The sequence below is a fragment of the Armigeres subalbatus genome, chromosome 1, assembly GCF_024139115.2.
Source record: "Armigeres subalbatus isolate Guangzhou_Male chromosome 1, GZ_Asu_2, whole genome shotgun sequence".
In the NCBI taxonomy this organism is placed as follows: domain Eukaryota; kingdom Metazoa; phylum Arthropoda; class Insecta; order Diptera; family Culicidae; genus Armigeres; species Armigeres subalbatus.
Genome location: NC_085139.1, coordinates 9,376,354 through 9,619,052, shown reverse-complemented (window position 1 = coordinate 9,619,052; position 242,699 = coordinate 9,376,354). Strand labels below are relative to the sequence as shown.

Below are 242,699 nucleotides of genomic sequence, written 5' to 3'. Positions count from 1 at the left end.
ACATCGTGTCTTGGAGCCTTGAATGGTAGTGCAGTCAGGCAGAGGCCTTTTCATCAGTGATAATGATGTGAGTTCTCTTCTTTTCGGCAATACTTTTCTGATGCGTTCCCTGTGACGCTGAGTCGTAGCCACGCTTACATTTAGCTAGCTAGGCATTTATTGAAAAACAAAGTATTCAAGATATTCGTAGGGAATCGACTGCTGGATTCACTGAGTAGAAGTTTTTTCAAAACTAGGAACGTGGTGCCAGTTTTACTTTGTTATGCCTCACTTCGAAGAGCAATAATAAAAAATACCACACATTATAATGATGGTATATAAACAATCTTATAACGGCTTCATTCTCGATAATTTTACAAACAGATAGGCAATAGGCGTGATGAAGCTTTAGCTTGCCACCGAAAAGTGAATCCTATACCTGACCTTGATTAGAACTTAATAGATAATCACCGTAATTAATCAACGATAAAGCTACTTGTTAGAACAGTTTAAAGCTATAGGCAACCTTGACAAAAAAAATATAATGGAACAAACTAAGTTCTTTAGCAGTTTCCACTTTTACATTATACAATTTACATTGAGTTTGTAGTGTCGACACAGCTTAAAAACATTGACGAAACAATTACTTAGGTAAACAAAGTGATTTGACGAACGCATAACCTACACTCAGAGCAAACAAAGTCAATTAAGATTCATTCTGCATAAATAAAAGTTAAAAAATAGAACACTAATTCGCAATAATTTTTTTTTATATTTTCAATGTGGTCACAAAAAGTTAACACATTAAATAACTGATAATTGTACTATATGACTAAGTGGCCTTCAAACCACATCAGATGCTTCTAAGGCAAAAAAGAAGACATTGCATTTTAAACATTGCTTTTAATAACTAGAAAAACGTTGTACTAGAAATCTTGAAATTATCATTTTAGCCTTTGATCATTGACTAGTTTGCATTCAATTACATTTTGCATTAGTGTCGAGTCGATTCCAAATCCGAACCTCACTTCACCCCATCCTTATCCTACCCCATGGCGTTCAAGTGGTCTGCACGGACTCTTCTGCCATTACCCTCTCTATTATCGGCTTTGGATTGACTTGCGCTCTCATTGCCCCACCAAACGCTGCAAAATGAAAATGAAAAATGAAAAATGAATGCCGCATGATTTCTTTATGTATTTCTGACGTATTCCTCCACTTCTTCATGTTCTGAACTATTATAAGAGATTTATTATATCGAAATTGGAAGTTTATTCAACAATTATTACCTTTGGCCTATGTATGTATGACTTTAGATTAATTCTATATAGTGCAAGTTTTTGCGAAGTACAGTACGTTCATATTTTTTATATATAGTCGACTCTCTACATCTTGATGTTCCCTCAGTCTTTTCAATTTACATATATTTGAGCTTTCTATATCTCGATAATCTCCCATTCTCGATATCTCTCTATTTCGTTGTGTTCTGATCATATTTTATTCAGGATTCACTCCCCTTATGTCGATATGTCCAAATTTTTAGGCTACTAGACCATCTTTGGACAATAACAAAAACAAACACATCAACATCAGGAAACGACATTTCAAGACAAAATTTTAAAAAAGAATTATCTGCTTTTGTAAACAAAGATTCAAACGACGATTTGACGAATCTGATAGCTCTCCCACGCAAACCAGCACCATCAACAGGTAGCGGAAACCTTCACCTACCTATTGGTGGTGTTGGTTTGCGTGGGAGAGCTATAAGATTCGTCAAATCGTCGTTTGAATCTTTGTTTACAAAAGCAGATAAGTCGTTTTGAAAATTTTGTCTTGATTTGCTCTGTTGACGTTTTTCATAGAAACCAGGTTTTTTGGATCTAGTACCCATCTCAATTTCCCTTCCATTCCTCGATCTCTCCCTATCTCGATGGTCCCTTCAATATCAAGATGTTGAGAGGCAACTGTGTAATAAATGTTTTCTAACTCTAGTTTGAATTAAACTTACGTAATTAACAAACAATGATTATTAATCAAGTATAATACATTTTTACACGGCTGGTATTCATTCATTTCTCAGTTATCCTGAACTTTCACAGCTTTTTAAATACCACCTGAATTTTCTTTGATTTTTTTAATTTTTTTTGACGCTACAGGTCTTTAACGACTAAAACCCAACAGTGTAAAACAAAGACCTGGGTATAATTCTCACCTACTGCATATGAGTGTGTATAGTATTCGATTCGCCTTTCGGTATGCAATACGTGGCACATATCATGGACGATAAAATCATAATACCAAACAATGAGTTCATTTTACGTTTATTCCGAACATCGCATGAAGGCTCCGCCTTTGCACACGCTTACTTTATTCTACTCAGTGACTGAGTCAAATTGTATTGCCCTCCCTTTTTATCCCACGGAAATTTTACTCAATTTCATAAAAAGACTAATTCAATTTTCATTTTTACGAATTGAGTCTCCTCTTCCTAAAAAAAAACTCTCCTCTCTATTTCCTCTGTCAAATTAGAGTCCTATAAGGAGAGTACCGCCATGTAGAGATGACCGCTCCGCTCAGGAGCTGTTCGAAAGATTCGCTTCCTGAGCTGATGAACCATGGATCTTTTTCAAAGAACTCCAGCTCAGCAGCTCAATTTAAATTAATGAAATCATTGTCAAACACGGGCCTAGAGAAACTCCCTCGAGTGTACGCACTCAAGTACGCGCGCTGTTGTATTTTGTACAACACAAACGAAAATACCACGCTCGCGGTACCCAACACAAGCGAGCTTGTATGAGCATTCCAGTCCAGTAAGTGCTGATCGTTTATTATTATTTGCACCTCAAACACCATCAAGCAGACTGTGTGCCGCTTCAAAAGCACAAGCCCAGGGAGTGCCATTGGCACATCAGGATCGATGCCAGTAAGATCCTGATTATGGCATACTGGCTGCATGTTACTGGACTCTGTTTTAAATATTGTAATACTGTGAGCGAGGGCTGGTAGTCTGGACATTCTATTCTCTTAGTAAGGCCGGGTGGCACCGACCTGAAACGGCGAATGGGCTAATGGTCAGGCTGCCTTCCGTCCCATAAAACCGTGGTGGGCCTTGTAGCACGCGGTACAATCCTGTCACCCAGTTGTCAAACTGCGTGGGGTAGGCTCAGTTGCTCCTTCCTGACTAGCGCTGATCTGGCTCTGAACACGCAAGTGTCAACCCTCGTATGGCCTCCCTGCATACCGCAAGGTAAGCATAGATAACCATGGGATCAATAAGGCGACTACACCAGCAGGATTCGACAGCAGCCGCAAGGGCAACGATCTCTTCGAATAAACAAAAAAAAAAATGAACGGTGGAGCGGTGTCTAGCGGTAAAGAGGACCCTTTTGCTAGACGAAGTGGCCTTAATCGGTCACCCCAAAGGTCGCCGGGGGCGATGGTGAAGGTCGTGGTGTATCAGAAGAGGTGCCGGTCGACGTAAAAATGGACGGCCCCACTCTGACCAAGGTCATAAATTCGGTGATGACCAACCCCGAGGACAGTGGAGGCCATACAATGGAGGTGATTACGGACATATCGGACGTAATCATGTCCTTTCTGGATAACCGCGTCAAATATAGCAAGGATCTGAAACAGGCCGTACTGACCCTCTGCGCTCTAGTCGTGGAGGCGAAGTCGGAGTGGAAGACCCTGCTGGAGGCCAGTAAGAAGGCGGAGCACAAGATCCGCCTTCTTACTGAAGAAAAGGATTTGGCGGTGAGCCAGGCGGTGAAGACCTCGAAGGAGGCCGAATCGAGGATTCGCCTCCTTACAGAGGGGAAGCAGCTGGCGGAGAGCCAGACTGCAGAGCTTCAAAGGCGGATGGCCATCAGCGGAGCAACTCCTAAGCTAAGTAAGGTCACGCAGGCGGTGGACCTGAAAGTAGCTAAAAACGACGCGATACCTCTTATCAGGAACGATACGGTTACTCGTCGGGAGAAGGCTGGTATCCCCCGGCCCGCAATTCAGCAATACATCAGTACTATTGGGAACCCTCACGCCTATGCTAAAGCACTCGACGTTATAACACAACATCGACTTCAAGGGTGGTAACCTCACCACCTGTTAACCACACCACCCTTCGATCGCAGGCTATGATAGTAACCTAATGGTCTGTATCATGAACTCGCGTAGGAGACGTTTTTGTTGTGCGGGTGAGCATGGTGATCACTGTATCACAGCAGTATCTACTGCAGCTGCTGGTTTTGTTCAAGACACCACTAGCGCTATAGTTTCGACATCAATCTATTGAGACGCTGTGTTCACCGCTTTCCATATAACCTCTTCTCGACATATCCTCTTTACGAGATTGTCCGGGGTTGGATCCATGTCGCTGACAAGCAGCATGGCAATGCGTTCAACATCAAATCGCGGCCATGCAAACATCTCATGCTCTGCCGATTCTATCTTACCTACACATTCCGGGCACTTCGCAGAATCTACGAACCCGAACCTATGCTGACATGTTCAGACAACACCTGTCATAGGTGGAAGTTGACATGACCATGCTTCCTACTAATCCAATTCGACACCTCCGGAATCAGCTGTGGGTCCAACGATCATTGACTGCAGTGTCCCATGGTCTTCGCCATTTTAGCAACGAAGCTGCTCTCTTGGCACGTCGCACTTGCACCGAGTCCCTGTCGTTGAAGCATTCCACTCCAATGCTACACCCGCTATAAGCCTACGCACCTGACTTTGTACCACAGATCCGTTGAACATCATTCGCGATAAAGATTTTATCGCATATAAAGCCCTTTGGAATACATAACTGACGTGGCTCGTAAAATTGAGCTTATCGTCGATCATCACGCCCAGATGCTTTAATGACCTCACGGAGTTAACTGTGCAGGTCCTTGGAAATAGCTTTTCAGAATCCTGCACAGGGGGTTCTCAAACGATGCAGGGAATCAGGTATAGCCAGAACCACAGATATAACACCTCGGTGTGGCCTGGCAGGTATGAGCCTTGTGACCTTTAGCTCCACACCTCAGGCAAAGGCGACTCTGATCAGGACCTTTGTAGTCATATGCCTTATGTCCGAAGCATTTGAAGCAGGCCTGAGGTTGTTGGTTTGCACTCACCGAGCATAACGACCAAACCACCTTCAGCTTGGCCTTATCCAGTACCTTCTTGGCGTCATCCACGGGTACCTGGAATGAGGCAACCTGCGTTCCAGCATAACCTTTCCGCAACCGAATCGCGGTATCCTGGATTTCAACGCCACACTGATCTCTCAGTGCAGCTACCAGCTCACCGGCTTCGGTAATTTCGTCCAGGCCTCGGCATTGGATTACTTCTACTGGGCATAGGGCTCTCACCTGAACCGCATCACCAAACACCTCTTCTGCCATTTTTTTATACGCGGAACTCTTTCGCGCAGCATCCCGCTTCAGGATGAGGATCATCTCGCCCTTATGCGTTCTTCGGATGCAGTTGACATCATCTCCTAGGCCAGTGAGCTTTTTATCGCCCCGCAAAGCCTTCAGAACGTCAGCATAGCTCTTACCATCAGCCTTGACAAAAATTGCTTCGCCTCTGTCCTTGCTGCTATGACCATTGGAAGGTGTGCCCTTTCCTCTACGGGCACTCCCCTTCTTGGTCGTTCCTTAGGGTCGGCAACCTGCTCAACCTTCTCCCGACGGATCTTAGTAGCCTTCTTCTCGTGCAATACCGGCTTGGCGCTAACTCTCTTCAGGTCGGTTACAATACTGACCTTACTTAGCTTTGGAGATGCTCCAGTGTGTAATCACCGATGGACATCCACACGTCCTGAGGTGGTGACGTCCATACGCCCAGGCCAGCTCACCTTCTCAGTTACCTCAGGGTCGGCTTTGGACCGGGGAAAACCGAGTAACCCTATGCTTACCTCCTGCTATCTTTAGCGATCCAGGGAGAGCCCTATAATTGTGCCGAGGATTGGTCATGTACCAGTTATATATAAAAAAATGCATACTCGAGACATCAAATCTATATTCTTTCTATTCTAAGGAGGGGGGGGGGTTACTGTGTTCTGTTCTGGTTCTTACAATGCCTGTTTATCGTTGGGGCCATTGTTGCTGGAGGAGAGATCACGTTGTTGGGGGAGAGATGACGGAGACATACCTGGGACATACGTGTCCGATGTTGTGGTACTCGTAGAATGAGCGACGCTTGACGAACTGACGGCAATTTTTGGACTTTACGCGCCACTGTTCACTGTCAATTCGCAGAGCTGCGTGCCATGCCAAGCACGGCTATTATTTGAAGGGTTGAAGAATATTCTCTGTACCGTTGGCGGTAGGCTCAGGAATATTGGTGTCCGGGTGTTTGTTAATCCGGGAGAGACGCGTGGAAGTGACCTCGAGTGAGCCGAAACGTCACGTAGAGGTGGAGTGGACTTCCATGCCGAAGTAAACGGCGGTGGCAGATCAGTCCTCACTGAGCGAACAACACTTGAAATTCTATCTCCAAACTCCACTAACTCAACTTTCCTCAATTCTATCACCTACTTCAACCAATATTTTATTTTGAGGAACTTTTGCACAAAACGTGTGGTTGGCTTCTTGTCCCGGACTTAAGTGAACGAGCTTAAGCGCACCATCTCTCTTCTTCCCCCCCCCCCATCATCCTCGACACCTTTCATCTCATTCCTTCCATCATCCTGCTCCATTATATAGTCCTCCATTCCTCGGCAAAATGACAAATTCAGTACTGTCATACTCTAAGCTGCTCCCAATTCACTTCATTTTACATATAACGAGGAGTTCATGATTTTGAGTAAACTAGATTTAAATTTAATTTTTTTCAGAGGTTCTCAAACACTTCTCTTAACTAATGTTTATGTATTTTAGCATCTATCGGCAATTTTTTATAATATAATTCGTTTATTTAATAACTAATTAATGTTACGACCTTCCATTGTTACCGATTTTGTCGGTAACAAGTGACAGCAATGCGTCTACCGAGTTCTGCAGTCTAGATGTCTGCCAGCTGCTTTTCTTCGGTAAGGACTCGAATCTTCAAATCGGCTTCCTCCCTGGCCTCCACCGCTTGGCTCACTGCCAACTCTTTTTCCTAGGTAAGTAGGCAGATCTTTCGTTCCGCCTCCTTACTTGCCTGCAGCAATGACTTCCACTCCTGCTTTGCCTATACAACCATGTTGCAGAGGATCAGCGCGGATTTCTTATGGTCCTTGCTGTACTTCCCACCGTTAACCAGAAAGGACATGATTACGTCCGTTACGTCTGGAATCACCTCACCCTGGTCAGGGGGCTCCTCCGACCTGCCACGCTCTTCTGTATCGCCTGCCGTACCGTAAAATCCTGTGTGGATCATATTGTCACGCTCCGTATCATTCTGGAACAGGTCTTCGAATATCAAGAGGTACGAAAAAGCTTTCGACCCTATATTGCTAGCGAGTAGAGTGCAATTCCAACGTATTTGGATTTAATCCAAATGCGGCCGACAGGGTACCCGTGTTCCTTTTTCAACTTCAAGTGGTTATATTTCAATGTCTTTTTATAGCTGAAAGCTGAAACTCGGTGACATCTCAGAACTCCATAAAATGAAGCATCTGTGAGAAAATTCCGTTGATACAGTAAAGAGGGACGTGAGGAGGGGCATCTGATTTTTTTTACCACGAGGATGGCCGACAGGGTACCCGTGTTCCCATAAATTGATATTTTCATAGCTTAAACAATTTTCAACCGATTTAGATAATTTTTACAGTTTTGGAAGCAGAAACTCATATACTTTTTGCCCATTGTCAACGTGTACAGCTTTTGTTCATGGTTAGACAAGAAATCTTTGAAGTAAGGCTTGAGAGTCTACACGCGTGACCAAAGGACTATCAACCAGTTCCAAATACCTTACCTGCTCATTGCGCTTCTTAAAATAGTCGGTGTTCACAGTATATGTTCTGGGTCTCCAAAAACCCCTGGATTAAGGCCTCAGTCTTCCAAAAAATCCCTGGAATAAGATCTTAAGGTCTACTAGCGTAACCAAAGGTTTATCGTGCAAAATCAAAAACGGTACATGCTCTTTATGATGCTTAGCATATAATGCTTTCACAGTATATGTTCCGGGTCATCCAATAAATCTCATCCAATGACCTCTGCTTCAAACATGTTTGCATTTCATTTTTAATTTATTTTGTCTACATCTAAACAGATAACACTGAATCAACAATTTGACGCCACAATACACGGTTCGAGGCCGCATCTCTCCATCCTCGAATACGCCCCACGCTCGCCAAGTCGTTCTGCACCTGCTCTGTCCATCTCGCTCGCTGCGCTCCACGTCGTCTCGTATCTGCCGGATCGGAAGCAAACATCATATTTGCAGGGTTGCTGTCCAGCATTCTTGCAACATGCCCTGCCCATCGTACCCTTCCGGCTTTAGCTACCTTCTGGATTAGCGTCTTGTACATGACACATTTGGTGCGGTGGCGAATCTTTTTCGGCCGCAGTTCCTTCTGGAGCCCGTAGTAGGCCCGACTTCCACAGATGATGCGCCTTCGTATTTCACGACTAACGTTGTTGTCAGCCGTTAGCAAGGATCCGAGGTAGACGAATTCCTCGACCACCTCGAAGGTATCCCCGTCTATCGTAACACTGCTTCCCAGGCGGGCCCTGTCGCGCTCGGTTCCGCCCACAAGCATGTACTTTGTCTTTGACGCATTCACCACCAGTCCAACTTTTGTTGCTTCACGTTTCAGGCGGGTGTACAGTTCTGCCACCTTTCCAAATGTTCGGCCGACAATGTCCATGTCATCCGCGAAGCAAATAAATTGACTGGATCTGTTGAAAATCGTACCCCGGCTGTTACACCCGGCTCTCCGCATGACACCTTCTAGCGCAATGTTGAACAACAGGCACGAAAGTCCATCACCTTGTCTTAGTCCCCGGCGCGATTCGAACGAACTGGAGTGTTCGCCCGAAATCTTCACACAGTTTTGCACACCATCCACCGTTGCTTTGATCAGTCTGGTAAGCTTCCCAGGGAAGCAGTTCTCGTCCATAATTTTCCATAGCTCTACGCGGTCTATATACTGTCGTATGCCGCCTTGAAATCAACGAACAGATGGTGCGTTGGGACTTGGTATTCACGGCATTTTTGAAGGATTTGCCGAACAGTAAAGATATTTTCAAGCATTTCAGACATAATTCACGTGGAAATTCAAAATAATTATCTTCGAAATTTCAGACAATAAATTTCCCAGGGAATGCGATTAAAGGTTGTCGATGAGTCCTTATGTCTTGGAACACGCACGTTGGGGCTATCGTTGATTCGTCACTAGTGAATAAAAGTGTGAACTGATAAAACACAACAAACTACAATGGGCTATAAAAGTAGTGCGTATGCTGGACAAGAGACCAGCAAACATAATGTCTTCTTCCTAATTGCAATGAAAATACACTTGTTTTAATTTTTTATAGTTTAATAAAATGATATTTAAGAAAACAACTTGAGATCAGCAATTAACAAAAAATCATCAATAGTAGCTCAAACAATGATCACGACTCGTTAACTTTCAGATACACTTGATACCGTACTGCTTAACGAGGAAGGCGGACAGTGCATCCTCGGCGCGGGTCTGCAGCTCCTCGAACTTAGGCATTTCCGGCAAAACTTTCGCCATCCAACGTTCCACGTTGGGATAGTCGCTCAGCTTGACCTTGATCACCGCGAGAGTTCCAATTGTGTGGGCCAGTGATAGATCGGCCAGGGTGAAGTGATCCCCAACAGCGTAGCTACGGTCCCGCATGAAGTTGTCAAAGGCCTTGACACAGACGAGCAGTTTATCCAGCAGGTCCTGGTTCGGTTCCTGCCGTTTAATGATGGTCGGCATCGAGAAGGATACAAAGCATTTGTACATGTTGGTATCGAAGAAAAGCAACTCGTTGATAGCCGAACGGGTCTTCAGGTTGGTTGGGTAAAGCGTGCCCTGCTTGTCGAACTGGCTGGTCAGATGGATGAGAACGGCGTGCGACTCCCCTATGATTTGACCATCGTCGATCAATGTTGGGAGTGATTGCAATGGGTTGACCTGAAGAAGAGTGCAGTTGAGCTGTGGACACCGAAATGCATTAGATTCCAGTTACCTTAGTCAAGATGGCCATTTCATCGGCATCCCGAGTATCGATTGAGATGAGATTGAACTTGATGTTAAGTTTATCCGCAAGTATGAGAATGGCACGAGATGACGGCGGAATAATATGGTAGTAGAGATCCATTTGCACTTGGTCAGATTAAAGTTGGTTTGCAGACTGGAGGAAGAGACTGAATGAAACAACTTTTATATCAACCATCGAGAAGGATATTAGTGTCAAAACCATAATCAAAATGAACACCAGACATAAATTAGATATATTCCAGCATATAAAGTCTACTGATACTTGATGTTCGCTCATTTGTCTATGAATATATCGATTAGTCGCAGTCTCAAGTGCTCATGTGAAAAATAACTTATTGCTATTAATCAATCATTATATGAAGGCTTCAATGAGTATCAAAGTTAGGATAGAAATGCAATATGGTTGTAGTTACAGTGTCTTAATAAAATGATGTTCAATTTTAAACTGTTTGTCATCATGACATAGAGTTATGGCAGGTGTTGTCTATTCCAAAAATAACAAATGCAAAGTTCATCGTACCATATTTAGCATTTCGTAATCTTATCTTCTTTAAACGGGAATGAGTGAGCCTATCGCACGATACAAGTGCATAGCGTCAAGTTGTCAAATGTCGTCACTGTAGGATTTGAATCTATGAATGTTAAGTAGGTATATTCCCCCAAAAACAATCGTTTTTGGTAAAACCATCAGATGTTCATATTGTGTATCCCTCACAAAGTTGGACGGCATTTTTTACCGAAGAAGGGTTTTTCTCAAGATACATGAAAAATTCCCAATAAACAACGCATCCTTGAGTTTGACAGATAAACCTTCGTAAGAAAGTTTGGTTAGGACGCCCCTACTTCCGAATTCTAATTTGATGCTACGCCGACAATATTATCAAAGAAAATAGTGGAAATTAAAAATCTAAACTTTATTATAGCTAGATAAATATGTTCTATGATATATTTAATGGATTTATTCAGTAACGAAGTTTTTTTTATTGAATTGAATCAATCAATCATGGCCCCGGGCCACCACATTATAGGGGCTCCTACAATTTTTTGATTCTCCCCAAAAAATAAATCATCCGATCTTTATAAAAACTGATATAATTGCTACTCCATTATGACCAGATCAGTAGTTCTTGCACAGAGAACCAACACTGCCCATGATCTCATAGTCGACGTAACAATCATTTCAATTTACAATGTTATGAAAACTCATATGTGAATATGTAGGTTATGTGGAAGATATTGATTTGGAAAATGTATTGGAGGTAATCACTTTCCCTTTGATGGGACTCGAACCCATGACGCTATACTATACACATACACGTGTACTATACACATGTGGAAGCGTTGGCTTGAGAAATGGATTGCGAGTGATTTGACTATGCGTCCAATTTGGGAGTCTCGAGCTCGTTCAGTAGCCGCTAGGTTGCGAAGGCCGACGGAGGTCCTTCGTAGCTTAGTTAGTTAAAGCACCAGTCTAGCGTACTGTAGGGTCATGGGTTCGAGTCCCATCGAAGGGAAAGTGGTTACCTCCAATACATTTTCCAAATCAATATCTTCCACATAACGTACATATTCACATATGAGTTTTCATAACATTGTAAATTAACTTCCAAGTCGGGTGGTTTCATCCCCGGAAATAGGCAATGCATTATTGGCAGTGACTGATTTTCTAACCGCCGCTTCCACATCCAGGCGCTATCGTATATGCGCAAATAGCCAGCGTGAGTTAACCGCCAGAAATTTGTATGGCAAAAGACACGTAACGCGGGTTTTCTCAAAATTAGGAACTTTTCATGAGAAACTATTTGGTACCGGTTATGAAGGATGCTGTCCACTACTACACCTACCAAATATTTTTTCGATTAAGGTGCTTAATTTTGAGAAATCGAACCTTAGATGCCTTTCGCCATACTGATTTCAGAAAGTTAACTCCTAGTGTGCCGCTGTAAGAACGCTCAAAGCAGGCGATTCATTACCTTTGATTGAATCATTTCAAATTTCACCGAAATTGACTTACCACACGTTAACTACGGTTATTCAACCATTGTAATATCGATACGTGGCATGTTTCAAGTCTCATTCAAGTGTTCACGGTTTAGAATATTTCAAATTTGCTATATTTGTCCCTGAATCATCCCAAAAACATGCGAGAAGGCAATGATTGATACGTCAACTATGAAATCATGGGCAGAACTGATTTTTGCTTGGGACTAGCACTCATCTCCAATGTACAAGTACTAGTGATCTCATTTGTTAGGTCACACTGGCGCCTGCCACGTCAGAATGCAAGTCAATGTAGGGAAGGGAAGAAAATGATAATGCAATGAATCGGCTGCTTTGCGGCACACTAGGAGTTAACTTTCGGAAATCAGTATGGCGAAAGGCATCTAAGGTTCGATTTAAGCTCCTTCATCGAAAACATATTTGGTAGGCGTAGTAGTGGACACCTTCCTGCACAACTGGTACCAAATAGTTTTTCATGAAAAGTTCCTAATTTTGAGAAAACCCGCGTTAGATGTCTTTCGCCATACAAATTTCTGGCGGTTAACTCATGCTGGCTATTTGCGCATATACGATAGCGCCTGGATGCTGGCAGCGGCGGGTTGAAAACCAGCCACTGCCAATAATTCATTACTCGCCCACTGCAAGCCGAATATGCCTCTGCACTTGCCACGAGTTCACGCGGATTTTTTTTTTAAATTTTTGGGTTGGGTTTGAGGGGCAGAGGTTTGTCTTTGTTCACGCGCTGCCAATGTGACAGATAGGAGAAAGCAACTGATAGAATTTCTTATAGGATATAGGAAACGAGCTTTTTCGTTCATTTCCAATGACTCGCCTGCTTTGAGTGTGCTTACAGCGGTACACTAAAGCTATGTCCATTTAGAATCCGGAATCATTTATTGTATTGCAGCGGCACGGAAAGTGACCACTGCAAGAATTCTTTTACAGCGGTTTGTCTACCTAGGTGCCCACTTGCTGTGGTATAAATTTCATGATGTTTCGTGCAGCGAGTCAAAAATTATTCCAGATGGAAGCCGAAAGGAGAGAAAAAAATCTGCACACCCACGTTGATAATCCTGCTCATCGACGATGGAACCTACGTCAAAATGAATTTCGGACAGCTTCCTAGCCAAAAATTCTACATGGCGACGGCAAGAGGAATAGTTTCTACGAAGTTTAGGTTTGCATTTTGGACAAACTTGCAAAAAAAACAGATAATCTTGGCAAGCGATATGCAGCTGTGGACCTAAGACCTAAGTGTTTGTGACGAATAAAACCGTGGACTCGAAGCTGTACAAGGAGAAATGTCTCAAAAACCGCGGTCTACCTTCCATAAAGCCCATAAAGGCCCGTGAAGTTTTGGCCGGATTTGGCGAGTTGCCACTACAGCCGGGAAGTCATCCAGTGGTATCACGATAATAACGAAAATTTCATCGATAAAACATAAATCCACGCAACTACCCACGGCTCCGGCCCATCGAGACATTTTGGGCAATAATGATGGCCAAAATGTGGAACAAATGTGGCAAGGAAGTTGACTCCGGAGGTGTGCAACTTTTGATGAGAGGAATAAAGAAAAAGATGTGAATTTTTACTAGAAACAAGAAGAAATGATTTGTATCAATATTTTTGACGTAGGACTTACGTCTTTCTTTACTATACTGGGTGTCATTTAGATTTTTGGAAATCAAGAGCGTTACGCTGAAAGGGAAGATTTCGAACGTTACTAGCGCCTTTATCTTTCGATGGATTTTTAAGATTCATATATCAATCGACTCGGACACTCTCCAGCAATTTGCCAACTTTGTTGAAACTTAAGATTTTCAACGATAAGCTATTGAAAATTTCAAATCTTGTCAAGGTCAATACAAATTTCATATATAATCAATCTCGTGCATTCCTAACACGAACATCAGAATGCATTGCCACTTGCCTTCGGATCCACCGCAAGATTTACTTTGTGCATAAAAGAAGCAGTGCCTTCCATGTTCGAGTCATTAGAGTTTGTGACAGCAGCGCGTACTGACGTGCTTTTCGCTCCCGCATTGTTTCTCGCATTTTGTTACCTACATAGCATGCAGTCGCCAGCGGGAGAGCTCCCGGTGGGTTCACGGCTAGAGGCTGCGAGGGCAGCGGTGGTGGATAAAGAATAATAAAATTAGCCCAGAGAGATTGAGTCTGCTCATCCAGGGAAAGTGATTGGTTTAATTGGCAATTAAATGATATACATTCAGCAATAGGGTTGATATCCATTTTAAATTAGGAAATTTTGCCGTATTACATGTAAATGTTTTAAAATAGTCCGCAAAAAATAATTTCCAGGAGAATATTTTAAATAAACATTACTTTATACTTTGGTTCTCATTTTCTGAGAAATTATATTATTAAACTGAACTCATAATTTGGAACCAAAACATGAATAGTAGTTTGTGCAACTAGTTGCAAAAAGATAATTTTTTCAGCAAGAGTTGTACGTTTATCCAACGAGGCTTAATTCTTTATCACTCAAAGATGAACTGTAAACCAGGTAATATGATCAGAAATTGTAAAAATAATTTCTAAAATTTATAAATTACCTACATTTGCTTGAGTAAATAAGGCTTCAATAGTTAGAAACAATGCGATTCTAATTATGTATTTAATTATTAGTTTCATTTCCAGAAGTTTTGAAAAAAAAAACAAATCGCTAATAATTCTACATAGTATGATCAAACCCCATAAATTCAAAAGATAAATGTAAATACGTTAGCATTATTCAAGTCCTACGTCTACTCGCGGTTATGTTTAAAACATTACCCATTACTTTTTCCTTAAAGTCAGACATCATGCACGCGTACAAAAAAGGATAAGATTGAGCAACGAATGCTACGCGCACATAAAATTAGCGAGTCTCACGAAGCTTGTGTACCTCACATTAACATTGGTGAGTCGCATTGAGACATCTCAATGCGATCAGCTCATGCGCCGTTTGCCATGGCAAACTTCTGCAAACAACAGCGGAGGTGCGCAGACCGCATCGTGCTTTCGTGCTGTGCGGTTCTTTCTCTCTTTGCGGAAGGAAGTTTTTAATACTACCCGAAGCTATTTTAATTTCAACGGTGCTTCTTAGCGCTATTTGTACCCACTGATCCTGTTACGATCTTTGCAAGGACCCGTGCCTTCGTTTTACGTTGGACCCGTTTGCGGAAGTAAAATTCCGACAAGCGGTGGTAATCCTGCAGGGACACCGTTCTGGGAAAAAACCTCTTAGAAGGTCACGTCTCCACGCTCAGCCATGAGCATTAATAAAAACAAGAGGAAGGGGGAGTCTCTGAATTCTCCACTTCCTTCAAAGAAACAAGGTTTCAAGACCGTCCTGCCCAAGCGCGGAAAAAATAGAAGGAAGCTGGAGAATTCAGATATTCCTTCAAACTCTAATGTCGGAAATAATTTTCTCCTATCGAACTGGAGCAATCAGTTCGATTTGATTAATGATGATATTGAGCAAATCGAATCTACCTCTAGCCCAGGCGATTCGATTCATGCGAAAAGCAAAAGGATTCCGCCAATTGTGGTATCTGTTGCCGAGTTTTCTGGCTTCCGGAATGAGATTTTGAGTAACCTTCAGGGGATCAAGGTTTCATTTCAGATTGCTAGGAAGGGTGACTGCCGCGTTTGCCGGGATCCTTTGACGATCGCAAACGTCTTCTTCACTATTTAACTGAGAAGCGCCATAAATTCTTCACATACGACGACAAAACTGAGCGATTGTTCAAAGTCGTCTTGAAAGGTCTCCCCAGTGATGACAAATCACTGGATGAGATTAAAATTGAAATTTCTCAATTACTTGGATTTTCACCAGTCCAAGTAATTAAGATGAAAAAGAAATCCCATTCTGGTACTTCCCAGAGGGGCATTTCTCAAGAATTTTATTTAGTTCATTTTAACAAAAGTGAACTAAATAATATGAAAAGTTTGGAAAAGGCCTGTATTATGTCTCATGTCCGTGTTACATGCGAACATTTCCGCAGGCCTGGGGGAAATTTCCAAAACCCTACCCAGTGCCGTAAGTGCCAAAAGTGGTGTCATGGAACCAAACATTGTCACATGGATGCTAAATGCATGATTTGTGGTGGAACCTCTCACGCCAAGGATGCATGTCCTGTGAGAGAAGATTCCAATAAATTTAAGTGCGCAAACTGTGGGGGCAATCATAAATCCAATTTCTGGGAATGCCCTTCACGCAAAAAGTTTTGAATTCCCGTACAAAATTGATGACGGAAATTCCAATCGGATCCCAGATTCGACGGGTAGAAATTTTCAAACGCTCAAATTTCGAAACCGGTTACCGGTCGAGCAATTCATACCCACCACAATTCACAAACAAATTTTGCCGCTCGTCAACGGGTAGCAAGCACTTCAGTAAATTCCAATTTTTCGAATGTACCTACGTATGCAAACATCGCTGCTGGTAGACAAAATTTCTCTTCTCAAAATGAGGTTTATACCCATGTCCCAACGGAAAATAATGGTCATGTTGCCGATTCAGGTAGCATGACTGCTTCCGATTTTGATTTTTAACTGAACAATTGCATCACATGATTTGATGCAATGTTCAAAGCACATACCATTCCTGAAGCTGTTCATGTTGGTATAAAGTACACACAAAAAATTGTTATCGGACTCCGTTTCAATAGATCCAAATAATTGTGTGAAAGTTCTAAATTGGAATGCCCGCTCTCTAAAGGGTAAGGAAGATGAATTATTCAACTTCCTTTCAGTTCATAATGTGCATATTGCCATTATAACTGAAACGTATTTAAAACCAGGACTCTCCATTAAAAGAGATCCAAACTATTTTATCTACAGAAATGATCGTCTTGACAGCGCCTGTGGTGGGGTCGCCATTGTCATTAATAGACGTATCAAACATAAATTATTTTCTTCGTTTGAAACCTTGGGAGTTTCTGTTGAAACAAATTTTGGACAATTTTCCTTCATTGCAGCCTACTTGCCTTTTCAATGCAATGGGCAGCAAAAGAATTTGTTGAAAGCTGATCTTCAAATTCTGACTCGCAACAAATCAAAATTCTTCGTAATTGGTGACTTCAATGCCAAACACCGTTCATGGAATAATGCTCAAAGCAATTCCAATGGTAAAATTTTATTTGAAGATTGTTCTGCGGGATATTATACTATTCAATATCCCAATGGACCAACTTGTTTTTCTTCCAGTCGAAATCCTTCTACAATTGATTTAGTTTTAACGGATTCAAGTCAGCTGTGTGGCCAATTGGTAACTCATGCTGACTTTGACTCTGATCACCTTCCTGTGACATTTGAAATCTCACAAGAAGCCATTTATAATCCAATCAGCTCTACTTTTAATTATCATAGAGCTGATTGGGATTGATATAAAACGTATATCGATAGGAATTTTGATGTTGATATTCCTCTCGATACCAAAAGTGATATTGATAATGCTCTCGTATCTTTGACAAATTTAATTGTCGAAGCCAGAGGCATTGCAATTCCGAAATGCGAAGTTAAATTCAACTCCATTATTATTGACGACGATCTTCAGCTACTGATCCGTCTTAAAAATGTGAGAAGAAGGCAATACCAAAGAACTCGCGATCCCGCGTTGAAAGTTATTTGGCGAGATTTGCAAAATGAAATTAAAACGTTTCGCCATTCTGAGAAATACCAACTTTGAGAATAATGTCTCGAAGTTGGATCCCAGTTCGAAACCCTTTTGAAATTAACAAAATTCTTAAAAACCTCAAAAGCCAATTCCAGCGCTTAAAGAGGGAAATAAAATTTTATTAACAAATGGCGAAAAGGCTCAAAAACTTGCTCAGCAGTTCGAGAGTGCCCATAATTTTAGTCTAGGTCTCACTAGTCCAATTGAGGATCAGGTTACACGGAGCTTCGAAGACATTCTCAATCAAGAGAATGTTTTTGACCCTTCGTTGGGAACCAATTTGGATGAAGTGAGATCTATTACTAGAAAATTTAAAAATATGAAAGCCCCGGGTGATGATGGTATTTTTTACATACTTATCAAAAAACTTCCTGAGAGCTCTTTATCCTTTTTGGTTAATTTATTTAACAAATGTTTTCAATTGGCATACTTTCCAGATAAATGGAAAAACGCCAAAGTTGTTCCAATTTTGAAGCCGGACAAAAATCCAGCTGAGGCTTCTAGTTATCGCCCAATCAGTTTGCTTTCTTCAATAAGCAAACTGTTTGAAAAGATTATTTTAAATAGAATGATGGTTCATATTAATGACAATTCTATTTTTGCTGATGAGCAATTTGGTTTTCGCCATGGGCATTCAACCACTCATCAGTTATTAAGAGTTACGAACTTAATTCGGCTCAACAAATCTGAAGGATATTCGACTGGAGTTGCTCTTCTTGATATAGAGAAAGCATTTGACAGTGTTTGGCATGAAGGTTTGATTGTAAAATTGATGAATTTTAATTTTCCTCTGTACATCATTAAACTGATCCAAAATTATTTATCAGATCGCTCACTGCAGGTAAACTATCAGAATACTAAATCTGATAGATTACCTGTAAGGGCTGGTGTCACCAAGGGAGCATGCTGGGGCACATGTTGTATGAGATTTTGACTTCTGACTTACTTGATTTACCACCAGGGTGTCAAAAATCTTTGTTGGCGGATGACACGGGGCTCTCAGCGAAAGGGGGAAGCGTTGGTGTCAGTTGTAGTTGATTGCAAATAAGGTTGGATATTTTCTCCACTTACTTGCAAAATGGAAAATTTCCCGAATGCTTCCAAAACTCAGCTTATAATTTTCCCACATAAGCCGAAAGCTTTAATTTGAAACCTTCTAGCAGACATATTGTCACTATGAATGGGGTTCCAATTAATTGGTCTATGAAGCTAAATATTTAGGACTTCTGCTAGATCAAAAATTATCTTTTAAAAATCACATTGAAGGCCTTCAAGCCAAATGTAACAAATATATTAAGTGCCTATATCCACTTATAAACAGAAAATCAAAACTTTGTCTTAAGAACAAACTTTTGATTTACTAACAAATTTTTAGACCTGCCATGTTGTATGCTGTGCCAATATGGGCTAGTTGCTGCAATACCAGAAAGAAGGCACTCCAGAGGATTCAAAATAAAATTTTGAAAATGATTCTGAAGTTGCCTCCGTGGTATAGTACCAATGAACTTCATAGAATTTCTAATATTGAGACATTGCAACAAATGTCCAACAAAATAATTTCCAATTTTAGACAAAAATCGTTGCAATCTTCTATTGCAACGATTAACTCCTTGTACCCTTAGTATAAAATAGGATAAGTTTAGTTTAAGTTGTAATTCCTACATGGTTCAATTCAACCAGAGGAAAAAATTCTAACTGCCAGAGGCAATTGAAATGTATTAATAATAACTAAAAGCGTAACATAGCAAATAAGGATGATAGTGTTAAGAAAACACGGAACACCTAGTCTAAGAGATGAATGCATGTATTAGATAATTAGCAAATAAAAAAAAAAATAAAAAAAAAAGCGGAGGTGCGTAAAGCAACTTGGGCGGGAAATTTTCTTTCAATAATATCGTCGCCTAAGTAACGCCAGCTATGCATTCCTAGCGCATGAAATGAGTCTCATGAGACGTACATTGAGACACGCTCACTCAGTTATTTTATGCGCGCGCTAGCTTCTCTCGTCGCACTGAATCGGTGCTACGTGAGCTTTTGTAGCTCATGGCGCACTGTCTCATCCATTTATACACGAGAATTAAGAGACTCTGCTTAAAGTACAAAGAATTACCCTTGTTTTGATGTATCAACCTTATTTGTACGTCAATCCGTTACCGAGATATAGATGATTTTATTATTCCGGATTCTAAATGGACATAGGTAGGAGTTAACTTTCTGTAATCAGTATGGTGAAAGGCATCTAAGTTTCGATTTTTCAAAATTAAGCACCTTCGTCGGGATGAAAACTAGCCACTGCCAAAAATGTATTCTAGCAGTTACTGCTAAAATAGTTAAGTTGAAGGTATGGCATAGAAATGGAAACGATATGGAAGTCCATTTCCAGTTTAAGCGATCGCTAGAACATGAGAAATATAGAGAAAGATACAAAGTAGGAGGATGAAACGGACCTGGGATTGAACCCACGACCTACTGCGTATGAGACAAAAGTAGTAGCCATATGACTACCAAGCCCGTCTTTTTTCTTAAGATTCTGTTTAACTTGAAATTGAAAGAATCGAATTATGAAATCGATCACCGATTAGTGATAATGCCTTTCTCGCGTTTAACCAAGACACCAGCCTTGTACTGGCAGGCAGTTGGTCCTGCGTGCGAAGAAACATGGAAATGCGAAAGCAAAGAGAACGATTGCTATCTACTTGAGGGTAAGCAATCGTACTCTTGAGTTTAGGTTAAGTCATTTCGTTTCTATTATAATAAACAGCAGTCTTGGAAGAACCATAGACGAGTTAAGTTTAATTTATATCACAGCCACCGCGGACTGGCATCTTTTTTGATTTGGTTGGTCCGTTGTGTCTGAGCTAGCAAAATCTGCACAGCAAATTCCGTATGAATATTTGTTTATGAACATGATTATGTAGTAGGGGAGAGACGGTCAATATTCGCCCTCTAAGCAAATCTTCGAATTTAACGAAGATAACAATCGAAAGTATGTACTTCCATTGTGCTAACCACTAATTAAACTTACCATCTATAATATGGAATAGGCCCTCCTTAGCCGTGCGGTAAGACGCACGGCTACAAAGCAAGACCATGCTGAGGGTGGCTGGGTTTGATTCCCAGTGCCGGTCTAGGCAATTTTCGGATTGGAAATTGTCTCGAATTCCTTGGGCATAAAAGTATCATCGTGCTAGCCTTATGATATACAAATGCAAAAATGGTAACCTGGCTTAGAAACCTCGCAGTTAACAACTGTGGAAGTGCTTAATGAACACTAAGCTGCGAGGTGGCTCTGTCCCAGTGTGGGATGTAATGCCAAGAAGAAGAAGAAGATAATATGGAATAAAAATTTGGACGAAATCCCAATTATATTCCGAGAAAACAATTTTATATTGATGCGCTGCATTTTCTTGCAAATTCAAACCATGCGGGTTGAAACGCTCCACCCCGAACAGCAGTGAACTGACAGAAGAATCAAGTATCAATTTTTGAAAAGTCCTATTCCCGTTTCCACTGCAATGAAAGCTTATGAAATGTTCATTAATTTTTTTTTTGCTAAATTTTCGTGTAACTAGTTGATGTGTGCATACAAGATATGTTTATTCTTTAATTTATTTGGTGGGCGCATGTGACCTTGTGCACTACGGAGCCAAATCACGATTTTCTATGCACGCTTCCAAGAAGTGAGATCTTAAGGTCTACATGAGTAACCAACGATCTGCTCCGGACTGCTCCGAAGGTGATATATGCCCTTTGTGATACGTAGCTATAGAATGTGTTCACATCATAGGATCTTGATAGTCCAAGAAATATCTGGATTAAGGCCATAAGGTCTATAGGAGCAACAAAAAATCTATCGGACGGTTTTAAACATGGTACATGCCCTTTATGACACATAGAATAGAATGCGTACCCAGCATAGGTTCTTGGTCTTCCAAGAAATCCCTGGAATAGGCCCGAAAACATTTAGAATCTATAGTATTCTATTATTATGTTTAACACCAAGAGATATCGATGAATCGCAACAGTTTTTAACCAACCAGTTTAACCAACGGTTTTGATTTTTCTTCTAATTAGCTTTAACTGTCTTTCCTATCATTATGACCTGGAAAAGTACTATTCTACGAAATTGAGTAAGAGATATTTTTTTCCATCAGAACGCGTTTTCCCGGTATAAGGCGAACAGAGGAGATGATGCCTTGTTTTAATGAACGAGTTTGCCCGGTATAAGGCATACAGAGTAAATATGATATTTTTTTAATAAACGCGATTGCCCGGTATAAGGCAGAAAGGGGAGATGATGACTTCTTTAAATGGACGTGTTTGCCCGGTATAAGGCATACAGAGGAAATTATTCCTCGTTTCTTAAAAGACTGGGACGACACTTCGACCATACTTTTGGTCATAACTTATGATGTCGTGGGCCGATTTTCGGAATTTATATAGTTTTACAAAGGGGAATAGCAGCACTTTCAAATGCCGTTACGAAAATCCGGCTCGTAGATTCCGTTCGGAGGAATAACCGGAAATGTAGGGGACACCTCGCATATTTCCATATATCGAAGGTCATATTTTAATTGTAGTCAATAGTATTCTAATAAAAATAGCTCAAATCGACAATTATATTAATATATGATTGCCAGGAATCGATATCTGTGAATCAATAGACTTATATTGACAACTACGTCCACTATTCCGGGACCGGAATCACCGGTATGTGGTTCCGGAGGACCAAATCAAAATTTCAGAGAACCATACCATGCGACACATCAAATTACACTGCCGCGACGAGATACGGGCAACGAAAGTATAATCAGGCCGTTTTGGACACATGTGACCACTCTGGCACAGGTTCCGGTACCCACTATCCGGTTCCGGAGGACCAAATCAAAATTTCTGAGAACCATACCGTGCGCAACATTAAATTACACTGCCGTGACGAGATACGGCCAACGAAAGTGTAATCGGACCGTTTTGGACACATGTGACCACTCTGGAACAGGTTCCGGTACGCCACTATCCGGTTCCAGAGGACCAAATCAAAATTTTTGAGAACCATACCATGCGACATCAAATTACACTGCCGCGACGAGATACGACCAATGAAAGTATAATCGACCGTTTTGGACACATGTGACCACTCTGGCACAGGTTCCGGTACGCCACTATCCTGTTCCGGAGGAACAAATCAAAATTCCGGTACGCCACTATCCGGTTCCGGAGGACCAAATCAAAATTTCTGAGAACCATACCATGCGACATCAAATTACACTGCCGCGACGAGATACGGCCAACGAAAGTATAATCGGACCGTTTTGGACACATGTGACCACTCTGGAACAGGTTCCGGTACGCCACTATCCGGTTCCGGAGGACCAAATCAAAATTTCAGAGAACCATATCATGCGACACATCAAATTACACTGCCGCGACCAGATATGGCCAACGAAAGTATAATCGGGCCGTTTTGGACACATGTGACCACTCTGGCACAGGTTCCGGTACCCCACTATCCGGTTCCGGAGGACCAAATCAAAATTTCAGAGAACCACACCATCCGACACATCAAATTACACTGCCGCGACGAGATACGGCCAACGAAAGTATAATCGGACCGTTTTGGACACATGTGACCACTCTGACACAGGTTCCGGTACGCCACTATCCGGTTCCGGAGGACCAAATCAAAATTTCATAGAACCATACCATGTGACACATCAAAAAATACTGCCGCGACGAGATATGGCCAACAAAAGTGTAATCGGACCGTTTTGAGCACATGTGATCACTCTGGCATAGGTTCCGGTACGCCACTATCTGGTTCCGGAGGACCGAATCAAAACTTTAGAGAACCATACCATGCGACACATCAAATTATACTGTCGCGACAAGATTTGGCCAACGAAAGTGAAATCGGACTAATAAGAATAAGAATTTGAGGGAGCAACCGTATAATTTCCGGAATATTTTGAGGATTTTCAAAACATTCTTTTATAAATCTGTGGAGTTTTTTATTTTTTTAAGGACACCTGTTCTCTTTTACCTTTCGGAGACCAGTAAGATATAGTGTTTATTAAATATTTGTAACGGCCACTGACTTACTAAGTCAATGCCACAATGCATTGAAATTCCAAAATTTGTACATGGATAGCTAAAAATTCAAGCTATATTCACTTGGTGGTCAATACAATTTCTCAAGTTCTAGTCATTCACTAAGTAGCAGCTACAAGTTGTACGGTTACCCTGCTCATGCTCATGATATGTTGTTTCATTGTCCCTGTATCTTTGATACACTACCATCTGGTGGGTTCCATACTACAGCTCATGCATATTTTGATATTGTCTTCCAGATCTCGAGCTAGTATGTGCATTTTGGATAAATTGAGAGGCCAAATGAGCCCAAAACGCTTCAATTGCAATTCCTGAAATTTCGATTCGATGGTTCTAAGCATTTTTTATTTGGTCCTCCGGATAGTGACATACCGGAATCTGTGCCAGAGTGGTCACATGGGTCCAAAACGGTCCGATTACAATTTCGTTGGCCATATCTTGCTGCGGCAGTGTAATTTGATGTGTGGCATGGTATGGTTCTCTGAAATTTTGATTTGGTCCTCCGGAACCGGATAGTGGCGTACCGGAACCTGTGCCAGAGTGGTCACATGTGTCCAAAACAGTCCGATTACACTTTCGTTGGTCATATCTTGTCGCGGCATTGTAATTTGATGTGTCGCATGGTATGGTTTTGAAATTTTGATTTGTTTCTCCGAATCGGATAGTGGCGTACCGGAACCTGTTCCAGAGTGGTCACAGGTGACCAAAACGGTCCGATTACACTTTTGTTGGTCATATCTCGATGCGGCAGTGTAATATTACGTGTCGCATGGTGTGGTTCTTTAAAATTTTGATTTGGTTCTCCGGAACCGGATAGTGGCGTACCGGAACCTGTGCCAGAGTGGTGATATGGGTCCAAAACGGTCCGATTACAATTTCATTGGCCATATCTTGTCGCGGCAGTGTAATTTGATGTGTCGCATGGTATGGTTCTCAGAAATTTTGCTTTGGTCCTCCGGAACCGGATAGTGGCGTACTGGAACCTGTGCCAGATTGGTCACATGTGTCCAAAACGGTCCGATTACACTTTCGTTGGCCATATCTCGTCGCGGCAGTGTAATTTGATGTGTTGCATGATATGGTTCTCTGAAATTTTGATTTGTTTCTCCGGAACCGGATAGTGGCGTACCGGAACCTGTTCCAGAGTGGTCACATGTGACCAAAACGGTCCGATTACACTTTTGTTGGCCATATCTCGTTGCGGCAGTGTAATTTGATGTGTCGCATGGTGTGGTTCTCTGAAATTTTGATTTGGTCCTCCGGAACCGGATAGTGGCGTACTGGAACCTGTGACAGATTGGTCACATGTGTCCAAAACGGTCCGATTACACTTTCGTTGGCCGTATCTCGTCGCGGCAGTGTAATTTGATGTGTCGCATGGTATGGTTCTCTGAAATTTTGATTTGGTCCTCCGGAACCGGATAGTGGCGTACCGGAACCTGTTCCAGAGTGGTCACATGTGACCAAAACGGTCCGATTACACTTTTGTTGGTCATATCTCGTTGCGGCAGTGTAATTTGATGTGTCGCATGGTATGGTTCTCTTAAATTTTGATTTGGTCCTCTGGAACCGGATAGTGGCGTACCGGAATTTGTGCCAGAGTGGTCACATGTGTAAAAAAAAAAGGTCGATTACACTTTCGTTGGCAATATCTTGTCGCGGCAATGTAATTTGATGTGTCTCATGGTATAGTTCTCTAAAATTTTGATTTGGTTCTCCGGAACCGGATAGTGGCGTACCGGAACCTGTGCCAGAGTGGTGATATGGGTCCAAAACGGTCCGATTACAATTTCATTGGCCATATCTTGTCGCGGCAGTGTAATTTGATGTATGGCATGGTATGGTTCTCTGAAATTTTGATTTGGTCCTCCGGAACCGGATAGTGGCGTACCGGAACCTGTTCCAGAGTGGTCACATGTGACCAAAACGGTCCGATTTCACTTTCGTTGGTCATATCTCGTTGCGGCAGTGTAATTTGATGTGTCGCATGGTGTGGTTCTCTGAAATTTTGATTTGGTCCTCCGGAACCGGATAGTGGGGTACCGGAACCTGTGCCAGAGTGGTCACATGTGACCAAAACGGTCCGATTACACTTTCGCTGGCCATATCTCGTCGCGGCAGTGTAATTTGATGTGTCGCATGGTATGGTTCTCAGAAAATTTGATTTGGTCCTCCGGAACCGGATAGTGGCGTACCGGAACCTGTTCCAGAGAGGTCACATGTGACCAAAACTGTCCGATTACACTTTTGTTGGTCATATCTCGTTGCGGCAGTGTAATTTGATGTGTCGGATGGTGTGGTTCTCTGAAATTTTGATTTGGTCCTCCGGAACCGGATAGTGGGGTACCGGAACCTGTGCCAGAGTGGTCACATGTGACCAAAACGGTCCGATTACACTTTCGCTGGCCATATCTCGTCGCGGCAGTGTAATTTGATGTGTCGCATGGTATGGTTCTCAGAAAATTTGATTTGGTCCTCCGGAACCGGATAGTGGCGTACCGGAACCTGTTCCAGAGAGGTCACATGTGACCAAAACTGTCCGATTACACTTTTGTTGGTCATATCTCGTTGCGGCAGTGTAATTTGATGTGTCGCATGGTGTGGTTCTCTGAAATTTTGATTTGGTCCTCCGGAACCGGATAGTGGCGTACCGGAACCTGTGCCAGAGTGGTCACATGTGTCCAAAACGGTCCGATTATACTTTCGTTGGCCATATCTCGTCGCGGCAGTGTAATTTGATGTGTCGCATGATATGGTTCTCTGAAATTTTGATTTGGTCCTCCGGAACCGGATAGTGGCGTACCGGAACCTGTTCCAGAGTGGTCACATGTGTCCAAAACGGTCCGATTATACTTTCGTTGGCCGTATCTCGTCGCGGCAGTGTAATTTGATGTGTCGCATGGTATGGTTCTCAGAAATTTTGATTTGGTCCTCCGGAACCGGATAGTGGCGTACCGGAATTTTGATTTGTTCCTCCGGAACCGGATAGTGGCGTACCGGAACCTGTGCCAGAGTGGTCACATGTGTCCAAAACGGTCCGATTATACTTTCATTGGTCGTATCTCGTCGCGGCAGTGTAATTTGATGTGTCGCATGGTATGGTTCTCTGAAATTTTGATTTGGTCCTCCGGAACCGGATAGTGGCGTACCGGAACCTGTTCCAGAGTGGTCACATGTGTCCAAAACGGTCCGATTATACTTTCGTTGGCCGTATCTCGTCGCGGCAGTGTAATTTAATGTGTCGCATGGTATGGTTCTCAGAAATTTTGATTTGGTCCTCCGGAACCGGATAGTGGGGTACCGGAACCTGTGCCAGAGTGGTCACATGTGTCCAAAACGGCCCGATTATACTTTCGTTGCCCGTATCTCGTCGCGGCAGTGTAATTTGATGTGTCGCATGGTATGGTTCTCTGAAATTTTGATTTGGTCCTCCGGAACCACATACCGGTGATTCCGGTCCCGGAATAGTGGACGTAGTTGTCAATATAAGTCTATTGATTCACAGATATCGATTCCTGGCAATCATATATTAATATAATTGTCGATTTGAGCTATTTTTATTAGAATACTATTGACTACAATTAAAATATGACCTTCGATATATGGAAATATGCGAGGTGTCCCCTACATTTCCGGTTATTCCTCCGAACGGGAATCTACGAACCGGATTTTCGTAACGGCATTTGAAAGTGCTGCTATTCCCCTTTGTAAAACTATATAAATTCCGAAAATCGGCCCACGGCATCATAAGTTATGACCAAAAGTATGGTCGAAGTGTCGTCCCAGTCTTTTAAGGGTTATGAACGGCAGACAGAGTAGATGATGCCTTCTTTAAATGGACGCATTTGCCCGGTATAAGACAGACAGAGGAGATGATGCCTTCTTTAAATGGACGCGTTTGCCCGGTATAAGGCAGACATAGAAGATGATGCCTTCTTTAAATGGACGCGTTTGACCGGTATAAGGCAGACAGAGGAGATGATGCCTTCTTCAAATGGACGCGTTTGCCCGGTATAAGGCAGACAGAGGAGATGATGCCTTCTTTAAATGGACGCATTTGCCCGGTATAAGGCAGACAGAGGAGATGATGCCTTCTTTAAATGGACGCGTTTGACCGGTATAAGGCAGACAGAGGAGATGATGCCTTCTTCAAATGGACGCGTTTGCCCGGTATAAGGCAGACAGAGGAGATGATGCCTTCTTTAAATGGACGCATTTGCCCGGTATAAGGCAGACAGAGGAGATGATGCCTTCTTTAAATGGACGCGTTTGCCCGGTATAAGGCAAACAGAGGAGATGATGCCTTCTTTAAATGGACGCGTTTGCCCGGTATAAGGCAGACAGAGGAGATGATGCCTTCTTTAAATGGACGCGTTTTCCCGGTATAAGGCAGACAGAGGAGATGATGCCTTCTTCAAATGGACGCGTTTGCCCGGTATAAGGCAGACAGAGGAGATGATGCCTTCTTTAAATGGACGCGTTTGCCCGGTATAAGGCAGACATAGAAGATGATGCCTTCTTTAAATGGACGCGTTTGACCGGTATAAGGCAGACAGAGGAGATGATGCCTTCTTCAAATGGACGCGTTTGCCCGGTATAAGGCAGACAGAGGAGATGATGCCTTCTTTAAATGGACGCATTTGCCCGGTATAAGGCAGACAGAGGAGATGATGCCTTCTTTAAATGGACGCGTTTGCCCGGTATAAGGCAAACAGAGGAGATGATGCCTTCTTTAAATGGACGCGTTTGCCCGGTATAAGGCAGACAGAGGAGATGATGCCTTCTTTAAATGGACGCGTTTGCCCGGTATAAGGCAGACAGAGGAGATGATACCACCTTTTAATGAACGTGCTTATACCTCGATAAGGCACACAGAGGAAATACTGCCTTTTTAAAAGGAGTGTCTGCTCGATAGAAGGGGAAACGAGATGATGCCTTCTTTAAGTCAACGCAACTTCCCGAAGACGAACAAGATCCCCCTCTCTCTCACTCTCATACACAAACTCTCACTCACTCACTTACTCTGTCTCACTAATTATTACTCATTCACCCACTCTCATTCATTCACCCACTTTTACTCACTTAACCACTCTTACTCACTCATCCACTTTTACTCATTCATTTACATTCAATCATTCGCTCTCTCTTTCTCGCTCACTCTTACTCACTCACTCTTACTCGTTTACTCTTACTCGCTCACTACATACTCACTCTTACTCACTCACTAAATCACTCACTCATTCTTACTTACCCATTCACCCCTTCGTCGATTTTGAGATTTAGACCACGCTTCATCCAGAATCCGTTGCTTTTACTACAACGACCAAGGAACAACTTCTACCTTGTTGCCCTAGTAGCCATGCTGACGTGGACCGCAATTGCCTCCAACTCTCTGCGTTGTGCATGAAAACTTGCTGCATAATCTCCCCCTGCCATTCAGGAATCTTCAAAAGTGCCATACGAAGTGGAACGGGATCTTACGGAGTAAGAATACTTAGTTCCATATTGCATTAAAACAGTTTCAGTTCCAATTATTGTTCATTCATATGATTGAGTAACATTTTTTTCATTGAAATGAAGTATCAACTTGAAATAATGACTAATTCGGGGTACTGGCTCATTCGGGGTAGTTTCCCATTAGGGGTAATGGCATTCGGGGTAGTGATTCATTCGGGGTTGTGGCGTTCGGGGTAGTGGCCTTCGGGGTAATGGCATTATGGGTAATGGAATTATGGGTAGTGTCGTAGAGTCCTACACGCAGAATCAAAGATTGATTAGATTGTTTTAAATATGGGACTTGCCCTTTGAGATGCGCAGAATATAATGTGAGCACAGTATGAGTTTCTGACCATCCAAGAAATCCCTAGAATAGGCGTTTAAGTCTAGATGCGGAACCAAAGATTATCTGGATTGTTTCAAATATGGTACATGCCGTTTGTGATGCATATAATGGAATGTGTTAACAGTATAGGTTCTTGGCCGTCCAAGAAATCTAGAGGATAAGGCCTTTCGATCTACATGTGTAACCATAGATCAATTGGATTGGTTCAAATATGGTACATGCCTTTTGTGATGCATAGAATAGAACGCGTCCCAAGCATAGTTTCTTGGTCGCCCAAGAAATTCCTGGAATAAGAATAAGGTTACTTGGATTGTTTCAAATATGGAGCATGCCCTTTGTGATGCATAAAATAGAATGTTTTCACAGAATATGTTCTTCGCTGTCCAAGAAATCCCTGAAATAAGGCCTTTGAATGTACATGCGTAACCATAGAACAATTGGATTGATTCAAATATGGTACATGCCCTTTGTGATGCATAGAATAGAACGCGTTCCAAGCACAGGTTCTTGGTCGTCCAATAAATTACCGGAATAAGCCCTATGGTCTACATGCGTATTTAAAGATTTAGTTGGATTGTTTCGAATATGGTACCTGCTCTTTGTGATGCATAGAATACAATGTGCTCACAGTATGGGTTCTAGGTCATCCAAGAAATCCCTGGAATAAGGCCTTTCGATCTACATGTGTAACCATAGATCAATTGGATTGATTCAAATATGATACATGCCCTTTGTGATGCATAGAATATAACGCCTTCCAAACATAGGGTCTAGGTCGTCCAAGAATTTCCTGGAATAAGCCCTTAGGTCTTCATGTGTATCTATAGATCAAATAGATTGTTCCAAAACTAGCACATGCACTTTATAATACATAGAATAGAACGCGTTTCCAGCATAGGTTTTTGGTCGACCAAGAAATTCCTGGAATAAGGCCTTTAGATGTACATAAGTAACCATAGAGCAATTGGATTATTTCAAATATGATACATGCCCTGTGCCTATGCACCACAAAGGGCAATTCATTTTTGTTTTGTAGTAGATCTTAAGGCCTTGCTCTAGGTATGTCTTGGATAACCGACAACCTATGCCGTAGATACATCATATTCTATAATTAAAAATGAGCATGTACCACATTTAAAATCGATCGATTTATCTTCGGTTACTCGTGTAGACTTGTGTGCCAATCTCAAGGGATTTCTTGGATGATCAAGAACCTCTGCCGCTGACTTATTCTATTCTACACATCCAAAAGGGCATGTACCACATTTAAAATAGTCCGATAAATCTTAAAGTGACACGTGTAGATATAAAGGCCTAACTCCAGGGGTTTCTTGAACGACCCAGAATCTCTTACGATGCCTCATTCTATTCTAACCATCCAAAAGGACTTGTGCCATAATTTAAACAGTCCGACTGAACTTTAGTTACGCGTGTAGATCTGAGGACCTAACTCCATGGATTTCTTGGATGACCGAAAACCTCTGCCGTTGACTTATTCTATTCTACACATCCAAAAGGGCATGTACCACATTTAAAATAGTACGAGAAATCTTAAGTGTCGCGTGTAAATCTTAAGGCCTAACTCCAGGGGTTTCTTGAATGACCCAGAATCTTTTACGATGGCTTATTCTATTCTAACCATCCAAAAGGACATGTGCCATAATTTAAACAGTCCGACTGAACTTTAGTTACGCGTGTAGATCTGAGGACCTAACTCCAGGGATTTCTTGGATGACCAAGAACCTCTATCGCTGACTTATTCTATTCTACACATCCAAAAGGGCACGTACCACATTTAAAACAGTTCGATACATCTTTATTAGCGCGTGTAGATCTTAATGCCCAACACCAGAGATTTCTTGAATCTCCCAGAATCTCTTACATTGGCTCATTCTATTCTACACATCCAGAAGGACATGTACCACAATTGAGACAGTCCGAATGATTTTTAGCTAAGCTTGTACATCTCTAGCCCTTACTCCAGGGATTTCTTGGATGCCCAAAAATCTATACTGAAAAAACTCTACTCTGAATAGTCTCCACACTATTTACTTCTCTCTCTTCGCCTCTCTTCTCGCTTTTTTTTTTTATTGGAATTCTGGATTCCTACTTCTCAGTTGTTGTTTCTCACTTCTCACTTCCCATCACTCATACTTCTCACTCATCACTTTTCACTTTTATTATCTCACTTTTCAATCCTTACTTGTTTACTTTTCAATTAATAATTATTTAAAAATAAATTATTAATGGCACTTATAAAACTATGACATCCATAGTCAAGCATTTTGGCGCGTTTTATCCTGCATGCAAACTTTAAAACTAAAATATGTGTTTTACTATGAAAAATGTAGCAAAGCTATTTTTTTAGTAACTTGGCACAATCTTTACTAATTTGTTTTTCCAGACATGTGCAAAGATTATCGAAAAATGTTTTATCTAGTGGAAAAACCTTGATGGAACGGAAGTTTAAACTTTATCAAAAGGCGGAAAAACAAATTTATTTTTAAATTTTTATTATAGATGTCTTGACTATTATTTTTAATTAGTTGATCTAAAAATATGTTTGGGCGTCAGCTGCAATCGGTTTTGTAACTTTATTTAGCCTATTAACCCAGAAAATGCAATGGCTCGTATTAGCTGACTGGCGCATTTTAAACCTAGTTCCCCTAATTTTATTCAGTGAAGGATGCCGGAAGATAAAGGATCCATCTTGTTTGTTGGAGAAAGGGGCCGGAGTATAGGCGATGGCTCGATGTTTTTGAAAGGGAAGATGTTCAAATTAAAATAAGAATCAAGGAAGAAAATATGGAAAACTGTAGATTTTAAGGAAGTTTGCCATTTGAGGTTTTTGGGAAACAAACTACAAGAAGCACTTAATTTTCATATGTTTTAAATCGTTACATTGGATCTGCGTAAAAACAAGTATATTTCCATCATATTATTTGATCACAAAAAAAAAAAGGCAAAGGGTAGCACTTTGATTCAAATAAACCGAAAAGATAATGACGTTTAGCATTTCATTTTGTTTTGCAGGGATGCCAGGTGATATTTTCAAATGTCTTCACAAGCGAGTAAAAATGTCTACAAATTAGGATTTTTAGTACCGACTCTTTTTGGCGAGTCCCGGTACTACGGTACTGAACTCCTCAGGTACCGGAAGTACTGGAAAATACTGGTACTGAAAGATTTTTTCGAAAATCATCAAAATCAATAAAAGTCAGGATTTAATGGTAACGATTCAAACTTTATTCATTGCTTTGTATGTATTCAATACATGTCTTGGGGCTTGTCCTTAGGGTGGGTGTACCAATTGTCGCCATACATAAGAACAACTATTTTTAAAAAAATAAGTAAAAGGCACGTGGGTGAACTTTATATATCAAGGGAAAGGTTTTACTTCCTGCTCCTTAGAGCAGCTGTGAGAACCACAATAAAATTTGTTATTGTCCTCATAATTAATTAATCCATAATAGGAACGCATGCACCAGTTGTGGCACTATTCTTAATTTGGTTCCTTATTTGGCAAATCCCATTGTTTTCTTATGGGACTGGCCAAATAGAGACCACTAGTGCGATAACTGGTGCAAAGGACGCCAAAAATTAAGCAAAATCAATTTTTACAATTATGTTTTGCTTGTTTTGGAGGAGATCAAAGGTGTTATCGTATCATATGAATATGCTTTATCGATATGAACTTGGTTTGCGATGGTTTGATTGGCCATTTGGCATATAAAGCACTAGTGCGACAACTGGTGCTATAGCCACAACTGGTACATCTAGCCTATCCTTGAAATATACTTTCAAAACGCACGGCATATTCAATGTTTCGTCAGACATACCGGATCGTATTTTAGTAGCGAAGCTTCCAGAAACAGAGAACGCTCTTTCTGAGTCTACAGAAGTAGGGCGAACTGTTGCTATGAATCATGAAGCATTGACAAGTATTTTCTTTTCAGCTTTTTCTGAGTCGTTGTAAGTTAACTCTTGTCCTACAATCTTTACGAATCCTGGCGCAGTAATCGAACTTACAGGAACACTCTTGCCTCAAGCGGGGACGATTTGGAAAATACTGATGAAGTGTGACGTTTTTTTTTTTGGGATGTGATGATGTCGTTGCGGTTTGATTCTCTTGAGGTACGTCATCGGAAGCCTGACGTTTGTCCAAATTGATTGTCGCTGTCGAAATATCTTTTGCTGGCAAGGATAGGGCACTAAATGCCAACGAAGCAAAAATCAGTACGTTTTGACAGATAGGTACCAAACATGTTTGGGGATGATAACAAAGGGAACCGCAGTGACAATCGTCCTCTATAGTTTATTACCTCTATTGTCCGGTGTTTGAAATTTTAGTAAAAAAAATATCTTTCTTACTTGCTGCTGCATTCAAATAATGTGGTTTTAACCACCGGAAGATTTAACCAAAACTTTTTGCTTAGTACCGAAAATACCGGTACTTTCATTAAGCCAGTACCGGTATTTCGGTACCGAAAATTGGTCGGTACTCCCGGGAATTCCAGTACCGCTACTTCCGGTACTAAAACCCTACTACAAATGTCTTCAATATTTAAATTATGATTATCTTCGAGAAATTTCAAAATTCAACAAGTTTGTAAATTTAATCATCTCCTTGTTTTTTTTTTATGCGGAAATGCTTTTTTTAACATTCAAATTGTTAGAATTCAAGAGAACATGCTTTCACCGATTTCCACGCAGGAGCTTACGGATAAATTCCTATTGCAGGTCCTTCACCTTCTGGAAAACTCCAGAAGAATTTTACCTTCGAATTCCAAAGGACTTCCCTATAAATTTCTGACGGAGCTTACAAAGAAACTTCAGGAACTCCAGGTTGTACTATAGAAGAAACTGCAGTAGAAACATCATGATGAATTCCGGAGGGATTCCTGAAGGATTTTCCTGATAAATTCCTGTATGACAATCCCGAGGAGTGGAAAATTGAGAAAGTGTAAATCGTGTAAAAAGAGAATCCAGTGTACCGAAAAAATCCTGGGTGAAACAACCGAGTAATTCCAGAGTATACTTCAAGAGGCATTCTTGGAGAAACTGTCAGAAACTGTCATATTGTTAAAGAATGTTCCAAAGGAATTCATGGAGAAACTTCCGAATGAATTTATTGAGGATCGTTCGTAAGAATTTCTGGAAGAACTGCTTGTGGAACTTCCAAAGAAATGCTTAGATGAAATTTCTCAGGAATGTCAAGACGAACGTTGAAGACGAGAAGTTGCAGGGTCCGTTGGTTTTCCGTAGGAGAGTGTCCAAAGAAATGCTGGGGAAACGCAGAGAGAGAGAGAGAGAGAGAGAGAGAGAGAGAGAGAGAGAGAGAGAGAGAGAGAGAGAGAGAGAGAGAGAGAGAGAGAGAGAGAGAGAGAGAGAGAGAGAGAGAGAGAGAGAGAGAGAGAGAGAGAGAGAGAGAGAGAGAGAGAGAGAGAGAGAGAGAGAGAGAGAGAGAGAGAGAGAGAGAGAGAGAGAGAGAGAGAGAGAGAGAGAGAGAGAGAGAGAGAGAGAGAGAGAGAGAGAGAGAGAGAGAGAGAGAGAGAGAGAGAGAGAGAGAGAGAGAGAGAGAGAGAGAGAGAGAGAGAGAGAGAGAGAGAGAGAGAGAGAGAGAGAGAGAGAGAGAGAGAGAGAGAGAGAGAGAGAGAGAGAGAGAGAGAGAGAGAGAGAGAGAGAGAGAGAGAGAGAGAGAGAGAGAGAGAGAGAGAGAGAGAGAGAGAGAGAGAGAGAGAGAGAGAGAGAGAGAGAGAGAGAGAGAGAGAGAGAGAGAGAGAGAGAGAGAGAGAGAGAGAGAGAGAGAGAGAGAGAGAGAGAGAGAGAGAGAGAGAGAGAGAGAGAGAGAGAGAGAGAGAGAGAGAGAGAGAGAGAGAGAGAGAGAGAGAGAGAGACAAGGGTCCAGATGGAAAAAGGGGCTCTGAAAGCTTTGATTTTCGTATATCCGGATATATTCAGAACGGTTTTCCATAAATGCCAGAACGATGGTAACTTTCCACAAATTTCGAAGACCTAGAAGCTGGTACTGCATAAAAAACCAGGGAAGACACCGGAGAATCCAGCCTCGTATAAGCCTATATGCATGATAGACACAGAGCTCCCTATTTTTTACTCAACCCACTAACACAAATTTTCCTGGGGAAGGGTCGTTTGGCAGAAACACATTCGGGCAAAAAACATTGGCCGAATGTCACTAAGCTGAACAAACCATTAGGCCGAAATCCATCTAGCCTGAAGGGTCATCCGGCCGAAAAGGTCATTTGGCCGAATAGGTCAGTTGGCCGAATGGGTCATTTGGCCGAATTTGGCCGAATAGGACATTTGGCCGAATATGACATTTGGTCGAATAGGACATTCTGCCGAATAGGACATCTGGCCGAATACGGCATTTGGCCGAATACGACATTTGGCTTAATGCGACATTTGGCCAAACATGATATTTGGCCAAACAGATCATTTGGCTAAATAAGTTATTAGGCCGAGCAGGACATTCCCAAGCAACCAAAAGTTCGGATAAGAAGGAATGATTTGGCTTAATCAGCTCGCATTTTAAGTATTTTTTTGTATTGTGGGAGTGCAAAAGTGAACTTTGAAGTTCCGTTAAGATGCTTGGAACTTAAAGTGAAACAAAGGAAACCAATTGATTCGGTTAGGAGCAATTCTAAGTAAAATCTGAACTTTTGGTTGCTTGGGTTTGGCCGAATAGGTCATTTAGGGGTCATAAGTCATTGGGGTCTCCAGTAGCCTTGCGAGCAAAGCCGTTGGATTACCAATCCGGAAATGGCGTGTTCGATTCTCGGTCCGGTCTAGGATGTTTGCGGGTTGGAAACTTTCTCGATACTCTGGGCATAGTGTATCCATTTGTACTTGCCACACAGGATACGTACTCATGTAATGGCATAGAAAAGCTAAAAACAGGCCAAGTTCCAGTTGGAATGTAGAGGTCCATTGTAGAAGAAGAAGGTCATTTGAAAAGTGAGAAATGAGGTGTGAAAAGTGAGACTTCTCACTACTCACTTTTTACAGTGGGCAGTGAGAATTGAGAAGTGAGTAAATGTCCTATTCGGCCGAATGACCCTCCCGGCCAAATGACTTTCGGACTAATGGTCTGTTCGGCTAAATGGTATATTCGACCAAATGGCATTCGGCCGAACGGTATTCGTAGTAGTACGAAGTGAGATGTGAGATGTCTAACTACTCACTTCTCACTTCTTACTTTTTACAGTGAGAAGTAGGAAATAAGTAGTGAGAAATGAGTCATCTCACTTTTCACACCTCATATCTTACTTTTCAAATAACCTATGCGGCCAAATGACATGTTCGGTCAAATGACCTATTCAGCCAAATGATATGTTCGGCCAAATAACCTATTCGGCCAAATGTCCTATTCGGCGAAAAGCGTCCTATTCGGCCAAATGACTATTTCGACTATATGGCCCTTCCGGCCAACTGACTTTAAAACTAATGGTCTGCTCGGCCAAATGGTATATTCGGCCAAACAACTTTCGGTCTAGTGGCCTCCGGCCAAACGGCCCTTCCCCAACAACAAGCCATAGTTCTTTAACATTATGGTTACGATTAGCGATTACGATTGTTTTAGTTCTCCGGAAGCAAAGAAGGAAGTATGTGACGTGTGACAGTGTGACACGTAGCAACGTAAATTCCTCGTAACAAACCGCATAGCAACCACCGGGTGGCAACCGCCACGCCTTTGTCTCGAGGTTTGTCAGGCCCTTTTCCCTTTATGACTAACGAAGCTTAATATACCGCCTGCTTTGCAGCTGCCCTCTTCTCGCGAGTCACCTTTTTGAAATTGACTGCCAGCCAAGACCGGTAGCCTTCCCTGTGAACTTCTGCACTCTTGCTCGTCGACTGGGACTAGAACGCTCGACACTTGCGGAATCACGCCAGTGACGGCCATGCGCGAGCCCAGTTTCGCGATCTAGGTTCCTGCCTTCAGTAAATTGACGTATTTTGCGTGCCGTCTCCGTACTGGTTTTAACTAAGCACCTTCTATCCTTTTTATCCACTGCGACTTGATCGCAAACGGTTATGTCAGCTTCCCAAAAACAATATGTTTACTTCCGTGATGTCCATAACTACACCGATCTTTGGGTGCTCGTCATCCTTTTCTTGGTCGGTCACTACCTTTCTTATGACATTGGTGACAGTAACCCCGTAACCATGCTCATATTATAAAAATTACCCACAACGCAATCTTTAATTGAAAGTTTAATTCGATTACAGAGAGTGTATACTGAATCATAACTTATGTTTCTGATAGAATGTTTGAGTTTCAAAGTATCACTGAGTTATTGTGTGTGATTGATCAAGGCGAATATTGATCGTATGATGAGTGTAGTTCGAGTTTCAGGAACGCTCTCAAGTCCTTGTCAAATTTAAATTAATATTGGTAAAGCGAAGCACAGGGATTGACACGAGTGGCACAATTTTCCCAAGATTCATCCAGCTACCGGGATATACCAATGTTAGTTACCCATCACGAATTAGTATCGAAGGTGACGAAATCCAGGTGATTGCTAAGTTCATGTACTTAGGGTTTTAGGGGATCCTTCGTGGCAAGAAATCGTACTTACTTTCTCTACGTACACGAGACCTGGACAATGTTTATGAAGGACAATCCTCACGGAATCCAAAATTAAAGACATTCCCTTTTTCAAGGGCACACCACCCCCACACGCACTTGGAGTCTTTGAGAAAAAAGTGACATGGAGCAGGTCATGAATTGCATCAGCTATTGGGAAAATCGAACATCTGTGCTGCTCATAAATGCATAACAGTCCCATGTTGATAAGAAATCAAGCAAACATGGGACAGTTCGGTTGGTTGGGAATGTAAGCAGAATTTTGATAGGGATCCAATGGGTACAAATGGAGCGATGCGCAACGAGTAAGGTAGATCGGCCTCTTGTCAAAAAAGAGAGTAGAATCGTTTTAAGCCGTAATTTCTCCAATGTAAACCCTTATACGTTTGGAAAATAGAACACGATGAAATCAAATGATATCGAATCAAAATCTTTCATGCAACTCTATGAAACAAAAAAAAAGCAATAAATACATTATCTTCTAATCATCTAACCTATGTTCATATGAGTTACGAAACCTTCATACTACCAAACCAATTCAGGCCACAGCGGCTTCCCCTTTTCCGAATGAGTAATCTTATCGCGTTCGCATATTTGTTAACTTCCCCCAACACTTAGCTGGGAAGTTAGTCGAGTCGTGATTTCGATTGTCACCGGGCAGGAATCATTAGAGGATACTCAATAATTTTTACCTAGTTAAAATGGCCTTAGACCTGTACTACATGCCGCTATCGGCACCATGTCAATCGATCCGCTTGCTGGCCAAGGCCATGAATCTTCACATCAACCTGGTCCACGTAGACTTGATGAAGGGGGAGCACATGAAGCCGGAGTTCTTGAAGGTAAGTGAAACCGCCACATCTTAAGACATCTAATTGCACAATTTTCTTTCGACAGCTCAACCCACAGCATACCATCCCGACTCTGGTGGATAACGATTTCGTCCTGTGGGAATCGCGTGCCATTTTGGTCTACCTCTGCGAGAAATACGGCAAAAACGACAAGCTTTACCCGCGTGACCCGAAAAAGCGAGCCGTTGTCAATCAACGGTTGTATTTTGACATGGGGACGCTGTTCAAACGATTCGCCGATTACTACTTGCCGGTAATATTCCAGAACCAAAAGTTCAGCGAAGAAAAGCTAAAACAATTGGAAGAAGCGTTCGATTTTCTGGAAATCTACCTTGGTAAGAGCACCTACGTCGCCGGCGATAAGATTACGGTGGCGGACTACACCGTGCTGGCAACGGTCACCGCGATGAAGGTTGCCGCCGAGATCGATTTCTCCAAGTATGCCAACATTGAGCGCTGGTATGCGCAACTCAGCGAGGAAGTGGTCGGACACGAGGAAGTTTGCGTGCAGGGTGCGCAACAAATGAAACCATTCTACGATGCAGCCAAAAAAGCGGCAGCCGAAGAGTGACACAGCAACATAGATATTGGCGGATGTACGCCCACCTTGATCGGAGTAAAATCCCCCGAGTACTGAGAAGTGTTTATTTGTTTTACGTTCTGCTCACGGCTAGTTGGAATCACACATCTCTTTATGTGGATGGGGGCTTCATACACATAGATAGACATAAGTGTTAGAAGCTTAGCGGGGTATCCATCAGGGGGGTCTCGCCCCTACTGAGGAAAAATAGCTGTTTTGTTTTTTTTTATCAAAGATTAAAAACAAATAAATCATGTGAGCAATCACAAATTTGAACATTTTTTGTTGATGTAATTTCTTATACTATCTGCCATATCTCTAATTGCTACTCCGTGATTGACCAGACTTAGTGAATTTGCGTAATGAATATCTGAATGACTAATATCAATAGAGAAGTCAGACATGTTGGAAAGCGTTCTTTTTATTTTCTATTTGTTTTAGTAAAAATAGAATTTCGTTTTAGCTTATGTTTGATTGATGTTTTTATTCCAGGAATTTTGTAATCCTCTTAAAAATGGAGAAGCGTATTTTATATTCTTATATGTACGTCAATCCCCTTGTTAAAGCTTTTCGTTGTTTTTGCCTTTCTCGTATACTAAGTATACGTAAAGGCTACATGATCGATCCATAACCAAACTTTGGATAGATGACTTGGAGACCCATAGTGTTATAGTGGTTATAGGGTAAATCCGGGTGAGATGCCGCACTTCAGAGATCTGGTAGAACAGACTTGATTTATTGGCGCAAATGTATGTGAGAGGGTGTCTTTTGTAGCGAAAACAAAAACGTAGATGACTGCTCATTCTTATCAGCCAAAAAAGTAATATGACTGTTACTCACTTTAATTTGGGCCGCGGAGGCTGTATAATTTATAATGCTATTTTTAATAAAGACTTTTCATACGGTTTCGCGAAAAATTTCACGAACCCACATGTTTATTTTATTATTTGTATCCTCTAAAACGCTTGTAGGTTATGGTTTTAAGCAGTTTACGTTTTTAGTAAAATCGGTATAGATGCCGCGAAAAAATCAGGGTGATGTGCTGCACTTACCTACTGTCAGCGCATTAATGAGATATTATTTTTAAGTGGGAAAATCATGTGAAATACGAAGAACAAGATATTGCAGGGATTAGGAGGAGAAATCTGCCCAGAATTTTCAGACGTCGTAGGATAGTTTTTCCTTTCTTAATAACATGCTCCAAAATTAAAGATATTTGCACAGGGAACTATTTCGATTAAACTCTGTCGTTATTTATTACTATCAAGCTCATTACTGAAAACATAACAATAATATGAAACATTTCAATTTGCGCCCCAATCCTTCGTTTTCGTGATATTAATATGGGTACATGATATTAAATAAAAGAGCATATACACTACGAAAGAAAACCAGGAATGAAAAAAAAACATTGCTTCGAAGAATATTAGGCCATCCTTAAATGTTAGACAAGTTGAAACAAGGTCGTAAATATAGAAAAGGCAATATGTGCAATTTTTGACCTTAAAAAAGCACATAAATAAAGTTTAGTTTTTTTTTACGATTTTTGTAATTGATTGTGGGAGAAAAACTATACAATAAAATAATATTAATTTCCTTGCCCTGAAAATAAGGTCTGTACCTACAGGATCACGTAAAACTGAATGAATAAAATTACAAATTACAAAAATTAACCTTTGCATCCCCAACCTCTTTTGTGCATCAAAATTTTGGGGGATGGTTTTGCTCTAATTCATTCAATTTTTGACCGATTTGTTTGAAATTTTCAGACATGAACCGGAAATAATCATAGTTTCAGAGGATCGATCGATTGGACATGTCGGTCCACCGGTTCCGGATTTATACGGAATCCCAGTGGGGTCTGTCGGGTGGCCATATCGGACATTTTTGACTTTTATGTTTGTTATTCGTACCAATATCGCCTTTTTATACCCGTATCGTGAAGAAAATTTGTTTGCGATGCTTCTAAACGAATTTGGAAGCACGATGGCCACACTGGAACCGGTTCCGGGGCTCTAACTGGGGACATATATCAGATTGCTTCGAAATGTATCATGAGGCATATCAATCATCGGCATTTTTTGGTGAAAGTTGTTTTGAAATTAGATTTAGATTTCTACTATCAATTTTGATCCTTTAGATCCAGTTGATCCAAACATCCCGGGACACCTGGAACCAATCCCGAAGACCCTGTGGAAGACTTGAATCCGGTTTTTGGGAAAAACAGCATGCGACAAATCAAACTTCATGATTCACCATGACAAAAATGTAGGATAACATTTTTTAGATCTTGATTTTGCTTCTGGCCAGTTCCGGGGTAGACCTGTGCGCCGAATGAAATTTAATCGGCGACGGCGTGATAAAAAAAAATAGGTGGTGGCGTCACACCGTTGGCGGTATATCGCCGTAGAAATTTCTCCGGAAGTTCCCCCAGGTATTCCTCCGGAAGTTCCTCTAGCAGAAATCGCTCTCGAAAGATAACGAACAACGATAAAAGAAAGGCAAAAACCTCTTCGAATCATAACAAGCCATTAAAACAAAACTATCGCACTTGTATACAAGTTGAAAAAAAAAACTTATTCGGATAGGCGGCCCTCACCGATGGGGTTAGATAAAACGCTTTGTTCTCGCTCATTTCAAGTTGGAGACCATATAGTTTCGCACAGATGTGCAAAACAAAAAGAAATGCATCATCAGAACCGGTGCCCCCCGAAATTGGGGTTTAAAAAAAAAACAAAATAGATAAATCATGGGTTGTAGCACCCCGAATCAGTTCATTATCGTAACAGCTACCGAAAAACTTCTCTCGCGGTATGCCACCTATCGAGAGTATATACAGACATGATAAGTGAGAGATTTGCTCATTCTCATTTGGATTGAAACCCTGTCCTCCAGTTCCTCCAGGAATTCCTCCGGAAGAAAAATATATAAAGCTCTTTTAGTGGAATGTATTCAACCGTCTAAGACGAATTAAGTACTCTCCATTTAATTCCACTAGTTAATTTTCGTTATCTTTGCAGATACGTATTTCGACCACAACTGTGTGGTCGTCTTCAGTGTCTCGTACTTGACTCGACTTGAAGAAAACAATCGCAACTTACACTATTTATACTACGCTAGGTACCTAATCTAATCTTATTTGCCTACTTTATTTACCTATACAGTAAATTACTTTATTGCTTAGGTAGAAAATTGAAGAGCCAAGAGCTGCCATTTTCCTGATCCTTATTGAACAGCGCTGTTTGTACCTGTTTCCGAGTTTCCATCGATGTAGCTGAGAGTTTGGAAATCCACCGACAGGTACAAACAGCGCTGTTGAATAAGGATCAGGGAAATGGCAGCTCTTGGCTCTTCAAGTTTCTAGCAGTAAAGTAATTTACTGTATTGCGAAGTTCCTCCGAAAGTTCTTCACGGAATTCTGTGGTACCGAAACACCGTTGGCGACCGGTGGATGCGGTGTATCGCCGTAGAAATTTCTACGGAAGGTCCCATAGGTATTGCTCCGGAAGTTCCACCGCGAATTACTTAGGAAGATTCAGCGAGAATTCCTTCGGAAGTTCCACCAAAAATTTCTCCGGAAGTTCCTCTAGGAATACCTTCGGAAGATCCTCCAAGAATTCCTTCGAAAATCCTCGAGGAATTCCTTTTGAAGATCCTCCAGGAATTCCTTCGAAAGTTCTTCCATCAATTCCTCCAGGAATTCCCCCGGAAGCTCCTCCAGGAATTTTTCCGGAAGTTCCTCCAGGAATTCCTCCGGAAGTTCCTCCAGGAATTCCTCCGGAAGTTCCTCCAGGTATTCCTCCGGAAATTTCTCCAGGAATTCCTCCGGAAACTCCTCCAGAAATTCCTCCGGAGGTTCGTCCTGGAATTTCTCCAAAAATTCCTCCAGGAATTCCTCCGGAAATTCCTCAGGAATTCCTCCGGAAGTTCCTCCAGGAATTTCTCCGGAAATTATTCCGGAAATTCCTCCAGAAATTTCTCCAAGAATTCTTCCGGAAATTCCTCCAGAAATTTCTCCGGCAATTCCTCCAGGAATTCTTCCGGAAATTCCTCCAGGATTTTTTCCGGAAATTCCTCCAGAAATTTTTCCGGAAATTCCTCCAGGAATTTTTCCGGTAATTCCTCCAGGAATATTTTCCGGAAATTCCTCCAGGAATTCCTCCGGAAACTCCTCCAGGAATTCCTCCGGAAACTCCTCCAGGAATTCCTCCGGAAGTTCCTCTAGAAATTCCTCCGGAAGGTCCTCCAGGAATTCCTCCGGAAGGTCCTCCAGGAATTCCTCTGGAAGTTCCTCCAGGAAATCCTCCTGAAGTTCCTTCAGTAATACCTTCGGAAGTTCGTTCAGGATTACCTTCGGAAGATCCTTCAGAAATTTCTTCGGATGATCCTTCAGAAATTCTTCAGAAAATTGTTTCAGCAATTCCTCCGAAATTCTTCAGGAATTCCCAAGGAAGGAATTCCTCTGGAAGTTACCTTAGGGATTCCTTCGGAAGTTTCTTCAAGAATTCTATCGGCAGTTCTTTCAGTAATTCTTCCGGAAGTTCCTTCAGGATTCCTTTGGAAACTCCTCCAGGAATTTGTCCGCAGGAATTCCTGAATGAACTTCTGGAGGAATTCCTGGATGAACTTCCGGAGGAATTCCTGGATGAAATTCCTGGAGGAATTTCCGGAGGAATTCATCTGTTTGAAAATATTTGGCCCCTAACTTGAAATGAGCGAGAACAAAGCGTTTTATCAAACCCCATCGGTGGGGGCCGCCTATTCGAATAAGTTTTTTTTTTTCAACTTGTATACAAGTGCGATAGTTTTGTTTTCATGGCTTGTTATGATTCGAAGAGGTTTTTGCCTTTCTTTTATCGTTGTTCGTTATCTTTCGAGAGCGATTTCTGCTAGAGTATAGATAGTGGAATATATAGATGAGCGAAGATAAATCCACTGTCTCCAAACGAACTGTCAAACGTGTCTCCAAACGAGCATGACGTCACGATTTCAATCGAAACGTTAAGGGCTGTGACGTCATATGCGCGTGTGCACGGGCAAAAAAATCGACTCAGCCATGCTTTCGCTCATCTATAGATTCTACTATCTATATGCTAGAGGAACTTCCGGAGGAATACCTGGGGGAACTTCCGGAGAAATTTCTACGGCGATATTTCAAAACAACTTTCACCAAAAAATGCCGATGATTGATATGCCTGATGATACATTTCGAAGCAATCTGATATATGTCCCCAATTAGAGCCCCGGAACCGGTTCCAGTGTGGCCATCGTGCTTCCAAATTCGTTTAGTAGCATCGCAAACAAATTTTCTTCACGATACGGGTATAAAAAGACGATGTTGGTACGAATAACAAACATAAAAGTCAAAAATGTCCGATATGGCCACCCGACAGACCCCACTGGGATTCCGTATAAATCCGGAACCGGTGGACCGACATGTCCAATCGAATGAATTAGAGCAAAAACATCCCCAAAATTTTGATGCACAAAAGAGGTTGGGGATACAAAGGTTAAAGACAAATATCCTCGACTGTGTATTGTTACACAGTAGAAATGAGAAATTTTTCACGAATTTGTTTGTTTTTGGGTTGAAATACAAATACAAATGATTATGCTTTGCTGAAAAATATCGTTTATCGCAAAAACAAATTTCTAATCCCATTTCTCAAACATTTCCCACGTGCGGCATCTCCCTCCGAGGTGTGGCATCTCACCCGGATTTGACTTTTTTTGTATCGTAAATAGTACAGTCAGATTTTGTTTTTGTTTCGCAAATGACTTCTTCTTCTTCAATTTAACGGTTTGTTTGGAAGAAATGTCGATTTTTAAAAAGGTGTGGCATCTCACCCGGATTTACCAATCGACTCAGCTCAACAAATTGAGGTGATATGGGGTCGATTTATTGATATTTTTCGTAGAACAATAACTATACGCCATTTGTTTTCCTGCGTGACGTTTCGGTCTACTACTTTGTCTCGACCATCTTTAGATGCATTTCGATCACCGCAGCAATTTCCACCTCGCTATCTGCTGGGCAATCACGTACCAGATACTTACTTGATACTTGATGGGCTACAGCTCTTCGATAAACCTACGCCGAATGGAGTATCCTTTTCCACTGGACTCGATCCTGGGCCAATCGCTTCCAGTCGCCCTGGACATTGAGCGCCCTCATGTCCTCTTCAACTGCAAAAATCCATCGTGTACGCGGCCTTCCACGAAGCCTGCGGCCTCTTCCGGTTTCTCTACTAAATATTACCTCCACTTGACGTTCTTGCGGCATACGAACAACGTGACCGGCCCACCGTAGTTTGCCGTGTTGAATAAGTTTAATAATATCCAGCCCTTTATACACCCGGTACAATTCGTGATACCGTTATCCTGTTTACCGCCGAGAATTGTCCTGCACCTTATGCTCAAACACTCCAAAAGCTCTCCGATCAGCCATGGACATTAAATGTTTCATGGCCGTATAAAGCCACCCGAAAAATCAGAGTAGTATACAGCGCGAATTTTCTCTTCGTTTGCAGACTACGGGACTTAAGCTGGCTACGAAGGCCGCAATAAACCCTATTTGCAGCTGCAATACGCCTTTTCACCTCGCTCGTAACATCATTATCGCACGTCACTAATGTTCCAAGATACACAAATTCTTCTACCACTTCACCATCCAGCACCATTTCGCTACCACCACCACTCTTCCACGGCACGGCGATCAATTCCGATAATATCGATATCGTCCGCAAATCCCAGGAGCATATGCGATCTTGTGATAATGGTACCGCTTCTTTGCACACCAGCTTTCCCAATCGCTCCCTCGAGCGCTATATTGAACAGTAGGTTTGAGAGTGCATCACCCTGCTTTAATCCATCTAAGGTAACAAATGACGTCGATATTTCATCCACAACCCTTATACCTTCTTGATTTCGATCCGTCCAACGTTAAACGAATCAGCCGTATCAGTTTGGCCGGAAAACCATGTTCAAGCATAATTTGCCATAATTCATTCCGTTTCACTGAATCGTACGCCGCCTTGAAATCAATAAACAGATGATGTGTCTGCAAGTTGTGCTCCCGGAATTTATCAAGGATTTGTCTCAGGGCAAACATTTGATCCATCGTTGATCGGCCCTCACGAAAACCTGCTTGGTATTCGCCGACGAAGGACTCTTCAAGCGGTCTCAACCTGTTGAACAGAATACGGGACATACTTTTGCACGCCGAATTAAGGAGGGTTATTCCTCGGTAATTGGCGCACTCCAGTCTGTTCCCTTTCTTAACGAGAGAGCAAATGAGGTCGTCCAACCAGCTAGCAGGCATTTCCTCTTCTTCCCATATTTTTGACATAATATGGTGCAGAACTTCATAAAGCTGCTCACTGCCATGTTTGAGCAGTTCAGCCGGAAGCTGGTCCTTCCCTGCAGACTTATTGTTTTTCAGCTCTTCAATAGCTTTTTTAACCTCATCTAGTGTAGGCGACACAACAGCTTGTCCATCGTCGCTAATATTTTATTATGTTCATCGATGCACCGTCACTTCAACTATTCAACAAAGTGTCGAAGTGTTGCTTCCACCTGGCTGCCACTTCGGTTTTATCTGTCAGCAAATTCCCTTCTTGGTCGTTGCACATGACGGGAGATGGCGCTGTCTTTCTTCGCACGCCATTAACAGTCTCATAAAACCTCCACATATCATTCTGCTCCATTTTTTCCTGCGCCTCGCTAATCACTTGTTCTTCATACTCTTTCTTCTTCCTGCGGTGGGTTCGTTTTTCGGCTGCTCTTGCTTCCTTGTACCGATCTGTATTCGATCGGGTACACGACACCAACATCCGGCTTCTGGCAACGTGCTTCTCGTCTGTCACTCTGTGATTCTCCACATCGAACCAACCCGTCCTGGGTCGCCTCTTAGCAGTGCCTACCACTTCTCGTGCTGTTGTGCTCACTGCCCCATGGATCGACTCCCATAGATCGTTGATGTTGTCGCTAAGGTTGATTACGCTTCTGGCAGTACTCATCCGATACTCCTTCCGCCGACAATCGCTGGATATTCTAACGCATCGTTCACTGTGATCTTTCGTTGGATACAGTTGACAACCGTGATCGAAATTTACTGACAACGAGGTAGTTATCAGAGTCAATGTTCGGACATCTAAATGTCCGCACATCGATAATCCGAGAAATCGCGCCCATCCACCAGAACATGGTCTATCTGATTGCAAGTTTCACCATTTGGTTGTCTCCAGGTGTGCTTTCGGATATTCTTTCGTGCAAAGTAGGTGCTACTGATGGCCATCCCTCTGGCAGCAGCGAAATTTACTAGCCGTAGGCCGTTGTCATTGGTAGCGGAGTGAAGGCTCTCCCTACCAATTATGGGACGGAAAAAGTCCTCTCTACCGACCTGAGCGTTAGCGTCTCCGATAACAATTTTCACGTCATGCTTTCGGCACTCTCGATAGGCTTTATCAAGACATTCATAAAACGTGTCTTTCACGTCGTCGGTGGGTAAACGTTGATTAGGCTGTAATTGAAGAATTTGCCCCGTATCCTCAACACACAGATTCGTTCGCTAATGGGTTTCCACCGCATCACTCGCTTCATCTGCTTGCCCATCACTACAAAACCAACTCCATGCTCTGCTTTTCCGCCGCCGCTGTGATAGATGTTATATTTGAATGCAGTGTTGGTCGTGGGGTCCACAGCTCGGAATTCACGTTCTCAGGATCTGGGCCATCGGACTTCTTGAATAGCGGCCACGTTCACTCCAACCTTCTGCAGTTCACGAGCCAGAAGGCTCACTCGACCAGGTTAATTTAGGGTCCTGACATTCCAGGTACCGAGTTTCCAATCATAGTCCTTATTTCGTAGCCGGCTCGGTTGCCAAAAATAATTTTCTCTTTTTTTTCTATCTCCATTTTTCGTGGTATTTGAGAGGCATCAGTAAGCTACCTTGCCGGAGTCGCGTTACCTACATCGCGCTGATGGGGCTGCCACCTTAGGTATATGTGACGTGATACAGCATTCCGTTACTCATCTGCTGGGTACCAGGCAGACGCTGTTTGAGCCACACCTACTGGTGAACAGCACTATACTGCACTACCAGCTAAGTACACAACCCTTAGCTGGCGGTCTTTTGTCATCGGGCGATCCGTGGAAACGTGAGATAGGAACTTGAGAGGACCAGAGCTCTGTTGGGTGCTCCTTCCTTGATGTCAACCCACCGTTTTGCAGTCCTAACCATATATGACGCATCCGTAATAAACCTTAAACAAAAATTGTAATAATTTCGAATACATAACGGCTCCGTTATGCATTACAATCTTTCGAATAAACGACAATTGAAAATAGAGAAATTCATGTTAACAAGACAGAATCACCGTCTTTGACCAGAGGTCCCACAGATTGAATACTTAACATCTAGCATTAGACAACGGACAGGACATTTACAGTAGAAATACTACAATAAGAGATCGGTGAAGACGCCATCTTGTTTCCAATCGAACCGTCAAAAGCGGTTCCAATTACACTTATTTACTTTTTGCATCCATAAGAAGCAAGCGAAAAGTTCAAGTGATGCCAGTATGATTTTCACGATTTCATGCATTTGTATACGTTTCCATTTCGACAGTTTTTCACTCCGCCGGTCTTTGGTTATAGGGTGGCTAATTTACAGTGGAGAATATTCCGTTTTACGAAAAGTTTCTCTTTACTAAAGAGAATTGAATCGAACGCAAATGCGCCCAGTCGACCGACGCCGCTAACCGCACGACCGCACTGTTGCGTCTCGTCGCATGAAGCCCCAAATACAATGTTACCGGAACGGCAACGGAAACGGCAAATTTGACAGTTAGCCCATATATTTTCTGTCAAATTTGCCGTTTCCGTTCCGCTAACATTGTGTTTGGGGCTTGACAGGTCGCGTTTACTCTGGCTTGCTCCTTAGGGCCGATGTCCACGTAGCGGTATTTTTAACTGCGTGTACGCCGCGTCCACGCAAGGTACCCAGCATCAAATGGAGTAATGCACATGTGCACGACTACATTTGATGCTGGGTATACTCGATTAAGTTGAAAACCGGAATACGGGACTAGCGAAGTTGGATTTTTCTCGCAATCCGTACGTTAAACCTAACTTCGCTAGTGGCGCGCTAGTCTAATTAGGGCCTAATTAAACTAGCGCACTACTAGCGAAGTTAGGCTTAACGTACGGATTGCGAGAAAAGTTCAACTTCAAAAGTCACCCATTTCGGTTTTCAACTTGACTAGCGATAAATTGGGTGGACGCGACGCGTACGCAGCTTGAAAAAACGATACGTAGACATAGGCCCTTCATTAACTTGAATAAAACTTCAGATGAATTTTTAAGCTTTGGTGGAGAATTTTGAATTGCATTGACAAACTTTTTTTATTCGGGTTGGCATCATGTAATGTAAAATGAGTAATTTTTGTTAAAAAGAAATTGTGTTTGAAACTGTTTAACATACATAAAGCTTATAAAAATGCACCATCAACATCATTTCAAAAAGGGAGCTGCTCGCCACATGACCCCCCTTTTCACGTCATTGAATAAGAAAAACCTGTTTCTAACATCAGAAGAGTTTGGAGCAAAATGCAATCTACAATATCACAAACTCGACCCAAGCAAAGTATTCTGATGATTGCGTTGTTCCCTTTTAGATAAAACGTACGGCGTCCAGCGCGGAGGTACAGCGGCTCATTTGATTATATTTAGGTATTAGTGTTTCAGAAAAATGGTTTTCTTTCAATGTGTTCATTATAGCGGACACTAAATAACTAAAGTTGTAAATGATTTAGTCCAAATGACGCATTTTGAAGCATACTCCCCCATACTGGATATGTATTGCAGAGGTTTCCAGACCATCTTACGGCTGACTGCGCTTTGACAATCAATTTGCGTGAGCCCGCATCTCCAAAGTCTTATTGGAGTTTCCGTGATAAGATAACTTGACTGTGTGGTCGTGTGTTTCTCCCGTTTATCTGTTCGTATTGGAAAGGATCACCCGACCAACAGAACCAAAGCATTTTATCGCAGCATAAAAAAAAGCGATTACTATCGCAGCAGTGCGGGCGATGATTAGATGTACCTACCTGGCGCTGCCGTCAGAAAGACATCTTCATCATTGGCCATTGTTATCGCGCACGTTTCCATGTGGTCATACTTGGCGTAGAATATGAGTTGTCCCAGCAAAAATATTTACTCTCGTCAGTTGAAGCGGAGCCGTTAGTGAAAGCGAAAGTCTGTCGAATACGTTGTTGCCAAAAACAGGTCGTGCGGGATGCCCGTCGATCTTTACTGCCACATAGTGGCACCGTTCTGTCGATCCGTGATCCTGCTGTCGGAGGCCCTCGGAGTGGAGTTAAATTACATTGAAGTGAACGTACTGAAGAAGGAACATCTGAAACCGGAATTTCTGGCGGTGAGTTTTTCGATTCTGAGTACTCTACGCGAATGATCGCGGCTCTGATCGTAGTATGCTTTGTGTTTGCGATGACGACGCGCGGAAGTGGGAGATGAGTCACGAACGAGTTGTTGCGATTAACATAAGCGTAGCCAGGGGAGAGGAAAGGTGCCATAATTCGGGGTCGAATTGATCAGCATAGTGAAGTAGATAACCCTTTAGTCTTATCGATTATCCGTTGCGTACAAAGGGTGATCGAATTCACCACACTGATGATTGGACCCAAATTACGGAACATGTTATAATCACAAACAATCATAAATAAATACTAAAAAGTGTGGAAAGTTTTGATCACTGTACATGACTAACTTATTATTGATTTATTGGCTTTTATCAGTTGGTACATTTTTATTGCTCAAGAACAGAGGGACAAGTATGAAGCGAACAGAAATTGAGTTTTTAGAAGAGAACCAGTTTTGAGAACAGCATTCAAAGTCTTAAATGGTGCATTCTTACACCAATAAACATCCCATAAATACATGATGAGTTGATATGATTTCAATCATTACATTTACAAGCTGTATCAGATCTTTGATGCTCTCGAAAACGTGCTATGGTTCTTGCATTGATCCAGTAGGCTCAATGAGTTGGTATGGTTTGGATTTAGCTAATCTTTGCGGAGTATTTCGTAGATTGCATACTGATAGCTGTCATGTATATTCTTTAACTATCTTACTTCAGCTGCTTATAGATTAAATTCTGGATCTAAAAAGCAATTCAATTGGAGGTTCAAAATGATAAAGCATGAAAGCTACAATTGCCGGCCACGTTCATCTTCTCTGTTACTAGGGAAAGGGAGAAAATGATGATACTTGAAGAGAGGCTAGTGACTCACCGACGTCCTCATACATGTCAAGCAGTTGGATGGTTCATAGGTTAAATATATCATCATAAGCAAATGATGATATACTTAACCTATTAGGTGTGAACAGACTGTGGGAGCAACTTTGCTAAAAAAAATGATGTCACTCAAATGTTGATTTTCCTGGGATGGGGCGAAGCTATTAAACTTGCCCTGGGTAATTAGTCTAAGTAAAGCGCCATTGATCGTTCTATGAAACGAGAAAAAGAAGGAAATATATTAATTGCCCTTTCCCTTTTGTGTTTCTAATTGGAATTATTGAGTGAAATAATAATAATGTATGCCTTTGACAATAGACTAATAGGCGAGAATCAAAAACGTAATAGTACGTGAACATTCTTGATTTTAATAATAATATCGGAAAATACTGAAACCGTTGATTCGTATTTATCAATGGAGAAGTGATTAAAGAAGTGTGACTGATCAATCCTGATTGAGCAACATAACTTTATAAAAACTAAACACATGGTATTCAACTCGGTGGGAAGGAAAAGCCACTATCAAGATAACCCAAAAATTGAGAGAATTAAGTGAAGAAAAAGTAGATGAAAATAAATAACTTGGAGTTATCTTTGATTCAACATTAACTTGGAGTAGTCCTATTAATTTTATCGAACGAAGGTGCCTGTTCTTTATGCAGCTATGCAAAGAGTTTGTAGTTTTGTAAGCCGTTGTCTGTTGGCGTAATGCCTGCAAATGTCATTTTGATAAATCCGGGACCATCAGACGCAAAAACTCTACTAGTTTTATGTTCTCATTCCAAATCTTGGAATATTCCACGGGCATTGGTTTTCCGAGAGAATATTAAAGCTAATGCTTATCATTTAACACAGTATTGACTCCATTTTGTTATCCCCCGATTTTCTCACGTTTCACACCCAAAAATAAATGAAAATTTTAGTCGTTTTATTAATCGTATTATTTTTGTGAATAACATTGTACGTGGATTTTCCTATTGGACCGACCGTGCGAAACAGTCGCTACTTGAAAAGTCGTAGAAATCGTCATTGTGTGCGGTATGAATATTCTTAGAATAGGGATGTAAGCAGTGTCACAGCATAAATAGCATAACACCACCCACAAAGCCACCCACCGACAGGCAACGACTCACACAACGGGTTTTCCCATCCAGCGCACAGCAAGCCATAATTTGCGCCCTTTCTTCGCCGACCACCAACGTGTGCAGACGCAAAAACGGGTGCGTTCCTCTTCAGGCGATTATTGTACTTCCAGTTGAAAACCGAAGTGAGCTCTCGCGACAATCGAGTTTTCTCCCGTTTCCTTTTGTCGCAACTACGTCGCGACTAGTGCGCATCATGGCGCACGGCGGTGGCATAGATGCGCACTAGTCGCGATGCAGTTGCGACATCAGGAAATAAGGAAAAACCCAATCGTCGCGAGAGCTCACTTCGGTTTTCAACTGGAAGCACAATATCAATCAGTGACGGCAGTGCTCAAGTTTCACAGTTTTCATAGTAAGATCTGTCAAAACTGGCAAGTCTGCCGCGTGCTTTTTGCTGTCTCCTTCAGACTTCTCTTTCTTTTTCCGATGTTTTGACAGACAAGGAGCAAAAACACAGGGGGAAAAGGTGGAGCACTGAATCCCTACCCCAACATGTGCGACATCTGGATTTGGTTCTAAAATGTAAACAACAGTGTTAATTCTCTACCACCTTTTTGTTATGGCGAGGCAATTTTTATGCACACTTTTGTTTTCGATATTTTATCAAAATTCATCAGTCAATCATGCAGTTATATAACGATGTGGTATGCTTGAGATACCTACTTGATTATAGGGACTCGAAAAAGAATTTATTTGCAGTAACTAACCGAATATAAAATTTTTCGCATTAACGATTGCGCCCTAACACTGGCTCTAAGCTTCGATGCAGAGTACACGAGCTTTGTTCGCCAGTGACAGGCGTATGAGGCCCTTGCAAAAACAAGACAATCTACACTGAAAACCAAAACTACCCAAAAGTGGGTTGTTTGCACTCAAAACCGTGGTTTGGACCAATAACCCAAATTTGAGTAAAATGACTTTTCTGGCACTAGGTAGTTTGCCTTTAATCCCATGTAAACAATTTACCCAAAGCTGAGTTTAATTTATCCAAAGCGGACCTTAATCAACCCAAAATAGAGAATATTGAATTTACTCAAATTTGGGTTATTGGGCTGAGCAACCTCGGTGAGGTGTTTGCATCTTGCTCTAGTTTTGATAGCAATCATGGGAAAGAAAGGAAAAACTACCCAAATTTGGGTAATTTTTTTCTGCGATGTTCTCAATAGTGCGTATATTGAACTCAAAGTTTGGGTTGATTTATCTGTCCATGTACCAAACATTTATTGTTTTTGACAAACCTTGGTGCACAGGGAAACGTTTAAAATAGGAAAGTGAACCGACCATGGAAACCATTGATCAAGTAAATCCACGATACTGCCAACAACAATGATTCTCATGGAATAATTTTCACCGCCTGTGGTTTATTATGAATGAATTCTATCTGTCAAGTACCTGTCAAGAATTTTGTAAGCCCTTTCATTCACATAATCTGGTCCATATTTCTGAAACAAATAAAAAAACTGAAAATAAAAAAAATCCTATTTTGTCACATTTCCTATTTTATTACTCCAAAATTCACCAAGGGGTGATACACTATAAAACGCTTAGTTGTTGATAAAACTTCATTCTTCTAAATTAGATTGTTACCAATCCATTTATTTAATTTTAGCAAGCTTTGTACTACCTCGCAACTACGGTTTTTACGTTTGTTTCCTTCGCATAATGACTTAATATACAAACGCACTTTTGTTCGCACACTTATCCCTGACCACACTAAATTTTCAATGTTTCGCTTTGCGCTTGAAAAAAAATAATTAAGAAACGGCCATGGTGAACACAGCACATACAGCCGAATTCAAAAATTTCCGGAAAAGGAAAAAGATAACCAAAACTATACACACCGTATTCAGGTATTCAGACCTTCGAAGTTCTTCAAATCGTCCTGGAGCTCAGATGTGCATATGTTTACTATTGGTGAAGCCAGAGGTAGGGCACCACATGTCGCAACTACAGGGGTTAGACAAAAAGGTTGAGATAGGCAAACTTTTGTCAAAGTTCAAATCAGCATAACTTTCTGTAGAAAAATCCGATTTCGATAATATTTGGACCATCGGACGAAGAAACTCTTCTAGTACACTAACCCCATGCAAAATCTGGTATAGGTCCTTGGCCACCGGAGATGTTCCGGGTTTTCCGAGGGTATGTTATAAATGGATTTTTTCTGCTTGTCATTTTATGTGACGTTTACTGCCATCACGTTTTATGCTTCACACAGAAACTAGAACTAATATGCTGACCAATGCTGGCTGCAGATCTAAAATCCATTAGGTATACGCAGAGATATGGCCATTTTCGTGAAAACGGTACGTAATTGGCCATACACCATGAACTAATATCACTTTCGCAGAACATCCGGAGCCTGTTACAAATTAGCCAGAGAGTCTTACAGTTCTCAAAATATATCTTTAATAAAGATTCTATATTCATCGTCTTGAGAAAACATGAATTTTGACACCCATAAATGCATGGTTCCAGATGGTGCCAAAATCGGCTCTTCATGGAAGGCCCTTGGAACCTGCTATAAGGGTGGCAGTGGACACTATCATTTTGGAAATGTTTCTATAATCATCGTCTCGCAAAGTCATGAAGTTAGATACTCATATTTGCATTATTCCGATCTGTTATCATTTCTTCATGTTCCCGGGACCTTTTTTACGAAAATGGCCATATCTCTGCGTAGTTTTGATGGATTCTCGATCTACAGCCACCATTGGGTGACATATTAGTTCTAGTTTTTGGACAAAGCATAAAACATGATGAAAGTAAACGTCATATAAAATGATAAGCAGTGGAAAAAATGCATCTTGAACGTTTCCTCGGAAAACCCGGAACATCTACGGTGGCCGAGGAACAATCTCAGGTTTTGCATGGGGATAGTATACTAGAAGAGTTTCCGCGTCCGATGGTCCCAATTTTATCAAAATCGGATCATTCTACGCAAAGTTGTGCTGACTTGACCTTCGACAAAATTTTGCCTATCTCAATCTTTTTGTCTAACCCCTGTATGTTATAGTTGTCAGAAGCAACGTTGTTGTGGTGCCCCATCTAGTAACAATGGCTGGCGCCGTCAGTGGTGCTTATTTAAGGTCACTCCTGACAGAATCCCAGTTTCAAAGTGCTCGCGTTTTCGGGGGCACACCACTCGATACGGAAGCAACGCACAACTGTCATTTTTATTTTTTCACGCATGCTGCGACGCAGCAAAGCTGAATCAACAAAAATGACAGTTGTCCGCCGCCTCCGTATCGAGTTGTGTGCCCCCGAAAACACGATGTTATGGGTGCCAAAGAAAACTTCCACCGAATATTTAAAAAATAAACGACCTTGCTAACAAGTTTCATTAGCCAATAAAACCCCTTGAAAAATTTGAGCTGAATCAGACATGATTTAGGTCAATCATCCCCAAACATGTTGGGTACCTATCTGTCAAAACGTACTGATTTTTCCTTCGTTGACATTTAGTGCCCTGCCCTAGCCAGTACCGACAGCGACTTCCTCTATGTTTATTACCTCTATTTTTAGGTCTTTCTATAATCGATCAACGTTTGGACATCATCTACACACTTAACAGCGGTTTCCTTGTTCGGTAATTTTTTTACTGATTTCGAACCGTAAATCATAAAAATTACCGAAAACTCAGTTACTTATCCAAATATTACCGATCACCAGTAATAGATTTGTTTCATTACTGACTTCTATAATGATTTTTACCGACTTCCCCGTAATAAAAGAATATTTACTGAATGGAACAATTACTCAGTAAATGTCAATACCGAGATTCCGGTGTTTTTTATTGTTTTACCGAACAAATCTTCAAAGCTTAAACGTCAACTAAGCTTTCCTTTGTGTTTTTCTATTCCAAACTTCTGGCAAATTTTATTTGCCACTAGATCTTGACAAACTGAACGCTCCCTGGAAGACAATATCGCCATATCGTGGATCTTTAAACTGACAAAACCGCTGGAAGTAGAACTGTAGCCTGCTGAAATTGAATATTCAGGCAAGCAGAAGAGAAACACGGCGAACAAGCGGTGTGACCCATGAGTATTCCGGCTACAGGTGCTGCATCTAAAACTCTCGTGAACAATTCCGGCGCGAATACTTCATACCGCAGCAGACGGAGCAGAGGTTTCCATGTCAGCTCACCGATATAGTCCCAGTCGGAAATAATAACACCGTTCGGCCTTCCAGGGAGCGTAGAGTTCTACTATGCAATCAACAAAACTATATTATATGAGGATACAAAACTATAGGGGAAGGTGGGTAGACTTGATCCCCGGGGAGACTTGATCACCCCTTGTTTTATCGAGAACAAAACTAGTTTTGTTCTAGCGTATTTTTTAGTACAGATCCTCTAGACAAATGACCTTTATGTGGTGAGTTATTTTTTGGATTGACAAACTTATTTATTTTGTAGGGCGGTTTGTATGTTTTGACCGTCCAAAAGATTTTTTTATTGGTCACGTAAAATTTGAACAACTTTTTATAACAATGACCAAATGCTTTCATTTTTTCACAGTATAAAGCTATAAATATGCTTAATGATCTATACTGATGAAAATGTCAACATTCCATCAATGTTTTAGGATATTTGGTTTTGAAGTTATTGCCTCAATATGGGGACACTTGATCCCCCATTAGTCACCCATACAAAAATTTGGCGAAAAAATTCAAAAAAATATAAATCTGTTCTCAGGCTTCTATTTTTTTTTGTAAATTTGACAGATTTGATGAAGGATTTTCAGGAAAAATTATTTATTGCGTAGATATGGTAGAAAGGGGATCGAGTCTCCCCAAATTTTAAAGTTGCATGTGCTGTCGAATTCAATAACAAAAATCGTTCATGTATACGCACAGCAATTCGAAAATCACGCGTATTTTGAAGGGAAAATATTTAATAAATCTGAGGGCACCTTTCTAATTTTATCAAAGCAAGTTGTTGGAGAGGGATCAATTTCCCCCAAATATTTCAAAAGTCGACCTTTGACAGCACTCCAAAAAATCGATTGTGTATCAAAAACAACAATAATTCAAGGACTGTCATACATCAGTAAAGATAAATACTATATTTCTTAGAGAGTCTGTGTGGAAATCGCGTATGTTTATTTATTTTTGGCTGTGATACATCGAAAATCAGAAAAGGGGATCAAATCTACCCAGTCTCCCCTATTATAAGAAATACTTTATTCTTATGAAATAACATTTATAACAATAGTGTTTTTTTTTTAAAGAAAACACAAATTTTGTGGAAAACATTTTTAAGAAAAAAAATTACTGTAATCTTCGGTAAATCAAAGTAAACAATAAAAGTACCGAAAAGTCAGCAATAAGATTTACTGAGCTAGTCGGTATTTTTAACATTTCATGAGCTGAAAATTTTACTGAGTTATCAGCAACATTTAAAATTACCGATTAAAGTCAGCTGTTCAAAAACTCAGTGAAATTTTACCGATTTCGGTAATAGAAACTAACTGTGTAAAGTCCTAAAAAAATGTCTTACAATTTTAGAAAATGTAGAAATTCTGACCTTTCCCGTCAAAACAAATGTTTTTTTTTTGCTCAATCGATTCTTTATTTTATTTCAGCTTTCCTAAAGAACCCATATTTTTTTGAAAATTTTGAACAAAAATCAAAAAAAAGTGCAGCACTTTTTCGGGTTTTGTTTTCGATTTTTAAAATAGTTAGAGGCCTCGGGAAAGTTGACCTTAAATCAGTCAAAGAATCGACTGAGACAATACACAAGATGCAAATTTTGACGGGAAAGGTCATTTAAATTTATTTATTTATTTATCAGTCTTCTTAAATTTATTTACTTATCAGTCGCTAACCACGCAGTCTGCGGAGGGTCCGCAAATCGTCTTTCACCTGATCGATCCACCTTGCCCGCTGTGCACCTCGTCTTCTTGTTCCCGTGTCCGTGGAGAACTAGGGTAATTCGCCAAATGTTGAACGGCTAATTTCTTCGCCTATTGTTGAACGCACGTGCATTTCTTATGGAAGATCAACAATAGGCGACAAAATTCAGTCAGTTTGGAACGGCAGCGAACTCTATTCGATTGGAGCGCTAGTGGAGTTCAAAATACGTATGATTTCCTGCCATGATGCGTCTCCGAATTTCTCTGCTGGTATCGTTATCGGAGGTCACCAGTGAGCCCAAGTACACGAATTCTCCGACCACCTCAATTTCACCACCAATACAAACTCCGTTTAGCTTCTCTTTTCAGTAGGCTTCTTCCATCTTTTTCTGTCATAATATCAATGTCGTCGGCGAAACCAAATAGCTGAACGGACTTCGTGAAAATCGTACCACTCGTGTCAACCCTGCCCTTCGCAAAGCGATGTTGAATAGCAGGCACGAAAGACCATCACCTTCTGCTCGTTTCGAAGGGACTCGAGAATGCCCCTGAAATTTGAACCACGCACATCACCCGATTCATCGTCACCTTGATCAACCTTGTCAGTTTACCCGGAAATCCGTGTTTGTGCATTAGCTGCCATAGCTGGTCCCGTTCGATTGCATCATATGCGGCTATAAAGTCGATACATAGATGATGTGTGGGCACATTGTATTCGCGGCATTTCTACAATACCTGACGTACAGCAAATACCTGGTGTGGTAGAGCGTTCACCCATATATCCCGCCTGGTACTGCACCACGAACTCTCTGGCGATTGGTGTTAGTCGGCGGCATAAAATTTGGGAGAGTACCTTGTAGGCGGCGTTCAGCAATGTGATGGCGCGGTGGTTGCTACAATCCAGCTTATCGGCCGTTTTTGTAGATGGGACACACGACAACTTCAACTCCTGTGGCAGAACCTCTTCTTCCGAAACCTTGGTAATTACTCAGTGCAACGCTCTAGCCAGTCAGTGCCTCACCACCGTTTTTAAACAGTTCTCGTGGTAGTTGGTCAACTCCAGGGGCTTTGTTGATACGGATCCGGAATATGTGTGTCCTGCGCGCGTGCTGCCAGGTTCATTACCATACCGCCACCGTTGTCTGCCACATCGCCATTCAGGTGCTCTTCGTAGTGCTGCCGCCACCTTTGGATCACCTCACGCTTGTTCGTAAGAAGGTTCCCGTTTATGTCCTTACCTTAGTGCCACTTCCAGCTGCTGCGCGTATTCTTGGGCTAGTCTACCGTCTTGTAGCCGCCCAATGTTTAGCCGCGAGAGTTTTGAGCGCAGACATACTGCAAAGAGGTAGAGGTAGAGGTGGAAGTCCATATTCGCGGTAAGTGCGGGCGTTTGTTATGTCGGAGAAGAATTTACCGTCGATTGGAACGTGGTCGATTTGGTTTTCCGTTTCTTGATTAGGTGATTTCTATGGGACTTGTGGATATTCTTGCGGGGGAAGAAACTGCTTCGGACTACCATTCCGCGGGAGGCTGCAAAGTTTATGCCTCGTTGGCCGTTGTCATTCGATGTGGTATGCAGACTATCTGGTCCGATTACCGGTCTATACGTTTCCTCCCTTCCTTCCTGAGCGTTCATGTTGTCGATGTCGTTTCGCGTCCCGCAGTGGGTATCCATCGTATGTCTGCTTCAGCTGTGCATAGAACGCTTCTTTCTCGTCGTCGGGTCTCCCTTCGTGTGGGCAGTGCACGTTGATCACGCATGGATGGAAATCCAATACGATTTCTAATCAAATAGATCTGCTAAGCGAAAGGGTGGAAAATGGGTAATTTTTTTGGCGCTTTGTGCGATTTGGCAGAATACCGGCCAATTGTGCTAATTATAGATTAATGCGTATAGTGCAGACTGAGGATTCATAATCGCGATTTCCTTTAAACAATTGTAGCTAAACAATGTAGCTTGAGTGTATTTTTTTTAATGATTTATGCACAAGGTTTACTTAATCATCTTTGCAGATATTTTTATTTATGTGACAAGCAGAAAACGTTTAAATAAAGGGCCGTACTTTCTTCTCAATTCAATAATAATTGTGTGATTTCCGTTTTTTTAGAGCAATTTGAAGTTTGCGATGACCGTGCACTAATTACGTAAGGGCTATCGGGAAAATGGGGAGATCTGTTGTTTTTTCACGCTCTATATGAATAAAAAACATCATTTGAAAGAAAAAAAAACTTACATTTGAGACGAGAAGCCCAGAAAAATCCCTCACTCAATAAGCATAGAAACGAAGATGATTTGTTGATATTATGGGGTTGTTTCAATGCAATCTCTACTATTATGAGTGTGGGACGTCCCTACGTTGTGCTGAACTTTCTTCAGGTACGGCAAGACAATTATTATAAATAATTATTATTATTAAAATCTTTATTAAAGAAGTTTTTAGCCCAAGGCTAGTTCACCTCCGAACATTTATTATAAATAACAATTATTGGGGGCGTGTGCACAAACGGCACAAACATTCAAATTTAAAATCTTTTTGGACTTACAGCGCAGCGCCTCAACTGCTACGCACATAACGCAAGCGTTTGGCGCGAGAACGGAGAACAACGAATTTACAACCTTACAATAACTACAAACAATTTACACTAATTTTTGAGATTCAGCGAAACTTTTGTCAATTTTTTCTTTGTTTTTTCGATTCTGGAAATATTTTAGGCATTTTTGAAAAAAAAACATTGAGATCCGGAAGGATTTAGATCCAAACTCACTTCGGTTTTTAACAGGAAAATTTTGTGAGAAGTTCTAGTAAGTTTTCTTCAGAGTTCAACTTTTTGGTAATCACGCATAGTTAATAAAATGAACAAATCTTGAATCATTTAACTATTTCTTTTTAACTAGAATGATTTTTTTAAATTATTTTACAGGTTCATCATTCATTATTTAACTAGTCTATAGAAGAACAATTCTTCCTTATTGCACAATTTTATATATGTTCAGATCTACGTTCTCCGATCTGAACAGTACGACTGGGACAGGCATATCTGTTAAATTAAGAGACCGAGTTAAAAAAACCGAGTAAAAAAACTTTATATGAATTTGATAAATTGTTTTGTGGCATATTCATCTTCTTTTCATCATCTTCTTCTTCTTCTTCGCCAATGACTCTCCATTCCTACTGGAATTTGGTCTGCTTTTCAATTGATTCTAATACAGTCGACTCTCCACATCTCGATGTTCTATATCTCGATATCTCTCCCTATCTCGATGGTTTCCTCGGTCCCTTCAATATACATATATTTGGGGATTCTACATCTCGATAACCTCCCTATCTCGATATCTCTTTATCTCGATGTGTTCTGAACATATTTTGTTCTGGATTCACTCTCCTTATGTCGATATGATCAAATTTTTAGGCTACTAGACCATCTTTGGACAATAACAAACACATCAACAACAGGAAACGACATTTGTTTTGTTGTCGTTTTTCATAGCAACGAGCTTTTTTGGATCTAGTACCCATTTCAATTTTCCTTCCATTCCTCGATCTCTCCCTATCTCGATGGTCCCTTCAATATCGAGATGTGGAGGGGCGACTGTATCTATTTTGGAAAGGTTTACAAAAGGAATATCGTATAACGCTCATTGGTTGGATTTAGGAGCATACAATCATGCGTGCCAAGAATATGTGTACATAGTCACGATTATTGTTTAAGTTCTAGTCTAGTTAATCGTAGTTGGAAGTCAGAATAGGAATGTATAATTCTTCAAACAATCCGGTTTTTGAACTTGGTACAATTAATAAAATGTTATCTCGCTTTGCTAACACATAACGGCAATGAAAGTGGAAAGTGATTGGCATTGAATATCTGAAAAATCTGTATGAAAATTTATATGAAAAATCTATGAAATATTTATGACTTGTACTTGACATTTTGCAAAAAATAGTCTTAGAAAATATTTAATTTTTATTTTTATTTTTTTGGGGTTTTTTAATCTTAAAATTAAACTCAATACCCATAGAAAGCATACGATGGAACGAGGAATGAGGAAATATTTGTGTAATACATGAAAATTTACTAAGAATTCACTTTTGAAATTTTCTGGGAGGGGCCACAAGTGGGTCTAGGGAGGCCTAGGTGGTTGCCAATTGTATCGAGTCGTATTATCTTCTATGTCGTTCGTAACCCAAGTAACCAAAAGTTCATTTAAGAGTACGTTTTTCGGTTAAGCAGCTCAGAGAAGCTGATTAAGCGAAAAACGTACTCTTAAAGGAACTTTTGGTTACCGTCGTGCGGGGCTTCTTTTGATTCCGGGGGCTACTTTGGATTTTTGATTTTTTGAAAAAAATAAACGGAAAAAATACCAAATTTGAAACAGAAAGTTGCCATCCAACTATCAACAAGACACCCGATTGGTGATAATGACAATTCTATAGTAACTTTCGTTATAATTCTTGTTTTAAAATGTCCAAAGTAGCCCCTGATTTTTCAAAAGGGGCTTCGGTACTTGGCACGACGGTACTTGGGAATGGTTGTTTTTAAAGGCGGTTTATTGGGCCTGTGCAAACCTCGTGTCTTGTCGGAGGGCCGTCATGTCAAGTCTGCTCTAATAGATAATGCTTGGAAATATTGGCAATCATGTTGTGTGAAATTGAAGAACATTATTTCGTTTCATTGGGTATTTCGGTGCGAAATCGAGGGGTTCACTCCAATATAAGTTTTTAATAGAAGGTCTGGTCATATAATACCATTTACCATCGACAGCATGGTATTTTCAAAGTAGTTAATTTTATCGTTATTTGAGTCGAAATAAATGCATTGCAAAATAGTTACTTTAAAAGCAGCTACATAGTTCAAGTTATTACAATATTCATATCGGTGTAGTAAAACCATGTGAAACACACTTGACCTCGATTGCTCGAACCTATCCACGATTTTTCCTCGAGTTCTCTATGCTAGCCACATGATATAAGGAAGCATAAATATTAACGTAGGAATTAAATTGGAAATTAGACTAGTACGAAATTGCCAGCAGCAATGGCTAAGTTGTGGAATGTGAAACCAGTAACGAAGTCATGCGGTTTTGACGTAGGACTTACGTCTTTCTTAACTATACTGGGTGTCATTTAGATTTTTGGAAATCGAGAGCGTTACGCTGAAAGGGAAGATTTCGAACGTTACTTTCGATGAATTTTTAAGATGTACAGTCCGGACTCGATTATCCGGAATGTTGAAAAAAAATTCACTCCGGATAATCGAACCCTCCGGATAATCGAGCCATTTTTTGTTGTTGCTGAAAATTTAACTTTTGCTCAAATAATCTTTATTTTGGTTATATAACATCTAATAAAATATCCCGTTCATGGATTCTGACTACCGTTAGAGGTCAGCGCCGATCCGAAATCGTCGGCGGCAACGTTTGTCATAATTTTGGTCGGCGATGGTTTGGCGATTTTTTTTTTGTTGCTTTTTGGGGATTTCGACTGAATTAATTGCTAATTTTCAGGATTTTCGGTCACATGAAAATGTTGATAATTTCAAATCATTGCCAACGTTTCGATCTGCGGGTTTGGATCTTCATCAGGGCTGGCTCGAGATTAATCAACCTGACGATTGAAGTGTGGGTAACACGATGGACTGTCAGGTGGGTTGGGGTAAACTGCTAATGAAGCTAGTGCAGTTTTTTAGGATATTTTAGGACAATAACGGGAGAATCCTTTTAATTTCCTCGGAAAATGTAAGAGCTGTCCCAGGAGATTCTTCCAAGTTTTTCGAATTTTCAACAGGAATTGTTCTAAAATTTTCACCGGAAACTGTTTAGGAGTTTGCCTATGCCACTGTGCATGCATGCAATTCTACGAGAAAATTTTCAAAAGACGAAGGGTCGTTTGGTTGAAAATCATTTGACCGAATACCACATGGCCAAATAATACATTAGGCCGAAAGCTATCTAGCCGAATGCCATTTGTCCGATACGGTTATTATGTGGAAAATGGTTTGGCGGTACGACCAAACTAGTCATTTGGCTGAAAAAGCCGTATGCCCTAACAGGTCGTTTGGTGGAATAGGCCTTGTCATCGAAAACTCCATTTGACCGAAACGTTAGTTTAGCAGGAAAGGCAATTTGGCCGAATATGTTATTCGGCTGATCGGATTATATGGCGAAAAACGTGGACCCGTTCAGCCAAACGCCATTTTCGAACAAATGAGCTGTCGAAGCAAACCTCTTTTTCGGCCAAATTATCAGTTCGGCTCTATGATCTTCACCCGTACGTCGCAAACCGATTTCGACCTTATGTTACCTCGTCCGGCCAAGCAGCACTTTCGGTCAAAAGATTTTATTTCGGCAGCTCGGGCAAACAACACCATATATTCATTTCGGCCAAATGGCCCTTTTCTATCGAACGACCATCTAGACCTTTTTGGCTAAATGACCTATTCGATTAGACGACTTTTCAATCAAATGACCTGTTCGGCTGAACGACATTATCGGCCATTTGTCTATTTCGGCCAAATGATTTTATGCCAGTCGAGTTTGGGATAATGACATATTCGGCCAGACAACAAACGGCCCTTCCCCGTCAAAACATTTGATTTCAACGTGAAATTTTGTGAATATCGGCAGGAAATCCTTGGAAATTTCCGCAGGTAATTCTTTGAGATTCCAAAAGGATTTTTTTTTATAATTTACCCGGGAAATTTCTGGAATTTGCACCTGGTGGGCTTCGTGGCGTCAGTCGTCTAAGCGTATTTGCAAGCCATGGAGTGTGAGTTTGATTCCCGCCCTAGTAAGAAGAAAATATTTCGTGAAGTGGAAAACGCCCCACTTGTTCACTAGGTGCTGTGTGAATGTTCTGCCTTTGTCTAATGCTAAGTGTTAAGTATTCAGTCTGTGCGAGCTCTGGTCAAAGATGGTGACCCTGTCTTTCTTTCTTTTAAATTCTACAAAAAAAAAATCTTCCTAATTTTTGAGGAAATTTACTCAGAATTTCAACGGCAGTGTTTTCGAGATTTCGAAAGATATTCTTCAGAATTTTTATTAAAAGTTCTTAGTTTTTACGAAAAGCTTTGTCGAATTTAACGAAAAAATGTAAGGAATTTTTAATTAAAATAGCCTTTTCACGAGAGATTCTCCGGATTTTCAACGCTTCTAACCACCGCACAGTGTTTTCTAACCCAGAAATTCGTGATCGAAAATGTTTTGGTCATGAAAAGTTGATTTTAGAGTCTCAGTGACTTCGGAGAAAAGTTTCAGTATGTTAAGCGCCATACTTCGGAAAAATTATTTTTTTTACTAATCCCCCTAAAAGTGAGATGGAAATTCTCTAGAAGATACATCATTGGTGTTTTCGAGAAAAGTTGTAGAAAAAGTTTCTATGAAAAATTTTGCTATATAAACTTTATTTCTATCTGCTATAGAAGTCGAGATATGGGTCGTTATTTATGAACGACCACCAAAAATCAGGTTTTTCGCGATACTTTTGTCAATATATTTTTTAGATTTTTCAAATGTTCTACAAAGATCTCCGTCGCGATAAAAAACATGAACCTTTTGAAGACAGTTTCTTTTTATTTTCAATATTGACGAAGTTATTGACGATTTTTTGTTCAAAATGAGCATTTTGACATTAATTGCATACATGTAGGGGCAAAATGGGGCAGAATTTTAATTAGGAGATTGAACGTATAACTCATGCACTAACGGTTGCATTGCAACATATATGTGACTTAGCTTTCCGTAAGTACCGTATGGATATGTTTTCTTCTTCTTGTTATATATAAAAAATGAATTGGTCTGTATTCTGCATAACTAAGAAACGGCTGGGTTCAAATTTCTTCATCACAATTTCCGATGGGCTTACATAAACATAATATTTTCTTATGTAAAAGTCACGACTTGAACTAAAAAAATATGAAAAATTCAAATTAGAATTTGTATGGGTATTTTGTATAGGCGTATCACAACACGCATTCTCACCTACTGTGCAAGACAACGTCTGCCGGGTCATCTAGTTCATGATAATAACACTTATGCCAGACCTATGTCTTGTTTTAATGTCCAAATTTTGAAAATGATTATCGAATCGACGGATATTTTACAGAGAAATACCAATATATCGGGATATTGGTATTTCCAGAGAATTCTAAATGAAAAGAAATAAACTAAAATTTTTGGAACACTTTTCTGTTAACCTGTTTTGCAATATTGTGATGTTTTAGACGTAGCAAACCGGCTTTTTATTATTCCGGGATATTTCGAAAAGTAAATAGGTAAAACAAGTACCTTCAAATTGCTTTCATAAAATTATATTTAAACTTATGATGTTTGAGGCGTCGCTAACCATAGTTTCCATTCAATAAAGATTACTGATTTACCCGATACTGCATTTTCTCTCATCAGCATTCCTGGCTGTATGGTGATTTCTAAAATAATACAATTTGCCCAAATACACTGGGGTCGCTTTTTACGTGACTTTTTGATGATTTTTTTTAAATACGCGTTGTTTCTTCCCGCGGAATTTGAAATTCATGTCAGTTCTGTAAAACATCCATCCATAATCATTTAGAAAATTTTGTATTTGGCTAAATCATAGGTCTGGCGAAGTGTAAAGACTAAAGATGACCCTGCAGACGTTGTCCTGCACAGTAGGCGAGAATGCGATCTACCTTTTTAAAATTTCCATACAAATTTTATTTTCAATTTTTCATATTTTTTCCAATTTTGGTCGAGATTCTTACATGAGAAAATATTCTGTAAATCCGTCGGACATGTTGATAAACAAATTTGCTGAAGAAATGAAGAAAATCTATCCAGCCGTTTCTTAGTTATGCACAATACAGACCAATTCATTTTTATATATAACAAGAAGAAGAAAAAGATGTTCATACGGCACTTATGTCAAGCTATGTCACATATATTGCAATGCAACCATTAGAGCATGAGTTATACTTTCAATTACCTAAATAAAATTCTGCCCCATTTTGCCCCTACATGTATGCAGTTAATGTCAAAATGCTCATTTTTGAATCGAAAATCGTCAATAACTTCGTCAATATTGAAAATAAAAAGAAACTGTCTTCGAAAGGTTCATGTTTTTTATCGCGACGGACATCTTTGTAGAACATTTGAAAAATCTAAAAAATATATTGACGAAAGCATTGTGGAAAACCTGTTTTTTGGTGGTCGTTCATAAATAACGACCCATATCTCGACTTCTATAGTAGATAGAAATAAAATTTATATAGCAAAATTTTTCGTGGAAACTTTTTCTACAACTTTCTTGAAGACACCAATGATGTATCTTCATAATTGGAGGAAAGAGAATTTCCATCTCACTTTTAGGGGGATTAGTCAAAAAAAAATTTCCAGAATATGGAGCTTAACATACTGAAACTTTTCTCCGAAGTCACTGAGACTCTAAAATCAACATTTCATGGCCAAAACATTTTCGATCACGAATTCCTGGGTTAGAAAACACTGTGCACTGTGTAGTCCTCCGGGAAATCTGGAGGATCCCAAAAAATGAAAACTTCTAAATTTTATCGTTAAGCACCAAGATTTTTCTGATGCATTTGTTTTTGTATTATGAGTATGCACTTAATGTTGTGGCTTATACATGCTGTGGCCTTCCGAAAATTCCGGAACATCCGTGAAATAAAACAAAAAATAATGAATTTCATTGCATAGCACCATTTGACATTCTAACAACGGAATTTATTTCATTTGATTTATTCAAACTAAGGCCTCTGCAGTACATAAAATTCGTCTACATTCAGCTCGGTCAGTATTTGCACGTCGCCAACTTTGTAGTCCACGGAGGAACCTCAAATCGAACCACCTTGTTCTCTGCGCACCTCGCCTTCTTGTCTCCTGCGGATCTTTATCAGTAACCATTTTCACCGGGTTATTGTCCGACATTCTGAGCATGACATTGTGTATTGATCACCTTGGCCACCGAGTGATTCTTTAGAAAATGAAAATATTCATTTCATAATTAAGGGAAGATCCATTAATTACGTTACGCAAAAAATGGACATTTTCAATCCACCTCTCCCCTAGGTCACACTTTTTAAGGAGTATCTAGAAAATGTGTATGGATTGTCACACTTTAGGGAACCCCACTCCCCTCTAAGCGTTACGTTATTAATAGATGTTCCCTAAACACGAGGATTTATTGTTGTTACTATGGAGGTTCAAAATCGTCAAATTTAGCGTTACGTAATTTGTGAACGAACCCATTCCTGGTATTCATTTGGTAGCATGAGTGACAATGTCAATGCTTTACTCAGAATGTACATACGAGTGCTTAAAAAAATATCGTCGCTTTGGATTGAAATTCATAAATTGGCCATTTTTATGAATGTTCTTGATTTCTGTTGCCTTAGGGTTCTTTCACGAAATTCGTAACGCTGAATTCGATAATTTCATTTTTTTTTTGTACGGACCGTAACGCTTGATCTGATTTCCTCCCCCTAAAGCGTTACGTAATTTGTGAACAGTTCCTTAGGAAAGCGAGAAAGGCACTATCATTACTAGGTGTCTTGCACATATTGCATACGTTACGAATACACACTGATAATACATATTTCTGTTTTTGTAAGATGGGTAAAAATATTACTCCGGATAATCGAGCCATTTTCTCCGGATAATCGAGCCCCGGATAATCGAGCCTTCGGATAATCGAGTCCGGCCTGTATATATTAATCGACTCGGAAACTCTCCAGCAATTTTCCAGCTGCATTGAAACTTAAGATTTTTAACGATTAGCTATAGAAAATTTTAATTCTTGTCAAGGCCAATAAAAATTTCATATATAATCAATCTCGTGCATTCCTAACACGGACATCAGAATGCATTGCCACGTGCCTTTGGATCCACCGCAAGATTTTCTTTGTGCATAACAGAAGCAGTACCTTCCGTGAGCGAGTCATTACAGTTTGTAACAGCAGCGCGTATTGACGTGCTTTTTGCTCACATTTTTTTACCTACACAGCATGCAGTCGCCAGCGGGAGAGCTCCCGGTGGGTCTGCAAGTGTGGCACACTGGCACTGTGCATGAAAGAAGAGGGCGCATTTTTTGCCATTCTATGTTTGATGATGATCGGATACAGTGGTGTCGGTTGCAATCGATGCAATCGCCTATCGCATCGCTCGGAATTCACGGCTAGAGGCAGTGGGCAGCGGTGGTGGATGAAGGATAATATAATTAGCCCAGAGAGATTTAGTCTGCTCATCCAGGGAAAGTTATTGGTTTAACAATCCACATCATTCCGGGATGGGAACGAGTCATGGCATATGACTGACCATATGTTAAGTTGTGGTTGGTACTAAACTATACTATTGAATATAGAAATTTAATTGAAAATAATTATTTTCATTCACTCGCAGAAGGCATTGGAAATTAAATGATACACATTCAGCAATGGTACTGATATTCATTTTTAATTAGGAAATTTTGCCGTATTACATGTAAATGTTTTAAAATAGTCCGCAAAAAATTATTTCCAGAAGAATATTTTTAATAAACATTATTATTAACCAAGCTAATTCGACAAAAGGTAGTCATGTAACTACTGCTCTGATGTTAGTTTTTCATTATAGCACCCAAATGAGTGAATGGTTTTTATGCAACTTATTTGAGCTGCATAATGGTCATTAAAACACCCATTTCGTTGGTATGGAAAAGTAGGCTGTTTTATCACTCAAAGACGAACTGTAAACCAGGTATTATGATCAGAAATTATTTAATTATTGGTTTTATTTCCAGAAGTTTTGAAAAAACAAATCGCTAATAATTCTGCATAGTATGAATGTTGTCATTTTTTTAGCAACCGACAAATGTTGGTTTCAAATTTACTTATAATATCTTATAATCCAATATAATTATGATAATGCAGAAGATTTCCATCCCCCATATTTAAAATGCTGGATACGCCTATGATAATAGTTTCATGAGAGTGTGAATGTGTGCTTTTTTCTCGTTTCCCTCGTTTCCCCATTTACTAATGATGCTTCTCTGATGTCACAGATCAATCCGCAGCACTGTATTCCAACACTGGTGGACGGCGACGTCGTAGTATGGGAATCGAACGCTATTCTGATCTACCTGGCGGAGAAGTACGGCACGGAGGGTAAAAAATACTACCCCGACGATGTTGTAGAACGGTCCAAAGTGAACCGTTTGCTGTTTTTCCAATTGGGAACATTCCACCGTGCACTGTCGACATATTATTATCCAATTATAGCCGGAATCGGCGAAGGAAAGCCAGAGGACTTCCGAAAAGTTCAGGATGCTGTCGCCACTATGGACAGGTTCCTGGATGGGAACAAATGGCTGGCGGGAGCCGATCTTACCGTGGCTGACTTCAGTTTAGCGATTAGCGTTGCCGCTCTCGAGGGAGCAATAAAATTCGATTTAACAGTTTACAAAAACGTAAACCGCTGGTATCAGCAGTGCAAGCAAGAGTTCACCAAATTTGAAGAACTAACACGGGATGCTAGCGAGAGATCCCAGGAAATGGTGGCGGCTTTGCGCCAATACAAACTGGATGAAATAAATTCTGCGAGAGAGCCGTGCAGTAGTGGGATTAATAACAATAATGATCCTCCTCCTCCGAAACCGCCCTGTCCGGACTCAGCTTGACAAGTGTATTCATATGTGCATGCGTGTTTCACTTATCCATGAACTGAAAGAAACTCCTTGAGCGAAGCCAGCAGTGAACGATAGCAGTGCGCCAATTTCGGTGCCACAAACATATGTATAGTTAGTTTCGTATATGTACCTCCATTTATTTTCAACGATTGTAATTTGTCTTTGATGTGAATTATGTGCATAAATACCGATTTTGTTATGTTGCCACACGCAGTCGAATGATAGATCGATTCATTCCTGAACTTTGTACGATAATTAAATGCAAATCCATCATTTTTGGACAGGTTGAAGTTAATATGTGTTTGCCTCATTGTTACTTTTTGTGAAAGAGTTGTTCTATCTCTAGAAGTACATCACGTAGTACATTACCTCTGAGAAAATGCTTTTGCAAAAATGGTTATCAGTTGCTGTATCCTTATCAGACAAACTACGATTCAGTTCACTGCTCATTTCTGCACAATCATTGTGGGCTGTTCATTAACTTAAGCAGCTAAAGCTAAACGATGAAAAATGCATGCTATCAATTTTCCGAGAAATTTGGGCTTATTCTGCCATAAGCAATGCAAATGAGGCCAATTGATCATTAGGAATGCCCATAAATCACGTTACATTCAGGAAAACAGAGTGTTTCGTGAAGCTTAGTGATCGATACCATAGTTTCATTGATACTAGAAGTATTACTGAGAATGAAGGGGGAATGGAAACATAATGTTTATGTGACGGTATTAGTGAATGTCCCCACATTCAAAGGGTAATAAATAATTTATTGTAGAATCACATCACTCTACCCGTCGAATTGATTTGTTTGTTTTTTGATACGATGGAAGCCTTTTCCTTTTAGCTCAGCAGTTGGGCTGTGGTGAATTATTGACGCATGAAAAGGCCCATCGTCTGAGCAAAACAAATGAACCACCCTGTGCTGCTGTCAACATTTTCAAATAAACAAATTCAATGTTTATGTCTATAGCATCTATAGCGCTTGGTTTTGTATTTGGTGAACGATTTTGATAGAGTTGCTCTAATATTTCGTTTGAAAAACAGTTTAATCCGAAAATGGGTGGCTGCCGGTGCACGTTCCGACAGTGTGAAAACAGTACCGCCAGCAAGCCGGGGATGCACTTTTTCCACTTCCCCATCCGGGACTGGCCTCGGTTGGAAATTTGGGCCATCAATGCCGGCAGGCTGGAGTTCAAGGAGCTGCCGTTGAGCAAACTGAAGAACAAGGTCGTCTGTCAGGATCACTTTGAAAATAGGATGTTCATGAACTACCTGCAGGAAGGTCTGGTTAAAACTGCCGTGCCAAGATTGGACATATTGGAAGACGGGAAGACGTGGAACGTGGAGACGAATGAGATCAACGAAAGGGAGGAGTGGATCATTCCGGAGAAAAACGAATCAGTGGAAACCGAGACCACTCGGATGGAGGTAAGTTTATGAGGGTTGTAAATTGTGTTTTGTTGATTTTTTTACGCTGATTATAGACTGTTCCAGAAATTATAAGCACCCTAAAAAGTAGTCGGCAAATTGAAATGCATGTAATGTTTCATGAAAATTATATCCATTCAATAAAGTATACGTCAAATTTAGAAAATACATATTTAGGTTCTATTTTGGGTCAGAAAAATTGCTTTGCACAAATTGACCATTTTGGGTGACTTGTTTTTTGAAAAATCGCCTAGTAAAAAACGTAGAACTATTAGATCAGTCGAATTTTCATTGGAAGAAGCTTGCCGAGTTGGATAAATACTACACTACAAAAAATCAATATTTTTTTTTGCATATGTAACGAGACATAAAACGATCAGAAAGCATCCGTTATACATTGCATATGGGCTATATACTAAATTTCACAGATACCCTTAATAAGTATGAGTTATCATAATCAATTGCAACCCTAAACGAAAATATATGTGGAGACTAATAGTTGAAAACCATAACATCTTATACATAAAACTGATAATGTTGGAACATTATTATTATTATTTATTCAGACTAAGGCCGAAGTGGCCTGTGCGGTATATAAGAGTCTTCTCCATTCGGCTCGGTCCATGGCTACACGTCGCCAACCACGCAGTCTACGGAGGGTCCGCAAGTCATCTTCCACCTGATCGATCCACCTTGCCCGCTGCGCACCTCGCCTTCTTGTGCCCGTCGGATCGTTGTCGAGAACCATTTTCACCGGGTTACTGTCCGACATTCTGGCTACGTGTCCGGCCCACCGCAGTCTTCCGATTTTCGCGGTGTGAACGATGGATGGTTCTCCTCATGCAACTCGTGGTTCATTCGCCTCCTACCGTCCACCATCTGCACCCCACCATAGATGGTACGCAGCAAACGAAAACTCCAAGTGCGCAAAACTCCAAGTGTGGTCCTCCACGAGCATCGTCCAGGTCTCGTGTCCGTAGAGGACTACCGGTCTAATGAGCGTTTTGTAGATTGTCAGTTTGGTACGGCGATGAACTCTGTTGGCGCGGCACCAGACGTATAAAAAAGGGTCAAAGTCTTCTTAGCGATTTCCTGAAGGTTTATTGGCAAATGCTTAAAAGCTAAAAGGAATATACTTCAATATTCAACAGTTCAAATTTCGTCTTATAAATAGTACTCACATTTCAGTGACTCTAGTCTACGTTTCCACGTCTTAGCTACCGTCCAGTGTTCAGTCTAGTCAACCTATTTTTAAGTACATTTTAAGGTCTTAGTCTTAAGTCATTCTTTAGGTCGTCGTAGTTTCACTTACAGTCTCGTGATCGTATAATAATTTTCGGTTTAATTTAGTTGTAATTCATCAAATATAGGATAAGTAGTGCATGAAAGGTAACCTAAACAGTATTAATAGATTCACATTAATAATTCATTTTCAGGGTGTGTTTCGCATGTAAACTCACTAATCTAATTTTGTATAGTGCATAAGATAGTAAAGAGGTAATATTTTAAGGTAGTTTTTTATGAAATACTAAATAAACAGGCTGCACAATTCACATCACCACATTTTCACCGTTTATCATCATTCCTTTTTTTATGGTTTTGTTTTTCTTCGCTGACACTGTCAGAGCTGTCGGATGACAACTGGTCTGTCAGACCTGCTTCCCATCCCTGTGGGAATTTTCGGATGCAGCGTCGATGTTCGTAACGCCTCCCGCAACATTCCCCTCCCCGTAATGCTGCGCCAGACCAGCAGGATTACTAGCCGGAAGTACATCAATCAAGGCAAGCTTCGCCACGGGACGGCGTAGAACCCCTGTTGTTGTCTGGACGTCTACCTGTCGAATGCGACCATCTCGTCCTGGGATGACTTGTACGACCTTACCCCGAGGCCACCGGTTCCGAATGCTCTCTCCTATGATGAACACCATATCTCCTTCCCGAATGGGTCTTACTTCTTCATGCCACTTGGTACGTCGAGTTAAGACCGGCAGATATTCACGGATCCATCTAGCCCAGAATTTATCCAGAATATAGCGACACAAATTCCACCCGTTTCGCAAAGCCTCGCTCTCCGTAGCAGGTATTTTGTCCGGTTGCTTGACTCCATTGCTGCTAAGGTGTATAAAATGGTTTGGAGTTAAGGACAAGCATCTCAGCGTCCAAGCAAAAAATGCATTAGTATTGGTGCAATTAAAATTATGTTTCTGTGCGTGATGGCAAGATCCTTCACCAATACATGCACAATATGCATCTGTCAAATAATATTTACATTCTTACCAAAGATCAATCCACCTATTAGAACCGAAACCCCTTATTTGAAGCTTTCTGCCCACATTATAGAGCGCATGTACAAGTTAAATTATATGGCTAATACTTGTGTTTTTGAACAAAATTAATCCACCTAGTCGAAAAAGACTGCATGCAGCTAATCCAGGCATATGAGATATTTTAGGACCTCCAAATTGTCCTGGAGTTTGAATAAGACAGTCTATCGAATCAACCACGGTTGCCATGATGTTCGTAGCGACGATATCAACCTAATTACGTCCTTCAAATATTTATCTTCATTTTCGTCTCAAATCCAGGCATATAAAATGTTGCAAGATCACCAAATTGTCCTGGAGTATGGATTAAATGATCAACAAAGTCAACCACGGCTTCCAGCGACGGTATCAACCCAATTATGTCCTTCAAGTATATGTCTTTCACTTGCACCTTAAATCCAGGCATATGAGATGCTGCAAGATCTCCGAATTGTTCTGGATCTTGAATCAAATGGTCTATTGAGTCAATCACAGATTCAATTATGTCCTTAACCTCGGCATCAACCCAATCATGTCGTCTATGTATATATAGTTAGTTTGCTGTCCGTATCCACACATACGATGTCTCTTACGACCTCCAAATTGTCCTAAAGCTTGAATCAAATAGTCTTCAAAAGCAACAACAACAACTTACCTAATTTCCTGAACACCGGGTTAACTCAATTCTGTCCTCTAAGTATATTCCTTCTACTTACATATCCTATTAAAGCACATGAGATGTCGTAAGATCTCAAAACTGTAGAACGATTTAATCATATGTTTTAGCGAATCAACACGACTTCGCGAATTTCCCTAGTCACGATAACGCCCCAATCTCAAATCCAATTACAAACTACAACTTTCATTATGTCCTCAGTAACGGTATCAATGCAATTTTATTCTTCTAGTCTGTACAAGCATTTTCACTTCGCTTTCTGTGTCCTTTATCGATCTGTCACCTTAATCGAACTTCAACGATGTCAACTGTAAAGCTATCTTCTCAGTTGTTTTTTCTTCAAACCTACGCCCATTACTTATTAGTCATTACAGCTGGAGACATCATGAAAGCCGTGGATTGATTCAAACTTCAGAATGACTTGGAGATCTTACATCTCAGACGCAAATGAAAGACAAATACTTGGAGTACATAATTGAATTGCTATCGTGGCGGGGGGCATCATGGACGCCGTCGTTCACTCGGAAGGTCATTTTATAAAAACTACTAAAAAAATTGTAGATCGTTCAACATATCATCTGCCTGCACAGTAAAAAATAAAAAGTAATATCACATCGGATTAGATGCACATCATCGCCGTCGCAGATCCGATGTGTTATTACATCAGTATTAAGTGACAAAAAAGTGACGTACTTTATATTTTACCTTCCGAATAGTGAGATGTAATAAATTTACTACGTAATATTTGCGATGTAATAGACGAAGCGACGTAAAAACCGGCCAGCAGATGCCTCATTTTCGGGGCGGGATTAAGGGGATCGGGATTTTTCATTTGAGTTCTTTTGTATTAAAAAACATTTTGTAGCCATTTTGAATTCATTTTTATTTTCCATATATCTTTTTCTTTAATTGACATTTTTGAATACTTCTAGAACACTTTTGTTTAATAATGTCTTATGGATAATGGACTTAAAGTTTTTACCTTTTGTTTTAATTTCAAATATTTGGATTTTTGATTTTGTCAAAAAAGTTTTTATGCGAAATTTTTGATTTTTAGTAGACTTAAGCCTCGACTTGAGCGCCAAGGCATCACTGCCGCATTCTGTGACTAAAAATGTGTACGCCGCATAATATTTTCATACCACGCCGATGGCTTTGAGAAGACAAACTGAGCTATAAGTTTGAGTTGTTCTTAAAGTTTTCATAAGAAGCACAAAGAAGTTCCTCCAGGAATCCCTCAGGTTTTCCCTAGCAATTCCTTCGGAAGTTCCTCCAGGAAGTCCTCTGGAAGTTGCTCCAGGAATACCCCCCCAAGATCATCTGGGAGTTCCTCCGGAAGTTCCTCCAGGAATTCCTTCTGGAATTCCTCCAGAAGTTGCTCCAGTAATTGCTCCGGAAGTGCCTCTTAGACATCCTCCAGAGTACCTCCAGGAATTACTTCGTTAGTTTCTCCAGGAATTTCTTACCAATTCCTTCGGAAGTTCCTCCAGTATTTGCTCCGGAAGTCCCTCTAGGACATCTTCCGGAAGAACCTCCAGGAATTCCCCCGGAATATCCACCTGGAATTCTTCCGGAAGCCCCTTCACGAACTCCACCATAAGTTTTTTTTACGAACTCCTCCAGAATTTCGTTAAGAATTTCCTCCAAGTTCCTCCAGCAATTCCTCCGAAAGTTCCTCCAGGAATTCCTCCGGAAGTTCCTTCTGATATTCCTTCGGAAGTTCCTGCAGGAATTCCTTCGGAAGTTCGTCCAAGAATTCCTCCGGACGTTCCTCCAAGAATTCCTCCGGAAGTTTCTTCAGGAATTCCTCCAGAAGTTCCTCCAGCAATTCCTCTGGAAGTTCCTTCACGAATTCCTCCGGAAGTTCCTCCAAGAATTCCTCCGGAAGTTCCTCCAAGAATTCCTCCGGAAGTTCCTCCAAGAATTCCAGCGGAAGTTCCTCCAAGAATTCCTCCGGAAGTTCCTCCAGGAATTCCTCCGGAAGTTCCTCCAGGAATTCCTCCGGAAGTTCCTTCAGGAATTCCTCCGGAAGTTCCTCCAGGAATTCCTCCGGAAGTTCCTCCAGGAATTCCTCCGGAAATTCCTCCAGGAATTCTTCCGGAAGTTCCTCCGGAAGTTTCTACAGGAAATCTTCCGGAAGTTCCTCCTGATATTCTACGAAAGTTGCTTCAGGTATTCCCTCGGAAGGTTCTCCGGGGATTCCTTCGGAAGTTCCTCCATGACTTTCTCCGGAAGTTCCTCCAGGATTTTTTCGACAGATTCTCCAGGGATTTCTGCGGAAGTTCCTCCGAAAAATTTCTACAATAATTTCTCCTGAAGTACCTTCTGGATTTTTTTTTGTGTTTTGATGAAGAAGACTTTCAGCCCTAGGCTGGCTCGTCTCCGAGTACCTTCTGGAATTCTTCTTACTAAAGATCCTTCAGGAATGCCTCCGGAAGTTCCTCCAGGAATTCCTTCCGAAGTTCGTCCAAAAATTCCTCCGGAAAATCGTCCAAGAATTCCTCCGGACGTTCCTCCAAGTATTTCTCCGGTAATTCCTCCAAAAGTTTCTCCAGGAATTCCTCCAGAAGTTCCTTCAGGAATTTTTCCGGAAGTTCCTCAAGCAATTCCTCCGGAAGTTCCTCCAGCAATTCCTATGGAAGTACCTTCATGAATTCCTCCGGAAGTTCCTCCAAGAATTCCTCCGGAAGTTCCTCCAGGAATACCTTCGGAAGTTCCTCCAGGAATACCTTCGGAAGTTCCTCCAAGAATTCCTCCGAAAGTTCCTCCAAGAATTCCTTCGGAAGTTCCTCCAGGAGTTCCACCCGTAGTTCCTCCAGAAATTCCTCCGGAAGTTCCTACAGGAATTCCTCCGGAAGTTCCTACAGTAATTCCTCCGTAAGTTCCTCCAGGAATTCCTCCGTAAGTTCCTTCAGGAATTCCTCCGAAAGTTCCTCCAGGAATTCCTCCGGAAATTCCTCCAGGAATTCCTCCGAAAGTCCCTCCGGAAGTTCCTCCAGGAATTCCTCCGAAAGGTCCTCTGGAAGTTCCTTCAGGAATTCCTCCGGAAGTTCCTCCTGAAATTCCTCCAGAAGTTTCTCCAGGAAATCCTCCGAAAGATCCTCCGGAAGTTCCTCCAGGAGTAACCTTTCGGAGCAATTCCTGGAGTAACTTCCGAAGGGACTTCCGGGAGAATTCCTGGAGGAATTTCCGGAGGAATTTTTGGAGGAACTTCCGGATAAATTCCTGGAGGAACTTCCGGAGGACATTTCGGAGGATTTCCTGGAGTAGCTTCCGTAGGGATTTCCGGAGGAATTCCTGGAGGAACTTACGGAGGAATTCCTGGAGGAACTTCCGGAGGACCTTTCGGAGGAATTCCTGGAGGGACTTCCAGAGGATCTTCCGGAGAAATTCCTGGAGCAACTTTCGGAGGAATTCCTGGAGGAACTTCCGGAGGAATTGCTGGAGGAACTTCCGGAGGACCTTTCGGAGGAATTCCTGGAGGAACTTCCGGAGGAATTCCTGGAGGAACTTACGAAGGAATTCCTGGAGGAACTTACGAAGGAATTCCTGGATGAACTTCCGGGGGAATTCCTGGAGGAACTTCCGGAGGAATTCCTGGAGCAACTTTCGGAGGAATTCCTGAGGGAACTTCCAGAGGACCTTTCAGAGGAATTCCTGGAGGAACTTCGAAGGAATTCCTGGAAGAACTTCCGGAGGACCTTTCGGAGGAATTCCTGGAGTAACTTCCGGAAGAATTCCAGGAGGAATTGTCGGAGGAATTCCTGGAGGAACTTCCGGAGGACCTTTCGGAGGAATTCCTGGAGGAACTTCCGGATGGACTTCCGGAGGAATTCCTGGAGGAGCTTCCGGAGGAATTTCTGGAAGAACTTCCGGAGGAATTCCTGGAGGAACTTCCGGAGGAATTCCTAGAGTAACTACCGGAGGAATTCCTGGAGGAACTACCGGAGGATTTCCTGGAGGAATTCCTCCGTGAGTTCCTTCAAGAATTTTGCCAGGAAAAAATTAAAAATTAAAAGTTAAAAATTAAAAATTAAAAATAGGAAAAAAATTAAAAATTAAAAACTGAAAATTAAGAATTAAAAATTAGAAATTAAAAATTGAAATTTAAAATTTAAAATTTAAAATTTAAAATTTAAAATTTAAAATTTAAAATTTAAAATTTAAAATTTAAAATTTAAAATTTTAAATTTCAATTTTTAATTTCTAATTTTTAATTCTTAATTTTCAGTTTTTAATTTTTAATTTTTTTCCTATTTTTAATTTTTAATTTTTAACTTTTAATTTTTAATTTTTTCCTGGCAAATTCTTTGAACTCACGGAGAATTCCTCCAGGAAATCCTCCGGTAGTTCCTCCAGGAATTCCTCCGTAGTTACTCTAGGAATTCTCCGGAAGTTCCTCAGGAATTCCTCCGGAAGTTCTTCCAGAAATTCCTCCGGAAGCTCCTCCAGGAATTCCTCCGGAAGTCCATCCGGAAGTTCCTCCAGGAATTCCTCCGAAAGGTCCTCCGGAAGTTCCTCCAGGAATTCCTCCGACAATTCCTCCTGGAATTCTTCCGGAAGTTACTCCAGGAATTCCTCCGAAAGGTCCTCCGGAAGTTCTTCCAGGAATTCCTTCGAAGTTCCTCCAGGAATTCCTCTGAAAGGTCCTCTGGAAGTTCCCTCAGGAATTCCTCCGAAAGTTGCTCCAGGAATTCCTCCGGAAGTTCCTCCAGGAATTCCCCCCGAAGTTCATCCAGGAATTCCTTCGTAAGTTCCTCCAGGAATTCCTTCGTAAGTTCCTCCAGGAATTCCTCCGGAAGTTCCTCCAGGAATTCCTCCGGAAGTTCCTCCAGGAATTCCTCCGAAAGGTCCTCCGGAAGTTCCTCCAGGAATTCCTCCGGAAGTTCCTCCAGGAATTCCTCCGAAAGTTGCTCCAGGAATTCCTCCGGAAGATCCTATGGAAGTCCCTCCAGGAATTCCTCCGAAAGGTCCTCCGGAAGTTCCTCCAGGAATTCCTCCGTAAGTTCCTCCAGGAATTCCTCCGGAAATCCCTACGGAAGCTACTCCAGGAAATCCTCCGAAATGTCCTCCGGAAGTTCCTCCAGGAATTTCTCCGGAAGTTCCTCCAAAAATTCCTCCGGAAATTCCTCCAGGAATTCTTCCGGAAGTCCCTTCGGAAGTTACTCCAGGAATTGCTCCGAAAGGTTCCTCCTGGAGGAACTTCCGGAGGATCTTTCGGAGGATTTCCTGGAGAAACTTCTGGAGGAATTTCAGGAGGAACTTCCGGAGGAATTCCTGAAGGAACTTCCAGAGGACCTTTCGGAGGAATTCCTGGAGGAACTTCCGGAGGGACTTTCGGAGGAATTCCTGGAGGAATTTCCGGAGGAATTCCTGGAGGAACTATCGGAGGAATTCCTGGAGGAACTTACGGAGGAATTCCTGGAGGAACTTACGGAGGAATTACTGTAGGAACTTCCGGAGGAATTCCTGGAGGAACTTCCGGAGGAATTTCTGGAGGAACTACGGGTGGAACTCCTGGAGGAACTTCCGAAGGAATTCTTGGAGGAACTTTCGGAGGAATTCTTGGAGGAACTTCCGAAGGTATTCCTGGAGGAACTTCCGGAGGAATTCTTGGAGGAACTTCCGGAGGAATTCATGAAGGTACTTCCATAGGAATTGCTGGAGGAACTTCCGGAGGAATTGCTTGAGGAACTTCCGGAAAAATTCCTGAAGGAACTTCTGGAGGAATTCCTGGAGAAACTTTTGGAGGAATTACCGGAGAAATACTTGGAGGAACGTACGGAGGAATTCTTGGACGATTTTCCGGAGGAATTTTTGGACGAACTTCGGAAGGAATTCCTGGAGGAACTTCCGGAGGCATTCCTGAAGGATCTTTAGTAAGAAGAATTCCAGAAGATACTCGGAGACGAGCCAAAAAAATTAAAATTTAAAATTTAAAATTTTAAATTTTAAATTTTAAATTTTAAATTTTAAATAAAATTTTAAATGAAAATTTTAAATAAGAAACTAAAAATAAAAAATAAAAATTAAAAATTAAAAATTAAAAATTAAAAATTAAAAATAAAATAAAAAATAAAAAATAAAAAATAAAAAATAAAAAATAAAAAATTAAAAATTAAAAACTAAAAGTTAAAAATTAAAAATTGAAAATTGAAAATAAAAATTCAAAATTCAAAATTCAAATTTTAAAATTCAAAATTCAAAATTGAAAATTGAGAATTGAAAATTGAAAATTAAAAATTGAAAATTAAAAATTGAAAATTGAAAATTGAAAATTGAAAATTCCACTATTTGTACCGTTACCCTAATTAAAAATTTATAATGAAAAATTTAAAACTAAATATGAAAAACCACTACGAAAAGATTCATATCAATTCAAGTGTACATTTTTGTTAAAGGATATCCTCAGTTATGCGGTTGAGTGATTTCCGTTAAGATTTGTGATCGATAAAATGATATGATTGGGCAGAAAAATTTCTCTAGAAGTATGACAAGCAGCTTCAGAAATATATACATATTTGCACATCTTGCCAATTTGGCAAAGTGTGTAGTCTTTACGCATCTTGGAAACAATTTTGGTCAAAACATCACTATGTTTTGGATTTGTGGGCCGGAACAAAACAAGGGCGCTTATGACAGCTCGATTACCAACACCATTGTTCTACCTTCGTTGTTTCTCACTTACCGACGCAGTAGATTATTCGCGAGCGATCTGCGAAAAATAAATTCGAACTTTATAACCGTATGGATTATTCTTCAAACGATCTGGAACTTACCTGCAGAAATCCATGCTTTTTTGTTTCGATTCGATGCTGTTTTGTCAGTGTTGCTATCCAGCTGCTGGTCAGGTAAGGTCAGGTTCACCGCGATTCTTCCCCGCCAGTACCGAAACAGGATTTTTCATTAATCAGTCCATCCACTGCATCCTTTTCGTTTCTGGACAATTGAAAAATGTGAAAAATGGGTGCCAGCTAATACTTCTAAGCAAAACCTACCTGTATACATGTTTTTTCGCTGTCCGAGGTGTAGAGGAAAACACCGTTCACGCTCCTATCCGCATGCGCTATCCAGGATGATTTTATTTTAAATTAATCACTATTAAATTATTATTTTTCCACGGTCATCGTAGTTCGATGCAAACAAAGAAAAATAGAAAGCTGAACTGTCAGTGGATGAGCCAATTTTGTTGGCGTCTTGACTGAATGTTTTATGAGGTGAAATTAACTATCGGTAGTAATATTGCGTTGATTCCATGCGTTATTACTGTTTTTGACGTAATATTAAATTATTTCTTGGACGGACATTATGTGCAGCATTTCGAATGTAATAAATTATATAAGTATGCAGGTAATTCTTTGTTAATTTAGCGTAGGCAAAAAAATATTTTCACCAATTAACTTTTACGTTGAGCGATGTACAAACACATCGATGCGACATAAAAATACGTAAAATCTGGTTTTACATAGAAATATCAGGTACGCCTTGACAAGTTACGTCGCGGCATTTTAATATATTTTTTGCTGTGTGTATTTAAAACGCACGTGAAAAAAAATTCTTGTAGAAGATAACTGGGTTTCCGTGACGGCTGGAAACATCATGAAAGTAGTAGTTGATTCCGTAGACTATTTAACACTTAACACTATCTAACACTCCAGATCATATTGCCCAAAAAATAAATAAAACTAAAAATAGATAATGATCACTCATCGAACGCCATTCGCAATGGTATCAGTATAATATAATCGGGAAAGCGGAAAGCGGATCCAACGCAAGATTTTGTTCGTTCGACTTATTTAGCCGACTGCAGTACTTTTCAACTAGTATTTTGTTTTCACTTTTGGCTGATTGGAGCAAGCTTGGCAGTGTGGCCAGAGTTCCGATTGTAAGTAATTTCGCCTAAAAAAATATTAAAATATTCGGAGGCAAAACGCGTTTTCTTAATATCTTATAGCATTCTTGCATAATTCTGATAATCTGATATTAATATTGTTGATTAAAGCAGCTTTTTCCCATTATGTTTGGCTATTTTAAATGAAATTCATCAGAGCAAATCTTCCATCACTGAAACATGCCACAGCCTACCCATACTATTGCAACAAAAGAGGAACTGGCTATACTTGCATATTCGTCCCAAAGTAGAACGTTCTGGCTTGGTTAAGTCTTTTCAACGATCACTGGCAGTGCAGCTAACAAAGTGAAAATTTATTTTCGGTTTTGGCAGTGGAGAAAACAAATCGGCACAATATGATAAAATTACGGTATAAATCGAGTGGGTTCTTGAAGTGATTGATAGTTTAGAAGCATGCGGTTGCTGAATTTTTATTGTCGTTGTAAACGGAATAGTGAAAGTGGTACAAATTGATGATTTTATTTTGCCTTTCCGTGCGGGAGTCTGGAGTGATGGAGTGATAATGAATCGAAGATCTCTCATTAATTCACACGAATCAGAAGAAATATTGATTCGATCGTGGAAATTTCGTGTTATTATTGAAGATGTGATATCGAAGAACATCAAATTTAATATATAAAGCAGTTTTATAGTAGGTAAGTGGCTCAATTTGAGATTCAATTTGGTTACTCGGGCTTGCAGTGAAATTTGTGCATGTATATGTAGCGTAAATAAGGGCGAGGGGTGGCGAGGGGAAGCGATTCCATCTTGACTGCCATTATTGGACTCTGTGATGCTTGTCCTTAATGCCTCCTGATCCGATGTCTCAAGTGGCACGTACGTCAACAGTCTGGAGTTAACCATTGACTCCGCTTCACACAGAATGGTTTGGAACACTTCTTCCGATGGTGCACGGCAACTGCCAACCGATTCCATTGCTGTCTTTACTGCTCTGACCATCCTCTCCCATGCACCGCCCATGTGCGGGGAAGATGGTGGGATGAAAAACCACCGAGTGTTGGTATCGGTGAAGATCTCTGCTAGCTCACGATTAGTTGCGACAAGCTGACTGGCCAACTCTCGACTGGCACCCACAAAGTTTGTTCCGTGGTCCGTATAAATTTGTGTTGGTGCACCCCGACGAGCGATGAATCGCCGCAACGCTAGCTTACATGATTCAGTAGAAAGTGACGCAGCTACTTCCAAGTGGACAGCTCTTACTACTAAGCAAGTGAAAAGTGCTACCCAACGCTTCACTTGACTCCGGCCGATCTTAATCATGTACGGACCGAAATAGTCGATGCCCACAAGTGAAAACGGGCGGACAAATGGAGTTACGCGTGCCGCCGGTAGAGGCGCTGTCCTGGGCACCTCAGGACGTGCTTTGTAAACAATGCACCAGTGACATCTTTTTGTCTTCCTTCGCACAACCGCCCGGAGTGCTGGGATGTGGTATAGCTGGCGAATCTCGTTTACCCCCGTTATGATGACTATATCGTCTGTAGTACCAGTCCACTAAAAGTTCAGTAACACGATGAATTTTAGGCAGTATTATTGGATACTTCGCATTGTACGCCACCAGAGGAGACGCTTCTATCGAACCTTCCATACGATTCACGCCAAACTCACCCAAGAAAGGTGTCTGCTGCAGCTGCTTGTCTCCAATTCCAGCCGTTCATTATTCGATGCTTTAGTCTTCAATCGAACCATAATCTCTTCTGCGAATTCTTGCGCCTGTACAAGTCTCCATAACATTCCCTCAATTTGCACAAGATTCTCCTGGTGTAGTGTACAACCGGCTGGCATAGCCTCTTGCTTGCAGAATTTTCCGCAACGATCTACAAACCAGCACACATATGCTGTGGCCCGAAGCATTCGTTCCCACTTAGAGAACCTCTCACACTCGAGGAAGGGCTGCATCAACTGTACGCGATGTACGTGTAAAGCACGTAGTTCCTCTTCGGTGTTCAAGGTCACCCGTTCTTGTGGCCATTCATTCTCTGACTTTTAAAGGAAGTCCGGTCCGGTGAACCAGGGACCATCCGGCTGCAGTGTGGGACCTTTTCCCCATTTAGTGGCCTCATCTGCAACATTAAGTTTGGTGGGTACCCAGCGCCATTCCTCGGTTTGAGTCTCCTCCAGAATTTCACCGATTCGTACCGCCACGTATTGGCGATATTTACGAGCATCCGAGTTGATCCATGACAGGACTGTTTTAGAATCGCTCCACAAGAATCTTCGCGTGATCGGAAGAGTGTGGTATTCCGCGATAGACTTCGCTAGTCTGCTTCCAATAACTGCCGCCTGAAGCTCCAGCCTAGGGATTGACAAAGGCTTTAACGGTGCAACTTTGGCCTTCGAGGCTACCAGAGAGCATCGTGGCTGACCTTGATCGATGATTCTAACGTAGGCTATACAGGCGAAGGCTAATTCGCTTGCGTCCACGAATACATGTAGCTCCAAGGCATGCAATGCGTCTCGATCGTAATCGGGAAAATAGCAACGTGGAATACGAACTTGGTTCAATTTGGAGAGTTGCATAATCCATCGCTCCCACTGTTCCAAGATATCTATCGGAATAGTATCGTCCCATCCTACTTGAGCTCTCCACAGGTCCTGGATAATCACCTTTCCATGAATTAGTAAGTTCGAAATTAGGCCGAGCGGGTCGAAGATGCTCATCACAAATCTCAAGATGCTTCGCTTTGTTGTAACGATTTTTGTTGACGCTAATCGCTCGAATTCATTCGGCAACTGCACGGAATACACAAATACATCTTCGTCCGGCAACCAGGCCATACCCAGAACACGTTCCACGTTGCTCTCTTTGTCAACGCTGAAATCTTTCGGCGTTTCCGCCGCCTTTTCTCCCAGGACCTGCAACACTTTCATCGAATTCGATCGCCAATTACGTAGCTCAAATCCTGCTGCTGTTTGTACTTTCCGTACCTCCGATGCCAGCTTCGCCATGTCCTCTGCCGTGTCGCGACTGTCCAGGTAATCATCCACATAGTGGTTTTCTGCTACTGCTGTAGCCGCTTCTGGATATTTATCCTTCCACTCCATCGCATTCAAATTTTTCACGAAGTTCGCTGAGCACGGTGAACAAGTCGACCCAAAGATGGCCACATCCATAACAAACACTTCAGGCTCCTTGGCTGGGTCACTTCTGTACAAAAAACGTAGAACTTGTCGGTCTTCCTTTCTGATTTTCAGCTGGTGATACATCTCGCGGATGTCACCTGCGATCGCGACTTGCCGCTGTCGAAAACTGCACAATATAGCTGGTAATGATGAAAGAAGGTCCGGTCCCTTTAACAGCATGTCGTTTAGGGACACACCATTTGATTTGGCAGCCGCATCCCAGATGATACGTATTTTTCCGGGTTTTCGAGGGTTCGTAACAACTCCGAGCGGGAGATACCATGTGCGGCTCGGATCACTTTCTTGCATGTCCTGGAACGTGGTTTTGTGAGCGTAGCCTTTGCTCTGATATTCGGAAATTTGTTTTTCTAGATTCGCTTGCAATTCAAGATATTTTCGCAATTTTCGCTCTAGGCAGATAAGTCGTCGCTCTGCCATACCGTAACTAGACGGCAACTCCACTACGTCACTTCGCCACAACAGTCCAGTCTCTATAGTGACCATCGGCTCCTTTGACCGTCGTTCGTCTTTTGCTCGACGATCTTCTTCAGCTTCTTGCCCAAAGGTTCCGGATACTGCCAGATTCTCTGCCGCGAAATATCCTTTCACTAGATCGTGGCGTTTGCTATCTTCCGTGCTCTTGCAAATGTGTAACAATGGCAATGTTGAATTCCCGCATGAACCATCGATGCTCCCGAACACGGTCCATCCTAGTCTTGTTTTTGCCGCCACTGGCCCATTTGCCCATCCCTCACGCGTCTTGAGAGGCAGCGATAGTTTTATGTTGTCCAACCCTATCAGGATTTTAGGAACGGCCTTTTGGTAGCTTGTCACCGGTATCCCAGCCAAATAAGGAAAATGTTGAGATAATTCTCCATATTTCAGCGACTGTACCGGAAGGTCCAGCTGGCGAACGGTGCTTACGCCGGTCAATGAGAAACTTTTGCTGTTTTCTGTCTTTCTCATGGAGCGAAACCTTCGCCGTCCACGTCAAACATAGCGGCTGTAGCTCACCGCCAAGGTTCAATTGATCTGCGACTTCTTTTTCGATGAGGGTTGACGAGGAACCTTCGTCAAGGAAGGCGAACGTGGATACTTGAGCTTCTCTACCATACAAAACCACCGGGATTATACGGAATATTGTTGCACTTTTAATACGACGATGAACATTGACTACGGCGTCTGGTTTCGGCCGCGCTCCGGTGCTTTCGTTGGAAGACGGTTTACTCGCAATTTGCTGACTGGGATGAAGAGACGGATGGGGTGAAGGGGTGTATGACATCGATGCCCGCAATACAGATGGTGGTAACGATAATTCATCTAATTGATCACACAATGATCTCACTGGGTTCGATTGTGTGTGTTGATGAAGAGACAACGCATGAGTCGTCGATGGTAGTGGCATACTCGTTCGCCGCTCGGTGGAATAATTGCACGACGGCTCTTGCGATGGCAGTGATATTGGCGGGGGGAGCGACGACGGTGATACCATCGTTTGGATCACTTGTGATTGTCTCGTCAAATTTGTGGAAGGCAATTCAAAGCTGGACGTTATTGGTCTACCTGTCTTCGACAATAGGAACGATTGTGGTGGAATAGAGGCATTTGCTTGAGACGTCGATGGCTTGGACATTGTTATTGGCTCTGGGAACAAAAAGGTGGGTAGCGGCGGTCGCGGAACCAGCTTTGATAGCGTAGGTTGCGACTGTATCGGTTGAACAAACACCGACTGTGCATACACTGGTTGTGTATATATCGGCTGCACATTCAACGATCGTGTTTGTTGTACACTTTGCACTACTATATCACTAGATCGAATTGGCGTAGATGCTGTAACCGGATCTTTCATTCCAGCCATAGAAGATGTACCTTCCGTACACACATTTTCGACCACCAATTCATTCGCAGGCTTGGGGTGAGAAGTTTGGGCTCCATCGTGTACTTTATTAGATGCTTGCTTAGGCTTTGTGCCAGTATACCTACTAAGCATTCCTCCTCGCTGTAAGTTCATTCCTACTCCAATTGAAATAGGTGGAAAGATGTCGTCGACATTTTCCGGCGCTAGTGTCCCACCGGCAGCTTCGTCAATTTGCTGAATCCACTCCTCAACTTGACTGTGGCGACTTTCACGACCCATACGACTCCGACGGCTGTATCGACTTGCTGCCTCGTCATCTTCGGCCTGAGAGATGAGCAAATCGTATTTCTCGTCGAGTTTTTTTATCGAGTGCAGCCTTTGCTGCTAGTGCTTTTTCTTGGCGAACGCGCTCCTGCTCCTGTTGCTCAAGAATCAGTTTCTCCTGAGCTTTTTTCTCATCCTCGAGGCGCATTAGTTGCACTCTGGTTGATCATGGACTGTTGGTTCGTCCAGAAATCGAGTCGCCACTGATGGTGCACTGATGTCATGACTATCGAGACACAATCCCTGCACGTCCACTTACCACTGAAGCCCTCAGTCACCTCCGCACATGCACGATGGTACCAACGACGACACCGCTCGCAAGCTACATGGTTGGAGTTTTTACATTTGTCACAAATTTGCTGAGGCCTCTCAGCGTTGGCTTTCGCCGCTGCTCGCGTCGTCAGGACCATCGCAGATCTGTCCTCTAAACGACCTTCGCCACGATATTATAATTGACTAACGACAACAGGGTCTCCTCGAGTTGAAATCTTTTAAGGATGTTGGCGCGGCACCAGACGTATAAAAAAGGGTCAAAGTCTTCTTAGCGATTTCCTGAAGGTTTATTGGCAAATGCTTAAAAGCTAAAAGGAATATACAATCCAGCTTATCGCCCTTTTTGTATATAGGACACACGACACCTTCCATCCTCTCATGCGTCAAAACTTTCTCCTCCCAAATCTTGGTAATGACCCAAAGTAGCGCTCTAGCCAGTGCCTCACCACCGTGTTCAAATAGCTCTCCTGGTAGTTGGTCAACCCCAGGAGCTTTGTTGTTCTTCAGTCGGCCAATCTCCTCCTGGATTTCCTGGAGAGCCGGATCGAAAGCGAACACCATCCTGCATTCTTGCAACATGTTACCTTCTGGACACTGGGTTCGCCGTAGAGTTGGGCGAGCTCGTGGTTCATTCTTCGCCGCCACACACCGTCTTCTTTCCTGGAGATCCGGAGACGGGAAAATTATGTCCTGCGCGCGTTCTCCCAGATCCATCACCATACCGACATTTTCGTCTGCCACAACGCCATTCAGGTGTTCTTCGTAGTGCTGCCGCCACCTTTGGATCACCTCACGCTCGTTCGTAAGAAGGTTCCCGTTTATGTCCTTACACATATCAGGCTGCGGCACGTGGCCCTTACGTGAACGGTTCAACTTCTCATAGAATTTTCGTGCGTTATTAGCGCGGTACAGTTCCTCCGTCTCTTCACGGTCTCGATTTTCCTGCTGGCGCTTTTTCCTCCGGAAAATCGAGTTTTGTCTGTTCCGCGTCAGTTTATATCATGCCTCGTTCGCCCTCGTGCGGTGTTGCTGCAATCTCGCCCATGCTGCATTCTTCTCTTCTACTAACTGCTCACAGCGGCTGCGGTGCTACCAATGGCGGATCGAATATCTCTCCAGCCATCTTCAAGAGACGCTGCGCCTAGCTGCCCTTCCGTTGGGAGTGCCACTTCCAGCTGCTGCGCGTAGTTTTGGACTGTTCTACCGTCTTGTAGTCGCCCAATGTTTAGCCGCGGCGGACGACTCCGACGCAGACAGCGCAGACGTACTGCAACGAGGTAGTGGTCGGATTAAATATTCGCACTGCGGTAAGTGCGTACGTTCGTGATATCGGAGAAGAATTTACCGTCGATTAGAACGTGGTCGATTTGGTTTTCCGTTTCTTAGTTAGGTTGATCTCCATGTGATCTTATGGATATTTTTGCGGGGAAAGAACATCCTTGCGTTGATTGACTGCCACCCAATCACACGTTGACGCATCTTACCCAGCACTATGAAGCCGGTTCCAACCTCGTTGGTGGTACCACAGCTTTGGTAGAAGGTAGCCGCTCGATGCCCGCTTTTCCACACTTTCTGTCCTGTCCAGCGAATCTCCTGCAGCGCCACGACGTCGAAGTTGCGGGGATGTAATTCATCGTAGATTATCCTGTCGCAACCTGCGAAGCCTAGCGACTTGCAGCTCCATGTTCCAAGCTTCCAATCGTTATCCTTTATAGTTCCAGCTGCCCAACAATGCAAGATCTGCTCATAATATTTGTATTAAGCTAACAATACCCGAAATCGGTTATAAAACGGCTAAAATACGGCCAAAAACTTTTGCCTATATTTTTTAGTAAATGTAAATACTACCAAAAATATGTTATTAGGGTAGGATGGAGCATGATGGGTAACCTAAGGCGAACCCTCAATCCCTCAAAATAGAAACGTTTTAATTTAGCTTTTCAACGTGGATCTATAAAAATAGCTCATAATCTGTAAGCCAGGGGTATGAAACAACAAAAATTCTACTTTTTATTGAATTTTGAGTCGTTAAAGTAGAAGTCTACTTTTCAGTCAATCAGGACATGCCGGGGCAAGATGGGTCACCTTTGAATTCGGCAATTAATATTGTGTTTATTCACAAGATTAAATTACACACTGATAGATAGATTTATTGCCAATAATTTTATTGAATTAAAAAGGATTTTTAAGCTTTGGATGAAGGAATGCCTCTACATTTAAAAATGGCTGCAATTTCTTATGAAAACAAGCCGTCCATGTATTTCATTCTTAAAGACAAAAAATATACATTTTGAATCAACAAATTAACATCATTATCCTCAAAAGTAACCTTAAAATGATTAAACCAGGGGAAAATATGTTTTGAATATGAACTATGCCCTTCAGTATGTACTGACCCATCTTGCCCCATTTGCAAGTTCATGTTAGAATGTCTAATTTTCGATCAAATTTATGTATTTCAACGCAGTTAGTACAACATCGCCTACATTACTTATGTTACTTATACATACAGTATACTCCCGCTAACCGCAAGTCGAGCACATCTGTATATGGGCCTCCATATACAGATGTGCTCGACTTGCGGTTAGCGGCAGTATATTACTAAAAAATGTTTAAATTTTGGATGGCTCGACGAGGCTACACGTTTTATAGAAAGTGTGTTTCACATAAGAAACAAAGCAGAAAAATATTTTACGTTGCCATACTCTACCAAAATAAAATTTTATCATCAAATCGAGTGCCAATAAAGTAGAACCAAATTATTCCTCCTACAAAATCATAGTCTCCACATTAAAATGTATACGATGCTCAAAAACAACCCTGACCAATCTTACCCCGTGACCCATCTTGCCCCGCCTAACCCCACATGAATTTCTATGACAGTTCATTTTGAAAAAAAATAAATGGCATGCGTCCAAATTTGATTACTGTACCTACCAGATAAATTACGAAGGAACTGAGGATCATGGGTTCATACCCCACCGAAGAAAAGTGGTTACCTCCAAAACATTTTTCGAATTAAATCTTCCACATGCTGTGTATAAGGTCACTCCTGACGGAATCCAAGATTAAAAGTGCTCGCGTTTTCGGGGGCACACCACTCGATACGGAAGCAACGCACAACTGTCATTTTTATTATTTCACACATGCTGCGACGCAGCAAAGCTAAATCAACAAATATGACAGTTGTGCGCCGCCTCTGAATCGAGTGGTGTGCCTCCGAAAACGCGAGCACTTTTAATCTTGGATTCCGTCAGGAGTGACCATAAGCATATCGCGTGTTCACAACATTGCAATAAATCAAGTGTTCAATGATCTGAACAAGGGGCCCTCCTTAGCCGTGCGGTAAGATGCACGGCTACAAAGCAAGGCATTCCTGAGCATGGCTGGGTTTGATTCCCGGTGCCGGTCTAGACAATTTTCGAATTGGAAATTGTCTCGACTTCCAAAGGCATAAATGTATCATCGTGTTAGCCTCATTATATACGAATGCAGAAATGGTAACTTGGCTTAGAAACCACGCAGTTAATAACTGTGGAAGTGCATAAGCTGCGAGGCGGCAATGTCCCAGTGGGGGATATAATACCAATGAAGAAGAAGAATGCAGTATTCTCTAAACTTTTCAATTATTGCCGCTAGTTACACATTTCTATGACAATTTGTTTATTTTATTTTAATTTGCAGATTCAATTCGTTGACTCGGAGCATGAAGAATTCAACATTACACCAGTTCTCAGCCCACCTAAAATACTCAATAAAACCAATAAGAAATCAACCTCTGCTATGGCGCTTCTGGCGACGGTAAATAATGAGGATCATAAACAGGAAGCCCCTGCTGCTCCGGCACCGACTGCTATTCTACGGAAAGTTCTGGTCAAACGTAAACCCAAACCGTCCGCGGATAATTCGCCCAAGAAATCGAAAGTGCAGCTTCTCTCCATTCACCGGCTACCGGTAAAGTCTTTGCCAAACTCTGTTCAACAGCGAGACTCTACTGCCGAAGAAATTCCATCCATGGTAATGCCCTCTTCTTCAACGGATGTCACGGAAGAAACCCTGGCACAGGCAGCTCCACGTACCCAATCGGCACCGATAGAACCCCCAGCATCTCCGGCGGTCACAATCATCACCGATCCGGCGTACCATGTGAAACTGGATGAAGCAACAGCGCGGATTGCGGAAGTGAAGAAACTTCTAACCGATGTACTGAACAAACCCATTCCCGAACCGAAGGTGATAGAAGTTCCCGTTCCAACGCCGATGCCGGTTCCGGTTCACAAGTGCGAACCGCAATCCGACGAGAGTGGCTCCAAAATGGAGAAGGGACCACACATGAACAAGGTTCAGCTCTTCAACGGCATCAAACGGTATCTGAATCCTACGATGGTGGCCCTGCTGCGTATGGAACTGTTTGCCGGAGCTCCGGAAAGGCAGTGGAAGTCGGACGAAAAATCGTTGGCGGTCGAATTGGTCAACTTGGGGGAGAACGTGTACGGCCACTTTTTGGACGAATTTCGGTTTAGGTTGCCGGCGAAGAAGGATGCTCTCAAGTGGAAGGAAGACGCGTTGGATGACGAAGATGATGCGTCGTGAAGATTGGGTGGACAGTTTACGGTAAGATCTGTAGCAGTAATATCCTGATTTGACTATATTTAATTAAAATAATAATTAAAATATTCTACAATGAATAGACGTGTTTCCATACATAAACATAATTCTTCGTATCTTAGCGTCAGGTAATATCACTTACTCATTTCTAAGATTTATTAGATGTAGATTGAATTTGGATCAGATATTAGATTTGGGTACAACATATATGGGATGCATTGGATGAGGACTTGGTTGTACTCAGGTAAGATTTGGATTGATTAGGATTAAATTTGAATCAAATGTTGATTTATATTGGATAGGATTTCACAAGAATTTAATAAGATTTGAATAGGGTTAAGTTTGGATTTGGATTGGATTTGGATTGGATTTGGATTGGATTTGGATTGGATTTGGATTGGATTTGGATTGGATTTGGATTGGATTTGGATTGGATTTGGATTGGATTTGGATTGGATTTGGATTGGATTTGGATTGGATTTGGATTGGATTTGGATTGGATTTGGATTGGTTTGGATTGGTTTGGATTGGATTTGGATTGGTTGGATTGGTTTGGATTGGTTTGGATTGGTTTGGATTGGTTTGGATTGGATATGGATTGGTTTGGATTGGTTTGGATTGGTTTGGATTGGTTTGGATTGGTTTGGTTTGGTTTGATTTGGATTGGATTCGGATTGGTTTGGATTGGATTTGAATTGGTTTGGTTTGGTTTGGTTTGGTTTGGTTTGGTTTGGTTTGGATTGGTTTGGATTGGTTTGGATTGGTTTGGATTGGTTTGGATTGGTTTGGATTGGTTTGGATTGGTTTGGTTGGTTTGGATTGGTTTGGATTGGTTTGGATTGGTTTGGATTGGTTTGGATTGGTTTGGTTGGTTTGGATTGGTTTGGTTGGTTTGGTTTGGATTGGTTTGGATTGGTTTGGATTGGTTTGGATTGGTTTGGATTGGTTTGGATTGGTTTGGATTGGTTTGGATTGGTTTGGATTGGTTTGGTTGGTTTGGATTGGATTGGTTGGTTTGGATTGGTTGGATTGGTTGGATTGGTTTGGTTGGTTTGGATTGGTTTGGATTGGATGTGGATTGGATTTGGATTGGTTTGGTTGGTTTGGATTGGTTTGGTTGGATTGGATTGGTTTGGATTGGTTTGGATTGGTTTGGATTGGTTTGGTTGGTTTGGATTGGTTTGGATTGGTTTGGTTGGTTTGGATTGGTTTGGATTGGTTTGGATTGGTTTGGATTGGTTTGGATTGGTTTGGATTGGTTTGGTTGGTTTGGATTGGTTTGGATTGGTTTGGTTGGTTTGGATTGGTTTGGATTGGTTTGGATTGGTTTGGATTGGTTTGGATTGGTTTGGATTGGTTTGGATTGGTTTGGATTGGTTTGGATTGGTTTGGATTGGTTTGGATTGGTTTGGATTGGTTTGGATTGGTTTGGATTGGTTTGGATTGGTTTGGATTGGTTTGGATTGGTTTGGATTGGTTTGGTTGGTTTGGATTGGTTTGGATTGGATTTGGATTGGATTTGGATTGGTTTGGATTGGTTTGGATTGGTTTGGATTGGTTTGGATTGGTTTGGATTGGTTTGGTTGGTTGGATTGGTTTGGATTGGTTTGGATTGGTTTGGTTGGATTGGTTTGGATTGGTTTGGATTGGTTTGGATTGGTTTGGTTGGTTTGGATTGGTTTGGATTGGTTTGGATTGGTTTGGATTGGTTTGGATTGGTTTGGATTGGATTTGGATTGGTTTGGATTGGTTTGGTTGGTTTGGATTGGTTTGGATTGGTTGGATTGGTTTGGATTGGTTTGGTTTGGATTGGTTTGGATTGGTTTGGTTGGATTGGTTTGGATTGGTTTGGATTGGTTTGGATTGGTTTGGATTGGTTTGGATTGGTTTGGATGGATTTGGATTGGTTTGGATTGGTTTGGATTGGATTTGGATTGGTTTGGATTGGTTTGGATTGGTTTGGATTGGTTTGGATTGGTTTGGATTGGTTTGGATTGGATTTGGATTGGATTTGGATTGGATTTGGATTGGATTTGGATTGGATTTGGATTGGATTTGGATTGGATTTGGATTGGATTTGGATTGGATTTGGATTGGATTTGGATTGGATTGGATTTGGATTGGGTTTGGATTGGGTTTGGATTGGGTTTGGATTGGATTTGGATTGGATTTGGATTGGATTAGACTTGGATTTGGATTGGATTGGATTTGGATTGGATTGGATTTGGATTGGATTTGGATTGAATTGAAAAATTGGGTTTTTTTTGGATTGGGATTAGATTGAATGTAAAAATTGGGCTTAGATTTGCTTTGGTTTCGATTTGGTTTGGATTTTGAATTAAATTGAATTTTGGTGGCTTTTGAATTTGAAGTGAATTGCTTTCCGATTTGATTTTGACCGAGTTTGGTTTGATTTTGATTTAATTTGAATGCATTATGCAGGTATTTATGCATTATGCTTAATGCAGAAAAAAGTTACTACAATGTAGGTCACCTAATGCTTACATATTGGTCGTTCGGATAAAAATCTCTCATTTTTTATTGTTTTGAATGGATTTATTATTCTACCTAAACCGTCATCATCTTAAATGCTGAATCTCAACTGAAAAATTCCACAACTGACTAGGGGCTCCCATCCTGCACTCACTCACACCTACATCGGCACTTACCAGATTCTCCAAACACAAAACAGTCTTACTGTGTACCAGCGTTCCGCCTCTCCGTTCCCACCGCTGAGCATCCTGATTCCCATTTTCATCTTCGCACTGCTCCAATTGTATCATTCCATTTTTCACATTCATACACGCACCCGAATCCGTGCTCAACTGGCCGGTCTTTTTGTTCAGCGACCATTTGGTTGCTCCTTCCGCGTCATCTCTACTACACTCAACCAGCACGACATCGTTGCCCTGCGGCACTTTCTGCTGACGATGACTTCGCTTCCGAGAGCGTTTGTACTTTGGTTTCACATCCAGACACCGCTCAGCGTGCCGCAACAGACCAAAGGCTGCATTATTTTCGTTCGGTAGTTTCAGGTCTAGAAACACATTCTGCAAATACCAACTAAACTTGCGACAGTTCAACCGCCGCTTCAGATCTTTCATGTCTTGCAGTGATCCAACCGAAATCCCACCCGCTTCCGGCCGTGTCTCATAGAAAAAGTTCTGAAACTCGTCCATCCAAACTGAGGCAATACGCTTCGTATTCCTGAAAAGAGAAGATTTTAGGATATTGAAAATCATTAAGAAATAGGTATCAGTAAATCATTACCTCAAATATGTAGTGGTACTCCCTTGGGGAAACCCATATGGATGCTTCCGTCGGAACACGTGCCCTATCCTAGAGCAAGGAACCACTTCCACGTGGGCACCACAGAGCCACGATTTCAACGAAAATTCCAACGACTCACCACCCCATATGTCCAATCCACCGTCGAACCCTCCCAGTTGCTGGAACAAGGCCTTCGACACAATGAACACCCCACCCGATATGGCCGGGCTGAAAAATGGCAACGATTCATCATTATTCCGGTGCTCCAGTTCCTCCTCAGCTACAGGAAGCCAACGGAAACGCAAACTCCAATCGAATCCTCCTCGTAACCGTGCCGAGTTTGGCCGGTACTCGAACGAATCCGCATCGATGATGTCGATGATAGGACTCAGCACCGCCGTTGAATCCACCGTCAATCGATCGACCAACGGCTCCAACCAACCACGGTTCACCTCGCAGTGACTGTCCAGAAAAATGACGAAGTCTCCGCTGGCGTACGCCACTCCGATATTTCTGGAACGGATCAAACCTGGCTTCAGTGGTCGAGAGGTGATGTTCTTTTCCGAGAAGTCACTTACCTTCCCGCACAAAGTTGCGATGGAATCGCACCATCGGAATCCGCTTCAGAAAGTCCAGATCGTCTTCGAGTGCGGTGCTACAGTCATCGATGACGATGATTTCCCGCAGGAGATCGGTTGGCGTTCGCTTCAGAACGCTTGTGATGGTGCGAAGCAGCGTAGAAGTGGCTTCGTTGTAGAATGTTATTATCACAGATGTGGTGCGACCCGGGGATGTAAGGAATTCGCGGGTTTTGCAGCTGAAAGCATGGAAAATCATAATCAGAAAATGTTCGTTGAAATGAAAGTTACTAATGCGTTGCATTGATAGCCAAATGGGTTTTACTATGCCGCTCAAACTTCGTGAATTCATCAAAATTCTGATATTCGCTAAGGTGCGCTTTCGTGGCGAATGCACACTAGGAGTCGTACATCTTTAAGCCTTTCCTTCCCATGGTAGTTGTAGAGCTCCACCAAATTTTGTACCTTCCAACTTTAATCAAATTGTTTCAACAACAAAAAGAAATATTTGCCACATCTTTATGGTATCATTAGACTGCTTCTTAATGTGGTTCAAAAAATCGGTTTTGCTCCTCACTGTCATCTGATTCTGCCTCATGTTCTGAGTGTTCTCCGAAAATTCAAGCTGATTTGGAGAACAACTGATTTATCATAAGCCGTTTCAAGTCTTTTTTTTTGTCTTTATTTAAGAGACTTGCAGCCCGAGGCTGGCTCGTCTCCGGGTTTCAAGTTCACATGGAAATTAGTATGTGTTATTTTTGGTTAGTGCTTCCCCATTAAGCTCAGGAGAAAAGAAAACCTACATAGCCTTCCTATTGAATTCTTCGAAAAAAAATCTGAAGGGTTGTGTCATATTCATTCATACAGTCGTGAGATGTGGACGTCTTTTCGGTACGGTCCGCAATTTAAATTGTATATATATTTTTTTACCTCTACAACCGCGTTTGTGCGCTTCTCGTGCTTCGCTCGTAACTTTTAAGTTTACTTTTTATAAATATAAGTTTTCGTCATCGAACCAACTGTGTCGTGAGAAAATTATTTTCTTCTAAAACCATGCCGTGTGGTGTTAAATCGTGCAACATAAACGACGATCGTTATTTGTGGAAATGCGAGTACTGTAATAAGCGATTCCATGCAACAACATCGGGAAGAACTCTCGCTTAACTTTTCAAAAGGACCTAAGTAACATTTTTTTCATGAATAAATTTGAGTATTGCAATCAAAAGCTTTCATGTTGTTCTGTTGATTGCGCTATTTAAATTAATTCATGAAAAAAATGTTACCTAGGTTCTTTTGAAAAGTTAATCGACAACTTATCACTGCGTTTGTTGCTCCTTTATGTGCGGACTGCCAGGACATACTAAGGAAAGAGGCCGACGTGCGCATAATGCTACATCAGCAGGAAGAGCTTATAAAGACTATTCGTACACAAACGAAAGCGAACCATCGTATTATTGCCGACTTGAAGAACTTTTCTTCAGTGTCTTTGCTATTTGAAAACATTGAGCACCTGCTCAATGATGCCAAAACGTACTGGCTACCAGAGAGTAAAATAATCGATTTTTTTGTGAAGACCACCTTGTGGTCACTTGTCAGCTCACTTCCAGGCACATTCATTTTCGGCTCTGGACTGTCAATATTCAGTTGAATATTAGTCATTGAAAATTTATGCACATTGTACAAATCGATAAATTATCTGAAATCTGAACACATTTTTATTGAGTAAAGTAATATATCACACAGAACTGAATCCGATTTGCATCCGCGAGGCCCTTTCAACGGTAAACATCAATATAAACAATGCTAATTTTGTTTTTATCTACACATAGTAAGCACACTCAGTGACAGTCGAATGAATGAGTTGGTGGAGCAGTCGTTTGACTATGTCATTCTATGTTTTGAATAATCATGCGAAGTTTGTCAAAATTCGGACTGAAGTTGCTTCATGAAGATGAATATTTTATGCTCTACTGGCTACGACCAACCAAAACAACGAACGCTTATGCATTTCGCTAAATGAACATATGAAGTCGTGTGACTCACGTGCGACCTCTACAATTGCCAAAATTTGTAAGTCGAATACGGCATTGTCAAAAAAAATTCACCATCTTTGTGACGAGAGGCCAGCCGAAATCTCTGGAGAAAGAATTAACAGAAAATAGTAGCCTATCTCTCATCATCCCGCTTCGACAGCGCGCATAACAGCAGCTGTAACCAGACCCCCCATCGCCCACTAAGAATAAACTTGCGCGTAATGCCATTGCTGAGCGTCGTGCAAAAATGCTAAGTTCCGATGCTCAAGTAAAAGGAAGTTGCTCTACGCATATCAACGAACCCGGCTGGAAATGCTTTCATGTTGGGGACATGAAATGTAGGTGCAGCCCAGACTGGAAAAAAATGGAACATGAACGGCGTCAGCAGAACATCACCATACAAAACAAATGTCTCATGAACAGCACCAATACCCAAGGCAGCAATATCAAAACGAACATAGTTAGCAAGACGATTGTCAAACGAACCACTGAAATGGTTAAACGACCTAAACGACGCATTAAAAGCAAAGCAACTACTGCTAATGGAAAAAAATCAATTTTCTGGTCCTCCAATAACAATAGAACATCCAATTGCAGTTCTATCAGCTCCTAGTGCAAAATAATTCATCCACTTTAAGAAGGGTAAAACCATCTATGCAACTGAAAAATCACAAATGGAACCACAACAACCTTACGCTAATACTCAACAGAATCAACAGCAACGGCAGCAGCAGCAACAACAGCATCAGCAGCAGCAGCAGCAACTACAGCAACAAGAACAACCACCAAATCCTGATAGCCAATTCGAACTAGACCCAATGAGACCACCCATCGTTCGTCTGACGCAACAATCTACTAGGTTCCACTCTCCTACTTCCCCCAGAAATTTTCGCAAGTAAGGACGCTTTATTCGCCTGAAGTAAGTAGCACTATTTCTTTGACCGACAAGCAGCCAAAAACTTCTACAGAATTTAAACAGAATGTGACTGAAGTCCAGCTAAAATGAAGGAAATTTATAAAAACATTTTGAGCACGTCTTTTCGGCTATTTTGGCTACCGAAACTAGCGGGGACGAAAGCGTAAAAAGTGAAGAAGTTTTTGGAATCGACTTTAATGTAATTCGAAACGACAGAAATTTTTATGAATCCAATAGAAAATCAGGTGGGGGAGTTCTTGTAGCTATTTCGACTACTTTTAATTCAGAGATGATTCCTACATCTAAATTTAAAGAATTTGAGCATGTTTGGGTGAAATCATACATCGCACGTGAAACACACGTGTTCGCCTCGGTGTGTTTTTCACTTGACCATGCTCATAAAAGCACGTATGAAAGTTTTTTCCAATGTGCTGAACAAATTTTATCACAACTCCCTCCAGAGGTTAAAGTTCACATCTATGGTGACGCAATGCAATACCGATTTCATTCTGGACTCTGAAAATGAAAGTATTCTACTCCCAGTCGTTGGGGACAATGAAACATTGCAATTTATTTTCGATTCAACCTCTAGATCTAGAATTAACCATTTAAAAAACAGACAGCAATGCTATTTGGAATTTTTATTAACTAACGTATATGAAGATTTCTGTGTGACTGAATCATTGTGGAAACCATTGGGAAAAATGAAGCGTTTCACACAGCAATCGAATATTCTTTAATCATTCGCGCCCACCAAAGCCCCAACGACTATGAGTACGAAGAAGTCTTCGAATACCATTCAGCAGACTATGAAAGAATTAAACTAAGATTAAATAGTATTAATTGGCAGTCAATTATAAAGAATGAAGGAAACATCGATACTGCAGCATACACTTTTAACGAAACTTTACACCAAATAATTAAACAAGAAATTCCACTAAAGAAAAAACAACGACAAAGAAATACAAAAAGTCCAATCTGGTACAACAATCAAATCAAAAATTTGAAAAATCGCAAACAAAAAGCACATAAAATCTACAAGAAGAGAGTGATCGAAACTAAGCGACATATTTGGAAATTTGCGACCAACTGAATCTAGCCATCAGTAATGCTAAGGAATATAATTCAAAAACTGAGCTTGAAATAAAGTTCTGTCCAAAGAACTTTTTTAATTACGTAAAAACAAAATTAAAATCGAACAATTTTCCATATGTAATGCATCTCGACGAAAATGTTGGCGATAGCTCGAAAAAAAAACTGATTTATATTTGCCAATTTTTTCCAAGAAATCTATACTACATTTTCGGAAGTACATCGCGACCGTGATTATTTAGCGTTTTATCCAGAATTTTTCAGAGATGTTGGTGTAAATGGAATTCAAGTCCAAGAAATTTTCGACGCTCTAATGAACTTGGATGCTTCGAAGGGACCTGGTGCAGACACGATTCCACCAGTATTTATTTAAAAAGATGGCAAAAGAACACACTACTCCTCTATATTGGCTTTTTAATAAGTCTCTGGAATCTGGAATCTTCCCAAAAATATGGAAAAGCTCTTTTCTAGTACCAATATTTAAATCTGGTCGAAAATCAGATGCACGTAATTATCGTGGCATAGCCCTTATCTCTTGCTAATCTAATCTAATCTAATCGTACACAAACGCAGCCAGTACAAAGAAAGCATCCTGGAAAATCATTGAGTTAGATGACGCCCAATAATTTTTCTTGTCAATATTGAGGCTCACAGCATACCAGTGGTATGACATAAACTTCAAAGCGGCCAGGCCCACTGCGTTGTGTTTGCCGCAGAGATGATTCTTCAAGATGTATCGTGTTCAAGTAGTCACTTCAACGTGATACATATCACGAATCTACAGGGGTTGAAGGATGCGTGGACATACCGTACCATACGCACCGCGTTCTTTTAAGTTCTTATTTTGGTAGTTGTATGTATATAAATATGTAGTGAAATCAATAACATTATAATAAGAAATTATATTAAATTTTATATATATTTGTAGAATTTAACATCAACTGCGAGCCGAAGTTAACTCAGGATGTACATCTCTTGAAGAAGAAGCTGGAAATTGTAAAGAATTTAATTATTATTTAGAATGTTATGAGTATCAGATAGCAGGTCATGTGCCAGGAAGTCGTCTGCATAAAGGTTACATAGTAGGTTGTGAAGCTTTCCTTCCTGGGATGTTTTGTAGTGGGCTATGAAAATGTTTAATCATGAAAATATGAAGGTACATAATACAATAATATAAATATATAAATGCATGAAAATATGAAAATTTTATAATATAAAAGAATAAAAATTGCTATATGAAAATAAAAAAAATATGAAAACATGAAATTAAAAATGAAGATACAAAAATATTAGTACAAAAAAGCATAAAAACATGAAAATATGAAAATATTGAAAATTTGAAAATATAAAAAATGATATTAAAGAATAAAATTTTGAAAATATGACAATGTGAAGAGCTGAAAATAAGATAATATAAAAATATTGAAACACAAAAATATATAACATGGAAATATAAATGTTTTAAAAAATTAAATAATAAAAATATAAAAATACCGGAACCATGAAAATATAGAAATATGTGAATATGCAAATTAAATGATAACAACATTAAAATATAATGATATAAAAAAGACAAAAAATGTAAATTAAATATTAGAAATTATAACAATATGAAAATATGATAACATGAAAATTGAAAATACACATATATGGATATACAAAAGATTAAAATATGGAATTTTAAATTTAAAAATACAAAAGTATAAAAATATGAACATATACAAGTATAACAAATGTAAAAGTATGAGAATATAAAAATATAAATGCATCATAATGTGAGCATATAAAAGTTAAAAAAAAGGAAAAATATAAGAATATGGAAAATATGATAATATAAAAATATTATAATATGAAATAACATAATAAATAACATGAAATTATATAAATCTGAAAATACGAAAATATTAAATATAATAGTTTAAAAATATTAAAACATAAAATTTCAAATAAGAAAGTGTAATGTAAAATTTAAAGAAATATGAAAATATGAAAATATAAAAACAAAATAATATGAAAATTTTAAGACACAAAAATAATAAAACATGAAAGTGTAAGATTAGGAAAATGTAAAACACGTAACTAAAAAAATAATAAAAATTTAAAAATATAAAATTATAAAAATATGAAAACTTAAAAAATTAAAATGTAAAAATATGAAAAATAAATATAATGAAATATGAAAAATTAGTTATAATGAAATATGGAAAATAAATAAATTACTATAAATCATTTCGTGGACTGGAAACTAGTGATACTCATGTTTCTTTTGAAATCTCTGTCTAGATTGCTATCAGAAATTAAGGTGGGTGTAGTCCTCAATTTCAATCTATGACAAAAATGACAAAATCATTAGAATAACTATTCCTGGCCACGCTTATCTGTACCGTTACCAGGAAGAGAAGGAAAAAGTATCACGGAGTTGGATATTGGGAAGGTATTCGTTGGGTCAGGATGTGCCTGTAGCTGGCAATGTGACCATGGTAGAACTTACCCCGTAACACACCACGTAAAGGTGTCTACCCAGCGTTACGGGTATGTCTACCCAGCGTTACGGGTAGTGGCATAGCCCTTATCTCTTGCATTCCAAAACTTTTCGAGACAATTATCAACAAGAAGCTATTTTGCAAATCAAAAACAGAGTAACTGACACGCAACGCGGCTTTTTTAAAGGTCGCTAGACCTCAACAAATCTGCTCCAATTCGTAGATTTTTCATTGAATGCAATTATGGATAACGGCAACCATGTAGAAGCTCTAAATACGGACTATAGCAAGGCATTCGATCGCATTGATATACCTATGCTGCTTTTTAAACTACACAAAATTGGAATTGAACCACGACGCAATGAAATAAACAAATTCTACATATGGTGCAAGAAAAGCCTATTAGAACTGAATGTAAAGAAATGCAACTTAATATCATTTAATAGAAAAAGAACAATACCAAACATTTCAATCGCATTAGGGAATCAAAATGTGGAAAAATGTAAAAGAGTAAGGGACTTAGGAGTAATCTTAGATTCTAAACTTTCTTTCGTAGACCACTACAACACTATCATTCACAGGGCGGTTCATAAAGCGTTTCTGCTATAACGTTCATGACCCATATACAATTAAAACACTTTATGTAGTTTATGTTAGATCAATAATGGAATATTACAGTATTGTATGGTCTCCTCATTCACGCATGAAGAGAGATTAGAATCTGTACAAAAGCAATTTTTACTATTTGCTCTTCGTAAATTAGGCTGGACAACAAAGCACGCTGCATGCTCATTGACATACAGACTTTGGAAGAGCGGCGTGAAATAGCAATGGTTTCCTTCGTAAATGATATCGTTTCGCAACGTGATGATTCACCTGAAATCTTATCAAAAGTAAGCTTCTATATTCCTTCAAGGCAACTTCGAAATCGTACCTTATTTATAACAAACTATGCCAAATTTGGACCTTTGAATCGAATAATGGACATGTACAATCAACACTGCGAAGCTATCGACTTTACAATGTCTCGGCAGAATCTTAAAACATATTTTAATAAAATTCGAAAACGCAACACATAAGACAAAAGATATAACATTTTTTATCTGTACTATTTAATCTCTAGTTAATTGTTATTATAATTATATGTTAAATATTTCACAATTTATGCATATTAGCATTTAGAAATGAAAAAATATGTATATTTATATGTACACTGGATTTTGTTTTTACACGATTTTTTTTACTCGTATTTTTGTTCGTGTGACTTCAATTTGCCACCAAAATCTTTGCAACATGTTTCAAAAAATCCTAGATAATTCAAAGAAAAATCACATGGTAATTAATATGCGTTAGGCATTTAGGATGGGTGAAAAATTAAGAAAGTGTAAATCGTGTAAAACCAAAATCCAGTGTACTAGTCTACGACGGTTGACGAAATAAATAAATAAATAAAAAAGTCTCCGTTTCACGTCCCTTCATGAAAACAGGAGTAGACTATTTTTGCCCGGTCTACATTCGATCAGCAACTAGACGAGCAGCGGTGAAGGCGGTGAAGGCCTATGTTACGGTATTTGTTTGCTTTTGCAACTCGTTTCCGATCTCTCTACGGACCGATTCTTGCAGGCCTTGCAAAGGGTTTGTTTCAAGGAGAGGCAGACCTTCGGATATTTATTCGGATAATGGTACGAACTTCGTCGGAGCACGGAACAAGCTAACAGAGCTCCAAGGTTTGATGACGGATCGTATCCACCGTGAGAATTGCTAGCTGGTGGTGTGGACTTTGGGAGGCTGCAATCCGGTCGACCAAGAACCATCTCTTGAAGGTAATTGGCGAAAATCCGGTCTCAGCAGAAGATTTTTCCACGCTTTTGACACAGGTAGACATGTCCGATGATGCCAACGATTTGGAGCCCTTGAAACCGGCTCATTTCCTCATCGGATCATCCCTGCAAGTGAAGTGGTTTCGGATAGGCCAGGAAGAAATAACTTCATAAAAACCGCAATTAACTTCAGAAACGATTTATTCTATAAAACGTGTTTTTCATTTTTACATTTTCATTTTGTTTTGATTCATGTTCATTTGAGACGTCAAAAGGTGTAGAAAAAATAGGCACAGAAAAGTTATCTTCATAGGAGCAGAACTAGGTGGGGGCATACGGTGGTTACACTCAACACCCCTGCTTAACCACAGTAGTCTCCTGTACGTCCTAGTCCCAGCTTGGCGCAGAGTACTCTGAAGGCGGTCACCGGCAAACCCTTTGTCATGATGTCCGCCTGTTGATCCGATGATCTTACATACCGGATAACGATTTCTCCACGCTGCACAAGATCACGTATGAAGTGGAACTTCGTGTCCACGTGTTTCATCCGACTATAGTCCTTGGAGTCCTCGGCTATACGAATTGTGGACTGGTTATCCTCAAAAACTGGTATCGCTTGGATGGTTTTTATTTTCAGATCGCATAACAGCCTCTTCATCCAGATAATGTGGCAAATAGTCAAACAGAGTGCTGCTAATTCAGCTTCGGTTGACGATAACGCCACGGTTTGTTGCTTACGAGTCGTCCAGCTTATGGTACACCCATACACCTTGCATACAAATCCGCTAATAGATCGCCTGTCTACGTTGCTATTGGCCCAATCCGCATCAGAAAATGCTTCTAGCAACGAAGCGTTCTGTCTTCGATAGACCAACCCAACATCTAGTGTCCCTTTAATATACCTGAGAATCTGCTTCAAGTAGTTCCAATGTTCATCACTAGGGCACGCTTGAAATTGGCTGAAATAGTTTATGGCTGCCGACAGGTCCGGTCTTGTAGTAAGTGACGCGTACATAAAACAGCCGACAAGTTCTCGATACGGTTTTTCGGTTCTCAGCTTCTCGTCTACTTTGCTGAGTTTCAGCCGATTCTCAATCGGCGTCGACCTCGGCTTGCATTCGCTCATGCCGAAGCGCTTGAGCAATCCTTCCAGGTACTGCCGTTGGCTGATTTTTAAGATGCCTGTTTTAAAATCCCGCTCGATCGTCATACCCAGAAACTGCCTCACCTCACCGGAGTCGGTCATCTCGAACTGCGCCGACAGTTCCCTCTTAATGTCTTGTAGCTCCTTCAGCGATGAACTTGCTATCAATACGTCGTCAACGTACAGTACCAATATCACCAGCTCCTTCCCGGATCCGAGCGTGTAAAGGCACTGATCGTTATCGCTGCGCACGAAACCCAACTTCTCCACAAAACGATGAAATTTATCATTCCATGCTCGCGACGCTTGCTTCAGCCCATACAGAGCCCGATTCAGCCGACACACAAGTCCTCTCCCTGTCTCAAACCCGTTTGGTTGAGCCATATAAATTTCCTCTGACAGCTCACCATTCAAGAACGCGGTCTTCACGTCCATCTGATGGATGTGCATTCCGCTCTGATTCCCCAACGCCAACACTGTCCGCAAAGTGTCCATCTTTGCTACATGAGAGTAGGTTTCAGTGTAATCGAAGCCTTTCTTTTGGCTGAAACCTCTCGCTACCAACCGGGCTTTGTATTTCGTCGGCTTGCCTGCCTCATCACGCTTTATTCGGAATACCCACTTGCACGTCACAACCGACCGTCCCTCTGGTTTCTTCACAAGCGACCAGGTGTTGTTCCGCTGCAGTGAGCTCATCTCTTCTTCGATTGCAGCCTTCCATTCGTTCCAGTCATCGCGTTTCTGTAGCTCAACGATCGTTCCCGGAATTTCGTCCACGTAATTAACTGCACTTAAAGCGAAACTTGCGTACTCCATTTCAAAGTCTCGATGCCATGCCGGCATCGACCGATTCCGCTGTGGCCTTCCACCTGCCACTTCTACTTCAGGCTCCGCGGGATCTTCATCCTCTACAAAGCTTTCAAACTCGCCATCCGATTGGTCCTCTTCCGGTATTTTCAGTTCATCTTCCTCTTCTTCTTCACTGACAGGAATACGAACCACTTCCTTCGCGGGTAGGATTTCCACAATAGAGGTCTTCTCTTCTACGAAGTCAACATCACGCGCGACGACAATCTTCTTCTTCACTGGATTCCACACTCTGTATCCGTTGTGACTGTAGCCTACGAAGATTCCGCTCCAGGCTTTAGAGTCCAGTTTCCGCCGCAATTCGTCAGGGACATGAACAAAAACTTTACAACCGAACACTCTTACGTTCGATACATTTGGCTTCCGGGACTCCCACCGCTCATACGGAGTTTGCTTCGTACTCAGTGCGGTCGTCGGGCTACGGTTGGTTAGAAAAGCTGCAGTCAGCACAGCCTGTCCCCAGAAAATCTTGTCGACTCCTGAATCCTCCATCATCGCTCTGGCTTTTTCGACGAGCGTCCGATTTAATCGCTCGCTCACCCCATTTTGCTCTGGAGTATATGGGACGGTCCATTCGACTTGAACTCCCTTACTCCTGCAGAATTTCAGGAATCGCTTGTTCTTATATTCCCCTCCGTTGTCGCAACGTAGTCGGGAAATCTTCTGTCCGAATTTCGCTGTGACCCAGGCCTCATACTCCTCGAAATACTGCATCACCTCGTCTTTAGACTGCATTAAATATACTGCTGTGAAGTGACTCCAGTCGTCCGTGAATGTGACAAAATATCGCACTCCCGACAATCCAGACGGTGTCACGGGGCCGCACACGTCCGTGTGTACAAGCTCGAGCACACGCGACGCACGCTTACCGACCGACAAAGAAAACGGTTTTCTCGTCTGTTTCCCGACGACGCATGATTCACACACGATTACGTTCTGGTCACTGTCATTCATGGAATCTATGTTCATTCCAGACACCAATTCGCCTTGCATCAATTGCCTCAGACTGTTTTCGTTAAGGTGGCCAAAGCGGCGGTGCCACAACTCAGAACTCTTCTTAATCCGACCACACGACAACAAGGCATCACCCGCACTTTGCCTTTTTGAATAGAAATCGAGTTCGTACAGTTTCTCTCGGCGAGACGCACTCGCGACGATTTCGGAACCGTTAAATACTTTCGCTTTTCCGGACTCGAAAACAACACGCATTCCGGATTTTTCCACCTTCATCACAGAAAACAAGTTGCAACGCAACATCGGTACATACAAAGCGTTTTCGATCGTGCATTTGATTTGTTTACCGTTCACTACTGAAATAATATCGACGGTGCCAGCGTACTCCGCCATTATTGTCTCACCGTCTTTGGCCACCACGATCTCGACCGGTTTTGCCAGATGATGCAATTCACTGAATAGCACTTTGTCCCGTACTAGATGGTCCGTGGCACCAGAATCTATAAACCATCGGGTCCGCTGGTCTTCCGGTAAGTCTAAACCTCCACTGATTCCGACGAAACAGATTCCCATACCTGTATCCATTTCAGTTACATTTGCTCTCGATTTATGGTTTCCCTTCTCCTTCTGTCTCCCCTGCTTTCTCCGGTCCGGGCAATCCATTTGTTTGTGGCCTTCCTTCTTGCAATGAAAACAAATTAATTTCTTCTTCTTTATTTGCTTCGATCCAGAAAAAACAGCTTCCCCGACCGTTGTGGGTGACGATTCCATTCCGCGACGCTTGGTTTCGCCATCCAGCAGTCTGCATTTTACGAACTCAATTGAAAGGTTCTCTTCTGGCATCGTCTCGAGTGCCGTTACGACTCCGGAATACGCAGGGCCAAGCGTCAGCAAAAGATGGCAAACCACGTCCAAATCTTCCAAAACAGCACCAGTCGAACGATACTCACGTACCAGCCTATCGAAGCGAAGAAAATGTTGCTGCAAATTTCCTCCTTCAAATCGCAACTGTAGCATCTCACGTTTTAAATGCATTCGGCTCGCGATGCTGCGACGCTCGAAAACTCGATGCAGGGCATCCCAGATTTCCTTTGGAAACTGTTTGCCCTGGATATATTCGAGCTGCGTATCATGGATCCTCGATACCAACAGGGACTTACACCGGCGATCCTTCTTCATGCGTTTCTCTAGTTTCTTGGCTTTTGCGGCTTTCACCTCATTCGTGTCACCCTCTTGAGCAATCAGCTCTTCCACTTCTGCTGCATACGTCTGGATGCACTCTTCGAGCTCGTGCTCTTCCAATAGTATCAGCATCCGGAACTTCCAAACAGAAAAATTCGAGCCATCGAATAGCGGCAGGAGCACACGATCAAACTTTTCCTCCTCCATGCCGAAAACGCGAAAACAACGACACTCCCGATTACTTTCCGATTAAAGCGCGACCTGGGCTATAACCTGAAGTGGTTTCGGATAGGCCAGGAAGAAATAACTTCATAAAAACCGCAATTAACTTCAGAAACGATTTATTCTATAAAACGTGTTTTTCATTTTTACATTTTCATTTTGTTTTGATTCATGTTCATTTGAGACGTCAAAAGGTGTAGAAAAAATAGGCACAGAAAAGTTATCTTCATAGGAGCAGAACTAGGTGGGGGCATACAGTGGTTACACTCAACAGCAAGCACTTCCCGATCCTGCACTAAAGTCCATCCCAGCGAATCGTCTGAACCATTACCAGTTGATGCAACAAAAATTACAAAATTTCTGGATCAGGTGGCGTCGAGAGTATTTAAGTAAATTGCAAGCAAGAGAAAAGAGATGGAAGCCGGCGGTTCCCGTTGATGTCGGCAAGCTCGTCGTGGTTAAGGATGATATCATGATTTGGGTAAAATTAGATGTGTTGTAACTATCTTAGTTATCATCCGATTTTGACAATTCAGGCCTCCCCGAACTAGAAAATTAATGCAGTTTGACGGTATGCCCACGGAATCGACTATGGCCACCGGATTCCGGAGATATTCCGGGTTTTTCGAAGGTAGGTTCAAAACCGTAACTTTGAGGTGGATATTAGGAGAAGTTGTGGTTAAAAACTGAATAATATTAGTAACCACAAATGAAGTAGGGCTCTTGCTGATTGGAACCATATATTGAGATTTGGAATCGGACCAGAATCAAGTGAGATATGGCCATTTCTTTATAATCAGTTCCGATCGATACTTACCAAAGGGGTCAGGCCACAACTTCATTTGAATCTCGCTTTTTGATAGATCGTCCACTATGATTTTATTCTAGAAGGCCTCTAATGTGTCAAGAATGAAAAACCAATTGAATAAACGGATCCTGGAGTCGCTGGGATGTCCCCGGGGAACCTGTGAATGGGGACATTTAAGTTTTAGCACCAAAACCAGTCGTTCGACGACTCTTTTTTCATGGTTTTCGATCAGGAAGCGAAGTATGAATATAAAATGGTCCATTGACGGCTCTGACCGCTTCCAGGATCTACGGATTGGCCCCAGGGAACCTGTGGAAGGGGACATTTTAGTTTTACCACCAAAACCAGTCGTTCGACGGCTCTTTTTTCATGGTTTTCGATCAGGAAGCGAAGTATGAATATGAAATGGTCAATTGACGATTCTGACCGCTTCCAGGACCTTCGGATTGGCCCTAGGGAACCTGTGGAAGGGGACATTTAAGTTTTAGCACCAAAACCAGTCATTCGAAGGCTCTTTTTTCATGGTTTCCGATCAGGAAGCGAAGTATGAATATAAAATGGTCCATTGATGGCTGTGACTGCTTCCAGGATCTACGGATTGGCCCTAGGGAACCTGTGGAAGGGGACATTTTAGTTTTACCACCAAAACCAGTCGTTCGACGGCTCATTTTTCATGGTTTTCGATCAGGAAGCGAAGTATGAATATAAAATGATCCATTGTCGGCTCTGACCGCTTCCAGGACCTACGGATTGGCTCCGGGGAACCTGTGGAAGGGGACATTTTAGTTTTACCACCAAAACCAGTCATTCGAAGGCTCTTCTTTAATATAAGCAAAGTATGAATATAAAATTGACCATTGATGACTCTGACCGGATCCAGGACTTACAGATTCCCCCCGGAAAACCAGTGGAAAGGAATATTTAAGTTGCAGCACCAAAACCAATAACTCGACGGCTTTTTTTTCGTGATTTTTGATCAGAAAGCGAAGTATGAGTATAAATTGGACCATTAATGGATCTGACCGCATCCAGGACTTACGGATTGCCCCCGGTGAACTGTGGAAGGGGCATTTTAGTTTTAGCACAAAAACCTATCATTGGACGGCTCTTTTTTCATGGATTTCAATCATAATGTGAAGTATGAACAAGAAATGGACCATTGACGGCTCTGACCGTTTTCTGGACCTACGGATAGCTCACGGGAACCTGCCTACTTCATACTTTGCTTCCTGATCCAAAGCCATGAAAAAAGAGCCGTTGTAGTTTTGGTGCTAAAACAAAAATGTCCCCTTCTACAGGTTTCCTAGGCCAATCTGTAGGTTCAGAAAGCGGTCAGAGCCCTCAATTGTCCCTTTTATATTCATTTCTCGATTCCTAATCCAAACCACTAGAAAAGAGCCGTCGAATGACTGGTTATAATGCTTAAAATAAAATGTCCCCTTACACAGATTCTCTACGAGCAATCCGTGGGTCTTGGAAGCGGTCAGAGCCGTTAATGGACCATTTTATATTCATACTTCGCTTCCTGATCGGAAACCATGAAAAAAAAACCTTCGAATGACTGGTTTTGGTGCTAAAACTCAAATGTCCCTTTCCACAGGTTCCCCCGGGCCAATCCGTAGATCCTGGAAGCGGTCAGAACCGTCAATTGACCATTTTATATTCATACTTCGCTTCCTGATCGAAAACCATGAAAAAAGAGCCGTCGAACGACTGGTTTTGGTGCTAAAACTAGAATGTCCCCTTCCACATGTTCCCCCGGGCCAATCCGTAGATCCTGGAAGCTGTCAGAACCGTTAATTGACCATTTTATATTCATACTTCGCTTCCTGATCGAAAACCATGAAAAAAGAGCCGTCGAACGACTGGTTTTGGTGCTAAAACTAAAATGTCCCCTTCCACAGGTTCCCCCGGGCCAATCCGTAGGTCCTGGAAGCGGTCAGAACCGTCAATGGACCATTTTATATTCACACTTCGCTTCCTGATCGGAAACCATGACCTGATCGGAAACCATTTGGTGGTAAAACTAGAATGTCCCCTTCCATAGGATCCCCGGGTCTAATCCGTAGATCCTGGAAGCGGTCAGAGCCATCAATGGACCATTTTATATTCATACTTCGCTTCCTGTTCAAAAACTATGAAAAAAGAGCCGTCGAACGACTGGTTTTGGTGGTAAAACTAAAATGTCCACAGGTTCCCGGGGACATCCCAGCGACTCCAGGATCCGTGTATTCAATTGGTTTTTCATTCTTGACACATTAGAGGCCTTCTAGAATAAAATCATAGTGGACGATCTATCAAAAAGCGAGATTCAAATGAAGTTGTGGCCTGACCCCTTTGATAAGTATCGATCGGAACCGATTATAAAGAAATGGCCATATCTCACTTGATTCTGGTCCGATTCCAAATCTTAATATATGGTTCCAATCAGCATGAGTCCTACTTCATTTGTGGTTATTAATATTATTCAGTTTTAATCACAACTTCTCCTAATATCCACCTCAAAGTAACGGTTTTGAACCTACCTCCGAAAAACCCGGAATATCTCCGGAATCCGGTGGCCACAGTCGGTGCCATGGACATAGCGTCAAACTGCATTAATTTTATAGTTCAGGCATGCCTGAAATGTCAAAATTGGATGATAACTAAGGTAGTTACAACACATCTAATTTTACCCAAAATTTGCCTATCCTAATTATTTTGTCCATCCCCTGTATATAGGGCCGTCACATTCACGCAGCAGCGAGTGAACTGAATGGACTGTCACTGCGGGCTGCGTGTGCAATAGGGTGGCTAAAAAAAACACTTTTTCAAATTTTTTGATGGGCCACCCTTTTATTCGGTTCTATTTGATGCCCTGATGCTCTGGACAAAATTTCAGCCAAATCGGTCAACGCTTGGGCGATGCTAAACTCGTTGGAAGTTTATATGGAAAAATGTATGCAGAAACATCCAAAAACAGTGATTTGCACTTGGACGGCACAATTTACGATCAAGAACAATGATACTCATTCAGTTCTTGAAGAATTAAATACAGAATATTATGCTGAAAACCGCGAGAAGATTAGAGTTTATTAGGCAAAGATATTAGCATTTTACTGGAGTGTTGTAGGGGTGAATTTATTTCTTTTCAAAGCTAAAAGAAACGAAATTTGCTCAAACCCTACTTGAGAGAAATGCTAATAACTTAACAGGGCAAACTCTAACCTTCTCACGGTTTTCTGCATAACATTTTGTATTAAGTTCTTCAAGATCTGAATGAGTAGCATAGTTCTTCTTCGTAAGTTGTGCCGTCCAACTGCAATTCACTGTTTTTGGATGTTTCTGCATACATTTTTGCATATAAACTTCCAACGAGTTTAGCACCACCCAAACGTTGACCGATTTGGCTGAAATGTTGTCCAGAGCATCAGGGCATCAAATAGAACCGAATAAGAGGGCGGCCCATCATAAAATTTGAAAAAAGTTTTTCCCATACTAATTTGAGCCACCCTAGTGTGCAATGACAAAAGAGGTCTTTTATTTAATTTATCTTTGACTAGCTTTATGTACCCGGCCTTGCTCGGAATTGCCAGTTTTCTTTTAGAATCGAAAATGATAAAACCAATTAGTCAACAGGGTAATTGTGTTTACTTTTTCATATTTTATCATTTGATTAAAAGAAGGCTTTTAGAAACACTGACTGATTTTGAAGAAGGGATCGTGGGTTTGAAAAGCCTTATCCCAGACAAACGTCTTTTTCTAAAGAAGGAAAAACATTCATCGATGCCATATTCCGGGCAAACGCATATTTTCAAAGAAGGGATCACACCCACCATTGCCTTATTCCGGGCAAATGCCTACTTTTAAAAAAGCAACACATCCACCATTCAGAAGGAAACACATTAGTCATTGCCTTTCACTGGGCATACCATTATTCCGACAAAGGGTAACAATTATGATTGTTTTATACCCAGCAAATGCTTGCTTCATATGCAAGATTTTTCTGATGCTGTTCTTAATTATCCCAAATGTCCTTCATATCGAATGACCTTAGGCCAAATAGTGTTATGTTAATGGCCTGCTACATTCAGGGATATGTCATTTTCAAGAAAAAGTCATATTATGGGATATGTGTATCGGGAAGTATCATTTTTGGGAAATATCATTTTCGTTAGAGTCATTTTTGGGGAAATGTTATTACCGGGAAAATGTTATTGTCGAGGAATTCGGGCAATTTGATTTGTCTTCGGCGCATTGTACAATGTCAAAGAACCTCGGATGTACTAAACAAGAGGTATTTTAAATTAAGTCGTTTTCTAAAGAAAACCCAACCCCAATACCCCCCCCCCCCCCTCCATTCCAAAAGTTCCTTCCAGCCTCTATATAATAGTTTCTTTTGGATAGAGAGATATAATAGTTTCCTTTACGTGTTTACGTGTTTGGTTTAATTGATAAAAAGGTATATCAAACTGTTCGTTCAATAAATATACAATCCCTCTCATTCAGCTGACACTTCTACCCAGTCTGATATAGTCTTCCTTAGACAGATAATATGGGTTCCGAATTTGGTGGACATCGATAAATAGGTTCAGAAGTCATGCTGAATTGCTGAATTTACATTGACTTGATCGATTGCTAAAAAATACTCCTCCCCTCATATATTACTTACTTACCCCTCCTCTCATTCCCTCCCTCTTTTGTAAAGAGCATTCCTAACCTCCTATCGTCGTCTCCTTATGATAATGAATTTGTGTTCCGAATTTGTTTGAAATCGGCCAAAGGGTTCAGAAGTTACACTGAGTTCATCCATAAGTAAGCAATATTCCTCCTTCCAACACCCTCTCTCTTTTCAAAAGAGCATCACTAACCCTCCTATCGTCGTCTCCTAAAAATAAAGAATTTGTGTTCCAAACTCGGTTGAAATCGACCAAGGGGATCAGAATTTACACTGAGTTGATCGATAACTAAGCAATACCCCTCCCTCACACCCCTCCCTTTTCCAAAGAGCATGCTTAACCCCGTATCGTCTCCTCCTTAAGATAAAGAATTTGTGTTCCAAATTTGGTTGAAATTTAGGGGTTCAGAAATTACACTGATTTGATCGATAACTAAGCTAAACCCTTCCCCCACACCCTCCCCCTTTTTCAAAGAGCATGATCTTTCCCCCTATCGATCCCTTCTTAAGATAAAAAATTTGTGTTCCAAATTTGGTTGAAATCGGCCAAAGGGTTCAGAAGTTACACTGAGTTGACAAATAAAAAAGCAATGCCCCTACCCCCACACCCTCCCCCTTTTCCTAAGCGCATGATCTACGGAAACCTCCTTTCAGAAGACTCAGAAGCCTCCTTTCAGAAGGCTCGGAAGCCTCCTTTCAAGAGGCTCGGAAGCCTCCTTTCAAGAGGCTCGGAAGCTTCCTTTCAAGAGGCTCGGAAGCCTCCTTTCAAGAGGCTCGGAAGTCTCCTTTCAAGAGGCTCGGAAGTCTCCTTTCAAGAGGCTCGGAAGCCTCCTTTCAAGAGGCTCGGAAGTCTCCTTTTAAGAGGCTCGGAAGTCTCCTTTCAAGAGGCTCGGAAGCCTCCTTTCAAGAGGCTCGGAAGCCTCCTTTCAAGAGGCTCGGAAGCCTCCTTTCAAAAGGCTCGGAAGCCTCCTCTCAAGAGGCTCGGAAGCCTTCTTTCAAGAGGCTCGGAAGCCTTCTTTCAAGAGGCTCGGAAGTCTCCTTTTAAGAGGCTCGGAAGCCTCCTTTTAAGAGGCTCGGAAGCCTCCTTTCAAGAGGCTCGGAAGCCTCCTTTCAAGAGGCTCCGAACCCTCCTTTCAAGAGACTCAAAAGCCTCTTCTCAAGAGGCTCGGGAGCCTCCTCTCGAGATGCTCAAAACTTCCTTTCACGTGGTACAAAAGCTTCCTTTCAATAGGCCCAGACGCCTGCTTTTAAGACGTTCGGAAGCCTCCTTCTAAGAGGACAGAAAGCCTTTCTTCAAAAAGCTAGGAAGGAAGCTCGGCTTCCTACAAGAGAGTTGACAGCATACTTTCAAGAGGTTCAGAAGCATCTTTTAAAGATGCAAGGGAACCCTCCTTTTAAGTAGCTCAAAAGTCACCATTCAAGATGCTTGAAATCCTCTTATCAATAGGTGCGGAAGCATATGTTCAAGATATTCAGAAGCTCGGAGGACTCATATTAAGAGGCTTGAAAGCCTCCTTTCAAGAGCCTCGGAAGCCTCCCTTCAAGAAGCTCGGAATTCTTCTTTCAATAGGATCAGAAGCGTCATTTCAGGATGCAAAGGAAGCTTCCTTTTAAGTGACTCAAAAGACGCCATTCAAGAGACTCGAAAGCCTTCTATCGAGAGCTGCGGAAGCCTACTTTCAAGAGACTCAGAAGCTCCTTTCAAGAGGCTCGGAAGCCTCCCATCAAAGGGCACGGAATTATTCTTTCAAGAGGCTTGGAAGCCTGCTTCCGTCGCATTCTCTGGAACATTCCCATTCAAATTCCTGGAATATTTCCGTCGGAATGGATGGAGGATATCTAGGAGATTGTCATTGGAATCCCTGAAACATTCCCTTCGGAATCCCTGGTGGATTGCCTTCAGAATCCCTGGAGGTTCCCCTTCAGTATGCTCGGAGGTTTCCCATCGAAATATGTGGAGATTCCCGTCAGAATCCCTGGAGGAATGTTGCATTTTTTTTATTTGAGATGAATAGAAAATTAATTAAATATGCAAAAAAAAATTACACTGCCTACCGGTGGAAACCTGACGGCGATCCATCACATATTGACCTTTCAGTAGTGTGCAGGACAAAGACGAGCGCTACTACACTTAGACGCAATAGCCATACGCTATCATTTTGAATCGTAGCAATTATTGGCTGGTAAACAAACACACTTCGATACTGTGGGCTGCAACAGAAAGCACGTGGTTGAGAAAAGAGAATATGGATGAGTGTGACTGATCCGAAATTGCTTCAGTCAGTTGGACCGTTATTTATCAGATTACCACAAAGATAGCTTAATGAGGTGGTGAAATGTTCGAAGATTTTTGAAAAAAAAGCTTAAAATACAGAAAATAAATGAAGTGGCTCATCGAGGCACTGTACGAGGCCTTCTCGTGTAGATTGCTGCACAATGGAATCTTGTCCAACTGTTTCCGGGTCGTAGCTGGTGTAAGGCAGATGGGTTCCCGTAAGCATTTCCGGATAAAATTTTGGGTGAGCATCCGGAAATTTCCAGAGGGAATCCTGGAAGAATTTCTGGGGAAATCTCGGGTGAGTCTTCAAAAGAATTTGCGGAAGAATGCTTTTTGGAATTTCCGGAGGAATATCTGGGAGAATTTTATTAAGAATTTCTGGATAAATTTTCGGGAAAAAATCGGACAAATTCATGGGAGAGTTTCTGCAGCAGTTTCTGGGAAAAAAATCCAGATGATGTTCTGAATAAATCTCCAAAGGAATTAGTGGAAGAATTTCCGAAGTAATCGCTGGAGGAATTCACAAACCTATGTAATAATTGACCGTAATGTACATCAAAATGCTTCACTGACATATATGGGCCACTTTGTATCTTTTTGTATTGTAGCAGCATGCATTTAGAAACATTTACGGCTTATTATAATGCATAGATCGCAACATATAATAATGTTTCTCGGTAATTCATGTACAACAAAATCATATCGATAAAAGACCTCGTGTCAATGATTATCCGGTTCAAATGAGAAATGAAATTATTCTGGTAGAATATGAACAAACTGATAAATACTCAACTGATAAGGTGTGCAAAAATCTGCCTAGGCCCTGATTAAAATAAATAATTGATAAAACGATTATTTTACGTGGCGCTTAAATTGATTTGATGTATAACGATCATTCATATCATAGACTGCTACTAGTTGCAATTGCCAAGAATAGATTTCAAATGAAACAATAAAATAAATTTCAATCTAGTTTTTTTTTGCAAACGGTCCTAAACTACGAATGTATGGGATGGCAAAACCTTTTTTCGGCCCCATTAACTTACTTTGCGTGTCGCGTGTCGGGCAGCGCACGATCGACGCCAATTCGATCGCTCAGCTCCAGATTGAAGTAGTGCCGCTGGTAGGTGCCGTTCGCCAGAGGCGGCGACACCGTTGACGATCGCAATGATTCTGCATTCGAGCTGGAACTGGAATTACGGCCGCCGCCACCGGAGGCAGTGGCATATCTATTCAACTCGTTCCAGTGACTGTAGATAAGCGCCAAACTGGCGGTTTGATTCAGGTCGTCCACCTTTCGCTTGATCTGCGGCTCGTGAAACAGGTAAATGTTGTTCCAGAAGATGAACAGCAGCCCAAACACCAAAATCACCAGGAATCCACACTTTTTGCGGAAGAATATTTTCATAGTGCTCGCTAGTTTAGCGAACGATGTGTAACGACTGATAGCTCTGCTCTAGTTTGTAGCTAATGCTGCGCTGGTTGTTCAATACGCCCAGCGGTCACCGGAAGCAAGGCCATGTGGCAGCGTGGCGCTACGGGACGGCTAATCTCTTACGTCTCGGTGTTGCTGCTGACTAGCTGACACTGATGCCGATTTGCGTGTTTAGGTTCGCCGTCGCATGCGATAACGCATTGAGCGGGTTTCTTGCGACGCGTGTATTTCGTTTCCAATCAATGGGATTATTCTTGATTATCTGTAACGAACCAGAGAGGGAAGCATTATGGTATGGATTGGTTTTCAACGAATTTGTTAGCATGATGCGGAAATGTGTTTATAACTCTTCATTGACGCCTGTAGTTAAGAAAGCGTATCAAATTTTCTAGTCAAAAGTGAAAAAAATACTATCTTTTTCTAATTGAAGTTTTTTACTACTAGAATCAGCTGATAAATCCAATTAATATGATTAGTGACATTCTGAATAAGCACGTTCAAAATCTAAATAAATCGATTCAACCCAGATTTGAACTACGAACGTCGTTATTGAAAGTTCTCGATTGAGATAACATATTTACTAACTAGTGTAACAGTTCACGGTCCGTACTATTGAAACTTCAGTGAATACAACATTCACGTAGTTTTTAATTTTTTCATTGTTGCATTCAGAAACTACATGTACAGGAAAATCAGATGCGATTTAATTAGCATAAGGAGATTAATTTTGAATGGATGTGTTTTTCGTAAAACATATTAAAATTACTATTCAAATGTAAAAATAATAAAAACAAACACTAATATAACAGACACATACTTTGGAAGTTTCGAGTGAAGCTTACAACATACTCTTTTGCACAAATTCAATTTTATTTCCAAAGGCAGCAGTTTACTGAGAATGAAATTTGAGTTTGAAGCCCACGTAAGATCAAAGAATCCTAAATGATGCACTTTAATTTAGGGGAACATCGTTCATTGTTGCTCTTGCCACTTTACCTTTTTCTGTACCACTGTGTCTATCACATTGAGCTTTTGTAGTATCCTCTTGTCGTTTGTTATGTTGTATGAACATGAACATGTATTTCTATTTCATTACTATTGTGTAGTAATAAAGCAGTCGTTTTGCCATTCAGATATTTTTTAAGCATGATTCAAAATTACTTTAGATTGAGATTGATCGTATTTCAGCTTCCTTAAAAAGTTGAGATAAAATTGATTCTGATCATGTATCGGTACAGGTCTAAAATCGTTTATGTTAACCTCTTCAAGTTTTCTCTCCTCAACCTTAATCTTAAGTCGGTTCACGGGCACCGGAGATGTTGTTGGATTTCCGAGATTAGGGGTGTGTCGTGACCCGGTCGAGGTTTCTAAGCTCGACCGTTCGTTGCAACAATATTCAGCAAACTGAACTCAGTCATCGATTTTTTCTAACACCGACTCGAAAAACCGTAAACATTTTTGCGTTACATCTGTACACGCTGATTTGAGTTACTCAATAAATAAGTGCAATTCATTAGAACATGTGTCGAATGTAGATTATAAGGAATCGCTGATAATTGTATTTCTTATCCACTACATTCTTCTCCTCCTCTACTCTTGAGATGTTTTATTCTTAGAATGCCAATATTGCAAATATCTGTGGTTCTTGAATAAACATCAATTCGATTCCTTCTGAACCGTTTGTAAATTGTCCATGTGACAATATATGAAAAACCAATGCGAGCGACTCAATACAAACGTAATCCAATTCATAACATCCTAGTTCATAACCATTTACCCTTCCATATTAGAATCAATAAAACCAACCAAACTTAAACAAAACTAAAATTCAATCCAAATCCAATTCAAATTCAATCTAACTCCATTCCCAAAAAAATATTTAAGCTCTTTTAGTGGAATGTCTTCAACTGTCTAAAACGAGTTTAGTACTTTCCATTCCAAATCCAATTCAATTACTAATTAGTACTAAACTCGACTTAGACAGTCTATTCCAAATCCAATCCAAATCCTATCTAAACCTTATCGAAGTCCAATCCAAATTCAATCCAAATGCAATTTCAATCCTATTCCTCGTTCATTCATTTATTTAGCTTACACCTAAACAGATAACACTGAATCAACAATTTGACGCCACAATACATGGTTCGAGGCCACATCTCTCCATCCTCGGTTGCTCTCCACGCTCGCCAAGTCGTTCTGCACCTGGGCAGCCCACCTCACTCGCTGCGCTCCACGACTTCTTGTTCCTGCTGGGTCGGAAGCGAACACCATCTTTGTAGGGTTGCTGTCCGGTATTCTTGAAACATGCTCTGCCCATCGCATCCTTTCAGCTTTAGCTAGTAACCTTCTGGATACTGGGTTCGCCGTAGAGTTGGGCGAGCTCATGGTTCATTCTTCGCCGCCACACACCGTCTTCTTGCACACCGCCAAAGATGGTCCTAAGCACCCGTCTCTCGAATACTCCGAGTGCTTGCAAGTCCTCCTCGAGCATTGTCCATGTTTCATGTCCGTAGAGGACAACCGGTCTTATGAGCGTCTTGTACATGACACATTTGGTGCGATGGCGAATCTTTTCGACCGCAGTTTCTTCTGGAGCCCGTAGTAGGCCCGACTTCCACAGATGATGCGCCTTCGTATTTCACGACTAACGTTGTTGTCAGCCGTTAGCAAGGATCCGAGGTAGACGAATTCCTCGACCACCTCGAAGGTATCCCCGTCTATCGTAACACTGCTTCCCAGGCGGGCCCTGTCGCGCTCGGTTCCGCCCACAAGCATGTACTTTGTCTTTGACGCATTCACCACCAGTCCAACTTTTGTTGCTTCACGTTTCAGGCGGGTGTACAGTTCTGCCACCTTTGCAAATGTTCGGCCGACAATGTCCATGTCATCCGCGAAGCAAATAAATTGACTGGACCTGTTGAAAATCGTACCCCGGCTGTTGCCACCGTTGCTTTGATCAGTCTGGTAAGCTTCCCGGGGAAACTGTTCTCGTCCATAATTTTCCATAGGTCTATAACGGTGCGTTGGGACCTGGTATTCACGGCATTTTTGAAGGATTTGCCGTACAGTAAAGTTCTGGTCCGTTGTCGAGCGGCCGTCAACGAAGCCGGCTTGATAACTTCCCACGAACTCGTTCACTAATGGTGACAGACGACGGAAGATGATCTGGGATATCACTTTGTAGGCGGCATTAAGGATGGTGATCACTCGAAAGTTCTCACACTCCAGTTTGTCGCCTTTCTTGTAGATGGGGCATATAACCCCTTCCTTCCACCCCTTTCGTAGCTGTTTTCCAGATTCTGACTATCAGTTTGTGCAGGCAAGTGGCCAGCTTTTCCGGGCCCATCTTGATGAGCTCAGCTCCGATACCATCCTTACCAGCTGCTTTATTGGTCTTTAGCTGTTGAATGGCATCCTTAACTTCCCTAAAGGTTGGGGCTGGTTGGCTTCCATCGTCCGCTGAACTGACGTAGTCATCTCCACTGCTGCCTTGACTATCACTGCCTGTACTCTCAGCGCCATTCAGATGTTCCTCGTAGTGCTGCTTCCACCTTTCGATCACCACACGTTCGTCCGTCAAGATGCTCTCATCCTTATCCCGGCACATTTCGGCTCGCGGCACGAAGCCTTTGCGGGATGCGTTGAGCTTCTGATAGAACTTGCGTGTATCTTGAAAACGGCACAGCTGTTCCATCTCCTCGCACTCCGCTTCTTCCAGGCGGCGTTTCTACTCCTGAAAAAGGCGGGTCTGCTGTCTCCGCTTCCGTCTATAACGTTCCACGTTCTGCCGGGTACCTTGCTGCAGCGCGACCGCCCGCGCTGCGTCCTTCTCCTCCAGAATCTGTCTGCACTCTTCGTCGAACCAATCGTTCCGTCGACTTCGACCCATATACCCGACGTTGTTCTCCGCTGCGTCGTTAATGGCTGCTTTGACTGTACTCCAGCAGTCCTCAAGAGGGGCCCCATCGAGCTCACCCTCTACCGGCAACGCTGCCTCGAGATGCTGCGCGTATGCAGTGGTGACATCAGGTTGCTTCAGTCGCTCTAGGTCGTACCGCGGCGGTCGTCGGTACCGAACATTGTTGATGACGGATAGTTTTGGGCGCAGTTTAACCATCACCAGAGAGTGGTCAGAGTCGATGTTAGCGCCACAATATGTCCTGACGTCGATAATGTCGGAGAAGTGCCGTCCATCAATCAGAACGTGTGCTCCCGATGAAGTTGAGAGATTTGCAGTTCCACGAACCGAGTTTCCAATCGCTAGTCCTTTTTCGTCGCAGTGGTCTTCGCCGATGGTTCCGGTCCGTACTCTCTTGTTGATTGTTCGTTGCTTATGATTTTTTAAAGGCTGGCTTGCAGGGCCTAACACCAAACCCCCTAAATTTCCGGAGGACCATTCCTCCTTATTTCCGGTGGACCATGGTGCACAGTTTTACTTAGAGTCCCTCGCTGGCACTCGGAAGATGATCAGCCGCCCCTAACATGGAGAACAGACGCTGTTGTGAGCCGATCCTGACATGGAGAACAGGCGCTCAATAAGATTTGCACCTCCGGAAGGAGCAAACCCCCTTCCCTGTCAGCATACGACCATAGTTCCCACCGGGGTTGGTTACTCGATCTTCCCTAAGGTTGCTCGTATCCCGGCCAGCACCGCGGAGGTAGGGATAGGAGTTGCTGGGTAAGAGGCTAAGGACCGCGAGATGGGGTCCTATTCCTATTCAAATCCAATCTAAATTCAACCAAATCTAATCCAAATTCAACTAAATCCAATCCTTATTCAAATCAACTCGAAATCGAATTCAAATCCAATCAAATACCAATGCAATATAAATTCAATTCAAACCCAATCCAATTCCAAGTCCAATTTAATCCAATCCAAATCCAATCACATCCAAATCCAACCTACATCCAATCCAAATCCAATTCAAATCCAATCCAATTCAAATCCAATCCAAATCCAATCCAATTCAATCTAAATCCAATCTAAATCCAATCCAAATCCAATCCACATCCAATCCAAATCCACTCCAAATCAAATTCAAATCCAATCCAAATGAAATCCGAGTTCAATTCAAATCAAATCCAAATCCAATGTACAACAAATCCAAATCCAATTCAAATCCACTCCAAATTCAATAAAAATCTAATCCAAATCCAATTCGATTTCAATCAAAATCCAATCCAAATCTAATCCGAATTAAATCCAAATCCAATCCAAATCCAACCTAAATCCAATCTAAATCCAATCCAAATAAAATCCACATCCAATCCAAATCCACTCCAAATCAAATTCAAATCCAATCCAAATAAAATCCGACTTCAATTCAAATCAAATCCAAATCCAATCAATCCAAATCCAATCCAAATCCAATCCAAATCCAATCTAAATCCAATCCAAATCTAATCCAAATCATACCCAAATCGAACCCAAATCCAATCCGAATTCAATCCAAATCAATCCGAATTCAATCCAAATCAATCCAAATCAACCCAACTCAATCAAAATCCAATCTAAATTTAATCCAAATCCAATCCACATTAAATCAAAATCCACTCCAAATCAAATTCAAATGCAGTCCAAATGAAATCCGAATTCAATTCAAATCAAATCCAAATCTACTCCACATCCAATGTACATCCAATCCAAATTCAGGCCAAATCCAATCCAAATCCAATCCAAATCCAATCAAAATCCAATCCACATTAAATCAAAATCCACTCCAAATCAAATTCAAATCGAATCCGAATGGAATCCGAATTCAACCCAAATCCAATCCAAATCCAAATTAAATCCAATTAAAATCCTTACCAAATCCAACCTAAATCCAATCAAAATCCAATCAAAATATAATCCTCATCCAATCCAAATCCAATTCAATCCAATCTAAATCCAATCCACATTCAATCCAAATCCAATCCAAACCCAAACCAAGTCCAATCAAAATCCAATCTAAACCCAATCGAAATCCAATCCAAATCCAATCCAAATCAAATTCAAATCCAATTCAAATGAAATTCGAGTTCAATTCAAATCAAATGAAAATCTACTCCAAATCCAATGTACAACAAATCCGAATCCAATTCAAATCCAATCCAAATCCACTCCAAATCCAATCCAATTCTTGTCCAAGTCCAATTCGATTTCAATCCAAATCCAATCCAAATCCAATCCAAATCCAATCCAAATCCAATCCAAATCCAATCCAAATCCAATCCAAATCCAATCCAAATCCAATCCAAATCCAATCCAAATCCAATCCAAATAAAATTCAAATCCAATCCAAATAAAAACCGACTTCAATTCAAATCAAATCCAATCCAATTTCAATCCAAATATAATTCGATTCCAATCCAAATCCATTCCAAATCCAATCCAATCCAAATGAAATATGAATTAAATTCAAATCAAATCCAAATCTACTCCACATCCAATGTACATCCAATACAAATCCAATCAAAATCCAATCTAAATCCAATCAAAATATAATCCTCATCCAATCCAAATTCAATCTAAATCCAATCCGAATTCAATCCAAATCCAATCCGAATTCAATCCAAATCCAATCCAAATCCAATCCAAATCACACCCAAATCCAACCCAAATTCAAATAAAATACAATCTAAATCCAATCAAAATTCAATCGTCATCCAATCCAAATCCAATCCAAATCCAGTCCAAATCCAATCCAAATCCAATCAAAATCCAACCCTAATCCAATCAAAATCCAATCTAAATTCAATCTAAATCCAAAACACATCCAATCCAAATCCACTCCAAATCCAATCCAAATTCAATTCAAATCAAATCCAAATCTACTCCACATCCAATGTACGTCAAATCCAATTCAAATCCAACCAGAATCCAATCTAAATCCAATCAAAATATAGTCCTCATCCAATCCAAATCCAATCCAAATCCAATCCAAATCCAATCCGAATTCAATCCAAATCCAATCCAAATCCAACCCAAATCTAATCCAAATCAAATCCAACCCAAATCTAATCCAATTCAAATCACAATCCAATCCAAATCCAATCAAAATCCAATCCCAATCCAATCCAAATCCAATCCAATTTCAATCCAAATCCACTCCAAATCCAATCCAAATCAAACCCAAATCCAATCCAAATCCAAAGCAAATCTAAATCAAATCCAATCCAAATCCAAATCAAATCCAACCCAAATCCAATCAAAATCCAATCTAAATCCAATCCTCATCCCATCCAAATCCAATTCAAATCCAATCCGAATTCAATCCAAATCCAAATCCAACCCAAAACCAATCCAAATCCAAATCAAATCCAATTCAAATCCACTCCAAATCCAATCCAAATGAAATCTGAATTCAATTCAAATCAAATCCAAATCCACTCCAAATCCAATGTACATCCAATCCAAATCCAATTCAAATTCAATCCAAATCCACTCCAAATCCAATCAAATTTAAATTCAAATCAAATCCAAATTTAGTACTTTCCATTCCAAATCCAATTCAATTACTAATTAGTACTAAACTCGACTTAGACAGTCTATTCAAAATCCAAATCAATTTAAATCCAATCCAAATCCTATCTAAACCTTATCGAAGTCCAACCCAAATTGAATCCAAATTCAATCCAAATGCAATTTCAATCCTATTCCTATCCAAATCCAATCTAAATTCCACCAAATCTAATCCAAATTCAATCAAATTCAAATCCAATCCAATACCAATGCAAAATGAATTCAATTCAAACCCAATCCAAATCCAATCCGTATTCAATCCAAATCCAACCCAAAACCAATCCAAATCCAAATCAAATCCATTCCAAATCCAATCCAAATCCAATCTAAATCCAATCCAAATCTAATCCAAATCCAACCCAAATCCACTCCAAATCCAATCCGAATTCAATCCAAATCCAATCCGAATTCAATCCAAATCCAATCCAAATCCAACCCAAATCCAATCAAAATCCAATCTAAATCCAATCCAAATCCAATCCAAATCCAATCCGAATTCAATCCAAATCCAAATCCAACCCAAAACCAATCCAAATCCAAATCAAATCCATTCCAAATCCACTCCAAATCCAATCCAAATCCAATCCAAATCCAATCCAAATCCAATCCAAATCCAATCCAAATCCAATCCAAATCCAATCCAAATCCAATCCGAATTCAATCCAAATCCTATCCAAACCCAACCCAAATCAAAATCCAATCTAAATCCAATCAAAATCCACTCCAAATCAAATTCAAATGCAGTCCAAATGAAATCCGAATTCAATTCAAATCAAATCCAAATCTACTCCACATCCAATGTACATCCAATCCAAATCCAATTCAAATCCAATCAAAATATATTCTAAATCCAATCCAAATCCAATCCTAATCCAAATCCAATTCAAATCCAATCCAAATCAAAATCCAATCCCAATCTCAATCTAAATCCAATCCAAATCCAAACCAAATCCAATCCAAATCCAATCCGAATTCAACCCTGATCAAATCCAAATCCAAATTAAATCCAACCCAAATCCAACCAAAATCCAATCTAAATCCAATCAAAATATAATCCTCATCCAATCCAAATTAAATCTACATATAATCCAAATCCAACCCAAACCCAACCCAAATCCAATCAAAATCCAATCTTAATCCAATCCAAATCCAATCCACATCCAATCCAAATCCACTACAAATCAAACTCAAGTCCAAATCAAATAAAATTCGAGTTCAATTCAAATCAAATCCAAGTCTTCTTCAAATCAATGTACAACAAATCCAAATCCAATTCAAATTCAATCCAAATCCACTTCAAATTCAATCCAATTTAAATTCAAATCAAATCCAATTCCACTCCCGATCCAATTCGATTTCAATCCAAATCCAATCCAAATCAAATCCGAATTCAATCCAAATCCAATCCGAATTCAACTCAAATCCAATCGAAGTCCAATCTAGATCCATTCTAAATCCAATCCAAATCCAATCCACATCCAAATCCAAATCGATTTCAATCCAAATCCAATCCAAATAAAAACCGACTTCAATTCAAATCAATTTCAAATCTAATCAAATTTCAATCCAAATATAATTCGATTCCAATCCAAATCCATTCCAAATCCAATCCAAATCCAATCCAAATGAAATATGAATTAAATTCAAATCAAATCCAAATCTACTCCACATCCAATGTACATCCAATCCAAATCCAATTCAAATCCAATCAAAATCCAATCAAAATATAATACTTATCCAATCCAAATCCAATTCGAATTCAATCCAAATCCAATCCAAATCCAACCCAAATTTAATCCAAATCTAATCCAACCGAAATCTAATCCAAATCAAATCCAACCCAAATCCAACCCAAAACCAATCCAAATCCAAATCAAATCCAATTCAAATCCACTCCAAATCCAATCCAGATTAAATTCAAATCAAATCCAAATCCACTCCAAATCCAATGTACATCCAATCCAAATCCATTTCAAATCCATTACGAATTCAATCAAAATCCAATCCGAATTCAATCCAAATCAAATTCAAATCCAACCCAAATTCAATCCAAATCCAAATCAAATCCAACCCAAAACCAATCTAAATCCAAATCATATCCAATCCAAATCCATTCCAAATCCAATCCAAATGAAAACTGAATTCAATTCAAATCAAATCCAAATCCACTCCAAATCCAATGTACATCCAATCCAAATCCAATTCAAATTCAATCCAAATCCACTTGTAATCGGGACATCGCAGCAGAGGCAGACCCAGAGGCTCATGGCGGCGAAGCCTCAATAAAGAAATAAAAGAAGTCGACCGAAATCTAACCTGGCAACAGGTTAAAGCGATAACCGGGCAACGCTCAGGATGGAGATCTTTCAAGTCGGCCCTTTGCACCACCGGAGGTGTACAGGATCCCAGTTCAGTTCCACTCGTAATCCAATCATAATTAAATTCAAATCAAACCCAAATCCACTTCAAATTCAATCCAATTTCAATCCAAATCCAATTCGATTCGAATCCAAATCTAATCCAAATCCAACCCAAATCCAACCCGAATTCAATCCAAATCCAATACGAATTCAATCGAAATCCAATCCAAATCCAACCCAAATCCAGTTAAAATTCAATCCTCATCCAATCCAAATCCAATCCAAATCCAATCCGAATTCAATCCAAATCCTATCCAAACCCAACCCAAATCAAAATCCAATCTAAATCCAATCAAAATCCAAATCCAATCCCCATCCAATCCAAATCCACTCCAAATCAAATTGAAATCCAATCCAAACAAAAACCGACTTCATTTCACATCAAATCCAAATCAAATTCAATTTCAATCCAAATATAATTCGATTCCAATCCTAATCCATTCCAAATCCAATCCAAATTCAATCCAAATGAAATACGAATTCAATTCAAATCAAATCCAAATCTACTCCACATCCAATGTACAATTAATCTAAATCCAATTCAAATCCAATCAAAATCCAATCTCAATCCAATCAAACTATAATCCTCATCCAATCCAAATCCAATCCGAATTCAATCCAAACCCAATCCAAATCCAACCCAAATCCAATCCAAATCAAATCACACCCAAATCCAACCCAAGTTCAATCAAAATGCAATCTAAATCCAGTCAAAATTCAATCCTCATCCAATCCAAATCCAATCCGAATTCAATCCAAATCCAATCCAAATCCAACTCAAATTCAATCCAAATCAAATCCAATCCAAATCCACTCCAAATCCAATTCAAATCCAATCAGAATCCAATCTAAATCCAATCAAAATATAATCCTCATCCAATCCAAATTCAATCCAAATCCAATCCAAATCCAACCCAAATCCAAATGAAATCCAACCCAAATCCAACTCAAATCCAATCAAAATTTAATTCTCATCCAGTCCAAATCCAATTCTCATCCAATCCAAATTCAATTCAAATCCAACCCACAACCAATCAAAACCCAAAACGGATCCAATCCAAATCCAATCCAAATCCAATCCAAATAAAATCTGACTTCGATTCAAATCAAATCCAAATCCAATGCAAGTCTAATTCAAATCCAATCCAAATCCACTTCAAATCCAATCCAATTTCAATCCAAATCCAATACGATTCCAATTCAAATCTAATCCAAATCCAACCCAAATCCACTCCAAATCCAATCCGAATTCAATCAGTTGTTGGAACAAGTCGGATGGACGATTCATTTCGATAATTTTAACTGCATGCTTCATGTAAGCCAGTTTGTTTAATATATATTAATTAGCTTCCTTCTGGATTATTCGAGAAATGTTGCGATGTAGTTTTACAAGCAATGCTAGATTGCTTTGAGAATAGGTCGTATTTGCAAAAGGGATCTCGTTGTTCACGCTCTCTTTCGATGTTATATAAGCTATTTTTGCATTTTCTGATTCATTTTCACTTCAGCATGCTGGACAAAGCTATTGTCTTATTATTTAATCTTAATCTTAATCTTAATTATTTAATCCGAAGCTATATTTCATATATTCTTGTAATAATCGGAAGAGAAAGAAAGAAATCTTTTGCACATACAAACCTATTCTCAAAGCAATCTAGAATGATAGTCCTGGTGTTTTCAGAAGTTGAGAGTCGATCGATAAGCCCGCTCTAGCCGTCTAAATTATCCCATCGGTCTTCCTTTGCTTGGTCAAGATGGTTGACCGTCCTGGATGTTTCAATTCCGTTGTGCCACGGGCTAGCGTTTTCCAAAGAATACTTTCAAGGATTCTGTACATCACTGCGGCATGACGAATCGAATATTCTCTTCTGAGCAGGTCCACAGCCAGAACAATTTTATTTCGGTTTGGCTTCGTGGCCGTGCGGCTAGCGACGTCAACCGTATAGACGCATGTGCTGTGGGTTCAATTCCCGCCCCTGTTAAGGAGAAAACTTTTCGTAAAGCGAAAAGTTCTCCACTGCGTCCACTGGGTGTTGTGTAAATGTCCTGTCGTTTGTCTCATGCTAGTCACGCAGCTCTGAACCTTACTTTCAAATAGGAGAAATAGGGACAAACGCGGGGCATTTATTGAGATGTATTTGAAGTCTGGGAAATATAGTCAAAATGGAAGACTGTTCCGCAAATGCAGAATGTCTAGTCACTTCAGGTATGTTGCAAGAATTCATGACAGTAACGCTGCAATTGAGTTCGCAATATATCCGGATGATACAAGAAAGCGGATTGTAGACTAGACCAGGTGCAAATCGACTTGGCGAGTGTTGGGTACATAAAAAAAGGATGGAGGAATGTGGCTGCAAACCGAGTATTGTGGCATCAAATTGTTGATACAGTGTTATCTGTGTAGAAGTAAGCTAATAAAACGAATAAATACCATGAATTTTCTTCGAAATCCAAGAAAGTCATATCTACATACGTATTTAAATGTAAATTAGTTTAAGAATTCCATAAATTCTAAAAACAATCTGTACAAGATTAGTAGCATCGATCAAAAACACCAAAGATTCATTGCAAAAAGCGTTCAATATCATCGGCATAATGGGTAATGTAACTAAAACAACAAGGTCAGTAAACGCCGAAAAGTTAGATAATTTCCTTAGCAACCAGTGCGGGTATTGATCCCTAGCAACTATCACAGCAACCTTTATTTACAAAACATCATTTCTATTTCACTTCGCCGCTTCTACATCACTCCGTATTTGATGTAGGTATGCACTTTCTGGATCGTACAAAATTATGTACACGAGACGCTTGATTCCACCTCAATTCCAGATGACCAATTATGCCAATTGACTACAATCTGCAATCGTTCTTTATCTAAACACATCTGCGTACATGAAGCCCAATTGAAGCCAATTTGCACCATTTCAAGTCTCCGACTATTTCATTGGTGGTACAACTTGCGATACATAATTGTCCATCTTCACTCACGCTTTCCAATTGAGACCCGGCCAGTACAAATAGCTTCATTGTTTTGGTTTATCACATGCACTGCACTTCACGCGTTGGATCTTCGTGCACATTGCAATCACGTCGGCTAATTACTATGTGTAAGATTATTGAAAGGCATTCGCGGAATTTAGAACCGCGTTGTGAATCTACTACACGCGAATTGAACTTGGGTGGTCGTCAACACCAGTGCGTTGATTAATTCGAGTTGTTCCCCTTATCAGCCTGCCGATGAACGATTCCACGTATGCGAGTAAGTGCCTGTTTACAGCAGCGCGGAGTGGAGCACCCAATCGCACCAGGCACCACACGTCACAAGGAAAGTTCACATTGACGGCGACCACGCGACGCGGATCGATAGCTGGCCTTGCACGTATATAATTTACGCGAAGCCAAAAAATGACTCACATTGCAGAAGGCCGTGTACCACGTATGAGCCCACCGGTTGTTTTGACTTCTTCGTTACCTTCGATACTGTTTGTTTGCAATCTAAGTTCACTGTGCAATTTTTATTTGCTCCTTCTCGTCAATCGGGCGCAGTAGGCTACATGGTAATTGTGCGAAGTGAAATTGTCGAAAATTGGCGAGGCAAACCTTCTCGTCTACTGCCACAGTTTTATGGACCCTCGTTTAGCAACGTCCATGAAAAGCAAATACATAGATATACGTACATTGACTGCCTCTTTGACTGACAAATGATTGGTATAGAACGATGCAAAGCACTATCTCCACGAATATCACTTGAAATGCGAAACTACGTTTGTGCGGTACCGGAATGTTTACACTGAACCGATTGCCGCGTATTGACCGATTGCCGGCCTACCTCTGCCCTGGGAATCGATCCGAACACGCTACCGTACCGAATGATACTGATGAACCATGCCCGGCAAAAGCGAGTCAAGTGGACGAACTCCATGCGTGGCTCCACTCGACGCTTTATGCAGAGCGTGCGGCGCCGGCCGGCCGGCTGATTCGTTCATTCGCCAATTCATTCGTTCGCTTCGCAATTGTGCAATTACCTTTGTGGCAGTTACTAATGTTGCGGCAATGATGATTTGTCGATTTAGTCTAGGCCACTTCGAGTGTTCTACTTAACGGGAACACATTATTAGCTATTTTCGCTTGACGCTTCTGCATGCTAAAGACGAATTACTATTTACTTACTATTTTGACTAATGCTGGAGAACGAAATGTTGTAATGATTTCAAGAGACCAAACAGAAATTCACAAAACAAAAAATGGAAACTATCACCTCACAAAGTTGGCAGAAAATTAGTTCTTAGAACAATTTTGGCGTAACCTAAATTTTAGTGAAAATATTCAATTTGGTGGGTCACGTACCCCATCCCATCGTGCCCCTTTTGAGCTCCGCCCATGTCTCTCAGAAAACTTGTTGAGTATTTTGACGAGATCTCAGAAAAAAATCCGGACATCAGTAAGGGCTTATTAAAGCCCTCAACCCTGCAATTCCTGATCATTTATTATGCAGAAATCGTTAAGGAATGTTCAAGTAGTTTTTTTCTCTCATGGCGATAACATTCAAATCTGCCATTTCTATATACATATACACTTATATTTAAGCTCAATAATAAAATAATGAAAGGATCTGAACAGCATACTAAAATTGATCCGATAATAGGATCTCCAATAAGAAACAGATGCGCCATTTCGGTATTTTGGTAAATACCATTCCCAAATAGCATCACGTCCTCAACCCAAAGTAAAGCCGCTCAATAGTTGTTTTGTATTCCGCAACCGTTTTCTAACGATCATAAAAAAGTCGTTAAATAAAAATTAAAAATTAGCGAGAGATTACCTAGCCAATAATCACTCCGCCAAATCATGGCATCCAAAACGAGCGAGCACTCCATGTAAACATACCGCGTGTCGCCTATATGGAATTCTACCGAACATCGCCTCATCGTCGAGGTGAACATGTGCATATCAATTTGCACCTTCCTTGCACGCAGTGCGATTTTATGTAGGCTGTATGATGCTGGATAGAAATGAGTGGTCCATCAAAACCGTATTATGATCTCCGAAGTGTTACAGTATGATACAATAGAAAAAATCAGCACGTAAAATTGATGTATTTATGTCTTTATATTTAAATATACTGTTTGTATAATTTGATATGTTCTATGTTTTTTTTTTTTTTTTTTTTTTTAACTAATTTTATTTGCTAATTATCTAATACATGCATTCATCTCTTAGACTAGGTGTTCCGTGTTTTCTTAACACTATCATCCTTATTTGCTATGTTACGCTTTTAGTTATTATTAATACATTTCAATTGCCTCTGGCAGTTAGAATTTTTTCCTCTGGTTGAATTGAACCATGTAGGAATTACAATGTTTTCAACTTAAACTAAACTTAACCTATTTTATACTAAGGGTACAAGGAGTTAATCGTTGCAATAGAAGATTGCAACGATTTTTGTCTAAAATTGGAAATAATTTTGTTGGACATTTGTTGCAATGTCTCAATATTAGAAATTGTATGAAGCTCATTGTTTTGGTACTATACCACGGAGGCAACTTCAGAATCATTTTCAAAATTTTATTTTGAATCCTCTGGAGTGCCTTCTTTCTGGTATTGCAGCAACTAGCCCATATTGGCACAGCATACAACATGGCAGGTCTAAAAATTTGTTTGTAAATCAAAAGTTTGTTCTTAAGACAAAGTTTTGATTTTCTGTTTATAAGTGGATATAGACACTTAATATATTTGTTACATTTGGCTTGAAGGCCTTCAATGTGATTTTTAAAAGTTAATTTTTGATCTAGCAGAAGTCCTAAATATTTAGCTTCGCTAGACCAATTAATTGGAACCCCATTCATAGTGACAATATGTCTGCTAGAAGGTTTCAAATAAGAAGCTCTCGGCTTATGTGAGAAAATTCCATTTTTACAAGTAAGTGGAGAAAATATCCAAACTTTTTTGCAATCTACTACAAATGACACGAAGGCTTCGCCCTTTGGCTGAAAGGCCGTGTCATCTGCAAACACAGATTTTTGACACCCTGGTGGTAAATCAGGTAAGTCAGAAGTAAAAATGTTATACAATATGGACCCCAGTATGCTGCCTTGGGGAACCCCAACTCTTACAGGTAATCTATCAGATTTAGTATTCTGATAGTTTACCTGCAGCGAGCGATCTGATAAATAATTTTGGATCAGTTTAATGATGTACAGAGGAAAATTAAAATTCATCAATTTTACAATCAAACCTTCATGCCAAACACTGTCAAATGCTTTCTCTATATCAAGAAGAGCAACTCCAGTCGAATATCCTTCAGATTTGTTGAGCCGAATTAAATTCGTTACTCTTAATAACTGATGGGTGGTTGAATGCCCATGGCGAAAACCAAATTGTTCATCAGCAAAAATAGAATTGACATTAATATGAACCATCATTCTATTTAAAATAATCTTTTCAAACAGTTTGCTTATTGAAGAAAGCAAACTGATTGGGCGATAACTAGAAGCATCAGCTGGATTTTTGTCCGGCTTCAAAATTGGAACAACTTTGGCGTTTTCCATTTATCTGGGAAGTATGCCAATTGAAAACATTTGTTAAATAAATTAACCAAAAAGGATAAAGAGCTCTCAGGAAGTTTTTTGATAAGTATGTAGAAAATACCATCATGACCCGGTGCTTTCATACTTTTAAATTTTCTAGTAATAGATCTCACTTCATCCAAATTAGTTCCCAACGAAGGGTCAAAAACATTCTCTTGATTGAGAATGTCTTCGAAGCTCCGTGTAACCTGATCCTCAATTGGACTAGTGAGACCTAGACTAAAATTATGGGCACTCTCGAACTGCTGAGCAAGTTTTTGAGCCTTTTCGCCATTTGTTAATAAAATTTTATTTCCCTTTTTAAGCGCTGGAATTGGCTTTTGAGGTTTTTTAAGAATTTTTGTTAATTTCCAAAAGGGTTTCGAACTGGGATCCAACTTCGAGACATTATTCTCAAAGTTGGTATTTCTCAGAATAGCGAAACGTTTTTTAATTTCATGTTGCAAATCTAGTCAAATAACTTTCAACGTGGGATCGCGAGTTCTTTAGTATTGTCTGCACCTCACATTTTTAAGACGGATCAGAAGCTGAAGATCGTCGTTAATAATAATGAAGTTGAATTTAATTTGACATTTAGGAATTGCAAAGCCTCTGGCTTCGACAGTTAAATTTGTCAAAGATACGAAAGCATTAACAATCACTTTCGGTATCGAGAGGAACATCAACGTCGAATTTCCTATCGATATATGTTTTATATAAATCCCAATCAGCTCTATGATAATTAAAAGTAGAGCTGATTGGATTATAAATGGCTTCTTGTGAGATTTCAAAGGTCACAGGAAGGTGATCAGAGTCAAAGTCAGCATGAGTTACCAATTGGCCACACAGCTGACTTGAATCCGTTAAAACTAAATCAATTGTAGAAGGATTTCGACTGGAAGAAAAACAAGTAGGGCCATTGGGATATTGAATAGTATAATATCCCGCAGAACAATCTTCAAATAAAATTTTACCATTGGAATTGCTTTGAGCATTATTCCATGAACGGTGTTTGGCATTGAAGTCACCAATTACGAAGAATTTTGATTTGTTGCGAGTCAGAATTTGAAGATCAGCTTTCAACAAATTCTTTAGCTGCCCATTGCATTGAAAAGGCAAGTAGGCTGCAATGAAGGAAAATTGTCCAAAATTTGTTTCAACAGAAACTCCCAAGGTTTCAAAAACTTTGGTTTCAAACGAAGAAAATAATTTATGTTTGATACGTCTATTGATGACAATGGCGACCCACCACAGGCGCTGTCAAGACGATCATTTCTGTAGATAAAATAATTTGGATCTCTTTTAATGGAGAGTCCTGGTTTTAAATAAGTTTCTGTTATAATGGCAATATGCACATTATGAACTGTTAGGAAAATGAATAATTCATCTTCCTTACCCTTTAGAGAGCGGGCATTCCAATTTAGATCTTTCACACAATTATTTGGATCCATTGAAACGGAGTCCGATAACAATTTTTTGTGTGTACTTTATACCAACCTGAACAGCTTCAGGAATGGTATTTGCTTTGAACATTGCATCAATCATGTGATGCAATTGTTCAGTTAAAAATCAAAATCAAGCAGTCATGCTACCTGAATCGGCAACATGACCGTTATTTTCCGTTGGGACATGGGGATAAACCTCATTTTGAGAAGAGAAATTTTGTCTACCAGCAGCGATGTTTGCATACGTAGGTACATTGGAAAAATTGGAATTTACTGAAGTGCTTGCTACCCGTTGACGAGCAGCAAAATTTGTTTGTGAATTGTGGTGGGTATGAACTGCTCGACCGGTAACCGGTTTCGAAATTTGAGCGTTTGAAAAATTTCTACCCGTCGAATCTGGGATCCGATTGGAATTTCCGTCATCAATTTTGCACGGAATTCAAAACTTTTTGCGTGAAGGGCATTCCCAGAAATTGGATTTATGATTGCCCCCACGGTTTGCGCACTTAAATTTATTGGAATCTTCTCTCACAGGACATGCGTCCTTGGCGTGAGAGGTTCCACCACAAATCATGCATTTAGCATCCATGTGACAATGTTTGGTTCCATGACCCCACTTTTGGCACTTACGGCACTGGGTAGGGTTTTGGAAATTTCCCCCAGGCTTGCGGAAATGTTCCCATGTAACACGGACATGAGACATAATACAGGCCTTTTCCAAACTTTTCATATTATTTAGTTCACTTTTGTTAAAATGAACTAAATAAAATTCTTGAGAAATGCCCCTCTTGGAAGTACCAGTATGGGATTTCTTTTTCATCTTAATTACTTGGACTGGTGAAAATCCAAGTAATTGAGAAATTTCAATTTTAATCTCATCCAGTGATTTGTCATCACTGGGAGACCTTTCAAGACGACTTTGAACAATCGCTCAGTTTTGTCGTCGTATGTGAAGAATTTATGGCGCTTCTCAGTTAAATAGTGAAGAAGACGTTTGCGATCGTCAAAGGATCCCGGCAAAACGCGGCAGTCACTCTTCCTAGCAATCTGAAATGAAACCTTGATCCCCTGAAGGTTAATCAAAATCTCATTCCGAAGCCAGAAAACTCGGCAACAGATACCACAATTGGCGGAATCCTTTGCTTTTCGCATGAATCGAATCACCTGGGCTAGAGGTAGATTCGATTTGCTCAATATCATCATTAATCAAATCGAACTGATTGCTCAGTTCGATTGGAGAAAAATTATTTCCGATATTAGAGTTAGAAGGAATATCTAAATTCTCCAGCTTCCTTCTATTTTTTCCGCGCTTGGGCAGGACGGTCTTGAAACCTTGTTTCTTTGAAGGAAGTGGAGAATTCAGAGACTCCCCTTCCTCTTGTTTTTGTTAATACTCATTGCTGAGCGTGGAGACGTGACCTTCTAAGAGGTTTTTTCCCAGAACGGTGTCCCTGCAGGATTACCACCGCTTGTCGGAATTTTACTTCCGCAAACGGGTCCAACGTAAAACGAAGGCACGGGTCCTTGCAAAGATCGTAACGGGATCAGTGGGTACAAATAGCGCTAAGAAGCACCGTTGAAATTAAAATAGCTTCGGGTAGTATTAAAAACTTCCTTCCGCAAAGAGAGAAAGAACCGCACAGCACGAAAGCACGATGCGGTCTATATGTTCTATGTTGTTGTTGACCAGTGGTCCTCTTATGATCGGCACTCAACTCAAGACCCGAAAAACATTTTTTTGGGTTGTAAAGGGTTTAAAAAATAGAATATTCGATACTACCTTCACAGTCTCTATGTTGATCTGAGGTGTGAGAAGTGGGTTGAACGCTCGCCTGCGTCTATGAGGGCGGACACAGTAGCAAATTAAATACAATATGGCTAATCTGAGGCGTTCATAGAAGTCACGGCCGACTCAGCAAATTCTTCGCTTTTTTTCTTTTCTTCTCTTCAAGGGATATAACTAGAAAAATATTTTTGTAAAAATGTAGTGTCTTGAACAAGAAAATCATCTCGGAAAAGCTTGTTAGTCGTCGACTAACCGCGACCCCCCACTACTACAGGACTGATCGGCTCATCGGCGGCGGTGGCATGGTGGTCATTTTTGTCCGGCGGCGTCACGGCCGTTGACTTTTGTCCGCGGTGGTGGCGTGAACCGGTGTGGATGAAAAAAATCAATGGGTGAAAAAATCAATTTTAACGCGGATTTTTGAATTCACGCGGTTTTGATTCACACGGTAGGAATCGCCCGTATAAAAATCGACTTCAGTGAATTAACATTGCAATATTCTTACGTTCTACGTGCAACTCCATGATCTGCTTAATCCGGTGACTGACCACTTGGTGAGGACAATTGGTGGGGCGCACTCGTGATTCTACTACGGACGGCAACAACGACCCCAAGCGTTTAATTTGCACTTTGAATAAAATTCGCCTCGCTTCAATCTTCCTTTGTATAGAACAACCTGAGAAGAACCAATTATTTTCCAGTAGGGGAAGTCACCTTAGTGCCTAATTTGGCCAACCCTGAAAAATATACATTTATCCAAAATAATCGATCAGTTAAAAGCAGCGTAGAAGCGTGAAAGATATATTGCTTGTTGGAACTAATAACACCCTTGTAAATTGCTTTATTTTTGGATTTATTCGCAAAATTGGTCAAATTAGGAACATGGCCAAAACCGGTGCAGTTCCCCTAATGCATATTTCCAATCACTAACAGCTGTCGACGACGACCACACAACCCACGCCATGGGCTGGAATAAAATTTGCTCAGCAACTTCGCCGATGTTGGGACCGCTCTCTGCGACATTTCAAATGAAATGCCATGCTAGCGGGGGAAAGCAGTTTTCTCATCTTCTTCTTATTATTATTGGCATTACATCCCCACACTGGGACAGAGCCGCCTCGCAGCTTAGTGTTCATTAAGCACTTCCACAGTTATTAACTGCGAGGTTTCTAAGCCAGGTTACCATTTTTGCATTCGTATATCATGAGGCTAACACGATGATACTTTTATGCCCAGAGAAGTCGAGACAATTTCCAATCCGAAAATTGCCTAGACCGGCACCGGGAATCGAACCCAGCCACCCTCAGCATGGTCTTACTTTGTAGCCGCGCGTCTTACCGCACGGCTAAGGAGGGCCCCAGTTTTATCATCTATATCCAGCTTTTTACGCTACCCGAGTAGAAACCGTGATATTGATAACAAAATATGATATTAACTTGATTGAAATAAGAGTAAAAATAACTAGCGAAAATAACAAAAAAAGCACCGAAATATCATAAAAATATCGGGTTTTGCTATTAGGAAGAACAAACTAATAGCTCAAGATATTGATAAGTTCTTGTTAATGGCAAAACCTGATATTTTTATGATATTTCGGTGCAATTTTTTGTTATTTTCGCTTGTTATTTTTACTCTTATTTCAAACAAGTAAATATCATGTTTTGTTATCAATATCACGTTTTACTGTTAATGAGCCATTTTCGTCTACCCGGGTAGCCATAAACCAACAAGGGGTGAATCGAATTTGACGTATGCTCACGGTGCGCCGGTAGACCGTTATTATAAAATAAAAATGTCCATCAAAACCAAGTACAGGGCTCGATTCCTGTGGTAATTCTGCACCTCTGGACCAATTTTTAAAAAAATCCCTAGGAGGAATCTCGAGAAATCTTGATTTGAAGTATTTAAATAAGAAATTTCAAAAGAATCTCCAAAATACCTTCAAAGCCGTCCAAAAATTGGTCAAAGTTGTTTTCACCCAGTTTGCATTTGTTGCCTTTATTACAATTATAATTTTTTACAACTGGTTAAGCTCACCAAACTGACTTAGGTATGTATTTTGTATAACTTGAAGCCGTCTATCTTTAAGAATGCTACCTCTCGTTCAGAACCATTCATGAATTCACGTGCAGGCTGCAGATTCTTTGTTGAATGCCATTCAGATTAAAGTTTGTATTTTTTTTTATTGTTTTCACAAATGTATTTGAGCATCAGAAGTAAAGATTGGAGTACGGAAGAAATTGATGAAAAAAAACCAACAGCCTAAAGATTTGTTTAAAGTAGTATAGTTGTTTAGCATTATATAACAGGTTAGATCTTCGTCAGATGCTACAACAATTGAATTGACGGAGCTTTATCAAATTCTGAGATTTCCCCGCAAAAGGATCATCGGACTGGTAATGACTCCAAAGATGGCGGTAAGGGAAAGCTACAACTTTCAAGAGTGGCCTCGGCATATAGAATGAGATCTCGACAACCAAAGAAAACATCAGGGAAAATTCACAAGAGAAAGAAAGAATTTTACAAGCTTTTTGTATATTTAGGGTAACTCGTCAAATGGGGGGAAAGGCTTATCTAATCTTCCGGTCAATGTCATCATATAGTGCATATACTCCTGTATATATACGATTGTGATGCATCACCAGTGCTACGATGTGCACGTATTACCTGGCAATCTAACTGCATTGATTGTCTGCCTTTTCAGAATTCCCAATAAAATTCCGTTGAAATATCACAAATGATGGTAATTGTTTGTGGAAAGGGAAAGAAAAGTGCAGTGGGTACTGGCCAAGTTCCCCCTGGCGGTGCTAAAATGATAAGCGGGAACAATGCCTAATTTCATTTAAATCTTTTAGTATCATTAGTGATTAGCACACGTTATTATTTTATGTGGGGGGTAAGCATGGAACATATTTTTCAACGCGGGTGTCAGGCGGCTGACCCATGCTCGACCAAAATAGTAAAATTTAGCTAGAATATTTTAATTTTGTTTGATTGTTTGCTATTGAATTTTATATCAGAAATCGCGAAAATACTTGAAATAAAACTTTGTAAAATGTTTAGTATAATTATCTTTAAAAGGCATGGTTTGATTTTTGTATTCGATGAACCTAGAAGAATCGTTTTGCTCACTGAGCAGAAAGTACAAATTTGGTAAATTTAGATTTGTTCAACGGATATTTGTTGATAGATTGAGGTTAAGAAATCGTCTGTAAATTATTTAAAGAATAAACTGTAAATAAAATTGATATTAGCATACTCTTTCGACAGCCAGCTGGCAAGAGTTTAAACAAAAACAGGTAAACAACATAGTCTGTGGGTCGAATTGCCAGCTTGAGGCAAACCTCCATGACCTACCTTACCCTACCAAACCACCAACTCCGTAGAACTTATGAGGGCGTCGCCAAGTCGGGGGCCTCTCGTTAAGTAAGCTCTACATCAACATTTCCTTTCCTATCCCTAGTTAAGGTAAAGATGGGCGTGGCCGGAGTAGTAATCCTCATGCTTATGCCATTTTTATCTTAGATTGGAATCAAGGTAACTCCCCACCTTGATTTCCGATAGCAATCTGGATGAGGATTCCATAAGAAACATGAGTATCAGTAGTGTCCAATCTACGAAGTATACCGTAACAACGCTAACGCTAACGCTATTTAGGGTAACTCGTCAAATGTTGAACGGCTAATTTCTTCACCTATTGTTGAACGCACGTGCATTTCTTATGGGAGTTCAATAATAGGGGACAAAATTAGCCGTTCAACATTTGGCGGTTTCCCCTATTTGAGTTTTCGGTTACGACGAAGATAAAATATTCTTTTTTTTTAATTTTTAAAAACACCTTAACCCTTAAATGCGCAATGTTGTTTTAAAACAACAAACCGAAAATACGTTTAATGTTAATAATTTCAATGGTTATTTACGTTAAAAATATTTCCGACGATTTCTAAAAAATCGCCTTGCGCCTTTAAGGGTGTTACCGACTGAATCAGTAACAAGCCAGCTTAAATAGAGGCAGCGGTGTTGACATTAAATAAGCGACCACTTAAATGATTAAATTTCATTTCCTATTGCATTGACATTAACCCTATTACCCACTAACATGATATCGGCTGGCATCTCTGCATCGACATGGTCGCCAACATTTGCAAGCCAGCAACTCGAGATCCGGATGAATTGGCAAAGAGAATGTTCTCTCGGGAGAGAGTGGAACCCGATTGGAGATTCTACGTTGATTTCACTATCAGGTGGCGCTACGAGCAAAATGTCATTGGTTATTTTTGTTTCTGTCGCCGTGCGTTAATTTTTTAAGAACAAGAAACAAAATTGTGATTTATTAAATAAATAACCAGTAATTCGTTAAAGTTTGGCAAAAATCGGAAAGGAAAAATACTGTTCGTTAACATGGTGAGTAACCAGCTTTTGAAGATCATGCATAAATTACTTATTTTCTTGTTTTTTTTAAAGAGCTATAAACAGCGGATCGGGAAGCTCAAATGCATTGTTCCGGACTGCGAAGCTTGGAGTTGCGGCACAACCACATCGTTTTTTCCAGTTCCTCCCAGATCCAGCAGTGCATTTAGAAAATGGAGCAAATACATGAAACTGTCAGGAATGCGACAGGAAAGGATTTGTCAGGCTCACTTCAAAACGCGTGACTTTATTCGCTGTAAGTAATCAGATCTCAAATTGAAGTTCAATTGATCTACGAAAATAATCTATTATAGACTCGAATCGAAAACTGAAATGCTGGGCGGTTCCCTCTGTCAACATTCCCAAAACAAGCGTGAAATTAATTGCTAAAGCCAGCCGCACAAAAAGGCAGCGCAATCTGTTCCCTTTCCCTACATCAACGAAACCAAAACTACTCGATCTTTGGAGGCGAGAATTGCTGACCACTGATGACGTGTTTGCCCCCGGTTTGAGAATTTGCGAGAAGCATTATAAAACCAGCGATTTTCTATCAGGTAACATCATTGCACATACACATTTATAGGTAACGTGCCTTGATTGATTTTTGCCATTATTTTGTAGTGCACTCTCTGTATTTACGACCGTGTGCCGTTCCGTCGATTGGAGTGAAGCGATTTGTCAGGAAACCTCATAAGACAGACCACATCAACGTGCTTCAGGATCACACATATTGTCGAAGTCTAGCTAAGTCAGGAGGATGTCGTGTGTGCAAAGTGAAAGACTGTAAATCACGCGCTAATGACACTGTGACCTTGCACAGCTTTCCAAAAACTCATGAACGTTTCATCGAGTGGAAACACATTCTCAAGATGAAAAATGTCAGGAAGAGTTCTAAAGTTTGCAGTCTACACTTCTCAAAGTCTGACTATATACCAGGTAAATAATAAATAATTATATTAATTTAAACATATGGGTTTATGCTTGGGTTTATGGCATCTTGGGACGGCGACGGAAACGGCAGATTTGACAAGAAATATATGTGTGGGATAACTAATCAAATCCTGCCGTTTACAATGGCGCTTCCCTGCATTGCATAGGGGGTTTAACGACTCATTGCGGAATTTATTATAAAAAATACTTTTGTCTGAGTTATATAATTAAATGATATTCTACTATTTTTCTTACAGGAGGAAAATATTTGAAAAAAAATGCGATTCCATCCAGAAATCTGCCTGAGGACAACGAGTTTTTTAAGCATAATCCGTACGACCTATCTCGAGTTTCATATCGTCGAGAGAAATTAATAGCAGATTCTAGTTTTAAATCATGCACTCTTGACAGCGATGAAAATGCAAGAGTGACTTTGTGCGAACCATGCCCAACTATTTCACCCACTGGAACAGCTGAAAACAATGATGTCAAATCCCCGACGACCCAGAATATGATTGACGAAGATGCTATTCATTCATGTGGTTTCAAGAACACTGAATTAGGAGAGAATGTTGTTGATTAAGAAAAATTGCACGATGAATTACCCGATGCGACATGTGCTACTAACACGACAATAGCCGTTCAAAATGTCGTGGATACTTCTATGAAGGGGGAGGCTAAAGTACAGTTCAAATTTTCTGAATTTTGCAAGAATTATGTTTGGCAGCGAAAAGGCTCGAAGATTTTGTCTATCCCAACAAGTTCAGTATGCATTGTACAGATAGGGTTATTCTTGTCTTTGCAAAGCTCAAATGGAACTTATCATTCGCTGCAATGGGAATTCTCTTCAAGATTCACACTTCTACAGTAGCTAAGTACTTTGATTATACAGTGCAGATTTTAGCGCAGATCCTATCTGCCTTCAAATACATGCCGGAGAAGGAGGAAATAATGCGTAATATACCTCATTGTTTTAAAGGAAAATTTGCCAATGTAACTATTATTCTAGACTGCACTGAGATACCGTTAGCTACATTGAAATGCCTTAACTGCCGTTCGGCCACTTATTCTCAATACAATGAAAGGGATCAAATTGCACATTCCCCCATTTATGCGCAATGGAAAAATGACAGCATCCGAAGCAGTTACGAATGAAGCAATCGCCAAGGCAAGAATACACGTCGAGAGAGTCATGCAACGCTTAAAAATATTTTCAATTCTCCAAGATACAATAGATGCATCGACTGCTGGGAATATGGATGACATAATGATGATCATCTGTGGCATTGTTAACCTAACTCGTCCAATTCTACGTGATGATAAATTTTAGAACAAACCGAATTGTCATGAGCTCCGTCAAAAAATAAGATTAAAACATAAAATAATAAGTGAAGTGTTGCATTATTCATTTTCTCTGACAACTCCGACCATCTTTCACATACCATCATCCGGGTGACAATGGGTTCGTGGATCGAAAGTCAAAACTGTTCAAATAAGTATCTTAATATTAAGGCGTTCCAAAGTAACTGATATTCAGGGGAACTGCTCCTGGATTTCATCTCATGACTCCGATGTTCATCCCATAAAAAACAAAGCAATGGAAAAGTATATGGTTTCGTCTAGGAATTCCCCTGGAAGTTCCTCTAGGAATTTCATCGGAAGTTCCTCTAGGAATTACTCCGGAAGTTCATCTAGGAATTCCCCCGAAAGTTCCTCTAGGAATTCCCCCGGAATTCCGCTAGGAATTCCACGGAAGTTCCGCTAGGAATTCCACGGAAGTTCCGCTAGGAATTCCACGGAAGTTCCGCTAGGAATTCCTTCGGAAGCTCGTCTAGGAATTCCCCCGGAGGTTCGTCTAGGAATTCTCCCAGAAGTTCGTCTAGGAATTCCCCCGGAAGTTCGTCTAGGAATTTCATCGGAAGTTCGTCTAGGAATTCCCCCGGAAGTTCCGCTAGGAATTCCACGGAAGTTCCGCTAGGAATTCCTTCGGAAGCTCGTCTAGGAATTCCCCCGGAAGTTCGTCTAGGAATTCCACCGGAAGTTCGTCTAAGAATTCCTCCGTAAATTCCTCTAGGAATTTCATCGGAAGTTCCTCTAGGAATTACTCCGGAAGTTCTTCGAGGAATCCCTCCGGAAGTTTCTCTAGAAATTAACCCGGAAGTTCTTCTAGGAATTCCCCCGGAAGTTCGTCTGGGAATTTCATCGGAAGTTCGTCTACGAATTCCTCCGGAAGTTCGTTTAGGAATTCCTCCGGAAGTTCGATTGGGAATTCCCCCGGAAGTTTGTCTAGGAATTCTCCCGGAAGTTCGTCTAGGAATTTCCCCGGAAGTTCGTCTAGGAATTCCTCCGGAGGTCCATCTAGGAATTACTCCGGAAGTTCTTCTAGGAATTCCTCCGGAAGTTCCTCTAGGAATTCCTCCGGAAGTTCTTCTAGGAATTTCATCGGAAGTTCGTCTAGGAATTCCTCCGGAAGTTTGTCTAGGAATTCCCCCGGAAGTTCGTCTAGGAATTCCTCCGAAAGTCCGTCTAAAAATTACTCCGGAAGTTCTTCCAGAAAAATTCCCCGGAAGTACTTCTAGGAATTTCATCGTCTAGGAATTCCCCCGGAAGTTCGTCTAGGAATTCCTCCGGAGGTCCGTCTAGAAATTACTCCGGAGGTCCGCAAGTTCTTCTAGAAGTTCCCCCGGAGGTTCTTTTAGGAATTCCCCCGGAAGTTCCTCTAGGAATTTCATCGGAAGTTCGTCTAGGAATTCCTTCGGAAGTTCGTTTAGGAATTCCTCCGGAAATTCAATAAGGAATTCCCCCGGAAGTTCGTCTAGGAGTTCCTCCGGAAGTTCCGCTACAAATTTCTTCGGAAGCTCGTCTAGGAATTCCTGGAGGAAACTCCGAAAAAATTTCTAGAGGAGGTTACTGAGGAATTCCTAAAAAAACTTCCAGAGTAGTTCCTCAAGGAGTTCCTGGAAGAACTTCGGGAGGAATTCCTGAAGGTACTTAGGAAGGAATTCTTGGTTAAACTTCCGTAGGAACTCCTTGAGGAACTTCCGAAAAAATTCCTAAAAGAACTTCCAAACGAATTGTGGGATGAAGCTCCAAACGAATTTTGGGTTGAAGTTCCGGATGAATTTTTGGAGGAACTTCCGGAGAATTTCTTGGAGGAACTTCCGGAGAAATACCTGGAATTTCTGGAAGAACATTTTCAAGTTCAAACAGAATTCTTTGAGCTTGTGATGTGTTTTCATGAAGTTTGTTCTGAAGGAACTTCCAGAGGAATTCCTGAAGGAACTTCCGGAGGAACTCCTGAAGGAACTTCCGGAAGAACTCCTGAAGGAACTTCCGGAAGAACTCCTGAAGGAACTTCCGGAAGAACTCCTGAAGGAACTTCCGGAAGAACTCCTGAAGGAACTTCCGGAAGAACTCCTGAAGGAACTTCCGGAGGAACTCTTGAAGGAACTTCCAGAAGAACTCTTCAAGGAACTTCCGGATGAACTCCTGAAGGAACTTCCGGAGTAGCTCCTCAAGGCACTTCCGGAGGAACTTCTCAAGGAACTTCCGGAGGAACTCCTGCAGGAACTTCAGGAGCAATCCTGAATTAACTTCTTGAGGAATAAAGTTTCATTCGGCGCACAGGAATCCGGCCGTGGTCAAAATCTTAGAAGGTAAATTTCTTCTTCTTTATAATTCTTTGAGCTTCTGATGTATTTTCATGAAGTTTGAGCTGTCGCATGCCCAGTTTCATTATAATTGATGTTATTGCCCATGGTCTCCCCCATTTTGACCCCAAAATCCGGCCCTGCAAAAAATTCAGAGGTTCTATTTCAATTGATTTGTAAACACTCGACTAAAATCTTTAAAATATATTTTGATTTGGTTTGATAGTTAATTTGATAAATTTTGGACATGAACACGTCAAGAACATTGAAGAGATATTTGGATTAAGGGACAATACCCCCGCGCATACTTAGTTTTTAGCAATAACTTGGATCTGAACGGTCTGAAAATGTATCAGGGCAAAAATATAGCTTCTGCCATTGAGCACAAATGAAACCACGAGGAATTCCGACGATCAGGTGCTGAATGCGAGCCATTTGAAAAAATCCATTCGTCCTGGGTCTTTGATGGTTAATGAATTATTGGCAGTGGCTGATTTTCTACTCGCCGCTTCCACATCCAGGCGCTATCGTATATGCGCAAATAGCCAGCATGAGTTAACCGCCAGAAATTTGTATGGCGAAAGACGTCTAACGCGGGTTTTCTCAAAATTAGGAACTTTTCATGAAAAACTATATGGTGCCGGTTATGTAGGAAGGTGTCCGCTACTACGCCTACCAAATATTTTTTCGATGAAGAGGCTTAATTTTGAGAAATCGAACCTTAGATGCCTTTCGCCATACTGATTTCAGAAAGTTAACTCCTAGTGTGCCGCTGTAATTACGCTCAAAGCAGGCGATTCATTCATAGTTACAGGTTTACATTTTTTATTTGAATTTTCTAAATATCCTCGTAAATCAAACAGGTCATGAACAAGGGCCGTGAATATCTTTTATTTCTGTAGCAATTTCAAGATTTGTACAAGGCACAAAAATACATCTACTAAGACAGCGGTTCTCAACCTTTTTCTTGGGAGGTACCCCTTCGTACTTTTGCATTCATTGAGGTACCCCCTATTTTTATTGCCGTTCTTCCGCGAAATTAAGCGTTGTTTTATTGTTTCGTGAAAGTTTTCAATTTAAATTAAGTTCACAAATTAAGCTTCTTACAACCTTGAAATTTTTTAAAGACTTCCAAGCCTTCCCGAACCTCAGGAAAGGAGGCTGCCAAGCCTATTGAAAAGTGGCTCAGGAGCCTTTTGAAACGAGGCTCCCGGCTCGGAAGCCTCCTTTCAAGAGGCTCAAGAGGCGAGCCTCTCGAAAGAAGGCTTTCGTGCTTCTCCAAAGGAGGCTTCCGAGCCTCTTAAAAGGAGGCTTTTTGTGAGGAGGCTCCCAAGTATCTTAAAAGGAGGTTTTCGAGCCTCTCGTAAAGACGCTTGTGAGCCTCTCGGAAGGAGGCTTCCGAGCCTCTTGGAAGGAGGCTTCCGAGCCTCTTGAAGGGAGGCTTCCGAGTCTCTTGAAAGGAGGCTTCCGGGCCTCTTGAAAGGAGGGTTCCGAGCCTCTTGAAAGGAGGCTTCCGAGCCTCTTGAAAGGAGGCTTCCGAGCCTCTTGAAAGGAGGCTTCCGAGCCTCTTGAAAGGAGGCTTCCGAGCCTCTTGAAAGGAGGCTTCCGAGCCTCTTGAAAGGAAGCTTCCGAGCCTCTTGAAAGGAAGCTTCCAGGCCTCTTGAAAGGAGGCTTGAGCCTCTTGAAAGGAGGCTTCCGAGCCTCTTGAAAGGAGGCTTCCGAGCCTCTTGAAAGGAGGCTTCCGAGCCTCTTGAAAGGAGGCTTCCAGGCCTCTTGAAAGGAGGCTTCTGAGCCTCTTGAAAGGAGGCTTCCTGAGCCTCTTGAAAGGAGGCTTCCAGGCCTCTTGAAAGCAGGCTTCTGAGCCTCATGAAGGGAGGCATCCTGAGTCTCTCTTGAAAGGAGGCTTGAGCCTCTTGAAGGAGGCTTCTGAGCCTCTTGAAAGGAGGCTTCTGAGCCTCTTGAAAGGAGGCTTCCAGGCCTCTTGAAAGAAGGCTTCCAGAGCCTCTTGAAAGAAGGCTTCTGAGCCTCTTGAAAGGAGGCGTCCGAGCCTCTTGAAAGGAGGCTTCCGAGCCTCTTGAAAGGAGGCTTCCGAGCCTCTTGAAAGGAGGCTTCCGAGCCTCTTGAAAGGAGGCTTCCGAGCTTCTTGAAGGAGGCTTCCGAGCCTCTTGAAAGGAGGCTTCCGAGCCTCTTGAAAGGAGGCTTCCGAGCCTCTTGGAAGGAGGCTTCCGAGCCTCTTGAAAGAAGGCTTCCGAGCCTCTTGAAAGGAGGCTTCCGAGCCTCTTGAAAGGAGGCTTCCGAGCCTCTTGAAAGGAGGCTTCCGAGCCTCTTGAAAGAAGGCTTCCGAGCCTCTTGAAAAAATACTCCTAGCTTCTTGAAATTATCAAAACTTCTAGTTTTTATTGGAATTGGAATACAACCGCCATTACGCATTCTTGTCCGAGGTACCCCCTGGAGCCAGCGCAGGTACCCCCAGGGGTACATGTACCCCAGGTTGAGAACCGCTGTACTAAGATAATATTAGTCTTTCGATCTTGTTAGGAGCCTGGGTAGCATTTCTGAATAATAAAGACCTTTTAGACCATGAGCAATGTGCTGAACAAAACGCTGATCCAATGCAACTTCAACGACAATGAAGTCGTCTTCTTTTGATGAATATAGAATGAAGTCACAAAATTTTGTGTTTGTTACCCACATATTCATTTGAACCTGTGCGTAATAAGCATGTTTGACATTCATCTTAAACGCACCAGTTTCAGGGCATCGTTTCACGTACTTTTTTATCGTATCAATGCCTTCTATTTCTTGGATTCCTCCTTGTTCGCCCACTACTGGACACTTTATTTCTAAAATCATATCTCCGACAGGATCAATTCCATCGAGGGAAGCTCCAAACCATGGTTCATCCTGTCTGATTATGAAACCATTTTTTTTATCATCGGGTTCCGTTTACGTTTATAGCACTCAAATGCAATGCTCTCCGTTCTTGTGCCATATTTCATGGCACTAGTTTTAATATTGCTCGTGCTCCAATATTGTGCAACTTTCTTGTCCCAGTTAGGGTTGGCGTTATTCAAATACGTGTATAGATTGTAGCAAGAGCTCCCAGTGATACGAAATGATCTTTGGACTTTCCAAAGATTGGACCTTTGATCCTGCGTATCAATAGCTATATCAATCACTCTATCCATATCAACTTGTATATTAGTTGCGAAATATTCTTTTTCCTTTTCCGTTGAGAAAGCTACAATCTCCAGCGACACATTAGGAATCCTTCGAAGCATAAAAGTCAACTCTTCTCTTGAGCAATACACTGCCGTAGACGGATTCGATTGAAATGCTCGACACTATAAAACAAAATTATATAAAATGGAAAATTGTGGAATGCTATATTACGATACCTTGAATTATCCTTTCAAAAGATTCCTTAATAATCCGGTTTTTGAGTTTCGTATCAACTGGAACAAGCCGGGAAGGTGTTTTTTTACAGCAAGGTTCTGACAGCTTTTTAGCCCCCCATGGGGTACCCTTTTCAGCTTTCAAAATTCCCCAAGCTTGCTTAGTATCAGTGCACGAGAGATATTCCACTTGATCAAATCTGAATGATATAAGCGATCGATTTGTAGTAATGTTTCGCCATGCTATGTACGATCTACTCACCGATTCAGATGCAGTAAACAAGCAACTATATGTTTACAACGACCTGTTCCAGCTTTGCATGAGCAACAGAGGACCCATCCAGAAACATTATGAGTAATGTTCAAACTAACTTCATGCGGCATTTGGCCAGGATGAGAAGACTGTGTGACATAACCTTTGACCTAAGTCTCGTGATCTGTTTTTTTAGTATATCCGATGCAAACAATATGCTTCGCATCATATACCGCAGAACCCTCTCTAATAGGTGGGACAGAATCGCCTACATAATCCAGTATATCGAGGAGCTTGACATTAAAATTGAATGTACCTCGGCTCCCAGCTGAAAAATCATTCCGGTAATTATAACCTCAATGTAGGTTCTATTATATTTCGAAGAAATTATGAAGTGAACATGTTTCACATCACTACTATTCTTATGCGATATGAAATAAATTAAATTTTCTCACTTGATGAATCCATAGTTTTGATGATATTTAAAAGGTCTTTTGATTAAAATCGAGTTGTTTTCACGCCAGCGACGTATATCCGTATGAAGTTAGAAAACGGCAACAATTTGACAGTTCAAATTTCCAAACATAGATGTCGCATAACCTTTCCGCCAAAACGCCAATCCGGAGTGTGGTGTGCAGAGACTCTAACAGAAGACGACAGTTGATGTGCGACCACGCTAGGAGTAAGACGAACCCAGGGAACGTAAACCTCCTAAAGCCGTGGCTTTAGGCCGAAGCTTCCCGGCTTTGTGAATAAAAGTGCCATCCCGGAGCCGCCTCCGGTTCCGAATCCACCACCTCTCGTCCGGCTGCGCCACGTGAGACGCCAATTTTCGTTAGTGGTCAGCCGCAGCACGCATCCACCATTTTGTGAAGACGCCCGCCGGATTCCCCGGCCCAGTGAAGCAAAAGTGCCATCCCGGGGCCGCCTCCGGTTCCGAATCCACCACCTCTCGTCCGGCTGCGCCACGTGAGACGCCAACTTTCGTTAGTGGTCAGCCGCAGCACGCATCCACCATTTTGTGAAGACGCCCGCCGGATTCCCCGGCCCAGTGAAGCAAAAGTGCCATCCCGGGCCGCCTCCGGTTCCGAATCCACCACCTCTCGTCCGGCTGTACAGCGAGGAGCCCTTGCAATCGTTAGTAGTCCCGCGGGCCGTAGCCCTCTGGGAAGCGCCGCTACGTGAACTTGACAATCAACGGAAAACCCAGGTTATGGCTAGCCGCCTCCATTCGACCCACCCAACCAAGCCGCATACGGTCAGGTATGTTTCAAGCATGAAGACATGGTCTCAATACTAGTTACCGGCCACATCGAACCCTATCCTCTTTCCTTTCATGTATGTTCAATAAAAATATAAAATGAAATTTATTGCTTCTTATCGTTATTCATGGATCTGAGTCCCTATTTGTTGTCTTCTATTCTCTACTTCTGTTTGGCTTGGAAAAGTTTCGATTTGACCCCAACTGATTAATTGGCCGACCCTGAGTTTAATTGATACCCACTGAGCTAATTAGGGACATGTGGATGTCCACTGTGCAGACGTGTGGACGTCATAAGCAGTTACAAGGGTTAATAAAGAAACAAAATGAACCTTTGCTTATCTCCGCCACTACACATCTAGTTCGGAATTGTTAATACGATTTCAAAGCTGCTCGAGAAGCGCCATGTTGAGTCAATTTATGGGTAAACCAAGTACAGATGAGGCATCAACAAATTGCATAGAGTTCACTAGAATCCCGATCTTTCGGATTACGTCACGGTAAGTTACTCTGCTTAAACATTAACAATTTTCTAATTATTATTTCAATCAGCAGGTTCTGAATGATTTCAAAAAAGTGTACGCAAGATACAGCTCTTTGAAACTCGAATATGGTTTTGAGGAAGCAATTGATGGCTTTGCTAGCAGCTGGAAAAAGCCGCAGCTTCCATTCACGTCAAAGTACCATATCTTGAATTATCATGATTCAGAGTTCTATAAAGGTACTGGATTAGGTCTTGGCTTACATATCAAACATGCTTTTTCTAGTCCGTTGATTAGAACTTTGACGAGATTTGGCAGCAAAGATCGGTTAATAAGTGCTGTGATCGAGTATAACAGCTTCTAACTACTATTATTCTACACGAACTCTGGTCTTACTGCTCTCCATTATGAACATAAACACTAAATTAAAATTATGTTTAACCCCTCATTCTACTAAACATGGAAAGCAACACTCATACTTAACTCGAGTAAGTTAGCCATACAAAAACATACTTAACCCTTAAATGCGCAATGTTGTTTTAAAACAACAAACCGAAAATACGTTCAATGTTAATAATTTTAATGGTTATTTACGTTAAAAATATTTCCGACGATTTCCAAAAAATCGTCTTGCGCCTTTAAGGGTTAAGATAAGATAAGTCAGTTGTAAATATTTATGGTTCTAATAACGGCAACGCTTGCTTAGGGCCATCTTTGGCGTTGTGCAAGAGAATGGTGCTGTGGCGACGAAGGATGAAACAAGAGCTCGCCCAGCTCTACGGCGAACACAGTACCCAGAAGGTAGCTAAAGCTGGAAGGGTACGATGGGCAGGGCATATTTCAAGAATGCCGGACAGCAACCCTGCAAAGCTGGTGGTTACTTCCGACCCGGCAGGTATAAGAAGAATTGAAGGACATCTATCTAGGTGGATTAATCAGGGTTTTTGGTGATATTTTTGGATTCTTATATGGATTCTTTTGAAATTTCTTAACTAAAAACTTCAAATCAAGATTTCTCGAGATTCCTCCTAGGGATTTTTAAAAAAAATGGTCCAGAGGTGCAGAATTACCACAGGAATCGAGCCCTGTACTTAGTTTTGATGGACAATTTTATTTTATAATAACGGTCTACCGGGGCACCGTGATGCTGTGAACTTGATGTAAAATAATATCTTAGTAGCCATGAATTAGAGTCTACAACTTACTGATCTGTCAAAGTTGGTTAAACATCAAAATAAGGTCTGAAAAACGAGTGCAAGTGCTCTAGGAATAATTCGTATTTCGTTTACTTTTTAGTTACAAAAAATAATAAAAAGGTTTTTTCTAGGACGCCTAGAACAGATGCTACTTGGAAAATCCTTTCAGATTCCTAGGAAATCGGGAAGAGCGGAACATAGCTTCGGATGTATTCGATCGGGTCAGGGGAAATCTTAAACTGATTTCATATTGGACAATCTGAATGACTTTTTTACAGGTCGGAAGGCCGTAAAGCCTATTATGAGTTATTGGTATGAGCAGGCTTCAGGTTGGTCATCGATTCTTGTGGATTCTGACATCTGGGTAATATGTGATAGCCGATGGCATTGGACAAATCAAAGGAGATCGTTTCGTTATACAATACTATGAGAACTTGAAACTATCCCGATTCAATGTGGGAGTGGACTATGCGGCGATGGGATGTATTCATTTATATATCGGAATCATAAATTGTTTTAGGTTATATTAAATTGTATACTAGTTTGGAATTCCAGTCTCATTTTAGTCCTATCGTATTGCGATTTATTTCAAATCGTTTCATTAAAAAAACTAAGAGCGATTCATTAATTTGGTAAGGTTTTTTCTCTCTTCATCCTCATAATAAATTTCAAGCCCTTCCGTGATTATGTATTGTAGTTTACCTGGGAATACAATCTTCTCCCCGTTCAACACTGAATAGACTGATCTTTAGAAACTTGCAGTGTTTGTCCATGATGTCGATGATGTAACTCTCAGGTTATGTCAGAGGATCGCAGTCAGTTGCGCGGCTGTTAGATGATCATTAAGACGGCTATTGGCTTACCTCTTGTTTTTTTTACATCACCCTGTGACCACCAATTCATAAGGATTTTACATTAAAAATACCATTGGAGAAAATTTACAAGAAAACGAATTGCTCCCGTCTATGAGAAAACAATTTTCTGCAGATTCCAGTATTCCAGAGTTTCACATAATGCACATTGCAGCAGTAATGACGCGCATATGCTGGTCATATTACGAAAAACGGTGCCACGAAGAAAAATCGTGAGTAATATTCAAATGCAAACTCCTGAATCGTGCCAGGCATATATCTTTTTATTTTTCATTTATTTCTACTATTAGTTATTATACATCTTTGTCCATCCGGGCACACAGAAGAAGCAGACATTAAAAATATGTTTATAAGAGTATAACAATTATTAGTTTTAGGGAAAAACGGAAAAACTACACTACAAAAATTCCACACATTTTTATTGGCAAAAATCCATTAATTTAATTCATGATTCTAATTAGTGCACACATAACCACTCTCCACGCGAAGTACAAATATAATCTATAATCAAATAAAATGTATGTGTGGTCTCTAATATGCAGTTATTGAATTTATGTGTGGGTACAAATTGCATATATTTGGGTCGCCAAATTGCAAAAATTTATGTGTGCGTCATTCTTGTGGTGATGGTGGACATGATAGTTTGTTTGCCTCTGTGCAGTGATAAAATATAATTATTACGTGTGAAAGTGTACTTGTGCCACGAGAAATTAGTTTCTAAAGTGTGCCTGAAGTATTTTTATATCAGGATAAGTAGGAGATATATTATCTCTGTGCCTAATTATATCTAATTTTGTGATTTATTACCCAACACAGCATCCCGCGAAGCCATAGTACAACCTATAGTTTCGTGCGGCAAGCTGTCGTTGTCGTTTTTTGCGCCTTTGATTTTTCTATCTCTGTGTATTGTGTGGTGTTTTGCATATTGGTATCCACTGCTGTGTAGCGATAATGGAATGCGAAAAGTGCAAAGTGGGGATCGCTATCAACGATTTTCCGCTGTGTTGTTGTCAGTGCGATAAGCACTTTCACGCCCGCTGTTCTCCTATCGAGAATAAGGCAGCAGCGAGGTTGATAACGGAGAACGCAAATGTGCTATTCAAGTGTTCGGACTGTCTGTCGAGTCGGTTTTGCGACGGGCAGAATGTTAAGGTGTCGGATGTTACCCGTATTGAGGAAGAGATGAAGAAAATTTCTTCTCTCTCCGATTCGATTGGTGGTATCCGAGATCACATTGCTGCCCAGATAGATAGCGCGTTGAAGCTCGGTATGGAACAATTGGCAAATAAATTGAATTGCGTTTTGCTGAGGCTATTAGTGGCTTCCAAAAATCTGTTGGTCAAGAGTTAGAAAATATGAAATGTTCATTTTTCAATTAAATTCGAATAAAAGTTTGGCTGCAATGAATGTAATGCATGGTACTTCAAGTCCGGCCTCAGAGCCAGGTCAGACTCCCAGACCTAAAAAGCGTAAAGTTCAGGATGATGTTAATGAAGCGTCAGAGAATTTGTTGACTGAGAATGTTAGTTTCATGGATGTTGTAAAAAAGAAAGCTGGGAATAAAGTTAAAATTAGTAATAAAATCGCTGTTTCACAGGAAGCGAAAACTAAACGTAAGGCTCGTCCGGTTATTGTGATTAAACCAAAAGAGTCCAACCAGAGTAGTGATGCTACTCGGAAATTTTTGAACGATAAATTAGATCCAAAAACACACAAAATCAGTAACTTTAGGAACGGGAAAGACGGCTCTATTATTGCTGAGTGTGCAACAGGATACAATGTAAATGTTGTGAAAGATGGCATTCAAAGTGATCTGGGTGAAAGCTATAATGCTGTTGTTCCCACTTCGGTGCCAAGGCTTAAAGTGATGGGCATGTGCGATAAATTATCCTCCGATGACTTCATCGAGATTTTAAAAATCAAAATGAAGACATCGCTATAAATGAAGTAAAGGTTATCAGGACGTACGAAAATCCACGTTTCAAGTACAACAAATACAATGTTGTGATTGAAGTCGATAAGGATACTCATAGTTGCTTGCTGACCGCGAAGAAAGTGAATATAAGGTTTGATCGGTGCCTTGTAGTTCCCGAAGTTAGTGTTCTAAGATGCTTCCAATGTGGAGAATTTGGGCACATGAGTACGGAATGCAAGAATAGTATTGCGTGTTCTAAGTGCAGTGAAGGTCACAAAACATCTGATTGCACGTCAACTGCTTTGAAATGTATCAATTGTTTGAAAATGAATAAAGAACGTAAAATGAATCTGGACGTAAACCACGGAGCATTTAGTACTGAGTGTAAAGTTTATAAAAGGTTATTTGATCGTAAAAAGAGCAGCTTACGTTTCAATGAATAGCAACCAAGTTCCAGTAGAAATTTGAATAATTTAGATATTTTGTATTTGAATATTGCTGGTTTGTCTACAAACTACGTTGCACTACGTAAGATTGTAGAAGATAAACGTCCACTTTTAGTATTTCTATCTGAAACTCATATTGTTAACTTAGAAGCATTTGATCAATATAGTATTCCGGGATATAGTGTTGCTGCTTGTCTATCACATTCGAGACACACCGGCGGAGTTGCTATTTATGTCAAAGAATCAGTTCAGTTCAAGCTTCAATTGAACGAAGTTTGCGATGGCAATTGGTTCTTAGGCATTGCAGTTGTACGTGGCATGAAGTTGGGTAATTACGGTATTTTATATCACTCTCCCAGTGCTAATGACCAGCATTTTTGGAAATTTTTGAAAACTGGTTAGAGTCGTTTATGGATCCTAGTAAATTAAATGTTATTGCTGGCGATTTTAATATCAATTGGTGTGACGATTCAAATTCGAATCATTTGAAGCGATTAGTTGACTTTTAATTTAAAACAAAAAGTAAATGAGTATACGCGTATTTCTCGGCACAGTAGAACTTTGATTGATCATGTTTACTCTAACTTTGATTCTGTCACTAGTGTTACGAATTGTGATTTAAAAGTAACCGATCATGAAACACTAGTCATTAGCATTACAGATGACAGTAGTAATAATAACGATTTGGTAAAACTTAAGTGCTGGAGAAAATATTCGAAACAAGCAATTACGAGCCTTATCGAAACAAACGTGGATTTTCGAGAAAATACTGGTAATTTAGATCAAAGAGCAGCTGTTATAACGAGCGTCTTAAAATCCTGTACCAATCAATTAGTTGAACAGAAATTAGTAACTTTGAATAATTCAAACAGCTGGTACAATCTAGATCTTTTACGTCTTAAACGTAGAAGAGATAAGTTGTACAAAAATGTCGTAAAAGTAATAATGAAAATCATTGAATAGGTACCAGGTTGCGCGGAATAAATATTCGCAATGTTTAAAGCATACTCGATGCGAATATATTCAGAGGAAAATTTATCAGCATCAAAACAACAGCAAAGAGTTATGGAAAATATTAAAATCTTTGTTAAAACCTAGTTCTTGTAAACCGCGATCCATAACTTTTAATGGCACATTAGAAGAGTCAGAAGAAGTAATTGCGTCTAAATTTAATGATTATTTTGTCGACAGTGTTTCAACCATTAACCGATCTATCGAGTTAGTGGATGAACCTGACGAAATAAAACAGCCAGTCAACAGTAACTTAAGATTCGAAAGTTTTCACCCCATAACATTTCAAGAACTTGAAACGATTTGTTTTAATTTAGGAAAAACGGCTGGTATTGATAATGTTAATGCTAAAATTATACAAGATTGCTTTCATGTCATCGGACACAACCTGCTGGACCTGATAAATGAATCATTGCAAACTGGGCACGTGCCGCAAGTTTGGAAGGAATCGTTAGTGATTCCAATTCAAAAAGTTGCTGGAACGATTAAAGCCGAAGAGTTTCGTCCCATCAACATGTTGCACACAGTAGAGAAAATTTTAGAACTTGTTGTGAAAGGCCAGCTACTTATGTATTTAAATAGTAATAGCTTGTTAATACCGGAACAATCAGGTTACCGGGAGGGCACTCCTGCGAAACCGCTTTGAACTTGGTATTAGCTAAATGGAAAGAAAGCATAGAGCGTAAAGATACGATTGTTGCTGTGTTCTTGGATCTGAAACGCGCTTTTGAGACAATTTCTAGGCCCTTATTGTTGAAAACTATAGAGCGCTTTGGAATTTCGGGTTCTGCATACAATTGGTTTAAAAGCTATTTGTCTGACAGAACTCAACGGACTGCTTTTAATGATTCTGTATCTCGTCCCGTGGAGAACACCCTAGGAGTGTATTGGGGCCCCTTTTGTTTATTATGTATATAAATGACATGCGACGGGTTTTACGTTGTTGTGATATAAACTTATTTGCAGACGATACTGTGTTATTCATTGCAGCTAGAGACTTAGAAGATGCGATTGAACGCTTGAATGAAGATTTGCATTCTTTAAGTAGATGGTTGAAGTACAAACAGTTGAAATTGAATATTAGTAAAACAAAGTATATGATTATTTCGCGAAATCGTTCAATAGATAATGTCTCTGTGAAAATTGATGACGAGACACTTGATCGCGTACGGGAAATTAAATATCTTGGCGTGATTATTGATGATAAATTGAAATTTGACCAACACATTGACAATGTCATCAAGAAAATAGCCAAGAAGTATGGAATCCTCTGTCGAGTTGAAAGCGAGTTAAATATTGCTAGCAAAATACAGTTGTACAAATCAATCATCTCTCCTCACTTGGACTTTTGTCCTTCCATTTTGTTTTTAGCAAATCAGACACAAATATCGAGATTGCAGCGTTTGCAGAATAAGATTATGCGTTTGATTTTGAGATGTAGCAGATTTACTTCCTTAACTTTTTGTTGGATGCTTTGCAGTGGCTCTCGGTGAAGCAAAGAATTGTGTATTTGACAATGGTGTTCATTTTTAAAGTAATTAACGGATTGCTGCCTCGATATTTGTGTGATCGAATTGAAAGAGGAAGTGACATTCATATATATATAACACTAGAAACGCGGAAGATATAAGAACACCGTACTTTTTGCATGGAGCTTCACTAAATTATTTGTTTTTAAAGGTATCAATTATTTCAATTCGATGCCTACACATATCAAACGTGCAACTACATTATCACAGTTTAAGAGACTTTGTGTTTCACACGTAAAAGCTGCCTTTTAAGCGGCTACTTAGTAGACTTTTTATAATTCAATAAATTTTGTATCTTGACGAAGTTTGACCTACGGATTGTTTGTTTGGACAATTGTATTTTTTATTTATTGAGGCACTGATAAACTGTTTTGTTCGCCTCGATGATGATGAGGGATTTTATATATATTGACGTTATTGTAATTAGACCTTTTTTTGTGTAGTCTACAAAAGTTTGAGTCTCGCGCGCGCAAAGCAGATATCGATGATTTTTAAAATTTATGTACAGTCTTGCGCATTTTCAACTGTTTGAATGATTCTTCGGATTAGTAATGGGCTATCTGGTAGAGTTTTGTTCCCGTGGTTGATACCGAAACTTTTGATATCGACGGAGCGGTAACACAAGTTTTAGTTTTGTTGACGACTTAGATTATTAATTTTATTGATGCTTACGAGTGATAAACGTTAAGTGGTCTTGTATAAACATGAAACGCGATTCTTGGTGGAACTTTTGAAATCTGTGCGAGAGGTATCACAAGTTTTGCATTTTAGTATAAACTCGAAGTATCACTACCGATGCTTATGAGAATCTGTAGATGAAAAAACAGTTTTTTTTTCTTAATTTACCTTTTGCTGGATAGTAATGAAAAGTTAAGTAATTCATATCTGTGATGGTAATCAGATCGTTTTTGTTTTTTGCAAATCTGATTAAATTGTTATTATATCATTCAATTAATTATCTTAAAGATAAATCGTCTAGCTCAAACCTTTGTAGGGGTATGTGGCGGGACCATCATCATCATCATAAAGATTTTTTTCGGTGTAGTATTTCAAACAAAATGACAGTTTAATGTTTTTACTGAGAACTTCAATTAGTCACAGATTGCTAAGACCAAATTATAAAAATTATAGTGGACACAGTATGTGTCAAAAGGGGTGATTCAAAGTATTATGGCACATTTGCGTAAAAAGCTGGATACATAAAATGAGCTTCTGTCTGTCTGGCCCTTCGAAACAACTGATCCGATCGGCGTGAAAATTTGTATGCAGAGGTTTTTGGGGCCGGGTGAGCCCTTCAGATTGTTTGAGATCCTTCCCTCCTTTGGAAAGGGGGGCAAATGAAACATCAATTTCTTCATAACTTGAGAATTAATCAAGCAAATGAAACCAAATCTAGCATCATATCCGCTCGTCGAGCTTCTGGCGGTACTCAGCCGATACTCCTTCCGTCGACAATCGCTGTATATTGTAACGCATCGTTCGCTGTGATCTTTCGTTCGATACAGTTGACAACCGTGATCGAATTTTACTGACAACGAGGTAGTGATCAGAGTCAGTGTTCGGACCTCTGAATGTCCGCACATCGATAACATCCGAGAAATGGCGCCCATCCACCAGAACATGGTCTATCTAGTTGCAAGTTCCACAATTTGGGTGTCTCCAGGTGTGCTTTCGGGTGTTCTTTCGTGCAAAGTAGGTGCTACTGATGGCCATCCCTCTGGTAGCAGCAAAATTTACTAGCCGTAGGCCGTTGTCATTGGTAGCGGAGTGAAGGCTTTCCCTACCGATTATGGGACGGAAAAAGTCCTCTCTACCGACCTGAGCGTTAGCGTCTCTAATAACAATTTTCACGTCACGGATTTATCGTTTGTCGGTGCGTAAACGTTGATTAGGCTGTAATTGAAGAATTTGCCCCGTATCCTCAACACACAGATTCGGTCGCTAATGGGTTTCCACCAATTCCAGTACTGGTTGTATACTATACTGTTACAAGTTTATTAGAACCGAACGTGTGGGGAAATCAATCATAACTGAGTTGAACCAGGGATGCCAGATACAATTTTTATAAATCTGTATCAATCTCAGCAAAATGTCTGTATTTGTCTGTATGGATAGAAGGTACAGGAATTAGAAAATTATTCAAAAACCATACACTTTTGACAACGTAGAACATGAGGTTTCAATAATCAAAAAGTCGGTGTAAGATTTGGTCCTCTGACAGAATCAAGTTTCAAAGTGCTCAGTCGCGTTTTCGGGGCACACCACTCGATACGGAAGCAACGCACAACTGTCATTTTATTTTTCATGCATGCTGCGACGCAGCAAAGCTGAATCAACAAAATGACAGTTGTCCGCCGCCTCCGTATCGAGGTGTGCCCCGAAAACGCGAGCACTTTGAAACTTGGATTCTGTCAGGAGTGACCTTAAGGAGTGAGAGAGTGAGATCAACATAACTTTAAGCCGAATAATATTCGGAGTTTTGTCTTGAGCTGACGATTAAAGTGCCGCACTCTATATCAATTTCCGTACGGACCTGCTAATTTCCTTCACATTTCGACTGAAGACTGTTTTAATTATTTGTTTTGAAACAATTTACTCTCCAGATTTTTTTAAATTTTTATCATTACCTAGCCTAAAAACCCAAAAGTTCGAAAAGGTTATGCTATCCTAGACATAGTAGAAAATGAACTCTTCACTCAGAGACTGAGTGAAATTGTATTGCCGTATCTTTTTATCTCACGAGTCAAGAACGAGATACAGAAGACAAGTAAGGTTGCTGTTGAGGTCAAAATACGTATTCTTGAAGCAACTGTTTACTATCAAGTGGTGAATTAAAATGGGATAATACTATCTCATCTTATGACAAGTGAAGATATCCCACCAAAAAGCTTTGAATAATAATAATCTTATGTGTATATTGTGAAGTTCAAAAGAGTTTGGTTCGAAGGAGAGGCACAAAAGGAATTATCCCGTTTTGAAACACAAAAACGGGAACGGACATCTTTTGGGTTTATAAACGGAGAGCCTTGGGTCTTTCAAACTTTTTTGGGCTTCCGAGCTTAAGTCCTTTTGCGCTTTCGAAGAAAAAACTTTTGGCTTCCAAACGGAATCTTTTAAGACTTCGGAATCCCAAAAAGATATCGCTTGTACAGAATGAGAAAACAAATCGCCCACTCGGAATTCCAAAAGTATTGCTTTCAAAGTCTAAAAGGAATCCGTTGGAAAGAGTCTAAAACAATTTCGTTCAGCAGCCCAACAAGGTTCCGTTCGAAAACCCAAAAGAATTCTGATTTGAAGCCCACAAAATTTCGTTCAGAAATATAAATGAATTCCTTCCAGGATCCCAAATAATTTCGTTCGGATACCCAGATAAATGCCTTATTTGGATTTACAAACCGAGATTTTTTTGGTTTTCTAAACGGAGTTCTTTTTGATTTTCGGAGAGAACTCTTCTGGGTTTTCGAATCAATTCGTTTTGCAGTTCCGAACAAAATCTGTTTAGGGCTTCGGTAGGAAATCCCTTAAGTACTCTCATGGGAATCCCTTGTTCAGAAGCAGAAAAAGATTCCGTTTAAAAGCCCAGTCGAAAGTTCAATCAATCAATTCCTTTTGCAGTTCCGAAAAAAATCCTGTTAGGGCTTCGGGATTCTAGAATGATTATATTAAGAATCCCATCAGAATTTCGTTTTTTGAAGTCCAAAAGGATATCTTTGAGAAGCCCAGAGTCATTCTTTTCGAAAGCCCAAAAGAATTTCGTTCAGAAACTCTGAGGGATTCCGGTAGTAAACCCAGTAGGATTACGAACGGAAGTTCACATAATTCTGTACTGAAATCCGAACGAACGGATATCTTTTGGCAACCCCAATGGGATCCTTTCGGGCTTTCGAACGGAATCATTTTTGGTTTCATAAAGGATTAATTTTGGATTTGTGGATAGAATCTTTTTAGGTTTTCGAAAGAAATCAAAGAATCTATCCGTTTGGAATTCTAAAAGGATTCTTTTTGGAACTCCAAAGGAATCCCTTTCAGAAGCCTAAAAGGGAATTCCAAAATGATAACGTTTGGAAACCTTATAGAGATCCTTATACCGTGGACCCCCGGTAATATGACCGCTTTTAATCTGAACACTTTTTAATTTGAACCCCGTTCGTTTGAACATCGTTCAAATTAAAAATGGTTCAAACGTCATTTAACACGGGAAATCAAAAAAAAAAAAAGGAAACATCGGGGACCGGAATGCAAAACAAAAAAAACCCAGAAAAGAGAGCAGCCAAAACCCATTTTTCTGATGAAAATAGAGTAACCAGAAGTTCAAATTGAAATAAACCCCGTTAATTTGAATGAGGTACCGTTCAAATTATCGGGGTCCACGGTATACGAAATTCCCATAACAGTTTTGTTTAAGAACCCTAAATAGTTTAATTGGGAAGCCAAACAGGATTTTGTTTGGCAGTTCAAAGTTTTCGAAAATTGAATGTCTGTAAAAGTCTGTAATTTCAATCAAAAGTCTGTATAATGTCTGTAATCTGTATGATGTCTGTACGCAAGACCAAATGTCTGTATAAATACAGACATGTCTGTATGTCTGGCATCCCTGAGTTGAACATAGGTTTTCTCTGACGTATGGCAGTGCAGCCAGTTTGGCTGCGCACCTCATAGTCTTCCAAGTAGGAAGTTCCGACTTTCACTCAAATGTAGGTATTAACGAGAATAGAACGGGAAATTGTAAAGTTAGATAATTACTTTAGTTCAGGCGGCCTTTTTGAATTTTTATTGTATATTTCTGTATTGTATTATTGTATATTGTATTTTTCTGCTTTCTCAAATCTAAGAAAACAAAGTGAGAATCTCAAAATAAAAAAAGAAATTATCAGGAAGCCAGGAATCTATGGAGAAATGCAGGTTCTCTCTTAGAAATCCTTCGTAGCTTATTTTACTTACAACTACATTATTCGGAAATCGTGCTGCCGGTGCTCTTAAAAATTGATTGGAATGAAAAAAATATATTTTTTCGTTTTCTGCAGCAATTCTTGTGCACTAAATGATGAAGATTGCTGGATTATTAAACACTATTCAAATTTTTCGATTTAGTTATTCATTGTGTCAATATTGAATCATATTCGTTAATCATTATTAATTGTTAATGATAAGAAATTTAATCAGTAATGAATAACCATTAATCCATGAATAACCATTAATCAATAAATGAATCATGATGAAATTAATCATTTATTGAAGGCTTTAATCATCAATCATCCAATCAATTATCGCTCTGCTCAAAATATTCCTCTCGGTATTACTGAAATATTACCTTGTCTTTAAAACTGTTTACTGTCTTGAATCAGCACATGCCAATCTGGAGCACTCATTCTGAACTTTCCTTGGTGTGTTTGAAGGCCGCCTTCCGTTTCTCCAGCAATTTATCGCGATGCCGTTGGTAGTACCGCGCCGAGGACAGATTTTGTTTGGCTTTCTTGGTAGCCTTGATCAAGGCTTTCTTGAGGTCCTCTTTTGTTACCTCGTCCTCCTCCCAGGCAGCTGCGAAGTGTAAAACGAAAAAAGGGTTATCTGCGTCCAATACTTCGATTGAACTCGAAATTACTTAACAAACAATCCGTGAATATGTCGTAGTTTTTCATCGCTTTCCGAGTAACACGCTTTTTGACGCCGTTATAGGTATAGTTCAGCAAGGATTCATTAGAGAAAATTTTCTGAATGGTCTCTATGATGCTTCGTTGTCCGCTTATTCTGTTCGACGCGTAGAGAATCTGAAAAATTGGCAGTGAATTGTAGTTTTCCTGATAAATATCCCGTACAGGTACAGTCTCACTCACGTATTGCTTTCGTATGAAGGTGTCTTTCTTGACCATACTCTCTAAACGGTCAATGTCCTCCGACTGGCGCAGTGGAAAAATAAACCCGGCCAACCTGAGCGACTTCACAGCATTGGCATTCTTGGGGATATACGATTTATTGGGGTTGTCCTGGGAATCTATTTCATTCACTTCGCTTGTACTAATTTCTATTAACGTGACTGGGTCATCTGAAACGGAGGCATGATTTGAATGTTATTTTCTGCTGAGACCAATATTTAAAAAACACATATAATATAAACAAGAAAAAAGATTACATAAGAGAATAATATTTTCTTCAGTAATTTTGCCATCTCGGCAAACTAATATTTATTCTGGATTCTTGGTAACAATATTTTCACAAAAGTTTAAAGGATATAATGTAAAATAATTTAATACTACCATTTTTAAAGTTATCTGATTTTGCCATTCATTATTATATTATTATTGTATCACATTTATATTACAATGAAGTGTTAGAATAAAGAAACTCAACATAGAGTAATAGTATTCATATCCTTGTCGTTCACTACATCAGTACTTCAACTGTGGAGTACATAACTTTAAATAAGGCCCATCAGCAGGGCTCCAACATTGGATGTAAGCGATTATTTCTTCTACTGACACCGGTGTCCATTATAGACAAATCATGGTTGTGAGCATGTTTTACATTCATTCGCGAATTCATTTCGTCGATTACCACGATACATGGGCATTTGCATTTGTAATATTGGTTGCACTTCCAGTACTGCTTATGATTGCGTTGTCTATTTCGGAAGAATGTCACACCATTGACGACCAGCAAGTGACGACCGCTACGATTGGATGTTTTGAAGCTAAACTGTGGCGCGGGGAGAAGTGGTTGCGACTGGAACTGGTGCAAAAATGAAGTATTCGATGGTACTAAAACGAAAAAGTGATACGTTAATCAAAATGTACTAGAAATGGTAACATTTAGGGTAAAACGACCTATTATGGAGGGGTTAAGCACCGTGTCAAAACAAAATTGATTTCAAAAATTCTTCAAAAATTACCTGTTGGTCGATTTACACATTGTAGTAGTTGAATAGGATGCTCGTTAACTATAGTTTCGTAAATATTACGTCAATTGTGCTGAACTTATGTTGTTTTGTTTTTATCACAATAAAAACAAACTACCGCAATAATAGGACGCAGTTGCCTATCGTTGCGATATTTTTTGAAGGTCAGTCCTATTGTTGCGGTATTGCATGTAATTCTTATGGAGAGCGATACCGCAACAATAGGACCTTAGCACTACCGCAATAATAGGCTCAAAGGATTCAAATTTTTAACGAAAAATGTTGATTTTTCATCATTTTGAACGGAATTTTGTCAAACAGAAGCTGTTCTAGTCGTTAATCCGAAGAGTTTTAGCGTACCCATAATTGTATTGAATGCTATTATATCCAGAATAGACTGTTTCAACACTACCACAACATTAGGACATACCACAACGATAGGACGTTTTACCCTATTGAAATTTTAATTCAATGGATAAAATATTTTTGTTATGATATTTTATTTTCAATTTTGAAACACATCTTTCGGCAACAATTGCTCTCATTTTGAATCGCACCTGATTACCAACATTCATGCCGTACACGTCAGTAAAGCAGTCACCAACTGTGTTACGAAAGCATATTCAGTGACCGTCCCGTCCAACCCACGGACGAAAGCGTATCCAGTAACCGTCAACACGCTGGTAGCTGGACAATCCGTCAACAAATCGTGCTGGCGAGGCCCGGGGTCCGAAATTCTGTCCGTCTGATGCTATCCTAAACGTCCATCGCGAATTGCCACCACTGGACGCCGTTGTCGCATCGCCGTATCATTGCCGCTTTGAGCGGACAAGCCACCGATGATCAGGTGGTTGGCTTCATCGTCGTTGCTCGAGAGGTGCATATTGCCCTCCCCGTAGGTCAATGACTGCGCTCGGTAAGCCTTTAAACTCCGGTGAGACGAAGACAAAATTTAAACATGAATAAAACTGAGAAGTAAAACCATCCTTACCATCATCTGAGTGCCTTTAGACAGCCTGTATGAGGACGTTCCGTTTATTAATATAAACCCGCAAGGTTTTTGGTTTGCTACATACGTTATGGAAACATCGGAACATCGTGCCACTCAGGTGCACCAATTGCAGTCAGACAACGTGGACGACCCAAACTGCTAGATCAGCAGTTTGTACATTATAAATAACCCGCGAACGCGTGGCGCGTTCTCTTTCCTTTGACAGCTTTGGACAATCACCGGTGGTGCTGTATTGTGTTAGTATTATCAATAAAAGTGTTTTAGAGTTACTAAGTCTTTTTTAAAAAGTGAATCCATATCACGATTCCCATAAGTGGTGTCAGAAGTGGGTGTGTGGGTGTTTAAAAAGTGATAAAAAATCCCGACGCACGCGAACCTGCAACAACGTGATCATCAAACCCCTCGGATGTGGATACCATTTACGTGAGTAACTCATTTTTATTACCTTTTATAAAATAATCCGCTAAACAATGCCAGAGACCAGACTGTCAGAGATTGAGGCGCTGAAGGCTGAAATTGATCAGCTCAAGGCATTGATGACGTCGGGAAATAGTAGTAAATTTACTAATTTACTATTTACATCAAAAACCTATCGGAGTTTTCCGGTAGTAAGAAAGAACTTTCAAGCTGGCTACGGGAAGTAGACGAGCTATATGAAATGTTCAAGATAAAGGGAGCCAACGGCCAGCCCGATTCAATAAGCTCTATGTATATTAGAGCGATTAAAAATAAAATTAGAGGAGACGCTCGCGCGATTGTATGCGCAAATGGCGATCCTGATACCATTGGTGGTATCAAACAGATCCTGTTAGAACAATACGGTGATCGATTTGACTTTGCGACAAATGTGTCGACACTGTTTAACATTAAGAAAAGTGATAAAAGTCACCTGAAATTCTTCAACGAATGTAAGGAGATTAACACAAGACTAAAATCTAACTTGAATTCCAATCCCATCACAGGAAAGGAAATCATAGATATTTTAACCGTAACTAGATATCTCGACAATATCGGAGAACCTTTATCCGCTATCATTAGATTATCCAAGCCTAAAACCTTAGAAGATGCATACGAGTCAGTGTGTATAAACCAGAACGCGGAAATTAGATCTAGACCCGCGAAATCTCAATTCAACAAATTTCCCAACAAAAGCAACGGCCCCTCGAGTAGCTCCCCTAAGGAGCATACAAATTCAAAACCCCCGTGTCAAATTTTCGCTTAGAGGAAGACGATCTCTCAACAACGTAAACAATTTTATACCGTTTATTCGCTACAAGTCTAATAAAGGGATATTGAATTTCTTGATAGACACTGGAGCGAATAAATCGTACATTAATCCGGAGCACGTGTTAAAGTGCCAAGAAACCAACCGACCCGCAATAGTGACTAATCAAAATGGTACATTTGTTATTGATAAAGTATTGCATGTCAATATCTTTCCTAGAAGCTTCGACAAAACGTTACCGTACCACGTATTCAAATTCCATAACTTTTTCGACGGTCTTATCGGATATGAAAATTTGGCTACTATGAATGCCAAAATCGATGCCGGTAGCCATGAACTTTCGATTGGAAATATAAAATATCCTTTAGATAAATACTACCCAAGTTCCATGAACTTTCAGGAACAGACGGAAACCCTCATAGAGATACCGACTACTGCAGACGGGGCATTTCTCATTGAGGAAGAAATTAATTTGACGACAGGTGTCACATTACGACCTGGCCTTTATGCGGCTAGAAATAATCGTGCCACCGTACACTTGTTTACTACTAGGCAAGCCAAACTGGAGAGATTAAAACCCTTTGAGAATGAACGTTTTTTTCTCAACCAGCATGAAACTTTTCCGCAGCTTAACTTCCCTGCAGAACATTTGAATAAAGAAGAGGTTAAATTATTAGCCAAAACTCTTCGGCCCTTCAAGAGTGTTTTCTTCCATAATGGACAGAAATTGGACTTCACCCATCAAGTAAAACACAAAATAGAAACCGGTGAAAGTAACCCCATTCACCAACGAACTTACAAGTACCCATACCATCCACGGGAAAAAGTAAGTGAGCAAATTCAGAAAATGTTGGAGACTGGAATCATAAGAGAATCCTCTTCTCCATGGACTTCCCCGATCTGAGTGGTCCCAAAGAAAACGGATAATTCAGGTATAAAGAAATATCGCGTAGTTGTAGATTATAGGAAACTGAATAAATTAACGCCAGCAGATAGATATCCTATACCCGAGATCAGCGAGATTTTGGATCGCCTCGGAAAAGCATAATACTTTTCTTTACTCGATTTAGCCAGTGGTTTTCACCAGGTAGAGGTGGAGCCGAATGATATTCCAAAGACGGCGTTCAATGTCGACAATGGAAAATATGAATTTTTGAGAATGCCGTTCGGGTTGAAGAATGCGCCCGCGACATTCCAACGTTTAAGGTGATTATACAATCAAGCCATGTGGTGAGTTTCAAATTCACCACAAGGCTTTCTACTCGTAACATCAAAAGTTCAAATCTAGCGTAATAATTTTCGTACAATGCTGAAATTAAAGTCGATTGTTTAGCATGAGTAAGCAAACGATCTACGGATGTTTCATCCCCATGGGCGTTGTGGTTCTTTCAATTCGTGCTCTCGAAAAATCACTAGAAAAAGCACGTGGTTTCCAAGATGGCCGATTTGTGGCTTTGTTGTATAACCACCTTAATGGATGCTGTTCTACGAAAACATCTGGGGATAAGATGTTTCGTCTATATGGACGACATCATTATCTTTTCAACTTCTTTAGATGAGCATATGAAGGACATTCAGAAAATCTTACAAACCCTTAAAGATGCTAACCTTAAGGTACAATGCGATAAGTCTGAATTTCTTCGTAAGGAAGTAGAATTCCTTGGACACGTCGTCTCTACAGACGGGGTGAAACCAAACCCAAAGAAAGTTGAGGCAATTAAAAATTGGCCTCTACCGAAAACATCAAAAGAACTAAAGTCGTTTCTCGGAACAATCTCCTATTACAGAAGATTTGTTCCAGGATTTGCAAAAATTGCAAAACCAATGACATGCCAACTTCGTGGCAAGAATAAATCAATTACTACCAATCCTGAATATGAATCTGCCTTCGCTAAGTTAAAGGATATCATGAGTACAACACTACTCTTGAGTTATCCAGACTTTAACGAACCGTTCATACTAACTACCGACTCATCAAACTATGCTATCGGCGCAGTGCTGACGCAAATGGTAGATGGACACGAAAGACCGATTGCGTACCTTTCGCGAACACTGACAAAAGCAGAGGAAAAGTATTCCGCAACTGCGAAAGAACTTTTAGCTATCTATTTCGCTGCAAAGAAATTTCGATTATATTTGTATGTTAGAAGTTTTACTATTTACACGGACCATGAGCCATTGACGAAGGAAATTAAATTAACTGATGCAACAGGACGAGTAACTCGTCAACGGTTATATCTGGAGCAATTCGATTTCCAATTGGTTTACAAGAAAGGGAAACAAAACGTGGTAGCCGATGGATTATCTCGAATACCTCGCGTGGATGAATCTGAAATAAATTTACAAACCATTTTAGAAAACGAAGTACATGAAAACGTTCTTAATACGGGCCGGAAATCATAAATAAATTTAGAAATCAGCTCATCATTCATATTACCAATAACAGAAGAAAGTCCCCTCACATTTATTATTTTATCTTTTCAGGTTATAGTAGACATGTATTTCACCAGGAGGAATATACCGAAGAACAACTATTGAATATTCTTAAAGCTCATTTATCTCCAAAAATAACAAATGGAATCTTTGCCCCACCTAATATTGCAAAATTGTGCTCTAAAATTCTAGATAAACATTTCAAGGGAATGCGAGTACAATTCTGCAATCTTAAGCTACCAGATCTAATTTCTAAAAAAAGACCAAGACGAACTTGTTCGTAAGAGTCACAACTTTCACCATAGAAGTTGGAAACTCACATATGAGGAGATTCGTCAATCAGTCTACTTCCCAAACATGTCTTCAATTGTTAGGACCTTTGTAAAAAAATTCTGGGATTGTAAATACGCTAAATATGAGCGTCATCCCTTTAAAATTCCAATCACTCGTAGAATCTATAAAAGAACTTTGGAAAGTCTATTCATGGACGTCTACGTGAAAGAAAACGAAAAGTTTCTAACAATTATAGACTCCTTTTCCAAATTTGCGCAAATTTACAAAATCATTAACGAAACTTCAAAAGAAATCATCGAAACGTTCATCAAGCAATTCAAAATTTTTGGCCTACCGAAACAATTGACTTGCGATCAAGCCACTTATTTCCGCAGTCAAAATTTAAAGGAATTTCTAGAAACCCATGGTGTTCCGGTCACTACGCTAGTAGTAGCAACAGTAATGGCACCATCGAGAGGTTCCATAATACACTTTTAGAAATGTATATGGCCAACCGCAGGAAATTCGACCAACTTTCACTTTACCAAGGACTGTCCATGACGACTGCCCTTTACAACGACACAAAACATGCCACGGCGAATTTAGCACCGAGACAAATAGTATTTGGAAACTCGACGTCATTAGACTTACAGGACATCAACCTAACAAAACAACGTACTATTATGACCTCAAGAGACAATATGGTTTTCGAGGCTAACAAACATAGTTTCAAAATTAAAATACATGACAAAGACTATGAGGATATTGGAGACGATACGGTTTTAGTTAAGACGAAGGGAAAAGCCTCTCCTTTTAGCAACCGATATAGACTAGTAGATATCAAAGAACAAAACGAAAAAACAATTACGGACGCAACAGGAATCAAAATTCATAAAAAAAGATACAAAGAAGTAACAAACTGATTAAAACTGGCTTTCCGACTTCCATACAGATTATGGCTTGGACGCAGACGATTCTAACGGATTTAAGACTACACGATGTAAAACAGAATCCAATCATAATGATTCCCTTGGGAGAAGCTAGGATCAGTAACAGCTTCTTCAGAATAATGCATCCGATAAACCTTACAACCACTGAATCGACAATAGATGTGTACAATAATGTAGCCCAAACCGGAAAGCTTAATCAGACCTTTTTTGAGTTATCTATCAGGAGAAAAATAGGCAGAATTAATCTGTTGTTTAATAGAATTAGGCCACAGCGAATCAAACGATGGGAATCATTAGGTAGAGCGTGGAAATACATTTCAGGTCCAGACGCCGACGATCTTAAGGTAATAAACTCTTCTCTAAACTCCTTGGTAGATGAAAATAATAAATAAATTCAGATAAACCACTTGTTTGAGAAACGTAGGGGAAGAGGCCCCAAAACGCCCCCCCCGAGGCAAAACGCCTTTTGTGGTTTCCGTCATATTTACCGTCATTCAGATGGCCATAACAAAACTAGATCTAAAATTATGTAGGTTAGGCGAAAAAAGTTTCAATATAGTGTATGGGAAGGTTGGAAAAACTAAAAATTTCCACATTTTGAAGAAACATCTAACATTTTGGCGAGGCAAAACGCCCTAGTGGCACTAACCTACAATGTACTTGCGTCTCCACGCACTATCCATACCAGAATGCTGATCCGCCGACGCGTGGTGCTTTGTTCCCTAGGAGCTGCCAGCTAAAAGGCGTTTTGCCTCATGGGTTTTCCGGCAACAGAATATCATCACTTTTTTGAAATGTGAATATTATCAATATGATTGAGATTTTTTCTAATTTCAATATGGCATCAGTTAGCTATATTGTTTAACTGTTGCGTGAGTTAGAAACACCCATGAAAATCGTTATAGCTAAGGCATAAAAGCAGTCTATGCTTAGCTAGGGCATATTGCCCCCCCTTCCCCTATGAGAAACTTGACAAAAACTTTCAATTCACTGTTAGATAAGGAGCAGAATTTGGAAAAAGTAACATTCGATAGTTTAGACTCTTTAAATTTCATATTTGAGATTGATGAATTATTATACTATTTAGAGATAATTGAAGGATCTATAACACTAGCCGGACGAAGCATCCCGAACAGCCGCATCATCCACCCTGAAGAATTTTCGGTTATTCGCCATAACATCAACGATAACGGTTTTCGATTGAACTCGGTCGACGATATGTTGTACATTGCTAGCGCATACGCAGTACATAACATCGAGATGTTCATGTATATACTCAAAATACCAAAAATCAAGGATGTGCAATACAAAATTGGTTTGATTGAACCCGTAATTGCCAATAATTTACGAATTCATCATGGAAGATCTCTCTATATGTTCCTCCAGCAACCTGGAACCGCCTACGGAGTGCATTCAACAATTACTTTCAGGACAACACACAGCCAAATGTCCTATGGAACGAATTTACGAAGCTAAAACTATTCGTAAAATCACAGAAGGCAACATCATGGTTACAGGATCCAACATTACACTATACACTTTCATCAAATTGTTCATCCGAACGATTACTCAATGGGTCATTTCTCATACAATACTCCAATTGTACTGTGGAGCTGGACGACGAGGAGTATGCTAACTCCGACATGGAAATTCAACCATTCATCCCTACCACAGGAATTAAGGTCAGTCCAACTATACTGATAAACAATACCCCGTTACAGCATCTGCAAGAGATGCATTTAGAACACAGAAATCAGGTAGATCATCTCAACTTAACTACGAACAATCTGCATTGGAAACTACATATGTTTGGATGGCTAACCTTATTATCAACAACAGTTATAATCATATGTATCCTGGGCCTGATCATAGCCATCATCTTTAAAATATTTAGTTGGAGAAAACATCTCACACTTAACACAAAAGAAGATATTCATATCAATTTCAGCCTAGCAACTGATGGATGTCCCGAGTCAAGAGATATACCACTTATCCCACAGCAATAGAAGAAAGTCGAGGACGGCTTTCAAACTAAAAGGAGAGCCGTTATGGAAACATCGGAACATCGTGCCACTCAGGTGCACCAATTGCAGTCAGACAACGTGGACGACCCAAACTGCTAGATCGCCAGTTTGTACATTATAAATAACCCGCGAACGCGTGGCGCGTTCTCTTTCCTTTGGCAGCTTTGGACAATCACCGGTGGTGCTGTATTGTGTAAGTATTATCAATAAAAGTGTTTTAGAGTTACTAAGTTTTTTTTAAAAAGTGAATCCATATCACGATTCCCATAAGTATAACTGAAACGATAAAATTCCTTTCGCAGAAATTTAATAAACTCGTTCTAAATGGGGCCTCGTCTGGGAAAACAGAACAGTACACATGGTGTTCCAAGTGAATTGGCGTTTACGCCACGTAATTAAGGGCAGAACACTCTTGCTAGCTACATGTTGTAGCAGGAACTCAACTCGAACCAATATCCGGTGGTGGCTGAAGTTGATCTCTTGGTCAATCGGCCCATCGAAAAACTCCAAAATCATATCGCAAAGTCAATTGGGACTGCAGCTGCGCTCCATCGAGAGCAACGTATTCCCTTGGCCCGACAGGTAAACAACGCACTAACCATTGGCACACTCACAAAATATTTGATCCGTCTGCGAAATTTCAAACGCAGACACAACCAACTAAATATAAGTTAGTAGAAATAATATAGTTGAACAGAGATAAATCCTATGTCGCCAAAAGAATTGTCAAACGTGTCTCCAAATGAGCATGACGTCACGATTTCAATGAAAAAATTAAGGTGTGTGATGTCATATGCACTTGAAAAGTTAGAAGTTTCAGCTAACAAGCCATCACCATTAACCATAATTTTCAAAAACATGGAAGCGCAAGGTTTTGACAACGACTTGAGCACAAAACTCAACCACTTGAGTGTCCGTTTCATCGATCACCCACGCTGATTTTCAATCGGTGCCTCTGGCTTAGCTACTTTCCCTAGTCCTGGTCATCGCTATCCGGAAGTATTAACTTCTTCTCCCAAAAGCTACCGTCAAATAACCCTTATCTTAGGTTTATCCAAACTTTTTGAAATAAAATTCATCAGCGGTAACTTTCATCGGCTGAACAAAATAACATCTTGGTGGAGAAACAGAGGGCTCGAAAAAAAAAGTTGTTACGTTTAGTTTTGATTTCGAATTAATATGAAGTAATTATTAAGTAAACGAACGCAAACACAAATTGAAGAAACAATAGCGCAACAAGCGGAATGCACTTTTGATCCAGTGCAGATTTTTCGAACTTCAACTGCCATGTCAAGAGCGCTCCGTTTACGCGAACAACATGGAACAGACCTATCGCACAATGACGTTTATCAAATTGACATCTGCCCGCATGCACACGCACACACCATCGTACGTCGCACAGAAAGTGAACGCAAGAAACGAAAAGTCATCGTCACTCGTCACCCACCTCTTGCCTGCGTCGAATGGCAAAAAAAAAGTAGATTTCTTTAAGGCCTGTGAAAGTGGTCAGTGCAGTGCTAAGAAAAGTTGTTGAAATTCCGGACCGTTTCGTGTCTGGTAGGCTGCATCGTTCCGTCTCAGTGTTCGCTGGTGGAATCGCGATTGGTGACGCGGACACAGGTGAGAGAATCCTGCCTTTTCTGGTGTATGCTGCTGACGACAACTTAACCTATAATAATCCGCAGGAAGCACGCACGTGCAAGTTCTCGGAATACGGCACAACGCCGCCGCAGGAAGAAGAGGCAACGCGCGCGAGTTTTATTCGTCCACAGCGCAACAGGAATCACGGAAGAGCGGGTCAATTATTGTTACTCCGAAGGTAATTGCCATCAAAAGTTACAATTGAGGAGTCTAACCTCGCATTCTCTGCACTATTAGCTGACGAAGATCGAGCGCCTGGTGGTGTGACTGGTTAGAGGACAGGCTAAAACGCTCATCAAATTGAGCGGAAATACCCCACTGGGTAAGTGCCGGAAAGAAATTTGATTGTGGACATTTGGCTGAATAAATGATTTAACAGGGTTTTTTTCGGTGGAGCCAATTCCCATCATCGAGGTCCGGGAGTATCGTGATCGAGGCAGTGGTGCGACAAAGCGACGGTCGGATTGCCGAAACATCGATTGCGTTTCGTCCGGCAGGACTAGGTCGGAGGAGATTCGTTCGGGAACCAGCAGCCCTTCGGTGCAGGGTTGGGAAAAATCAAATTTTCGAATAATCGGGAAAGATCAAACTCACCCGCGATCTTACTTTTAAATAATCAAGTGATTAAGACTCGCCAGCGATTGATAATCGTATGAAAATCGTATCTTGATTTGAAGCATTTGCCGTTACATTTTGAACTCTTTTTCCTTACTATCATGAAACCATAACGCCAAATAGAAGATATAACGTGACTGTTGACAATTAGCTGATATTAGTAAAGAATAATGATTGAATGAAAATTCTGTGTTTATTATCGTATGAGTACAAAATTTGAAAAGTTGTCGCCGGTGACAACTCGCCTACTGTTTTCACGTGAAAAGTTTTCACATGAAAATTGCAATCATTATCGTCTGATAATGATTCAGCACAACACTGCTTCGGTGGATCACTCGGAGGGACCCCATCCAGTTACTTGGTCGCACTGGACGGCCAGAGGGGTCTCCAGCAGAGTGATTAGGATGCATGCGTGGGACGGCAGTGAAATGCGGCAGGCGAGCAGTCGCGGCAGCGAGAGCTCCGCCGAGGAAATAGTGTAGGGGGACGCCCCGAACACAAGAAGGTACCGCGAGTGCTGTGAAGAGACCGTGAGTACGAAAAATCTATGTTGTAAATCGGAAAGATAGAGAAGGAGAAATGAGATGAGAAGATAGGAGCTAGGTGGAGAAAGAGATTAGGGCAAATGCCCCAAATATATGTATGAAATTAGATTTGTGGCTTTTTCGATTTTGTTGGTGTTTTAGCCCTCCAGTTTTGTTTGCTTTTGATCCGCTTTGGGTAGTTCTGCTCTACCGCTACCGGAAACTCGCAATAAAGCTTCAACGTTCCCTGGATGTCGCGACTAATCTATTCACCAGCTGGAAGATTTGTATCAACGCCGCGTAGACTCAGGTTGTTGGCACAGCTTTGGAGAAAATGTTTCGGACGATCTCATAGCACGACTCGTTTATGTTTTGCACATGAGTCAGCTTTTTAGCTGCAATTTAATTAAGTCCAATTAATTCCAGTTTTTGTTTGTGATTGTGTTGTTACTTACATTTCTAGTCTTTAAGGTTAATTTGTCCACTGTCCAACAATTTTTATTTAATTTTAACTAATTTATAAGCAATGAGAATATGATTTTAATTCAATGTTGTAACTTCAATGTAACTTGTGGTATGTGAATATTTCTATAGGTAAATATAGCAAGCTCCCGTATGACAGCCGAGACGCATAGATACGATGACATTCACTGCTTTCTGCTGCGAGTGGATCGAGTGACCCTTTCGCAACGGGGTGCTGGTTTCTCGCCGTTCGTAACACAGGTTGTCTTATTATTTGCACGCCAAGTCACCTAGACTTGTTCCTGTTAGAGTTTGGTTTAAACTGATCACCGTGTATTTGGTTAATTATAACAAACATATGAGTAGTCACATGAGAACGTGTAACCAAGAGTAAAATAAACTAACGTCATTCGTTTTTCCATATCCAAGCGGAACACACGTTTTTTTCCTTTCTCTGCTAAATATCACCGTTTTCAGGTTATGGGACCAGCCCTAACCCCGCGAAAGTACGTGTTTCGAACACGTTCAAACCAGTTTTTCGTCGGTATGTGAAAATCGGAGAAATCGCGAGTTACGGTGGAGGTGGACAAGAAAATGTATCTTTTTGATGGATCAAACTACGCTAATTGGTCCTTTCGGATGGAGATTCATCTCGAGGAATTAGGCCTCTTAGAGTGCGTGCGCGGAGAAGCGGAAAATCTTCCGGAATTGCAGATTCTCGTCGGCGACGATACCGATACACAGGAGAGCTAGGAGGAACTTCTAGCGGATGTAAAATGTAAATCGGTGCTTGTCCGCAACATCGCCGACTCGCAGTTAGAATATATTAAGGGCAAGCGCACCCCAGCTGATATTTGGACTACACTCGAGTCCACTTTCGCCCGAAAGGGAATCTCCGGACAGTTTTACCTGTTGAAGCGGCTTTCGGCAATGAAGTACAACGATGGAACATCAATGCAGGCGCACTTGCTTGCTTTCGACCGGATGGTTCGAGACCTGGGGTGGCATTGTGCATCTCGATTCGAACGTAATTCTATCGAGTCGAACGTGTTTGGCATTACGGGTTTCGATTCGATCTCGAAAACGACTCATCGTTCGAGTTTGCTCGAGGAGGTACAAGAATAATGAGTTGTTTTGACATTATGGAAACTCGATTGCACACTGAAAAACGACTCAAGTCGAACGAAAAACACTCGTCACCTTTATAGCTTTCGAATGTTGTTCGAGAGTTATTTCTTGCTAAAAGTTTTTAATTATATTTGTTATTATTTCTCTACGGGAAGAGAATAAATGTTTTATTATTGTCTCTTGAGGAAAAGAATGTCATTAGTATACCTACTTTTATAGTTTCCAGACAATATGAAATCTCTAATTATCCCGAAATCCGCGTAAAAACGACTTTCAAACGACGACTTAACGACGACAAACGACTTAAAAACGACGACAATTTCAATAAATCGCGTGGAAAATCTATGAGGAAAATCTGCGTAAAAACGTGTATATTCCAAAATCTACGTAAAAATAGATGAGTTAAACAAAAAAACGCGCGTGAGATGACCCAGGTGCATTTAACTAAAACAAATGGAAACATCAAAGTAATTTATTATCGAATCCTTCTTTAGCTTTGAACTATTTAGCTCAAAATTGGATCTGTGGCATAAACTCGAATAAACATAAAACTTATAATTTGTGTCGTAACAATATCTCAATTTACAAAACATGTCGTATCGGCATAATGTTTTAATCGGTTGCAATTGCTCAATAAATAATATTGTTTTTTAAAGTCATTGAGCACAATTTGCTTGTTTATAAATTACTGCACTAATAAAAATCAACACATTTTTATTGGCAAAAATCTAAAGTAATTTACAAATAAATTTTATGTGTCCGTTAATAACCACCTGCTTTAGGATAATCTACACTACAAAAATTCCACACATTTTTATTGGCAAAAATCCATTAATTTAATTCATGATTCTAATTAGTGCACACATAGCCATTCTCCACGCGAAGTACAAATATAATCTATAATCAAATAAAATGTATGTGTGGTCTCTAATATGCAGTTATTGAATTTATGTGTGTTTACAAATTGCATATATTTAGGTTGCCAAATTGCAAAAATTTATGTGTGCGACAAATACATTCAATATAAAGAATTTTCTCGGTGTACATGAAGGTTATTAGTCAATAACGGTTATGTGTGGTTCCACATATATGTTATGCGAATTCACATAGCCATTATGTGGGAAATGCTATAGTCAAAATTTATTTGTGCCAAACATAATGGATATGATTGGATTTTTGTCAGTGTGCCAATTCATGCCTTGAAGGATGCCAGGCAACATGCTACACGCAGAAATTACTCTTATTCTCTCTGTTTACTCACATTCGCCATGCGCTGAATGTTGTCTCTCCAGCGGGCGGCATACTAAACACGGAGACAGCTATCTCTTATTCTCTCTGTTTACATTTAGTTTGACAGAACATACTCGATTAAACTAGTACAGCACCATTCGAAATCTTGTACTGCGACTGAATGAAGTCGAACGAAATACATAATGCCGCAATTTTTTCGAAACGAATCCAAAAACTTACGAATCGAGTGATTCGATTCGAGATGCACAATGTCACCCCTGGATTCGGCCGGAATCAAGATACACGAGCAGGGTTTGCAGAAATCGCTCTAAATAGATAATGAACAACGATAAAATAAAGGCAAAAACTGTTCCGAATCATAACAAGTCATGATAACAAATTTATCAAACTTGTATACAAGTGCGAAAAAACAGAATCGGATAGGAAGCCCCCACAGAAAAATGGTGATTCTCGCTTTGTTTTCGCTCATTTCGTGTTGGTTACTGCACAGCTGTGTAGAACAAGTTGAAATGCATCATCAGAGCTAGTGCTCTTCGAATTTGGAGCTTTCTAAAAGAAATTCATCATGGGGTATAGCCTCTAGAATCAGTTCTCTATCATGACAGCTTGCGAAAAAAGTCTCTCGCGGTATGCTACATATCGTATATGTATACAGAGATGATAAGTGAGAGACTTGTTCATTCTCTTTAGGATTCAATCCCTATACACGAGCACTTGGTAGTGTTTCACCTTCTACAAACGATGCCAAGGTCATATGATCACCTAGCAACAGTGCTGGAGACACTGTCGACGGAACAATGTATACGATGGATTTTATTAAGGCTCGCCTGTTGAGCAAAAGCATTCAGCGTGAAAACAACGAAGGCAGCTGTGGCACCGAAACACAAAAGACGAAGTGCTGGAATCGTTTAAATTATATGTGGCAATGGCCGAAGCTCACTTTGACAGCAGTATCAATCGCTTGCGTTGCGACAACGGGGGCGAATATGTAGACCAAGCGTTCACTGAATTTTGTGCTGTAAAAGGTATTTGCCGCCAAGCCCATCGTCCCTTCGGTACAACCAGAAAGTAATGCTTCAAAGGGGGGCCAGTGCACAACGCACCCTCGAGGCTAGCTGCGTGTCCTTGCATCGAACATCGTGACTCGCCTTTTTTAGAAGAACACCATGGTATCGTGCCAGCGCATTGCCGGCTTTCCAGGTGGCCTTACCACGCCCTATGTCCTCGGAAGGTGGGAAGGGTCGACCTCGCGCCTGCTTCCCTCTGCACGACTGGTATCAAGAATGATGATGCCGCGTGCACCCCAAATTGACCTCTCTGCGATAGGGTCTATTCGCCAGCCTTGACGAGGACCCCTTTCCGTCCTCGGGCTCGGAACCCGCCCGGTTGACCGACGCCGTGAAAGCGACAATACCATGTTGTTCTTCGCACGGCCACTTGTTCGATAAAAGGATCGAGTTCGATCACAGAGCATGACCACCGGTATGACCCATGAAGCCGACTCCGATCCCTTGGATCACCTCTTATTTGGGCCTGAACTAGCCATCCTTGAGTCCACGCGCCACCTTCTGTGTAGCTCCGAGACGATTTGCGCGATAGCCGATAAAACGACGTTCCAGCCAACTTCATCTTTACACATCCTCCGAACTAGGTTGTCCGGGGTAGTGTCCAGACCACATGTGGTCACGCATTGCGCGAAAACGTGAGCACACGAACAACACGTGTTCCGCCGTTTCCTCTAAACCTGCGCACACCAAACACTCGGGCGAGGCCGAGCAAGCCAGCTGCGTTACCTGCACTGTGATTTTGCAGCACGCTTAAATGCCGGGCACATCGAACCCCCCATGGGGTGCTTGCTGTTCACAGCTTTGCTGGAACAAATCAAACAATTGGGAGGGTTCGTGCAGCATTGTGCCTTATGTCCCTCCAATCCGCAGCGTCGGCAGAGATTGCTTCTGTCAGGGCCTTTGCAGTCCCATTGCTTGTGCCCCGGTTCCAGGCACTTGAAGCAAACTTCGGGTTGCTCGTATATGCCCACAGGGCATACCGACCATCCCACCTTGACGCTCCCTAACTTGACTACCTTGGAGGCGTCCGCTGCAGATAGCCGATCCAATGCTACCTGCGTGCCTGACGGACCTTTCCATAGCCGAACGGCTGCGGTGGGCGTCTCCACTTCACACTGCTGCCGCAGTGCCGTGACGAGCTCTTCGACTTCGGTGATCTCGTCCAGGTCTTTAACCCTTAGATTCACCTCCGTCGTGAGTGCCGTCACCTTGACCGTCTCGCCTACGACTTCCTCCGCCAACTTCTTGTAGGCGGCGCCCTTTTGCGAGACGCCCCGCTTCAGCTCGAGGGTCATCTCGCCCATCCGGGTACGTCTTACTCGACGTACGTCGGCGCCGAGTTCACCGAGCTTGACGTCACTCCTCATCGCCTTCAAGACGTCCGAGTCCTTAGCCTCGTCCGTTTTGACGACTAGGCATCGCCCTGGAGCGATTGGCGCCTACCCTAGACTTCTTGCTACCCTCATTCGCCTGGGCCTTCTTTTCGGCCCTTAACATCTTCGGTTTCCTCTTGTTCTCAACCAGGGTCCAGGAGGCGTCACCCCCCTCTATTTCCCTGGCCTGGTGCGGCTGAGAGCTCCCAGCCAGCCGTAACCCCTTACCACCGTCTTTCCTGGGTGGACGGACCTTTCCAGGTCTCTCCTCCCCCGCTGTTGGAGGTACCTGGCCGGGGTTCAGCTTCCCAGCCCCACTACCCTTGTTCGGGGTAGTAACCCTCCGCGTTTTGGAGCGACCCCCAGGGAGCTCATCCCCTGGAGACTGTCTCCCCCGTTTTTGTGTATGCTCCGTTGGAGCAGTCACCCCCGACGTGCCCGCAAATACTTGAGCCTCAGTCTTGGTAGACTTTGGCACCACCGTCTTCGCTGACATGCCCTCGGTCGATTCGACCTTGCCCGAGTCCGCGAGTCCTTGGGCCTCAGTCTGGGTAGATGTGGACGACTTATTGATTATTTCAAAGGATCTGCGCAGCATAGAGATGGTAAAGCGAAGAGGCCAAGATGTTCTTGGGCCTACAAATTGATCGGTACTGGAAGGAACCCAAGCAACCAGAAGTTCAGATTTTACTTTAATTTACTCTTAACCGAACTAATTGGTTCACTATGGTTCACATCGAGTTCCAAGCATCCTTAACGAAACTTTAAAGTTCACTTAAAGTTCCGTTACTTACAAAAAATTACTTAAAATGAGAGCTGATTAAGCCAAAATAGCCCTTCTTATCCGAACTTCTGGTTGCTTGGGAAGGCACCATGAAGCTGCGCCAACCGTGCTACATTAACGCCGTCCTGAAGCGATTCGGCATGGAAACATGCAAGCCATCGCGTACTCCCATGGAGTCCAACTTGCGGCTCGAGAAAGCACTGGAAACTCAACACCTAGGAAAGCCGTACCGTGAACTTCTCGGCTGCCTCACGTACCTAGTTGTGACATCGAAGCCGGACTTGGGTGCGACAGTATCTTTCTTCAGCCAGTTTCAGTGCAATCCATCGGAGCAACGTCCGGAGTCCGTCCAGCTATTTGGCTTCGCCGACGACATAGATATTATGGCACGTAACTTTGAGAAGATGGAGGAAGCCTACATCAGACTGGATAGGGAAGCTAAGCGGATCGGACTAGTCATCAACACGTCGAAGACGAAGTACATGATAGGAAGAGGAAGACAATGTGAGCCACCCACCGCGAGTTTGCATCGGTGATGACGAAATCGAGGTGGTAGAAGAATTTGTGTACTTGGGCTCACTGGTGACTGCCGAAAATGATACCAACAGAGAAATTCGGAGACGCATAGTGGCGAATAGAGTTCGCCGCCATACCAAACTGACAATCTACAAAACGCTCATTAGACCGGTAGTCCTCTACGGACACGAGACCTGGACGATGCTCGTGGAGGACCAACGCGCACTTGGAGTTTTCGAAAGAAAAGTGCTGCGTACCATCTATGGTGGGGTGCAGATGGCGGACGGTACGTGGAGGAGGTGAATGAACCACGAGTTGCATCTGCTGTTGGGAGAACCATCCATCGTTCACACCGCGAAAATCGGACCACTGCGGTGGGTCGGGTACGTAGCCAGAATGTCGGACAGTAACCCGGTGAAAATGGTTCTCGACAACGATCCGACGGGCACAAGAACGCGAGGTGCGCAGCGGGCAAGGTGGATCGATCAGGTGGAAGATGACTTGCGGACCCTCCGTAGACTGCGTAGTTGGCGACGTGTAGCCATGGACCGAGCCGAATGGAGCTAGTCAATTTTCATTCAAAGATGACTTTAAATGCTATTAGTGCTAATCTTGGTTCTAAACGTTTAAATGATCATTTATTGTGGTAAATAAAGTTCTTTTTAAAATTTGTTTAACTAATTCAACGTCTTTTCAATAATATGGTTAAGTTCGAACGAAACAAGTGCAAATGTTGTTAATCATGATTGTTCAAAACCATGTATCCTATATGTGTTATAATGATTGACTATTCACAAATTTACGCACTAAGTGTGAGATCTTGTTGGCCATACGATAAGAAGAAATTCATACAAATCATTCTCATCATAATATGTACTGATATCATCAAATTCCTGATTTTTATCAAACCAGCTTAATTCTTCGCAGAATTGCAGTCTCTTACGAAAATCGATGAATTATATTCGGATTCCCAGAACACACCTCTGAACCCCACGGTTTTCTAAAGAATACCAAAATATCTCAATATTTGACAGTCTGCTTCTTGTAACTCTAGAATACTCAAAAGAGCTTCCTAAACTCTAAGATTAGGTGAATACATCGTCCCTCCAGAATATGCTCCATGGTTAATGAATTATCGAATATTAGCTGGGTTTAGAAGTTTTACAGCAATTATAAACAATTCCTGATTTGAAATACTGATAGAGTTGTATCACGAGTAATAGCCATACGATAAATTAAATCACTTTTTAAAGAACGTTCATGTGATAGTGGTAGACATTGTACTAGAAGCTGACTTCCTTTTCATTCGAATTCTGAGCTTCCGCTTCGATATATTGACGTTCCTGATCACATGTCGGATATCTTTGGCAAGGGTCTCCTCCGTTACACCTTTACATTCCCAAGCATCTGTGGAATAAATGTTGAATGAAGCAAATGATGCGTTTTCTGATACTTCACACTTACCCAACATACAACTGGTAAAAATTTCATACTCTTTCATGGATTTCCGCTCCAAATTGGAACGCTTCGTCCAGCAGTACCCAACCAAAGCTTGGTAGGTAAAAACTTGCTGAAATATTCGGAACACGGTCTGACCGTAGGTTAATTTATTGCGCAGGAACGACACCTTGAAGTAACAGAAAAAAATTAGAACAATCACTACCTTTCGTATTAGTTACGAAACTGACATATTGCTGTCGACATCTTTGACTGCTCCGAACGGTTATTTCCAGATCTTCTATCGCTTGCTCAGTGCTAACGGGGAAACTGAACCCTGCCGCGGACATTGGCGTCCCGCCACGATACGCCAATCTGCGGTGCGATCCAGCTTATGTTGTGCCGAAAAATAGAATAAAAATAAAAATGTTACTAATAATAGTCCTTAATTGAATTGAAACGATTGTATATGGAATTCAATGAGTAAACACGCTTATGAGGCCGGAAATGCAATTTTATTCCAGACCCAGAAATGAATGTCCATTATTATGAAAGTATTGCTTTGCCCGAAAATTGCGCACGTTGTTCCGAACATAAATTCGTTTAATGATGTTGGCCATCTTGCTCTTCAGATAATTCATAGTTATTCCATGGCTCTCCCAAGCATCTGAAAATGCATCATTCTTGTTAACTTCGGTAAGTTCCTTACATCAAACGTTCTTTGTAACTCCAAATACCTAGCATACAGTCGGTGAACATCGAGTGGAACTGCAGCGACTCTCGCTTTGCCGGATAGTGGGGCGAATTCTTCGGCAAGCCCCAGGTATAGTGTCGGAAGATTGCGTCGTCGGTGCAGATTTTGCCAAACATATCGTCCAGACTTTGGCGCGAAGTTTTGATGCGTCTTAAAAATTTTATCTGCCAATGGAAGAAAAATTGATTACCACAACGTGATTTCAGTACCTAGAAGATTATTGTGTCCTACATATTTGCGTCTGATGTTTGGATCGGATTGAATAGATTTCTCCAATTGGGCGACCGATTGCGGATCAACTAATGGAAACAGTAGAGATGAAGTCGGTATTTCTCGTTTGATACCTGCGAACGAAAATTTATGTGTTAATACTAGTCGAAATAGGATTTAAAAATCCAATAACAAAACAAGAGTTTAATTTAAAATCATATTTGCTACATATTTACAAAATCTATATTTTATTTCTTATCATTAAATACGCTTACTAGTTTGTTCATCAATCGACATATCCACAGTCTCCGTTTCTATAAGCCGCTGTTGAAAATAAATCTTAATGATAACTTTTTTTCCTTTCTTAACGAGATTTCCAGCCCAAGATTGGTTCATCTTGTAACAATCACTTTTTTATTAATAGTTCTTTCTAAACAAAGGAAAAATTAAACTTTCAAACTCCAATTACTTTATTTGACGAATTGCGTGATTGATCAGAACAATCTAAATTGCACAACGACCCACAAGTTGGAGCTTTGAATCAGCATTCCAACCTCAAAGTGCACATATTAAGAGTACAAGACATTGCAAAATCATTAAAAAGTTCCGGTCACGTTCTTAAGATCATCTTTAGGAAAGGCAAGGATATTGGTGTGGCATCCGTTGTTACTAAAGACCAAGACCACTTCTGCATCTCCAAAGATGTCTGATGCCTATTCCAAGAGTTCAAAGTTCCAGCAAAAGCCAGCTGAAAGTTACACTTCACTGCACTACGTCACCATTTTTGATGCGGAACTTCGCACGTGGCGACGGCGACTTTTGATTTTGCTTGGATAAAGCATAACATCACACTCAAGTGAATGACCTGAAACCAGTGGAAACTCATTCATGTATCCTGAGCACCCCTATGGGGTACATAGGGCCTACAGCTACTCGCTTTATCCTTGACTTGGGCCCTGGTCAGATTCATGTCGACTTCCTTTATTTCTTTGTTGAGGCTAGGTCGCCACGAGCCCATGGGCCTGCTTCTGCTGCGATGTCCTGCAGGATTCCAGGCCAGCGATTGCTTGCAGATTTCGTCTCTGCTCTTCCGTAATATGTTGCCGACCCACCTCCATTTACGCTCTCGAAGTTGTGTTGATGTCGGTTTTTGTTGGCATCATACATCGGTTGATGAATACTTGGAGTTCTTGCGGGATCTCTGTTGATACACACCAAGTCTTACTGGCATACAACAACACAGATTTCACCTTAGAGTTGAATATTCGAAATTTAGTGCGTTGACTAATCTGATTTGATCTTCATATATTTCGTAAATTCGCAAAAGCAGCCCTAGCCTTTTTGATCCGTGCTCCACTGCTACTATATCGATCTTGGTTGCACCGTCCGACGCTAACTGGCTGCCAAGATATTGAAAGATTTCGACCTACTCCACTGCTTGCCCGACTACCGTAAAGTAGAAGGGGTTGTTCGTGTTAACATCCAACAATTTGGTCTTGTTGACTTTGATGGTGAGACCCGCCGTAGAGGAGCATTCGGCCAGGTCGTCCGGCTTTATTGGCATAGCAGAGCGCCGTTGTGCTAGTGTAAATCGCACCATCACGATTTTGTTCGGAACTTTATTGCGTCTAAGGGCTCCCCACAGATTTTCGCGGTTAGGACGATCGAAAGCTTTTTCGTAGTCAACACATACCACATAGAGGAACTCATTGAATTTATTGACTTGCTCCAGGATGATACGCAGCGTGACAATATGGTCCACACATGTCTTAGGGCAGAATCCTGCCTCCTGCCGTCGGAGAGTCATTTCTATTTTCTCCTGTATCCGATTTAGGATAACTTTGCACAGAACTTTGAGAAAAGGAAGGGTCGTTTGGCCAAAACCCATTCGACAGAAAGCCATTTGGCCGAATGCCACTAGGCCGAACAAACCCTTTTGCCGAAACCCATCTGGCCGAAAGGTCATTTGGCTGAATTGGTCATTTGGCCGAAGGGTCATTTGGCCGAAAAGATCAATTCGCCGAAAGGATCAATTGGCCGAAAAGGTCATTCGGCCGAAAGGGTCATTTGGCCGAAAGGGTCATTTGGCCGAAAGGATCATCTGGCCGAATAGGTCATTTGACCAAAAGGGTCATTTGGCCGAAAGGATCATCTGGCCGAAAAGGTCATTTGACCAAAAGGGTCATTTGGCTTAATAGGACATTTGGCGGAAAGACGTCTCACTACTCACTTCGCGCTTCTAACTTTTCACAATAAGAAGTTAAAAATGAGGAGTGAGAAGTGAGACGTTACACTTCTCATTTCACACTGCTCACTGTGAAAAGTGAGTAGTGTGGAGTGGGTAGTGAAACGTCTCACTACTCACTTCGCGCTTCTCACTTTTTACAGTGAGAAGTGGGAAATGAGGAGTGGGTAGTGAGACGTCTCTCTTCTCATTCCTCATTTCACACTTCTCACTTCGCACTACTCACTTTTCACAGTGAGCAGTGAGAAATGAGAAGTGTAACGTCTCACTTCTTACTCCTCATTTTAAACTTCTTATTGTGAAAAGTTAGAAGCGCGAAGTGAGTAGTGAGACGTCTTTCCGCCAAATGTCCTATTAAGCCAAATGACCCTTTTGGTCAAATGACCTTTTCGGCCAGATGATCCTTTCGGCCAAATGACCCTTTTGGTCAAATGGTCTGTTCGGCCAAATGGTATGTTCGGTCAAACAAGTTCTCACCTAGTGGCCTTCGGCCTGTCGCGTCTTTCACCGGCATCCTCGGATTCATCATCGATCCACCCAGTCGTCGTGAGATACCGTAGAGGAGGCGAATATCGCCAGTTATTGCAGGTTTTTCCCCTTCATTGGCCAGGGACTCCACCCCCGTACGCTTGTCCCGTCTGCAGGAACGTTTGACATCCTTCTCTCAAGCCGAATACTGTTGACGGGACCCGAATATTGCTTCTCTAGTTCTTGCCCGCTCTATAGCGGCCTGTGCTTCTCTACGCTCCTCGATTTTCCGCCAGGTTGCATCCGTAATCCACTCCATTCGCTGAGTGCGAAGCTCACCCAGGTTGTTCTCGCTTGTTTCCACTGCTCTTGTACGCTGCCACCTTCCAGAACTTCCGCTTCCCGAGTTTCGAGTTTCTACAATGAACGATCACTTCACAGCTGAATCGCCGTTCGAGTCTCTCGCATAAGGGTTGCTGACGTTTAATCACCTTTCTCTTTCAAGCGCATACGAAGTATAGGGTTTGTTTTCATCGGGAAACGTTTCCCGATGAAAACAAATCCTATCCTTCCTATGCGCTTGAAAGAGAAAGATGATTAAACGTCAGCAACCTCTATAAACATCAACAAAAAAGTCTCACTCTCGTTCATGATAAGTAAAAAACTGCCTTTTTTGTTTGTTTCTGTGACTAAAAAACCACTCAACGCAGGAAGCTATTTATCCAGAGAGACCCACAATCCTATCTGACTATAAAAATAATGAAATGCTGTCAAAAAATGTAACACGCTTACTTCGATCCACACTGGAAAAAAAAACTCCCATAAAAAAAGTTTAGACAGAATACGAGGAATATCAATTCAAACACTTGAACACTTTTCAGATAGGTTCGTAATCAGAGAGTAATTGATTTTATTATGATAATAGGAGAAATACTTATACTGGTCATACTTTTAGCACAGATTTTGTGTGGAATGTTCTGAAAGTAGAAACATGAATTAAAATTAATTATGTTCAATCTAGTACTACACTACTACACCTTTTGAGTTTTTAAGTTTCCTCATTTTCTGAATCCTATTTTGATAATGCCGGTTGCGCTTTCTCCGGTTGATGTTTTTAATTATTTCTGTCAGCGTAGCTCGAATCATATCATCGGTGACTCCGAACTCCTGCCAGGCCACTGAGCATTCCAAAAAAAGTCTCAAATAATTACCATTTTTTAAACAACAATTGTAATTAAATTACCAAGAAAACAGTCTCTGAAGATGGCATAGCCCTTCATGGCTCGTTTCTTAACCCCCGGTGTGTTTGTAATGCCGTTGTAATTGTAGTTGACCAGAGCTTCGTCGTAGAACACCGACTGGAAGATGCATCGCATCGGGGTTCTCACTTCCTGGCTCATGAGGTGACGTAGAAAAGCGATCTGGGCAGAAATTTGAAAGTTTAATTTGCGATCGGTAACACTAATGTGCCCTTTGAAACTTACGTAGTGGTCCCACATGTACATATCGTTGCGAACGGCGAACTCCAAGCGTTCGATTTCCCTTTCGGATCTGATTGGAAAGCGGAAGCCCGGCAGTCCGGTGTGTCCCGTAATTGCCGCCAGCAATGCTTCGGATTCTCGATGAGTGATCTGAGGATTTCTGCTTCGTAAACGCCTCGCTGAAAAGGGGAAATAAATTTTAGTCCAGATTGTTTCTAGACACCAACAACGTTTTGGAACTTTATCATTATCAGTGCTGTTATATACGCTTGATCACTAGGGGAACTAGGGGTGATTCTTTCGATTCTTTCGATTCTTTCGATTTTTTCGATTCTTTTGATTCTTTTGATTCTTTTGATTCTTTCGATTCTTTCGGTTCTTTCGATTCTTTCGATTCTTTCTATTCTTTCGATTCTTTCGATTCTTTCGATTTTTTCGATTCTTTTGATTCTTTTGATTCTTTTCATTCTTTCGATTCTTTTGATTCTTTTGATTTTTTTATTCTCTTGATTCTTTCGATTTCAACCCTATTAGTATTCTGCTTTTCATATGACACCCAATGGATTAAATTAATTTATAAGCATGTTTATACACTAAAGAAGTATCGTACTATGCTATCTCATGTTGAAGAAAATAATTCTAATACAACATTGTTCTCAGAGTTTTTACTCGTTTCAAACATCTAACTCTATGTTTTTTTAGCTGTAAATATCTCATTGAAGCAATATGATGCTCGTCAATCCGTTCCCTTAGAACTGATTCGCTTCAGCGTCTTCTTCGCCCGGTACGTTCTTTGCCGCATTCGATTACGACTCTGCTTGATGGCCATCGTCAATTGGTTACCCAGCATGTGCTTGTCAAAACCATCTTCCTCGAAAGCCTCTGTAAAGACCATAAACCATTTATAGGCTGTCCTATCATCAACAATCTACTCATATCTTATAAACCTTGCACTCACCAAGAAAGCAATCGGTAAAAATGCAGTACACCTTCATAGAGAACCTTGTTTTACCGGAAGCGTGCGCTCCGTGGTAGTTGTAGGAAATGAGAGCCTCGTCGCAAAACACCATCGGCAAAAACTGCACCAAATTCATCGGTCGCGGTTTTATCTTCATGAGATATTTCACCTATTTTGAAATAGAAAACATTGATCACATGTATGCCGAGATGTTAATGAATTCTGTAAAACCTACGTATTGGCAACGGACATACGGATCATTCTTCACTTCCGCTTCCAACCGTTCGATTTCGTCCTGCTCAGCCAGTGGAAACTCAAAGCCAGGAACGGAATCGGAATCGCCGTCCGTTGCCGTACCTGTTGTGTGGTCCTTCTTCGTCGGGAGAGTTTCGGTGAGTATTTCGAGATCGCGTTGCAGATATTCGATCTGTGGCGTAACAGGATTGTCATTATGGTGCGCGAATTCGTTGGACACTTTTTTGAGGTAGTAGATCCGTTTTCGAAGCTTCATAATCTTGTGCGCTGAAATGGAGTACAAATGCATTGTTATTTTATTAAAATGTAAAAAATAAGACTACGTGACGCATTCAATAAATCAACAGAATAATAGTGTTAAGCATCAGTTTTATTCGTTTGTTGCTTCACAGTTGAACGATCGGCTGGTTTTTGGCTAAAAACGCCCAGCGAGTTTTTGTGGAACATATTGCTCAAATCTTCGTCGGTGAAATCGATCAGCATCCCAATGATATTTGGATTTCGAGCCGGGTGATTGTGGTGAGGGTTTAGTACGACACAAGTTTTGTCCTGATTCAACCGTATCCGAGCTTTGCATTTCAGCATATTCTTTCTGTCGCAGACCCACTTGCTGGACCGTTCTGCCGTGTACGATCGGGTGTAGAAGTGGTTGTTGAAAAATAATTTCAACGAGTTGCGGTTTCCGATTTGGAACAGAGCTTTACCTAAAAAGAAAGGATTGTAGATCATTAATTTAAGGATTTGGGAACTTAAATTATTTTGATTATTGAAATTCATCAGTTGTGTCAATTTGATATTTAACTAAGTACTTTCGTTGTGGGTTCCAACAATATTCGAGAAAATTTCGGTTTTCTGTCTGATTTTGACTTATTATAAGACAATAAAAATTTAGCTCCCAAAATGATTAATTTTCTAAACAATGTTATCGCCTTTATTCGAATTATCTCCTTTCAACACTTGCGTGTATTCATACTTGAATTCCATGTTTTTCAACTGTTTCCGTTGAGCTTTCTCTTTGCCACGTTGCTCGAGTAGTTCCCTCAACGCTCCAGCTTTGCGCCTCTCCTGAATTTTTCCATGGTTGTGCTCTCCTCGAAAAGTGATTCTTCCATCCTTGTGCGATGAAACCCGAGCGGAACAACTGAAATATAAGTTTATCAAATATAAAAGATGTTTTACGGTTGATATTCCGAAAATACTTACTTCAACGGCCTCGCCTGGCAACACGCCCAAAAAGTCATATGAGCACGTTCGTTTTGTTTGGTGTATGGGAATCCGTCCACCACCAGTTGAGTTGTTCCGCGGGGTGTCACCATGTAGTAAATATCAACGTCGGTGGCATTGCCACCATCATCAAATGCTGCAATATAAAGAAAATCAAATGTGAATTGCACCAAGTAAATTGTTTTAAACAAACGAAAGAATTGGATTTCAAAATAATGCAACATTAATTTTAGGCGCACGAATTTATTTTCCTTGCTATAAAGAACATTCAGCTTTTAGTAGCGCGATAGACAATACTGACAACGAGGTCACGTTGCTCTGCTTTTTGTAGCCCGTACAGTTCTCTTAGTCCAGTGAATCCTCCGGGATCGTGACGCTTCTGAATAATTCGATGATTGTTAGAACCGTAATTTTGTACGCCATATTTTTTGTCACGCTTAGTAATGGCACGAGTTGTGCAACTGAAAAGAGATGGAGTAATGCAACTATTCGTACACCAGATGTAAGAATGGGCAGGCAGATTCCACAACTCTTACTTCGGTTGACTTCAAGCGCATGCTAATAAAATTGTCATCACAAACGAAGTATCCTGCAACACGAGATCGTGAATTCTCATCTTGAGTGTAACCCATTGTTGTCCGGAGTTCAGGCATAAAGTTCGCTGAGCGATCACAGATGGGATAATGTGGATTAAGAACAAAAGAACTGCATTTGTTAAAACATTTACATTTATTGAAGTACTAGATCTAGAAATAGGCCTTATAAAACGTCGATTAGGTTCTAGTTCGACGGTCGACGTTTCTATAAGACTAAATAATTGTGAGCACCTTCAAGAGATATCTTCGGTTATCCATTGGTTTATCATTTACACGTGGCACTAACTTTGATAAAAATATCCAATAAAATCAAACCAAAATCGATGTCCATAGGTAAGGCAAGCAAAAAAACATGAAGCTGATTGGAAATTTCATTTCCTCTAACAAGTGGATAACCATCCAACAATCTACTAACACCACTAGGTGGATCAATCTTAGTTTAGAGGCGTGAAGTTAAAGCAATAAAATATTTCATAGTAACACCCGATTTCTTTTTGTAGTAAGTCGGCGTTCGGTTTAACCGACGCAACCCACTGATTGGGTGCTCAGAGACGAGTTACATTGAGCTTGAAACAGGGCTCTGCTTTCGTGATATACGGTTGAATAAACAGTTCCTTTTAGCCTACGAGCTTGAGCGGTCATACTTATTATTTTCAACGAAAGAACTTATAATTGCATAGATAAAAATCTTTTTATATGACATTCATACACAGTTTCTTGTAACTCAACGAAGTTTTTGCTAAACTTCCTGATTATAAGATTAATATCAGACAATCCACATAAAAATCTAAGGCCTCTTGGAAGGAGGCTTCCGGACCTCTTGGAAGGAGGCTTCCGGGCCTCTTGGAAGGAGGCTTCCAGGCCTCTTGAAAGGAGGCTTCCAGGCCTCTTGGAAGGAGGCTTCCGGGCCTCTTGGAAGGAGGCTTCCGGGCCTCTAGGAAGGAGGCTTCCGGGCCTCTTGGAAGGAGGCTTCCGGGCCTCTTGGAAGGAGGCTTCCGGGCCTCTTGGAAGGAGGCTTCCGGGCCTCTTGGAAGGAGGCTTCCGGGCCTCTTGGAAGGAGGCTTCCGGGCCTCTTGGAAGGAGGCTTCCGGGCCTCTTGGAAGGAGGCTTCCGGGCCTCTTGGAAGGAGGCTTCCGGGCCTCTTGGAAGGAGGCTTCCGGGCCTCTTGGAAGGAGGCTCCGGGCCTCTTGGAAGGAGGCTTCCGGGCCTCTTGGAAGGAGGCTTCCGGGCCTCTTGGAAGGAGGCTTCCGGGCCTCTTGGAAGGAGGCTTCCGGGGCTCTTGGAAGGAGGCTTCCGGGCCTCTTGGAAGGAGGCTTCCGGGCCTCTTGGAAGGAGGCTTCCGGGCCTCTTGGAAGGAGGCTTCCCGGCCTCTTGGAAGGAGGCTTCCCGGCCTCTTGGAAGGAGGCTTCCGGGCCTCTTGGAAGGAGGCTTCCGGGCCTCTTGGAAGGAGGCTTCCGGGCCTCTTGGAAGGAGGCTTCCGGGCCTCTTGGAAGGAGGCTTCCGGGCCTCTTGGAAGGAGGCTTCCTGGCCTCTTGGAAGGAGGCTTCGGTGCCTCTTCGAAGGAGGCTTCCGGGCCTCTTGGAAGGAGGCTTCCGGGCCTCTTGGAAGGAGGCTTCCGGGCCTCTTGGAAGGAGGCTTCTGGCCTCTTGGAAGGAGGCTTCCGGGCCTCTTGGAAGGAGGCTTCCGGGCCTCTTGGAAGGAGGCTTCCGGGCCTCTTGGAAGGAGGCTTCCGGGCCTCTTGGAAGGAGGCTTCCGGGCCTCTTGGAAGGAGGCTTCCGGGCCTCTTGGAAGGAGGCTTCCGGGCCTCTTGGAAGGAGTCCTCCGTCCAATCCTCTTGAAAGGGGTTGAGATGTTGCTTAAGAAGCGTAGAAGCGTGCTTGTAATCCCAGGCCCGTACTTTGTATCTTTCCATATAGAAATCGCTAGAACTGGAAATGGGCATACCGTTTCCATCTTCTATCCTATACCTACAACTTGACTAGTTCTAGTATGTTACTGTTAGAATTCGAAATGGGCCCAAAAGCTCGTTTCGGCATCCAATTAGACATTGGCAACCCGTTAAGCAAGACGAACCTCTGTCATAGAACCCTAGATTCCAATAAAATTCCGCATGAACTCGTGGTTGGTGAAGAGGTGTTCTCGGCTTGCAACGGGCGAGTTATTGCATCATCAATTCTCTTTCCATCCTCGATAGACCATGAGGACGTGGCCAGTGCCGTTATCGACTATTTAAAAATATATGAGCTCTCGAGCTGTCAACATAACAAATCGAAAAAAATATCCCTCAACCCCAAAACTGAGAATATCCTGTAAAAAATGTACGTATAGATTGTTATGAAATGATTTCCGTTTTCCCCTTACGAACAAAATATCACAAGTCAGTGGAAAAGGCGCTTGGCGTGGTGTGGTAGAACTCCGAGGCTTTGTTCGTTTAGAACGAATTTCAAATGCTGTTGATATCCGCGTTTTCATTCTTTCCATATAGGTATTTCGACTGGTTGCGGCTCTGGTGGTTTTGGCTAGTGAGTTTAACTAAGAGATTTAACGACTGGTGAGGGATTCAAACCCTCACCTCATAATAATACACTCAGACGACTCGGGCCGCTAATCGAAGGTCACAAGATCTAGGTTGTGAAACAACTCGGAGAATTTTTAGAAGACTTATCGACTTTGAGTGGACAAATAAGGGAAGTTAGTGCTGTAGGGTCAAAGTTGCAAACAAATTGTTAAATTAGATAAACTAATTTGAAATTTATAAAAATATTGCTCTTAGAATCATCAAAGGGCGCAACTGTATTGATCGATTTCCCTTCATCAATTTTATTTTTTGATTAAATATAAGTTCGTCCGAAAATTCCTCGAAAAGTTCCTCCAGGTATTTCTCCCAAAGTTTCTCCTGGAATTTGTTCCGAAGTTCCTCCAGGAGTTCTTCCAGAAATTCCTTCGGGAGTTCCACCAGGAATTCCTTCGGGAGTTCCTCCAGAAATTCCTTCGGTAGTTCCTCCAGGAATTCCTTCGGGAGGTACTCCAGGAATTCCTCCGGGAGTCCCTCCAGAAATTCCTCCGGGAGATTCTCCAGGAATTCCTCTAGGAGTTCCTCCAGGAATTCCTCCAGGAGTTCCTCCAGGAATTCCTCCAGGAGGTCCTCCAGGAATTTCTCCAGGAGTTCCTCCAGGACTTCCTCCGGGAGTTCCTCCGGGAGTTCCTCCAGGAATTCCTCCAGGAATTTCTCCAGGAATTCCTCCAGGAATTCCTCCATGAATTCCACCAGAAGTTCCTCCAGGAGCTCCTCCAGGAGTTCCTCCAGGAATTCCTCCAGGAGTTCGTCCAGGAGTTCCTCCAGGAATTCCTCCAGGAGTTCCTCCAGGAGTTCCTCCAGGAATTCCTCCAGGAGTTCCTCCAGGAATTCCTCCAGAAATTCCTCCTGGAGTTCCTCCAGGAATTCCTCCAGGAGTTCCTCCAGGAGTTCCTCCAGGAGTTCCTCCAGGAGTTCCTCCAGGAGTTCCTCCAGGAGTTCCTCCAGGAATTCCTCCAGGAGTTCCACCAGGAATTCCTCCAGGAGTTCCACCAGGAATTCCTCCAGGAGTTCCACCAGGAATTCTTCCAGGAGTTCCACCAGGAGTTCCTCCAGGATATTCTCCAGGAGCCTCCAGGAATTCCTCCAGGAGTTCCTCCAGGAATTCCTCCAGGAGTTCCTCCAGGAATTCCTCCAGGAGTTCCTCCAGGAATTCCTCCAGGAGTTCCTCTAGGAATTCCTCCAGGAGTTCCTCCAGGAATTCCTCCAGGAGTTCCTCCAGGAATTCCTCCAAGAGTTCCTCCAGGAGTTCCTCCAGGAGTTCCTCCAGGAATTCCTCCAGGAATTCCTCCAGGAATTCCTCCAGGAGTTCCTCCTGGGATTCCTCCGGAAGTTCCTCCAGAAATTTCTCCAGGAATTTCTGCGGTAGTACTTTTAGGAATTCCTATGAAAGTTCATCCAGGAATTCCTCCCAAAGTTTCTCCTGGAATTTGTTCCGAAGTTCCTTCAGTAGTTCTTCCAGGAATTCCTTTGGGAGTTTCTCCAGGAATTCCTCCAGGAGTTCCTGCAGGAATTCCCCCGGGAGCTTCTCCCGGAATTCCTCCGGAAATTCCTCCAGCCATTTCTCCGGAAACGCCTTCAGCAATTCTTCCGGTAATTTCTACAAATAAAAATAGAAATTCTTCGGGAGGCATGCATATAAAAAATGGTCCTGGATGTTTGCTCAAGAAATCCCCAAGAAGTCTTGGGTAGAATTTTCTCGCTTAAAACAAAACTACATATTTTTTTTCAAATGACAGCAGTGTTTTATTGTATTAGTGAGAGACAACCGTAGTAACTGAGTACATGAAGAGTGTTTTTATGACAAGTGCATACGGTGGGTAAAATTGTCATTGACTCTGTCGTGCTAAGTGACTGTTGCGATTACCTGAGGAGCAACCAGCCGCAGCATTCTAGCTTTTCTCGAGATGAATAATAAATACTCCAAAATTCTCTCTGAAGTTCCTCCAGAAACTCCTTCAAATATTTCTCCTGATTTTTTTCTGAAGTTCTCATGGAATTTTACTAAATCCACCTCCCGGGAATTCTTTGGGAAATTGTCCAGGAATTCTGGAAGAACTTCTTATAGAAATTAAATTGCGAAATCTAGATCTAGAAAATCTTCCGCGCATTCCTCTGGGAATTCTTCAAGAAATTCCTACCCGAATCTCTTGAGATTCTTCGGAAGGGTCGTTCACAAATAAATTAATCTGGAAATTTATTCTCCGGGAATTTTATTTAGGAATTCTTCCGAAAGGTTTTACAAGAACTCCTTTACAAATTCCTTCAACAATCTCTCAGGCAATTCCCATGAAAACTTCTCCAGAATTTCTCCAAGAACTCGTCCAGAAAACTTTAGAGGGGTTTTTCCGGGCAATTACCTTGAAAACTTTTCCTGAATATCACGCTTTTTCTTCAGACTTCATCAGAAATTCTCTAAGAATTCTCTCAAAAATACCTACTAGAATATCCGCCAAAATTATCTCTATATATTCACCTGGAAATTTCTCCAAAGAATTCTCCTAGAAACTACGCCAGGAATTTCTCTTTCATGAAGAATTCACGACGGATTTTTTGTGGGAATATCCAAAGGAGTTCATAAAAGATATTGATGATCAATGCGTGCAGTATTTCTTGAAGGAATTCCTGAAACTAAAAAGAAATTTTTTATATAAATTCGTGAATGAGTTTCCTGTGGAACTTCTTAACTCTTTCAGGCCTAAATTTTTCCAAGCAGTATTACACAGTATATTTGATATATTCCATTTGTTTTCGTGATAAATAATGGATAAATTATAGTATAAGATGAGACATATTTTTTGGTGTGTGCTAGGTCATCCAAACTGTCTTTGAGTTCAGAACTACAGCCACAACAAAAGCTTTTTTCATCATTCCAAGCTTGGGTATGTATTCAACCATCTCCATAACATATTCCTGGAGATCAAGAGACATAATCAGATGGTTTTGAGATATCCTAGGTCTTCCAAATCATCCTTGAGTCCAGAACTAGCGATCTACAATCACGACGTAAGATTTTTTCGTCACACCAAGCTTGCATAGGCATTCAACCATATCCAAAACATATTCCAGAAGATCAAGAGACATGGTTAGATGATTTTGGGATATCCTGGGTCATCCGAACTAACCTTGAGTCCAGAACCTGCTATCTACAGCCACGAAACAAGCTTTTTTGCGTCACTCCAAGCTTGCATATGTATTCAACCATGTCCATAACGTATTCCTGAAGATCAAGAGACATAATGAGATGGTTTTGGGATATCCTGGGTCATCCGAACTATCCTTGAGTCCAGAACTTGCGATCTACAGCCACCACACAAGCTTTTTGCGTCACTCTAAACTTGGCTATGTATTCAATCACGTTCATAACATATTTCTGCAGATCAAGAGACATGGTGAGATGGTTTTAGGATATCCTGGGGTATCCAAACCATCCTTGAGTCCAGAACTTGCGATCTATAGCCAAGACACTTGCTTTTTCGTCACTCCAAGCTTGGATATGCATCCAACCGTGTCCATAGCACATTTCTGAACATCAAAAGACATGGTGAGATGGTTTTGAGATATCCTGGGCCATTCAAATCGTTCTTAAGTTCAGAGCTTGTGATCTACAACAATTGTAATAATCACATACATATAGCAGTGTTGGGAAAATCTCTAGTTAAAAGTATAGTTTAGATAAGCTAGAATATCCAAAGCTATATAACGATGTTTGTAGAATTCCTGGAGATGCAATGCATATAGTTGAATACGTATCAAAAGCTTGAGTAGTGGAAAAAGCCATGGCTACAATTGTTGACTGCGCCTCAAGGATAGTTTGGATGACTTAGAACATTTATACATACTATCTGCCGATCCATTTTATACTTCAAGGAGATGTAACGGGTGTGGTTGAACTCGTATCAAAATTTTTTGTAAGGGAAAAAGCTACTGTCACAAATAATGATCGCGCGTTACGAACACAAGAACAGTTTGGATTATCTCAGATCAATCTAGCGGTTTTTTCTTCTACCAATAGAGGTGATGAACCGAGTTGAACGTAAATCAAGACATTTTATGGCAAAAAACGTTAGTTTGCAAGCTTAAGAACGTAGATTCTGTGCTACAAGACAGTTTGGATGACCTGGAATTTTGCAAGTATAGCAATTTTGAGCCGGGAGATCTCCTAGGAGCTGTGATGCATATAACTGAATATACATTGAAGCTATGAGTACCGAAAAAAGACTTTCTTGTAGTTGTAGATCTTAAGTCACAAACTCAAGGACAGTACGGATTACCCAGAATATCACAAAATCACAAAACTATCTTACGGTATCTTTTGCCCTCCCAGGGGCTGTAATGGATTCAACTGAATGCATATTGAAGCTTTGAGGACTGAAAAAAAGACTTTATTGTAGCTGTAGATCTTAAGTCCCGAACTTAAGGACAGTTTGGATGATTCAGAATATTTCCAAACTATTTTGCGATATCTTTTGCCCTCTAGGAGCTGTAATAGATATAACTGAATGTATTGAAACTTTGAGGACTGAAAAAATACTTTATTGTAGCTGTAGATCTCAAGTCCCGAGCTCAAGGACAGTTTGGATGTCCCAGAATATCTCAAAACTGTCTTACGACATCTGTTGACCTCCTGAGAGCTGTAATGGATATAATTGAATGTATATTGAAGCTTTGAAGACTGAAAAAAGGCTTTATTGTAGCTGTAGATCTCAAGTCCTGAACTCAAGAATAGTTTGGATGACCCAGAATATCCCAAACTATCTTGCGATATCTTTTGCCCTTCCAGGAGCTGTTATGGATTCAACTGAATGCATATTGAAGCTTTGAGGACTGAAAAAAGACTTTCTTGCAGCTGTAGATCTCAAGTCCCGAACTCAAGGACAGTTTGGATGGCCCAGAATATCTCAAAACTATCTCACGATATCTGTTGACCTCCTAGGAGCTGTAATGGATTCAACTGAATGTATTGAAACTTTGAGGACTGAAAAAATACTTTATTGTAGCTGTAGATTTCAAGTCCCGAGCTCAAGGACAGTTTGAATTGTCCAGAATATTTCAAAACTTTCTTACGACATCTGTTGACCTCCTAGGAGTTGTAATGGATATAATTGAATGTATATTGAAGTTTCAGAACTTGAAAAAGACTTTATTGTAGCTGTAGATCTCGAGTTCCGAACTCAAGGATAGTTTGGATGGCCTAGTACGTCCAAGAAAGATTCAAATAGTTTTTTGTATATCATGGTAACTCTACGGTTACGTTTGAATAAAAATCTTATGTAAAACATGATCATTTGCTACAAATATACCTAATATTTATCTTTTCCTAACTTCACCGTGTTCAGGACGTTCTAGGCTGTAAGGCCTTAATCGCCCCTGTCTGATATTTTTCTCTGATAGGGGAGTTTATTTCGAGCAGTTTTGCTGAAGACAGTGTGCATTTTCATCCATCGTGCGATTTCATACATCTATTTTTCTTTTGTGGTCATATATGACCACGTGAGCCTGAAAAGGGTTAATGGTGAAATTTGCGAAGGAATTCCTAAAAAAGTTTCTGGAAAAATTCTAGATGTAGAATGTAGTGGATAAGATTGGAATGAGGAGTTATTACAAAATACCTTTAAGATTATTACATTGTAACGATTCGTACTCATTTATTGATTGTTTTTAATCAGCGTGTAGGGCCAACTTGTGCTCCATGGTAACGCAAAAATGTTTTCGGTTTTTCGTTCGTGTCAGAACGAATCGACAACAGAGTTCAGTTTGCTGAGTATTGAGTCCGGGTCACGACATAGACGTATTAGTTAAAGAATTTTAAAAAAGATTGTCGCGTTTCCAAACCATTTTTAAATGAAGTTCTGAAATATTTCCAGACTGAAATATTCTAGTACGAACTGCCGAAGAAGTTCTAGGACCAATTCCTTGAATTCTTGAAGAACAATTCCTTTATTTTCTGAATAATTATATGTCAAGTGCATTTTATTCGAACATATAATGTTTTGTTTGACCGAGCATATGTTGTACAACACGGGATCTAGTGGCTCGCCAACAAATTATTTTAAGCTGAATAAGCTACTTTTTCAACGAGTACAGTGCGTGTTTTAGTCGTTGCTAAAATGCGCATGTATTGCGCTTTGCTCCGCGGTCGAAACATGCACGATCTTCAATAGTTTGCAGTAGCCATCGAACAAGCAAGTGCAGTGCGTGTTTTAGTCGTCGCGAAGTAGTTAAGATATCGAATCAGTCGTCTGGAAAATACGTTAGATACGCGTTGCTTTTCTGTTTTTATATCATCATGAATTTGGCGTCGTTCAAAATAAATAATTAGTCGCTTACCATGGCGATTTCCAAAATATTTCCTTCCTAACTATTCCTTTCCAGTGCGCTCATGGAGATGCACAGGATTTTTCGGTCTCTTGTAGCAGTGCCGAACTAATTTTGCTCCCCTAATCCTAATTGACTGTGACGACGTGGTCGGCATCGTTATTGGTCTTGAATTAAAGAAACTCCGAAGTATGTACTGTGAGCAGTACTGGTAGTTTTCGTGACTGTCATGTGAAAGCGAAAACAGTTGCATTTTCATTTTCAAGAGACCAAATGAAAATGTAGCCGTGTCCCGGTAATCTGCCACATTACAAGCAGTCATGATGGGAATGTTGCTTTGCTTTGAAATCTAAATTTCTAAACAGTTTTATTATATCTGTGCAAATAATGATGACTAGTCGACAAAATGATTGTATTGTTTTTGATTTTCGAGTTAGAAGTAACATTATTGAAGAAGAAACAGCTTGTTTACAATAGTTTGATGCGCTTTCATGAAATAAAAATCCGTGAAAATTTGGCAGAATTCCTTTCATTGTTTACGTTTTCTATGAAAGCTGGAGAGAATAAAATGTAAATATCGCGTGACTTCTCTCCAAGAATGTCTTAAAACCATTATAAAACCAAAATGTTACTGGGACACTCTTGTAGAGTAAATTATGGTCATCAAGAGCTTTATAAAACTTAAAATGTTACCCTGATTCTCGATGTAATGCGACTTAAAAGTTTATCGTACCTTTGGATGAATGCTTAGGAGGGTCTAGAAAACTCTAACCTTAAACGGAGCCTGCGAGTGTGAAGTTCTGGGGCGCTCTTCACATTATTTAGTCTTGTTACCCTGCTAACCGCACTAACCCCAGCATTGGAAGCCTGTAAAGCGCTTATTTAGTAAAAAATATACCCAAAAAACAAGCTTATTCAGCTTAAATTGTTTGTTGGGAATGTTACAAATTTTTCACCCTTAGGGAAAAACCTAAATGGTCACCTATATGGAATCGCTTTATTTACACAATGTATTATGTATCTCATCTCCCAAATGACATCATTTACAATTGTCTATTTCTTCTTTAATTTGTTTATTTGTTTATTTGTTTTCGATCAACAGGCTAATAATAGCCCCAATGATCTTATTAACTTAATTTCTACTAATTACATATGATTGATGAGTTTACATTACACACAATATTAAGAGAATAATCCATAAACAAAATACAATTGAAACAAGATATAATATAGGCATGATCCAAACAAAATGAAAACTGCAGACTGCGAAAAATCTTTTTTATGGTTCCCAATAGCTGGATTCACGATGTACAAACGGTCTGTACAGTAGTCCCAAAGGCCACGTTGACTGCATAAGCGCTTTTTCTTTATACTTCCAGTCTATTCCAATCTTGAAGGAAACATATCGTAGGTTTTCTAAATTACTCCAACTCGGTACAAGCTTAACTACGTTGGGTAGATCACTTGATTTCAGGCACTTTGTAACCATTTCACGCATTACATCTGACGACACGTTCTTCGCAACTCTTGTAAAATACATCCAAAATCGTTTGGATCCGGAGGCTTCAGCGTTAGATCCTTTAAATAATTGTGTTGAATCATAATAGCTTCCATGAGGTGTAGATGTTTTCGGCATAACGACACTGTTATTGATCGGTTGGTAACCACTGTTTAGTGTCCGCTGCAGCTCAGTAAAGCTTTGCTTTATTACCGCCACTTCTGAACGTAGTTCACTCACGACGCTATTGATATTGCTTTTATATAGATCATCCTTCTCCTCCGTATTCGAATTATTCATTCCTGATGCCAAGTGCTGCTTACGGAACGAGGAAAGACATTCTTTGCACAACCATAGGACATAAGCCATTTTATAAAAAGCTCAAATGACAGGAGACCAAACACTAATATTTACATTTTACAAGGAACATTGGCGAAAATGAAATGAAATGATGATGATGATGACGAAATGATGATGGTTTACATGCAAATTTTCCAAAACAAAGACCGAGCCGTCCACTCAAAATTTCGATCAGCTGTTCTAATCTGTCTCATAAAATGGTTTATTCTCAAAATCGACACATACTCGCATCTGATATGTATTCATCTGCGTGCAGTTTAGATGATATTTAACACAGCATCCATCACAGACGCACGGTGTGTTTGTCCAAAGAGGCTTATTTTCAAAAAATCAGTATCTCTAAAACACTCACTACACGAAAGTATAGGTTCTCCTCTTTCACGTAGGTGCATTTTTAAAATGTTTTATCGGGGGTCATTTTTCTATACATTTTTGGGGGGGTTAAATCGGCTTTAATTTGAGATTTCTATGGAATTTGCACCAAAAATAGTGAAAAAAATAAAAATTGTTCTAGATCCCCCGATAGAACATTTTAATTTACCCACTATATGAAAGAGGAGAGCATCTACTTTCACGTGGTGGGTGTTTCAGAGATACTGATTTTTGAAAAATGTTTCCCCATAGACACACCGTGGACGGTATACTCATCCATTCCTCCGACGAAAAGAGAGCAAATACCGCAACCAATGCCCATTGTGAAACAGGAATGATGAGTGGTAATGACGGCGCAACAGCTATACGGATAGAATTTTGCACGATCGTTGGTTTCTAATTTACAACTTTGTCAACGATACAACACGCTAGTGACCATGATATAGCTTCAGATAATCAGTCTAATTATATGCACATTACGAATTTACGAGTTATCGATATTCAATTGCAAGTAAACAAACTATTGGCGAATAAACACGAAATGCACGCAATTCCACGGCACACACAGTTGGAATCCTTAAAAGACATAGGTTTAAGGATTGGTTTGTTGCACATGGGTTGGGTTAGCTTTAGAATACTAAATAAAACTTATTTTTATGTACATAAACCTGATTTGCTCCACTTAAAAAATGATCACATAAATATTACGCAAATTACGTTTTACAAAATTTTTCGTTTGTATTATTCTCAGTATTCCAGTGTTCCAGTGAAAATATGAAAAATTCATAAGATATTTGAAATGTGTAATTTCCAATGGACATTTGAAAGAATTACCCATGGAAAATCTCAAGATTTTTTCGTGGAAATTCCCAAGAATGTCTCGTGGAAACGCAGAAGAATTTCTTGTGGAGATCGAGAAGAATTTCCTATGAAAAATCGAAAAATTTCCCATAAAAATTCGGAATTTTTACCCAAAGATATTCGCAAGAACTTCTCATGGAAATTCGGAAAATTTGTCCAAAAACTGTCTCGTGAAAATTTTTACTTAAATTTTTTGTAACTTCCAAATAAAAATACTTGGGTGTAATTTGAATAAGTTGAAGTGCAACTTTCAGTTAATTATAAATGGAGTGCAAATCAGACAAGGGATAGTTGAAAGAAAATGTGTAAAATGTCAAGTAGAATGAGTCAATGATGTTAAATATCTTGGCTGTGCATATGCACAGCATATGTTTCGAAATGGACAAATTAATATGGAATTAGCGAAGAAAAAAAATCCAAGTATCTTAGAGGGACTCGAGGGACACAGGGGCCCTCCTTAGCCATGCGGTAAGACGCGCGGCTACAAAGCAAGACCATGCTGAGGGTGGCTGGGTTCGATTCCCGGTGCCGGTCAAGGCAATTTTCGAATTGGAAATTGTCTCTACTTCCCTGGGCATAAAAGTATCATCGTGTTAGCCTCATGATATACGAATGCAAAAATGGTAACCTGGCTTAGAAACCTCGCAGTTAATAACTGTGGAAGTGCTTAATGAACACTAAGCTGCGAGGCGGCTCTGTCCCAGTCTGAGGATGTAATGCCAATTAGAAGAAGAAGAAGAAGAAGAAGAGGGACTCGAACCCTCATCCTCCTACTCTCTAGATAGGCGTGATAACACGCTTTGTGATTTTGCAACCAATCCATTTTCCAGCGGTCTTCTAGGCGCGTTTTGTAGCAATACAAACCACCTTGCCTTGTGTTTTTTTAATCATCGCATATTTCAACACATTGGCACATTACCCACTTGAATTCAACTCACCTTTTGAAATCAGCGTCAGTATCCAAAAAATAACCTGGCAGGAACGCCAAAATGTGTGGCCTTGAATGGCCGGAGTGAAATGCGATGACAGCAGCTCTCCGTGGGTGCGAGTGCACCCCACGGAGATCTGGCAAGAAGAGGCTAAGTCATGGCTTGCTGCTCACCGATTGACACGCTGATGGTAACTTACTCAAACCCCACAAACAGTAAAGCACATGTGACGATTAGACAAATCAAGCATCCGAAAGATATTCAATTTGCAAAAAAAAGAGCTAACCTCGGTGGAGGTTATTCTGATGGCATTTCCGCAAACTTGACCTTTAAGTGTTGTTATGTAAGGGTTACCACGCCTATCTAGAGAATATGAGGTTGAGGGTTTGAGTCCCTCCAAGACACGTGGATTCTTTTTCGCAAGTTTCAGTTTCAAGATATTTAACAAAAAATGATTAATATGCAATTAATTGAATTCAAAGATATTTTTTCAATCTCCTGATATTTTGTATAGTACGATTATCAAACTATCATGGTAACATTCTAAATATCTCCATAAAATAATAATCGTAATAGGTTATAATCAAATTTTAATGACCGCTCTAGTTCTACTTCGCCACAACTCTCCCGAAAACTTATTTTAGAACACCAAGTTTTACGAAATGGAATTTTAGAAACAATCGCAATTTAACAGATTTAAAATTCAAATAGTTAACATATCACCAAAAGCAACACCATCTCATCGTCGATCATTCATCCGGTCCTCCCGGATCCGTTGCAGATCGCCGTGCTGCCGGCGCCGCATCGTGGGCGGATGGTTGTGAAAGTTGTAGCACCGCCGGATGGTACCCTCCGGGTCATTGTTGGTGACGGCACGGGCCTTACAGTGCAGTGCCTTCGTCTGCAGACAGATCCAGTGGATGGTGCTCTGGAGAATTTTCATCCTCGTGAACCGGTAGCCGTCGATTTCCAGCTGGAACGATCCCCGCTTCGACACGTGATAGTGGACAACCGACGGTCCCGATTGGAGGTAGTCTAAAATTGATAGAAGGAATATTTAGTTTGAAAGCGAAACGCTATTGGCAAGTGTGTTCAGATATAACGCCTCATAAATTAACACATAATAATATTACGAGTGCGTACCCTTTTTATTGAATTTTAATATTTATAACAGATAGGCGTATTTGAACCTCAACTGTAAATTTTCGACATAGATTAAAGGGCAAAACACTGCACGACTTCTAGGAATGAAAAATAAAAAAAGGAAAGATTAATCATGTTTCACTTCGACTTCATCACTGCTTTTTGGCTTGGTATTCCATCTTTAGTTTGCGCAGCTCGCCCGGCTTACGACGCCGCAGCTGCGGCGTGTGATTGTGGTTATTGCTCAGTTGTTCTACCATTCCCTTGGAGTTGGTGGTAGCTCGGGCCGTGCATTTGAAGCACTTGTTTTGGATGCACACCCACTGGATCGTTGTTTTACTCCTTCGTTTTCTCGTGAACCGAAATCCATCGATCGTCAGCTGTGGAGTTCCCCGTTCGCTCATGACATATTTGATTTCGGGGTAGCTATCTGTAAAAGAATGATTATTTTTCAGATGTAAGAAACGGGGAAAAGACCAGAAATTTATATTCATAAAATAATTCAAGCAAGGTATTCTTAATTCTTTTTCTGTAGTATATTTCAAAATCATAATGAATAAAATATGTTAAGGGCTAAGAGGTCTTAAGCTGATTGGACGAAGATTGATTATGTAACATATACGGAGGGATTACATGTGCTGATGTGCACAATCCCATTCAAAAAAATCTCGGAAGATTTTTTGTCTCGTGTAGCGGTATTTCACAATCTGCAGCTGACATTTAGTAATGTAAATAATTGTCTTGTGTAGGCAGACAAGTAATGCGATAAAATATTAATTTCTTTTAAAACATCGGACAAGAAATGAAGTACTAGAACTAATTGATTAATTTCACTTGTTCAATTACAAAAATTTTATCTTTATCTTCTTCAATGGCTTTACCTTCCAACTGAAGCACTGTGCTTCAGTTGTCTATGTCTCTTAGATACTTATTTTAATTTGTATATTATGTAATCTTTATATCGTATAATAAGGCAATCTTTTTTTAATCCTTCTCGCTGTAAGGAGTGGTTCAAACTTGATGTCTACTATTTTTTCTAAATTTGTCGACTCCACCCCATTCCCCCTTTGTCACGCTTTTCCTCGTTCAAAAGTAACGATTGAGGGGTTCCGAAATTGTTTGACAGTGCAATGATATACAACAAAATAAAAGCGGTTATAAACTATAGAGAAAGATTGTCGCTTCGGTTCCCTTTGTTTTGCTGTCCAAAACATGTTATGTACAGAACTGTCAAATCGTATGGATTTTTTTCATTGTTCCTATCCCAGCCAGCAAAAGTTGTTCCGGACAGCGATGACAGCGACAATCTTTCTTTATAGCTTTTATCCGCTTTTAATCAAATTTATTAAAATTAGATTTTTGACTGTCATTCAGTCTACATTACTGAAGAAAAGAGCCGTTTAGGCGAAGAGAGTTAGGCTGAGAGTCATTTGGCCGAAAACGTCGTTAAGCCGAACAGGCCATTTAACCGAAAAGGGAAGATCCATTTATTACGTAACGCAAAAATTGAGCATTTTCAACCCCCTCTCCTCCCTATGTTATACCCCCCTCCCCTCTCTAAGCGCTACGTAATTTGTGGACGCTCCCAGATGTCGATTGGCAGAAATGGTCGCTTGACAGAAAAAGCCATATGGCCGAGAATATCATTTGGCCGAAAGCTGTTTGGTTGAACAAACCATTAGAACGAAACAGATCTGGCCGAAATTCATTTCGCAGAAATTATCGTTCGGCCCAACAAGTCATATGGGCGAACGGTTTGCTGAACGAGTCATATGAATAGGCACCAGATCAAATTGTTTTAAAGGAGGACATTTGATTCTATAGATGGATTAAAAGGAAGACATAAGAAATTTTTATTTTTGCTGTTGTATTCAAACGTCGTCCTACAAAAATTTTCTTAATCATTTTTATAGCAATCTAAGAGAAAGATCAGTGTCGTAAAGCGACTAGGAATTAGCCCCAGATGATCTGAAAAATCCAGCACACCCAATTGAGAAATGGTCACTTTAAAAAAATAAAGCCTAGAGAACTGCATTTCTTTTTTAAACTTCTAAGAAAATCAAACCACCTGGAGTCGATAAAAGGCCATCTAAGTAGTTTGCCTTTGTAAGAGATGAACCGGTCAAGGGGTGTAAATCTCTTTAAAAAATTGATTACAGTTCGACTGGGGTGTTCATTGAAATATTTTGGCTTTTTCAGTCAGATATATTCAAACGGGTTTATATTTGCATTGCCCGACGTTTCGGCCCGTTTCTTCTTCTTTGTTGGCATTACATCCCTCACTGGGACAGAGCCGCCTCGCAGCTTAGTGTTCATTAAGCACTTCCACAGTTATAAACTGCGAGGTTTCTTACCATTTCTGCACGATGATACTTCTATGCCCAGGAAAGTCGAGACAATTGCCAATTCGAAAATTGTCTAGACCGGCACCGGGAATCGAACCCAGCCACCCTCAGCATGGTCTTGCTTTGTGGCCGCGCATCTTACCGCACGGCTAAGGAGGAACCCCGTTTATTGGGTCTTTTTCAAGGGAAAAGCTGTCTGTTAAGTGTACGAAGAACGGCAGACAGCTTTTCCCTTGAAAAGACCCAATAAACGGGCCGAAACGTCGGGCAATGCAAATATAAACCCGTTCGAATTTATCAGACTGAAAAAGCCAAAATATTTCCTTAAAAAATTTAAAAAAAAAAATTGCCTTCAAAATCAGTCATTTGACTCCCTGGTCGTCTATGGTTAGATCATCTATGATTACCAAAAGAAAACCGCAGCTGTATAAAATGTTGCCTGGAGACTGTTTCTTTGGATAATTTATTTGAAAAAAAAACTTGAAGGCTAAGGAATGCATCTGCGATTATTTTACTTACTAATTGCTGAACTAACTATTTGGATGACGCAGGAAAAAATAGGTTTTCTCACTTCATTGAAACTTCTGGAGAAACTCGGGAAGCCTAAGTTTTGCATGACAACACGGAACTCACTATTTTGGAAGGATTCAATATATTGAACAATTTACCGACACAATGTTTCAAATCATCAAATCAGGACATCTATTTGCAGCGCACTTTGCCAAAAAGAGAAAGTTTTTGGCTGAAAGGAGAACTGGAGGACATTATATGTAAGTAGCAAGAAATGAGAAATGAGAAATAAGAAATGAGAATTCTCTTTTCTCATTACCCACTAGTCATATCTTAATTTTAACTTCCTCGTTGTGAAAAGTGAGAAGTGAGAACTGAAAACTGAGAAACAGGAGTGAATAGTAAAAAGTAAGAAGTGAGGCGGAAGACTCACTTCTTCTCATTTTTTGCTTATTAATTCTCACTTTTCATTCTTTCTAGAAAAAGAGAAACGAGATGTTGGATAGAGAGAAATTAGAAGTGAGGAAAGAAACTCCTCACATCTTACTTTTCACATCCCACTTGTTACTTCTCTCATCAGCCGCCATTTCCCACTTCTTATTTCTTATTTCTTACTAAAAATAAGTTTAATAAAATATCATTCGCAATTCTCACTTTCGACAGTAAGAAGTGAGGAGTGAGTAGAAAGAAGTGCGAAATGTAGAGTGGGAAGTAAAAGGTGAGAAATGAGACGCCTCATATATCACTTGATAATTCTCACATTTCACTGCTTATTTTTTCATCTCACTTCTCAGTTATCATTATAATCACTTCAAACTTTTCACATTCACTATTATTCGGCCAAGTGAATTTTTCGGTCATATAGCCCGTACAGCCAAATGTCCTTTTCTGTCAACCGACTCTTTCAGCAAAACGACATTTTCGTGTAAATGATCTTTTCGGCCACACCCAGTGCGCGTCCGATCGTATTTCCTTTTGCTCGCAAAATGATCACGCATTCATTGTAATGTTTGGTTTTGCATGGGTGCTGGTGAGTGAATTATTTGGCGAATAAAAATTTAGTGCGCATCTAATCGCGTCCGATTTGCATGCAAAATAATAGTGCGGTCAATAAAATTTTAATGTTTCTGCTGTGTGCAATCGGTTCAACATCGATCAAACTACACCGCTTACCAACATCCTTGTGATGTGCAGATAACTCGTCAGCTTCTATCAAAGCGAGTATCGCGTCAACATTTTCCTACCAATTCCTAGAACTGACCTGCACGGTTGGTGTTGGTACCGAATGTTCTACAGAATGACCCTTTCTGCCAAACGACCATTTCGGCCAAACGGTATTTTCGCTCAAATGACCTTTTAGGCCAAACGACTTTTTCGGTTAAATTACCAGTTCGGCAGTGTTGGTAGAATCATAGTCAAATCTCAATCATCGAGGCTTCATGCACGAGCTAACTCGCTTGCGATTTTTTAGGGAGAGCATCGCGCTTGAGTTTCTCGGACAGAATCGCATAGCGTCAAAACGCAATCGAAGCATATGTTTTGTTTACAAAATGGATTTAATACCATTTTTTCAAGCGAAAAAGGGGGAAATTCACTGCATTCAACAATGAAGAACACGTAAAAATCATGCTGCAAATCGCGATTCGCATCATGAGCGATTCTCTAGGCCACGGTTCTGATGGAATTTGACTCATGCATGATTTGAATCGCCGATGAGATTTGAGAATTTGAGATTTAACCAACACTGCAGTTCGGTAGAACGACATTCTCGGCCGTATGTCCCTTTCGGCCAAATGACATTTCCGGCCAAACCGTTTTCAGCCAAATAACCGTTTTGGCCAAACGTTCAATTCGGCCTGATGACTTTTGGCCTAATGTGTTATTCGACCAAATGGCTCTCGGCCAAACGACCCTTCCCCGAGGCAGATTACTTAACCGCCGATTTGACCAACACATCATCACTCATTCGAGCCGGTTCCCCGTGCGAGTGTTCGTCAACAGTTACGTAGACCTTTCTTTCAAATACCAGTATTTGCGATTGGCACTGCTCTTTTTTAAACCATGCGCATCGATATATCTTTCGTCCAGTGCGGGTGAAATGATATTCAAAGTGATGTCCCTCGTGCAGCACTCCGACGGCTCCCTTTTTGGTGGGAACGACAACCATAGGGTGAGGTTCCCCGGTGGCAACGATTTGCTTAGAAGAAACTACTTTGATCGTTTTCCTATTTTTGCCACCTATTGCGACAGGTTTTTTGAACACTTCGGTTCCAGCTGCAGGCCTTTGGATTCTGGGATTTTCGGCTTTGACTTTAACTGAAAAAGAAATACTTGTTAGCTCGAAACCACATCACGTAAAACTGAGCAATACTTACCATCTTTCTCGACGAACTTCAACATACCATCTTGATAATACATTGAAACCGCAGGAATATCCCGTTTCGATGGCTCATTTTTTATTTTAATTCGGCAGTTGAGTGTCGAGGTGCTTACTCTATCTACAAATATTTATAAAAAAAAAGCACGATTAGTGGTACAAAAAAAAGCAACTGCTGATTCGGTACTGCAATTGAAATTGTCACGTCACGCAAACGTCTTGTTTGAAAAAGGAAATTTTATTCTGATTTTCCATGAGAATGATTTTCGCATATCGGATAAACTAGCTTATTATGAACCAAAACTCGAGCCGCGCAACTTTGTTGCGCAAAGTGAACACAACGGTAGATCTTAGCGCCGTCTTTGGCGTAGTGGTACGCGAAGACGTTATCCTGGTAGTGAACTTTCATGCCGCCAAGTACACATGGCAGAAGAGCCACTTCCGCCGATGGTCTTTTCAGTATTTCGAGAACGTCAAGATTATCGGCACCTCGCCTTTTCCGGCCGTTTGAGCTCCGTTTACGCTTAGCACGAACAACAGTTTTGTACGCTGGGTTTCCTGAAATGAAATCGAACAGAATGTTTTAGATAAAATATAAATTGCTCTAGTACTGCGCCATTTATCTTGACAAACAATTTCTATTAGTGTCATGATTTAAAAAAAAATATTTATTTGATTGACCATTTGTAGACACGAATAAATTAATGCCAAACCTTTGGCCTTATTTTAGAAGTTCTATCTGTTAAAAGTTTCCATAGCTTGAATAACTTTAAAATATTTGAACAGCAAGAGCAACATACGGTTAACTGCCATCAGTGATTATGCGTCGGATCCCTAATCATCACGTATTGTTGTCCTCTGACCGTGATCGCACGGGATCGACACTTTCGGTCACGAGCGGCAGCACATATCCAGTAGGTTTTCTGCGCGGTACTGTTATTTCTTACGTAAGTATGTCCACCGAATACCATTTTCGGTCTGCCTTTTCTACTGACGGTAAATGCCACTCCCGAACTCCCATACGGAACACAAATTGCCTCATCTGGAATCAATGAATGAACAATTTAGATTACAGTGCTCGTGACCTGCATTCATGTTAAGCATCAAAAACTATGATGAATTTGTTACGAAAAAAATCTAATCCAACAATCTATTAAACGAACAAATGTATTCAAATTTAATTAATTTTCAGTTGTCATCGGTGCAAAAATGCAACGTATCGAACCGGTATGCCTCGTGGCCGTGGTTGTGAACGGGTTTTGTTATTTTCATCATCTGCCGCCCATTGGCGCCCGTTTTCGTAACGGCCCTGGCGCGGCACTTCAGCTTCCCGAACAGGGAACACTTCCAGTTGCAACTGTTTCTTGCGTCGCGGTCCTTGATGTAGGCGTATCCGTTGTACAGCAGCATCGACTTCCCACGCTTGGTGTAACCGAACTTGGCTACACGGAAGTTTGGAACTGAAATGGCAAACAAATTGATTAGTGTATTAGATAAGTTGGGCAAAAATGGAAGGAAATTCGGATGAAAATCACATATGTTGTTTGTTCTTTGCATAAGATCGGTAAAGTAACAAATAAATGAAGTACTAGATCACACCTTATTTTTTTTGATTCATCATAATACAACTTTATGTTTATTGGATTCGGTCATGGTTTCGGTCCGAACATTTATGACTATTGTAGGGAAGACGTGTCGGTTCGGTTGGCATGCATAGGGATAGTGTACCAGCCAAAATTTGGATGGTTTCCGCTTAATTTCGGATAGTTTCAGTCTTCGCTAGAACGGTACGGCCGATTGGAGCTCATAATAACCGGGTGTTATCCAGAAGTAATTGGGAGTTTTAAAGCTTCGTACGGAATCCTCGTGCAGGTTCGTAGATATAGATGAAAATTGATTAGTAGAGATGTTGCAGAAGTCACTCTCAAATGACCGGAAATCACCCATAAATGACCCATGTTACCGGAAATATCCAATAAGTGATAAAGAGTGACCCACAAGTCCCAAAAAAAATCGACTAAAATTGTCCCAAGAGTGATTCGAAGGCATCAACAAATGATACCCAGAAGATGCATAATCACGCATCTGATCACCGACAAATCGGTTTTGCGGGAAAGAAAAAATCAGCCTTACATTCGATGCCAAGAAAAAAAATCGTTTTGCTTGTTTTGTAATTACTTTCTTTCAATGATGACGAAAGCAGCCTCTTTTACGCAAAAAAGTGAGGCGTAAACATGGCGAAGCAAAAAAAACAAGAAGGCACGACTTTCCAAATTCAATTAAAAATCTAATCTAATCCAATCCGAATTCAAAATATTGGATTTGGATTGGATTTGGATTGGGTTTGGATTGGATTTGGATTGGATTTGGATTGGATTTGGATTGGATTTGCATTGGATTTGCATTGGATTTGGATTGGATTTGGATTGGATTTGGATTGGATTTGGATTGAATTTGGATTGGATTTGGATTGGATTTGGATTGGTTTGGATTGATTTGGATTGGTTTGGATTGGATTTGGATTGATTTGGATTGGATTTGGATTGATTTGGATTGATTTGGATTGATTTGGATTGGTTTGGATTGATTTGGATTGATTTGGATTGATTTGGATTGGTTTGGATTGGTTTGGATTGGTTTGGATTGGTTTGGATTGGTTTGGATTGGTTTGGATTGATTTGGATTGGTTTGGATTGGTTTGGATTGGATTTGGATTGATTTGGATTGGATTTGGATTGGATTTGGATTGATTTGGATTGATTTGGATTGATTGGTTTGGATTGATTTGGATTGATTTGGATTGGATTTGGATTGATTTGGATTGGTTTGGATTGGATTTGGATTGGTTTGGATTGGTTTGGATTGATTTGGATTGATTTGGATTGATTTGGATTGGTTTGGATTGGATTTGATTGGTTTGGATTGGTTTGGTTGGTTTGGATTGGTTTGGATTGGTTTGGATTGGATTTGGATTGGTTTGGATTGGTTTGGATTGGATTTGGATTGGTTTGGATTGATTTGGATTGGTTTGGATTGGTTGATTGATTTGGATTGGTTTGGATTGGATTTGGATTGGTTTGGATTGGTTTGGATTGGTTTGGATTGGTTTGGATTGGTTTGGATTGGATTTGGATTGATTTGGATTGGTTTGGATTGGATTGGATTGGTTTGGATTGATTTGGATTGGATTTGGATTGGTTTGGATTGATTTGGATTGGTTTGGATTGGATTTGGATTGGTTTGGATTGGTTTGGATTGGTTTGGATTGGATTTGGTTGGTTTGGATTGGTTTGGATTGGTTTGGATTGGTTTGGATTGGTTTGGATTGGTTTGGATTGATTTGGATTGATTTGGATTGATTTGATTGGATTTGGATTGGATTTGGATTGGATTTGGATTGGATTTGGATTGATTTGATTGGATTTGGATTGGATTTGATTGGATTTGGATTGGTTTGATTGGATTTGATTGATTTGATTGGATTTGGATTGGTTTGGATTGATTTGGATTGATTTGATTGGATTTGGATTGGTTTGATTGGATTTGATTGGATTTGGATTGATTTGGATTGATTTGGATTGATTTGGATTGGTTTGGATTGATTTGGATTGGATTTGATTGGTTTGGACTGATTTGGATTGGTTTGGATTGATTTGGATTGGTTGGATTGGATTTGGATTGGTTTGGATTGGTTTGGATTGGATTTGGATTGGATTTGGTTGGTTTGGATTGGTTTGGATTGGATTTGATTGGTTTGGATTGATTGGATTGACTGACGATTGGATTGGGATTGGTCTGGATTGGATTTGGACTGGATTTGGATTGATTTGACTGGATTTGGATTGATTTGGACTGGATTTGACTGATCTGACTGGATTTGACTGGATCGGACTGGTTTGGACTGGATCTGGACTGGATCTGACTGGATTGGATTTGATCTGGACTGGATCTTGGATTTGACCGATTTGGATTGGATTTGACTGGATTTGGATTGATTTGGATTGATTTGACTGACTGGATTGGACTGGATCTGACTGGACCTGACTGGATTTGGACTGGATTGGACTGGATCTGGATTGATTTGGATTGGATTTGGACTGGATTTGACTGACTTGACTGATTTGGATTGGATCTGGATTGATTTGACTGGATTTGGACTGGATTTGGATTGATCGGATTGATTTGACTGATTTGATTGATTTGGGATTGGATTGACTGGATTGATTTGGATTGATTTGATTGATTTGGATTGATTTGGACTGGATCTGGATTGACTTGGACTGGATCTGGTTTGGACTGGATTTGATTGGTTTGGACTTGATTTGACTGGTTTGGATTGGACTTGACTGGATTTGGACTGGATTTGATTGATTTGGATTGATTTGGACTGGATTTGATTGATTTGACTGATTTGATTGACTGGATTGGATTTGACTGATTTGACTGGATTTGACTGATTGGATTGATCTGGATTGGATTTGATTGGTTTGACTGGATTGATTGATTGACTGATTGATTTTGGATTGATTTGGATTGATTGGACTGATTTGATTGGACTGATTGGATTTGATTGACTTGGACTGGATTGGATTGATCTGACTGATTTGGATTGATTTGACTGGATTTGACTGATTTGACTGGATTTGGACTGGATTTGGATTGGACTGATTTGACTGGACTTGACTGATCTGACTGACTGACTTGGATCTGGATTGATTTGATTGACTTGACTGGATTTGGATTGATTTGACTGATTTGGATTGATTTGATTGATTGGATTGATTTGGATTGGATTGACTGGATTGATTTGACTGACTGGATTGACCTGACTGGATTGATTTGGATTGATTTGACTGGATTGACTGATTTGACTGGATTTGACTGGATCTTGATTGGATTTGATTGGATTTGGTTGATTTGGATTGGATTTGGACTGGATTGGATTGGATTGGATTGATTTGATTGGACTGGATTTGATTGGATTGATTTGGATTGGATTTGATTGGTTTGGATTGATTTGGATTGATTTGGATTGGATTTGGATTGACTTGATTGATTTGGATTGATTTGGATTGGATTTGATTGATTGGATTGGATTTGATTGACTGGATTGACCTGGATTGACCTGGACTTGACTGGATTGGATTGGATTTGGATTGATTTGACTGGATTGGATTTGACTCGATTTGGATTGGATTTGATTGGATTGGATTGATTTGATTGACTTGGATTGGATTTGGATTGGATTTGATTGATTTGGATTGGATTTGGATTGGATTTGGATTGATTTGGATTGGATTTGATTGATTTGGATTGATTTGGATTGGATTTGACTGGATTTGACTGATTGGATTGGATTTGGATTGACTTGGATTGGATTTGATTGATTTGGATTGATTTGATTGATTGATTGGTTTGGATTGGATTTGATTGGATTTGATTGGATTTGGATTGGATTTGGATTGATTTGATTGATTTGGATTGATTTGGTTGATTGGATTTGGATTGGATTTGGATTGGATTTGGATTGGATTTGGATTGGTTTGGATTGATTTGGATTGGATTTGGATTGGATTTGGATTGGATTTGGTTGGATTGATTTGGATTGATTTGGATTGATTTGGATTGGATTTGGATTGGTTTGGATTGATTTGGTTGATTTGGATTGGTTTGGATTGGTTTGATTGATTTGGATTGATTTGGATTGATTTGGATTGGATTTGGATTGGATTTGGATTGGATTTGGATTGGATTTGGATTGGATTTGGATTGGATTTGGATTGGATTTGGATTGGATTTGGATTGGATTTGGATTGGATTTGGATTTGGATTTGAATTTGGATTTTATTTGGATTGGATTTTATTTGGATTGGATTTGGATTGGATTTGGATTGGATTTGGATTGGATTTGGATTGGATTTGGATTGGATTTGGATTGGATTTGGATTGGATTTGGATTGGATTTTATTTGGATTGGATTTGGATTGGATTTGGAAAAGTAAGAAATGAGAATTGGAAAAACACTCACCAATTGATTATTATTCCTGAAAAGTCCTCACTCGCGACGTTAAAAATCGAACTGTAGAAAACAACAAACCCTCATAATCGGAAGGACGTGCAAAAGTAAATCAGTTAGTTCTGCTATGCAGAATGGTAAAATAATTCTTACTGGTGCCATTTCCAATCGGTCTGGCTTTCATTACGCACTTCATAAATGCTATTTCTGTTGTCCGAAGCAGCAACATCAATTATCACTGTGGCGAGATTCACATGTACTCCCAATACACTAATTTGTTTGCCACTGTTCAAAGCTGATTAATAATCCTCACTCGCGAATTTTGAAATCGGTCTGATTGGCGAAATTGAGCTGGTTCCAACATATACTAACTGCTATTCTTGTGTGTAGTAAAAAGAATCGACCCCGACGTTTACAATCACCAATACGAATTACTAGAATGAAAGCTAGAACTACAAAAATGTGTTATTCCAGGGAATTTATTTTTAAACAAATTCAGATAAACCAGCCAAAGATTAAGATAGTCAGTAATATTAGAAAGAAAAGCTTTACGATTTATGGCGAATGAAACACTTCAACACATTTACGCGCGCATCTCAATCCACGACGGCGTACATATCCGGACCGAAAGCGGCCTTTTTCGGCTTCACCGGTGCATGGACGTGATCTTTGCTACGTATCTCATAATCCTCGGGATCCTTGTACTGAATCACCCGGGCCGGGCACTTCAGTTTGCTGCTGGCCATCGCCGAGCAGCGCCAAATGATGCGGTCGTCATTCTCCGACATGATCACGTACTTGTTGCCATCGACGACCAGAGCCGGGCGACCGCGGCTCGTTTTGGTCATATAGATTTCTGAAACGTGGAAAAATGATACAGATTAGAAAACGATAGTAAGGTTTTGCATATCTTCCAAAATGAAACGCATTTTTATGTAGAAAAATAAGTTTATATTGCCCGTTTGTTCTACATTTGAGAGAAAGAATTACCGGAATGGACAATATTTGATTATGCAATGTTCTTTGATCATTGCGGTGCAACTTATTTATCGTTCCAAGCAATAATGATTTATGCAGCATTTCAGTATTATCACTGCAGTTTCTAAGCCTGTTTCAGTTCTGACTCTGAAATAAATAATTGGATTAGTCAGTCGTTTTCGAATGATTGGCCGTTCCTGAATAAATAAAAAGAATTAAATTACATTAATTTATTTTAGTAGATTTTTATTTTTTGGCTAAGGGTTTTTTGAATACCCGCTTAAAGCTGGTGAAATTTAGTTTACACGTTTGAATTCAAAAGGAATTGGGATCGAGCATATTGTTGGTCTAAGCATACGGCAGGACTCTCTCTACCGGAAGTCGTCGTTACGCGTATCTCTATCTGACTTAAAAACATGCCGACCAAGTCAGCTGTATTGTATGTCCGATAAAAAGTTTTTGTATATGGCCATATTCTATTATGTCTCACAATATTACTTGTTTTATGCATATTCTAGTACATCATTGAAGTCGACACTGTCTACAGCTATTTGGCAATTTCTTCAGTAAAGCTAGCAAGTCATCATGTCATTCGGTATTGGTTATTGCCATTTAACATAAAAGTTATTACACCCATTCTAACAATACAAAGAGAAAAATGTACAACCTTAATTTAAACAACCTTCATCGACATCGTCGCTAACGTCCAGCTATTCCCTTTATTTCCCAACACTTTCCGAATCGGAAATTCTCATGGTTACATTCCAGTGTAGACGATCTCGTTACTGATGATGCTAAAATGAGGGCAGTGCCTTTGTCTTTCAGTTTGATATTTTTCATTAGCACCATCCTGTCAAATATGAATAACTAAGAAAGATCTGCTACTACTTTCCTCGTATTATCCCCACAAAAATTAGTGGTTTTTAGTATTTTCTATAGTCAATTCTAGCAAAATGTTACTATCGCACGAGTTTTTATTTTTAATTTGTTTTAAACAGCCTATTCCAACTATTTTTCGGATACTTGATAACCGGTGGAGGATGATTATGACCAAACTTCCCCAGTTTCACCTCCGTCGTCAAGATGTTCTCGATTAGCCTTGCTTTACAGCGTTCAGCCCACTTGCGATTACAGACCCAGTTAATGGAGGTCTTGTATGTCGCTTCCTTTAGGTAGACAAACTTGAAAAACACTAAATTCTCACCGCCTTTTTTGCTCGGTACAAGGTCGTAAGGATTTTTTAACCAAACGCCAGTCTCTAGTTGTTCGAATGATACTGAAATGAAAATGAAAACAAACATATTTTATTATTTCAGCAGAATAATTTTCTTTATGTGGTGTTCAACGATCAACTGAAAAAATACCACATTGATCAAATTATTCTGTAATCGTCGGAGTTAACGAATTTATTTCACAACAGCTCATTCATATCCACTGGCCCGTGATTGTGCCAGTGCACCCCAAAGCGAATCTTATTATTGCCCTCGGTGGAAATCCTCGCCTTGCAGCTCGATTGCGCCGCGTTGCTCTTATTGCAGATCCAGTTCATCGTTCGGTTGTGTCGCTTCTTTTGAATGTAAATATACCCCCGGAAGTGGAGGTTCATAGTTCCGCGCCGGTTCATCACGTAGCACAGCGGAAATGAGTACCACACTTTCGGTGTTGGATTCCGCTCACCCAGCGCTGGCGGACAATATGGGATCGATGTGTCTGAAACGGTACAGAACAGTTATTAAACATTGAACACTTTATCTGATTAGATGCGGTAAAACAATGAAATAATAAAATGTTTCAGAGGTAATAGAATTGTAAATATGTATATTCAATTCTTTTTCGGCTGCATCACATATTCAACTTTGCAATGCGGCTGCCGCATCCGAAAAACAATATCATTCTGCTCCTGGGACTTCACGTTTTCCATCACCGTCCGGCCCCAGTTGATTTTCTCCGTTTCCGGTCCGTGCGAGTGGTTCTCGATGCAGACTGGCACCTGGCCCGGCTTAACAATCAACCGACTGCGACACTTGAATTTGGTACATCTGTGAATGCACATTTCGAATAGATCAGATAAATGGTTCCACTATGAATACGATTCACACTTACCGGATACAGCGCCAGTAGTTTCCTCGGTTTTTGCGGTACAAATAGTTGTCGACAACAAGCAAAGGATGCCCTCGTTGACTGAAAATAAAATCAAGTCCAGAGGCTTGAATAGTAGAGAATAGTCAATTTAGTAAAAGGCATTGTGTCTACCGGGGTAAGATTTGTCACCCAAGTTAGCTTAGTCAAATATAGAAACTACAGTTTATAAATTTGCCATCTTATTTTATTTGTTTGTGCTTAAGCACTTCGACCTTTCAGAACAAAACTTCTAAATCATGCTGGACAACTCTGCACGGGAGCAGACCCTTTGCTGCGTTTCTTGACATTTGCATTACATTGCTCCAGTACTACCTTGGCAAACAACGCTTTACTTTGTTCTTTTTAGTGTATGCATAACATATAGGACCTTGTTTTTCGAACACGCTGTAAGCGTTCAAAACACGTTTTCTTCATGCAGATCTTCCTGGGCACCTGAGATTACATTGTTTTTCAAGGGTGTTCTTGTTCTACCTCGATATACTACGAGACCCATCGGGCAGCCTCGCCAGATGGGACGACTCCCTAATCCCCATCTATTCTATTTTAAACGGGTACCCGAGGTAATCTGATAAATGTTATATTTGACATCCTGGCATCCTTCTTCGATGGCGAAATCTGAAACTATATAGAAACCTTCATTAGAATGACTACCCAGCAAAAAATACACCAAAAATGAAACACATCATCCAAAGCCTGTTTATTAACTTGAGATTTAGCTATAGCTTCATAACCACACAATTCATAGCTGATACTTCGTCAGAATTGAACTGGGAATCAACAGTTAGAACACGGGATCAGTTCTCAAACTAAAGCTACGCAGATCAAGAGTACAAAGCCATAATAATTCAATAACGATACCGGGATCGGGCATAATTTGAACGGTCTCCTGGGAAAAGAAGTATCATCAATGTCGTCCATTGTTATTATTGATCACACCTACATCTCCACAGTTATCACAGGAAGGATTTTTATTAGTATGGCTTCAACCCGAAAACATCCTAGACCGGACCGAGAATCGAATCCGAATTGGCATTCTACGCCTTTGCTCGCAAGGCTACTGCACTGGAGGAGCTAAGCTGGGGCACGAGACCCATCAAATCGAATATTTCTCAGAAATTTAATTATATACGCCAAAACTGTCCTGAGAAAAACCAAGTGGTTTTCTTAGAATTTTGATAAATCCTTGAAAAACTTTCGAGGTTATTTTTGAAAGAATTCTAGAAGAAATTCTATGAATTTCTCTGCAAAATCCAATCGGTATTTCTTCGGAAATTCCTATAAAAATTCCTTTGCCAAATCTATCCAAATCAATCTTTCAGGCTCTTTTTTGGAAATTTCTTCGAGAATTTATTCTGAACTTTCTCTAGGAATTTATTCGAAAAATTCTTCTAAAAATCCTTTAGAATTGTTTTCCACTTCAGGAATTCCCTTCATAAATAATATGAGGATCGTAGTAGTCAAGGCTAACGAATAGTTTTTTGACACCTGACTTTTTTGAGCCGAAAATATCTTCTTCTATATATATAAAACAAAGTTGGCATTTGTACGACCGCGCATCACACAGGAATAGACAGCCTAATTTTTGCTAATTTATATTCGTTTTCTTCTTCTTTTTACGAGGAAAAACGTTATGATAAAATTGGAAGGCTTCGAAAATCAAAACTTAATCTTTTCGATGAAATGGTTTTTCGTACAATTTGCATGGAATTTTTAAATTTTGATCATCTTCTCTTCTTCTATATATATAAAACAAAGTTGGCATTTGTACGACCGCGCATCACACAGGAATAGACAGTCCAATTTTTGCAAATTTATATTCGTTTTCTTCTTCTTTTCGCGAGGAAAAACGTTATGATGAAATTGGAAGGCTTTGAAAATCAAAACTCAATCTTTTCGATGAAATGGTTTTTCGTACAATTTGCATGGAGTTTTAAAAATTTGATCATCTATATATATCAAACAAAGTTGTAAAAAAATGAGAGATCATTCTGAAGAACCGAATTGTTTTCTAGATAAATTGTGGACGCAAAAAATTGTATCAGAAAATTTACCAATTTTTAGCGAGACAAAGTTCGCCGGGTCAGCTAGTTTTTCATAATTTGTAATTTGAGTCGAAATGCCTTCCATGCAGACAACTGCTAGAGGAGGACCGTCCAGAGGAGAATCGCTAGCATCATCAGGAGGAGTGCAGGACTGGTCAATAGATGGTTTTGGCGGGTCGGATTCAATCAATGGTGAGCTGAAATGGACGATAGATGGAATAGGTGATCCCGATTTTGTAAATGGAGTACTAGAGGGTCGATGGACGTGGCGGATTCCTCAGCGAGGTGTGCGACTAGATGGCCGATGAACTTGGTAATGAATCGACAGGCTGAAGAGCCAGGTAAGTGATGAATTAATGTGTCCGACGAGAGGCCGCGAATGCCTTGTGGCACCCATGATGTTTATTTTTTATGCTGAGATCACCTCTTACCCTCAGTACGTGTCCTGAATCACTATACGTATAAGGTATATGGTTAAAAAATGTTAATCTCTACGTTAAACTGATTTACAGTCGACCATAAACATCATACACATTTCTTAGTGACAAAGGCATTTTCGAATCAAGAAACCACTGCTTTCATTAGTTGAACTAATACACGGATTAGATTACCTTCCAATAAAACGGACTGATTATAGATGTTATGTGTTTGAACATTTCACCTTTTATTCTGTACAAACATTTTTAAAGAAATTCTGATATTAAGACGAGTTCTACAATATCAGTCATTGAATATAGGAGGTATGAGTACGTTTTGGGCACCACGTTGCTCACGACGAGCCAGAGTAGAAGGTACCTTGCGATGTCGCTAGGAGAGACAGTAACTAGACAAATTTGGCCTCTTCCCTCCCTCTAAAGCGTTACGTAATTTGTGAACGGCCCCTAAGCCAGGGAACTAGACTAAAAACTGTGCTCCATCCCAAGACCCAAGGAGTGTACATTAATCCTCTTAGCAGTCACTCCCAACGATTCATCAATCATATCTTCCCCTAAATGTGAAACGGTTGGTACGGCTGTCCCTGTTTCTTCCTTTCGTGAATTCAAAACTCTTTGTTGATCATGTTATTTATTGATGAATAATCTGATTGCCGGGGAGTTATAAATTATCTCCTATTTTCAAGCCTACACGATGAGCCTGGCCGTTTTAATATTTGTGTCACATTTATGATATGCTGCAAACATTAATGAAGACAAGAAAATGCTCGGAAATACAACCGATATTTCCAGGATGCTTTTCAATAATGGCTGTGCATGTGCTAAGACAAGACAAGGAATTCCCTTCATAAATAATTTAGAAAAATTCTCTATTGATTATTTTTGAGTTTTTGCCAGGGACTCCGTCGGAAAATCCTTTAGAAAGGCGTTCAATAATTCATCCAGAAATACTTTTTTTTTAATTTTTTAAGTTTTTTTTAATCTTAAAATTAAGTTCTACACATCTTAAAATTAAGTTCTAGCCTTCATGCAATGATTGATTATTCCAAAAATTTTGTTGGTAGATTTTTTTTCCTTATATTTTTTTATCGAATGGAATAGACAATCCAACGGAATTTTCGGAAGGATTTTTCACGGAAATATTAAAGGTATTTCCATATGATTTTTTCGAGAAACTCTTGAAGTAATTTCTAAATGATTCGTAATATTAATATTAGTATATTTCAGAAGAGATTTTTGAGATAATTTCTAAATAAATATCCGAAGGTGTTGACGAGCTTCTAGTCAAATTTTCGGAGGAATGTCCGAAGGTATTCCTAAATGAAGTTTTGATAGAATTTCTGGATGAAGTTCTGAATAAATTTCTAAGTGAAATTTCAAAGGAATTCTAAGAATTTCTTCCTATTGTTATAAAAGGGATTTTTCGAGGAATGACTAAAATAAATACTCCCCTAAACAATTAGAAAATTCCCATAAGAAAATAGAAAATTGCCAATAAAGAAATCAGGGTATAGGCAATAAATAAATATAAAATTTCCACAAATAAAACAAAATTTCCATAAACAATTAAAAATTTTCAAAATAAATAAGCACTTTTAAAAGCAAAAATTGCAATTATAAAGAAGAATTTTCCATAAAAATTAAATGTCCCACGAAAAAAATAACAAATTTCCATAAATAAATCAATATTAGCAATAAAAAATAACAAAATTTTCCACAAAATAAATATATTTTTTCCATAACAAAATAAAAAATTTCCACGAAATGATCAATAAAAAGCAATAAAAAAATAAGAAAATTTCCATAAAGAAATATGAAAAAGCAATCAAACTGTGCTTTTTCCATAGATGACCCCTTTTTTAAAAGCGTTTAAAATTCATGTAAAATTTCATCAGCTTTATTGCTTTCTTGTATTTTTTAATGGAAATTTTCTTATTTTTTCATTGCTCTTTATTGATTATTTTGTGGAATTTTTTAAATTTTTTATGGAAAAAATTATTTTGTGGAAAATTTTGTAATTGTTTATTGCTAATATTGATTTATTTATGAAAATTTTGTATTTTTTTCATGGAACATTTTCATTTCTTTATGGAAAATTCTTCTTTTATAATTGCTATTTTTGCTTTTAAAAGTGCTTATTTATTTTTGTTTTGTGGAAAGTTCTTAATAGTTTATGGAAATTTTGTTTTATTTGTGGAAATTTTATAATTATTTATTGCTCATGCCCTGATTTTTTTATTGGCAATTTCCTAATTGTTTATGGAAAATTTCTAATTTTAAATGGAAATTTTATTTAGCTGCCTCGAGGAATTAGTAGAAGGTATGCCGTTTGGCATGATGTCGTTTGACATAAAGTCATTTGGCATATTTGCCGTTTGGTATTACGGCCGTTTGGCATAATGATCGTTTGGCATAAGGTCATTTGGCGTAATTATTATTTGAACTGTAAGATTTGTCAAGCCATTCAGCTACGTTGTTTCCACCATATGGACATGATAATCGGAAGCAGGCTTGTAAGGCGTGGCAAATCTATATACGTAAAAAATGAATTTCTGTCTGTCTGACCCTTATAGGCTCGAAAACTACTGAACCGATCGGCGTGAAAATTTGTATGCGGGTTTTTTTTGGGCTGAAGAAGGTTCTTGAGATGGTTCGAGACCCCTTCCTGCTCTAGAAGTGGTGGCTCCCATACAAATGACACACACATTTCTGTAACTCGAAATTCTAATCAAACCAAATTTGGCATGTGGATGATTTTGAAGACAAGAAATGTGTCTATGCTAATTCTTGACCCCACCATGATTAAGAAGGGGGATGAGGGCTCCTATACAAGTAAAACTCAAATTTTTGCATAACTCGAAAATTAATCAAGCAAAGGGAACCCAATTTGGCATGTGAACAAAAAGAAGTTTTGACGTTTACTCTGACGAAATCTAATTGCATAGCAAACATTAAAACTAAAATTGTGAATACAAAATAGATGTTTATGCTAACTAATTAATTTAAGGCGAGACGAAGGTCTACGGGTCTGTTAGTTAAGAATAAAGCAGCTACCTGTAAAACTGGAACATTTCAAATGTTGACAAATGTTGACACTATTACACTATTACACAGCATTAAATTAAATTGACATTGTTGGCTAGTTTTATTTTTCATGTAAGGATATGCCAGAAAACTTGCCCATTTTTTGTATAAAAGAAATTCGTATTCTCTCAAGCACTATAAAAAAATGGAAAAAAAATCATATTTTTGCGCTCTCTCTAAACATCACTTCGGTTTGTCAAGCTGAGTCTATTGGTATATAACATTAAGTAACCCCAGGCCTTCTATCAGGATATATACAGGGTGTTCAATAAGTTCGAATACAAATGTTTGATCATTGTGTTTGTAAGCCCAATGTACATATTCTGTATTAGTATTGGTGTCAGTGTTAGCGGTATTTATGCGCTATAGGATGTGTGTGGTGTTGACATTCTGTCATTTGTTGTTTATTTATTACGTGCGTTGAAAATGGATTGGGCATCATAAATAGCAATTTTTGAATTTCAAAATCATTGCGGCGTACTACAAAACTGAGGTTTTGAGGACGATTGGTGCCCCTGTGGCCCGGTGCTTAGACGGATATGAGCCCCACGTGTTCCAATAGGACGATAACCCTTTATACACGGAAATTGATATTTTAGCCCAATATGGGGACAATTTCATCGACTTTTTGCACAAAACTTTGCGTCCTCACAGCTTCCCGGATTTGAACCCTCTTAACTTTTTTGTGTGGTCCTTTATTATGTTAAAGCTGTACGAATACAAGGTCAGTAACTTGGACCAGCTCAAGACGTAATTCTCAAAATCCGGAACGAAATGCCCATGCAGACCGTGCGTGCCGCTTGCGATGGGTTTTAGAAACGTTTGAAGCTCGTGAAGAAGTACAAAATAGAGGTCATTCCAAAAGAAATGTTACAAACGTTCCTTATAAACAATACTTTCAGTGAAATGCAACCGGGAAAAGAAATAATTTAATTTCAATTTTTAAACATTTTTTGAAAGTGTATTCGAACTTATTGAACACCCTGTTACTCTCTGCTTAGACAGGACTTATGCATGCTTTAAAATAAAGAATCAAAGAGAGATGAAATGTATGATTTTTAAAAAGGATTCATTTTGAAGAATGGAATATATTTTTGCTTGGCGTAAACGTAGCAAATGCAAGTAATGTAGAAGAGATCATAACTCCCTTTGCATTGAACCGAACAAATGCTTGAATTGAACGAAAGAGTTATAGCATATAGGATCATTACTTCCCTTTCCTGAGTTAGAAGAAAGAACCATATCGTATTTTGCCTTCTGCCGGACAAATGCATCCTTTGAAAGAAAGGACCATATTCTACCTCACGTTTAATCTAGCAAATGTCTGAATTGAAAGCAGAAACTATCGTTTTTTGCCTTCTGATGGGCAATTGCACTCTTTGAAAGAAGGGATAATATCTTCCATTGACTTAAACTGAGCAAATGTCTGCATTGAATAAGGGAACCATGTCATATTTGACTTCTGACCGTCAAATGCATCCTTTGAAAGAAGGGTTCATATCATTCCTTGTCTAAAACCGAGCAATTGCTTTTATTGACCACATGATTCATATCCTCTCTTACCTTTTGCAGAGTAAATGGATCCTTTGAAAGAAGGAATTATCTCTTCCCTTTTCTTTAACTGAATAAATGCATATATTGAGAATAAGAACCAACCATATTCTACCTTGTGTTATGCCGGGCAAATGCATTACTTGAAAACAGGAATCGCATTTTCCTTTGTCATATGCCGGGAAAATTCATCCATCATAACAAAACAATTCAAAACATTTCAGTTAAAATGGTCGAGCGATAATTATTATAAATAATTGAAAATATTACCGTGGGGGACCGAAATCCGTCCACCTCATGAGATATCAATAAATTAAGGGGGGGTTTAAGGTTATTACCTTAGAAATAATTTATATTATCCTGTGCAGATACTTGGACATAGAAATGGAAAGAAGGCTTTGAAATCAAAAACAAATCGCCACCCACCAAACGCGGAGTTTCTGCCGCCATTTTGTTTTCGGGTAGAGCAGAATTGCACCAAAAGTAACTGTGTTTTATTTGCTAACTGCGAATCATTACATAAGATGAGCGGAATACAAATCGGAGGGATCGCTTCTTAAAGTGCGTATTGAACTATTTACAGTGGTAGTTTAGTCGATCAAACTGCTTCAATTTAAATTTTTAGTTAAAAAATAGCTGTACGGATTTTGATCCACGGTGGACGGATTTCGATCCAGGAGTAGGTTGATTTTATTAATAACTAGTCGACCCGGCAGACGTTGTCCTGCATAGTAGGCGAAAATGTGCGTTGCCAACTGCTCATGCAAATTTTCCATACGAATCTTAGTTTTAGTTTTTCACGATTTACTCAACTTTACTCGTGATTTTCGCATTAGGAAATATCATATAAACCCGTCGGAAACCTTAAACGAACATATCTGCTGAAGGAATGAAGAAAATCCATCCAGCCATAGAAGTTTTCATCACGTTTTTCGTAGTTTTTAATGAGTGAAAGTGAAACACTTCAAAAGTAAAAGCCTTCATGCTCCTGTGTCAATGACAAACGTTTTAATTACATTCGATTCCTATTTTCTAATGATTTTTTCATATACTAAGGTGCTTAAGTGTACGGATTTCGATGCTCCACGGTATGCATAAGCTGCGAAATCGTTGATTACATAATAGACTGGCCCAGGAAACAAAAGTTGTCTAATTCCTCGGGGCACCCCCAGGATTGTGTCTTTGGGTGAGAAATCAATCTCTGAAAATTTCAGCTCAATCGCTTGTTGCATAAGCTGGCGCATTTGATTTGAAGTTTGTATGGGGATTTCAGCCAAAATGTATAGAAAAATACACCTCCGTCACTCATTCGATCTGGAAATTGGTTCTGATTGCTCGATTGACCTCAGAATTGCAAAACGGCAGTTGGTATGCTACAGAACAATTTCACAGAACATTGTATGATGATTAAATGAACTTTATATAGGTTTCGGCTGATGCAATTCGATCAAAAAATCCAAAAATACACAAATCAGCTCCTAATGAATCAGCCGAAAACTATATAAAAGTTCATTTAATCATCATGCAATGTTCTGTGAAACTGCTATGTAGCATACAAACTACCGTTTTTGCAATTCTGAGGTCAATCGAGCAATCAGAACCAATTTCCAGATCGAATGAGTGACGGAGGTGTATTTTCCTATACATTTTGGCTGAAATCCCCATACAAACTTCAAATGAAATGCGCCAGCTTATGCAACAAGCGATTGAGCTGAAATTTTCAGAGATTGATTTTCTCACCCAAAGACACAATTCTGGGGGGTGCCCCGTGGAATTCGACAACATTTTTTTCTCCCCATACTAATCTGGGCCAGTCTATTACATAACAATTATGCCAAATGACCTACTACCTAGAAGAATATGTTTGACAAAAACCTGAAATATTTGCTGATGCAATTCCTTAAAAAAATTTGAAAGGGTTCCTAATTCAATTTCCGCAGGAATTTCTAAGGCAATTTTCAAAGGAATTCATGAAGAAATTTATAAAAGGAACTCTCCTGAAAGGCTTTCGATTGGAATTCCAAACAAATTTCCAATGGAATTTACAAAAGAATTGCCGAAGAAATTCCTAGAAGAAATTTGTAAATAAATTCTCGAAGGAATCCCTAGAAAAAAATTCGAAGTAATTGTCGAGGATATCTCGAAAGGTATTTCCGAAGACATATTGAAAAAAATGAATTCCGGAAATAAATTGGATGATTCCATTGGATATTCGGCGCAAAAAATATTGTTATTCAAGGCTTACAAACATTTTTATTGAATTCAACCCAACATTTTGTTGATCCTACATACATGATTGTGGCCTCATAATTTGACAGTTTTGTATATTCAGCAATGTTTTAGTTCAATGAACAATCCAGTTTTGTCAAATCTACTATCGGTTTTGTTAAACATTTTCTAGGTTATATTCTTGTTTATTTATCAATTTTTGCATTTTCTATTGATTGGAATAGATTCATGCATAAATAAGACTGTACATTCTGATTACTTTAAGCTACATTTATATTATTACTTTAAGCTACATTAGTGTCAAATATTTTATTTTTTTGTGAGAATTTCCCTCGCGTGCTGCGTCTGGTTGGCTAGTCACCGGACATACAAACAGGGCTATTATATATATGATACATAATTATGGAATGTTCATACAAGTTTTCATCCAATTGTTCACCGCAATCAACTTGTATCCGACCTTTCTGAACTTCGTGGCGCCATACCTAGTGTTCTACCGGTTTCGTCTCATTGAGTCAACCCGTACGATTATCCTCGGAACCAAACCCATGTTAACTTTTCTTAAGCGAATTTAGGATACCCAAACGTTCCTTATTATCCGTATCCAACAATAAACAAACAGTTTAATCCTAATCCGGATATCAAGACCTTCAACACCAACCAAATGCAGGCTGCCCAGTAAGGGAACCGACACCGATACAGCTACCGGTTCCATTCAAGGAGTGAGACATTAACCACTAATTTATTAGGTTTGGCTAGGAGCAGCACTACTGTCCCGAACCAAAATCCTTATTATTAGAACACAGTCATTAAAGGAAACAGCAGAAGAATGAAAGTCTTCTAGAAGTTTTCCTTGATATCGAGAGGAAATTTAATAGTATAACCAAACCTGTGTCCGAAGATAATTGGTCATTGGTCGAGAGTTTCCACATTTGTACTCGTTACAAACGGCGGGCAAGAAATAGATGCAACGGACAGGAGTCCTTCCAAGTAGAAACACTCCCTACTTCAAACAACCTTCTCTTACCAAATGTGACAGATACTTTAACCGCATTGGGTTACAGTCCTCTACACCAGCGGTTCTCAACCTGGGGTACATGTACCCCTGGGGGTATCTTCGCTGGCCCTAGGGGGTACCTCGGACAAAAATGTGTAATGGCGGACGTATTACAATTCCAATCAAAACTCATTGATAAAGTTTTGATAATTGTGTATTTTCTATTTCAAAAATTTATATTGTACATAATATGCAAGGCGATCAATGAATCCCAATTTAAACCTGCCTTCCACAATCAACACAATGTATGAAGGGCTACGGAACAAAAGATCAAACGAACAAAACGTCGAATGAACAAAATTATTTTTTTTTACTAAAGCTCGGTTGCTTCATTGCAAGAGGATTAAAAGCATCCATCTTCGGAAGCCTTCTACCAAGCAGCTCGAAGGCCTCCTTTCAAGAGGCTCGGAAGCCTTCTTTCGAGAGGCTCGGAAGCCTCCTTTCAAGAGGCTCGGAAGCCTCCTTTCAAGAGGCTCGGAAGCCTCCTTTCAAGAGGCTCGGAAGCCTCCTTTCAAGATCCTTTCTAGAGATTCGAAAGTCTCTTTCCAAGAGGCTCGGAAGCTTCATTCCAAGAGACTCGAAATCCTGCTTTCAAGAGGCTCGGAAGCCTCCTTTTAAGAAGCTCAAAAGCCTTTTTTTTCAAGAGGCTCAAAAGCCTCTTTTTCTAAAGGTTCACAAGCCTACTTTCCAGATCCTTTCAAGAGGCTCGAAAGCCTTTTTTGTAGAGGCTCAAAAGCCTCCTTTTCTAGAGACTCAAAAGCCTCCTTTCAAGATCCTTTCAAGAGGCTCAGAAGCCTCCTTTCAAGAGGCTCTGAAGCCTTTTTCCAAGAAACTCGGAATGCTTCTTTCGAGAGGCTCGGAAGCCTCTTTTCAAGAGGTTCGGAAGCCTCCTTTCAAGTGGTTAGGTTGCCTCCTTTCAAGAGGCTCGTAAGCTTCGCTTCAAGAAGCTCAGAATTCTTCTTTCAAGAGGCTTGGAAGCATACTATCAAGAGGCTCAGAAGCTTCCTTTCAAGATGCAAAGGACGCTTCCTTTTAAGTGGCTCGAAAACCGCCTTCAAGTGGCTCGGAAGCCTCTCTACAAGAGGCTCAGAAGCCTCTAATGAAGAGGAAGGAAGTACCTCTCAAGAAAAAGGTTGAGAACCGCTGCTCTACACGAATTCAAGGACAATACTGACGAAAATTTTCAATGTTCCTCAGTATTATCAATCGTCAACGATAATCGGCCCTATATAAAACCTAAAATCTTCGACAAACCCATTCGTACACTTTTGGATTGCGTAAGCCAAAGAACACTGATCACCGCTCCGCTTTGGAAAACTTTTCATTGGCCTTACATCCCCACACTGGAACAGAGCCGCCTCGCAGCTTAGTGTTCATCGCGCACTTCCACAGTTATTACCGGCGAGATTTCTAAGCCAGGTTACCATTTTTGCATTCCTATATCATGAGGCTAGCAAGATGATACTTTTATGCCCAGTGAAGTAAAGACAATTTCCGATCCGAAAATTGCCTAGACCGGCACCGGGAATTGAACCCAGCCACCCTCAGCATGGTCTTGCTTTGTAGCCGCGCGTCTCATCGCACGGCTAAGGAGGGCCCCAACTTCTAGTACTAAGATTTTTCAAACAATTTGATACTCACTAGCGCCTCAGGGGATGCTCTGAACGTAGTGGGTCGTACGTTTCTACCTTTTTGATTTGAAGACCAATCGAAATCACATCTTTTGATCTGCACATTACAAGGGGAAAAGAGATTCTATTCCTCGTAGATATAGAGGAGTGTACGATTAGTAATACAGCTTGTCTCGTCGAGCTAAGCTCCGGGCAGGTTGTGGCACTTGAAATAACTAAGACAAAGTTCAAACCAGTCATGAAAGATCAGCTCGAGCTAACCTCGAAGACTGAAGGAAGGAAGGAAGCATTCAAAGATTCTCCGCCAGTACGGGTATGACCCTATCCATATTCCCTCGCAATACATCTGGCAAAGAAAATGAAAAATGAATAAACATAAGGCATTGAACGAGGAGGTAGACCGATTACTCCATCTCGGAGTGATCGAAGAATCCTTCTCTGATTGGGCACTCAATGCCGTTCCTATTAAAAAAAAAACCAACGGAACTGTTCGGCTACGTCTAGACGCGCGCAAGCTCAACGCCCGGACTACCAGAGACAGCTATCCTTTGGCTCACGTCGATTGAATACTGGGACGCTTAGGTAAGACGAGATTCCTCACCACGATAGATCTGAAGTCTGCTTTCCTACAGATTCCATTGAGCGAAGACTCGAAGCACCTCACCGCATTCTGCATTCAAGGACGAGGCAAGTTTCAGTACACGCATCTCCCGTTCGGCTTGACAAACAATCCTGCAACTTTATCTCGCCTGATGGATAAGATTCTCGGACCTGGATAGCTGGAACCATGGGTATACGTTTATTTGGACGATATAATTGTGGCCAGCGACAGCTTTGAGGAGCATATCCGTCTTCTCGAGGAAGTAGCGCGACCTCCTAGCTGACAAACCGAAAATTGTGCGATGGACTAAAGAGGCGGATTCGGATAATTAGTTTTACGGATAATTAAGGAGCGCCTCATCACGGCCCCTATATTATCCAATCCGGACTTTGAACAAGTGATCGTGCCGTAGCAGGAGTGCTCTCTCAAATTCAGGACGGCTCAGAGAAGGTCATAAGCTTTGTATCACAGAAACTGAACTCAGCAAAGCAAAACTATTCGGTAACGGAAAAAGAAGCGCTGGCGGTCCTCATATCAGTGGAAAAGTTTCACGGTTACTTCTAAGGTAGTCATTTCACGCTTATAACGGATGGTTCCCCGCTTTAATACATCCCTAACAACAAATGGCGTGATTCGTTCCGACTCAGTCGCTGGAGTTTAGACTTGCAGCACCTGGACATGACTATCATTCATCGAAAAGGTACTGAGAAAATTATACCCGACACGCTTTCGCGTAGCATATGTGCTATACAAGCGTCCAAGTCAGGAACATCATCGATTGAAGACTTGGTGCGAAAGGTGGAAGCGGAACCCGCGGATTATCCGAGCTACCGGCTCGAGGACGGTCAACTTTGGAAAAACATCGCGGTGGACGACGAACCTTTTGACGTGAAGGTAACCTCTGCAAAACGGTCCGAGATCCCAGAGATCGTTTTGACTGATAACGCCACGACCTTTCGGTCGAAAGACTTCGAAGCTCTGCTAATAAAGCAGTACGAATCAAGCACTGAACAACACCACGACATCACAGCCAAGAAAACCCGGTTGAACGGCTTAACCGGTCCATCAACACAGCGATACGGACGTACTGTCAAAAGGACCAGCCTGGTTGGGATTCCAAGATTCCCGACATCGAGCATGTCAACAACGCTGTGCATTCCGCCACAGGCTTTACTCTATTCTTCGTTTCTCGAAACCACGAGATCGCTAAAAGCAGAAACGATCATCAGAGGATGCGACACAAGGAGGAGTATGAACCGCAAGAACGAACTCAGAAGCATAATCAAATATGTGGCGAAATATATGACCTGGTATCGACAAATTTACTTAAACGCAGTTTGTCTCTCTCATGGAGGGATTCTGGTGGATCAAGCGAACGTCTTCTGTTCGAGTCTTCAGTGCGATAAGACGTGTAACTTCTAAAAATCTCGGAAAAGTGGTCGAGTACCCTCAAAAGTTACTGGTTAGATCGTTCCGTTTCTTGACCGACGTGGCGTTCCCTAAAAGTGAAGAGCCCTCTTATTTGCGAATTGTTCAAAACCTGGGGTTCCATTAGACGAATGTAGTGACTAACGCAAACAACCCCCACACGATTGTGGAAGAGACTGGTCCATAGGGCGTGGTTGAAGATCCGCGAGGCAGTGCCAAAAATCACTATAACAATCGCGAGTGAAAATTCCCCCCTATACATCTCCCGTAGTGCAAAACTGTCGTGAAATTGTGAAATTTCGAGATCTCTCGTTGTCGGAAAACCTCCCCGTCCAAGGAAGTAACACGTGAACGGGTCGAGTTCGATCTATAGTGCGGAGTGACACGGTTACAGTGGCAGAAAGGAGAAGCCCTTCTCCCAACGTAGAAATTTCCACTCGGCTAGGGAAGCCAGATTGCCCCTGGGATGAGCCCAAAAGGTGAGTCCCCTAGCAGCACACATATTCCACATAGGTTACTGTAACTCATATGTGACCAGATTTAGTCGCAATCAAGTTGCTGCAACCAGATTTGCCTGACTTGTGCTGCTCGGGACGCATGTTCTATATTCCCACGTATGCTAAGCTCTAACTTAAGACCCGGCTAGCATTAACTTTTGGTGCACTTTCCAAAGTGGCGCTAAATAGAAAAGGGCTCGATATTAATAACTGCTACAAAGTAAATTGCCTACATTATGGATGGAAATCCGTCGTTGTAACGATTTTTGATATAATTTTTGTTATTTCAACAACTAACCAACCAAAATTATAACACATTTTGTTACAATATTTCTCTGAAATAAATAACTTCTCTTATTATAATTTTGTTACATTTGTCATTATGACAAACAGTGTACTGATAGTTATAGTTTCTTATTTTTGGTGAATATGCCTTTTCATGTGACACTGCCGAGACTGCACTTGTTTACAACCGCTGAACAGGCCCGCAAACCCGAAGCTGTCGCTTCCATAGAAGAACTGTCAATTGACGATAAAATCAGCTGTTTTTAAACGTCTCGTGAAAAGGCCTATAATAGGAAGTGAGTTCTAGTAATGGACCCCTTAACGACTGAAATTTACTTCAGTCATTCCGCTACAGCGAGCCTCTTGATCAATTGTAGTTCTGCTGCACCAGATGACAAGCAACAGGTATCAGCAACATGTTTCGTACATAAAACTAGCCAAAACATTTGTTTTAACTACTAAGAGTAAAATCAGCAGTGATTCAAATCGTTCGGGGTTGTCAGTTTGAATATGAATCTGAAACATTGAATTTCCCAGCAGCTGTTCTAGATTCAGTTTTTATACCAGTGAACTGTCAAAAAAATAAAACTGGTATAACGCTCCGTTCTATTTTCTGCAGATTTGAACCACGATTGAATCACGAGATTCAAATATTTTTCAATTGTTTTGGTGTATGGATGCGTCATTTTATCTACGGATCAATCCACTTTGCAATTCCGGCGCCTTACTTGGCAGTAACATAATGATTTCAATTAATTGAAAATTTGAAAAACATGAATAGAACACTGCTGGGGAAACCAGCGAGTTTGTTCTATTTTGCTCCAGATGCAAACTAGAATAGTGGTCGAAAATTTAGAATCAAACTGAATCACTCCTGATTTCACCCTAAAGCAAGCATTTTAAAATGATGTAGCTAGCATGCCTATTATGGCCACTTCCGGCTCCATAATACGCAACATCGAGTTTGTTTATATACGTATTATGGTCCCCCCTTTGATTTACATATTCCATTCCCACATGTTCCACGTGCCTATTATGGACCCCCCTTGTGTACTAGTGATGTACCCTTTAGTGTATTTACATTTACAAATTAGTTAATATAACAAAATTCCTGCTTCCCAGTCCATAACAAATGTATATGGAACCGCTGTCCTATTACATGAAGCAACTCCATCCGACGGAAGTTTGCAGAAAATAGTCGATTCCAGCGTTTAATTTGGGGTTTTGTTCAAGGGGTCCATCATACGCACTCACTCTATTGTACATTAACGGCTTTGCAATGATAATAAGAACTCTGACAAGCAGACTACATACCCGCTACCTTAGGGATGATCCTTTTTCCAACAAACCGCATGTTTCAGAACAACATGAGACATTTGGAATGCACTTATAGATCCCCATAACATCTGAAACTATCGAAAACGTTAGAAATTGAATAAAATAATTAATAAAAACGATTACATACTTGTTTGTTTACATATTATCTGCAACGAATGTTTGTTCATGTCATCACTGTATCCAACACGAAAGATATCACCAAATTATTCAGCACAAAGCATTAAGTTTAAATATTTCTAACTAATCAGCACTGAGCACGTCGTGTGATGAATTTTAATCACGGCATTGCACAAATATCACATAAATCTCACAATTTCTGACGCTGAAATCACAAAAATCTTGCTTTATCACATCCCGCTTCTTATTTTGAACTGTGTTGTTGTTGTTGTTGCTGCTAATCCGTTTGACAGCTGCTGAGAGCACCAAAAAAAATTTACCTAAATCACGCAGGTCTCCATCTAGCGGAATGCTCGAAGAACTACACCATAGCATTTTGAACCGGTTCGTTGCTGGATTCGTTGGTCAATAAATATTGTCAGATTTTCTGGATATGATACACTGCGCGGCGTTTGTAATGTTCCCAAATGGGTACTTGCACAAAACTTCACGCGCCGAATGACTGTCGAAAGGTACGGCCGCGCCAAACGATACACCGCAATGCTATTCACCCATAAGAATCAAGTAAACGGGGTGCAGAAAGCGCGGCGGTACCTTTCCTGAAGGGTTCGCCGCGTGCAATTTTGACAAAATCAGACAATAATATTTATTTATACTAAAGACACATTTGTGGTACAAGTACCACGGTTATATACCCTAGTACATACTGTACCATGGCTTTCCACGTTGTACCAGCATGGTACAAGATGACACACTAGTGGTACAACTTGTACCATGGTACGAATACCACCAGTGTGTCATTAGTATAAGATGCGGGCTGCGTTATCGCCTCTTTCCTTCCGATTTTGTGTAATGTAGCTGTCACCGTGGCTCCTGACTTGCTATATCCCAGACTGTATAGTTTTGCTTAGGAGATGTCGTTGTGAAGTACCAGAACTTCAAACAAATGATGTTATAAACTACAGAGAAAAATTGTCGTTTTTTTATCCCAAACATGTCAGGATCATAACTGTACCGTGCTGTGCCCTTATTCCGTTCACCTAAGACAATGCGCTATGTCTAAAAGCTCTAAAAAAAAGCCTTTTAGTATTTTGAAGCTGCAATTTCGCTACATAGTGTCATTTTCTATATACAATTGAAAATAAAATATGTTGGGATGCATTCATAGACTTAGGCTCCACTAGTGAAAACAAAATTGACCAATTATGTGGTCCTAATTCCAATCATCTGAAATGGCATTGTTCCTAATTCCGTCCATTCGTGTTCCTAATTCCAATCACCCGAAAAACATTTGATTTCTTGGAGATTCTAATACCAGGCATAATTTTTCTCACAAATTCATCTTTTCATTTATTATAATATTGCAAATAAAAAGCTTAAAATGTAATTTCCTTCCGAATGGAAAATATAATGAATGATATTATTGATATATAATTAATGATAATGAATGAAAATATAATGAACGATATTTTATAGTTTTGTTCAAATTGAATATTCTTTAAAGTTCCGGTTCTTTAAAAAACCGGATAACCCTACTTCTACGAAGTATTCACGGATTTCGGTAAAACATAACCTTATTTGCAGCTCAGAGAGGGCAGTGTTTTTTTATAGAAATTCGCCAAGAAATTTCCGGATAAAGCTTTTAAACAAGAACGCCGCAATTATGGATTGTGCTGTTTAAAACTGTCCGTATTCTCCGGAAACCCTTTCTTAACATTGTCCAGCATTCACTTTATAAAACATCATTAAATCATTAACTGAAAAAATTGTATTTTCCCGGCACGAGTTGAAAAAGGTCCCATTATTTTTTCGAGTAGAGTCGTTAATGGAATTTCTTTCGGTCTGCCTGCTTGCGGGATACAATTTCAAATGTTCACCATTCATATGGCTTCATGTACGATGTACCTTTTCTTGCTCATAGATTTATATATTCTCAAACACGGAATTTTCGGAATCCATCCTCCAAACCCAATGAACGGAATAAGGAACGAGTAGATTTAGATGTACCCTTATTCCGGTCAAGATATTTTTCACTTTTCAGCATTTTCTATCGGAAAAATACAGGCAACAATTTGGTAATACGCTATAATGTTACCTGTTTTGTCTTGTTATGCTGTTGTGTTTGAAATCAGGGCAAATTTTCACTTAAAATGCTTAAATATTATGACAGACGTTCTTAGCAAGTGGGTTAATGAAAACAGTCAAAATGGCGCTCGTAGTGACAACCAACCAAGTTTGTTTAAATTTTCACTATTAATCGCTAAAAATGACGCTGGTTTTCATTTCATTTCATGCATACATAACCATAGAAAAGTACGAGCATATTTTTCTGTTGTTTTTAGACAAAAACTCTTTATTATTTATCATTTTGTCTTACGTGAACGGAATTAGGCGCTGATTGGAATAAGGGCACAGCACGGTATGGATTTTACAATGACATCTCGCTCCAGGCCAATATATCCCACCCTCCTAGATTCCACCCCAATCAGCAAAACCCGACCATGGAAGCTGCGGATACAGTACTGTCAAAACGATTGATAAAGAATCTCTAAAGTAAGCTGCCAAAAATAATCGATCGCATCGAGAGAGCTTGAGAGCATTTTGAATACTAATCAATAATTGATTATACAAATACTATATAAATAATATAAATACTAATCAATAATATTGTAAACAAAATACAAATACAGTATACTGACTCAACTGTTCATTGTTCAATTCTCGAGCAACATATGATTAGGGCCGAAAAACCAACAATGCTGAACCGAGAAAAATGAGGTTCAAGTTTTCTATGAGTAATTTAATTCATTTATTGAAGTAGAAGCTCATTTCATTGCAAAAACCATGTCAATGCCATACATAAATGGTTATATTAAAACAGCAGATAAAGATTAATTGAAAAACTATTCGAAATCTACAAAATTTCAGCTAAAACAAAAGTCGCGCCGTTTACTCGCATTACCGGTAACACGTCTGGTTTTTAAAGCTTAAAGCTAGTAACACCATCGGATTTGTTTAGATTTATTAGCCAGAGTAGTTCTGCCATGCGATATATCAAAAACCTAGTAATAATATACATTTTGAAATAACTTGAAGC

General features: G+C 40.5%; 9 protein-coding genes, 2 long non-coding RNA genes and 1 pseudogene across 14 annotated transcripts; 4 read left to right on the top strand and 8 right to left on the bottom strand.

Moving 5' to 3' along the window:
- Window positions 1–8,566: 8,566 nt before the first annotated feature.
- LOC134208077 (glutathione S-transferase D5-like) lies at window positions 8,567–10,418 on the bottom strand. The gene is made up of 2 exons (XM_062684168.1): window positions 10,104–10,418; window positions 8,567–10,048 (listed from the first exon to the last, which is right to left on the bottom strand). Exons 1-2 carry the CDS (start codon window positions 10,233–10,235, stop codon window positions 9,533–9,535), a joined length of 648 nt encoding a protein of 215 aa, XP_062540152.1. The 5' UTR covers window positions 10,236–10,418; the 3' UTR covers window positions 8,567–9,532.
- A 28,567-nt stretch (window positions 10,419–38,985) lies between these two features.
- LOC134208076 (glutathione S-transferase 1-1-like) lies at window positions 38,986–40,081 on the top strand. The gene is made up of 2 exons (XM_062684167.1): window positions 38,986–39,216; window positions 39,272–40,081. Exons 1-2 carry the CDS (start codon window positions 39,076–39,078, stop codon window positions 39,794–39,796), a joined length of 666 nt encoding a protein of 221 aa, XP_062540151.1. The 5' UTR covers window positions 38,986–39,075; the 3' UTR covers window positions 39,797–40,081.
- Window positions 40,082–50,841: 10,760 nt separating this feature from the next.
- On the top strand, window positions 50,842–71,779 carry LOC134221135 (glutathione S-transferase 1-1-like). Its single transcript, XM_062700327.1, has 2 exons — window positions 50,842–51,242; window positions 71,151–71,779. Exons 1-2 carry the CDS (start codon window positions 51,102–51,104, stop codon window positions 71,763–71,765), a joined length of 756 nt encoding a protein of 251 aa, XP_062556311.1. The 5' UTR covers window positions 50,842–51,101; the 3' UTR covers window positions 71,766–71,779.
- Window positions 71,780–72,712: 933 nt separating this feature from the next.
- Window positions 72,713–94,383, top strand: LOC134208075 (uncharacterized). The gene is made up of 2 exons (XM_062684166.1): window positions 72,713–73,199; window positions 93,353–94,383. Exons 1-2 carry the CDS (start codon window positions 72,828–72,830, stop codon window positions 94,259–94,261), a joined length of 1,281 nt encoding a protein of 426 aa, XP_062540150.1. The 5' UTR covers window positions 72,713–72,827; the 3' UTR covers window positions 94,262–94,383.
- A 2,427-nt stretch (window positions 94,384–96,810) lies between these two features.
- Window positions 96,811–167,502, bottom strand: LOC134221107 (polypeptide N-acetylgalactosaminyltransferase 16-like). 4 transcript variants are annotated; one of them, XM_062700300.1, is made up of 7 exons: window positions 166,921–167,502; window positions 166,689–166,854; window positions 166,398–166,624; window positions 119,627–120,277; window positions 98,125–98,363; window positions 97,547–98,075; window positions 96,811–97,483 (listed from the first exon to the last, which is right to left on the bottom strand). In XM_062700300.1, exons 4-7 carry the CDS (start codon window positions 119,986–119,988, stop codon window positions 96,856–96,858), a joined length of 1,758 nt encoding a protein of 585 aa, XP_062556284.1. In that variant the 5' UTR covers window positions 119,989–120,277; window positions 166,398–166,624; window positions 166,689–166,854; window positions 166,921–167,502; the 3' UTR covers window positions 96,811–96,855. The 4 variants fall into 4 exon arrangements, with proteins under 4 accessions (XP_062556284.1, XP_062556291.1, XP_062556306.1 ...); XM_062700307.1 differs by lacking the exons at window positions 166,398–166,624; window positions 166,689–166,854; window positions 166,921–167,502 and adding an exon at window positions 133,617–133,827; XM_062700322.1 differs by lacking the exons at window positions 166,398–166,624; window positions 166,689–166,854; window positions 166,921–167,502 and adding an exon at window positions 133,354–133,502.
- LOC134205949 (uncharacterized) lies at window positions 152,111–157,017 on the bottom strand (annotated as a pseudogene).
- A 9,805-nt stretch (window positions 167,503–177,307) lies between the features above and the next one.
- LOC134208074 (uncharacterized) lies at window positions 177,308–180,131 on the top strand. The gene is made up of 5 exons (XR_009978488.1): window positions 177,308–177,515; window positions 177,581–177,714; window positions 177,774–177,858; window positions 177,916–178,985; window positions 179,399–180,131. It is a non-coding gene; the product is annotated as an uncharacterized LOC134208074 (long non-coding RNA).
- A 5,741-nt stretch (window positions 180,132–185,872) lies between these two features.
- Window positions 185,873–192,159, bottom strand: LOC134221084 (uncharacterized). Its single transcript, XM_062700273.1, has 8 exons — window positions 191,855–192,159; window positions 191,614–191,791; window positions 191,408–191,548; window positions 187,679–187,791; window positions 187,431–187,611; window positions 186,945–187,360; window positions 186,721–186,883; window positions 185,873–186,663 (listed from the first exon to the last, which is right to left on the bottom strand). Exons 1-6 carry the CDS (start codon window positions 191,873–191,875, stop codon window positions 187,209–187,211), a joined length of 786 nt encoding a protein of 261 aa, XP_062556257.1. The 5' UTR covers window positions 191,876–192,159; the 3' UTR covers window positions 185,873–186,663; window positions 186,721–186,883; window positions 186,945–187,208.
- Window positions 192,160–192,501: 342 nt separating this feature from the next.
- Window positions 192,502–195,846, bottom strand: LOC134208073 (uncharacterized). The gene is made up of 5 exons (XM_062684165.1): window positions 194,268–195,846; window positions 194,038–194,205; window positions 193,045–193,768; window positions 192,810–192,978; window positions 192,502–192,733 (listed from the first exon to the last, which is right to left on the bottom strand). Exons 3-5 carry the CDS (start codon window positions 193,351–193,353, stop codon window positions 192,588–192,590), a joined length of 624 nt encoding a protein of 207 aa, XP_062540149.1. The 5' UTR covers window positions 193,354–193,768; window positions 194,038–194,205; window positions 194,268–195,846; the 3' UTR covers window positions 192,502–192,587.
- A 12,690-nt stretch (window positions 195,847–208,536) lies between these two features.
- Window positions 208,537–212,382, bottom strand: LOC134205948 (FLYWCH-type zinc finger-containing protein 1). Its single transcript, XM_062681651.1, has 4 exons — window positions 212,343–212,382; window positions 212,260–212,271; window positions 209,149–209,370; window positions 208,537–208,832 (listed from the first exon to the last, which is right to left on the bottom strand). Exons 1-4 carry the CDS (start codon window positions 212,380–212,382, stop codon window positions 208,537–208,539), a joined length of 570 nt encoding a protein of 189 aa, XP_062537635.1.
- A 2-nt stretch (window positions 212,383–212,384) lies between these two features.
- On the bottom strand, window positions 212,385–216,303 carry LOC134208071 (uncharacterized). Its single transcript, XR_009978486.1, has 3 exons — window positions 214,973–216,303; window positions 214,171–214,730; window positions 212,385–214,111 (listed from the first exon to the last, which is right to left on the bottom strand). It is a non-coding gene; the product is annotated as an uncharacterized LOC134208071 (long non-coding RNA).
- Window positions 216,304–220,649: 4,346 nt separating this feature from the next.
- On the bottom strand, window positions 220,650–239,897 carry LOC134221072 (uncharacterized). Its single transcript, XM_062700264.1, has 4 exons — window positions 239,613–239,897; window positions 239,462–239,559; window positions 223,270–223,372; window positions 220,650–223,205 (listed from the first exon to the last, which is right to left on the bottom strand). Exons 2-4 carry the CDS (start codon window positions 239,499–239,501, stop codon window positions 222,989–222,991), a joined length of 360 nt encoding a protein of 119 aa, XP_062556248.1. The 5' UTR covers window positions 239,502–239,559; window positions 239,613–239,897; the 3' UTR covers window positions 220,650–222,988.
- Window positions 239,898–242,699: the final 2,802 nt, after the last annotated feature.

Excerpts from the sequence above, each read along its gene's own strand:
- LOC134208077 (XM_062684168.1), bottom strand. The coding sequence starts at position 10,235 with ATGGATCTCTACTACCATATTATTCCGCCGTCATCTCGTGCCATTCTC. Across the intron at positions 10,049-10,103 it reads AAATGGCCATCTTGACTAAG|GTCAACCCATTGCAATCACT; the intron begins GTAACTGGAATC and ends ACTCTTCTTCAG.
- LOC134208076 (XM_062684167.1), top strand. The coding sequence starts at position 39,076 with ATGGCCTTAGACCTGTACTACATGCCGCTATCGGCACCATGTCAATCG. Across the intron at positions 39,217-39,271 it reads TGAAGCCGGAGTTCTTGAAG|CTCAACCCACAGCATACCAT; the intron begins GTAAGTGAAACC and ends TTCTTTCGACAG.
- LOC134221135 (XM_062700327.1), top strand. The coding sequence starts at position 51,102 with ATGCCCGTCGATCTTTACTGCCACATAGTGGCACCGTTCTGTCGATCC. Across the intron at positions 51,243-71,150 it reads TGAAACCGGAATTTCTGGCG|ATCAATCCGCAGCACTGTAT; the intron begins GTGAGTTTTTCG and ends CTGATGTCACAG.
- LOC134208075 (XM_062684166.1), top strand. The coding sequence starts at position 72,828 with ATGGGTGGCTGCCGGTGCACGTTCCGACAGTGTGAAAACAGTACCGCC. Across the intron at positions 73,200-93,352 it reads CCGAGACCACTCGGATGGAG|ATTCAATTCGTTGACTCGGA; the intron begins GTAAGTTTATGA and ends TTTAATTTGCAG.
- LOC134221107 (XM_062700300.1), bottom strand. The coding sequence starts at position 119,988 with ATGAAAATATTCTTCCGCAAAAAGTGTGGATTCCTGGTGATTTTGGTG. Across the intron at positions 98,364-119,626 it reads CCCGACACGCGACACGCAAA|CTGCAAAACCCGCGAATTCC; the intron begins GTAAGTTAATGG and ends CCATGCTTTCAG. Across the intron at positions 98,076-98,124 it reads TCGCAACTTTGTGCGGGAAG|GTTTGATCCGTTCCAGAAAT; the intron begins GTAAGTGACTTC and ends CACTGAAGCCAG.
- LOC134221084 (XM_062700273.1), bottom strand. The coding sequence starts at position 191,875 with ATGTACATGTGGGACCACTAC. Across the intron at positions 191,549-191,613 it reads CTTCAGAGACTGTTTTCTTG|TGGCCTGGCAGGAGTTCGGA; the intron begins GTAATTTAATTA and ends TGGAATGCTCAG. Across the intron at positions 187,792-191,407 it reads GAAACTTAAAAACTCAAAAG|GTATCAAACGAGAAATACCG; the intron begins GTGTAGTAGTGT and ends TTTCGTTCGCAG.
- LOC134208073 (XM_062684165.1), bottom strand. The coding sequence starts at position 193,353 with ATGCATTTGTACTCCATTTCAGCGCACAAGATTATGAAGCTTCGAAAA. Across the intron at positions 192,979-193,044 it reads CGTATGTCCGTTGCCAATAC|GTGAAATATCTCATGAAGAT; the intron begins GTAGGTTTTACA and ends ATTTCAAAATAG. Across the intron at positions 192,734-192,809 it reads TTTTACCGATTGCTTTCTTG|AGGCTTTCGAGGAAGATGGT; the intron begins GTGAGTGCAAGG and ends TGGTCTTTACAG.
- LOC134205948 (XM_062681651.1), bottom strand. The coding sequence starts at position 212,382 with ATGGCGGCTGATGAGAGAAGTAACAAGTGGGATGTGAAAA. Across the intron at positions 208,833-209,148 it reads CACGCCGCAGCTGCGGCGTC|ACTACCTCCAATCGGGACCG; the intron begins GTAAGCCGGGCG and ends TATCAATTTTAG.
- LOC134221072 (XM_062700264.1), bottom strand. The coding sequence starts at position 239,501 with ATGCGGTTTGTTGGAAAAAGGATCATCCCTAAGGTAGCGG. Across the intron at positions 223,373-239,461 it reads GATCATCCCTAAGGTAGCGG|CCTCTGGACTTGATTTTATT; the intron begins GTATGTAGTCTG and ends CTACTATTCAAG. Across the intron at positions 223,206-223,269 it reads AACTACTGGCGCTGTATCCG|ATGTACCAAATTCAAGTGTC; the intron begins GTAAGTGTGAAT and ends GTGCATTCACAG.